This window comes from Thunnus albacares, chromosome 15 (assembly GCF_914725855.1).
Source record: "Thunnus albacares chromosome 15, fThuAlb1.1, whole genome shotgun sequence".
Taxonomy (NCBI): domain Eukaryota; kingdom Metazoa; phylum Chordata; class Actinopteri; order Scombriformes; family Scombridae; genus Thunnus; species Thunnus albacares.
Window position 1 is genome coordinate 24,220,952 of NC_058120.1, and position 232,945 is coordinate 24,453,896.

General features: G+C 39.2%; 12 protein-coding genes and 1 long non-coding RNA gene across 25 annotated transcripts; 8 read left to right on the top strand and 5 right to left on the bottom strand.

Annotated features, from left to right (window-relative positions):
- The first annotated feature begins 1,177 nt into the window (after positions 1-1,177).
- Positions 1,178-14,799, top strand: slc39a8 (solute carrier family 39 member 8). Its single transcript, XM_044375166.1, has 8 exons — positions 1,178-1,555; positions 2,811-2,973; positions 6,779-6,948; positions 7,131-7,253; positions 9,229-9,399; positions 10,680-10,887; positions 12,137-12,321; positions 13,272-14,799. Exons 1-8 carry the CDS (start codon positions 1,331-1,333, stop codon positions 13,416-13,418), a joined length of 1,392 nt encoding a protein of 463 aa, XP_044231101.1. The 5' UTR covers positions 1,178-1,330; the 3' UTR covers positions 13,419-14,799.
- A 1,488-nt stretch (positions 14,800-16,287) lies between these two features.
- Positions 16,288-21,470, top strand: LOC122998334 (probable N-acetyltransferase camello). The gene is made up of 2 exons (XM_044375167.1): positions 16,288-16,584; positions 19,816-21,470. Exon 2 carries the CDS (start codon positions 19,825-19,827, stop codon positions 20,488-20,490), a length of 666 nt encoding a protein of 221 aa, XP_044231102.1. The 5' UTR covers positions 16,288-16,584; positions 19,816-19,824; the 3' UTR covers positions 20,491-21,470.
- Positions 21,471-22,918: 1,448 nt separating this feature from the next.
- dctn1b (dynactin 1b) lies at positions 22,919-69,496 on the top strand. Of its 6 annotated transcripts, XM_044374581.1 has the most exons (30): positions 22,919-23,012; positions 33,235-33,486; positions 35,157-35,235; positions 37,215-37,246; positions 50,502-50,522; positions 51,579-51,755; positions 53,401-53,424; positions 54,099-54,296; positions 55,781-55,985; positions 57,497-57,575; positions 57,732-57,891; positions 58,014-58,118; positions 58,877-59,068; positions 59,166-59,282; positions 59,477-59,629; positions 59,950-60,110; positions 60,377-60,545; positions 61,339-61,407; positions 61,593-61,805; positions 61,897-62,058; positions 62,301-62,432; positions 62,522-62,650; positions 63,555-63,697; positions 63,816-63,982; positions 64,240-64,251; positions 64,965-65,092; positions 65,269-65,455; positions 65,669-65,742; positions 66,504-66,593; positions 67,132-69,496. In XM_044374581.1, exons 2-30 carry the CDS (start codon positions 33,259-33,261, stop codon positions 67,267-67,269), a joined length of 3,744 nt encoding a protein of 1,247 aa, XP_044230516.1. In that variant the 5' UTR covers positions 22,919-23,012; positions 33,235-33,258; the 3' UTR covers positions 67,270-69,496. The 6 variants fall into 6 exon arrangements, with proteins under 6 accessions (XP_044230516.1, XP_044230517.1, XP_044230519.1 ...); XM_044374582.1 differs by lacking the exon at positions 64,240-64,251; XM_044374584.1 differs by lacking the exon at positions 53,401-53,424.
- A 74-nt stretch (positions 69,497-69,570) lies between these two features.
- On the bottom strand, positions 69,571-131,045 carry alms1 (ALMS1 centrosome and basal body associated protein). Of its 4 annotated transcripts, none has more exons than XM_044374577.1 (19): positions 130,887-131,045; positions 108,670-108,747; positions 84,153-84,330; positions 83,689-83,809; positions 81,693-83,574; positions 81,278-81,437; positions 79,671-80,840; positions 79,190-79,305; positions 76,937-78,038; positions 75,877-75,996; positions 75,227-75,382; positions 73,515-74,476; positions 72,946-73,063; positions 72,424-72,639; positions 72,039-72,301; positions 71,228-71,393; positions 70,878-70,935; positions 70,090-70,189; positions 69,571-69,874 (listed from the first exon to the last, which is right to left on the bottom strand). In XM_044374577.1, the coding sequence occupies exons 1-19, from the start codon at positions 130,986-130,988 to the stop codon at positions 69,830-69,832; spliced, it is 7,113 nt and encodes a 2,370-aa protein (XP_044230512.1). In that variant the 5' UTR covers positions 130,989-131,045; the 3' UTR covers positions 69,571-69,829. The 4 variants fall into 4 exon arrangements, with proteins under 4 accessions (XP_044230512.1, XP_044230511.1, XP_044230513.1 ...); XM_044374576.1 differs by having other exon boundaries at positions 75,877-75,999; XM_044374578.1 differs by having other exon boundaries at positions 75,877-75,999; positions 130,883-131,045.
- si:dkey-33c12.4 (uncharacterized protein LOC560112 homolog) lies at positions 89,153-103,246 on the top strand. Its single transcript, XM_044374588.1, has 18 exons — positions 89,153-89,331; positions 89,610-89,659; positions 90,899-90,974; positions 91,868-92,013; positions 92,164-92,247; positions 92,364-92,420; positions 92,530-92,730; positions 93,283-93,486; positions 93,756-93,810; positions 93,926-94,016; positions 94,104-94,245; positions 94,466-94,570; positions 95,717-95,825; positions 95,918-96,113; positions 96,812-96,886; positions 97,376-97,478; positions 98,811-98,917; positions 99,671-103,246. The coding sequence occupies exons 1-18, from the start codon at positions 89,304-89,306 to the stop codon at positions 99,804-99,806; spliced, it is 1,965 nt and encodes a 654-aa protein (XP_044230523.1). The 5' UTR covers positions 89,153-89,303; the 3' UTR covers positions 99,807-103,246.
- On the top strand, positions 121,975-123,896 carry LOC122998047 (nanos homolog 1-like). The gene has a single exon (XM_044374590.1). The coding sequence runs from the start codon at positions 122,176-122,178 to the stop codon at positions 122,854-122,856; it is 681 nt and encodes a 226-aa protein (XP_044230525.1). The 5' UTR covers positions 121,975-122,175; the 3' UTR covers positions 122,857-123,896.
- si:dkey-33c12.3 (uncharacterized protein LOC335380 homolog) lies at positions 126,613-130,051 on the top strand. The gene is made up of 3 exons (XM_044374589.1): positions 126,613-127,948; positions 128,643-128,767; positions 128,874-130,051. Exons 1-3 carry the CDS (start codon positions 126,941-126,943, stop codon positions 128,932-128,934), a joined length of 1,194 nt encoding a protein of 397 aa, XP_044230524.1. The 5' UTR covers positions 126,613-126,940; the 3' UTR covers positions 128,935-130,051.
- Positions 131,046-132,073: 1,028 nt separating the features above from the next.
- On the top strand, positions 132,074-134,765 carry mrps26 (mitochondrial ribosomal protein S26). Its single transcript, XM_044375055.1, has 4 exons — positions 132,074-132,477; positions 133,478-133,624; positions 133,816-133,939; positions 134,165-134,765. The coding sequence occupies exons 1-4, from the start codon at positions 132,257-132,259 to the stop codon at positions 134,294-134,296; spliced, it is 624 nt and encodes a 207-aa protein (XP_044230990.1). The 5' UTR covers positions 132,074-132,256; the 3' UTR covers positions 134,297-134,765.
- A 1,791-nt stretch (positions 134,766-136,556) lies between these two features.
- On the top strand, positions 136,557-144,150 carry LOC122998361. Its single transcript, XR_006407403.1, has 2 exons — positions 136,557-136,729; positions 143,879-144,150. It is a non-coding gene; the product is annotated as an uncharacterized LOC122998361 (long non-coding RNA).
- Positions 138,515-172,889, bottom strand: loxl3b (lysyl oxidase-like 3b). 5 transcript variants are annotated; one of them, XM_044375212.1, is made up of 16 exons: positions 172,639-172,889; positions 166,601-166,945; positions 164,885-165,048; positions 161,933-162,150; positions 157,952-158,017; positions 154,791-154,847; positions 153,517-153,724; positions 152,239-152,419; positions 146,778-146,932; positions 143,877-144,032; positions 143,088-143,247; positions 142,738-142,981; positions 141,446-141,561; positions 141,104-141,240; positions 139,726-139,837; positions 138,515-139,620 (listed from the first exon to the last, which is right to left on the bottom strand). In XM_044375212.1, the coding sequence occupies exons 2-16, from the start codon at positions 166,935-166,937 to the stop codon at positions 139,547-139,549; spliced, it is 2,385 nt and encodes a 794-aa protein (XP_044231147.1). In that variant the 5' UTR covers positions 166,938-166,945; positions 172,639-172,889; the 3' UTR covers positions 138,515-139,546. The 5 variants fall into 5 exon arrangements, with proteins under 5 accessions (XP_044231147.1, XP_044231146.1, XP_044231148.1 ...); XM_044375211.1 differs by lacking the exon at positions 143,877-144,032 and adding an exon at positions 145,787-145,957; XM_044375213.1 differs by lacking the exons at positions 143,877-144,032; positions 154,791-154,847 and adding an exon at positions 145,787-145,957.
- A 1,305-nt stretch (positions 172,890-174,194) lies between these two features.
- pank2 (pantothenate kinase 2) lies at positions 174,195-182,547 on the bottom strand. Its single transcript, XM_044375395.1, has 7 exons — positions 182,164-182,547; positions 181,300-181,652; positions 180,427-180,680; positions 178,595-178,771; positions 178,178-178,301; positions 176,984-177,109; positions 174,195-176,876 (listed from the first exon to the last, which is right to left on the bottom strand). Exons 1-7 carry the CDS (start codon positions 182,375-182,377, stop codon positions 176,826-176,828), a joined length of 1,299 nt encoding a protein of 432 aa, XP_044231330.1. The 5' UTR covers positions 182,378-182,547; the 3' UTR covers positions 174,195-176,825.
- Positions 182,548-184,043: 1,496 nt separating this feature from the next.
- mavs (mitochondrial antiviral signaling protein) lies at positions 184,044-192,514 on the bottom strand. Its single transcript, XM_044375637.1, has 5 exons — positions 192,422-192,514; positions 190,585-190,707; positions 189,488-189,668; positions 187,248-187,918; positions 184,044-186,110 (listed from the first exon to the last, which is right to left on the bottom strand). The coding sequence occupies exons 2-5, from the start codon at positions 190,705-190,707 to the stop codon at positions 185,376-185,378; spliced, it is 1,710 nt and encodes a 569-aa protein (XP_044231572.1). The 5' UTR covers positions 192,422-192,514; the 3' UTR covers positions 184,044-185,375.
- A 9,659-nt stretch (positions 192,515-202,173) lies between these two features.
- Positions 202,174-203,975, bottom strand: LOC122998632 (G-protein coupled receptor 151). Its single transcript, XM_044375590.1, has one exon. It carries the CDS (start codon positions 203,658-203,660, stop codon positions 202,518-202,520), a length of 1,143 nt encoding a protein of 380 aa, XP_044231525.1. The 5' UTR covers positions 203,661-203,975; the 3' UTR covers positions 202,174-202,517.
- Between the last annotated feature and the right edge of the window lie 28,970 nt (positions 203,976-232,945).

The following is a 232,945-nucleotide window of genomic DNA, read 5'->3' on the forward strand; positions in this document are numbered from 1 at the left end:
AAGAAAAGGTCCGGAGTGCTCGGAAGTTCAAACAAGTGTGATGAAGGTGCTTTTGGTAGGGAACACACAAGCCTTAATTTAAAAGCCTTTATTCTGATGGTCATTTATAGTGAAATCCACAAATTCATGGATTCCACTATGAAATAACCATCAGAATGAAGGCTTTTAAACTTTTTTGCCAGAAGAGTAACTTGGACCTTTCTTCTTCTTCTTTTTAATTTGAAGCTAATATGAAGCTTCAGCTGTCAAAATGAGTCACATCAAGTAGATATCTTTCAACGTTACAGTCTTTTTAGTGCTAAAATTCCTCTTTTTGTTACTATACTTCCACCGCAGCTCAACAAGGAAACACTGTCTGAGGAAACACAAAGAGGGAATTTGATGCTAAAAAGACTGTAAATGTGGCAGATATCCACTTGATATGACTAACTCAGACTGCTGAAGCTGAATATAAGCTTCACATCAACTTTTAAATGACTGTGTGGACACACTGTGGATTTTAGCCTCCATCACTTACCATAAAAGCACATTTGAAAGATCTTTTAACAGGCAGTATGAACAGGAGGAATGATTACACCGAGGAAAACCTCTTTCACTGTTCATATGGACACCTGACTGTTGTTTTAAGAGAGAATTGAAAAATTGTGAATCTATCCTTTAATTTTACTGGGATCTTTATCATGCATCGATCATCAGCTGCCATTAGGCGGCGACAGAGACTCAAACACAACCGACTCACATGTTCTGATGTTTGTGATTTTTTTTTTTTCAACTTCCAGCTGTTTCATTATGAGTTCACGTGGACACAGCTGTAAATATTACACTGCTTGTGTTTTTTTTCTTCTCACACCATAACCTTTTGCAAACATACACACACTCTACTCCTCAGTGTGTGTGTGTGTGTGTGTGTGTTTGTATGTTAATGTATGTGTGTTAATGTGTGTGTGTGTGAGCACGTTGCATACCAAGTGAGAAAGTCGGCCACAAAAGAAAGCATTGAAACAGTTGCTGCACGCGGTCGGTCACCTCCATGTTTTCCCTTCATGCCTCTGCAGGCTGATCTTTGAACCTGATCTATCTCTGATAGTCGTGATTGATCATTGAGAGTACATCAGAGAGGACTGCTGCTCCCAAAAAAAAAAAAAAAAAAAAAAAAAGACCGTCAAGTCAGGCTGGAAGTAAACTCCAAAAACACATTTCTGCTCTGACTCTTCATGGATCTGGAAGCTCCGCGGATATAATGAATTTTGGCTCAAGTAAAAAGCTTTTAGAGGAGCAGAAGTAGCAGATTTATTTACCAGAGGAAACTTTTTATACTTTAAAAGCAGAGATGTGGCATTTTAGATGTTTTATTGGCTGCGCTTTGGTTTATATAGCAGCGTCCCAGAGTGTGAATGTGAGTGAACGGGATGGACAGAGGTTTCTAGAGAGCATTTTACGCTATTATGGTGAAAACAAATCCATCTCAACGGAGAATCTGGAGGATCTGTTGGTGTTGATCTCAGCCAGAAGACCTCCGTCAGTAACAGAAGAAAACCCGCTGGCAGACCAAGAGGTGAGATTTATACACCAAACTGGAGAGTTTACATATTTAATGAAGAAAAAATTAAAACTTGTTTTTTTTTCTTCTAATTTTCCACTTATTTTGTCGTCCTATATGCACTTTATTATCATAAATGTCTGAAACATATCTGTATTTATATCTGATTTACTTGTTATCTGTAGGCATTTATAGTTTAGAGGATACAGTAATGATATTTATTATGAATTTATCCTAATTATACTGTAAAGTAGAGAGAAGTAGAGGTAGCAGTACTGTATAATGTTATCATACAGTCTAATTCAAGGTAGAAATGTTTTTCAGTATACTGTCTGCATTATTGAATCTTAAATACATTTTTTACAACCATAAGCAAAAACAGCTGAGCTGTAAAACAGAAAAACATGAAAGAAATGACCAAAAATATCCATTAATGACTATGTATTTGATCAGCTATACAGTGCTGCTTGAAAGTTTGTGAACTCTTTAGAATTTGCTGTATTTTTGTGTAAATATGACCTAAAATGTGATCAGATGTTCACACAAGTCCTAAAACTAGATAAAGGGAACCAAATTATTGAGGAAAATGATCCAAAGTTACATATTTGTATGTGAACCTCTAGGCTTTTCAGTTCATTTGAAGGGGAAATTAGAGTCCGGTGTTTCAATCAATGGGATGATAATCAGGTTTGAGTCCGGGAGGCTCGGCTTTATTTAAAGAAGAGTAATCTGGTTCTTCACTATCAAAGTCTGAGCTTCACAACAACAGTTTGTGGAAGTGCGTCATCGCTCAAACAACGGAGATTTTTCAGGATCTTAGAAGAAGAGTTGTTGATGCTCATCAGGCTGGAAAGAGTTACAAAACCATACAGCTCACAACTTTAGCTTTTAGTTGTAAAAAATGCTTTTAAGATACAATAATGCACACAATATATTGAAAAACATTTCTACCTTGAATTAAGCTATATGATAACATTATACAGTACTACTATGTATATAATTGTCTTCCAGTACTGTCTTACCCTCTACTTCTCTCAACATTACAGTGTAATTACACTAAATTCATAATAAATATCATTACTGTATCCTGTTTTATCCACTGCCAATAATAACAATAATAAACACTTTATTAATATTATACAATTCATACAAAAAGCTGTAATAAAAAGATTCAAAATTACACATAAAAGACAGATACAAGACATAGGAACGTTAAAAATAGCAGAAAGGATTGTAGAGACAAATAAAACAACGTCTTCCTGCCCCTCAGTGTCCCTCAGCAGAGCAGATCTTGTCCCACTTCGGGTTCAGTAATGTCAGTCAGCTGACTGTGGGACATCTGGGGAGGATCTGTCCCGCTGTGTTGACCCAGGTGCTGCTGCCCTCCTGCCCCTTCACCGCCCCCAAAACTCTGCCGCCTCTCGACTACACTGGTGAGTTGCTTCATTCCAGCGTTGCGTGCCTCGCCTCCTGGTTTATTTGTTAAGACCCCCGCAACTCAAATAATTCACGGTTCATGGAGGTTTGTTGCCTTGAAACAGGTCCGTCAGCACTTTCATCTACAGTGATACAAATACTGGAGATTGTTGAGCTGTTTTGTGGATGGTGGGACGCTTTTTTCAAGGCAGTGGTTGCCAATTTGTTTTGCTTGTACACCCTTTAAAAAAAAAACACAAAAGGATGAGGGGGTGTCCTGGAAACTGAGTGGCTGAAGGTTAATTTCATTCAGCTGTGAAGTCGAGTGTTCAAATCCGGCCTCAGTGTGTCAGAGGTCTTCCATTTTCTCCGTCTCTCTTCATTTCATTCAATCCCTCATAACAAACAACATAATAACTTTTACTCGATTCATCGCTACATGAAGCAAAGACAGGAAACATAGTGATTAAAATGTTTTAAGATATAAAAATACTTTGCTTGGACTAATAATTTGTGATTTCTGATGTGTTTTTTTTCCATAAAAAATGTTTGGTTAACTAGTTTAAAACACTAACATTTCACTGTATTTGCACTGGAGGCTTTGTGTAAATTGAATATTGGACACACATCATTCTGAACAGTGAAACTCAAACATGCAGCTGAAGGAACAAGAAGAAAAACAAATTTTTGCGTGTAGGGGGGACTTTAAATGAATCACTATGAAGTTGTTTTTTTATCACGAGACTCAGCTTCAGCAGCACTGAAAAGGTTACTACATAGATTTGTAAATCAATAATCTGATTGATTGAAAAATCTAGTAATTTCCAGGTTATGTTAACCTTGGAAGTTTCCCAAAAGGTTTGGAAAACATGTCTTAACATAGTTTAGATATGACGACACATTCCCTGTTATCTAACATTTCCTGATACCTCTTGTTACGAATGAATGAATATTTTAATCTGAAAGGTGCCCACGAGGGCTTATGAGACACTTCTTATATTTCCTACAGAGGCAACAAGAGCAAAACAAAAGGAAAGCACGCCGACACATGATAATGTATACACGTGTCAAACACGTTATACCAGAAATAAATGTAATAAATCAAACATACAACACTCTTATACATTGATAGTAAGCATCCTACAAAAACTGAAGGAAGATTTTTGTCCACAGGAAATCTGAGAAGAGAATGGGATATTGAAAATCGAAGCTGTTTTAATCTTTGCAAAACAGAATAAACTACCTGTAGATTTTTAAAATGCTTCACTTTCCTGTAATCTGCTTTATTGTCAGCCAGTCAAGCATTTTGTCAGAGCAAGGACCAGTTTTACTTTTTAGTTTTTTTTAAATTTTGAAGTCCTAATTTCCTTTCTAAGATAAGAAAATATGAAAAAGCTGAAATCTATCTGTTGCTTAGTTGGTTTAGATCTGGACCTTTATCGCAGGTTATCTGTCACTCCTTCCTGTCCATCTCCGCTCTCGGCTGTCTTAACAAAGTCACAAACACATTCATCTGCTTCGGTGGAGCCATAATGATCCACAATGTCCTGGATTGACTCTCAGAGCCGCTGACCTCTCAGATAAACCGTCACACGCTCCTCCTCTGTGCTGTTACAGCCAACTGTGACTGTTGTTGTCCGGTGATGCTGCGCATGCTGTTTCCTCCTCTGGCCTTATCAACAAAATTTCTCTTCCTCAAATAAATACCGTGTCTATTATGTCGACTTACGTGCCTGTTTGCATACTCTGCTGTAATAAATATAACAAAATGTAGGTTTTCAAGTTGCGTCACAAAGCTATTTGGTAACACTTAACTGTAAGTCCCCCTCCTCTTTATTATTTTTAAGCAGTACATAAAGAGTTAATAAATGGTTTATAATCCTGTGAACTGGATGCTGATATATAAACAGTGAATGGGCCTCATGCAAGAAGCAGACGTTTGCTTGCACAAGTTGCATTCAACAAACTCTCTTAACTGCTCAAACTTGTCATAATTTGCTTGTTTCGGCCTGATGAATGTCACTTGTTCATGAGGAGATGTGTGTTCATTAGTTTCTGATCATTAGAATGATCATGCGACTTAAAATTGCCATATATGGCGACCTGTTCCGCAAGTTTCATTAACAAAATTGTTACCAAAAAGTAAAAACAAGAATTTCACACAGAAAACAAAACAAATTTAGGAGTAACAGTAACACAAAAACAAATACTGAAAAATTCTGTACATTAATAAACTCTAAGAAATGTATTATGAATATTTACATAATAACATAACCTAATAACTACATTATAGTGTGTTATAAACATGTATTAAATGCTTATATACTAAACAAGGAGGGAACTTTAGATACATTTAGTGATGTTGGTACTTTTAGCTACCATGATAGCTGCTATAAGTTAGATACATTATACATATAGCACCACTGTATCTATTCCCTTGAATGAGAAAGTGTGTCCAAACTTTTGACTGGTACTGTATTAGGGGCTGATTTCATTAAAATATCATAGTTGAGCCAATGTTTTTTTTTTCCGTTTATACATTCAAATGCTCATTAAGACAGCTGCACACTGACTGTTATCCATCCTACCTCAGTGATGTGTGTTTAACAATTACTGAACAATGAATGACACTGTAGCACCTATCAAATGGAAGAAAAGAGTGTGGTTTGCTAACGATGCTGAGGAGCAAACAATTCTTCACATTTCACTGAATTTTCCCTGTAAATGTCCTCATACTGCTCTTATAAAAGGCAAAAGGTTTCTGTTGGAGTGAGCAGAACTTAGTCAGACGTGTTTTGTAGTTTGTCTTAATTTACTCAGAATACAATTTAAAGGACCAGTGTGTATAATTTAATGGCATCTAGCAGTGAGGTTGCAGATTGTAACCAACTGTATACCCTTCACCCTCCCCTTCCAAGCGTGTAGGAGAATCTACGGTGGCCACGAAACTCATGAAAGGCCCTCTCTAGGGCCAGTGTTTGGTTTGTCCCTTCTGGGCTACTGTAGAAACATGGCAGTGCAACATGGTGGACTCCATGTTACAGGACTTGCTCCCTATGTAGATATAAAGGGCTCATTCTAATGCAACAAAAACACAACAATTCTTAGTTTCAGATGATTATACACTAATTAAAACATACTTATGAATATTATATTCCATTTCTGCCAAGTCTGTTCTGCTAGATGCCACTAAATTCTACACACTGCACCTTTAAATTAGCTTTTCTGTAAGCAGTGAACTCAGATGTCTATCTAAAAACTGACTATTTGCCCCAAGTTTAGTCTCTCAGGCAATAGTCGTTCTGGCTGGCTGTGCTGGTCTTTAGTTCCATGGTTGGGTTTAGAGTCTGCAAATATTGTTGAAGGAAGCAGAATTTTAAATGCAGCCTGAGAGGAAGAGCTGCCTCATAGCCCAAACTCAGGGATAAAAAGCCTTGTTGATACCTCAGGATCTCTAATATGGCCACCAGTGGTTGTCCTGCATGACCTGAAATTCTCTGCCATGTTTCATCTTAAACCCAATTAATCAAAGCTTTTACATTTGTTGTTTTAAACACATTCATAAGAGAATAATCCTCTGGTGATGTTTTTTTTTTTTTTTTTTTTTTACAGTTTTATAACAGTTTGCTTCCAATAAAGAGAAGAATAATTGGGACCAAGAATGATCAAAGAAAAAGCTGAACAGAAGAGAAATTCAGCATGACCCTAAACCAAAGCACAACGCTCTAAACATGTCACAAAAATCAGAAAAACAATGAACTCTAAGGTTATATTAATTAATGATGATGGCATAGTAACTGTTAATCCTTTCTTTCCTGGCAGTTTGGGGTTATGGGTTCCTGGCGGTCACTGTGATCAACTTGGCGTCTCTACTTGGTCTCCTGCTGATCCCCTTCACCAAGAAACCTTATTTCCCCAAAGTGCTGACCTACTTCATCGGCCTGGCCATCGGGACGCTCTTCTCCAACGCTGTGCTTCAGCTCATACCAGAGGTTTGTAAGAGATGGGAGCTGTTTAAGAAGAAGACAGTCAAGAGGTCAAGAGATTCATGTACAACGTTTCAAAGATGTTTCAGTGCTTCATAAAGGACGTAAAAACAAAAACAGACATACATGTGGATCAGGAGGTGTTGTATACATGACTAACATTCTTCCATCTTTCTATTAATACACAGGCACTAGGTTTTGATCCCAAATCAGACAACTATGTGGCGAATGCAGTTGGAATATTTGGCGGCTTTTATCTCCTTTTCTTTATGGAGAAGATACTGAAAATGGCTCTTCGGGTCGAGAATGAGGTAAGAACAGTCTTGTTAGTGAGTTCATGAAGTGCAAAGCAATTTTTTTTTTATTACAGAGATAACATTTATCACTTATTTTGACTTTTATAACTACCTAATGAATAGCCATGATTTATTGGCTAATTAAACAGCTAATTACTGACTACGATGAAGGTAATAACACTTCATGGGAGTCTCGTTACATCATTCTATTTTAATCATGTTATAGAAGGCTCAGGGACACACATTGTGACTTTCAGAACATGTAAGATGTGCAGTATTTGATAGCATAGAATCCTAATATATTTAACTTTAAACTAAAACAGGTAATGAAACGAGGCAACAGCGTAGATTTATAATGGCAGGGAATCAATTTGAAGAAAGCTGTCTGTGAAAGTGAACACAATAAAGCTGCATTAAAGTCAAAAAGTTTAGAGGAAATAAATTAAGCATGGATGTAAAATATGACTAACAATCTGCTAGTACCTGATGTTTCCAAAGTTGCGCCACCTTTTGATCTGACCCTTCGTTTCCTCGTTTTACTCATTGAGTCACGACTATGTGCTTTTTTTTTAGCCCTGCTAGCACGAAACACGAAGAATGTTGGCCTGTCTGTCTTTCGGTCCACTACTTTGGTCCAGAATGAAATATACAACTATTCGATGGATTGTCTTGAAATTTCGCACTGACATTCATGGCTCTTTAGAGGATGTATCCCACAGACTTTGGCGGTTGTCTGACTTTTCCACTAGCGGCACCTTGATGGTGACAATAGTGACTGTCTAAACCAGTATTGGATCGATTGCTATGAAATTTGGTGCAGACATTCATGTCCCTCTCAGGATGAATTCTAATGAACCTGTCCTCTGAAGAAAAATGGCACTATAGGTCGCAAGTTCAGCCCCCAAAAACAACCTATAGTTACGTTTGAGTGACAGACGCCATCTAGTGGCCGTAGTAATTATGACCCAGGGAAGTGACGCAGTTCAGATGACGTCATTATAAGGTGACTTTCTTATTAGGAGGAGGCTGGATGGCTAGATAGTTAATTAGATGGCAAAAAGTGGCACCGTGAGTTGGAACATTTTTTTAAAAAAAACGTATCGATTGCCACTGTGTTTACTGCTGACATGACGACAAAGGTTGCCTCACTTTAAGGAAGTACAACCAAGTTTCAAGTGATCATTTTAACCCAAACCATGATCTTTCCCTAACCCTAACCTGTGCTTAAACCTAACCAGACCTTAACCACAGTGTTGTCACGTCATTAAACATAATTATTTTGTAACAGTGATTTGTAACGGTTTTAGAAAGTGGCATATTACGCTGCTGTGGGTCGGTCTGGAGTACATGCATACCTGCAAAACTAATTTCTCCTCAACCTCACCTGTACTTTGTGTTTAGTTACTGCTAATTGGCAAATGTCAGCATGCTAACACACTCAACAAAGATGATGAGCATGGTAAACATTACACCTGCTCGACATTATCATGTTAGCATTGCTGACAAAAAATCATTATCATTATTGATTATTGATTCATCAGGCATTTCAGGCATTTTGAAACGTAGCTATCTAATAAATTCACCATTGTGCTGACAGTGTGCAGGAGTCGACTACATGCCTATCTGTTTACAGGTGTGCAAAGACCACTTTTTTTTTTAGCATGCTGTGTCAACTATACCTTGTTCCACATTCATTCAATAACACATATTTCTATGTGGGTGCTGCCCAGTAACACCAGTTAATATGTTCTCTAAGCAGGGAATGATGAAGTATAATAAAAGAGTAACTGGCACATTTTGAGAACTTAGCTGGATATTTTTGCATCTGTGTACTGCAGACTCAAAATAAAACAATTATCCACCTAGTCTACCAATCCATCAAACCTACACAGTGTTTCGTTCTTTCTATCAGCTGTTTCCATCCTCTTTGTCTTTGTACTCTGCTACTCTCTGTTCACTCCTCTGACTCCGCTGTCTCTCTTGTCTTTAGCATGGCCACAGCCACTTCACTCCTGCAGAGCAGCCTCAAGAAAACTCCCTCCACAATGGAGACATACCGGAGAAAAAGGACTCCATTGTTTTGACCAGCGTCAACACCATCGCCACAGACAAGAGCTGCCCGAACCCAGACCCTTCACATACAAATGTGATGTCTTCTCAGGTACTAGTGCAGACTTGTGTTATTTAGAAGAGTGTAATAAGTAGAGGCTTAGGAGTTGTGAAGCAATACTTTTATTTTACGTTGAACTCTGCCTCATGGGATTGATTAACTCACACATGTCACATTAACCTACACAGCAATGCAACCTTGTACTCAATCGTGTATTATCTGATGAGTAGCCCAGTCTTCAGATAAGCTTGTAAAGACTGTGAGGAATCAGAGTAATCAATTATGTGCTTGATACAGATTTGCTGTCCACCACAATCCACTATCACAGGCACACCTACCAGGAATTCATCATGGGCTATAAACAAGATGACTCTAATATAGACGTCTTATGTAGTGAAACGGGTGTGAGTTACAGTGTGTGACATGAAAAAAGTGAATTTGTCAACAGAATTTAAAGAAGATGCAGTAACCGGAAAGTGGTGGTGTTTTATTGTGGCACGGATGCACTTCTTCTTTCATTTTTTTGATAAGCTCAGTTTTTGCTCAGAAGTCATTTACTGAGCTGTTATCAGTGACTCATGGCGATTAGAGCTGGCGTTAATGTTTAACAGTGAATTCTCTTGTGTCATATGGAGGAGTCCAGCTTTGTGGGGATCAAAATACTAAACAAACAGACACGCTGGTGTCACAGAGGGATCAAGCAATGAACCAAGCCGAAGGCCTCAGATCCTTCCCCTCCTGGTAAATGCTGGAATTGTCTGACTCAAGCACAAAGACTCCTTGTTTGGTTGTGGCTAATAAAAGGGGCGTTTTGTCACCGCAGAGTATCTTCAACCGAGTCCCAAAGGCTCTGTTTATACCCGCCTGTTCTCAGGTTGCCCATTAGCAACACTTGTGCCATTATATTTGTCATTGAAGAGATCTGTTGCACATCCATTTAGGAAAAATATTTCCTGTGGTCTATCTTTCCGAATCTGTTGTGTTTTGTTAATTCGACCTATTAAGGTGGAAAATAAAAGAGTTTTGCCTGTGCAGTGATGTCTAAATTAAACATGTAGGGTTATAATCTAAACATTCGTAGCTTTACGGTTGTAATATTGACAGAGAAAATGTATTAACAAGGCACTGATGCCAAGAGTAAAATGTGATGCTTTTTTTTCTGGATGATTTGAACTTTGGGTTTTAAACATACAGATATCCTTGCATGTTATCTTTGTGAATCAATAAGTCCACATATGCCATTGTTTGCATTTGACTCCTCTTTGAAATAGTCAAACAGTAGCACGAGCCACGTGCCCACAAAATGTTTAATTCTTTTAAAACTCTTCCAGGACGTCCAGTCGTCCGGCGTGATGTGTTACTGGCTACGTGGGCAACACATCAAAAGCATTAAGACGGTGGCGTGGATGATAACTCTGAGCGACGCGCTGCACAACTTCATCGACGGCCTGGCTATCGGCGCCTCGTTCACAGTGTCGGTACTGACAGGGTTCAGTACGTCCACGGCCATAGTATGTGAGGAGTTTCCACATGAGCTGGGTGAGTGATAAGTAAACATCATCCATAATTCAACCCCAGTGGGCCCACTGGTAGGTCGGTCAGTACAAACTCAACACTGTGCAGTCAAACATTGTTCAAACTCTCAGAACTTTATTGGAAATCATACTGGAGATCCCACAGTTTTATAAAGACACCAAACATTTCAAGCTGAATTTTGGGGAAATGTGTATAAGAAATGCTGCACATGATATCAAGAGCATTTCCATATGAAGGAATGGTGCAGTCTTGGGGTTTTTCATCTTATGGACTGAATATTTCCCTCATTATAAACATCACATATCTTCAATGAAGAGCTGGAACAACATGAATATGTATTTATATTCCAACCTTAAAGATACTTAAGGAGAAATTAGTAGAAGCAGGTTGTATCTCTTCACTTAAACTTAAATAGCTATTAAGAATCTTTATCGACCTCTACTGTAAAACTGTCCCAACTCCATATGTTACACACTGACTGGCCTGAAACACCTGTAATGCAATAGTCCTGTAGTAAATACTACATCTGTAAAGCTTATAAGTCTTAATATTTGTCAGAGAGGTGTTAATTCAACTCTATGGTCAGTTTTTATGTGTTATTTTATCATCGAACTGGGCAGCATTATATTGTGAGGTGTTTCTAATATGTCCATATATGAAAATCAGCCGGACGAAATATTAGAAACACCTTTAAATATAAAGCAATCCAATACAACAGCAGCACAGCCTCAAAACATATCATAGATTTGAATCGACAAAAACTAATGAAATATAAGTGTCAACAAAGACTTTTAAGTATTATTCATTGCAGGTCTATTGTACTCAGTGTTTCATACCGGTGTCATTGCACAGGTTTTTCTTCTTTTCTGGTCACCTAAACATAATAAAGAATATTTTAATGTAGTCATCTTCTTCTTTTTTAGTTCAGAGAGTGAACAGACATGTCTAGTGAAGAGGGAATAATGTAAATGCCAGTATGAGAGTGAAGCTTCTACCTGATGCATGTTAGAAATGTCAGTCGCCGCCTCATAGCAGGATTCCCCATTATGTAGTGAAGTGGAAAGGCAGGTAGTGGAAGCACTTTTAAACAATTACTTCATAAACTTTTTCTTTTTTACAGAGCACAAAGTCATCAATATCCTTCAGAAGTACAAGAGAGAGAAACACACAAACACATTGCTTTTTAGATAATGTTAAAACCTCAGTTGCTCCCATTATTGTGTAAAAACATATGTTTTTTTTCCGTCTGCAGGTGACTTTGTGATCCTGCTGAACGCTGGTATGACCGTCCCACAAGCCATATTCTTCAACTTGCTGTCAGCAGTGTCGTGTTACGTCGGCCTCGTGCTCGGTATCCTGCTCGGAAGCAACTTTGCCCCCAACGCAATCTTTGCCATCGCAGGAGGAATGTTCCTGTATATTGCATTGGCAGACATGGTGAGTTAAACTGAGGACACTGTATCCAAATGGTTCTTTCTGTTCAGCTCACCTTTGTATCTAAAGGACAAGACTGGTGTTATTCTAGATTTTTCTTAGTGTCACCAAATCAATACTTTCTCACTTCCCTACCCTTTCTGTGGCACTCAGCTGCAAGTCCATCGCTTCTTACTGAAGACATAACTCTTTTAAAACTAAATTTCCCGAAACAGCTGGCCACTGTAGTTTTTAGTAAATGATATTCAAACTAGAGTGAATGGTGCATTTTTAGGGTCTATTTTCAGCCGTGGATTAATACACATATGGTGCTGTAGTGAATCATTTGGGGACTAGGAAAAAAGCTGTATTGCTGTGTGTTCGGACAGAAGGCAAAGCGAATGAAAATGTTTCAGCTTGAGCGATTTCACAGAACTTCATGAATCTATTTCTATCTATTATCTATTCATAAACATACAGAGACAAGAAAGAAAAGGAGAGAAGAGGACATTTTAGGGAAATAACAGAAAGAACTGGAGTCTCTGGTGATTTCTGAGTTCAGTCAGAAGCTGAACTGAAGATACTCCCACAGACAAACAATAAACACAAAAGGTCCAGCGGTCAAATCCACACAAATGAGGCGAAAATTCGCTTTGCATTCTGTCTGAACAAACCTTTAGGCTTTGGCCTCACTGGCAATACTTGCTGATCAGACTGATCTGCATTTGTAACATGCAAAAACTCCCAGATTTGTCAACGTCGGCTATCAAATGATGACTATGCAGACTTGTGGTCTTTTCTCCATATGTTGGAACAAAATATTGACTGTGGTCTCACAAAGCAACCAATTCACACTTCCTGCTTGTATATTATTACTTCCCGTAAAGTTGTCTGTTGAACAATAAGGCCAGTGTATGTCATATGTTAAAGGATTGTACATCAGACAGATATCTGATTGTCATTCTTCCTCTTAGTTTCCAGAGATGGACAACATAGCAAAGGAAGAGACACGAAGGTCTGCCAAGATAATCTTCTTCCTGATCCAGAATGCAGGGCTGCTCACCGGATTCGCCATCATCCTGCTGATCACCATGTTTGCAGGGGAGATCAACCTGGGCTAGAAGGAAGGAGACAGAGAAACACAAACTGGAAAGAAAAGTAGTTATGAGCTGCTTCTGTTTCTGCTCACCGCTTGGCTGAGTGGGAAAGTGTTAAGTGAATGTTTTGTATAAACAAAACTAAATGTTTAAAGAAAAAATTATGCTTTTATTTTTTTGACTATCAATATACACTGATCAGCCACAACATTAAAACCACTGACAGATGGAGTGAATAACATTGATTATCTTGTTACAATGGCACCTGTAAAGGGATGGGAAATATTAGACAGCAAGTGAAGTGAAGTTGAGGTGTTGGAAGCAGGAAAAATGGGCAAGTGTAAGGATCTGAGCAACTTTGATAAGGGCCAAATAAAGGTGATTTTTATAACAACGTCCCCAAAACGGCAGGTCTTGTGAGGTGTTCCTGGTATGCAGTGCTCAGTACCTACCCAAAGTGGTCCAAGGAAGGACAACTGGTGAACTGGCGACAGGGTCATAGGCGCCCAAGGAGCGAAGGCTAACCCGCCTGGTTCGATACCACAGAAGAGCTCGTAGCACAAATTGCTGAAAAGGTTCATGCTGGCTATGATAGACAGGTGTCAGAACACACAGTGCATCACAGCTTGCTGCATATCTGTCGCAGACCAGTCCGAGTGTCAATGCTGACCACTGTCCACCACCGAAAGCGCCTACAATGGGCATGTGAGCGTCAGAACTGGACCATGGAGCAATGGAAGAAGGTGGTCTGCTCTTTACATCATTTGGACAGCCAGATGCGTGTGCATCATTTACCCGGGGAAGAGATGACACCAGGATGCACTATGGGATGAGGGTGAGCCAGCGCAGGCAGTGTGATGTGCTGGGCAATGTTCTGCTGGGAAACCTTGGGTCCTGGCATCTATGTGGATGTTACTTTGTACCACCTACCTAAACATTGTTGTAGACCATGTACACCCCTTCGTGGCAACAGCATTCCCTGATGGCAGTGGCGTCTTTCAGCAAAAATTGTTCAGGAATGGTTTGAGAAACATGACAAAGAGTTCAAGCCGTTGCCTTGGCCTCCAAATCCCCCAGATCGCAATCCGATCAAGCATCTGTGGGATGTGCTGGAATAACAAGTCCCACCCATGAAGGCCCCACCTTTCAACTTACAGGAGGATCTGCTGCTAACGTTGTCGTGCCAGATACCAGAGGTCTTGTCCATGCCTCAACGGGTCCGAGCTGTTCTGGCAGCATGAGGGGGGACCTACACAATATCAGGCAGGTGGTTTTAATATAGTGGCTGATCGGTGTAGTGGAATGTTTACTTCATAAAAAGGGAAAATCTTTACAATCATTTGATGTATGAAATCTAGTCAAATTTGTTTTAAGGAGACAATAAATTATTTTTTCAGTCTTCATATATTGTGAAACACTCTACATTTATTCTAATTCATTGGTGCTGTAGTGTGAACTACCACAACGTGTGTTATTGTGACAACAGTTCATGTTTTGCCAGTAATGGCAGCAGTTTGTGACCTCTCTGACCTTCACTGTGTCCTTTTTTTAAGGTTGCATAGCTGGGTTTTTTTTGTCTGTATGTATTTTACTGCCAAATTTCAGACACTTATTAAGATAAGATTTTGATTAAACTTGTGGGACTCATGCATGTTACCCTTTTGCCCCTGTAGGAAAAAAATATAACAAAAAGTGACATGAACTTTGAGGAACTTTGTGCCAAATTCAAATTACATAACCTGGCTATATTTGTGCCAAACTGGTGCCTGTAACAAGAGTTTTCATTTTTAGAATTATTTTTGCCTCAGGGTTTATTTACATTACATTTATGGCCTCTGACACTGACTACATGACTAGTACAATTAAATACTAAAGACTATAGATAAAACCGTAACAGTAATGCTAATGGAGCAATAATATTTTTGCATTTTTCAGGAGGGTTCTTGGACCTTTGACCTATTTACCCTACAGCTTTTACTGTGTTTTGTCTCTTTGTGTGCAAACTGCTTTCTTTTGTAAATACAGCCAACAAATTTGACTTGATATTTCTATACAAAACAGCTGGAAATTTGCAGAATCTCTATTGTTTTTTAGTTTTTTTTTTTTTTAATTAGTTATTCAGATAAAACCATAGGTAACAATAGGCTATTTTCATGACATGCATAGTGTTGTGTGGAGATCATATTTTATAAAATGTTAAATTCTACAGTGTACTGTAGGGCAGTGGTTCACAACATGGGCATTGAAGCAGCCACAAGGAGTCACGAGGAATCTGATGGGTTACAAGATGATAATGTCAAAACAGGGAAATGAGAAACAAACAAAAAAATGACAACAACTTTCTGTACACAAAACTATGTTTATTTAAATGTTGCTTTACTGTCAGTATTTCTTTTGTGAATTACTGGAAAATTTCACCGTATTGGGTTTTTAAAAATATTAAAATAAAACAGAAAAACAGGGGAAGAAATCCCTTTTTGGTTGAAGTGGTCACAACTGGCAGACATACAACTGGTGACAAGGAGTCGCTAGTAAACATTTGGTTTGTTTTAAGGGGTCACAAACTAAAAAGGTTGGGAAACACTAATTAAACAACTGGCTAAGTAAATACTGTCTTATTTCTACAGGGTAACAACAAAATCTTAACTGTCAGTTTAACTACAGACACAGTGCCAGTCCCTATTCAGTCATGCAGAGTTACATCATTATAATATGAAGCTTCAGAGTGGGGATTTTTTTGACTTTCCATAAACACAAATTCATGCAGACAGTTCAGCATGTGGCAGGAAACCTACAAACCAACAGGAAGTTGTACAAGCCGCGTTTAAGCGACATCGTACACACCGTATTTATCTGCATCTATGGTAAAACTACGAGCAGCCGAGAAGGAAACACACTTCACATGAGCTTCCTAACTATCATTAATTTTTAACGGTCACGATAGCTTCCACTCTTAACAAACCTGTGGCAAAATGGCAGCAATCACATAAAAAATAAAATCTCAGTAAAACTAATACGAGAATCACGTGATTTTTTAGTTTTCCCATCCTGACGATATTACGTGAACGCACCATAGCCGAGCTGAGGAAGTAGAGGGGACACAACATAATGAGAGGATTCTGACTTCCTAGCATCTTTGCTGCTTTCAGCAAATTCAGACTCCGCTTTCAAGCTCCTCAAGCTAAAACAGGTATGTCGTTATTGTTTATTTCCAGTTTTACGCCTTCAGGGCTAATTGGACTCAAATGTTTGGCAGCTTTGCGAGGCTAGCACTGATGCTAGCTGCTGTTAGCTCATTCTAATTATCGTGTACATTATCCTAAAGGACACAGGGACTTTATGATCATCTGAATAAAACGTTTCGTGATTTTTTAGTCAAGTGGTTTACATGGTTAGCATGACTAACGTTGCAGTTAAAACCGTTAAAACTGACTCTCACGTGACTGGCACTGATTTTGCAGTTAATTAGTTGCTAGTTTGAGGGTCATTGTGATCAGAGGTGAAACTGTCTTCACCAATGTACCATGTAGAAATAACCCTTCATGGTGTGTTTACTGTAAGTTATTGGTTCCTTTGTGACCTTTCCAGAGTGTTTATTTATACAGACATGAATGTGTCATAAGTGGAAAAATTTGCTCCACAAAGTTTCACCTAAAGGACAAGTACAGAGGTCTTCAGGTGTGTCTGAAAACAACAGTTAGTAGCTCAAATGAACAATGAAACAAGTTTTTCTTGCTGTAATCAATCCTCTTCTTCATACTCGCCATCAGAAGATCCCCTCATAATACACTTGGAATGTGAGTGATGGGAGACAAAATCCACAGTCTGTGCAGAAATGTATTTAAAAGTTTATATGAAGCTAATATGAAGCTTCAAACGTCAAAATGAGACAAATCAAGTAGACATTTTTCAACGTTACAATCTATTTAGTGCCAAAGTCCCCCTTTGTTACTACACTTCCACTGCAGCTCAACAGGGAAACACTATCTGAGGAAACACAAAGAGGAAATTTGATGCTAAAAGAGACTGTAAATGTGTCAGATATCTATTTGATATGACTAACTCAGACTGCTGAAGCCTCAAATAAGCTTCACATCAACTTTTAAATGCATTTTTGTACAAAATGACTGTGTAGGCACACTGTAGATTTTGGCCTCCATCACTTACATTGAAAGCACATTTGAAGGGGATCTTTTAACAGCTAGTATGAACAGGAGGAATGATTACAGCGAGGAAAACCTCCTTCAGTGTTCATATGGACACCTTACCTTTGTGAACCTTTCCTTTTTAAGTAGAATACACAAAACCACACAATCCTCTACAAGTAAAAGCCCTACATTTATAAAGTATTTTATAGGATGTAAAAGGTAATATTAACAGTATCATGCATTATTACAGTTAAGAACAAGTGTAGGCTATCTTTATATCTGACTGTTTATGTGTTTTTAGAAAGCAATACGGTGATTTTGTGATTTACTTACTGGCCCTACTGTTGGGTGCTTTAAACTATAGCAATAAGAGACAAACAATAATAAACATGTAGTGGTGGATATTTGTTTTTTAACATAAACAATTTTTTCTTGTGAGGAACCCCTAAATGTATTTGTTCAAGTATTGTAACCATGATATTTATTGAACAGGACATTTACAGTTGAAAGTTAACTTGTGCTCTCTGGTGGACAAACTGTGTAATGTAATGTTTCTTTTCTGTAATCCATAGGTCCTTTTCAGTGGTGAAAGAAGTGTTAAAATCTTTTACTTTAGTAAAAGTAGCAATAACACAGTGTAGAAATTTCAGGTAGAAAAAAAGTTTTTACTTAAGTAAAAGTGCTACAGCTGCAACTAACAATTATTTTCATTATGAATTATTTTCTTGATGAATCGATTAGTTGATTGGTCCATAAAATGTCAGAAAATGGTGAAAAATATCGATCATTGTTTTCCAGAGCTTAAGATGACGTCTTCAAATGTTTTCTTTTGTCCGGACCAACAGTCCACAACCTAAAGATATTCAGTTTACTGTCAAAGAGACTAAAGAAACCAGAAAATATTCACATCTGAGAAGCTGGAATCAGAGAATTTGGACTTCTTTTCTTAAAAAGTGACTCAAAATGATTAATCAATTATCAAAATATTTGTTTATTTATTTTTAATTTAACTATTAGCTTATTTAATGTAATAGTTGGAAACTATTCCAACTATACTATAAATTCTCTGCTTGCAGCCTCTCAAATGTAGGGATTCTCTGTTTTTCTTGATTAACCTTTCATATGACAATAAATTGAATTAAATATCTTTTGGTTTTAGACTGTTAGTCAGAAAATCAAGAAAATTGAACACATCAACACATCCTATGAAAAATTATGATGCCATTTTCTCACTATTTTTCTAACATTTCGCTAACTAAATGATTAATCAATTAATTGAGAAAATAGTCAGCAGATTAATTGTTAATTGCAGCCTTGATATTATATTACTGGAATATAATTATTGATGCATCACTGTGGCAGCTGGTAACGGTCATGGTAATTTTAAATACTTTATATACTGCCTGGTATCTGATCTGATCTATACATTTTTTAGGTGATTATATTTTGTATTAATAATCTGAATCAGCAAAGTAATGAGGTACTAAAGTGTCATAAATGTAGTGCAATAGAACTTACTACAGTTTCACAAAATGGATTAAAAAAAAATCCTTATAAACTGCACTTTAGTACAGTATTTGAGTAATTATACTCTGATATTTGGCATTTCTGATATATCACAAGTTATCAGAGCCCAATTTAAAGCCTTCAAATTGTTTACTTTGTTGTACCAGCAACCTAAATACCTCAGTTTATCATAAATCATATTTTGTGTATAAAATGAAAGCAAATTGACTTTTGTAAAGCTGTTATCAGTAAATGTTGAGTATTTTTACTTGATACATAACTAAAATGATTCCTCTGGCATCAGAATGATAGATTAAAGTAACAAAATGATAATTCAGTGTGAGCACAGGTTGTGATGAGATACAGAGACAAGCTTCAACACTAGAGATGCAACTAACAACTATTGTCATCATCAGTTAACCTCTCGTCCAAGATGACGTTTTCAGACGTCTTGTTTTGTCCGACCAACAGTCCAAAACTCAAAGATATTATGTTTACTATCATATTTGACAAAGAAATGATCACATTTGAGCAGTTGGAACCAACATTTATTTTAAAACATGAATGAAAATGATTATTCTGTTATTAAAATAGTTACAGATTAATTTTCTATTGACTTATTGATTAATCAACTAATCGTTGCAGCTCTATTCAACACACTGTGACACTGGAAAGGAATAAGAGGACAGAGAACGTGATTGCATGCAAACTGATGTAAGTAGTTTGTCACCTCTCACAGTTTGACCTCTTGTTGTGTTGATAAGCAGAGCTGAGCCATGGCTAATATCTACATCCGGAAATATCGGGAGGACGATGCCGAGGCTGTGAAGGAGATCTTCACCCTGGGGATGAGCGAGCACGTGCCTTCGTCCTTCATGCACCTTCTGAAACAGCCTCTGACCCAGATGGTGCTCATGTGCATGTTCTGCGCCCTCATGACCAGCTCCAAATCCTTCCTGCTGCCCATCCTGGCCGTCACCCTCGTCCTGGCCGGCTCCCGGCAGTTTGTCGTCTACATGTTCAACAGATACATCGAAACCTCCCTCAACAAGGACCTCAACAACATCACCGACACCTACCTGAAGCAGAAGGACTCGTGTTTTTGGGTGGCAGAAAGCGAGGGTCAGGTGGTCGGCACGGTGGCTTGCCTTCCTAACGAAAACGCGCCTGAGTGCTTGGAGCTGAAACGCATGTCCGTGCGCCGCAGCCACCGCGGGATGGGCATCGCTAAGACTCTGTGTCAGACAGTGACGGAGTTTACTCGTGACAGAGGTTACGCAGCCGTCGTCCTGTACACCTCTGTGGTCCAGACTGACGCTCAGAAGCTGTATGAGCACATGGGCTACGAGAAGATAAGAGAGTTTGTTGTTCCTGAACTCGTGGCTAGAATCATGAACTTCACTCTGTTTGAGTACAGATTGTATATACGGAAAGATGAGTAGTCTGAAACCGTCACACACAACACAACGACTGTAACATTTCATGATCATCCATCCAGTTTCTATGATTTCCCAGTATGCATTTAAGCCAACCGAACACTCAGGACAGATCAGAGACCTGCACCACGAAGCGAGTTCAACTTAGTCTGGCTCTCTTTGGGTGAGCTGGCTTCACTGAGCCTAACACTGGCCGTCCCGGATAACCGGTATCACGAAGCTGGCTATCAACTGGCTCAGTCGACTCTGGGTTTTACTATCCAGCTACGAGCGCTTCATGTTCACATGAAAGCAGCTAATCTCAGTGTGTGGATTATTTTTCTAGTAGCCTAAAAGACAACAGAAGGTTTCGTTTTAACTCCAGTTATCATCATAAAGTCACCTCGTTATGTTCTAAACTGCAGTGATGGAATCAGAGTTAACTTTGCACAATTAAAATCCTGTGTTTAGTGTGTTTTAGATAATTAATTATGTCTCAATTTTGTTAGAAGCTCAGTTTTAAAACCGGAATGGAAATCCTTATCAGGTTCCTGTAGGAATGATGACTCAGTTTTTTTCCAGTGATCTGATTGGTCAGTAGTCTGGGTGTTAAGTTGTGAAGTAATGTCCAGAGCAGGGTAGCTGTTCGACATAGTGGTGATTTATTTCCATTAAAAGTGAGCCGGCTGCATGATACCGGAAAAGTTAAGCCCAAAGATAACCGGTTAACAAACTGGTGTCGCTTGGTGGTTCAGGCCTCAGATGACAGGACCCACATGAAGCTATGCATGTTTTCTCGTTACAGACAGATCGATCGTTCATTATCATGGTCTCAACAGACTTTTTGTGGGTTTTTTTTTTTTTTATAGTTGAATACATGTAATATTAGAGTAGAAAAATCATCTATACTGTTTCTCTTGATTAAAACATATTTAAATTAATTTCATTATTTAATTTTGAAAATTATTTCATTCATGTCCACACTACAATAAATTGATAGATCTGAACTTTCCCCTGTGATTTTTTTTTTGTTGAATTGCTTTTTAGTATCATTATTGTTCTGTGATCAGTTATGAGATAATGTTACAATAGAACTAATTCTGTGAAGAAGCTTGAGATAAGATGTAAGTCTGGTAAAAACATCACCTGAGTGTACAAATCTTCTTCTATTCTCTCTTATGATTTGTCTTTACATTGTTCACAAACTCAGATATTCCACAGTATCGCCCACTGACATACTTGACATGCTCCTGTAAAGTTTACTTCACCTTTTCATCTAAAAATACACACACATCCTCAGTTCCTTTTCTTTCTGCTGGTGAGTTTGATTACAATCTATATATCCAGGGCAGTGTGTTTGCTGTGTGTGTGTGTGTGTGTGTGTGTGTGTATACAGGTGCACTGAAACAGACCTGTGGGTAGTTTGTAATGTCTAAGCTTTGTTTCCATCCAACCAGCTAGTTGAGAGTCAGAGAAAAGGTTTTAGAGCGAAACACCCTGCCTGGAGGAGATGGAGATATTGATAGCTTTGGGTGTTACTGAGGTGTTGTGTTTGCATACAGGATACTTCACCGTTAATGACTTTGTTCCAGACTGATGCCCACAGACTGCGCTTTTCTCTGGTGATTGTTTTTTCTTTGCAAATCTTTCAGTGTCATATTAAATTTGAGATTTAAATCTGGACACAGGTACACAAAGTTTCAGCTGTGGATACTTGAGTACTCAGGTTGATTCGTCCTTTCATTTCCACAGTGGATTTTGTGTCCTCCTTTCTTTTCCTTTGGGTTTTTTGTGAATATTCAAATTTACACATTTTCCTTGGCTGATTATCATTATCAATTAATCTGTTGATTATTTTCTTGATTAATCAATTAGTGATTTGGTCCATAAAATGTCAGAAAATGGTGAACAATGAGCCCAAAGTGAAGTTGATATTCAGTTTACTGTCATAGAAGACTAGGGAAGACAAATTCACGTTTGAGTAGCTGGAACCAGAGAATTTGGACATTGTTTTCTTAAAAAGTGACTCAAAACAATTAATCAATTATCAAAAATAGTCAGTGATTAATTTAATAGGTTGCAACTAATTGATTAATTGACTAATCATTGCACCTCTGGTTTTACATAATTAATTAATCTTTGTAGTAGAACCCGGCTACTTGGAAAAAGAAGACATGAGATTTTTTGAGGAACTTCCCTTTATATACAAAGTCTCTTTAAATACAAATAAATTACAAAAAAAGGACATGGAAAAATATAATCTCACAATCAAAATCTAATCAAAAATGCATAGTTTTAATCCTGTGTCAGACTCTATATTTTAAAAATTGCCAGCTACTGTACATACAGGTGAATGCAGTATAATATTTGACATGTTTATAGTCTGAAGCTGAAGTGTTACCGGGCCACACAGTGTCTGTCAGGCGGGATGGGACAGGCAGCAGCTCGGACACCTCAGGACGGACGAGTCCGGTCAGACCTCCATGGATGGATGTAGCCTGTCAGGGACGAAGCTGAGCGGTTAGCCGGATCTTTTTGGACACAAACAGGTAAGATTTAGCACATATTTGTCATCCAGACGATAGGGGTTGAATTCAGAACAAATATTCACACCTGTTTTGAAATATATATGTGTGTGTCTTGTTGAAATAAAATCGAAAAGTGAGGTTTTTATTGAGAAAGCCGACCGAAGCTAACGGCTACTCATGCTAGCAGCCGGTCAGGGAGTGTCCAACTGACAGCTGTCACATATCAGCCTTAAAAGAGACATTTGTAACCGCAGTTACGGCTGTTAAAATGAAATAATATGAACATTAAAACGACTCATTTTGTTGTCATGACCATTACTGATATTTTATGAGCTGTGGTTGGTGATAATGGAGGCATGTGTGTGTGGATCCAGAGAGCCAAAAAAAGAAATCCTAATAGGGGGACGATTAGCTAGGCTGGATTCCCGTTTAAATTGATTAATCTCTAATCCAGATTGTTTTTCCTAATTTCTCGTTCAATTTTGTTAATTTATCGGGTGAGAAAATGTCATGTGAGGCTGCTGCCACACCCATGCTGTGATTTATTCTGATTCCCAGCAGACATAACCGTTAAAACAATAGTCTCATTTATCTTAATTTGGATTTATACCTTTGCTCTTTGTGTGAATTAAATTAAAGAAATAATAACATCCAAGTCTTTGAGGCGCTAGGATGTATTTGAAGAGATGGTTCCTGGGTTTTGAACTCACTAGATGGCACCACATTTCACATTTAACATTTCGATATCACATTATTTTGAGCCATATATATTTATAGTTATTACTATCTGGATATTTCCTTGACCATGCAGTTAAATCAGGCCCTTTGATACACACTGCAGTGAAGTATCTGCCCCTGTTTTCTATGGATGACCTTCTTTTCCTGAATGCATTTCACTGTGAAGACACAAGGCCTGAATATTATTAGGATGCACGTAGTGAAGAGGAACCTCCACATATACAGTAAATATATCAATAGTGTTGTTAAACTATTGTAAGTAAGGCTGTAACTAGTAAATGTTTTCATTATCAATTCATCTACTGGTTCTTTCTTCAGTTAATTAATTAGTTGTAGGAAATATGGCTGCAATGATTAGTTGATCGCCAGAAAATTGATTGCCAGCTATTTTGATAATTAATTATTTGTTTCAAGTGGTTTTTTTAAGAAAAAAAAAAGCCAAATTCTCTGGTTCCAGCTCCCTAAATGTGAATATTTTCTGGTTTCTTTAGACTTCTATAGAGCAAACTGAATATCTCTGGGTTGTGGACTGTTGACATTTTTGGTTGCATCTTGGGTTTCAAGAAAACAATGATTGACATTTGTCACCATTTTCTGACATTTTATGGACAAAAAACTAATCTATTAATTGAGGAAAGAATGGACAGATTAATCAATAATGAAAATAGGCTAATCGTTAGTTGCAGCCCTATTAGGAAATGTTGTTGTTTGTCTGTTTTGTCTTTTTGTATAGTCCAAAACCCAAATATATTTAATTTACAATAAAATAAAACAGAGAAAAGCAGCAAATGCTATCATTTAAGAATCTATAACCTGCAAATGTTTGCTGGTTTTGCTTGTATAAAACAATTAAAAGTGCAGTTGTGTAGAAATTAGTAGCATCTAGTGGAACAGACTTGGCACAAATTGAATATAATATTCATAAGTATATTTTAATTAGCATACAATCACCTGAAAATAAGAATCATTGTGTTTTCTTTACCTTTAGAATGAGCCCTTAATAGCTACTCAGAGAGCAGGTGTTCTTCCACAGAGCAATCTGCAACTTCACCACTAGATGCCACTAAATCCTACATACTGGTCCTTTAAACAACCAGTGGATTATCAAAAATGTTGCCAATTAATTTTCTGTTTTTTGACTAGTCAATAAAATTGTTTCAACTCTAGTTATAATTCTAGTTTTACCATGGAATATCAAATTGATATAGGAGACATGAATATAATATCTATCTATCTATCTATCTATCTATCTATCTATCTATCTATCTATCTATCTATCTATCCATCTAAATAAATAAGTAAAATGAACTTCTCTTTTTGTTGTACTAGACATACTTAGCATATTTATGAAATCTTAACCACTACATTACAATCACTTCCATCAAACCATGTATAGTATGACATATTTAAACTTAAACATCTTTAAACTTTAACATCAAATCAACTTAAGTGACTCATGCATGTGAATAACTGAAGTAACATCATAATGAAACCAGTGCTTAAAGCGTTAAATTAGTCAAGTAGATGGAAATTAATTGATTGCCAGTTTAAATAATCGACAATCTAGATAGGCTAATTATAATAAATGTTTGCCTGTTATTACCAATAGTGGTGGAGAGTCGTTTGAATTTTATATTGATAAGCTGACTAATTTGATTTTTCTTGTTATAAATCAGATAAATTAACCAATTAAAAGAAATCACTTTGGGATCTGGTAGCTCACCTGGGGCATTCATTTGATTTTTTTATATAAAATAAACAAAACTCTAATCACTGACGTAATTACTGAAGGGGTGAAAAAAATCCAACTTAACAGATTAGTTGATGATGACATTATTTGCAGCCTTAAATGAAACCCTCCGTCCCTGCAGACGTAGCGATGAAATCTCTACTTTAACGACATAATGATGATACCTTAATGAATCCTGACACAGCAGTTTGTATTTTAATCCGTCACATATATATATGTACGCCCAATTACCTAGATTTCTCTTACATATGCCAAACTTCATTGACATTTCTTCTACATAGTATTAAACATCTTTTTATCATCATCTTTACCTTGTGTGACGAGGTGGATCTGTTCCTCCTGGACCGGTAGAGCGACTGAGGTGCAGTAAAATCCCCCCCGTGTGTCACCTCTATCCGTGCAGCCGTCCTGTGCGCCGGTCTGAACAGGCTGGCAGCAGCAGACGCCGTTCGGCTGAGCCTGTGACGTTTATTTCGATGCCATTGTCCTTATCCTCTGTTCGGTGGCAACCCTTTGATTTTGGCTGTCTGCTGGTTGTGTCATTATTGTTTCTCCGGCGGGAGACGAGGCCCCCTCCTCTCCCCTTCCTACCACAGATTGACAACACCCCCCTTTTGGTTCTGCCTTCGTCATTTGCATAAAACGGTGCAAAGAGACTGCAGAGGTTTATTTTGTGTCCCTAAACATCCCCAACTGTCCATAACTCTCTCACGACTGAAATGTAACCTTTGATATTGTATATTTGGCTGCTTTCTAGACTTGATATCACTCCTACTGTCATTATAACTAAACTGTATGTTTAGGATAACATTAAGCCTACAAACATTATAAATTGTTGTCCTGGTTTGGCTTTATGAGATGCGTTATTCGGCTGGGGAAATATCTACCCCCCTCCTGAAAGCTGGGTTCCTTTTGTTCAACTGCGGAAATGCATACTCTTACAACATCTCTCATCAGCCCTTTTAAGCTGGAAGCTTTTAAACAGAAACCCTGCAGCGTTTGCTTCCATTGCAAAAAGATGACAACACAGGAATAGAGAGGAGCGACAGTGAAAAAGCCCCAGCCATGCAGTTAGCTGATAAAAGAGAGTTAATCCTCACTCTGCGATGGGCCAGAACATCAGGCCCAGCCCTAATGCAATCTGCTAGCTTTTGCTTACAGTGTGCTGCATTACAGAGCATCACCTGGGCCTTTTGTGTCCAATCACAATGAAACTGAGTTGAACTGGTTCACCTTCACCAGGTTGGAAAAAAAAAAAAAGCATTCTGCCTGTGTTTTGCATTTTTAAGTGCTAGGCTCGATGTATTTTTTTTCTTCCTCCCAGCACTCAAGCTTTTAGCAGCAGAAAGAAAATGAAGCACTTTTTTTTGAAGACGGGTGACAGTTGTCTGACACAGCCTGCAGTGCAGCGAGAGCAGAATTTGATATGAAGTGTCACCGGCCCCTTTTACAGTATTTCTTTTTTTTTTTGCTGATTTTAGTGACTGATTGTTTTTTATCTTTAATGATTATGTAGCAGCAACACACTTTAATTATTTGTCTTATCAGGACCTAAAGGACAGGTTCACAATTTTTTATGTCTGTGTTAAAACAACAGTCAGGTGTCCATATGAACATTGAAGGAGGTTTTCCTTGCTGTAATCATTCCTCCTGTTCATACTGGCTGTTAAAAGATCCTCTTCAAATGTGCTTTCAGTGTAAGTGATGGAGGCCAAAATCCACAGTGTGTCCACACAGTTATTTAAATGTTTATCTGAAGCTTATATGAGACTTCAGCAGAGTTAGTCATATCAAGTGGATTTCTGCCACATTTACAGTCTTTTTTTAGCATAAAATTATGGCAAGAAAAACCTATTTCAATGTTCATTTGAGCACCTGACTATTGTTTTAAGACAGGTTTGAAAACTTGTGAACCTGTCCTTTTAAAGTGTTGTTTGATCAGGCACAGGGGAGTCCTGAAGTAGTCGAAAACAGCTCCAAACCTCTGCAGCATGCCAAATTAGGAGGACATGCATGAGAGTAATGACTGGCAAGTTTATTTTGAGAGGTGTATTTGCAGGCTTTAGGACCCAGCACCTTTCTCTGGGCCTAACCACCCTCCCTCCTGCAGAAGCCAGCACAGACACTAGCGCAGCGCAGTGCTGCCGCTCAGCTGATGCACTCACAGCAGACCGAGGCTGCCTGTTTTTTCCCCCTCTTTGCTCTGCTGTTTTCCTCTCGTCCATTCATCGGAGGGGTGGACCGTCCGCCCCTCGCAAACTTCCTGACAGAGCCGAGTTCCCCCGCTGGCTTTCCCCCCTGCGACCGGCGGCGAGGAGAGGAGGGTAGGGGAGTTTTGTGAGCTCGGGCTGCGCTGTGAGGATCAGGAGAGGGATGGTGTGATTCTGTAAAGAGACAGAGTGAAAAGAGAGAGAGAGAGAGTCTCCGGCAGCATCACCGAAAACCCCCCCACCCCTCTCCTCGACCCCCTTCTGTCTGGCCGACGCTCAACCCAATAACACTCTCCTTCAGTCAAGACAGGCAGTTTGTGGGGGGGGGCTCGGCGACAAGGAAACATGTCACAGACTAGGAGGAACACGTACACCCGGGTGAGTGTGTGTGTGTGAGGTGTTTATACATCTCAGATATGTGAATGAATGGGCCAGACTGTGGCGTTCGTCCCAATTGGTGCGCCATTGTTTCTGTTACGTCTGCTTGATTTGTTTCCCTCTGTCATCTGCTCCTCGTCGATTTCTACTTTGAATAGAAGGGTTTCGAATCCATTTCAGGGCTGCATTCCCCGTGTCTCAACTGTCGCGTCTTTGTTCGGCTCAGATACCCCCCCCCCCCCCCGGGCTTGACATTGCTGTTGTGATGTTAGGGTTCAGACTTCTGCGATGAGTCTTTGGACGTGTAAAGTAGAAGCTGATGTATGACAGGGCAGGTAATTGGTTCATGAGGCTTTTTATTATCAGCGGACACTGGACATACAGTCCATGAGAGCCAGAAGACTTCCTGTTTGTCATCCCTCTCAGGCAGCTTCCCTGTCACCGGGAGGGATGACATCAATGCTCACTCTTGCATTTCAGCTGCTCTTTTTTTTTTCTTCCTTCAGTTCATAGAAAACTTCTAAATTATTAAGAAAGGCCCTTAGATCTTATAGTTTGCAAGTTAGCCAGAATAACGTGGACACAATCTTGTAAAAGCATGGGTATGACAGCATTTCAGTACTTACTTTTTTTGAAAAAACAAAGCAAAAACCATCACTAGGCTGACAGGTTTCATCGACAGCCTCCATCAGAGCATGCTGAGTGTTACAGTGCAGCAAACGAGATTGTTTCACTGTTTTTATCGTCTCTTTGAGCGTTGTAGTCCTTTGGAGCTTGCGTGTGTTGTAAGAGTAGAGTGGCACTAAATAATTCAGCACGCCCTCCTCGGGTCCTCTCTGCCTTCAGCACATGGCAAACAGGTCGGAGCAATGACTGAACACCACACGAATGCTTCATTACAGTCTATTAGCATGCACTCTTGAGGGAGGCAGCCCGGTGTTTTAAGTATTTTATGACTCAAGAGAGGGCATGAAGTATGAAACACAGTGGATGTTTGATTGCAGATTGTTGACAGGTGCGTTTGAGCCGTGTAGTTTCCGACGGATCCTGCTTCTTTTCTGAATCTGAAGTGATTTGATGGCTTTAAATACACGTTAAAGCTTGAACAGGATTTGACGGTGATGCTGAACACTCAAGGATGCACATTACCAGTTAAACTGTCTCATTGCTTGGTGGTAATGAATAGTAAGCTCAGCCATTTAGATTTACAGTAATCACACAATTTCAGGTTTTGCATAACTGCTGCCACATAGCTGAACATCATAATGGTGATGTGAATAAAAGACCATCATCTGCAAGTGCTGTCAAGAAAATGGGGATTAAAGGCTTTGAGAAGAAGAGTCGAACACTTCCTCTGTCATATTTTATGTTGTTGCTAAAGACATTTTAAGGTATATAAAGATATTTTATTAGAGAGAGAAACTGATGACCTAGATTTAAGTTATGACTGAGCAGAAACCCAAATAGTTCCAGCGACTGCGAATACTAGAGAAGAAATAAGTGACAGGTTCGCCTCCCCCGTTATACATAGTAAAGCAAGTGTTCAAAGTCTGTGGTTGAATGTAAACCAGACATAAGCTCGCTAAGAACTGACACCATCTTTGAGCTTATGTTTAAATGTCTTTTAGAAACTACAGTTTTACAATCATTAAAATTCTCAAAGAGATTTCAGAGGGGTCATAATGTAACTGGAGAGCTCAGAAACAAAACACTGATTATATTTCCACATTCCAGCATATACTTTGCTTAATTTTCACACCTCAACCAAGAGCGATATATGGACGGCTGACTGTTTAAGTCCTGTAGGTAAACAGTCTTTAATATACATGTTTTCACCTGTCAGAGAGGACAAGACCCCCTAGATCACACCCCAGATCCCTCACTGGCTTCCCATCCAAGTGTGAACACCTGTGAATTTAGGGGAGCACATGACTGAAGAGCTGCCAGGTGTTGAATCTGATGGCAAGTGTTTTTCTTCTGCGTAGGGCTGATAATTAAGTATTGTTTATCAGCTTTTTATGGGATTGATTTTTTACTAAATCTTGCTAACAGAAATAGTTATTTAACTGTTTGTTTAACATTTGTGAAGAGTGTTGTTAAAGAAATGTTGGAGTATTTCTTTCCTGCTGAAGTGTAGAGATGAAAGGAAATGAAGGGAGAGCGGAGGAGTGATGACGTGCTACAATGCAGAACTTAAACAGGAGACGTTGTAGTTACATGCTCAGTGTCTTAAAATCTTTGGTCACCAGGACGCCGAACAGTTGTGAAAAGTTTTGTGCAACATAATGCAGCTGAACAGTTCATTCCATTGATCGGTTTAATTATTTATCAGACATTTAATATTGTGATAAACATCAATATCAGAGCAGGACTGAGAGTCTGCAGCCATGCTAGCAGCTCTGCTTATGCAAAGCAGCGCTTTGAGCTAAATGCTAATGTTGCTAACATGGCCAGAATGACAGCGCTAATAGGCTGATGTTTAGCAGGTATAATGTTTACGATGTTCACCATTATAGTTGAAAATGTTAGCATGCTGACATCTGTTCATTAGCGCTAAACACTGAGTGCAGCTGAAGCCGATGGGAGACTCACCAAAGTGATTGAATGCCTGAACCAAATTTCCTAATGATACAACCCAATAGTCGAGATATTTCACCAAAAAATCACAGATGTCAATGTCATACAAAGTTCCTGTAGCCGGTGAGACATTTCAGTCTGGACCAAAGTGTTTGACTGACCTGCAGACCAGCGTTATCATCCTTAGACATGTGCCGCTAGCATGAAAATGCTAAAAATGTTCTTATTAATATCATGATATTGATTTCAACCAATCAACCCCTCCTGTGACAATTATGCACTCTAAACTGGATATTTCTGAAGATCCGTGCACTGTTTTATGTGAAAAAGAATTATGATTATTCTTCACAAAAATACAGTTGCTCAGCTTGACTGTGTTTGTAGCAGTGAATGTGCATTAAAATACTGTCCAAATCTGAAAAAATGCCTTTATGCTGCTGCTGTCTCTCTGTTTTTGCTTTGCTGTCCTGTGTAGGTTTTTATGTTATTTAACCTTTAAGTCAAACAGCAGCAGATACTCAGTGAATGTTTACATTAAACTCAAGGAGAGTCAGAAAGAACAGAGCAATAATATCTGCTCCTCTCTCTGCTGTTTTGCTGAGTCACCATCAGTTCTAGGACGTCACACTGTAAATTGGGTTATGCAGGATTATTTGATTACAAAATATTGCAGCTCAAGTAAATTCGCCCCGGTTGAAGCAGTTTACTGTACTATTTGTTCTACACACGTCGGTACTGGGTCATGAAATCTCAAGTGATTGTTGCCATGGAATTATCACAAAAATTTGGCTCCTCAGCTAGAAAGCAAGATCAGTTCTGTTTAAGCGTGCATTGACATTTAGAGAGGGCAGTATGAGGACAGGAGCTCAGGTTTTCACTCTTTGTGTGGTTCTGTAGGGCTCATCTGGTCAGAATGACGCTAAAACTACTTTCTATTCTGTCTTTTCCAGCCGCAAACATCCACTGTCTGCTAACAAGGTCATAAAAAAAACTCCTTTTAATGCAGACGAACATTTATTTGATGCTGTGCATTGTAGTCATTACACTGTATGTAACAACATTTAATAGTAATAATGATGTCAAGTTAAATGTCTTAACTGCTTCTGTAAAGCTGATTGATGTCAAAATACACAAGATTTTGAGGTGTTATGAACTGATTGAGCAAATTTGTACAACTTTTCTCCTCCCCATTGATTGAAAGGACACATTTTATGCACAGTACGTGTGTAAATACACTGGAAATGCACTGAAGAAATATTATATTGTCCCAAACTACTTTTGAAATATTCAAAAATGCATTTGGCCACATTAACAATAAATGGAAAATACAATGAGTCTGCATTAAATGAGCTCTGTAGAAACATTTCTCTCATTTGTTTTTGGTAAAACACATGAGAGAACCTGCAGCTCGGATGATAACAGTAACAACAAACAACTAAAAGTGGATTGTCAGGATTTCACTGGTTTGGGGAGAAAATGAGACAAGATATCCACTTAACATGCTTTGTTATGTTAGGAAGCTCCTCTTGTTATTTAGTTTAATCTCAATCACTATCAGACATTGTTGTGTTGTTGTTTTAAATCAACCCACTTACTTCAGGGTCATGGAGGGGGCTTCTCAGTAGACCGTCCCAGTGTTTCACAAGCTTTATGTAGACTAATGTTGAGCATTTTTCAAAGCATGCTGTTGAGTTTCAGATACCTTCCAGACAGCCACTGTACTCCAGTCATTTTAGTATGAAAATCAAATAGCAGATTAAACATCAAGTCTTCCTGGAAGTTGAAAAATATAAGAGGATGATTTGCAAAATAATTAGCTTTAACTATATTCATGATTTCTGGTCCAGCATCTAGGGCTGCAACTAATGATTGTTTTCATTATCAATTAATGTATTGATTATTTTCTTGATTAATCGATTAGTTGTTCGGTCTATAAAATGTCAGAAAATGGTGAAAAATATCGATCACTGTTTCCCAAAGCCCAAGATATGGTAAATGGTAAATGGACTGTACTTGTATAGCACCTTTCTAGTCTTCCGACCACTGAAAGCACTTTTACACTACGAATCACATTCACACACATTCACACGCTGAATGGGTACCAACCTGCCCATCAGAGGAAATCTAATCATTCATACATGTTCACACGCTGATGACACAGCCATCAGGAGCAATTTGGGGTTAAGTATCTTGCCCAAGGACACATGAACATGTGGACTGGAGGAGACGGTAATTGAACCGCCAATCTTTCGATTAGTGGACGACCCGCTCTACCTCCTGAGCCACAACCTAAAATATCTTGTTTGTCCTGACCGACAGTCCACAACCCAAATATATTCAGTTTGCTCACATAGAAGACTGAAGAAACCAGAAACATTTAAGAAGCAGGAACCAGAGAATTTTAGTGTTTCCTAAAAAGTGACTCAAAACAATTAATCGATTATTAGAATAGTTGGCGATTATTTTCTTGTTGCAGCTCTAATGGCGTGACGTTTAAATGTACAAATTAAATCAACTTCAACACTTTAACACGAATGTGTATTTTGACAGTCCAGCTCTGTGTGTGTGTGTGTTTCCTCGTCCCACCCAGACCACCAGCAGCGGCAGCAGCAGGATGAGCTCGGACGGGGGCGGGCGGCCCGTCAAGGTGGGCTCCCTGGTGGAGGTCATCGGGAAGGGGCAGCGTGGCACGGTGGCCTACATCGGCAACACGCTCTTCGCCTCCGGGAAGTGGGTCGGAGTCATTCTGGACGAGGCCAAGGGCAAGAACGACGGCACCGTGCAGGGCAAGCGCTACTTCACCTGCGAGGAGAATCATGGGATATTTGTGAGGCAGTCACAGGTAACGACAGAATCGGCAAAGCTTGCTATTTGATTGTGATAAATGTTTTTGATTAAGAAGGTCTCTTCTCTAGGAAAGAGGGCGTTATCAGAGAAAGACGGTATCAGGGTAGGAAAATCACTTGTTTTGCCACTTCCTTCTTGAACAATTTTTCCAACTATGACTAAAGATCTCTTCAAATAAACACCACAAATACCTCTAAAATGTGTGTCTTATAAAATCACTCAGTGCCAGAAACTGGTGATGTTGCTTTTGTCTTCATCTGCTGTCCCTACCAGTCCATCTCTCTTTTGTTTAGTGTCTTATTCTCTGTGATGTTTGAGATTTAGTTTTTCTTTTATGTGACGCAGTGGGTTTGTGTGGGGGTTGATATTTTCCTCTGCTGTCTGCATGGTGCCAATATTTTCCACTGCTTCAGGCTGCGTACTGGGTTGTTTTGTTTTCTGATTTAAAAAAACAAAAAAAAAACAGCTCTATTTTTCTCTCCCAGAGGACTGTCAAGTGTCTCTCCCTGTCACAGTGTCTTATACGTTATCTATGTATGGTGGCCTGGAGGGCACAGTAGAATACAGAATGAAACCTGGAGGAAATATAAGGGTATTTTCACTTCTTTTTTTAAATTTCATGGTCACACCATGATTGTAATTGTTTGAAATGAAGTGAAGCTCTTCACATAAACTTTTAAATACATTTTCATTCAGAATGAGGATTTTGGCTGCTATCACTAACATTGTAAGCACATTAGAAGGGGATCTTTTAATAGCCGGTATGAACAGGAGGAATGATTACAGTGAGGAAAACCTGTTTCAGTGTTCATACAGTCTTTTAAATCCAAGTTAATGACAACAGCTGTACTGTGTGATCAGCTGTATTGACATTTAAAATAAGAGATCACAGAAAGAGTAAGAGGTTACAATAAGTTGTCTCCCTAACTTTACTGCCACACAACACCCTCACATCCCTATTTTCTTTTTGCGAAAACTCAGTTTTCCCACACGCCCCATTTAAGATTTAGCCTCTTTGGAGATAGTTTTAGAAAACCTCAGTTTTTGGGCGAGAAAAATGCGAGACTATTGAAGACAAAGGGTCGAAACCGATGCAAAAAGATGCATTTTTAAATTAAACCGGCTTAATGTGAGTTAGACCTCTTTGACACAACACGTTACACAAACACATCCTCTGTCCTCTCATGCTATAACAACAAAATTGAGCTGATGCTACCTGTGTGACCCAGTTGTATACACACACACACACACACACACACACACACACAGACACACACAGACACACACAGACACACAGACACGGGTCAGCTTCAGTATTGATTCTGTGTTGTATTACTAATCCTTTTCATTATGTCTCCCGCTTGGCCTAAAAGACTAGCTGACCCTGACTGTCTCTGCAGCGGAGTTGTAAAGGTTGCCATGGAGATGAGGAAAATTACGATTCACCGGGGAAGCGCTACAGTATATTGAACGTCAATAAACAAGCCAATTTTGTTTTTGTGGAGACCCTTTTATAACATCCGTCACTTAGGCTTTGCCAGCTCTGTCGATGAATAAAGAAAAAGTTGGCAGTGAAACGCTGATATGTTTTGGAAGACTTGACTGACTCTCTCTCTCTCTCTCTCTATGGCCGTCTTTCTTCCTGTGTCTTTCTCTCTGTCTCAGATCCAGCTGGTTGATGATGGGGCAGACACGACGTCCCCAGAGACACCTGAGCCCGGCACCGGCAAGGTTCCCAAACGAGGTAAGGACACACACATTCAGACGGGATGGATTTGTCCTTGTTCATTTTTTGACTGGTACTTTATCAGCATTCTGTAGGCGTCAAAAAGACATTTGCTCAAACAAACTGCAATCATGTCGATCCTCTCTAAAGTGGAAGTTGCCTTGGGGATGTGTGTGCTCAGAACATTAAACATGCAGCTGTCTTTTAAAGAAAAAATATCGAAATATGAAAAAAATGGTGCAATATGTGAGCACACAGACAGGGGCAAAATGACCTTCTTGTGATTATCTTAAAAAAATCAAAACAGTATCAGATGCTGCAGGTCATTCAGATCCAGCAGACGCCTTTCTGCAGCCGCCGGGTCACAGGTGTGTTGTTTTTGTGCCCTTGAAGATGCTGCAACCGTATGCTGCTCACCTACCGCGAGTCACCGTGCTTTAACATTTTGACTGAAAGCCTAAAATATAAATGTCCTTCATTAAGTATCTCATTACAGGGACAGTCTCTTATTTCATTGTGGTCATGATTCACTGATAACGCTGAGCATTGTCCTCTAGCTGATCTTCTGTAACAGCAGGTTTAACCACAAAATGTCCTCCAGCTACCTGTCGACACCAAACATCTCATGTTTAGTTAAGTAAATAGCAGATCCATTTTTAAGAATACACCTGAGACCAAATTATTGTGAATATCTATGGAGAGATTTAAGCTGCTTTGATTGCCGTCCAACAATATCAAAAGTGTTAAATTTCAACAAAGGCTGCGGGAGTTGAACAAATTTAATGTCACAGTATCGTGAGATATTATTTTAATACCTTTAGCGGTTTATTAGCAGCTGTTCTGGAGCTTTCGATTGTATCACCATCATCATCATTTCATCTGCTGAGGAATCATGTTTGATAATGTGAACTAAAAGCTCCAAAGCAGCTACAAATGGACCCTGTGGTGGTATTATTTAACTTCAATCTCAACTATTTAATACTGATCATACTGATTAAATTGTTGAAGCAATGTTGATGGTGATACGATCTGGAAAAAGCTCCTAATAAGCTCCAAATGGTATTAAGACAGACTTGTCCAGTCCCTCTGCTGTCCTCCGACTGAGACACACCTGATTCAGCTGCATTTTGCTGGAAGATGCACAGAGAACGCTGTTTCAACTTGGAAAAATGTGTGAACCTGCCCTTTAAATCACATATTTTCTACCTATTATAATTTTCTAACATATTTAAATTTGTACCTTCAACTTAGAGGTTTATAAACATTGAATTATTGTCAACACAAGTAATGAAGTTACTTTCCACATCTGCTCACCAATATTTTTTTTTTGTTCTCTCGAGGGTCGAGTTGGTCTCTGTTTCCATGGTTACGCCTCACTGCTGCAGTTAGACATCACAGGGGTGGTGGTGGTGGTGGTTGATGTGCTGTAATTGGCTCAAGAACATCCACTTCCTGGCTTACTGGTGCAGGCAGACAAAGTTAAATTGGTGACACACTGGAGAGTTTTATTTTTTTATTTAGGCGATGTTTCAGGAACTCAGTAGGTGATTCAGATATTACCCGGCAACAAGATGTTCCTTCAGATTCAAGCACAAATGAAAGTCCTTGAAACGCTGCGGCAACTCTGAATGCTGCCCTGCTCATCACCAATATTAGATTGATTCTGGAAAATAACATTTAACTATTTTATGCATAAAAAGAAAATGTAGCTCGTCTCCAGAGCGGCTCAGTACGATAGCAGAACAAATGCTGAAAACACCTCCGTTACAAGCAACAATCTGCTTTTCTCCACTATTATCTAAGTAAAGGGACACAAAGAAACCAGCATCAAGAGGGGAGAGAGTCCATGTCGTGCAGCCTCTCTGACAGTTTGTATTAGGGTTGACCATGTGGTGAAAAGGCAATAAATCGTGTTGACACTATTGTTTGCACCAGGATCTTTGCGGGACTTTATATCTTGTAAAGGACGATGTTTGTTTCTCTTTTAATCTCCTCAGAGATCCTGGAGACGCCCAAGTCCACTAAACTGGTGAGTCAGATAACGTCGCTCTGTCACACAAAGTTCCCCCTGCAGGAAATCAGGAGCAGATATGGACACACACACCTGGACTCTCACACACACACACACACACACACACATACACACACACACTACAGCCTGACACACAGATACACACACACCCACTCTGCGTTATCTAAAGTAAACCGTTTTTTTTCCTGTTGACTATTGGAGGATAAAATTACCTGCACGGTGCCACACCTGCCCTCTTGTTTCAGCCTTATTCAACACTGATTGTTCAGCAGTTTCTTACTGCTGCTGTCAAAAAACAAACCTGCCTTTTCACAGGCTTTGTTAATAGCAAATGTGTGGGAAGATGCTTTCAATGAGTATTTTGACTTCTGGCATTTTTATGATTAAATGGATTTATTTGCACCACAATGTTTTATTCAATCTAAAAGAGAGCTACTTAAACTATTCAAGTTGTTTTTGTCTGTGACACTGAAGTGGAGACATGCTGACAATTTACAGCTTAGAAGTACTAACCTGCAGTAAAAAAAAGCATAATCTACATACACCTAAACAATATAAACTGTGCACATAAATCTCCTGCATATGTCTGCAAATAAATGGAGAAGAAAACATGAGGGAGGAATATATAATGTTATAACATTTGGAAATTTTCTTTTCATATTCCTGGAATATTTAAATAGTAGTGAGTGTTACCAAATCTGTTTGTGCATAACAAATACAGATCTGTTCTGCTTCTTTATCTGACCAGCAGAGGGCGATGTTTACTTAGAAATACACTTCTAGTGGAGGATCGTGAGACACCAACTGATTATTTACTATAAGAAACAGAAGAGATTAGTTTAACCTTTTAGTTTAAAATGATATGATCTGATGTGTGTCTATAAATCTGCACTGTCACCCACACAGACTGCTTAAGACTCAGGACTAGTTTCATAATTAGACAGAAATAATATATTTTATATAAATAAAATATTATTAAGAATTAGACTTGACAGTTTTTCACATGTTAACACAAGTTGAAATATTAGATGATCTTTCATCAGATGCAGACCTTCACAGACTAACAAAACTAAATGTTAAGTCTTGCATTCATTTTATATTGTAAACATAACATATGATGATGCCATCATGTATATCCAATATGAGCAGCAGTGAAATAAACCACTGTGTTAGATTAACAGCATCACATGTTGTCAGAAGTGAAAGAGTTGTAATGAGCCATAATAGATGACACAATATTCCTAAAAGTCCCAAAAGACAGACAAAAGAGACAATTTTTTGTTTGTTTTGGTCTCAACGTTTTTGCTTGTTGAGAAAGAGTAAAGACACTAAAATCCTACCATTTCACCAACATGTCATATTTGTGAATATTGAATATTCACCAGTAGAGGAAATATCAGTCAGAGTTACTTTTTTCTCTCTTTTTCTCAGTAGATATTCTTTTATTTCATATTTTATACTGAAAAGACATGCACTTTTTAGAGTAACATAACCTTTTTACTGTTAACTTTTTACGATATCTTAAATTATCCTAAACTCATTTTTTTGTATCAGAAAAATATGAAATCTGAAAAAAATGAAGCATTTAAGAGATGGTTAAAATCTTTTCTGAGGCTGAATCTATCCAGACTTAAATTCTTCTTGACCTTAGTGGTTAATGAGTTTGTGATCATTAATTTACTGTGATGATTAATCATTTGCAAATCAGTGACAAGTGTCAGTTTCCATCTTTGTTGTCAGTGTAATCTTGACTCAAAATAATGAGAAATTCTGCCTCCAGGAGTTTATCACATCCTGTCAGGTCTTATTGGATTCAGGCTAAAAGGTCAACGTGGCCATAACTTAACAACTGACATTTACTGGATGTTACACAGAACCATCAGTTCATTGTTTTAACCCAGAAGTAGTGACCTGTAGTATTTTACATTTCCCTTATTTAACAGGATAAAAGTCTCATTGAGACTTATTCAAGAGAAAAAGAGAGAAACAAGTAAGTCAGACAACATAAATAACCTTCAGTATCTCCTCTCCTGGCAAAATGAGTCATTTTACAGAAGTGCTTACTATATTTTATTTATAAGAGCTCATTGTTTACATTTTTATTGCTGTTTGACCTGTGAAAAAACACAAAAAACAGTCACTGTGTGGAGAAAAAAAAGGAAAAATATGATATTTCAATGAACTCTGAATGTGTTATAAGGAGAAATGTGTGTCAGTTATAGAGATTATGATGATGTTAAGACTGCAAGCAAATGTGAGAACATCTGCAGAGCTCATTTAACATATTTGAATAACAACTCAGTCGTGTTTGACATATTTTTAATAAGATGTCTTTTGTGTGAAAATGAACTGAATGAGAATGAAGAAATGTGCGTGAGGGAGAAATGTGTTTGTGAAAATATACAGCGCGGTATATTTGATCGAGGTCTGTTGTCCATCAATGGAGAGCACTGATTCACTACAGTCCCCATCACCTCCAGCATGCCACTGACAAACCTGACCTTTGACCTTCACCCTCCCTCCCTCCCTCCTATCTTTCCTTCCCTTCCTTCCCTTCCTTCCTTCCGACCACGCAGCGAGGAGTGAAGCCCAAAAAGGTGCTGCATGTTTCTCTAACCTCGGTACAGTGGTAATGTTATGATGACTGTGGTAACCGTGGTAACCGTGGCTCTGAATGGCCTCGCTGCTGCTGCTGCTGCATGGCAACAAGGCCCCCCATCAACCCTCATTTACCCATGGTTCCTCGCAGCTCACCTCACCTCACCGCCATCCTCTGTCTTGTGTCTGAGCTGCTCTGTGTTCATGTGAGAGTGAATGGAAGAAGAAATTGTGTCCTCCATAGTGCCACGCCCACTTCTTGTCACCTGACCTCTGTCACCATCGCCATGCTCTGGTCTGTTTGCGTTGGTTCAGCTCTGTGGCACATCGTGTGTTTTGTTTGTCGCCTCTGTGTCTGTCTGCTTTCTGTGCATCTGAAGCATGTTATAGAAACTGAAATGAAAAAAATCGCTTTTTTACTTCTCTTTGTTTTAGTGATTTTTCCAGCCAATTATGACATGAAAGTCACTTCCTCCCCTCATATACAGCTATAGACTATACATGGATCTGGATTTAGTGTCTGTGGAGGCACCATAGATTATTGAGGAGACAGTCAGAGGTTTTTGTGGGACTTTGTTTGATCATCAGCAGCTCATTTGTCTTCCGTCTGGCGGTTCGTTTATTTTGGCTTCAGGAAATCCAACAAGCTTTGTGTGCACAGGGACATAAAATCTGTTTAGACCTTTTGGTTCCATTTGGGTACATTTTGTGTATTTTCCATAAACAATTGTGAGCTTTTCTCAAACAAAATCCAGAGTCCTCATTTTAAGAAAAAAAATATTTAAAAGTTTATCTGAAGATAATATGAAGCTTCAGCTGTCCGAGTTTTTCAAATAAAGTGGATTTGTTCCACAGTTACAGTCTTTTTAGTGCCAAATTCCCTTTTTGTGTCTCAACAGACAGTGTTTTCCTGTTCAGCTGCAGTGGAAGCAAACAAAAAGAGGGAATTTGGCAAGACTGTAACATTGAAAAGATATTTACTTAATTTCACTAATTTGGACGCTGAAGCTTCATATTAGCTTCAAATAAACTTTTAAATACATTTTTGCACAGAAGGAAGACTGGATTTTGTCCCCCATCACTTAAATTAAAAGTGCATTAAGAAGAGATAATGGCCAGTATGAACAAGAGGAGTAATTATGGCAAGAAAAATATGTGTCAGTATTCATTTGGACACCTGACTGTTGTTTTAGGACAGATTTGAAAAATTGTGAACCTATCCGTCAATCAGTTTTACCTGCTGGGTTGAATCAGACACATTCTGACTAGACCTGTTACTAAAAAATATTTTAATTATCGACTAATCTGCAGATTATTTTCTTGATTAATTGTTTGGTCTCTAAAATGCCTTAAAACAAAAATTGAAAATTGTCTGTCACAGTTTCTTAAAGCACAAGATGAGGTCATCAAATTGCCTGTTTTGTTCAACCAACTGTCCAAAATAGAAACATATTGAATTTTCTATCACACAAGACCAAGCATAGCAGCAAGTCCTCTCAAATGACAAGCTGCGATGGGAAAAGTTTGGCATTTTCTACTTTAAAAATGACCTAAACAATGAATCAATTATCAAAACGCGGATTATTTTACTGTTGATTGTTATTATTTCTTTATTTATTGAATGGGACAATGTGCAGTTTGAAACATTAAAGATGCACTGCACCAGAGTTAGCTTGAAGCTAATTAGTTAGCTTGAAGCCTGTTGTGGCTCTAATTCTGACTCATCTCATCTTGTGATCAGTTTAGTTACTAGATGATGGCTCACCTCTTAAATATAACATGTAATATTTAATTCTGATGTTAGTGGTGCACTTTGTATTAAAAGTGAGATGGAGGGCCTTCACTATAATACACCGCAGAAAGCCCTGACTTTAAGCTAAAAGTAACACAAATACAGTCTATCAGAGCATTATGCAGTTTTCATCCCTGCCACCTTTGTTTCTTTATCTTGAGACACCATGGATGGTGAGCTTGAATTTATTCATATTGAAGAATCTAATATTTGTGGCAGCTCAGTATTTCACAGTTCCTTTGAATCTTAATTCTTTGTTAGCATCCAGCTGGCCCAGTTTTAATCTGCCCCCTTGATTAAGTCCATCCACAACATCTTGTTTTGAATGAGCGTACATTTACCAAGACACCATGAAAATATCATTTCTTTGTGTGACTTTAACGTTTTTTAGGAGGAAATGTCTAGTGCTCTTTTAACAATCATCCCCAGCTGAGTCATACACGCAGGCGTCCGTATGCTGCGCTGCTTTGTAAATGTCAGATTGTGACCGAGGTGAAACCCACCGCTCTCCCGCCTGCAGAGACCATACCTGCAGAGTATAGATTTCCTGTCAGCTCCGTTGTGCTTTATCGTCTACTGTACCGCATCTCCCTCCTCGGCAGGCTGACTTTCAACATCAGGAGCTCACTGTAGTGCGGAACCAGGAGGCTTAAATATTTAGTAATGGAGTACAGATCTAGCTAAGGGCTGTGCATAGTAAATGTATAGTTTCGACGCAGGAAAATGCATGAAAATGTGCAAATAGCCTGATCTGTAAATGGAATTACTCGCCCAAAAATGAAAATTAGGGAGGAACAAATATACAGCAATTGAGTACTCAGCTTTTAAAGGGGACATAACATGCTTTTTGTGATTTTCTTGCATTTATATACTGTTATAATATTGGATGTCTATGTTAAACATGGTCAACGTATGTAAAAATGCTCTCTGTGAGTGAAAAGCCAGAGCTTCAATGTGCTCTGAATGCTGTTTGCAAGGTCACCTCTACTTCCTCCTGGTGATGACATCACAAATCACAAAAGTTGTTTGGGTTGTTGACGTTGTCCACACGCATATTTTGGATCAGATTCAAGCTCAAACATGCATGGATGTGTTTGAGAAGTGAAATCCTACTACAACTGTTTGTTTATGTAGCCTCTGGAGCCGGCAGAAGTCTGCCTAGGGACAGCTTCCTGAAACTGGCCAATCAGAACAGAGTGGGCTCATCAGGAGGCGGGCCTTAAAGAAACAGGAGCTAAAACGGCCTGTTTCAGACAGAGGCTGAACTTAGGGGCTGCACAAACGGCCAGTATATGATAAATAAGCAGTTTTTTGAACTGTTAATCATGCAGAGATATTCCAGTAGAGACCCAGAATAAAATATAGAGCTGGAAATATATATGATGCTTCCCTTTTAAAGGTATAAGAAACATGACTGCGGGTGTTCAAATTGGATGCAAACTAGAATCAACTAGACTGCGGAAATAATAACGACAACCTCAAAGCCCCACACCACAACAAATACACGTGTGTTAGGTTGCTATGGCGATATGCAAACATGGTACACAGTTTAAAGGCATCAGAATGGCGAGGCCCAGATGAGAGCGGTGTTTAAAACCAGCATCAATAAGGAAGGAAACATGATAAAAAATGTAATAAAAAAACTAATTAGAAGCAATTAACAGCAGCTGATGACACTAATTATAACTGATGGCAAGACAAAAAACACAATTAACCTCTATTTATTTAGTTCCCTGTACTGCTAATTTTAGCTTTCCTCTTTGCATCTAAAGAACAGGGACATGTACTGTTTTTCACCTCCAAAAAAAGCGTTAAAATGTCCATCATACCTATAGTCAAATGAATACTGTAGGGCCAAAAAATGCTATATATATTCAATTATATCTTGTATTTCCCTCTATTCCCTAAAGAGTTGAATAAATGACATACCTTTACTCGATAACGTTAAACCCATTTACAAATGTGAACATTTTTAAATATGTGGTTGCGTGTTTAATTTGTTGCCAAATACTCGACCTGCCAACACCTGAACTTTGCATGGAGCCACAGACAGGAGAGGTTTACTGCATTGGGTTCAGATAGACCTGAACACTGTTGGTTACTTACTTGTACTCACTTTAATTATGACGTTTTGGTGCTCAGACCTACGTGACAGAAAATTTTACCTTAATAAATTGAGTAGATGTGACTGTTAGTGTGCAGTAACTTTGTTGTAAATGTAGATATACAAAGAAAACCAAACTAATATTTCATTCTAATTAATTTCCTGAGATTATTTTTGTGTCATATTATTAGGGCAGCAACCAATTATTACTATCATTATTGATTAATATACTGATTATTTTGTTATAATTTCTTAGATCTTATGTCCACATCTTCAAACATCTTGTTTTGCCTGATCAGCAGTTTTTAATCCCCTATTATCCCCCAACGTGTATGACACCGAAAAACTTCAAATCATGACATTTAAGAAGCTCCAACTAGCAAATGTATGACATGAAAAAATTACTAAAAAGATTATTTGATTATAAAAATAGTTGCAGATTAGTTTTCTTTCAGTTGATTAATCGATGCAGCTCTACATATTATGTTGCAGCCTCCTCTCATCTGACAACTAAACATCTGAGTGGAAAGTTTTCCTCAAGTTTTTTTCGAATACAAGAAACATCAGCTAGTTTTTTGGCACAGGCAGAACGAGCTGAGCGTGTTGGTTTATGCTGTGTTAATGCTTCTCGGGCAGTAATTTTATCCCCTTTTGTACTGCTGGAGGCTGCAGACCAGTGACCTCAGAGGCAGCGATCCTCCCTGTGTGTGCTGGGAAAACAGGAATTTGATACATCTCCACCCATCACATCATCCTCTCTGCGTCCGTCTGTCTCACTGCATCACTTCAGCATTGGATATCCTCTCAGAGCAACACTCTGTGGGGTACAGAGGAAGCGAAGCAGGGTTTAAGAGAGAGAAAGATGCTTAATATTTCAACAGGACAGATTTCCCCTCAGCTTCTCTGTAATGGATATGCATAAACATCTTTCCGGTTCAGCAGTCCAGACTCCGAAATCCTGCTTCTTTCTTTCTTTCTTGTATTTTTTCTTTAATCATATCTTTAAACACCACACCACCTGTATTTACTTTACCGTAAGCCTCATCTTGTTTCCTCACAGTAGTCTTAAATGACTTCTGCCCATTTTCATGCCAACGTTGTAAAAGTATTTCAGGTTTAAAGCTCACAGCTAATCAGAGAGTATCCCCACTGAATTAATCCTCTTACATCGCTCTTTCTTCCTGATGAGCTGTTCGTGCAGAGAAGGAGATTAGTCAAGCTGAGGAAGATATTACAGTACAATAGCTACTCAAATGGCTCTTGGCTGTTTAGGAATAAATTGACCTGTGAAAAATCACCTTTTAGACTAAAAAGTCCTCCTTAATACAATCGGAATTACGTCTAAAACTCAAGATTACCATTTTGTTTGAGCCTTAATGCAGGATAATATTGTAACATATGTTACAGGATTCATGCTCCTTGTGTTTTCCTTTTATTAGGACAAGAAACTCGTGTACAACAGCTATGACTACTAGGGTTGTGTAATATGTCTATGCTCACTGTGAGATGATTGGAGTTTGTCAACCAAATATTTGTGTACACTGTTTATAGTGTATTGTGGAAGCCTGGTTCAAGTAGTTTAATATATGAATAATTAAGTAAAATGAAAGGTCTCCCTTTAATAACTCTGGTTGTATTAAGCCATTATGGGCCAATGTTGCAAAACTATGAGCAGTAAATGAGTAATCTGTGGAAATATTGGATTTAAAGGATTTTTTTTGCATTAATGTGGTGAAGTACTTTGATTTGTTAGGGATTTAAATGCACTTGATTAGCCAAAAAAAAGACTTTCCTGTCTGCTTTTTATCTGTAGTTTATCAGTTGAATATCCTGAAAAGTATACTGTATGAAGATATAAACTATATTATTATATAGCAATATAAAATTACACATTTACCATTAAAGATTTTGTCCATATTACTGACAGCAAATCTCATGAAAAGACCCAAACCAACAATGAATTGAACCTACGAACAAGTGTCGTCTGTTCAGCCAAAGCCAGATATCACTTATTCTTTTGTGCCATAGAGTGCCATTGTTGTCCAAAAACTATTAAAAACACATCAATGAGCCACACTGTTGCACTGGATGACATGTTCCTTCATTACGAACATTGCTACTGTTGTTTATTTTGAGTCAATCCCACACACACACACACCGTCCTCCTCACTATAGCACCAAATGTGGATTAATCCACAGCTGAAAATAGTCCCTAAAAATACTAAAAAAAACACTGTTTACTCCTGTTTGAGTAACATTTGCTAGAAACCACAGAGCCCAGCTGTTTTAGGAAATTATTGAGCCTTTTTAAAAAAATGAAAATACATATTTGTGAGCTGTTTAAGATTTCACCTTCAGTAGGAACCAATGTACTTGGGACTTGAGCGCCACAGACAGGAAGGGAAGTCAGAAAGTAAAATAAGAATCGTGTTTTTGTAACCTTAGAATGAGCTCTTTATATCTACATAGCGAGCGGGTCCTCTTCTATGCAGGCCGCCATGTTGCACCGCCATGTTTCTACAGTAGCCCAGAATGGACAAACCAAACACTGGCTCTAGAGAGGGCCTTTCGCATTTTTCATGAGTTTCACAGCCACCATAGGTTCTCCTTCACGCTTGGAAGGGGAGGGTGAGGGGAGGAGGGGGAGGGGTATTCATTTGGTTGCAATCCTCAACCTCAACACTAGATGCCACTAAATCCTGCACACTGGTCCTTTAATACATTCATGCGGCCAAGTGCTTGCTCAGTTTCACACTCAGTAAGTCAAGGGAACCTTGAGGTGCTAAAAGAAAACGTTTTTCAGGCACTTTAAAAGTGGAATTATGGTTCTCCGATGATACATGTGAGCGTCTCTGCGAACCTACACAGAGAAGGGTGTTATGGGTAACCTTGGCTTGCAGAGGACGTGCACACCCTCCAAATCTCAACAATGTGTAGACCTGAGCGTCAAGCAAGTGGGTTGCAGGGTTCATTAACTATCAAATGTTCTCTTATGTGCAGCTCACAGAACCACAATTCCATCTTTAGGCAGAGCAAAGAGAGAATTTACTGTATATTAAAAGCCACTGTTTAGTCGGATCTTCGGGATCTTCATCAGGGAGGAAACAGTGAAAAATAAGTCAGAAAGTACTAAGAAATGAACTAAAACACATTGTTGGTTTCATGAGAAACACAAATATAGAATATCCTCATCTTTATCCTTTAAATACGTTTAAATCTGAAAAGAAAAAAGCAGAATATGACCAAAATCAAAAACACCGCGTACACCTTAAACCTCTGAAAATACTTCATAAAGCAGACCACTTGTAGGCTTCCTCATTGTTTTTGATTCATTTTAATGAGCCCATAGGAGGGATCTGTGAGCGTTGCTAGGAGACAGGAGAGGCTTGCATCAGTGTCGCTGCTCATTTTCCCCTCTTACCTCCGTTTCCAGCACCGCCCTCGTCTGTCTCACATCCTCTCCTCGCTCCTCTGTCTGTCCCCAGTCACTGCCTCACAGACCCCCGCTGTCTCACCCATCCCTCCCTGTCTGTCTGTGGGAGAGGTGGAGATGAGTGGGTGAGCAGCAGCGAGCACGGGGAGAGGGAGGGAGGGAGGGAGGGAAGAAGGGAGGGAGGGAGAGACGAGGGCGTACAGTGATGTAATGCAGGAGAGCAGGGCATTGGCTGGGCTGACAAATCACAATAAGCAGAGCGAGAAGGGTGGAGGGGAGGGGGGGAGGAGGAGGAGGAGGAGGAGACAGAGGGAGGAGAGGAAGGTTAGGGGAGGAGAGGCGTCTCCTGTGAACAGTAGCAGGTCGGAGGCTCGTAGCAGCAGGATGTCAGAGTCCTAATCGTAGCAGAAAGGAAAAGGGAGGTGCCGACCGAGGGCTCGGATTATGAGAGAAGCTGAGAAAGAGGACATAAAGGAGGACGATAACGGGAGGACAGAAGCGGGGAAGGGGAAAGCCTGGGAAAAAGAATCGCCGCGGCCATTTGCACCACTGCAGCTTCCCGGCCTGAGCGGCTGTCTGTCTGACTGTTCGGCTTTACCTGTCTGTCTGTCCTGAACCCCTCTCGGTCTCGACTCTCGAGCATCTTTGCCTGTTTTATCACCTTGCTCTGTGTGTGTGTGTGTGTGTGTGTGTGTGTGTATTTCTCGGTGACTGTGTTGTGTGTGTGTTTGTGTGTCTTCTTCTCCTGCAAATATGATGAGACAGACTCCTGCACCCCGGAAGGTACAGAACTCCATATGATTATCTGTTGGGATGTTGCTGTTCTTGTTGTCACCATCCATTTGTTTTGTTGGCAGAACTGCTGTAAAGGTCACGCTTGGAAGTTTCATTTATTCCTCTTTTTTTTTGTTGTTTTTTTAATGGTGGGAATTGCCCTTTTTTTTTTGGAAGTTAAACTGTACCTGCAGCTTTCTATCGTTTTTATTTCTCCGCTCAGTATCCACAGTGCCTTTTTTCGCAGAGTTATTTCATGCTTCTTCATGTGTCTCACTGGAGTTCGGTGGTATCTCCCTGTCCGCAACACAAGCTTTTATGTTGTATTTGGCCTCATCATGCACAAGCCTTCCACAGCGTTATATGAGGTCAGTGATTTTGGCCATCAGGGAGAATCAAGTGATTTCACTCTTGGTTGCAGATGTATCAAAAAAAAAAAAAAAAACAGGCTGATGTGATTTTTAGTACAACCTGTTCTAGTATCCACAGCACGACACTACAGCTTAAGAGGCTGTCAGCTCTTATTTGGTACAGCTGTTTAGCTCGGGCTAATTTCTGCTGAATGGTCCAGCTCTAATCCAATAAAGAACGATAACTAGCCAAAGCGAGGGCCGAAGCAGAGAGACAGAGAGTCGGCGTGCAGAAGACAAGAGGTAGAAGGTGACAGATAGTCGTTCAGTGAGTGATCAGTGAGAAGTGGAGATTATTTTTCACGAATGTACAGCAGCAGAAAGGATAGAAGTGTCGGTACAGAGCTGGGTTAAATTGTACTAAAGCTGAAAATAGTCCCTTACAAATACACTGTTTACGCCTGGTTGAGTAGCGTTTGCTTGACACTACAGTATCCAGCTATTTTAGGAAATTGTTGAGGCTTTTTTTTAAAAAAAAAAAATTAAGAACATTAATGAGCCAAAGTGAAGCAGAGAGAGTAGAAATGACAGGAGCTGGAAAGTGAAAGGTAGAAAAGAAAAAGCAGTAAGAAGTGTAGAATATTAGATGCAGTGAGTACACAGAGATCTGGGTTCAGTGGGTTTTTGTTAGTTCTGGATGAAAGCCCTGTTTCTCCAAAAAAAAAAGTAAACTACAACAATATTATATGTAGTCTTCACAGCAGACATTTTGACTTGTCTTTATATGAAACTAATAACAACATTAACGACGGCTCCGTTCTGTTCAAGTGTCCCAGTAAGTCATGACAGTGAACCGGGACCCTGAAACTGAAGCAGCTGAATGGAGTTCAGCCATTTTTAACTGTATTTTTCACACCTCTGCTTTTCCTACTGTGACAAGTCAAAATGTCTTCTGTTACTGCAGGTCCATTTAGTAGCTGTTCTGGAGCTTTCAATCATATCCCATGAGCTTTATCAGATATATTCTGTCAAAAACATATTTATTAATAAGAGGGATCCTATGTTTTCTTTCCTTTTTACTCATTTTCACCACATTCAAACAAATTCAAGCTAACCAGAATATTTTTGCAACCACTTTTTAACAAGTGCTATTTAATTTGTACAGAATTCTGTCATGATATGATTATAATATAGAGAGATGATAAGTTGAATATTGTTGAATTATTGTCCAGCTCCACCACTATGCATGCTCAAGTTTAGACAATCTGGGTTTTGTAAAGATTTCATATATAAATAGTCTTTAAATATAAGTTCATTCATAAAAATCTACCAAAACTGGAGATGCAGAGCTTCATCTGACAGTATATTATGATATGTTTAGTGTTTACTTTAATGTGCTCACAGTATTTTTGGTAATTATTACCACTTTTTGGTATTTAGTGTGGCCTCAATCAGTTCAATTTAAGCTAAAGAAGTGTGTGATGAGTACTCTGTAACCCAGATCTGCTGTAAGGACTTTAGAGAGATTAGATGAGAACAAATTGTGAATGTTTCTCTGCACACTCGACTACAAAACCCACTTATTCAGCCGGTTGTGTTGCATGTCGGAAACAAGCTATGTCGCAGGATAACAAGCTATTATCCGAGCTATACAACAAAACTGGGCTCAGATGAACCGGATCTGCTGTGTTCCCCCGAGAAACAATGCAGTCATTTAGGTCACGGCGGCCGTACCAGTCACAGTGTTCGTGTTGTTACTGAGTTTTCGGTCACGTGGCAGAAAGAGACGAGGCCTCCGAAGACCGGCGAGGACAAGAGAGACGGAGAAGGAGAACAATTAAGCGGGTATCTGTGTTGACGTTAAACGATGATAGCGGAGGAAGAGGAGGAAGAAGGCTTTTGTGGTACTTTCAGGAAAACAACTTTTACAGATTTTTTTGTTGTTGTTGCAGCATCTCAGGAGAGTTTAGAGTCATAACCAGTTTCATCATCCCATTTTGTCCTTTTGTCTGTGATTTTCCCATTTATTATGAACTTTGCCTTGAAACACTAACCCTGGCTGTTTGTTTCCTTCCCTTCCCTCCTTCCCTTCTCTCCTCTCCTCTCCTCTTCTCTCCTCTCGCCGCCCTTTGACCTTTCCTGCTTCCTCTCCTCCTCCTCCTCCTCCTCCTCCTCTGTTTTCTCCTCCCTCTGCTCCTCAGACCACGGCCAGAAGGCCCAAGGTGAGCCCACTCTTCAAAGTCGTCCGGGCTTCCCATTTCTGTCAGTTTGAATTATTTATGCGTGTGATTGTTATTCTCATGCAGCAGTTTGTGTGTGTGTGTGTGTGTGTAAGCGTGAGTGTGTTGCCAAGAACATTAGAGACAATACATCATCAGACATATCGCAAATCAATTTTTTTTTCATTAGAGGAATGACAGTTTTTGTCAATAGCACCATTTTTTAAAGTCCATTTTGACTTCTTCTCATTTATATCTACAGCTCCAGTAGTGAATCCTGTCAACACTGAGTTTTACATCATTCATATGTTCACCATGTGGTTTTCTTTTATTTCTGTTGTAGACAGCTGTTGTTGTGAACTGTTTCAACATAATAATTGCTTTGTTTGCTTTCTAATTTTTCAATTAATTTTTAAGCATTTTTCTGTTGCAGTTTCGTATTCATGTCCTGAATCTGGTCTGGGGTCATCATGGAGGTCCGCAAAAGAATTTGTAAATAAAAGTTAATAACTTAACAATATGGCAGGAAAAAAGAGACACACCTAAAACATATTGTTATGGTGAGGGTGTAGGTCAGTAAAAGTCCGGTAGTCCGAATTTTTAAACGTGTAAACCTGTGAAAAATGTTGTTACCTCTTACCTTATCGGGCCCAGTTTGCAGAGCTGTACCAGTTGTAGCTTGACGGCTCAGTTAGCCCTGAAAAAACAGCTGGTTTAGCTGCAAAACTAGCCATAAAGAAAGTAGATGTGAGCTAAAATGCAACTACTAGCCCCAATAAACACTAGTTTTATCAAAAAGCTTAGTGCAGTTCATAATGATAGTGATTGCTACTGAAACAGATTTGAAAGGTTTTACAGTTTAAAAGTACAGATAGTAAACGCTAGCAGCTCTTACCCCAAAAAGGAGGACCTCCATTATGGCTGCCATTAGTTGACATTATCACACAGCTGCTTATATTTGTATAATTTTCTGTTTATCAAGATTTCTTGCGGGTCTGTTTTTTTTTTAACACCTAGTTATGTTTTGCTCATTATTTTTTTTTTACTTCATTCCTTCAGCAGCCCAGCCGAACCGCAGGCACCGCTGGGAAAGGTGCTGCGTCCGGCTCGGCCTCGGCTTCGGCCGGCGAGATGAGCAGCAGCGAGCCCAGCACGCCGGCCCAGACCCCGCTGGCTGCTCCCGTCATCCCCACCCTCCACTCACCTGGAAACCCTCCGGCCCCCGTCCCCAGCAAGGTCAGTGTCGTCTCATAGCAGCGTAACACTACAAAGCAAAGTTCACGCTGCAGCTGACAGTAACAACACAGATCTGATGTTTTGTTATCAGTGTGAGCAGAGAAAGGCTGCTTGTCAAGAAGATATTTGAATGGTGTTAATATCTGAGAGAGGTGACTAATGCTGTGTAAAAATCAGTGTTTCCCATAATTACATGCATATAATCATTAATAGTAAATAACACATGATACTGTGGTTTTGTAAGGCAGCACTCAATGTGCCAAAAACATCAAAGACCACTCAGGGGGCACGCTGTCATAGGTGCAGGAATTAAATTAGATGTGACATCTTTTTGCTATTGTTGCTCGGAGCATGATGGGATTTTTTTTGACACAGCTGTCAGTTTGTATTGTTGTCATCTGTGTGTTACCATCGAAATTAAATCAGAAATGAGCTGGAGGCTTTAACTGCTATCTTAGAATACATAAGGCAACATGAAAAACAATAACATGACATGCTGATGTATTAACAGGGAAAACGCTGAATGTTTGGTTATAATTCATAATGTAGCAGCAGATGTTTTAATTAAATAATCCATCCATTCATTCATTTTCTGAACAGCTTATCCTGTTCTGGGTCACAGGGGGCCGGAGTTTATCTCAGCATGCACTGCAGAAGAGGCAAAATAGAAAATGACAAATTTTATTGAATAATATTTTGAATAAAAATATATAAAACTGAAAAATAAGCTGTTGCTAAGAAAGCACCGTGGTGAAATCTATCCGTAAAAGGTTTTGTCTTAAGATTTCTTTTAAAAGAATTGTGCTTTAAGAAATTCTGAGTCATCCATAGATTTATATTATGAATGTTAAAAGGATAAACTGGAAATAGACAGATATACAGCTCGGTGTCATCTGCATAGCTTTGAAAACTTTGTTTTTTGAGTTGTAACATGTGTATACTGAAGTTAAGTGGGCCTAAAATAGAGCCTTGAGGGACACCGCATGTTAAACAGCATCTTATTTATCGACATGTATTGAAAATAACTGTTATTTCACTGTATACATCTTGTTTGTCCAAAATTATCAGTATGCAAAAGTCTGTTTTCAAAGTCATCTGTTAGATTCTTGTTGTTGTTGATGGCAGCTGGTTCTCCGGCTGCAAAGAAAGACTGAAATATGTATGATTCTTTATTTATGAAGTAGCAGATTTTTTCTAGGAAAGACCTACCAGAGTCTTTTGTGCAGCAAATTTTTAAAAGATGCCATAAACTGGAGATAAAGAGGATAAAAAGGAAGTGTCTGCACTTCAGCTGATGAAATTTACCAGTGTGGTGCCTCTCCAACATGAGACCCACCAGACAGTAAAAGGTGGAGTGATTAAAGCTGGAGCGCACGGTCAATTAAACACGATTAAGTCAGTTCACGTCAAAATGTTAGTTGATTTGCACCAGTACAGTTGCATCATCGTCTGTGCACTTGTGTGTGTGTGTGTGTACAGATTTAGTCTCTACTGTGTTCTCCGAGCTGATAATCAGCAACATGTGCGTTCATTTGTATGAAAATGTCAGAGATTATCACATTTAACATTTCATAAAAGTCGGCTGCAGTCTGGTGTTAAATTTTGAGGCGGGCACAGTCGGTCTGATTCGTGTTTTCCCCCTCAGGAGGACGTCGCCAAGGAAACACAGGTGCAGTGGTGTGATGTGGTTGCACTCGATACTGAAGTGTTGTTTTTCCTCTCGCTAACATTTTAACATGCTATCAGAGGTGTGACTGCTGTTCTTTAATTGGTGTGTGTGTGTGTGTGTGTGTGTAAAATGCACGATTATTGCAGAATTAAGCTTGAATCTCCAGCTGCAGAGGGGAAGTAGAGGAACTGTAATTATGTGTGTGGTGGTTTTATATATACGTGAGCATTGTGTGTGTGTGTGTGTGTGTGTGTGTGTGTGTGTGTGTGTGTGTGTTTTTCCTGGCAAAGCATGTGTGTGCATGTGTGTGTGACATTCTCTTCTCCACAGGTGGAAATGAAAGCTTTCTAACATAAAAGATGAAAGTGCTGCTACCACAGAGCTTTGTGCTTGATCCACTGCTTTCATTATTCACTGAGAAGATACCTGAAGAATCGTGAAAATGAAACGATTAAAGTAAAAAAAAACTGGCGTAACGTAGCAGGGATAACATCTCCCTTTGCGCCTTAGAGCGCTAAACAGCATCCTGCACCAGCAACATGTGTTAAACTAATTAAATCTCTTCTTTCCTTCCATCTGTCCTCATCACCATTCCTCCTTTTTCCAAATATCTGCCCTTTCTATCCTTTCATTCCTCTCTCGCCCTGTGTCGCCTCCATACGTCCTCCGCCCAGGAGGAGGAGGCGCTGCGTTCTCAGGTGAAGGACCTGGAGGAGAAGCTGGAGACCTTGAAGATGAAGCGGACGGAGGACAAGGCCAAGCTGAAGGAGCTGGAGAAACACAAGATCCAGCTGGAGCAGCTGCAGGAGTGGAAGAACAAGATGCAGGAGCAGCAGGCCGAGCTGCAGAAACAACTCAAAGAGGCCAAAAGGGTAACGAGCGATTGTTGGATACGTAGATGAGTGGACGTGTAGGTAGAGGTCGCTCGGTGACGCGGTTAAATGTGAACGTGTTGTCAGTGCATCCACAAAATGGCTGCAGAGACAAGTCAGGGGAAGTCAAGATGATAGAAATGAAGCTGATGAATATGTGGGTGGATGATGGACGGTTGAAGTGTAAAAATGGAAAAGTGACTAACAGGACTTGAAAAATGAAAAATTAATACATTGAATATAATGTAAAGGGAACATAATTTCTCAAAACTATGACCAGAATTCAGCCAAAAGTAGTTTTTCAAGGCAGATTTTGATATTTTCTATGATCGAGCATCTTATCTCTGATAACTTGTGGTGCTGTTTGGTGTCTTTAAAGGCCCCAAAAATGTACTTGCTATGGAGAATGTGATCCTACATTAATGCAACAACACAACATTTTCTCAACATTTTCTGAGAAACGAGTTTTGGTTATTTCACATGAGAGATTTCTGTATTTGTGTTTTGGTTTGAGCTCAGAACACATTCACACAAACAGAAACCTGATCAAACCACACAGTGTTGGTGAAGCAGATTAGCTGAGTTTTAACTGAGTGTTAATCTCTTAATAAATATATATCTAATTAAAGAATGTTTATTTTATTGTTGCTTATTTAGTGAGGAATATCTAAGGTCACAGTGAAATACTTAAGATTTAAAACCACATTTTTAGGGGCTTCTTTGAATAGTGAACAAATATATATTTATTGGCAAAAATTAAAACAATTTATTGAATATAACATAAATTTACTTCTCTAAAGTACGTACGAAGGTTCAGCTAAAAACACTTTGTTGAGACGATATTTATGAATTAGAACTAATATGTGATCATTTGCGTTGCTGTTCTGTCTTAAACGTTGACAATTGTTATATTAGCAGATGACAAAATGGTCATATTTTTCACCTAAGAACATTTCTCTCTTTTTTATTTTGATTTTTGGGAGATTTTGTTCAGTTATTATGACATAAATGTAATCCAGAAGGGTGGAGGACACTCTGAATTTTGATTAACATGGAGGCAAAGCCACACTAATGAAATTCTTTGAAGATTAGCAGCTTTAAAGACAAAATAACCAGCCACACCTAATCAGCAGCGGGGGAAATATTACAGCCTTTAAATGAGGAATTAACTTTAGAGAACAGAAATGAGTTATTTTTATTTGTTTATTTAACAGGAAGCATTCTGTCCCTGATTAGGCTCTTAAAACTATGTTCAAACAATTAAACAAATTAATTGATTATTAGGATTCATCCAATGACAATAGCTGTCAACCTGCTGGTGACACTGGAGAAAATATAACCTCATCAAACCTTTTATAGTATATTTATTAGAAGAAGAATATTATTAGTAGTTTAATTGCAGGTTTAAATAATGTATTAAGACTTCATAGACAAAGCAGAAAACTGGCATATTTGTACATAATGGAATATCTCTGTGTGTGTAGGAGGCCAAAGAAGCCCTGGAGGCCAAGGAGCACTACATGGAGGAGATGTCGGACACCGCGGATGCCATCGAGATGGCCACGCTGGATAAAGAGATGGCTGAGGAGCGGGCGGAGTCTCTGCAGCTGGAGGTCGACTCCATGAAGGAGAAAGTAGACGAGCTCACCATGGACCTGGAGATCCTCAAGCACGAGATTGAGGAGAAAGGTACCGTTAAGACGAAGAGAAGACGATATAACCTCATCAAACCTTTTTATAGTATGTTTATTAGAACTGAAACGTCAGACAGTCTTAAATAGGATGAGATGATTTTTTTTAAAGCTTTGTGAGAGATTAACTGATGAGGTTCTTTGATTTGACAGCACCAACACAGTATGTATCCTGGGAATGAAACATTAATCAGAGGTGTTTCTGACTCCACAAACCTCCATAAGACTGAACTGTGCTGTAGTCAGTTATATAATTTTATATTTGTTGTGATTGCTTTAAACTTTCACAACAAAACTTAAACAATACATTTTTATTAAAGCCAGTGTTTTACATTTATAGAACATTTATCATTTATTTATAATTCTTATGCTACATTGCTACAGGCAACTTTTTATCCAAATATCTTTATTAAATGTTGATGCATCACTAAGCTCTTCTTAGCTGTTAGTAGTGACTGAACAACGTTGTCAACATCAGCTGGGATTTTGACTTTAAAATATAAATTGGTTTCAGATCATAAAAGCATTGAAAATGAAAATTGTAAGAAAATATCAGGAATGAACTCATGAACTTTTAGTTCAAAAATAAACAGTGATTACAGGAATCAAATGCTTCAAGCTCTGCAATAATTAAGTTTCTGTCTGTTCTGCACTCCTGACAATTCTGAGATTAAAGATATCAGTGAGCCATAAAATAAAAATGTATTTCTAAAAAAAAAAAAGCCTGTGTTCAGTTAGTAAGAGCAATCGTCGGCCTGTAACTCGATCAGACTGTTGAAACAATGTCGGGTTGGTCATCAGTGACCTCTGAGTGCAGCGTGATTGTGGCTGATCTGTCGCTGCTTCCTACTTTTTCTTGACTCTGAAAAGTTTTTTGTTTTTTTTTTAAACTGCAGCAACTGGAGCTAACACAGCCAACTCATAAGAAGAACAGTGCCATTTGTTTAATTGAAACAACTCTTTTGGCAATAACACGCAGCAACACTAATCCTCTCAGAGTGTCATTTGGTGACAAATTAAAAGCGCTCCAACGATTTAGTATCGCACTCCTGTAACAAAGAAAAAAGGATCAACATCGATGCAGCAGAACCAGAGAAACCACGCATTTCTCTTCCTTGTCAAAACCTGGTGCCTACAATACCCACAATGCAACTCAACTCACAATGCTGTACAGATTCAGGTGTGTTACAGTAGTAGCCGCTAATGTAGCCTGGAGCTGCAGAGGTCTCACTTCTCTCTAACTCCACACCCCCAAATTTTTTTCATTTTCAAACTTCAGACCCAATCAACGCTGACTCAAGTGACATCACATGAGGCAGTTTATCATATTTGGCGCAGCTCCCTGGAGCCACAAAAGCTTTATACAACCTGTAAATAGACTTTGGTGTAAAATCGGTGAAGTTTTCTCGTTTAAAAACTGTTGTTTTGTCTTTTTTTGAGACAAGCGTATCTCACCACCTGACACAGATCCTGCAGAGCTCAGTCGTGTTTTTTTGGGGTTTCTCTCAGGTTCGGACGGAGCTGCTTCCAGTTACCATGTCAAACAGCTGGAGGAGCAGAACGGCAGACTGAAGGAAGCACTGGTCAGGTGGGTTTGTTGACATGTTGTTGATTATTTTAGTCAGTAAAGAAAGACAGGAAAGGTCTAGAGAGATGTGACAGAAGGTCTTGGTCCAGGACAGCTGATTTACCCTCTATGCACTCTACTGTATGACGTTGATGGACTGTTTTTCCTGTGCGTCAGGATGCGTGACCTGTCTGCGTCGGAGAAACAGGAACACGTGAAGTTGCAGAAGCAGATGGAGAAGAAGAACGTGGAGTTAGACGCTTTGAGGAGCCAGAAAGAAAAACTACAGGAAGAGATGACGGTGGCAGAAAAGACCATCGACGAGCTGAAAGAACAGGTCAGACTTCCTGTATTTGATCAGCTTCTCGCTAAAATCAGCCTCTTTACAGCGATTCATGGCTCAGGTAACAACGACAAACAAAACCGCTGTTTCTGACGATGACACGCTCGCTGTTTCAGGTGGATGCAGCTTTAGGGGCGGAGGAGATGGTGGAGACTCTGACGGAGAGAAACCTGGACCTGGAGGAGAAAGTCAGGGAGCTGAGAGAGACGGTCACCGACCTGGTGAGTTAGAAAACACGAGTCTCACTGTGAAGACACACACAGACCATCACAGAGCTGATATCACAACAGGACAACAAAAAAACACAAAGAATACAATTAAATCTGAAAATCTTCGAGTTACAGACGAATGCGTTTCTCATTAACTGATTTTCCTGCTCAGCTACAGGACTGAGGTCAGAGAAAATTAAAGTGCCGCTGTTTGCTGACTCATTTCATTGTTGATATTGGGCCAAAGTCATTAATATGTGTGTACCACCCTCTGGTTTTTGTTACCACTGCAGTCGTTGCTCAGTTACTATTTCCTCTGTTATCTGTTGACCTTGATCAGAACAAACGAGCCTGCAGATGAAACCTGGACGATCACAGTCAAAAGTAACAATTTAGAATAATTGAAAGCCACTATGTGTAGAATATTTAAGATAAAAGCAACTTTAAGATCATTATGGTGGCATATATTATGTAGAAAAATGAACAATCCCAGTTACAAAACATTATCAAAAGCAGTTTGAGTTATTTTTAAGCATTTCACAAATCAATATAGTTTGCAGGATACTTAAATTCACAGTTTCACGTGAAGGTCGTCAAGCTTTTCTAGAAAAACAAAAGCTGAAACACTTCCAGGTTTTGGCAATAAACTGAAAGAGAACCAGGCAGTTGAGCTATAAAACAGCTCTACCATCAGAAACTCAAACTTCAGCAGAAATCAGGTGAAGTAAAGCGGAAAAAGAAGAGATCTATTCACCGTTTCCACGCCGCAGGAAGCCATCAACGAGATGAACGACGAGCTGCAGGAGAACGCCAGAGAGACGGAGCTGGAGCTGAGGGAGATGCTGGATCTGGGCGCGGCGAGAGTCCGAGAGTCCGAGAAACGAGTTGAAGCTGCGCAGGAGACCGTAGCCGATTACCAGCAGACCATCAAGAAGTACCGCGAGCTCACAGCTCACCTGCAGGTACAGACTGTGTTCCTCCTGCTATGTCGCTGTAGCATATTTAGCATGTAGCACATTATTTGATCTCCTGTGTTTCTTCCTTTGTTTTCCACTGCAGGAGGTGAACAGAGAGCTGACCAGCCAGCAGGAAGCCTCCGCAGAGCTGCAGCAGCAGCCGCCAGCGGAGATGTTTGATTTCAAGATTAAATTTGCTGAAACGAAGGCCTACGCCAAGGTCAGGAGCTTTTTAGTCTGAATAATAAGTAGTTCTGAGCTGTATAATAACGTTAAATGCTACTCACTGTCACCCAGAATGTCCCTTTATGTCACTCAGGTGGTTTTCACTTTCTTTTGGATGCATGAGAGCAGAGTTAGATGATCTATTAGCTGTAAATTTGAGCTGTTTGTTTCTTCTCTGTGTGTGTTCAGGCCATCGAGATGGAGCTGAGGAAGATGGAGGTGGGTCAGGCCAACAGACATGTTTCTCTCCTGACCTCTTTCATGCCGGAGTCCTTCCTCCGTCACGGCGGAGACCACGACTGCATCCTGGTGCTGCTGCTCATGCCCAGACTTATCTGCAAGGTGAACAACACACAGTGTACCTTTTAAAAAAAAATCATATTTCCACAAACAGATGTTGTGCAGTGAGACAGACTGATAGAACAGAGATGAAGAGGAGGAGATGGATTCAAAATAATTATGTGGATTTTTGCATAGTTAAGACGAAGATGTTTGTGTGATTTTTAGTGTTTTTGAAAGGTTGTTTGTGCCTCAATCTTTTCGTGAAACATACTATTGAAGATTAAAGGAGAAGATGCCAGTAAAAAGTTTTAACTATCTCTTCTTGGCTGTGTATGTGTGTGTGTGTGTGTGTGTGTGTGTGTGTGTGTGTGTCTCTGTAGGCCGAGCTGATCAGCAAACAGGCCCAGGAGAAGTTTGACCTGAACGAGAACTGCGTGGAGAGAACGGGGCTGAGAGGAGCCATCGGGGAGCAGCTGAGCTTCGCTGGCGGCCTCGTCTACTCGCTCAGTCTCCTGCAGGCCACGCTCCACAAATACGAGCAGTATGTTTCACAGCGACCCCTAAATCAAAGATGTGCAGCAGAGAGTTTGAGCAATGAAAATGGCGTGACGTGTTTATCTGTTTAATTTATACTTATGCATTTTATCTTATAAATGTATTTATGAAGACCTGTCTGCTGTACAATATGTGTGATTCTGTAAATTACTGTAAGAGAAAAAGACTGTTTCCCTCATGTAACTCATGTTGATAAGTATTGTACAGACTCAGACTCACTTCTGTGTGTGTGTGTGTGTGTGTGTGTGTCAGAGCTCTGGCTCAGTGCAGCGTGGACGTCTATAAGAAGATCGGCTCTCTGTATCCGGAGATGAGCGTCCACGAACGTTCACTGGATTTCCTCATCGACCTGCTGCACAAAGACCAGCTGGATGAGACCGTCAACGTGGAGCCGCTCACCAAGGCCATCAAGTACTATCAGGTACACACATATACACATAGTATATAGTATATAGTATAGTATATACTGCAGATACAGTATGTATACTCTCACACAGTTTAGAAAATAAAAGATGATACAGAGTTTATTTTAGTTTATTTCTGTTAGCGTCCAGTTGGAAGGAAATAAAGAAGTTCCTGTTTTTGCTCCACATCATCTTTTAAAAACCAAAATACTTTCAAAAAGCAGATATAATGTAGTATTTTTTAAGCAACAGTTACTCTTTTCGATAGTTTCTTCATTCATTCTTTCATTTTAAAGTTGGATGACAAATCTTTGCTTTGCAAAAGTTGTTTCTTTTTAAGTGAAATGAATCAGTTCAGTCTGACAATTTCATCCAATGTTCAGGTTTAGAGTCTGTGTGTAAAATCACTAATAGAACGTAATGAAATCAGGAATAATTGTTATTTATCAGATAAACAAGACTGTTTGTCTGTAAGAATCGTCATTAACTTTCAATTTGTATCAAGCAAAATAATTGGCTTAACTTGCTCTATAATGTATCCTCTGGATAATCACTCACTTTTCACAACCCTGCAATAAATCCACCTTCATGAAGGTTATAATGATCAGTTTTTATTTAATCTGCTTTAGAGAGTATTTTATGGTCATTTTGGAGGCTGTAGTTTATGTTGCTGTTGAATCGTACTGAGTTACATTGAAAGATTGAAATATTTAGTCCCCAATTCATATAAATAGGTTGTATTATACTGCATTAGTTTGATCTATGTGTAGCTGCACACTGCGATGACAATTTCAACATCTGTCTTTTCAGCACTTGTACAGCATCCATCTGGCAGATCAGAACGAGGACTGCACCATGCAGCTCGCCGACCACATCAGAGTGAGTAAAAACATACGTCTGTGAAGAAAAACCACATTTCATAATTGCAGACGTTGATTTGTCTTTTTTATTTGATCTCAATCAAATTGTGTGTTAATATGGTTATAAATATTGTGACTGTATTTAGTTGCATTAAAAAGATGCGTCTCCACCTGTTAACCGTCCTCTGTTGTGTTAATGTGCAGTTCACTCAGAGCGCGTTGGACTGCATGGCTGTGGAGGTCGGCCGTCTGCGGGCGTTCCTGCACGCGGGTCAGGAGAAGGCCGACCTGGCCGTGCTGCTGAAGGACCTGGAGACGTCCTGCAGCGACATCCGTCAGTTCTGTAAGAAGATCCGTCGCAGAATGCCAGGAACCGACGCGCCCGGCATCCCTGCAGCGCTCAACTTCGGACCGCAGGTCACAGTTTCAGCTCGATCGATTCATTCAGTTTATTTTAATAATGCATTTACCATAAAGATTTTAATGATTTTCTGTGATAACATTGCAGGTGTCAGACACCCTTTCAGACTGTAGGAAACATCTGACCTGGGTGGTGGCGGTGCTGCAGGAAGTGGCGGCGGCAGGAGCGCAGATGATGTCACCTCTTGGTGAACAGGAAGGGCTGGTGGCCGTCAAACTGGAGGACGTGGCGTTCAAGGCAGGAGAACAGGTACTTTAAAACTTCTCTTAGTCTCAAATGTTTGAAATTGTACCACAAAATAAAAAGATAACGTATAATATTAATGTTTTTTACTGCTCTCATGTTGCGTTGCCTCAGTTATTTATCATATTGAGTATTGATCAGGGATATAAAGAATTACAGATTATCTTCAGTCCCGCCCTGTTCAGATAAACATCTACAGAACGTCTTTGTTACCAGATTTAACGTTGTCATCACGCTGTCATTTTAAGATTTATGGACTGCAGGGTGCAAACCCCTACGAGTATCTGAGACAGTCCTGTGGCATCGTCATAGCAACCATGAACAAGATGGCCACCGCCATGCAGGAGGGCGAGTATGACTCAGAGAGGCCTCAGAACAAGGTAACTCAGTGTGTACGAGAGAATTAGCCGAGTAGGAGTTACTGAGCAGGTGTGATTATTATTTATATTATTTGTTTGTTGTCTATCAGAACCCGCCCCCTGTGGACGTGCGAGCGGCGGCTCTTAGAGCAGAAATCACTGATGCAGAAGGTTTGGGTATGAAGCTGGAGGACAGAGAGACGGTCATCAAGGAGCTGAAGAAGTCTCTCAAGATCAAGGTAGAAAAACACACAAATACAGCAAAGTCACCATTAAACACAGAACTGCTGAGTCATTTGTCAGGATCAATGAAATGAATTAAATATCAGCAGATAAGTTCTTGATTGTAGGAATACATCATGGATTTTTAAATAGTCTAAACTTCATTAGTCTAAACTAAAAAGTGTGATTTGAGACATTCAGCATTATTTATATTATTATCGGTTAATCTGTCTCGATGTTCTTGATTAGTTGATTAATTGTTGGATCTATGAAACATCAGAAAGCACAAGGTGATGTCATCCAATGTCTTGTTTTGTTTGACAAACAGTCCAAACCCCCAAAATATTAAATTTACAGTCATTTAAGACCAAGAAAAGCAGCAAATTCTCACATTTAAGAGCCTGGAATCATCAAATGTCAGTCATTGTTGCTTGAAAATTGACTTTTAATTGATGAATCAATTATCAAAATAGTTGCAGATAAATATTCTGTCAATCAACTAATCGATTAATCGTTGCAGCTCTAGAAGTTACTTTTTTTTTGTTTCTCAACAGAGTGGAAAAGTTGACTTTGGTGCATTTTAGTATTTAGATTTATACGGTGCAATTACAAGCAAATATAAATCATTCTGTGTATTTGACATTCTGGCAGATTTAGGATTTTTTTTTGTGGCAGGCAGACGCAGTCGTCTCCTGTTGGTGGTTCATTTTATATTCTTACTCCTAATGAACAGCAGTTAACGTTAAAGTGAACTGAAATACGTATGTTCAGGTGTTTTGGTTGACATGACACCCGTCCAGATTAAAGCAACATGTTCCAGAGTAATTTGCTCAGAAGAATCAGTTTCTCTTAAAGTCACAAGAGAGGTGATGCAGAGACAAACTGTTTCTTATATGAAACCTGGGTTTTTTGTGTTTTCAGGGAGAAGAGCTGAGCGAAGCAAACGTCCGTCTCAGTCTGCTGGAGAAGAAGTTGGACAGTTCAGCCAAAGACGCAGACGAACGTGTTGAGAAGATCCAAACCCAACTGGACGAGGCTCAGACTCTGCTGAAGAAGAAAGAGAAGTAAGAACGACGTCAGACTGCAGATTCAGACACAAGTAGAAAAAAATAACCACAACGACTTCAGCTGTTGGACTCGGTGTCAGTCAGGTTTGTGTGTGTGATGTCGTCCTCTCCGCAGGGAGTTTGAGGAGACGATGGACGCTCTGCAGGCCGATATCGACCAGCTGGAGTCAGAGAAGGCGGAGCTGAAGCAGCGCATCAACAGCCAATCAAAGATGACCATCGACGGGCTGAGAGGAACCGGCCCGTCAGGAATCGCTTCCATCGTCACGGGAGTGGCAGGAGGTGAGTGATGGGAAAACTACGTTAACTTGTAACAGAATAAACAAGCTAAAGAAGCCACATAGCTACACGTGCATGCAGCTACATATCAATAAAAATGATTAGAAGTATTTTCAAACACTAGTCGACCCTCCTGTTGTCTGGTTGTTCTTCATTTCACCTCTAACTGCTGTTTAATTCCTGTTTCGACTCGACAACCATTGACTTTGTCCTCACTGACTTTTTCCCTTTAATCTCTCTTTACTTTACTTTACCTGCAGAGGAACAAAAAGGTATCTACCTGCTCGTATTGACATCGGTCGATGATCCCGCATGCTCGTTTTTGTCTCAAAATAACTAACAGTGAAATTTAAATGTGTTTTAATTTTTAGTGGTTTGACGGCAGTTAAATACTACATGCATGTTTTTTAAACCTCATCAATTTGAGATTAAACCATTAAGACTTAAAAAGGTTTTATTTATATATTATATCTATTCATGTGATAGATATAATGTCTGGTGTGTATATTATCTACTTGCACGCGCTCATGAACGATCAAACATCAACGTCAAACATTTGGACACTTCCCCACTCACTGCTTCTGTACTTCAATTACAAACTACAATTTTTAAAAAAAGACTTCATCTCATTTAGACACACTGTTCAGTTAAACACTATAATCTGTGTAATGCATCTTCCCTTTAACAAAACATGTTGGCTGTAATTACTGATAATTACAGCAAAGGAGAGGAAAAACTGAACAGTGACGGTTTGATTACGTATGAATTATTCTAAAGTATGCACGCTAAAATGTTGCAGCTGTAAACTAAATGTTTGTGTTTGGAACTGGACAGCTGGATTATTTTTCCTTTAAACTGAAAATATAAAGGCTGCTGCTGCTGCTGCGTTCACTGACTGCAGACATTCAGCAAACACTCATACTAGCACTAAAAGTTTGGGTTCAGTCAGGTGTTGATAACTTTGTTCCTCTTCTCTCGCTCACAGCGAACATGATGTCCAACGTGGGATCAGCTTCGGGTGTCCAGGTGATCGACTCTCCTCTGCTGACTCAGCAGATAGAAGCACAGAGACTCTGCATCAAACGCCTGAAAAACGAGAACAACAGGCTGAAGGTACGACGTCAACGTCTGGTTCATTACACACATCTGTGACGAGGAGAAACTGACTGAAAACTGCTGCGTTTGTTTCCATCTTGTCTGCCAACTGCAGTGTCATTAATTGCATTTTGCTGCCGTTAAACACGAGTTAATACTTAATGACTGCGGTAATGTCTCGTCTAATGTCTCAGGCTGAGAAGATGCGCTCCCAGCTGGCGTCTCTGCCTCCTCTCCACGTCACCAAACTTCCCTCCAAAGATGGAGGCCGTCCAGAAGTGACCTCTAGCGCCCTCTACCGCAAGACCGACCAGCTGCTGGAGACTCTGCTGCAGATGAGCGCCAACGTCAAGGTGGTGGACATCACCGGGAAATCTCCAGGTACGTGTGTGGTGTGTAGAGCGAGTACTGTACTGTAACAGCTGACTACAGCCAAGATTTCACATAAACGCAGTAAGAATTTCAAAGATTGTTGATCTCTTCTTTACACCGTTTAGTACAATCACAGTACAGATTTATGAAGTGGCAGCCAGACAGCAGGTCTAACACATGCAGCTCATTGTATGAACAGATTTGTTTTTGTTTGTTTTGCAGTGACACCCAGTGCTCAGCTCCTGGAACAGACGGCTAGATTACAGTCTCTAAGTGACACTCTGGACAGACTCAAGGTACACACTCACACACACACACACACACACACACACACACACACACACACACACACACTCACACTCACACTCACACTCACACTCACACTCACACTCACACTCACACTCACACTCACACACACACACTAAAACCTCTGTAAACATTGTCCTTGAGGTGTCCAGCCATCAAAATCCAGACCGATAAAAATAAGGAACAAATGTTATGCGCTCACAGCAGAAAAACTTAACAAGCATCGTGATTGGTGCAGTGAGTGCTTTTCAGGCTTTTTTGCCCTGGGTTTCGCCTCTCTTACAGCTTGAATAGGAAGACTGCAGACACTAGTAAATCTAAATTTTTAATACCAGTTAATTTTCTTCCAAAAAGACACCTGGATTGAGCATCAGTGATAAAATCAGGCAGTAAAGCTCTGAGGTCTTTGTAGTAAAAATGCAATAATATACTACTAGCAATAGTATAGTACAAGATATATCATCTATCATAAAGTATAATGTCTTTTTTTAAGGTCTGAGTGTATTAAATCACCATTTATATAGAAAACCAATAACTAATCTCTTAATAATTTATACAAACCTACGACCCTCCAAACACACCTCTACTGAACAGTGACACACTGTAACCTCTGCATGCTGCAAGGTTTTAAAATACAAAAAGGTAAAATATTGTAGAAGCTCACGTTATTGTGTACAACATACTGCTACCACTGAAGTACTCACCCAGTGTAACATCTGTCCTCACATCTGTTTCTCTTCCTGTCTGTCAGGGCGAAGTAGCCGAACACGTCGTCAACCAGCAACCCGGAGCTCGAGTCTCATCTGACTTCGCCACGTTTCCTTCGACTTCGTTTGTAAAGGTACAGTAATAACGTCGTTTAGAGCTCCTCACTTACAGTATTTTCCCTTAACTGAGGGATTCATAGATGTGTCTGAAGTGTTTGATTGTCACAGTGATGTTTTAAAGTTATTTAAAAGATGTTAAGAAGTTTACATCTCATCTCCAGACTACATACTGAACTGTTTACATGCATCAACCCAAAGCCAGTTTAAGACTGTGACTCAATTAAATATTGATGCTTTAATTTAATGCACCGTTTTATATCTTATATCTAATTCTGCTGAGAATTTTAAAAGGAAAACTTTCAAAAAGGGCAACAGCACTACAAATGTAAACTGTAGAGTTGGTTCAAAGAATGACATTTATTTTGAAATCTTGTCTTTTCAGTAATTTCTTTACACAAACATTTTCCAAATTTAGCCAATCAAATCAAAACCAGACTTTGCACTACGTCTGAGCAAACACCAGTCGGCAGGTCGTTTTTCAATTATAAACATCTCTTTGCAGACCTGATATTGCACAATAAATAATAATAATAATACTATTTTTCTGTTTAGGCGAAGGAGGAGAAGCAGGGCGACACGGTGCTGGTGGGTCGGGTCATGGTCCCGTGTTCCCGCGGTCAGGAGCAAGTCCACCGCCTCGTCCTGTCACAGTCGCAGCTCCAGAGAGTGCACAGTCTGCTGCGGACCTGAACCTCACCTGCCCCCCGAGATCCTGCCTGCTGCACCAACAACACAACAACCCCCCCGTCATCAGCTTGATCGCTCGGTTTCCACCCCAGAGCCAAAACAAGTCGTGTCACTGAGATTGAAAAGCAAGTTGATCTGGTCAGTCTGGTTCTCAAACTCACTCTGGATTTTGGATAAGTATCGTTAGTCATTAGTGATTTTAGGCTAAAAGCAAACTACTCGACACAGTATTGACCTTTCAAAGCAAAAGTATTGCGGCAAGATGTTTTGATGCCTCGATTCACTGCCAAAAATCACATGACCACTAGTAACGAGGCCTCGTTACGTCACAGACGTATCAGAGAGGTTCTACGCAGGTTTTGGATATGAGGTGTGTTTCTCAATCTGCCACAATATCTAAAAACAGAGCTGTGGATCTGTTTTAATAGAATAGACTTTATTGAACAAAATAACAACAAAAGCTGTTTCATCTCGCTCTCAGATACCAACAGCTACTTGTCATGTGTCTGTTTTGATTCTGACTTGGTCTCAGCCACTCTGGATGACGACTACAATTAGTAAATTATGACAATTTTAAAACAAAATCCCTTAAAGTCCAGGAAAGCCACAAGACGTACGTATTAAAGTACCACCGATATCACAGATATCTGCTTTTCCTTCATGTAAAACCTGTTCACAATGACTAGAGGTTGTTGGTCTCATATTAAATTGGATTGGACCTGGTCTGAGAGGTGACTTGGATCAGACTGGCGAGCTCTTGATTACAGCTGTTTATTCTTTAAACTATTGACTGTGTGAGGATGATGATGATGACTTTATCTGCTGAACTTACAGATCTAAATGCTGTTTTATGCCAAGAAAAACTGCTGCATGCGGCCGAGATTCACTGAAAGGTTGTTGTTGTTGTTTTTTTTAGTTAAATAGTATGAAGTATTTCTCCGACTCCTCTTTGGCCCTGGTGTGGAACCTGCACAACGTGGTTAGTCAGTCAATGCAGCGTTTTAGGCCAAATCACTGGATGTTGCTGTATGTTTCTATGTTAAAACTGTGCACACTACTGTTAACGCTACACAGCAAGTGAAGGTTCATGACTGTGGTGTTATTTTAATCAGGTGTCACTGTTGTGTGCTCCATTTTTATAAACGTTTAAAAGGGGAAAAAAAAAAAAAAAGGATTATAAAGGTTTTGAAATGATTATGGAAGAAAAAAAAATGCATTTACAGTAGAGGGCATTTTACTGTAGTTTGATCAAAGACACTTTTTGCACATATAACGAGTCTTGAGTGACAGGAGGGGAACGAATCCACGTCACGCTTACTTGGATGTAAGTTTACTGCCGCGATGACGTCTGACCGATGAAGGTCATGTGACTATGACACTGCAGCAGTAAAGATACATGCAAGAAAAAGTTGTGTGTTGAGGATTTAGTTTCTTTTCTCCGTAGTTTGGCTGCACAGAACAAGAATAGCTGATTTTAACCTGAAGGGATTTACTGTGTAAAACACGGATGAAATTCTTTTGCAGATTTTTTTTTTCATGTTTATTTAAAACCTGACTTTACTTTAGTCAGATAAAGAGTTATATGGTTTAAATTATTTAGTATTTATTACACTCGTGGTGTAAATTCCAGTAAGCTGTTGGTGTCAACTTTTACACGCTTGGTACACATGACACACTGGTCGTATTGGTAATTTTACTGAACACCTGTATCACCTGTGAGACTGCTGTCGCCGTAGACTTTAAAACTTTGTCCGAGCCTTAAACCTGCAGAGAGCCTTGTGGTAAAGATCGGTCACCTGCCTTATTTTTGATTTGTTCACACCGAACCTCGTTTAAAAAAAGCAAAAGTACATCTTTGCCAAAGAAATCTTTGTTCTTCTTCACCACATCTGCCATCGCTGATTTAAAAAAAAAAAAAAGGCTTTTAGTTAATTAATCCATGATACTTGTTTTATTTAATTATTTGTTAGAATATTTATGTTTACATACAACTGAGGTAGGAAGTTTTGTAATTTAATTAATGGGCATAGTGCATCTACATGACATTACTACATAATATTAAGAGGGAAGAATGCCGATAACCTCATGTCTTATTTATTCACTGTTGTTGTTCTGAGCAGCTGATGTACTGAAATCTGCAGCTTGTCTAACTTGTCTTACCTTTTCCTTGTGTGGCTTCCCGCTCTTGCACAACCGATAACTGATCAATAAAGACATTAAAGCCAGTGTATCTCTGTCCCGCCTTCTCTGTCTTGAATCAAAATATTTGATTTAGTAAAAAAAATACTGTTAAAGAATAACACGTAAATATGCAGAAACTGTTTATTTTTACATGAAAACACACTTTGTGTAACATTAAAACATCCGACTGGTCTGTAAGTAGAAAAAGTCAAAAATACCAGTGATGCTACTTTTATTATTTAATGAATTCTACTTTTCTACATAATCTTTAAAATAACTAAAAAAATTTGTCACATATAAATAAAAGATTTTTTTTTTGTTGAAGTAGGTAGTTTTTTGTAATTGTAAAAATCATTGATTTTTTGTACAGTAAAAAGTTTGATCAGTGCCACGCTGTTCTCCTGCCCAGGACACGGTTTGTGATTCTCTGAAAGACAGAAAACAGAACTTTCATTAATTTAATTCACAAATACTTTAATAAATTTGTCTTCGACCACATACAGACTGAACTAAGAATCACAAGAGAGAATATAAGAAATTTACTGCAGTCAAGCTCTTTAGTGTTTAATTGACTTGTTGTTTAGTGACTGATTAATTTTAGAACCATCTACATGTGAATCAGTTGTTTGTGTTTGTTGTTACCTTGTTGTAGAGTTGTGCGTTCAGACGGTAAGTTTGATACTCTGCTTTTCTTCTTTCCTCTTCTTTCCTCCTTTGCACCTCCGGCAGATTCTCATAGATCCTGAAGGAGAGACGTGAGAAAGATCAGATTTAACACTGTTATATAAAGCTGAGATTGTTCTACAACATCTGTGTCACTAAATTATTAATAATGGATTTTAAAACACTTTAGGGGTCAGTTGACAAAAAAACATTAAAAAAAAAACCCACAAATATTTACTACATCTAGCCATGCGGATACTTTTAGTTTTAAGAATATCAGTATCAGTAAGATCAGATTTCTGCCTCCACCTCAGTATATAAAAGAGATGAATATCATTAATTGGTATTCACAGTAATATCTTTACAGAATTATTGTCAATATGACCTCAAGAATAATATTGGAATCAAATATTTAGAGCTGCAACAATTAGCTAATTAATCAAATAGTCTATCGACAAAATTAAATCAGCAACTATTTTGATAATCAAATAACCATTATAATCATTTCTTTAAACAATAATGTGTTTCCAACTTCTCAGTCATGATGATTTGATGCTTTTCTTTATCATACTTGATAGTATCTTTGGGTTTTTGGACTGTTGTTTGGACAAAAGAAGACAAAAACTGTAATTTTTCATTATTTTATGACACTTTATAGACCACACAATTAATCAAGACAATAATCAACAGTTTAATCAATAATTAATATTAATTGTTAGTTGCAGTCGTGCACATATTATCACCAAAACATCAAATGGAAAGCTTACTGTTTGGACCTCTGGATCATCTCCTTCCTGGGAACGGCCCTCCTGATCAGGGCGGTGCCTTCACAGAGACAGAAAATAAGGAAAAAGTAATAAAAACACTTCTAAATACTGGTAACACTGGACACTTTCAACAACTTTTACTCATTTATTTACAAAGCATGACCATCGACTCTATGAAGGAACATTAAACTGGGTAAAAAGATGTGTTGTTATATGGGCAGAACATCAGCAGCACCAAGGTCAACAGACTCTGCACTAAAAATTCAAACACTTGTGAGGCGATGTGAGAGTTAAACATGTGAAGAGAAAAATCTGCAGGACTTCTTTCTCTCCTGGTGTTTGTTGAGTACCTGCAGGCTTCGGGAGCCTCTCCTGGGCGCCGGGCCAGTTAAAGAGCTCGTCTCTCTCTCTGCTGAAGACGGTCTGTAGCTTCCTCTCCTCCACCTGCAGCGTCAAGCACTTCACCCTCTGCTTAGACCGAGAGATGAACTCCGGACGACGCATCTTCAGAGCCTCCTGCAGGATTGTAGGACAGTGAACTATGTTTCTTAAACCATATATGGGGACTACAATAGATCTGCAACTAATATTTTCATTGTTGATTATTTCCTTGATTAATTGATAAGTTGTTTGGTCATATAAAGTGTCAGAAAATGGTGAAAAGTATCAATCCCAAAGCCAAAGATGCAACTTAAAAAGTTCTCTTTTATCCCGACAGATAGTTCACAACCAGTTTACTGTCATAGAGGACTAACGAAACCAGGAAAAATATAACACTTAAGAAGCTGGAACCAGAGACTTTGGGCATTTTTTGTTAAAAATTATGCTCAATAATGAAAATAGTTGTTGAAATAGTATTTAATTTCCTGCCAATAAACTAATGAATTAATCGACTAATCATTGCAGCTCCAGACAACAATAAGATATTTCAAAGAGGCATCATTTTTTGTCTTATGAATGTAAAAATCTTAAATCCTAGTAGATGCCCAATATTTACTAAATCTTTCCAACACATGTATGATTACAAATCTTGGAAATGACAGCCCAGGTCTATGTCAGTCTATCACTTCTTCAACACACAAAAACTTACAATAAAAATTTGCCCTTATGAAAAGCCTCAATATCAATATTTTGTGAATAACAAGACGAATCCAAACCAACCTGCAGTGTGATGCCTGTCAGACCGGAGGACCTTATCTTGGATGCAGGATCTGGATCAGATTCAGTCTGATGTGTAAAAGCAGGCGGTTTGTTTCTGTCCTCGTCGACTTGTCTCTGTCTGAGCGGTTCTCTCCACGGATAGATTCTGTTGTGCGGCTCAAACCAGGCCGTACTCGGCCTCCAAGCCGACTCCTCTTCCTCTGGCCGGTTCTCCTTCCTCGCATCTGCTCTCACATCATCAGCAGAGATGAACCATGAAACACCTGGAAGGGACCAAGATGGGATATTCACACCAGCTGAATTAATACGTTAGTTTGCATAACAGATGTGCAAAAACATACACAACACATGAGATCACAGACACCTCATTTATAGCTTGACGCACCTTCAGGATAAAGTTTTGATGGGCTTCTCTTGGTCTTTGTCTGCTTTTGTGACCCCGGAGTCTTGGAGGTGCTCCTCTGCCCTCGTCTTCCTCTCTCTGCGCTGGATGAGGAAGATGAGATCTGCCTGAGAGCTCTGGCTTCACCAGGCGAAGGGAACGTGGTTCCAACATCTCTGGTGTGACGTCGAGTCCCGTTACTAATAATCTCCAGGTCACCTAAGGAAAAAGAAAAGAAGAAGAAGAAAAGACTGATTACAGTTTTAACTCTTGCTCTGAGATCAACAACTGCAAAATAAATGGACCCTTTCTAATCCTTTCATGAGGAATCCTGACGTAGCTGAACGAATTTCAACAATTTTAATAATGCTAAAACTAAACTAACACTGATTCATCCTGTTAACAGTTTCAGAAAGAGTCGACACGGTATGAGACGAGTTCTTTTTAATAAAGATTTTCTGGTGTATAAGATGTTACACAAACATAAACACTCAACAATCTGGGTAACTTATGTGTGTGACTGACCTGCCTGGATGCCTTTGCTGACCAGTTTAATGGTTTTCTTGGCTGGCAGAGACCTGGAGGGGCCGTGGTGTGATGGGAAGGTGTAAGTGCTGGTTGATGACGAGGAATCTGCAGCGACCTGCAGACCAACGCAATGACATCACAAGTTAGAAATGTTTCAATACCTGTAATTATCAGTATAAGTTTACAGTTTGTTCTGTGTTCCAACTGTTCATTAGGTGCTGATTTGCATCTGCAACAAAGATTTCTGTGTATTTCTGTAACATTCATACTTCAAATTTAAGGATTTTTTAATGATGTTCAGTTTCTTCTTTGGTGATATTTAGCAGCTCAAGTTTGTCGTATTTTCCAGCTGTTAAAAACATGGAGGCTACATTTTTTGGATAATCTCATCAAGTTTTTCTAAAAGTAGGCAGGGAATGTACTGAAGAAAACAGTTTTACAAACACTATTCAAGTTCTGACTTTTAAGGAACTTATTGTATTTTCTCAAATCCGTAAACATTGAAGGCTAGTAGGGACACATGATTATACTTGAGGACAATAAGATGCAGATGCAGATGTACATACTGTAGATTCATCAGTGCCGTTGGTCAGTGTGATGACATGAGGTGGATTTTTGTTTCTCCCTCTCCTCTGCTCCCTTCCTTCTTTCTGCTTGTTGATGGTGTTGTACAGTTTACTGAGGCCGGAGCTCATCTTAAGGTGCTGGACTCTGTGGGCGCCGAAGGCTCGAATCAGCCGGGCCGTGTCCACGGTGGACATGGAGCCAGACATGGTGGACCAGGTCTCAGACTCGTCTCTGTCTGCGGGGCAGAGGTGATGACTCTGGGAGTAGCTGGAGGTGAAGGAGGCACTGCTGTCTTCCTCTGCAAGTTGAGAAGTTTCCTCTTCCTGCCGCCTGTGTGTCCAGACCTGATGAGGAACATTTCTACTGGTTTTCCCCTCCATTTCTCTGGCCTCACCATGTAGGCCCCTCTTAACCTCCTGCCTCTTTTCCTTCCTCGTCAGCGTAGCCTCCTCTCCTCTCCGTCCTTGCGTCTGTTCTTGATGACGATACGCCTCCATCTGTAGCCCAGACATGTTAGTAACCCTGGTGCTGTGAATAAGACGAGACAGGCGCTCTAGCCGCTCCAGCAGCGATGCCTCTCTGTCACTGGTCGGACGAGACTCCTCCACGCTCCTCCACTCACAGAAACTGTGCCACAGCTGGTCCAGAGTGCTGCTGCTCTGCTGACGGAGGTCAGGGTCCCTCCTTTCCTGATCTCTCTCTGCTCCTGTTTGAGGAACAGACCTTTGGCTCCGGTGACGGCTCATCTTGCTATGGTCCATCTCCACATGAGCTGCCTGAAATGTCTCACCACTTGTCTCTGGATGATTATAATGGAACTGGAACTGGACCGGACTGGTTCCCTGGTCTCTCTTGGTGCTGGAGGTTACTTGGTTGCTTGATAAAGGCACTCTGGTGGAGGCAACGGATACGTGAGAAGACGGCTCTGGAGCTCCAGTCATACTTGTTTGTGAGCTTCCATCTGTGATGAAGAAAGAGACATAACGCTAAAGATAAAGCTCACAATATTCTCACAGCTCACAAATATATAGTTCCATTTTTAAAAGAGGTTCAGTAATTTACATGAGAAAACTGGCCCGTAGAACAAGTGTTTTAAAGGTTTTCTTTGCTCTCATACATGAATGCTACAAAATGTTTTTCTTTACAAAAGGCTGAATAACAGCTGGACGTGTTATGCAAACAGGATTAAATGGAGCACTGGGGACTATCTTCAGTTGTGAATATGCTGCACTAATCAGTATTTCCAGCAGCAGGACATGTACTGTATGTGGGATTGACACAGTGCTTGTGTTTGTTGTAGTAAAGGAACATGTCATCCACTGCATCAGTGTGGTTCATTCATGTCTTTTTAATAATTTTTGGACAACAATGGAGGTCTGTGGCACAGAGGAAGAGGAAAAAGGTAAACCAGGCTTTGGACACACAGAAAATACTTTGTAAGTACTTTGTAAGATGAATACATTGTTGGTTTTGGTCTTTTCATGAAGTTTGTTGACAATCAGAAAAATAGAGAATATCATCACTAATCCTTTAATATTGAATTTGGATAAAACAGATTTTCTTGTATTATTATTTTACACAAGTGATACCTGTTTATTGCATACATCTGATTCAATACAACTTAATGCCTTACATTTTATGTCACAGCTAAATAAATAAAGCAAGTAACTACTGCAGGTACACATACAGTCAGTTAGTATGTTCAGCTCACCTCTGTGTCTGGGTTCTTGCATTTTGAACGTGGCTGTTTTCAGCCTCTTGCTGTAGATTCCCTCTGTGTGCCTGATGGTGACTCCACGGTCCAAACCCGGGTCCTGGTGTCCGAGGACCTCACTGCTGAAGTGTGGAGGCAGAGCGTCGTCTGAGCCTGGTGAGAATTCAATAGTAGCTTGTTACCTCATGATGAGTTCTTTTCAGAGAAGGTTAGATCTAGATAACAGATGAATTAGCTGCTGGGAAAGTGACCAAAATCCTTCATTTTTAGACAGAGAGGAAGAGAAAATGTTCAGAGACATGGATTGTTAAAGTCTCCTCTCCTTGTCTCTCTGCTGGGCCCCATCTCTGCCTTTGTCTCACTCAGCCCCTGAACATGAATAATTAATGCACTGCCTGGTGTATCTTACAATGGACCAGCTGCTACTCATGCAGGCACAGGGGAAATGAGAGCAGAGCCTCCTCATTTATCAAACACCAAAATTACTATTCTGTTCATTTCTAATTTTTTTTACTATTTGCTGTGTTGGAGTTGAATCAGTGGAGCAATTTTTACACTAGTAATGTTGTCAGGAATTGTGTCTACTACTGCTGTGATGTCAACAAAATCCCTAAAATGTAAAAAAAATAAATAAATCATGGCAATACCTGTGTGGGAGCTCTCCATGGTGGTGTCAGAGGGGTCGGTAGCGGAGACATCAGCTTCTGTCTGAGGGACGTAGAAGAGCTCCTCACTGCCGCGAGGTTTATACGGCAACAGGACGGGTACTGTTGTATGAGGAGCAGAGAGAGGGCACAAAAAATCATCTTCAACTGCCACTGAAACAGTGTTAAAATAAAAAATCACTTTGATGCTGTTTGTTATTCTGTTAAGGACACAGCCAGTCAGAATATGTAGCCCAACTTCAAAGATATTTTACAAAAGAACAGTAAATTATTTTTCCAGAACTTTTACACTTTTAATTGTTTTTATTTTTATCAAACGTTTTTATTGAGCTCTTTGGTTCATACACAGATTAAATCAGTATGAAATTAATTGTAGATTGTCTTCTAATTTCATGCTGCAGTTTCTGACTGAATTATTCAGACAAGCTGAGGATGATGAATAAGGGATCTGATTCTAGATTAGAAGTAATGACTTAAAATACAAAATCAAAAGTACCACAACAAAGGCTTGAATTCTAAGACCAGAAGTGCTTTTTCTTTTAAAATCACAACTGAAACAATTACTCAATCGACAGGACATTAATGGTCAACAAATTTGACAATTGGATAATAGTTTCAATTATTTAGCAGGAAAAATGCTAATTTCAGCTTCTAAAATGTGCTGATCTTCTGTCTTTCTCTGTTTTAAATCAGTGTAAACTGAATATCTTTGGACTTTTGGACTGTTGAAGACGACACTATGGGCTGTGGGAACTTGTGATTGACATGTTTCCCTAATTTCTGTAATTCTATAGACTAAGCAATTACTCAATCATAAAAATGATCAACAGTTTATTCTTTAATTGCAGACCTGTTTTTATTTACTGACCCCCCTGCCACCCTAATTGGTCCAACTCAGGCCATTTCATCTGGGAAACAAATACTATTAAACACAAGTAAGAACACATAGAATATTCTCATCCTAATTCTCTGATGCTAAAATATCTATCCTTTATATGATAGTATATTCTACATTATATATAAGTACTTATAACAAGCCTACCTGGTGTTTCAGTGGTTAAGGATACTGGTGATGCTTCATCTCTGTGTCGTGCCATAAAGGATTGTGTGGATGTAGAGGTCATTCTTCTATGAGACTCAACAGGTTTGAACAGGGTGGAAGTGTCGGCTCTTTCAGGCTGCCGTGGTCCCGTTGGCTCTCTGATCTCATACCACTCTGGTGGACTGCACAGACCGACACCTTCGTCTGGACTGGTGGTAGCTGAGGAGGAGTGTCTGAGAGGGACAAACTCTTTTCTCTGTAGCCCCAGACCAGCATTATTAGCATGACTGGAGGAAACAGCAGTGGCCACGCTGTGATCAGAAGTTTTGGGTGAAAGAGTGAGATGAACATGAGAGATGTGACCCGTCCTTGCTTGGGATTCAACGGTGGGCGAGACTGTGGCTTGTTCAGCTCCGACACCAGAAACAGAGCTGTCCTGGATCGATAACTCATCATCCTGCTTGAAAGATGGTGTGTTGTCTTCTCTGACGTTCACATCCTCTCTATCTAAACCCTGTGAGGACGGGGGAGGTTCTTCATACTGGCCTCCCACAGCGTCCTGTCTCCTCTGATTCCCTGGTGCTGACTGAGGGATCAGGTTTTGTTTTCTGGTGTAGAGACTACTGCTTGGTTCAAACACTGAAGCTGGCACCCTGGTTGTCTTATCTGCTTCATCCAGAGTAGGGGGAAACTTCCTGTTGGCAGGGTGTTCGACTGTTTCTGTAGAGAGCTCGTTCAGATGGAGAGGATCTGGGGCTGGACTGAGGGGAGGTACAGGGGACGCGGAGGAAGACGGGGAGGTGGAGCGCCTTCGGGTGGCAATAGTGATGGATGTGAGGGCCTGAGCATTTGTCCTTGGCAGAGTTACCCCTTCTCTGGCAGCAATCTCACGTACACGAGCCTCCAGATCTGTGGGAAGAGGTTCTTGAAGCTGCACGCTGGAGTCAGGAGGGATCGTGCTGAGGCACTGCAGCTGCTGGGACGCCTGGTTTTTAGCATCACTGAGGGTGGCAAATGTCTCTGCAGCTCGGGGCAGCTCCTGCCCCCTCAGGCCTCTAACACTGGACGCCGCACTGCTCTCTGTATCTGTGCTCCCCTCGCTCTGGAAGGAGAAGCAAAAACAGGAGACGTCTGCGTCAAACTGTGGCACCAGGTAAGGTCATAGTTTATAATGTCTGTGAAGATTCTCAGTCACCATGGTCATGGTTATCCAAGGAGGGTTGAATCAAGGGCAACTGAACTTGGTTGTAGATACTTGAAGACATTTTGCCTCTCAAACACAAGAAAAGAAATCTAGTGTATGCAGTCCAATGCAGTGAAATGCACAGACTTGTATATCGAGGAAACTAAACAACCATTAAACAAACACCAACTCCTTAGGTCAAGACTCAGCAGTTTACCTACACCTGAAAGATAACAGACACTCTTTTGAGGACAACAATGTACATATTTTGGAAAGGGAGGAAAGATGGTTTGAAAGAGGAGTGAAGGAGGTGATCCATGTCAAAGTAGAGAAACCATCCCTCAACAGAGGAGGAGGTCTACAGACACCACTTATCCCTATAACCTACAGTGTTGTTGTTTGATCTCATCCCAGGAGATTAAACAACCATTCGCATTTGGCCTCATGTGACAACTCCAACAGCTGTCGTTTACACTTGGCCTCGAGTGACTCCAACAACTCTAATGACCTAATGTCCTTACAGCCAGGAGCACTAACGAACCAAGTGGTATCAATTACCTTGATAACAACCCCATGGGGGTTAAATACCTGGGACTCCCTGCCAGTTGGAACTGAAGAAGTAACGTCTTCAAGTATTAACAACCAAGTCCAGCTGCCCTCGATTCAGCCTCCTAGTTTACATTATCCTGTGAATTAATTCATCCACCACAGAGATGCAAAGAAAATCTTTTTTTGCACTTCAAAATTGCACCAGACCCATAACTGGTAACAGTTTTAATCAAGTTTGTCCAAAAGTCTAACATGCATCTGATGACACATCAAACCTGCAACACACCAGTTACCTTAAACATGAGACCTGCACTGTCCACAGATTGGAGGCAAACATCAAAATGACAAAAAGAAAATCTTAAATATTTACATGATTTAAAAGGGGAAAAGTGTGACAAAAATAAACATTTGTTAGTATTTATACTCTTAATTTACAGTAGTTTATAAATGTAGTAAAATTCAGTAAATAGCTAAAATAAAGCTTTTATAATTGAGACTGATTGGTGTGTGAGTGTAATTACCTTTAAGGGGTTTTTTAACAGCAGCTCTCTCTTGATCTCTTCAATCCGCTTTCTGTCTTCTTTGTCCAACTCCAGAGGCTCACATTGCTGTCCTGATATCTTCAGCTTGATCCATTCTGCAACATTAAAACATATGTTTATGCTGGTGCAGATGATCATTTATTTGTGTAAGAGAGTTTATTAAACAATATCAATATACACAGTCCATGAGTGAACCAGGATACAGTAGTTCACAGAGGCACAGGAGGGCAGTGTTGTGCATGCTTATGATCTTGACGGGGTTGTGTTTGAGGAATGAGGCAGACTCAGTTTATCTGTGTATATTTTGGGGAAAACATGATTACAGATGGACCATAAGGAAGTGAATTCTACTGCAAAAGCAGTTGGAAAACTTTATTTGGATGTTTTAATTCTTTTTTCACTGTGAAAACTTATCACTCAAGATGAGGTGAAAGTTTTTACAGCATGTGAATCCTCTTACCTCTGGCTCTGCTCTCCTCTTGGTCAGTGACACTGGGTGTACTGGAAACCATGGTAGCTGGAGATTCATTCTGCAGTAACTTGGCCACTCTGACTGCCAGCGAGCTCTCACTGCTCCCATCGCTTATCACTCCCTGGTCAGTGTCCTCGAGGATGGGTGAGGAAGAGATACTCACTACAGGATCACCTTGTGTGGCCTGTTTTTCCTCCTCTGGTGTGCTGGCTGTGTCTACAGGAGTAGAGGAGGACGGCTGTGTGCTCACAGCTGGTGAGGGTTTCATGACTGGCGGCTGCGGTGGGACTGCGTTGTCAGGAGGAGCAGCACTGCAGCCCTCAGGCTCTGCCCGCCGGGCTGATTTGGAGAGGACAAGGAATGATCCTGCACCTCCACCACTGCTGTTTTGTGGCATTACGTATGTTCCTGCACCAGATGCAGTAACAACAGCCTTTGTGGATGGATAACCAGGTCGCCCCAATGAGGTCATACTCTCTCGACCAATAGAGTTTTCCCTTGGTTTCTCTGAGGTTAGCATGGAGTCAGATGAGGATCTGGCCCATAGCAGGGGGGACTGAGTTCTGAGCTCTCCAGCAGTAGAGGAGGTGAACAAGGAGTTCTGGAGTCTGCCAGTTTTCTTCCTCAGTGAGAGGAATATGTCATCATCAGAAAGCAGACGGGGCACTGCAGGGGCTGAGGAGGCAACTGAAGACCCAGCAGATACCACGTTCTCTGCCTGAGAGAGAAGTTTACGGATCTCCCGCAAGGTTTTGGTGCCAACAAAAGAATCTTCCGCACTTTGCGCTATGTCATGGCTCGCTTGCAAGGGTGACTCCAAGTCTCTATCCACACACCTCGCCTTGGTAGCTAACGAGAGGTCAGAGTCAAACCTGTCTCCCAGCTGGATGGTGTTCTGGCTGCTGGTTAAACTGCTGTCCCTCTGCTGTTGCTGGCTGGTCTGCAGTGAGGAGGAGACAGAGTCTTCATCAGACTGAGAGCAGGGCACCAGTCTGTGGTCGCTCTGGTTAGTTGCTGTATCAGATGACGAAGAAGGCCTGGTCTTCTCTGGAACCGATACAGCTGGACCAAGACTGTCCAGGCTAAACGGTAAAGATATACTGGAGTCCACTGACAGAATGCTGCACCTGGAAAACTCTCCTTTAAGGGGACTGCTAGCTGAAAATACAAAATGAGAGATTTTTTTAAAAAAAAAATTAACCTCTGCTTCATTTTGGGTAATAAAGGTACATTTATTAATTATCAAGAGTTGATCCCTTTATCTTTATCTAGAATATTAAGCTTGTAATGAAATGTATAAATAAAAAAATGGTAGACACCTTTTTACATGGTGGTTGACAAAACAAAATCAAAACATTGCTTATTTTTTAATCTTATTTCTTACATGCTTCTTCAACAAATAGATAAAAATGAGGCTTTGCACTTTGCCTACAATATGGTATCAGCTTTTATGATATTTAGCTTTTCAACACTCTCCTAGATGTATAGTATATAACTTTGAGTGGAACTGGGCCCAGTATTTCAGCATAAAGAAGCTCAATACTAAATTATCAGTTATTTTTCCTGTTTTGAAGGTTGGTTTTATGGTTATTTACCTTCAGAAGGTTGAGTGCTCTTGGTTGGGGTTCCAATTGATCCTTTAATTGTACAGAGATCAGTGGGTGAGAATTCGGGCTCTCTGATGGGCCCTCTGGGCATAAACGGCGTCAAGATTGTTGAGGGCGACTGGTCAATACCAAGATTATGGAGATATAACTGCAAGAATGACAAATGAACACCACATCAGAATCAGGAATACAAATCTCAATACATTTATGTCTTTTCACCAACAACAACAAAAATGTGCCTGCTGACTAAGATCAACTGTTTCAAGATTGCTCCTGAAACTGGTTAAACTACCTGTGCAATACACAATCATAGGTATTGAATCTTCAATTCCTAAATATATTTTAAATATTATTTCGAAGAAATAGTATGGCTGTTATAAAGTTTTTTCAGTTTTTCAATTACCGGAATTCGTTCTTCAATGTTCAGCTCTCGAGGCTTGGGCAGAGGTGGTGTTGTTGATAGTTTTGAGGTCCAGTAAGGGGCGTAATTATCAACCTCTAGGCTGACAACAGAAGAAGCTCCAATGGAAGCTCCTAATTTAATTCCACTGTTGTAGCTATCTTGCGAACTTGAGAGCATCACATCTGCATCAAATGAAACATCACTGAACTGGCCGAGGTTTGCGAGAGGCGATGGTTGACCTGTGGCGCTCGGCTGCTGATGGACATTGTCCTGAGTCTGACTCTTTTTTCCTGCAGCCCTCTCCGTTTGTTGATCTTTCTTGACTGACATGACAACTGTGTTGACAGAGGAGTGGGACTGTGACCTGCCGAAGGGGGAAGCAGAGGGTCGTGCTGTAGACCCAGTGTTATCCCTGTCACTGGGTGCACTGCCAACTGCCTCCCCTCTTCTTGGAGAAGAAGAGCCAGACTGAGCTGTGGAAGAGCTATGAGCGAAACTTTGGTTGGCAGCACTTGAAACAGGAGGCTGATGTAAACTCCTTGCCTGCTGACTCAGGATGTGATTGAGGGTGTCAGATACTGCATCGTAGGCTTTCTTTTTAGGAGAGACGCCAGAAAATCCTTGCAGAGCCAAGCTATCAAACAGTGACGTCTTGCCTGAACTCTGATTTTCCCTCCAAGCATCTACTTTCTGCATATAGTTGAGACTTGGGAGAGAATGGACTTTTGCAGAGGTGGTTTCATCTTGACACTGATCTGCTGTGCTGGGGCAGGGGGTATCAGCCACAGGAACAGCTGGCTGTGAAGAGACCCCTGTGCTTGATTGATATGAGCTCTCTTTGTTGGATTCTATGGCAGAAAGATGCCCTAATGTAGCCTTGACACTGGATTTGGGAGGTACTTTAAAAACCCCTGGAGTGGACTGGGACTGTGGAAGGAAACCCAGGTAGGACCCATCAATCCCTGTTTGGTTACCTGAGGACCACAGGTCTTGCGCTCTATAACCCCGTTCCACACCTGTGGAAAAAGCTCCTGTCCACGGCACGCTGCCCAGATTTGTTCTAGTCACACTTGGCTTGCCCTCAGATGTCTCCGTGGGATACGGTGTGAGAGGTTCACCAGGCGGTGTAGCACTTTTCAGTTGTTGACTTTTAGACTGAGCTTCACGGCTGTTTCCCCTCTCTGTCTGAGACAGCAGCTCTCTGTGTAACACTTCACTACTGTCATCAGGTTGAGTGCTGCGGGAACCCATGGTGATGTTACAGACCTCAGATGGCCGTGTTCGTGATTGGTCAAGTTTTTGTGTTTGCTGCTGAGGAAGGGAAGCTTCACCTGGAGGACCTTCTCTTCTAACGGTGCTGTGGTCAATGCTTGTTTTGCTATCTTTGGTGCTTTTAGACTCTCTGCCAAAAGAGGCAGTGCTCTTCACAGAGGTCTCAGAGGTGGAGGATACAGCGCTACTACTGTTGCTTGGCATGCCAACATCTCTCTGAAGGAGGTCCAGAAGTTGCTGGGCAGGGACATCCTTTCTCAGAAAGAATGTTTCGTCTTCAGGAGCCTCTCCCACTGGCTTGTCTGAAGGGTCAGTTAGTGTCACTGAGTTCTTCTCTTTGCTACCTGCATAATCTCTTAATGATATCCCCTGCCTGTCATTAACAGCGTTAATCCGTGGGGAGTGAACCATTTCTTCTCGCCTGCCTTCATCCTGTGGTGACAAACTGAGCCGGGAGAGAGAACAGATGCTACTGGCTCCTTCTTCAGACAGGATGGTTGCTTGGGCCAAAGGATGTTGGGATAATGAGCCACGATCAGAGGCCTGAGTGGTGCAGTCCTGGGGTGGAAAGTGAAACCTCTCCGATGCCATGGAAATATCAGGGTATGCCCTTGAAAGAATAAATAAAAAATTGAAACTATAAACTTCTGAACATTAAAATGACATGTTGTAGAAATCTATGACCACAGAACCAATAATTGACTTTTAATTGATTTCTTTTTACCTTAAAGGAGCAAATTCCATGTCACTTTGTTGGAGTAAAGAATATTCAGTTAAATTGTGTCCCACTCCAGAGTTTATAGGCAAGAGGGAGAGCGCTGGAGACAGGTTGCTGTCCTGAAATTCTGATCATGCAAAAAGGTTGAATTATATCCACAGACACTGTAAGCAGGCTTGCAACTCAAAACTTAAGTATAGATCCTTTAAACTTAATGAATGCAAACTATCACTGCTTTCGTCTTCCTATAATCATGAAATCCAATGTGATGAATTATCAGAAATGTGGTTTTCCATATGTAAACAAATATCATGAAATAATGAGACAACATTCTATTTAATATTACTAAAATATATTTTATAAAACCACAAATTTCCAATGACACATCTTGTTCTGCATCACCTAATCATATTCAACATTATAAAAACAAATGAGAGGGTGAAAGACAGTGTTTCATTAAATTTTCATACCTAGCTGCAAAGAGTTTCCTGCTGGCTGCTGAAGCTCCCAGCCGACTGTTGTCATCCTGGACTGCCTCTGGTCCTGAATGCCAGTGTGATGACTTTGAGCTCCCAGTTGGTTTATGGTTTGTCCAGCAGACTGAGTCATATCTTCATCTGCTGGCAACCGAGGAGACGTCACCACCCTCTGTGAACCGAAGCATCAAACAAAGCAGCTCACTGTTATTGTCCCCTGGTGCAATTTACAACTGCTGTGTATCCTTAAATCTGAAAAAAAAAAATCTCTAGAGCCCTTAGTCATGATAAATAGTAAATAATGGAAAATATCTTGCACTCCCTACACAACCTGCTGGTCAAACAACTGAGCACCTTTAGCAAGAGACTCTGCTGTGACAAGAAAGGCTACAATAGCTTATTCATGCCAGCGGCCATCACACTTTCTGTTGGGACAAAAGGCTCCTCTGTTGCTGAAGCCTCAGGTTTCTTATATAACTGGAACAGACTGCTCACCTGGACATAGACATTTATTTATTAAATGTATTGGTCACAAGATCTGTAAACAGAGGTGTACATTTATAGCATAAAGTATGCTGTAGTACTATTATTATTGTCACAATGTCCTTTGTATCTATTATGTGATATCTCAACTCGATTACATAAGATACCTTTACAATCACCAAACACTTTATTAGGAACATCTGTGCAATGTAATGCAATCCAATACAACAGCTCTGCCATTAATTTTACGAAGCTTATAGATTTTCAGTTTTTGTTGACATTCTATTATGCTTATTATTGACATTATAGTGGGTGGTGGTGGTGGTGTACTGGAGTGTGTTATATTGAAAAGTGTTCCTAATATTTTGCCCCCCTCAGATAGCACAGCAGATAGCATTATCCACCAGTCTTGCACTAATGTACAGTATATTACTGGGCACTGTGATTGTACAGTTTATATTCAATACAGCTTCTTCAATACCTCAGTTGTTTTAGTGATTTGTGACTTGGCTGCTGTAACAATTACAATTTCCCTTTGGTATTAATAAACTCTAGTATCTATCTCTAGGTTTCTCTTCGTTAGTGCAGTTTGTGAACAATTATGCAGTTGTTCTGACTGTTGCACCTGCAGTTTGGGCAGATTATTGAGCCTTTTTGAAGCTCTGTCTGGCAGATCTCTTGAACAGCTGTCAAATGCAGCTAAAGCGAAGTCTTTGTAGAAGTGTTTGCAGTTGTTAAATTACTTTTCCACGCGGAGTTTAGCTACATTATCTGCATATTTACACACTAATGTTATGACGCTGTCACCCATCCATTCGGAGAAATGTTTAGCAAAAAAGTCAGCTACGGGCAACAGGTTACTATTAGTTTAGCGAGACACATGACTTCGCTCTGTATAATCTGCACACAAAACGCTAACGTAAATTAGCAAGTGAGTACCCACCTGTCGTCCGTGCAACTAAAATTATTAACAATGCAGGCCCTATATTTTGTCTCTGATAAAGACCTTACGTTTAAAAGTAGTTACGTTTGTTAGTCAGCCGATAAATTAGCCAGTTAACAACATAGCAAAGCAGTTAGCATGTAGCTAGCTATTGACTATGGCCACCGTTAGGTGAACTTTGGCCACATTTGCTTGGTTGAGAATGACGTGAAACAAAAACGTTATTTTCACAGCAGCAAAAAGTTATCGTTAGCCACACAAATTACCTCTGGATGCTCCATGTTGCTGTCTGTCCGCCGCAGCGAGCGCGCTTCCTTCAGTTCGTATCCAAGGACCGTTGCTAGGAAATGTAGGCGAAAAAACCCCGGAAACTCACGCGGGATAGAGGGCGCGAGAGCGGATTTGAACTGAAGAAAAGATCGTCTATTGAACAGATTCTTGCTTGTGTTTAAAAAAACAAAACAAAACTGAAACTATTCAGGTTCAATAAAGCATTTAACCACATTCTTGGGTGAACAACAATGTAATCGGCATATTAATAACAATACAAAGATCCAAGAAAAAAAGAAAAAAACAATCAAGAGCAAAGCTATTATAACTAGAGCTGCAACAATTAATTGATTAGTTGCCAACTATTAAATGAATTGCTAACGATTAATCATTTTGAATCATTTTTTATGAAGAAAATGTCTAAATTCTGATTCAAGCTTTTCAAAAGTGAATATTTTCTGGTTTCTTTATTCTTGTATGATAATAAACTGAATGTCTTTGGGTTGTGGACTGTTGGTCAGGAAGAAAGAAGACATTTGAGGATGTCTCTTTGGACTTCGGGGAACAATTATTGTCATTTTTCACCATATTCTGACATTTTATGCATCAAATAACTAAATAACATAATAATAAATAATAGACGGATGAATCAATAATGAAAATAATTGTTAGTTGCAGCCCTTATCATAACCATGAATAAAAATAAATAGCTACATGAATATAAAATGGGTGAATAAAACGAAACAAAATAAGTTTACATTCAAGAAGTAAAAAAAATCAAGTGTCTGTTTAAAACTAAATTACTAAAATTAAGTATTATAGCATATATTATGATAAAATTAACCATGTCAGCTACCACTGGATAATATATTTTTATAGGTTGTACTGTATTGTGATTTCTTGAATAGTGCTTTAAGAAGTTATATTTTTATTGCCAACCTACTCACAAAATGTAGTACAAAAGCATCCATCACAGTGTTTCCCATCAGGTCTCAACTTTAAAGTACCCAGAAATAAAACAGAGTTGAGCTCTTTACTTTTTGTCCCTCTCAGATTTGTCTGGTTTTGTGACGTTGCATTCATCTGTGTATGGTTTGCATGTTTTTATATATATGAATATATAATATATAACCTTTTTCTTTTTGCTGAAGGGAGGGTAGTGTGACTTTTTTGGGGGAGCAGTTAAATTTTTCTCTTTATAGATTTACATTTTATTTAATTATTTCCATGTAAGATTTATTGTAATTTAAAAAAGGTTAAATAGTTATCAAAATTTATTTATTTAAATCGAAAGATGGCTCTAGTGTGTACCATGTGTTTGGTTATAAGCAGGAGACAACAATCCAGTCTCTGAAGCAGGGCTCTATTTTCCCCATCAAAATAAGATTGTAGGACCAATATCAGGTTTGAGAAACAGACTGTTGTGGATTAACTTCTCTCTCTGAGTGCCTCATTTCTCTCACAGCTTCCACCACTTCCACTTTATCCTGCATCATTCATAACAGAACACAAAACTAGAGTTAGCTAGAGCTACAATGATTAATCGATTGATTGATTGACAGAAGAATAATTTATTTTGATAACTGACTAATTGTTTAAAACATTTTTAAAGCAAAAATGTAAAGCATTCCCAAATGGCAGCCTGTTCTTTGTGAGGATTTGCTGCTATTCTCAGTTTTATGTGATGGTAAATTCAATATATTTGAATTTTGAACTGTTGGTAGAACAAAACAGACAATTTGATGTCATCATGCAGTCTTTATTGAATTGACAAGTGGCAAAGACCTTGAGTTATTCTGCGCAGAGCAACTAACACTGTCAGGCAATACAGTGTCATTTATACTTCAGAGTGATATGAACACATCTCCTGATCCGTCTCACATCTCTCATTGGCTTTCATTGTTGTCACAGTTAACTCCCCATAACTATCACCACCACTGGTCATAATAATATAAAGAGTAGCTCACAGGTTTATTTACCTTGGCTGGTGGTGGGGGCGGCCTAACCCTACAAAGGACCAACTCGCCTTTTGTGTCATGTCAGCTTAACAGTTTCAAAAACAGGAGAGGCTTTATGAGCTTTAAAAGACATCTATAGAGCAGTCAAATAAAGAACATATATCTAGTACATTAAGAATACGTAAGTATATATGTGCTTAAAGAATATATGTATGTTTAGAGAGTGTATATGTATTACATCATAAATCTTCAACACATAATCAAAAACAACTGCATTGCACTATGAATTTTCCACAACAGAAGTTTAGAGGGAGAAATCACTATTTGGTGGAGCTGTTAACAACTCATAGACATCTGAAATGTGACCCCGACTACACACTGCTTTTTGTAAGACATCAAAAGCCAAAAAGGTTTGAAACCACTGGTTTCATCTTTAACAGTATATTGCATTTTAGAAGTTTGTTATATCATCCTTTGTGTCAAATCTTCATCTGAAAAGTAACTAAAGCTGATAAATGTAGTGGAGTAGAAAATACAATATTTCCCTCTGAAATGTAGTGGAATGGAAGTATAAAGTAGCATCAAATATAAATACTCAAAGTACAAGTACCTTACAACAGTATTAATTGAGTGAATGTACTTAGTTACTTTCCACCGCGGTACAGGTATATCTAGGAATATGAAGTATGGTGGAAGTTATTCATTTTTTATCCTGTGGAAAGTGGTGATATGCACAATAGCGTCAAAGCTACCAAAACAATGGAGGAAGAGGAAGCTCATAGGCGGGTTTTTAGCCTGAAACATCTGAGTCAGAGCAGGAAGATATCCACAGATTGGAGGAAGAGATGAAGGGACGATGGTTTTACAGAGTTCAAAGGAAAGTGGCAGAAATGAGGTGAGCGGGAAGGAACAGGAGGCAATAATATCAAGACTAAGATTTGGACACAGTGGAATAAACAGCACACTATAAAAAATGGCTAAACATTATACAGGCAGATGTGAATACTGTGATTGATGTTACACTGTCAGAAATATGAGGTGGAAAGAAGGCATCTGATTCAAAACCTCAGAAACATAAAAGTACACTTTGATCTAATATATACTCTACAAAAAGACTCTAGAATTGTTATCGAATCCTATTGCAGTATCTTAGGCTAACTAATTTGATAAATTATGTTTATCAAATTAGTTTTTTCCCTTTATTTTGATGGATATTGTAAATATTAGACATTCTGATCCACACTCCATACCAGTTGGTGGCGGTAATGCGCCGATTCATTCAATCGCCAATAAACCTCAAAGAAGAAGAACAAGGAGGAAAAAAAAAAAAAAAAAAAAAAGAAGAAGTAGAAGAAGAAAAGCCACAGCTCAAAGGCGGAAAGAAGGAAATAGTCGTCGCACTTGACTGTAAAAATTATCTGTAAAAAAGACCGGAGCACATAACGTCAAACACAACAGAAGGACAGCAGTAGAAGGAAATAAGTTAACACGATGCCGAAAAAGAGAGACCTTGTGAAAGGTAAGAGAGAAGCAGTGGATGGCAGTTGATCATTACGTAGCTTATTCGTTGCTAAGTTTCAGGTAGTGAGAATTTGACCTGCATTATTTCGGCAAATGTTTAGCTAGTTAGCTCAGTAGCTAACAGGAGCTAACGTGGTGACGTTTGACCAGCACTAGTGTCCGAAGTTACTGTAATCACCTCGACTACAGACTTTGAACATTACTCTGTGTTGTTTGTGATGAAGTCCTGTGTTTGATCATTCATTTTTTAATAGTACACATTTTTCTACCTTTCAGCTGGAGCTCCAGTCAGATTCAGAGAAAACTCGAGAATAATGCGCGCACACGTGAGTATAATTCAATGTGTGGCAAACACACACTGTGTTATGGTTGTGCCATAACGAGTTTTTCCAGTTACCGATGTTCTGCGGGCAACATGATAGCAGCTTCATAACACATTTGGTGATGTAACTTTATTCATAAGCTCCAATAGTTACCAGGTAAGTAGTCAGCTTGATTGACATTAGTTAAGTTAGTTTAAAACTCTTCTCTAATGCAATCCTTAATAGATTTCACGATTTTTCATATCTGTCTTAAAACAACAGTCAGGAGCCCAAATGAACATTGAAATAGGTTTTCTTGCCATAATCAGATCCCTTCATAATGCACTGGCAATATGAGTGATGGGGGACAAAATCCACAGTCCTCTGCAAAAATGTATTTAAAAGTTTAAATTAAGCTAATATTAAGCTTCAGCATCCAAATGAGTCAAATCAAGTAGATATCTTTCAACGTTACAGTCTTCTTATTCCAAAAGTCCCTCTTTTTCTTCCTATACTTCCACCGCAGCTCAACAGGGAAACACAAAGAGGGAATGTGATGCTAAAAAGACTGTAAATGTGTCAGATATCCACTTGATATGACTAACTCAGACTGCTGAAGCCTCATACAAGCTTCACATCAGCTTTTAAATGACTGTGTGGACACACTGTGGAGTTTGGCACATTTGAAGACGATCTTTAAATAGCCAACATGAACAGGAGGAATGATTACAGCGTTCATATGGACACCTGACTGTTGTTTTAACTGCTAATGTTGATTATCCTCATTGAAATATTTGCAGATTGTTTTTGTAATTAATTGTTTAGTCCATAACATACCAAAAATAGGAAAAAATGCCCATCACAATTTCACAGAGCCCAGGGTGACCTCTTAAAATTCCTTGTTTTGTGTTAAAACCTCAAAGATATTCAATTTACCATAATATATGACCTAGAAAAGCAGTTAAAATCAGTGAATGTTTGGTGTATTTCCTTGAAAAAGGAATGAAACGATTAATCAGTTATCAAAATAGTTATTTGTCAGTTAAATCGGCGAGTTGTTTCTGCTTTGGTTTCTATATTACAAAAGCAGAATCTCAGGTGACCTCTACTCTCAATATTACAGTATCATTATATTATCTCACAGCTCTTGTGGTAATGGCCACACACAGTAAATATATGAAGGAACACAGTATGTTATAGCACTAATAAGTAAATACTTTTGTTGGATGCATTTTAAGTCACTGAACTTTTCTCCTTTTTCAGGAATCAATGGTGGATTTACTAAGCGGACGTAGTTCTGCAGGCTCTTTCATGGATGTCTTTGCCAATGGATTATTAGGTAAGGCGTTTTCTGATATGACGTACTGGAGATAAAGCACAACCCAGTATTATTGGATTTAAAACCATTGAAACAAAATAGATTAGTTAACCAGTGCTCACTCTAACTGCACAAGTACATAAAGTTGATTTTGTTTTATTCCTCAGAGATGATGGATGTCAGACAGACCAGTAGCAGATTAACTCAAATTTACTGCCTTCTTAGTCAGTTCCTGAATCCCTCTGATGATCCTTTCTTTTCTGTGAACACGTGTTACGTTTGCAGCTGATGGCGGGAATCTGAACAAGGAGATATCATGTCCTCAAATTATTTTGTGCACCTCAAACACAGCAGGTTTACCCTCTAGTGGACTTTGAAATGTTTGGGTGTGGACTGTTAAGTTTCCACTTAGTGGCTCATAAAAACTGTAACCATAAGATGCACATCCTGCTATGTGACATCATGTTTCATCACTTCTAGCATTTCCCTTGTTATGATCATCCTTGTTTTGTGGTAAAATATCTCTGTTAGGTAATCTGAAACTATGTATGAGAACCAAACATGAGGGTTTAGAGGGCTATCACTTTCTTCTAGTGCTGTCCAAACAAAGATGGCGTTTCGTTTAATGTTGCCTTACTGCTTTCTGTTTGTGTAAAGTCTTTGGCAGTGGAGTCTGGGATCTGACTCCATTTCTAGTGAACACAATCAGAAGAGTGAAGCAAAGAGGATGTGGGATGGGATGTGACTCACTTTCAGATTGAGAAAAGTTTACAGCCACACATACAACTAATAATAATATAAATGTTTGTAGAGATTATTGAATTTCAGCACCACGAAAAGATAAAACGAATGAGAATTACAATAAATTAATGGAACCTTTTTTTTTTTTTGTATTTTTTTGTCATATCTTGCAGGTTTAGATATTTTTAGAGGCCTTGACGCAGAGCTGGAGAATGAAATAATTTATTCTGACGAGGATGATGATGATGAGTTTTATCCACCAATGGCTCCTAACAGGGCTTTAGAACCACATCCACGAATAAGACAACTCACTGATGAGGTAAGGATGAAGTTAAAGAAGTTATTTCTGTTTTGTAACTTTCTGATTGGTGTCTGCAATTTGAGGAAAATTTTAATAAGATATATTATTTTTTAAAGTATATTTATCCTCATTACAGAACATCGTCTAACACACAGATTCCTTTTTCAGGAGGCTGAAAAACATGCAAAAGAATTGATAGAAGAAGAGGAACGACGTAAGGACAAAACAGAGAAGAACAAGCGTAAGAAAATGGTCAGTGTTGGCATTATATTACATTATTATATTATATTACAATATTGGAAACCCCCCCCCACCCCACTGATTGGTGTTTTGTCTGTGGCTCACAACACATTTTCTTCTGTTAACAGCGTAAAAAACAGAAAAAGCGGCTAGAAAAGGAGAATGCAGTTAAAGACATTTTACCTGTAAGTCTTGTTTTACTCGTTTCGCTGTGAATTACAATTAAAAGTCTGGAAATAACATCCAGGCAGCAAGACTTTTTTTTTTTTTAAACATGGTTATTTGTAATTTCAGGAGGAGGAACAAGGCAAGTCCGACTCCTCAGAGAATCAAGAAGAAAACCCTATTATTGAAAGTAACGCAGAAGCAACTGAATCTCCCGAATCCAGTAAAACTCCAAATGAAAGTGAGGTCCCTGGATCTGATGAGAGCAGCGGGAAAAATAAAGAAGAAAGTCTTGTGAAGACGAATAAAAAAGAAGATGGAGAGCAAAAGGTTTGTGAAGAATGAACATTTCTGTTTGTGTCACGCTGTGAAGCAACACGACTCTTTGAACAGAAAGGGGAACTTAAAGGAAAAAAAGTGTAATTATTTTTAGCCAAGGACAGATATTGTGTCTTGAGTCATTTGATGGATGTGACCTAATCTTGCAAGGTTGAATGTCATCTTCAAACTTTCACAATGTGCCATTATGCTGAAAGCAAAGTTTCATAAATAGATTTGGAAAATATTTTGAGGTGACGCCAGATAATCAGTCCTGGTTTCACAACATGATGCAGGAAGCAGCTGTCTTCTAAAAGAGACATTTTATATCTTTTATTAAAGTGGGAGAGTAGAGAGAATGTAACAAAGGTCCCAGGCTGGATTTGAATGGAGGACATGAGGCCGTATCTTATTATCATCTGTTCATGTCACAGTCTTTGCTGAACGACATAACGCTGCCTGTTCTTCCATCGTAATTACGGGGTATGACTTGAAATTCTCCTCAGAGTAGTTTGTGGATGATTATCTTAAAACGACCGCCTCCTGTCTCGTTAATCTCAACAGGATTTGAATTTAAATAATTCATATGCTTCTACTGCTGAATCGGCGCCTGAGGAGACGCATAACCAGACGCCTGCGACGGAGAGGAAAAAGGAAAAAAGTAAATTACCAGAGGTTCAGCAGCCCGAAGAGGAAAAGTCAAAAGTTGTGGAGAAACAACCTGAAGTTCAAAAGAAAAAGGAAGAGAAACAAGAAACCATTAAAGAGGTGGAATTTCTTTAAGATACTAACATCTGTTATTCAAATATAAACACCGGGGTTTAAATACTGGAGAAAAACCTGATATTTTATCACACAAGTAAATTATTTTCTTGTATAAAAATATCTCTGTATACGTCTGTGTGATGTCTGCGTGGTCAAACAGTCACTGCTTGATTAAATCATAACCTGGTGTTTGACAGAAAGTCACATGCAAATTCAGTGTTTCCTGCAGAGCCCGACATGCTAGACTAACACAGTAATACTGATTTGAACAGAAAACAATGGAACCTACTGCAGAGGAGTATGCAAAAAGAAGTAGAGAGCTGGCAGGTAAATGATTTTTATTTTTTTTTCCATCAACATCTTTTCATGGAGACTTTGATGTAACAAAAAAAAAAAAAAAAAATGAAAGCACTGAAGCGAACGTGTTTGGCCTTCCTTCCAGGTATTGGAAATCGTTTGGCTGCTTCGGGACAGTACGGGGTGGCTGTGAAATGCTTTACTGACGCCATTAAATACAACCCGAAGGAATTTAAGTAAGGACTAAATGGACTCGAGCCTACTGTACGTTAAAGCACCCAGCGGCGCTGACTGTTAATGACGGTGATGTATTTGTGTTTCAGATTATTTGGAAATCGGTCCCTCTGCTATGAAAGGATGCAGCAGTATGAAAACGCTCTCAGGGATGCTGATCTAGCACTCTCCATGGAGCCGAACTGGGTGAAAGGTTTATTTAGGAAAGGGAAAGCTCTCTGCGGGCTCAAGGTAAAAGCTCAGTTAATCCTTCTTATACTCTGCTGCTACATAATGTTTTAATGTACAGTTTCTCTTAATGTTGCATCTGAAAAAAAGACTTCAAACCTGCATAAAACTCTGCTATGTTTACTGTATACAGCTATGAGATTGTTACGATATATATTTTCGTTTGAAGTCAAGACTTAAATGTGATGTTACAGTTGAATATTAATGGCAAAATCCTCTCCAGAGATACTACGAGGCCTCGCTGGTCTATAAGGAGGTGCTGAAGCTGGACAGCAAGAGCCTGGAAGCAACGCAGGAGCTGAAACGAGCACAGACGTTGCACCTCATGGTAGGAAGAAGCTCAACAGGAAGAGAACAACAGTTTACAAGGCAAAAAATAACCTTGTGTTTTTAGAACAAGTAGGGGAAACCGCCGAATGGTGAGGGGGAAAAAAAAAAAAAAAAAAAAGACAGTTACTCACCACAGTGGCTGAGTAGAAAACCTAAAGACATCCACAGCTGGTATGAAAGCTGCTGCTGTTTGTTGGCTCCAGAAGAATATGGTAAACATTTGAACATCAGCATCCAGAAAGCTGTTTAACTTCCAAATTTTCTTCAGACAGAACGTTTACTCACCGCTGTAGCAATTGGATTCGTGTTTTTACTGTTGAGTTTATATTTACACAGTAGTTTCAGATCGTGTTTTATGCTTTATGAGTTCATTTCATATCAGAATTATTGTAATAAGGAGATTCTGACCTGACATTTAGACATGTCATAGTAGCGTACTGGTTTCATCCAGTTCCCCATTTACACCTGGTATTAACATGTGATCTGTATCTGGATACATTATCTTGATAATGACATCCCATCAATTGGACTTTGCATTTACACCTGGTATTAAAATGTGGCTGCCATCAGATCTCAATATACAAATCAGCAGGGTGTGGTTGGCGGACAGGTTTAACAGCAAACACGGCGCCTCCCAGGACGAGGAAACCGCTGTCACGAACGGACGTCGTTCATCTCTAAATCACTTTATTATGAGGGGAATACTTCTAGTGACTTCTAGCTTTTGCTTTAGCCAGCAGGCTGAGCTTAGGCGGAGCTAGATGACCTTTCAATTTAAAGGGATGATGATGTTCTTATGAATGTGGTCATTTACACTGGCTCCAATCACAATACGAGCCTGACCTCCTCCAGATATGGTCTGGCTGTTCCGATCGCATTCTGATCACAATGTGTTTTTGAGTGTGTTTTACCATAACACATTCAGATGCAAATCACATTTTAATGCCAGGTGTAAATGGGGTAACTGTCACTGGGACACTTGAATAGAGTAGAGCCGTCATTAATGTTACTAGTAACACTTGTGCTGTTCCTACTATGACAAGTCAAAATGTCTGCCATGAAAAGAGGCTGTAAACCAAGTCAGTGTATCAGTTTAATGTCTGTTTGTTGGGATCACGTCAGTTGAGGTTGTCTTTCTTTTTAGGAAATGGGTTTCTCTTGGGGGCAGAGCTCTGAGGCCTTGAAAACACACGCCACGCTGGAGGAAGCTGTGGAAGCGCTGTTCGGCGGTGACAGTAGTCGAGTTCCCAGAGGTAAAGCCGACAAAATGTTTCTCAACATCGGAAAGTGGCTTCAGTGATGTCCTCGTGTTTGGACTCTCATACTGTTTGTTTGCTCTTTTCAGACGCCGGTGCCAGTAGAGACAACACGGAGCAGCCGGCGGTGCAGCGGGAAGACGAAGACGAGGACGGACAGTGGATCATCTGTGGAATACAGCCGAGCCGTCCTAGAACGCAGCAGATCAAAGAGTCTGATGGATTTGGACAAAGCAGATCCAGTTCTCTGTCGCCGACCCCTCTGTCCAGGAGCTCTGTCAAACCGTGAGTTTTTTTGTGTGACAATAGTTCCATCCACTTTAATACAAAACGTTTTTTGTGATACATAATCTTAAATTAAACTATTTTTAACTGGATGAAACTAAAATGAAAATAACACGAACCTCAATATTAAACTGGGAGTTTTTTTTTTGCATGCAACCAATCAGTTCACATTTTCAGACCTTTTGTGTCTCTGTAATGTTCTTCAACTGAAACATTTACTGAATTTATTGTGACTATCCTTTTTGCCATTAAGCCAGACTAGATGTTTGTGCAGGATCTCAACTAAGGATTATTTTCCTTATCGATTAATTTGCCAATTATTTTCTCGATTAATTGTTTTGTCTATAAAGTGTCAAAAAAAATTGTGGTTATAATTTTCCAGAGTCGCTGGTGATGTTTTCAAATGTCTTGTTTTGTCTGACCAACAGTCCAAAAACCAAGAATATTCCAATTTACTATCATGTACCACAAGAAAGCATCAAATCATCACATCTGAGAAGCTGAAACCAGGAAATCTTTAACATTTTTGCTCAAAAAGATACTAAAACGATGATTCAATTATCAAAATCTGGTTAATTTTCTGTCAGTCGATTAATTGACAAATTGTTGCAGCTCGTATTTTAAATGTTTTAAGCAGGCGGGCTAATCAGAACAGAATTTTAGACTAATTGATTTTTTAACTCTTGTTTTATATAAAGGGAGCTTTTCCCCATTTGGGTTGGATCTTTGGCGCCTGCTGTCACCTACGCAACACTCCACGAGCTCTTCAGCAGGTGAAGTAACACAGTTTGATCTCCTTCACATCTCTGAGCGTGTTTTTGTTTGGTTTTGTCACATTCAGCACTTCATCAGAATCAATGTTTTCCAGTAAACAAAGGATAGAAAGAATGAAAAAACAGCAAAGTGTGTAGAATAAAATGGCAAAGCAGAAAGAAAAAGCCTTTAAGATCAAGTTCTAAAGTATTAAACAGTTTGAGTTTCTGGATTTTCTTGTGATTTAGATTCCATCAAATATTTAAGATAAAACAAACACACACACACACACAAAACACTGATGCCGTGTTCTTGGGATTTGATCATCATAAGGCTGTTAGCGTGTTAGCTTGAGAGTACTACTATATGTATTATTGCTGTTGAAATGGTGTTTTGTGTGTATTGGCCCTCACTGACTCTCTGCCCTGCAGGGATATTAAAGATTTACTCCAGTTTGTTCAGCTCTGTGCTTCATGTTCTCTCTCTCTCTCTCTCTCTCTCTCTCTCAGAGCCGGGACGGTCTACAGCATCAAGATGCTGCTGGAACACCAATGTGCCTTTGTGAACTACACCAAAAAAGAAGACTGTGACACAGCCATCCAGTGTATAAACGTATGTGTCCGTTCACTTTTAATGACATACATACATCTTATATTTTCAGGCGTTTAGTGGAAGTTTGAATCTTGAACCACTTACAGCTGCTGAAACTGAAGAATAAGCTTAAACATCTGGATTTCTGAAATGATTGGTTCATGACGTACATAGAATATATGTGTTAATAAATCTATTGTTATGTAATATCTTGTGGTAGAACATGCAAACTGTTCTCTGCTTCCATAATGGTTCTTTAATTTACTGTTGCTATGCAACATTTCTTCTATTTCCATTTGTTTGATGGAAACGTTGCTCAGGAACAGTAGATAAAAGAGCAGAAGAGAAAATGTGCAGATTCTACTTTTAGCACAGTGTTTAGTTCAGCACCTGCTGGGGTTTTTTGGATGTGTGTACTTTTTTTTTTTTTTTTTTCTTCTCTAACGTCTAACGTCAGTAATCTCCATTCAGGGAGTGGTATGACCTAGTTGAAAGATATGTTGCCCAGTCACTGTCAGCAGTAAAGTGTTCATTACATTGAACATATCTTCAGCTGGAGCCACAATTACATGCAGCAAAAGCAAAATGATTTAATTCAGACGAATATAAAAAGATGAGAAGTGAAAAGTGAGAAAGAAATAAACCAGAAAACTCTGAGTTGTTTTTCACGAATAAGTCAGAGTACTCAAAGTCGCAACCACAAAACCTCAGCGGGACAGGTGCTGGATACAAAAACGTACATAATTGTTTTCCAAGTAGAGCAGGAAGTTGGAGAATAGTGAGAAACCTATTTTGTTTGTGTGTTATTAAAGCAGTGACGAAGAACTGCAGCTCTTTTCACTCTCTAAAACAATCGCAATTGTTAACCTGGACCAACCATTATTTTTCCTCATCATATGACTCATATGAGTCAGGTCTGACATAAATATTATCATTCGCTTCAGTCGTGTTTTTCACTATGCAGTATGTTAACAAGGCGTAACTGAAAACTGTACAAAGTCGAGCTTTTCTTGTACTTTGGCCGCTGTTTCAACACATGTTTGGTCACACTGACTGCTTTTGTGCACTGCTGTGTAAAACGGTGCATAAATAATGAATGTTTTTCAAGCTGTGATGAATAAATAGTGACTTTGTATAGCTGACAAAGATACACAGTGTGAGTGTTTGTGAGTGGAGTATCCACTGGTCTTAATGACTGTTCTGGAGTCCAGAATAAAGAATAGGGGTCCAGGTTTGCTCAGGAGTTAGTTTAGTTAGTTTCAAATTAGTGCCTTTTTGTTCACTGAGTGCAAAAAATTGACAAAAAAAAGGCTAATACGTTGTGCAGATGTTAACTTTCTGTTTCTTCCTCAGGGAATGGTGGTAGAGGGGGCTCCTCTGTCAGTGCGATATCCCAACAAAATACCCACTGGACTGGGTATGTCCAAATCAGCTGCCACCGAACCCTCTTCCCGCCCCGGGTAAGAACATGTTGTGAAAGTGTTTCACATCCATTAATATTTAGCACATACAAGAGTAAAGTTACTCCAAGAAGGAGGGATGCATGGTGAAGGTTTTCCATCATGAGGAGCAGGTACAAACCTTTCTTCAACACTGGGTTGAAAGGCCTCAAAGCTAATGTGAGCTTTAAGTGTTTAGTCTGTGTTGTTGCTGAATTTCATAAACTGGTTCGGTCAGGGACAACAGCCTAATTGATACATGTGAGCAATGAGCTGGCACACCTGGTATGTATGAACTGGTGTTTACCTGCCACCTCCACCAGCTCTTAATGATGGTTTTACAGTAGAACAGAAAGCCACCACGCCTCTGTCCCTTTTTGGAGTAACTTTCCTCTTGTAAGTGTTTCACTTTGGTAACACATTTTAGAAACATTTCACAAGATATTTTACTTATCTGTGTCACATTTTATTGTCGTTTCACAACACTGAATCACAGAGGGTGTGTACTGTATGTGTAGGATTTAACTGACTGTTAACTTTGCACTCTGAGGACCTGCAGATGATTGATGATGGGATTAATGACATACTTAATATAACGTAGTTAATCATTTCTACAAAACTAGTGTTCTGTCCATAGTAGTTATTTTGCTTATTTGTTACCATTATTTAGAAGTGAAAAGTGACCCTGTCATTTCAGGCCAATGGGAAAAAAAAAAACAAAACAAAGTAAAATGTAGCTTTCAAATATTGAATCTGAATCTCTTTTTGTTGCAGCATGTTCAAGAAGGAATGCTTTTTCTGGAGGACCACAGGCTGCACAAGGCAGGACTGCACCTACAAACACGTCCCAGAACACAAGAATATTGACAAGGAAAAATTCACCAGTAGACTGGGAACTAATCACATGTAGAGGAACTTTAAAAAAAAAAAAGTCCAAGATTTAATAACAAGCATGCGATGTTTCCTCTGAAATCTGATGCAGTGGTGGTGCCAAATTAGACGGATTCTCATTCACCTACTTTTGGTTTTGGTTCTGCTTCTTGTTCAGTTACAAATACAAGAACACGGTTTGGATTTGATATTCTGTTGCATGTTTGGAAATGTTTGCACCATGACGGCCCACCACATGTAAGAATACAAAGTTCACACCAGATGACATTATACTAGTCTATTATATTAATAATTAATGTGCCTTTTTATACAGTGGGTAACTTAAAAATGTACATCGAGCTTTGAGCATTTCTTTGCCTTTGGCTTTTGTCAGTAATTAATTGTAATCTAATCTGTTTAAAGATTGTGTTAAAACACTTATAATTTTTTTTGCATTGTTTTAAAATCAACAAAAAAAATGTTTTCTGTTGATTTTCTGTCACCACTAGGTGGCAGCATCATCTTTATGCCTTTTTCTTCAGGGCTCCCAATCTGTTGTGCTTTTATTTTAAAGGCTGTGATTCATGACTGGTTATACTACCAGCACTTTTAACGTGCTATGTTTAATTTGTGAGTCTGTGCTCTGTGATCAGGTTGCTTGAACATGAGGCATGTTAAAGGTGTGTGGGGGAGGGGCAATGGTTCTGTTTAATAGTCATGTAAATATTTATAAATCTTACCATGTCCGGTCTGCTGGAGAATCTGTTTATTGATGTTTGGACACAAACGGTCATACAATAAGTGCCTTTTAGTAGCACTGTGGAATCAGTTTTATCAGGCCCAGAGGGGGAATTAAAGCCTCAACTTTGTTTCATCAACAGTATGCCATAAACATTAATATAAACAGTACATGACCAAAGACTTTGTGTAGGAGGGGCGTTACAGATGAGCTTGGATATGACTCACTACAAAGAATAATAAAGTCAGCCTGATGGTGAGCAGAATAAGGCTATAGTATGATTTGTGAGCGGGATTATTAAAGCCTCAGCGTGCATCCCGGTGTAATTTGAGATCTCGCACGGAGGTCAGAGGAAGCCATGACTTGAAGATGAGAGGCCCAGTGGTTTGTTGCTGTCCCGCCACCAAAACACCAGATTAATCCTGTTGCAGCTGTGTATCCTGTTGCAGTGTCCTTGAATGAGACACTGAAGCCCTCTGTATTCGCTTTAGGTGAGCCTTTTTTTTTTTTTTTTTTAAAGTACAAGTTAAATGCCTGAAGAGTAACTATTGTCCATGAGATTTTATCTAAAGCAAGGTTCTTTAAGCCTAAAATGCCTCACTTCAATCTACCTGACTGTCTCCTGGCTGTTAATGTGGGTAGGATTTGTGCAGATCCCTCTTTGCTAAAGCCCTGCAAGTTTGTTATTTGACTCAAGGCAAGTCAAGGTCACTTTTTGTGACTCCTGTTACGCAATGTTTGGGGTGTGAATTACAAAACCTTCCCAAAGAGCTGAATAATTACCTTAAAACGAGGTTGGAGTGACGAAAAAAGTTGAAGCGTTTAGCTGTGAAAAGTGCTTAGTCTTGACTTTACGGGCAGAGCAGCTGTACTCGTGGGCATTAATTGGCTGATGGTGGCATACCTCACAAAGCCCTTTTGATCTGTGTGAGATTTGAGAGCATGAAAGGCTGTAATACTAATACCATGAACTCTAGTTGAACCCATAGGCAGCGCTGGGACATGCGGTTGATACATTACCGACTTGCAAAATGGACCTATATTTAATCTTATTGGTCCGCTTCGCTTGGCTTTACTAGAAACTTGTTCAAATGCAGATAAAGACTGATAAGAGGTTAGGGTTCACACACCGGCAAGAATCAACATCCCGCCACTCTGGGTCCGGACAAAGCAAAGCCAATCCCTTACTTAACTAAAGCAAACACAAGGAAGATTAAGTGCATCTTGTTAAAAGGCTGCAGAGCTTTTAAAAGATCTCTCTCTCTTTCCCAACAGGAAGAAAACAAGAAAACATAGTAACAGAAATTAACCAGCACAAATGACATGTTTCTCTCCCACTCTTTGCTTTTTAATGTCTATGCAGCAAAAAGAAAAATCCTCCTCACACCCCCTCAAGAGAAGTTTTTCAGTTGAAGTAATTGAATGCGGTGCTTTTTAGCGAGGGATACATAATGTAATTTTTATTCTAATTCTATGGTTTCTCCCCGCTGGTAAATAAACTATTGATGTGACGTGAGGGAGTAGCTGACTCACGCTGTATATCAACAGACTGATTTGCTTCTCAGGAAGCTAAAATAAATGCTCCGCTAAGGCTTTGCAGCTGCTCGGCTTGCAGGCTCCGCTCCAAGTTCATAACCCTCCCAGCAGGGCTGCTGCTGTTTGCTTGGCCTCTTTTTAAAAGAATGACACTTCAAACATGGCAGTGTGCGTATTTTGGAGCAACACTTTGATTGGAAAAAAAAAAAAAAACATGTTAGGTATCTTAACTTCATAATATCAAGATTTTCATTTTGGGGAAATGTTGCTACCAGAAGATCTCATTTGCAAATAAAAATGCTAAGATAAAAAACATTTTGAAAAGAGACCCATAACATGCTTTATTTCAAACTATTGTCTCTCTAAACGAGATCAACAAGATGTTGTGATGGCAGACTCAAACAATGGTGAAGCGTCTGGTTAACTGCCGTCTCTTCCCAACCCTTTGCTGGATTCCTTTGTTGCACTGTGAAATGAATACAGTAATTGTCACAATGAGGAATTGACCTTCCCGTTAATCTAGACAGAGGCCCCCTTAACAAGTTAAAATAGCGCAAACCCAATTAGGGAATTGATTGCTTGCTTTCATTTTCCTCATTTGCATCGGGATCATATAGGGAAGATAAATTAATGTCTAGCCTTTTGTTCATACTGTCATTCCTGGTTGTGGAGTATCTATTGCTAAGAAATGGGCGAAGAGGAAAAGTCTTTTGTCTATCCTTGATGAACACATCTCTGATAACCCGCTGTAGGCCTTAAACCGAGACCTACGGAAGATTAAAAATGTCCTCATTCTCCCAACACTGCTGTACAAATACACACGTTTCTATGTGTAGATGATTTGATGGATCATTCAAAGGACAGTATCAGTGGTTTGACATGGAGCCCATTCACAACCATTCAGTTGAATTATATTCAAATGCATATTAAATGTCATTACAGAGGTTTAATGTGAATTGGATTCCATTCATACTGTGGTAAGAAACTCAACTTGTAGACTTAAAACTGTAGTTTTTTTTTTTTTTTTCTTCCAGTGGTTTCCTGGAGAAAAGGAAAGGCATCTAAAACGTTACAGGCTGCTTTTAACAATCTTCAGGAGTAACATTAAGATTTAAAATCATTGTATTAAAACATGTAAAAACACTGGTATGGTCTATACTTTCTGTCTCCTGCACATAAAGTATGTCCAGTAAAACTGTCTGCATCCATAATATATGTTCTTGTTTGTTTTTCATTTGAATAAATGATTCAAGTGAGCATGTTTTTATGTGTATATATGCATGGTGATGTTAACACAGAGACTGCAGGTTGTCAGGGAGGATAATGGCATTGACTCTCTTTGTTGTCTTCCCTGATAAATGGCAGTTTAAAGGTTGAATCTCGCGTCTCTTTCATCTCCTTCAGACGTGCACAGGCACAAATCCTGAGAGTTGTCACTTTATTTTGGTCTCTGTCACTGTGATCGATTGAGAAATAGCCAATATGGGAGCAAAGTGTCATTAACATGATTAGAGGCTTGTAAACAAAAAAGGGCCTTTGGGTTTTCAAGGCACCTCTGTACACACCGTGATGTAAAGCTGGGCATGCCTCAACTTGTGTTTCCTTCAAGTATTTACGTGACTTAATGGGGGGGGGGGGGGGGGGGGGGGGGGGGGAGAAATATGGGGCCGGCCTGTGTGCACTGCAATCATTAAAACCTCCAGTCAGGTTGTATTTCATCTCGCTATTGACATAAATATCTGTAGGTAACATGTTCAAGGGCATGAAAAATGTCAGCCTGTAAATCCTCTTATTGTTGCCTCAAGGAGTTTGACTTCCAATAATTGATGCCCATTTCCACACATCACCAATCTTCATTCCTGCAGAACTCTTAATGTTAAATCCCACATGGACTCCCGGGGCCTCTTTCACACGTTGCCCAATGGCTGTCTTCCGTTTAGTGTCATTCATTTTCCAGAAACCATAGGTTAACCTCTACAATACCCAACAAAATAATGTCACCATTAATCTGCGGGTTATTCCTGGGACAGTGATTTATAACAGGAGACACTTGTAATAAAACTTTACCCTCCGGGCTTTACCAAACTGAGTGTTTCCTGTACAAATGAAACCTGCTTCCTTTAATACAGATATTGTAAAGTGGCATGTCAGCCCCGTTAAAGTCCTCTATTAAAGACGACTGGTGTTTATGAATGGGTAAGGAAATATAATTCACTGCTGATTCTTGTCACGCGGTCGAATTTATCTTCACTACTTAACCAGTTTGCACTGAGCCGTGCTTTATTGTTAACACACCTTTTTGTACGAGAGACAAAGCAAACAAGATGCTTTGCTGCGTAATGTTTACCAGCTATTTAAGAAGCAGTGAGGAGGCTGTTTATCTCTCTTCTGGTTATAGAGGCTGAGTAGCGACCAGGATGTCTGGGACGATTTAAGACTTCCTCCTGCTTGCTTTCCCTGTTTGAAAATGCTGCAGAGGATCCATCTATTCCTCCCGTTGTAATGAACCTCCCTGGGGGCCTGAGCGCACCATGTGAAGACGCCTTAGTACCAGAGCGATTCATTACCTCGGAAATGTGAGCTTTTGTTCCGTTTTCAGCAGAGCCCCATTAATCTTAGGCTGCCTCCTGGCATGCAGGCCAGGTACTGCTTAGGTAATTACAGTTAATCATCATTCAGACGTGCACATGGACCACGGGTTCCTCGGTGGCTTGCATGCAGGGGCACATCTACCCCCTTTACACTGTTGTTTACCCCCCCCCCCTCTTCAACTGTAGCTCTGTGTCCCAGTTACACCATAAAGAGGCTTTTTTTTTTCTGTTTTTGTCCTGGAAACCGCACCACAAGAGTTTAGGTGATGTGTGCAGTAAGATTTTGGCTCCAGTTGTGCAGAAGCCTCCCCTGCACTAAGAAGTAAACATCGCAGCTCCGCCTCTCCCGCCAAACATTTACACCGTCCAACTGTCACCGTTGCACATTAACCGGAGCCTACTGTTCACCTGCCGTTTATGATTGTGATTAATGGACGGATTATAAGAAGGATGATTTTCAGGAGCAACAAGCAGAAAGAGGCCATCTGTATCTCGGCTTCCCCCGTGGCAGAGGGACATGCCGAGATGGATAACTTCATCACCGAGGTTCCCACTGTCACGGAAAAAACCTGGAGAGCTAGTTGAAATGTTTATATTTACAGCTGAAACAACAAGCATAATATTTCACTAGTCGATTAGAAAAGAATGAATTGTCAAAAAATTGTATTTGATGAAGTGTTGGTCAGTCCACCGCTTTGATCCAGACTGAAATATCTCACCAACTACTGCATGGATGGCTTTGACATTATGTACTGACACTGATGGTCCCCAGTAGAGGAATCCTAATGACTTTGTTGTTTCTATTCCTGAGTTTAGTAAAGCTCTAAAGAACAATATGAGCTCAGTAGCTGGAAGATTTAGTTCAGAGTGTGATAACCCAAACTGCATTATTACATAATTTCATGAGAGATTCAAAGATTATTTCCACTCTAAAAACAATAAAGCATTACCAGAAGTTTATCATTGAGTATCTCTAAAATATTCAGTTAGCATTTGCATAAAAAGGATATACAGGGAAAGTTTACCCAGTACACAGTTGTCATCAATATTTGATGTAATTCTACTGTTATGATGTACATAAAACTACCTGTTTTACTTCTGCAACAGTTCAGTCATTTCTCATGTCTCCCAGAATGTGTTTTTCCTCTGAGAATGTACCTAATAATGCAGCATTCAGCCATAGATTATACATCCAGTAGATTAGAGTCAACATACAGGAGGAGAGGTTGTATATTAAGAGCAAGTTAAAGGGAGAAATTCATTGTACGAAGAGTCACAGAGTTCGTGTTGTTCACCCACAGTAGCAGGAAACAGACTAGAATGTGTGTCAAGAGTTGCAACTCTCATTTTGACTGTTGAATATCGATGCAAAATACCGGTTTATGATTTTACTGGTTAGATTTTAACTCTGTTTTTTTTACTGTTATATGGTATTTAGATTTCTTTTGAGTGGAATTTTCCTTTGAAGCAAAACTTATCTTGAAACTACGGCCTACCATGTTTCTTTTCACTTCTGCTATGAGTCATTTTGTAAGTGTCGGTGTCATGTTTAAAACTGATTTTGGAACAAAACCCTTCAGCTGTGTAGTTTCCCAAAAGAACATTCAGTCAGTCATCCATTCAATAGAAGAGGGAAAAAAAACAAAAAAAACCTCCAGCGTCTGGGGACACTGTGTGAAGACTCTTGATCAGCTCATTGTTGCACATTCCTCCAAGGAGAAGCCACAAGCTCTCTGTGTATTGATTAACATTTTAGATATGAGCCAAGAAGAGAATCAATGTGTCCTGTTCTATTAGCAAAACGTGCCCTTAGCGCTTTGTTGTTAGTAATTTGAATGAAGATAAACTCAGAGCTTAAAGGCAGCAGCGGCAAATGAGATACTGTTGGTCTGGTTGACCTTCTTCAAGGGGAACAAAAGCGAGCTTAGACTAACTCAAACAAGACCATTCTGTTGTTTGACTTCCTTGATAAAAAAAAACAAAAAACTCCCCGAGATCGTAATGATGGCAAAGTATGCTGAAGACATTTGGGTCCCGTCTGTTGGAAATGAGAAATGAGAGAGGGCAGCCGCCTGTTATCTGATGTCACACAAGAGATGAAAGCTTTTCTCAGGTTTGTTTCGCACTTGTTGGGTTGTGTACTGTTTACAAAGGAGGAGAGAGCAGAAAACAAAGATGTCCTGACAGTGTCGTCATCCAGTGGTGCAGAAACACTTGTGCATGCACAGAGTAACTTCTTTTTTTTTTTTTTTTTTACAAACAAGAATATGTGCAAGGATATCTGAATCCTGTTTGTGTGCAGGTCACCAAACGGTCTTGTTTGGACATCGTTTGTTCCTCAGTCAGAAAGCACAAAAAGACCTGCAGACAAGATCGTTAAAGGATACGTTTGCTGATATTCTATAGTTCCTTATTGTCAACTGGAGTGGAAAATATTGACAGAAAATGAATCGTCAACTATTTCCATAATCAAATAATCATTTTAGCCTTTTTTTTTTTAAAGCAAAAATTCCCCCAAAAACTGCTGGTTCCAGCTTCTTAAATGTGAGAATGTGATACTTTTCTTTGCAGTACATTATAGTAAACTTTGGATTTTGAAATGTTGGTCGGACAAAAAACACATTTGGAGATGTAAAGTTGGGCTGTGGGAATTTATGATGGCCATTTTTCAATATTTACTGACATTTTACAGACCAAACGATTAACTGAGAAAATAATCAGCAGATTAATCGATAATGAAAATAATCGTTAGTTGCAGTATTGAGGTATTGGTACCTCTGTGCCTGACAAAGAGCCAATTTGGGCTCTAAATATTGTACTTTTTGGTAAAGTAATAACATAGAACTTTTAAAGGGAGCTTTCATCAGTGTTGTGAGCCCACACCACACATAAATTACAACAAATCCCATGAAAAGACCAAAACCAGCAATGAATTGATCCTAAGTACTAAGTTTTGTCTGTGTATCCAAAGTCTGATATACAGATATGTTATTCCTCTGTGCCATAGACCACGGTTGTTGTCCAAAAAACTATAAAAAAAAAAAAACAATGAGCCACATCGTTGCACTGGGTGACGTGTTCCTTTATTACCATGAACATGGGCACTGTAGTTAATTTTGAGTTTATCCCACATACATCATCCTACTGCTGGAAATACTCACTAACAGCACCAAATCTGAGGCTGAAAATAATTCTCTATCTTTGGTAAGAAACTACAGTGACCAACTAATTTTACCCTTTTTAAAAAATAAAGTTCACAATCTGTTTTTAAAAAATGTTCAGTAGAAATGTGCTACAGGAAGGCTGAGGAAGTCTGAAAGTACTAAGAGACGGACTAACACATTGTTGGTTTTGGTCTTTTTGGGATTTGTTGACAATAAGGAAAGTTATAAAATATTGCCATCCTTATCCTTGAAAATTTTAGAGATACTGAATTATCTTTTTTTCCTCAAGTAAAACATTATAACACAGAGAGAAGCTTTCACCGATTTCCGACTTGAACGTCACGGGAGGAACTAGTTAAGGAGAACACCTTCCTCAATGAGGCTTCACAGATTGATTGATTTTACCTTTGTGTCCTCACTGCTGCCACTTTAAACCGCGAGACACCTGTCCCTTTGTGTGGCACTTTACACACACAAACACATATATACGCACACACACACACACATGTACACACCCACTGAAAACCTCTGGGGGTTTCTGCCCAGTCATTTGGCACATTTTTGATGTTGAATCAAAAAAGACTAAATGAGAGAGTGAGGAGGGAGTGAGGAGGGAGAGAGAGCATTCTAGGCTTTCCACTCCAGTGAAAGGCACTCTTTGTTGAGCACTGTGCAAACCCCCCCCCCCCCCCCCCCCCTCACTAGCCTCCTCCCTCCATATCCACCCTTCACCCCCCCCCCCCCCCCCCCCCCCCTTCCCTCCCTCCCTCCCCTCCAAAGCCCGGGCGGATTTTTCATTAAATGCTATCAGAAATGTGACTGGTCCTATTCATGGGCAGATGGAGGGCTGGCTGTGCGGCTGGAGACCAATACCTTCACTGGAGAATGACAGGAATCTGGACTGTAGGTGGAGGTCTGTGTGGATAGAGCAGGCTGTAGACTGTAGAGGACCTGAAGGGAAGAGAAAAAAAAAAAGAAAAGAAGGTGCATCACTTATTTGTTTTTTATTACCTCCTCACATTCCTATTTCTAAGGGTTTCATTGTGTGTGAGAGCCACAAAACTTGAATATGTTTGATATATTCCTCTGCACCGATGTGTTCTCGCACCAGTTTTCTCCAGTTAGACCTCCTTTGTTTGCAGTGAAAAGAAAAAACAACCTCACATTTGTTATAGTCAACGGCAGCTCAGTGTTTTCTCTCCTCTGTCCTGACGCTCCTCCAAATAAGAACTCCTTGTCCTCCTTTTAAAAAAAAAAAAAAAAAGCTACTTAAAGAGTTAAGAGCACTCCGCCTAAACAAAACAACATATTGTGCCACTGTTTCCTCAGACAAACAAGGTGACCAGATCCATCCGCTGTTCATTTCTCACCAAAAGGAAGAGATGAACCTCTCATATTGTTAGAGAGCGGTCGATTATGTCATGGGACAATGGGAGGCAGCAGGTTGGAAGAAAAACACAAACAATGATTTCCGCAACAGCAATTTAATCCTCTGGCGTTAAAACCTGACACAAAGTGGACAAAGGCGAGGAGGCTGGCACGAATAAACCCCAGAATCTGAAGATTAAGCAAAAAAAAAAAAAAAAAGAAAAAAAAAGAGGATCCTTTGTGTAAAAAGGTCCTTTATCTGCTTTTGAAGTCGGTGAGACCTGCCAGCCGTCCTCAGCCTCTCTTTGTAAGCGGCCCCCATGTCCCACAGCAAAACCACCACCTCACTTTCATCTGCCCGTCATCTTAGGGGGCAATTAATGCCATTCAGGTCTACCCACTACAGAGAGAGAGAGAGAGAGAGAGAGAGAGAGAGAGAGAAAGATGGTGGGAAGGCTCATCTACTTGTTGAAGCAGGGACTTGACAACAGTTTAGTGTAGCCTAATTTGGTGCATATAAGGCAAGTGACATTTCTTGATCTGATAAAATTCGGCGCTGCTCTCCTTCTCCTGTTATTATTTATATTTGATTGGGCTTCTGTTTACAGGCAGGCAGTGTGAAAACCAGCCAGGCTGTTGCTTAATGAATATTTCCCTGCCTCAACACAATAAACCTCCCATGATAGCCCCCGTGAATAACACCCCGCTCCGCTCTGCGATTCCGCTGTACGGCGACGTGCAATAACTCCCGACTCATACTTGATAAAGCTGCATGTGGGGAGAAGCCCTGGGTTTTTATCATTGACCTTTTCGCTCTCTGCTGTAGTTCCTTTACTCTGGGGACTCCCACTGTTTCTCCTTTGCTGTTCTAATACAGTGGCCCCGGCCTCGGCGTCTGCAAGAGGCAGGGGAAATAAAGCCTCCATTTGCATTACGTAATTTCATGCATTATTCAGAGCTTCAGAGAATCATTTCACCTAGACAACTCCTCAGAGGGCAGTGAGGAGATAACTGTTAGTGACAGGACTGGCTCATGAAATGCAGAGTGACTTAACCACCCAATCTGCAGATATTACCCCAGACTGAATTGGAAATAGACACCGGCACGCTCACACGAATTGCGCTTGCACAAAGTACACACTTGCTGTTATTTTCACTTCACTTACTCTTTTTTATCACTGAGGGGGAACAAGTGATATCAGATGCACATTTTTACGGTATATCTGTTTCATGATGCTCTTGATACTTCAAAGGGTTTCAAAAAAAACATGGAAAACTACAGCAGAGATGAATACTGCTGTATGGGTATGAGTTGATCGGGCTTTTTCTTTCTTACACACACACACACACACACAAAAAAAAAAAAAAAAAACACACAAAAGAGGCAAAGATTTAGATTTCAGATACGGTTAGATAATGATGTTCTATTTCTGCTCGTGCTTGCTTTTCTTAGTGCGGTTTTTCTTTTGCAGCCTGTTATGTTGCAGCCTTGTCAAAACAGAGAATAAGTAAAGATTTTATTGTCATAATCTGTCTGTTTTTAATGGGCTGCATTAGTTTGGGAGCAAAACTCGCAGGAGCAGGGAGTCCATCATGAGGCAAAAGAGAGAGTGCAGACAGGCCAATTAGTGCAATCAAACAGCCACTGTAGCACAGAAGCTGCATAGCAGGGCTGCGCACAGCAACTGGACAGTGTTTCTTTATTGTCCAAGCCTCACAACAGAATAAGAGGCTGAAAGAGCTCGCAGCTCCAATGGTGGTGCAATTGTTATCGCAGCCGGGGAACACTGCAACACGAGACTACTGAGAAATAAAGCTTTCTCCTTCTAATCATAGACAATAGAGTGTATTTCATTAAGCCAGATAATGGTGTGTGCATTTCATTACCATAGATAACTAGGAATATTTAGATGAGGGATGAGGTGCTCATAAAGCGCCAGTTGGTAGCCATGGTAACCTGGATCTTGGCAAACAAAAGAGTCGGGGAGAAATGTTTGCTAGGGGATGGAAAGAAATGGGGGAAACAGAGAAAAAGAGGGAAGAGAGGCAGACTGAGAGGAACCGCAGAGCTAAACACGGTCCCAGGCCAAAGCAACCAGCCCGACTGCTTGCTTGCATGCATGTTGTTTATCTTCTCGCATTGAAAAAGAGACTCAGGTGATCGCTGTAATCCTCCTTTGTTCTCAAAAGTTAAATATGCTTCCCTCTGTAGGATACCCGGGATAATCACATGCTAATGTAGCTGCAGGCCAAATAATAAACTTAATCACCCAAATGTGGAAATCAATGTGCGGTAAGGAAACCTATCCATCCATCGTGCTCCGCTCTTATGAATATTACAACCCCCGCCCCCTCCTCCCCCCCCCCATGCCTTCCCCATGCTGCCAGTCAAACCTGACTTTATGTTATGTGAATTTCAAATGAAGACGCCTCTGACAATAAGAAGGGCCTCGGAGCCTAAATCAGCTCCAAACCGTGACCTTGACCTTGGGAGATGGTGCTCATTCATCGTGTTTCAGAGCTGTCAGTTTGAGGATACAAACCAGGTCAGGTTATATTACTGTGGATGACACTAAGGCAATGAAAATCCATTTCTTTTTGGCAGCATGCGGCGTTAAGCCCTGCTCCTCGGATATAAGTCTGTCATTATTAATGTAGAAACATTATTTGTGGCTGGAAAATTAAGGGTTGGAAGTGAATGAAAACTCAATACGGCTGATTTGGCAGTTGCAAAAATATAACACTGATTATGACGGCTCCCATTTTTCATCATAATTAGCCAGTCGAGCCGTCGTACCGAGTTACAGCTGCGTCATTTAATTCAACAGATTAAAACAACATCTTGTGATACTCAAATTAATACTTCTTTTCAGATGACAACGGAAAAAACAACTAATCGATTAATCAAGAAAACAAGATTAATCGATGATGAAAGTAATTGTTTTGCTCCTAGATTGTGTACGTTTATTCTTTCGATGCATCATGAGCTTCTATCCTTATCTCCTCCTGTCATGATTATGAAAAATTCCCACAGCAGATGACGCAGAAAACAGAAAATAACTGCACATGACCTATAAACGGAGTTCGGCCCATTAGGTGAAAGCGGATAGCGGCCCATATGGACGACTGTGTTCTCGTTACTCCTGATACTCCACTTTAACAGGAATGTAGCACTGCTGTCGGGACCTTTGATCTACATAAAATTCAGCCTTTTAAAACTTTCATTTATCGTGGGAACCGTTTCCCTGAGCATACACTGACTCACTAACTTTCGTCACATTTGGCAACACTTGTTTATATTTGGGGATCTGAGACTCTCAAACTGTTACTTCGACGTGAGATGCTGCAGCAGCAACTTTTTTTTAGAGCTTTGTTCATAACATTTTAAGATCTGAGGTTGAAACTCTGACTACATGAAGAAGTATTTTGTTCCTTATTTAATGGATATAAAACAGTAAAGTAGGAATAAGAGTTAGGCTGATATATTAGTCTCATATTTATTAAAAATTGGCCACAGTAAACAAGATGCAAGTTCCTAACACATCCAAAAAAACAACATAAACATCGGCCATTTCAAATGCCAGTACCAAAAAAAAAAAAAAATCTCAGTATTGGCCTTCAAAGGCTCTGTTGGAAATATGATCTGTGATAATACTCCAGCATTCCCCCGTCCTAAGAAACCTGAGAGGGCACCATTTGCCTGGGATCAGAATTAAGTCTTTTTTTTTTTTTTTTAATCTAAACATGGAAAACCCACATGGAACCTGATTTTTCCAGTTTGAACAGCAGTGAAAACATCTGACAAACCACACAGGTGAAACACACACACATACACACACACACACACACAGCGGGGTGAATCCAGCCTGCGACAGTCAGGCATGATAATGTGGATTCCCCTGATGATGTGTGGAACCAGACTCCAGTCTTGGCCCACAGTAATAAGATCAGCTTGTTTGGGCCTGACAGGCTGAGCTTCTCTCAGGGTGGCCCATCTGGCCACTGCCCAGGCCGCGGCGCCAGCCACCGGCTCCGCTGTGCGGGGACCCATCTGTGGTCCTGTGTGGTATCGACCATTACACCGCCAGGCCTGTCCTGACACATGGGTCCACTGGTCTGTGTGTGTTCTGCAGATGGGATAGTGGGTCAACAAATAGCAAATCACTCTCAGCGATTATTTTAACCCGCCTGAGGTGTACAGATGGGCAGGATTTACCGCAGCGAGATGCTTCAGATGGCTTCAGGTGAAAAGTTGTCTGATGCAAGAAAGAATGCAGAATAAAGGTAAAAAGGTAAAATCTTCTGAGACGGTTTTAATTTCATTATTCTTGGCCAAACACAACCAGGGGCTGCAGCTAACGATTATTTTCATTATCGATTAATCTGTCACTTATTTCCTAGATTCATCGATTAGTTGTTTGGTCTATTAAATGTCAGAAAAAATTATGAAAAATGTCAGTCAGTGTTTCCCAGAACCCAAGATGATGTCCTCAAATGTCTTCTTTTGTCCTGACCAACAGTCCACAACACAAAGATATTCAGTTTTCTGTCATAGAAGACTAAAGAACCCAGAAAATATTCACATTTGAGAAAGTGGAATCAGAGAATTTGGTATTTTTTCTCTCAAAGAATGACTCCAAAAGATTAGTTGATTATCAAAATAGTTGGTGATTAATTTAATAGTTGGAAACTAATCATTAACATGACATCACACTGGTATATTTCCAGCATCTACCAATGGTCAGTAATCACACAGGCAGCTCAAGTAGAGAAATTTCAACACTTAAATGGAATCAAATAGGCCAATCAATCTGATAATCTTTCCTTTGACTTTTTCATTACTGCATTATAATTACGACACCTGAATTTTTGATCAAGATATTCATACTTACACAGAACATTTATAAAAACGGAGACTTGCCTGTTGAGCTCTTAATATACAGAGTAATGTTATGTCTGACAGATAAATCTGTCGCTCAGCCTTTCAGTTTTTGTTTTCAAACCGAGACACCTGCACTATCAACTCCACCAGGCCAAACACAAGCAGCTGGAACAAACACAGTACTGGATTTTGGAGATGAATTCACTAAATGCAATGCAAAAGGAGAATGGGAGAATGCCATCCGGCCTCGAAAGCAACACACCCAAATTTGTTTTATCTCCTTCCCCAAAGTGTAGATTTTCTTTCTAATTTAGTTTTCTGAAATCGAATAGGAAATGTGAGATGCAGACAAGATGATGGCTACACAGCTGAAAGATCATAAGAGACATCTGAGCATGAATTAATATGAGACAAGACACATCTGCCTCAGAGAAGTAATGGTCTGTGTGGTACAAGAGCATGGAGTTTACTGCATAGAGCACAAACAACTGTAAAAGTTTGTACAGAGATTCATGGTTTCCAGAAGATAAAGCTTACTGACCATTTTCCTTTAGCGCCGACCATCAAGTAATAATTTTAATTTGTCCAATACCTTCATTTATGACCAAATACCTGCAAAACTAATGACATTCCATTCTGCCTCTGCTGTACTTTGTGTCTAATGCTAATTATCAAAAGTTAGCATGCTAATGTGCTAAAATAATATTGTGAACATGGTAAACATTACCTCCTAAACATTAGCATGTTAGCATTTTTAGCATGTTAACAAAGCACCACTGTGCCTAAGTACAGCCTCACAGAGTCATTAGCATGGCTGTAGACTCTTAGTTTTGTTATTTTTGCAAACATTTTTCATTTTGAGTCACCCGTTAGTAGGCACAGCCAAAGTCAGTTGAACTGAACTTTAACTGAAGCCTAAAGAGAAAATGTTGAAGTAGGAGAGAACGCTAAGTATTACTGAGGGTAGTACTTTTGCTGCTAACTGAAAACAATTGGGGAGCTAATTAGTCAAGCTGGCCTTAAATTTCAAACAGATTTACTGCATAGAAAAAAGCGGGATGCTGTTAAATGCTCAATTCATGCAGGCACTAAAAGGCTCAATGTTCACAATACCAGACTCGGACTAGCAGCTACTCAGGTTGCAACGGCGATACATGTTTGGCGCCGCTTTGTCTCAGGCCTCATCAAGACGTTTTTGCTGATGTGTCTTTGTTTGGGAAGCCTACTCCTCCATGTATCTGGGTGGATTCCTGGAAACAATTCTACTTCTGTACAGCCATCTGTAAGCTAGCTAGTCTTATAAAATCTGTGAATGATAGAAAACTGTAGTTGGCGTTTGTTTCTCATATTTTGAGCAGTTACTTCCTTTTTACTGAGGTTTGCTGGATAGCCGTGCTTCTTTGGCTCGACCCATTGAGGTTGAGTTCAACCAATAAGATTATTTCCCCAAATGTGTTTGTAATTGAGGGATTTTTCAGTAGACTTCAATCTGCAGCCTACCTAATGTACAGCTCTGGGACAACAAGATCTCACAAGGGGAAAGTGTAAGATAATGTGGACAGCCACTAATAAACCTTTTACCTTTCATATACACATTCGACACTTAATAGCACTATGTCACAACCCATTAGCTCCATACTGCATATATTTTAAGCATGGGTGGCCACAGTGGCAATTAAATCCCTGGCAGTGCTAGTGTTAGCATTATGCTTCAACCATAAAGTGAAAGCACATATCAGCATTGTTTTAGTAGAGGTTATTTCTACCAGGCTTAAACACTACAAGAAGTTAAAACGCCTTGCAGTCCACTCGCCTGGCTGCACAGTTTAAAAGCTCAACATGGTGTGTGGGACAATGGCGGCTCTCGAAAGCATTGTGGTAATCAGGGCCGATGGAATTTTCCCTGCATCATTAAAAAGGGATTGGTCTGTTCACTGCGTTCATGGGAAGTGCCGTTAGTTAACCCAACAAAGGTGCTCTGGCTGAGGACCCCCAGAGATGAAGGGCATCGCAGGGGCTCGTTGAATCCACCTCTAATCCTCTTGGCCCCATTGTACCGATACACTCTAAGCCCTTTGACCACTTCCCGCTCTAATCTCTGCAGATTTGGGTGAGTTAAACAAGTTTCTGATCCGTGGGCCCGCAACCTCCCTCCTCCTCCTCCTCCTCCTCCTCCTCCTCCTCCTCTCCTTCCTCCTTCTTCTCTGCTCTCCTTGTGGTGACAAGTTCAGTTACAGCAACTGGCTTCAACAGAGAGTTTTTATTCCCTTAACAGTAATGATGACTGTCATTTATGAAGCACTTCTAAAACCAGTATTACAAAGTACTTTCTGAACAGAAACTGAGAAGATGAGAATAAAAAATGAGAACAGGAAAGAATAAATTAAATAAAATGCTATCTCTAAAAATGTGTTTTGAAAGGTGATTTAACAGTAAAGGAAACTGTACAGAGAATGACAGGGTGCCCTTGTGTTTAGGGATTATTAATGTGCCTAAAAAGTTTGTCTCTACATTTTTTGCATATCTTACAGACTTATTTATTTGCAATAGGGCAGCAACTAATGATTGTTTTTATTACTGATTAATCTGCAGATTATTTTCTTCATTAAACAGTTAATCACTTGGTCTATAAAATGTCCAAAAATTGTGAAAAATGCCCATCACCATTTGCCCAAACATGAAGGTGATGTCTTCGAATTGTTTGCTTTGTCCGACCAGAGAAAACCACCAAATCCTCACATTGGAGAAGCTGGAACCAGAAGAGAAATTATTTAAATGATTAATCGTTAAAATCGTTTCTTATTAATGTTCTGGTGACAAACTGATTAATCGACTAATCGCTTCAGCTCTGATTTGCAAGGACTGAAAGACTTTTTAAAGAATATTTAACATGAATTTGACCCAAATAAAGAGTTAAATATGTCAAAATATTCAAGATTATATCTAATATACTGATATTCAACTGCATATTTAGGTATTCATTCCATTCAGTCCCATCACTTCCACTATGTCAAGCGGATATTGTGTTTATGTGCGTGAATACATGAATGCCTAGCTGCCGGTTGGTGTGGGTGGAGTTTTGGGGTGAGTCATCGCGGGCCCCCATTCAGAGAGCTGCTGGTTGTGACAAAGCACTTGACAGGCCGAAAGACACCCCCTAATTTCACGTTGACCTTGGCTTGTTTAGCATTCCCTATTGCTGCTGGTGACAGTGACACGTGTCTGGGGTTGGGTTGACTCTAGGAGCCGGGGTCTGGGGGGCAGCAGAGGGTGTGTGTGTGTGTGTTTGCGTGCAAGTGTGTGTGTGTGCAGATGGACGGACCGTTAGGGATGCAGCCCTGTATTCCCGAGAGAGGAGGCAGAGGTCAGGGATCAAAGCCCCAACTGACTCCCCACCTAGCTCTGTGTCTGGGGACGTTCGGAGATCCAGAATGAATTCCAGCTCTGGCCGACCACATTATGCAGTTTATGCAATTAATGCAGCGACAGGAATGGCAGGGGTCTGTAGGAGTGGTGGGCTGTTTGTGTGTGTGTGTGTGTGTGTGTTTGTGTGTACCAGGTATTCCTCATGTTGTGGGGACTTAAATCTGTTTACACCAGTCATGTTGCGGGGACTCGCCTCCTTTATGGGGACAAGAAGCAAGTCCCCTTAACGTAAATCACTAATTTTAGAGTGAAGGCTTGGTTTAAAGTTGAGCTAAGTTTAGGATATGTTAGATTAGGCATGTTATGGTTATGGTTAATGTTAGGATACGTGTGCAGGAAATGAATGTAAGACCATGTAATGTCCTCTTAAGTGATGGAAACATGACTGTGTGTGTGTGTGTTTGCATGGAAAGGAGTGTTGTGTGTGTGTGTGTCTCTTGTGCCAGGCCGTTGTGGCTTGCACAATGTAGCAGTGCAGCTGGCATGTGCTATACACACACACACACACATACACACACACACAGCAGAGTCTAGAGAGGTCTTTTAATTAAGGGATTTGTTAATTTTCTATTCAACTTGACAGTGATGAATGGGGGAGCGGTGCCTGCCCATCTCAGCCTCGGCTGTTCGGCAGGCAGAGCTGCCTAGGAGGCCTCCGGGTGCGATCATCACACTCTGAAACCGTATTTACACATAAAGATTTTTAACCCTTTGGAATCCAGACTCATTGTGTTAACTAAAGCTCAAAAAAAAAAAACCCTACTAGATGTGGCACTCACACTGTAGCAGCATGTGTGAAGGCAAGATAGAGCTGAGAAGTAAACACACATTGTATGAACAAAGAAGGATTTGTAACTGCTATTTGGCTACGACGGAAATAACACTTGGACTCTTTATTGTTCTTTTGGCCAGTTAGAGGTTTGAGCTTATCGTGCACTCTCTTTAAGTTCCTTAGCTTGAAACATCTGTTAAATGCCTGAAACATAAATTATTTCCTACATGTCTGCTTTGGAAAAAAAAGTCAAACATTTCTCAAACACTGATAATTATATCCTCAAATACAAAGCCTGCATCCTAGAAATTACTGTTTGTACTGCTAATCTGCAACAGTATGTAAATATGTTTTGGAGAAATATAATGTTGCCTGAGTTACATTTTTTCTTAACAAAATAATTAAGACACATTCTTTGATGAACATATTTACCAAAAACATCTTATATTTGTTTACACCACAATTCTTGCAATATAATATCAACTTAAAGGAAATAAAGTGTGATTAGCATTTTTTATGGTTAAGCTTAGCACTTGGTTACAGTTAGGAAAGGATCGTCGTGGTTAAATAATGAAAAAGTCAAAAAGTGACTTTAAGCACAAGGCAAGAGTTTCCTTTTTTTTTTTTTTTTTTTTAAATTACTATTAATATATAACTGGAACCACAATCTTCCTCTAACCTTAAACAAAGTGCTTTTATTGCCTGAACTTGTGTTAAAGTCCTACATTTGTACACAAATTACTTGAAGAAAATTAAATGTTTTTGTTTTGTCATGTGTGTTTATATATATATATATATATATATATATATATATATATATATATGTATGTATTACAGAATTTGCATTGATTCAAGACTAATTTTAGAGAAATCTGACACTGCAGTGAAATATTATCTAATTTAAAATTTAAACATGTATGTATTAAAAAGACTTTTAGACAACTGCAGAACACTGATAAGAGCACATTACTGCTCTTATTAAAGCTTTATACTGACTTTCATTTAGTTATATAATAGATTTTAAAGTACTGCTGCTAGTTTGTGAATCATTTAACAGCCTAGGACCTAAATACTATCTGATATACCTAAAAAAATATACATCGAGTACTCCAGGTCCCTTAGATCTTTAGGAAGCAGACAGCTAAAAGTACCTTGAGTCATACTTTCAAGTCTAACCTCAGGATGGTCTTGTTTCCCAGTTTATCTTGTTTCTTTGATTTATTTATTTCTCTACTGCACTTTGGTTTCCTTTATTAAATTAGGATGATTTATTACTACACTAAAACACTACTCCCTGTCTATTAATTTTTGGACGGTTTTTATTCTATTAAACTTTTATTTCCGTTTTGTTTTAATGTTCTTTGCCTTCTGCGAAGCACTTTTTAAATTCTCCTGGTGCTATATAAACAAACTCACCCCAGCTCCTACTTTCATGCCAGAAAGCATTCTGTAATATCAGCTGCTGCCTTCTTTTTTTTTTTCAGTGGGACTCTGAATTAAACTCTTCAAATGTAAAAATGAATGTATTTCATATTCATTATCAATACCTTCTTTGTTGCTGCCAAATACGTTTTGCATTAAGAGTAACATAGGCACCCTGAAGCAGCAGAGCCACATGTCATATTGGCCCCCATGCAATTTATCTATTGTGATATGGCAGCCATTCATCTTTTAAATGCTCTCTCATGATTTCCTTTGTGCATGCAGAGGCGGAGGTGACCTTGAAAATGGACCATGTGGTGTATTCTGATGATAATTTATTCTTGAATGCAAGAAACTGTCTCACTAACATGATTTTCTTCATGCTTTGTGCTGTCTACACTCGCTGGAAACTTTTATAGCAGCGGCTAAATGTATTCTCTTCACAAAGGACCCATTTCAAGATTTATAGGGCCATGCAAATGTTGGACACGATGAAGATTTTAGATTGATTCAAAGTGAGGCTTTTTCAACTTCAGTCCTTTTTGTGACACTGAATACAGACCTGGAAGTGGCTCAAAACATACTCACAAAGAAAACAACATAGAATCCAGAAGAACATGAAGAGTTACGCTTTAATTATAGACTGAAGTCTTTATAAATTTCTCTGTGACACTAAATCACGGGGTCGTTTTTCAGAGACTCACTGAAAGTCTGCGGTGGACCCGATATTGATTATTTCATGAATGAAAACCCCCCACAATGGCAGTAAACGGGATCTTAGCTCCGATTTCTAAAATATTAGACGCGCAAATGACTTTTGTCTCAACTTTGACTGCCTTTAATATTTCACTTGAGTGTGTGACAAAAATAGTAACATAGTCATTGTCCCAGCAGTCAGGTCAGTTATCAAGCTCTTTTTTTTTTGTGAGCCTGCTTTACTGGGCTTTGACTGACGCACACATGCACACACACACACACACACACACATGCGACACACTCCGGTTTAATGCATATTAATGAAGTTAAACGGCCTGCTGTAGAGAGGAGACAATGGAGCAGAGGAGGGCTGGTTGTGAGCACAAAGCCGTGGACTCAGGGGAAGCAGAACAGGTGCATGGAGGACATTATGGCTCCATGTGGAACGACTCACTATAGGTTCATCAGTGCAGGAAGGCATCTATTAAAGTGGTCATGTGCACAATCCTGATTTTTCTGTCTTCATCTTCGGTGCCAAAAGGTCGTTTTTGTGGTTTTACTGCACCATATGTTCTGGAGATCTCCTACCAGTCAAACGGTGAGGGCAGCACCGTATCATGTCTATTTCCTTAAGTTTTCCGTTGATGTTTCTGTAGGTGGCGCTCTTTTCTTTGTCTCTGCAGACATGGATATGCTACTTGTTATGAAGCTTTTACCTGGTGCAGGCTACTGAAGAGTACATCAGTAAGAAACAGTAGTCCCTCACAAGAATGGGTGCATTTGTTTTTATAATGAACAAACATGATAAAAACTATTGTTCCCATTCTGCACGTGATCTGTGACCAGCAGGCAGCACATGCTTGTTTATTGTCTATAACGTCCTCAAAAGTGTTAAATACTGCAGTTGCAAATTCTGTCTCTCTCTTGCTATAGTTCTCAAAGACCTTTTAAAGAGAAACTCCAATGATTTTACACATGATGATCAGTTTACTGGTCATGGTTAGTTGGTGTTACTCAGCTTCCGTAGCAGCTTTGTCTAATCTGAGGAAATAACCCTAATGATGTAATCAGGGTTATTTTATTCCAGCTTGGCCTTGATCAACATCTGACCTTAGACCATATTCAGATTGACCCCAACGTGGGATGAAAGGTCAAGGTGTCTGGGCTTCTGCTCAATTGATTTTTAGCATTGACAACAAAAAAATCTGTCTCCCTCATCAGTCCCTAAACTTTATGCAAAGTTTCCCTTTAAACAAACTGCTGGGAGCAAACAAAGCATCACACATACTGGCAGTTTAGAAACTGTAGATTAAAAACATTTCATGTCCTGGCTGCAAATGTAATAACAACTGCAAGTTACAAAATAGACATTTTGGCTGATTACTCTTCAAGCCCTCTGCTTTAATTTAAGAATGCATTAACAACCTTAGAAATAACTACGATGAGGACAAATACAGCAGTCTCTCTCACAACCAACAGCATAAATAATTCTCTTGTAACACAAAAAGATACTCTTCTATTGATAAAAGGATCCATGTTCTATGAGGGAAAATGATTTTCCCAGCTCAATGACTCCCTGCCTTGACTCTGTAGACCCTCCAATGGGGCCAGCTAGATAATCAACTTGAACCAAACCACGCCCCTCTGTTTTATTCCGGGGAACTTATCAGCGCCTACATGTTGAGTGCTCTGCATACGAGACCCAGCAAGAGGAGAGAGAAGACCACCTTCACAGGCTACCCATGCTGACAGACACGCCATCAGAAACGCCTATTCACTTGTGTGGACATTAAACTCTCCCAGCTGTGACAGGATGGATCTTTTAGACCGCGGCTACTTGGACGCGCGGTCTCCGTATGATTACACCTTTAATTTTTGGAACGACTACCTCGGCCTGTCGACACTTGTCGCCAAAAATAAGATCAACAGCCCGTCCTGTAGTCCCAACTCTATAACCGAGTCTCTTAAAGCGACCCTTGGCTTGGACGATTCTCCGGTTTGCTCCTGCGTAATTGGGCAGGGCAGGGACAGCGACGGACACTTGGACTGCTGCTGCGCGGCCCCGGGCTCCCCGCCGATCTCCATCTATGATCTCAAGGAGCGCATCTCGCTTCTCAGGCCGTACGAACACTTTGCAGGTGATTCTCCGCTTGCAGACAGAGATTCACCCTCCTATAGGGGAAGTTTCCCCGGCCTTGACCTGCTCTCCATGGACAGAAGGCGCAAACAGACTCAGAGGAGCAAGCCGGAGCCGAAGGTGTGCGTCTTCTGTCGGAATAACGGCGCACCGGAGGAGGTTTACGGCACCCACATCCTGAAGACAGCGGACGGCAGAGTCCTGTGCCCCATCCTCCGGGCATACACCTGCCCTCTCTGCAGTGCCAACGGCGACAATGCGCACACCATCAAGTACTGCCCGCTTTCTAAAGATCAGCCGAGCCAGAGAGTGGCGAAGGGAGGCAGAGCGATTGGAAAGAGGCTGAAAATCTTCTAAAGCGAGGACATGAATGAAGTTTGAGCTGCACTGTCTGAAATTACTAGTGTGTATGGCAGTAATTTTTGGCCCCCCTCACCCCCCATTTTAATGCACAAGACAAGTCTGGAGAGAAAGATTTTAAGAAAATGAGATTTTTATTGAGTTTCTGTATGTGTCACAGCTTCATTTGTAATGTTTTCGTCTATCTTGTAACTCTCTATGGGCACATAGTTTACCCCCCTCCACCCCTCCCCCCCCCCCCCCCCCCCCCCCTCACCCCCCCTCCAGCACTCTTAAGACTTGGTGATCAAAAATGAACCAAAGTACTGTACAGATCGACCTGTGAATGACCACCTTCATGCTGTAATGAGGAGTTGCTGTGTTTTTCACGAAGCGCAGCGCCAGTGAAAACAGCCCTGTGCATGTCAGCGGGCTGCTTTGGGTTTATGAGATGTCAACGTGAATGAATATGCAGCACTCCCTGATATGAGATGAATGTTTAGTCCCATAATTCATTGGCCCCCTTGGATGTATGAGGTCTGACAGGCCACGCAAGATGCAAGATATACTACTACTTTACACCGAGCACACTTTTTTTTCCTGAGATAAAATGTTTTGTACCAAAGGAATACACTTTTGTATTTAGCCTAAACTTAATTCCTGTATTGTTTATATGTTGGATGTCTTATATTCTTTATGTGATTTTATGTGGATAGTATTTTACATATTTCGACTGAATGTAAAACAGTGGAAGGTAGATCTGACGACATGCAGTTCACCTAAATGCTTCTCAAGTAGCTACGAGCTCTATTATTTCAGCTTCCTGTCACAAGTTCAAAAACACAGATGCTGAATTGTTGTTGTTTTGTTTTTTTTCCATGAGGAAAATGTTCCTGCAATTCTTGTAAATGTATTAAAGGGGGCGAACAACTTCAGCAATGAAAAGCCTGACATTCCAAAGTCTTTATCTGTCAATAGAAATGTTTTATGTACTTATTTTTACCTTATGTATCACTGGGAAATATATTCACTGTAAATGAATAAACATGTACTTTGCATTTGCTTTGACTATATTAGACTACAGCTGACTTTTAACATTATGTCATGAATCACACACTTCACTTCATGTGGCAGATAACTGAAAATGGCATTTTGAGTTGAGATTATTAATCACACAGAAGTGAATAAGCATTTTCACACAAGTGTATTTCATCTGAAGACGTCTCTGCAATAGTCACACTGACGTGCAATGCAAATGCGCCACCTAGTGATCAAAACTGTCAATGAAAATATCCCTTAGAATCCACTTCAGGACTTGTACTGCTCAGATAAGCACTGGATTGTTTAATAAATCTATTTGTAATGGAGTTTTAATGATTTATAATCGGTCTTTGTCATGTGAGACTATATCAGGAAGATATTTTCAAGTCAGTTCTAGTTAGAAACAATCAGAAACTACTTGAAACTATTTGAATTGTCCACATGTATTGAACCTCACCTATTTAGGACTGATAACATGTGAAAAACACTCAGTGCCAGATATGAAAAACAGCTCAGATGCTTTGTACTTCAAAGTCCCTGAATGTTTGCATGTAGAGAAGCTTTCCTCTTCTTCTTAATATTATTATAGTTTATACATTTTCTTTTTTATTCAAGATTCAAGGTTCATTTTAGACCCCTCACTGCTAAATACATAATGTATTTACAAATATTAAAATATTTAAAATTAGAATAGAATAAAATGAACAATATGGCAATCAAACAGAAGAAAGTATATAAAAGTAGCACTAAATAAATTTTAAAAAATAAAAGCTATATTGTATATACAATTGTTACATATACAAATAGTATACAACCACAAGTTTTTACTACATAAATTGCAGAATAAATGTAATATTTACACCCCAACAAAACATCAAATTTTAGTATCAAGGTAAAGTTCAGCCCAAAACATCATAAAACTTTTGTTTATAGTATTCTGCATTATTCTTTATGTGCAGTGAAAGACATCTGGTGGTCATATTTTGGTAAATATAGTTCCAGTTTTAACTTCTCACAATTAGATCTGTGGATTCCTGTAAGAAGCTGTTTAATATTTGGACACAGGCACTGCAGTTTGAGTCTTTCATATCACTTGTTTTGGCTCAGTGAGACAACAAGTCTGAGCCATTTGGAATATTGAGTTTGAGTGAAGGTCAGCTGACAGCTCAGATAATCAGGAAATCACACTTAAACTACTGGATGTAAAGATCATATTCTAGCTAAAATAAGGGGAATAAGTTTATGTCCCTTTAAATGTAAAGCGATCAATGAGCTTCATTGACCCCTATTGGCAACTGCTGTGAATTGCAGCAACTTCAACAGAACTTGGAGCATCCCCCTCTGTAGAAGCCTCTAGATGTAACTGACACACATGATGTCACATCCTTGTAATCTAAAATAGAAAAGCAGCTAATTAGAGCAGAGACCTAATAAAATTTTTAGTTTGGCAGATATCAAGATTTATGTTTGTGGACAAAAATTAAGTAATGGAGGACATTTCCTGCATAAGACTGCTTTATCATTTGATTTTTAGGCTTGAAACTAATCATTCTTGAGCTTCTGTACCTGAAAGGTGATTTGTAATTGCTGCTACTTGGATGAAACTCAAATTCTTCTCCAACACACCATGAATAAAGCACGGTGCTTCAATCCCCTAATGTTTTCGGTGATCTTACCTACATCAGGGTGGTGATTTTGATTAACTTGTATTGAAGCTCATGCCGGTCTGTACCTCGCTGTGTGTCAAGTCAGAAAAGGTTATGTTGTCAAACAGAAATTTCAGCTGCTGGTAGGATTTTGTGTAAACTATCAGTATTGATGAAAATGGTGAGTACTTGTAGTGCAGCAGGACATGAGATCCTGACGGCCTGCAGCAGAATAATGCTACTTTTAAAGAGACTCTCTCACAACTGTCACCACTCTGAATGTGTCCGTCATGAGTTTGTGTCCTTGAGCAGGAATCTGAATTGCTTCCTGTGTAAGAGCATCAGCTTGATGCCTCTATTTCTTTTTAAACAAGTAGTAAGAATGAATGTAGCTGCCCTCTGACTCATCCCTGGATGCTAACAAGCAGGAGTGTTTCTCTGTGTCAGCAGATACAGATAGCGCTTCCCTCCTCAGCGGTGTCTCCCACACACATTGTCAGGACGGCTCAAGAACGTCAGTGACTCATCAGTTTGAAAGAGATCAACATGTAAAGATGCTCTGGGGACAAGTGCACTATGTAGGACTCTGTAAAAGGATATTTATTGGCTAAAGGATGATCAAAATGAAAAGTGCATAAAAAATATGTATTTTTTAAAAGTGATTAAGTAAATTGTGTTGAGTTTGCACATATCTGTGGTATGTGGGTTAATGCAGGATGTTCATTCTACTCTCATATTATTCAGATAAGGTAGCGGGCGTGTATCAACCACATCAGGGTATTTCCATGCAATCTGTATGGTAATCATATCATCGCTTTGTAGAGCATTAAAACCTCTAAGTGCCTGGCTATGTAGGTATATGCCCCCTCACTCTTTCTTTATGCAGTATGTATTGATTCTCTCTCACAGGATAGTGGAAAAGACTTTAATTCAAGTCATTTTCACAAGGATTTCCCAAGCTTTTTCTCAGTTTGTCAATGTGGATGTGTTCATTACTTCAGAAATGCATCTAATCCTGCAATGGGAGTTTTAAGTGGAGTAAAATACAAATGCATAGTGTAATTTCTTGCAATGGTGTTTCCAGGGCAGAGTAAGAATATCTGCTCTACCACATCTACTTTGCAGGCCAAGGCTGAGAGAGAGTCAGAAAATCAACCTCCCCCCTCTTCACTGCAGCAGTCTGCTATTGGCCTGGTCGATGCTGACAACACTGATGTTACTCTGTGGAGGGGGGGGGAGCGACACTCTATAAAAGCCAGGGATCTGCAGCATCACCGAGCTGGTGCAGTGCAAAAACGCTCGCTCATCCTCACCGATGGTGTGCAGAACAAGGGGGACATAAAAAAACCTTCTGAAACTAAAACATCCATATCCTTTTCTTAAACAAACAAAAAATCCACAACAAAAAATTCATCATGAGCTCCGAATCCTACCTCTCCTACCGCCGCCCTTGGGACAGCTACAGAGGCTCCCGAACCACCACTAAATCATCCATGTCTTCCTCCCTCTTCGCTTCTCCTCGAGCTCCTCCGTCCGGGAAGAGGATCCTGAGGCTGGCCTCCTCTTCCCTGCCAGATGCGTCTGAGAGGATGGACCTGGCTCAGGCCAGCTCCATCAACACAGAGTTGCTGGGCCTGCGCTCCCAGGAGAGGGAGCAGCTTGTGGACCTGAATGACCGCTTCGCCACTTACATCGAGAAGGTGAGACACCTGGAGCTGCAGAATCGAGCCCTGCTGGCCGAGCTGGAGGCGCTGAGGAGGCGGCAAAACGATCCATCTCGTCTGCAGGGTGTCTATGAGGGGGAGGCGCGGAGTCTGAGGGCGATGATTGACTCGGAGAACGGGGAGAAGATGCGCATGGAGGCAGAGAGGGACCACCTGCGTGACGTCTATGAGCAGATGAAGGAGCGATATGACGAGGAGACGAGGCGGCGTATGGATGCTGAGGAGGCCCTGCAGAGGGCCAAGGAGGAGGCCAGCAGGGCCGTGCTCTACAACTGTGATGCTGAGGCCACTGTGGTCTCTTTGTGTGACGAGATGGTGTTCCTAAAGAAAGTCTTTGCAGAGGAGCAAGCTGAGCTGCAGGCCCAGCTGCAGGTGGCTAACATCAGCGTGGATGTGGAGGTGTCTCGGCCTGACCTCTCTACCGCCCTGCGAGACATCCGGGCGCAATACGAACGGCTGGCAAACAAGAACATGCAGGCCGCCGAGGACTGGTACAAGAGCAAGTTTGCGAGCGTGGCGGAGATGGCCAGCAAAAACAACGAGGCCGTGCACGCCATCCGAGAGGAGACCATGGAGTACCGCAGACTGCTTCAGTCCCGCTCCTCGGAGATTGAGGCTCTCAGAAACGTCATCGACTCCCTAAATAAGCAACTGGAAGAGTTGGAGGAGACGCAGGGGAAAGAGGTGGCAAAGTACCAGGTGAATGAGGGATATTTGGATCCCAGTTGGCATGAGTAATCAGCCAATAAGTGCTGACTAAACTAAATGTGCTAAATATGTGGCACCTTGTCAGCCCATTTGTGCTCTCAGATGAGCAAACTCCTTCTTATGCCTATTTTTAGAGGCTTTTTTCTCAAATAGTTGAAAGGAAAAGGCTCAGGAGAGACAGCTAAATGAAAAGATAGTGTAAAAACTGTCTTTGGCTAAAGGTTTAAAACAGCTCAGATGGCATAAATACTATATTTCATTTTTTACAGTTACCATACAGAATACACTTTACATGCATAAAGTAGTGAAAAAGCAGCTGGAAATTGTCTTTGAACACAGCATGGTTCTTTTCGCCTAAAGATGACATGTAAATATATTCTGTGCTGCAGCTACACCCTCCCCGCGCTGTAGTACTCAGCAGGAAATGATGGCAGGCTCACAGCAGAGGTGAAAATCTGCAAGGTTATAGTGTGACTAAAGCGGTGGAGCACATTACAGCTACACACCAAAAAAGATCAGGAATTCCCCAAATCTACAAATTTATATTCAATCTCTTCAAGTAAAAATAAAATAAAATCTAATATTTGTCATGAAGTTGTAAATGTTTCCGGTTTGAATCACCTTGTGTCTATAGCATCAGTAAGTGTGATGTCTTATAATGAATGCCTTTTTCTTGCATTTATAGGTGAGGATAAGTGAACTGGAGCAAGACATCACTGAAGCTAAACAGGAGATGGCGCGCTACCTGAGAGAGTACCAAGACCTTCTCAATGTGAAGATGGCTCTTGACATTGAAATAGCTGCGTACAGGTGAGACGCCCATTAACACAATACATGAAATATATACTAATATACACTTCTATTGTGTAAATATGCACAATGAAGAGAAAGCTCAATGGTTTCTTTTTCTTTTTAGGAAACTTCTGGAAGGGGAGGAGATTCGGCTGTCTTACCCTTCCCTTCCCGCTCTAAATTAAAATGCCACCAGCCTGGCATCAACCTGAATTCTTCATGTCCCTTTTCTCCTGACCTGACCCTGAACATCTCAACATCTCCCCCTACCCCTCAAATCCATCAATTTTTTTACATCCCTCCCTCTATCATCTTGCCCCCCCCTCCCCCTCCCCTCCCCAAAATACTCCTTTCTTTACTCCTCCCCAAACCAAACCGCGAACCAGAAGCTCATCCTTCTCAAGACAGATGCGCCCTTGTATTAAACAAGAGGACCACCAGAAGTCCCCCTTCTTCTACACACGTTCTGACACCACACATCAAGAAGATGGCAAACTGTAAAATGCAGAGTGGCTGTACTGCAGTAGTTACATAGTTATGTCGGACAGCAACATCGTTTTGGCTGAGTTCCTCTCTGTCGTATATGCCAAAGTCCAAGCAGCAGAGTTACCATTTGACTCTAGTGGCCCCTCGTTGTGCAAACATTTGACCAATTGTTTGTGAAGGAGGACAAAAAATCCCTTTTACCTCTTGATGCTTGGACTTTATCTGTGTTTCAACTGCGGCATTATTGACTGGGAACTCTACCAATCGATTATGCAATGTCCTGCACCCCTGGTTCTATAGTAGTAGTCAGTGAACCAGTAACCTTAAAATTTATTTTCAATATATTAGAGACTCATGTTTGTCATTTTTAGTTATTCTTCCTTTGCATTTACATCTGCACACAAATACTGCAAGCTTTGGTTGGTTTAAAATCAAGAGTGAGTTTGAGTCTTTCTATTTGGCCGGTTATTTAAACTCCTAATTTCCAATAAAACCGTATCTTGTCTTGCATAAACTTTTGGTCATGTAAATGCTGTGGAAGACTAATTGTTACTGGTTTCTCCTTAGAATCATGCAGTGTGTCTCTCAGCCGTTCTGCATTAGATTTATTTATTTATTTATTTTTGTTCTGTGATTTCATTCAGAGCTAAACAATGAAACTGAAGATAACTGCAGGAGCTCCTTGTTGTTCGTCTGCTGATCTTAGATCTAAATGGTGCTTTACATCTGTGAAACTAATACCAAGTCCGCACCATTACGCTTGGTGTACCTGTAACAGCCGGCAACAAGCTGAATAAATATATAACTGACCTGCAACCCGGTTCGCATTTTGTGTTTTCATTTGACACTTTTCAGGGATATTTAGGACAAATTACAAACTGGTTAAACACATTCAACATCTTGTGTCTCCACTCAGTGGCTTTCATGTACAGCAAATGATTGATTGCATATTTAAAGCATATAAACTGTCGCAAACATTAAAAATATGCAGAGATGTCTTTATGCACAACACGATCACACAAGATGTATTCTAAAATAAGACAGAGACATCAACTGCAGCCTAATTTTAGTCTTGAGTCTCTAAAGCTATTAACTGTGCGTTCAGAGGTCAGCTCAGCTCAAATTCAACTGTCAAAAATACATTTTCCAAATACAAAACAGGCCAGAACTGATATATTTTTAGACCGTTTGATAAATCTGTTGTGTGTTTTGAATGCATTTTAATAGATCTTACATTTTGCGATTTTGCTCTAATTGCAGCCAAAGCAAATCTTCAGTCAGACTTACCTAAAATCTCATTACAAGACTCATCACTGATGATCTACAATTACCTGCAAATTTGTTAATAAAGACCTATTGTATTATATAAATGAATCATCAATGCAAACTGCAGGCTGATGAACATTGAAGTAATAAAGGAGCAATAGAAGTATATGAATTACTGTGGTAATTATTAATAGTAAGGGGTGAAAAGGAATATATAGCTTCAATTTGTGTCCTGACTGGTGTAGATTAATATTTTTATGTGTGATTTGTGAATTGTCGATAAATTTAGGGGCGGCTAACATTTTCCATCTTTAATACAACATTAACAAAAGAAGGTATTTCGTCAATTTCAGAGGATATATTGCTTAAATTTCTCCTTACTCATCACGTGAACACACAGCAGCACTGCACCATTTCCCATCATTCCACGTTCTTGGCAAGATGGCTGTAGCTGTAAGTTGGTGGTGCATTTCCTCAGCAGGATCATCAATCACCATGCCGACACCAGGCGTCCTACTGAACCCCGAAGAAATATGAAATAAAAAAGAAGTAGTTGTTGCAAGCATTTTTACCAGCCTACAATGACCCACTATGAAAGGAATCACTTGTTTGAGAATTGCTGAAACAAATATAATATTAATATCGGTATTGGCCTCAAAAATCCTGGGCTAAACTCTCCAACAAGTATAGCAGTATGAGGACATTTAACAGTGTATGTCTCTCAAAGGGACTAGAGGACATTTTACTGTACAGTGATTGTTATCAGTCACTTGGCTGTACAACAAAGAAGCTGGAGCTGGCTGCCAGCGGTGGAAAGGGCATTTACAATTTTGAGGTACTTGTACTTTACTTGAACATTTCCATTTGATGCTACTTTATACTCCACTCCACTACATTTTAGAGGGAAATATTGTATTTTCTACTCCACTACATTTATTTGAAAGCTTTAGTTACTTTTCAAATGAAGATTTGACACAAAGGATAATATAACAAGCTTTTAAAATACAACACATTGTTAAAGATGAAACCAGTAGTTTCCAAACTTTTAGGTTCCCTAGGTTGGGAACCACTGGACTAAACTAGCTAACTGTATATAAAGTAGTTGAAACTAGCTCCACCTCCAGCAGCTACAACAGTAACATGCTGCTCTAACACTGATGCTTCACTATCAATAATCTAATAATGTCGTATATAATAATATATTAGTCAGAGGGACCAAACTACTACTTTTGCTGCAATACTTTAACTACATTTTGCTGCTTACTTACTTACTAAAATGTACTTTTTCATGCAGGACTTTTACTTGTAATGGAGTATATTTCCATTGCTGTATTGGTATCGGAATACTTCTACCACCACTGCTGGTTGCTAAACATTTGTCAAGCTAACCGTTAGCTAACTACTCAGATAGCTTGCTAGTTAACATTAAGCTAACTATCTGTTACCATACTAGCTTGCCCTCTGGAGGCAATATTGCATCACAGATGATGAAAACTCAGTTAAAATACACCTTTGAGGAGCAGAAACCGCTTCAAAAAGTGTTTCATACAACCTACAGATGGCGATAAAGTCTAAACAGTGTCCTACTTAACTATTACTTCCTTCAGTCAGAGGGCACCATCATGGCCGCCGCCTGACAACCGTTAACACCTCTGTGTCAATGTTACATCGTTAATTTCAACCTTAATGTGTTTTCGGTAACCGTTACATTTACCGACTGATAATCTGCGCCTGTCACCACATTTCGACACCGACATGTTCCAGGTAATCGGCGGGAGGAGCGTCCCGGCTGCCCGGCTTCTTGCACCCAGGGGCGCCGTGCTCGTGGAGGCTGTCCGCGGCCGAAAGTCCCGCACAGACCCGGTGGCCAAGTCCAAACAGGGGCGAGTCAAAGAGCCTCCCCCCGTCGACCCGGTGGAGATGGTCGTCCTCAAGGAGAGATACACCGAGTACCAGTTGATCATGAGGGCGCTTCGGTACGTTATATCACTGGCTGTAAACACTGAAATGGCTCCAACGTTAAGACATCTGATTTTTTTTTGTATTTTGATTTATGTCAAGTGGTTGCAACACTTTAATCCCCCTTTTGGCATTAATACAGCAGGCTACTGTATGCATGTATCTATCTATCTGTAGTCACATAGCTGGTAATAATAATATACATCATATAACATAGAAAAGAACAGCTTGATCATGTCCAGTGTTATGCAAACTAGGACTGAAACAATTAGTTGATTAATTAATTAGGTAATTGGCAGAAGTATACAGCAGTTTAAATAATCGATGAACCTTTTAAGTAATTTTTTCCTGCAAAAATGTCCAAATCTTCCCACTTCCAGCCTTTTAAATGGGACTGTTTTCTAACATGGTAAACTGAATATTTTGGGTTTTAGACTGTTAATTGGACAACTGAGCAATTAAAGTATTTCATCTTCAGCTCTGGGTAATTATGATGAGAATTTTTGACTATTTTCTGACATATTTTAGATCAAATTATGAATAAAAAATATTGGCAGAAATGATGATCACACCTAATGAAAACAGAAGAATTAAAAAAAAAAATGATATGATATATCAGTGTACAAATTGCACAACAGAAGATAACTATTTATCATGATAGCACGCAAATGTGATAGTTGAAATTCTTTCAAATTTTAACATATAGATGCTTGCAGGTAACACACAAAGTTTTTGCACTCCAGAAAAACTTGCTTGTGTCTTACTCGTACTATATTAACAACATTTCGGTCCTCAGACCTGCTTACAGACCTGCTTACAAAAAGCAATGTATGTAGTTTCTCTGTAAAGGTCGAGAATCACATAGTTTTGTCCTTTTTAAAACTACACGTATCCACTGATTTTACAGGAAAATATAATTTTATATTCAAGTCTATTTACATTCTGAGTTGACTGAAGTTAAATGATAATTCTAGTTGAAATGAGTGAATTGATTGTGATCTTTCTTCTGTGTTTCAGTCTGGAGTTTAAGGAGGAGGTGCTTCGAAAGAAGTATGAGGAGGAGACGGGCTCCCTGGCGGAGGAGAGGGCGAGGCAGGAGGCGGAGGAGCATGGTGCTCTCATGGCCTGGAACAACCAGGAGAACCTGCGCCTGCTCAAACTCCGGTGAGAAGAAATACAAAATTACAGCATGATGAAGAACATAAAACACACTTGAAGATTGAATATTTTATTTGCAATGTCCTGATGGTTCTTAGATTTTTGTCTTACATCCATGCACTTGGTAAAAAAGAAAAGTAATTTATCATATTCCAAAAATAGTGTAGATCACTCAGCTTCTCTTTTGTGTCTTTCAGACTTCTGAGGATCCAGAAGGAAACGGAAGAAGCTGAGCGCAACAAATTAGAAGCTGCTATTCAGCGTGAACAAGAACAGCAAGAATTCATCAAGGAAAAAGAGAAGGAAATTTTGCAGCTGCAGGTACGATTTTCCTCAATCCTTGTTTACCTTCTTTTGTTCCATTTTCCCCACAAACTGAACGGGAAGTTTTATGTTGAAATTGATAATTCTACAAGTTACTTTTGCATGTTTTTGTTAAATTTGGAAATTGAACATATGTTATATAGATCAAAAAAGAGGATTATCCTTAATACAGACTTTACAGTTGGATCTCTGATTTTTTTTTTAACTTTAAATCTCTTACAGGAAGATGCAAAGAACTTCATCACCTGGGAGAACTTGGATCAGCGTATCGAAGAAGCTCTGGACAATCCAAAGAACTACAACTTTGCCATCGATAAAGAAGGGAGAGTTGTTAAACAGACAGTGCTGCAGTGAAACGCCACACCTACCTGTGTGTATCTGTCTCAGAAGATAAACAAAGACTGATGACAAATGGACATAACTTTTTTTTTTTCTAACTCACACTGGAAGCGGATTTTCATCAAACTATGAAAAACATTCAGCGTGAAACGGTTGACGTACCTGTAAACTGAGAGATATTTGAGAATCATTCATCAGGCAGATAACTTGAAGTGATTTTAAGGGAATTGTTATTGATGGAAGCCACCATGTTGCGTTCAATAGCAGTTTAGTATTTGATGGAAACCTTTATTCTCATGTCATCAGTGAATTATGATCTTGGAGTCAGTTTGGTTTTGGACAGAAAGACCATTTTTCTGTCTGTACGCTGGACAAGCTGCCTTTATTTTTCATGTTTTCTGCATCATATCGTTTTGATCATTACTGTCTCCTCATGATATGTAATGTATGTAAAGTAAATTAATGTATATCAGAGTTTCCACCACATTAGTCTGAATCTTTTTTTGTACAGTTTAGGAAAATGAAAAATTTGTTTCTTTAAGAATTAGTTTGTTTTATTCAGTTTTGGAGGCTAAATGTTTTTTTTTTCAGCCTCCCAAACTGTATAAGAGCTGCTTGGAAACTGTCTAATAACTCATTCACTGTTTCTTTTTACAACGTAGCATCAGTGTATGAAAACCTAGAAACAAGTAAAATGTAATGTGACAACTGATGTGGATAAAAACTGACTGGAGTTTGAATCAGTTAAGTTACACACTTGTACATTAAAAACATGTTCCACAGTTTCCTACATGTGTTCTCAAACTTTTCAAGAAAAAAAAGTAGGAATGCATAAGACAACATACCTACAGACTTCCAGATTATGTCCACATTAAAGCAGGATTAGTGGTCAACTTCCCTTAGAGATGTTCATCATGTTTAATTTGATTAATTGCCACTAAAGCCTAATATTAACTGATAAGATCTTAAAGGTGGATCCTGTTCACCTGATCTCAAGGCCCTCGCTTGCAGAGGTGTCTTTATTAAAGTATAGTTTAATTTATTATTTTAGTTAATATTGTGTTTACATGTTGTGTATTCCTAAATAAATCAGTGTCTAATCTGATTACCAAACACTGATTGAATCACAGCAGATCTGAGGGAAAGTGGTGTTCCAACATAGCAGTGCTGGTTGGTTTCTGGAGCTCAAAGGAAGAATTATTTAGTTGTTTATTTATAGGGGACAACGCACATTAATCAACATTGACATTTTATTAACATGAGTGTAAATGTGCTGAGGTTAGCTCAACAGCTGATTTCTCCCTGTAGTCCTGATACGACTAAAAATTGGAGAAATGAAACAGCTCTTAAACAAAACAAACAAAAACAATACAATCAGACACGTATAAAAGAGTCAATCTGCAGATCATTCATGAGTACATATCTGAGTAGATAAAACCATATTTTGCGTTTGATTTTTAAAATGTGGTATGCAGCACAGTTCCTTATTTAAATAGGAAGAGTTTAACAAAGATTTGCTGTTCTCACTGAAAAAGCTGCTCGTCCAAGTTTGCTTCATCTATATGAGATAAACAGTCGCCTCTGTCAACTGCCCCTGTGTTCCTGGAGGAGATGATCCATGCAGAATCTTAAATATAAGACACAAGTCCATATAAGATTTTTCCATAACCAATATATTTGATCACTTAATGACAGTGGTGAGAATAATTTTGTGACTTTAAGTGTTTGTTTATAAATTGAATATCAGCTCTAATGTGGCCAGAGTTAAGTGTGACAGATTAATTGAATGCTTGTATGTTTTTGCAGCATCTATTGATCGACAAGTCCTAATAGGTCTGAAGTTTGACAAAGAAAACTTAACCATTTTATCAATTTTGTTTCTTCTTCTATCTAAAACACACCAAAGATATTTAAAATTATCAACAATTTCAAGTTTTTTCTCCATCAGGTTGACAGGAGTCAGTCTTCTTAGAGGACATATACTTGCGTGCTTTAAGGTGACAGGATTCATACACAGAGAATCAACAGGGGCCCCCTAATGAGTTAATCCACTCATGGTCTTAAGGAACATCATTGTAGAAGATTTTTTGTGTGCAAGTTGTAGTTTTGTGTATCATTTCCAAACTGTGGCAGAGGAACTAAAAAATGGGAAAGGAACATTTTATATCAATGAGTCTAGTAAGGAAATAAAGTCACATCACATCTACAGTACATCCTTCGTTGCTGCACTTTAAGTCGCTGCCCTCTAGGAGGCGCCCTGCACAGCTCTCCGCATTGTTGTGTGTTTACTGTTACACAGGTATTAACAGGCTCATGCATGACAACGTGCTGCTGAACCGGTGTAATCCTCTTCTGTCAGGCCAGGCGTGCAGGATGATGGGATGATGATGATGATGATCAGAGATGAAGACCTTTAGAGAAGCTCACAGGTGACCTGCAGCAGCATTAGTGAGTCAGGAGGCGAGGAAAGGGCAGAGATAACCGAGGCATTTAAACGCAGGAGATACTGTTTTGATACTGACTTAAATAATGGATTTTTTTTTTTACTTGATAGGAGGTAATATCTGCTGCTCAAACACTTTCACCTCCACGTTAGCAGAAACGGTGCAAAATCACGAGAGAAATTTACTTATTATACAAAACATTAGGAGTAAGAGTGAGTTCTCAACATACACTGTATCTCAGTTGTCTCTTTTAAAATCCTTAAATCCTCAATTTTCATCTGCATCTCTTCATAAATGTAAGAGATTTTGATTGAGATATAAAAAGGGACAATAGTTTTAATTTGTCCAAATAATAGCATGCAAGTTTCTGTGAAGGTGAATCTATTCGTAGTATGTTTAGTAAGAAGTAAGGTGATCATATACATAAAAATAATATTAAATAATAATAGGTTTATTCTTCGCAATCATCACTGTCTGAATTTCCTATGATACATGGGATGTCAACACTGCTGCTGGCTGTAGCGATGTGCATCCTGATGTGAGCTGGTGTAATGCTGTGCACACGGTTAATGTGATTGGAAACTGAGGTTAATGGGATTGTTCAACCGTGGCAGCGAAGACCGAGATTAGCAGTAAAACGCCTGAGTAGATTAAGATGACCTCGCAGCTCAGCAGCACACAAACCTGGCATCTGTTCTCACAACTCACAGAGTCACAGTCCGTACTTCAGATGACAGTTCATAGTAAGGATTTTAATTTAGCTAAACTCAAAAACAGGCCTGCAAATAATTCTGTTTCTCAAACATACATCAGTCACTTTGTAGTTACCTTTATGTCAGTAGAAATTTAAGTTTATTATACCTTTATACCTCCACCGTAGTTCAATTGCAAATTATTTAGGTGTTTTTACAGTTCCATGAGAGTTTTTTAAGTGGTCATTTATTGTAATGGAAGTGTTAAGTACTGTTGAGTGAGTCAGTGAAGCGAATACAGGCCACAGTACAGTCAATACTGGACTAATGCTGACAACAAGTGACACAGTTTCACAAACAAGGACAACAGTAAAAAAAAAAAAAAAAAAAAAGCATTATTCTAGTTCAGTTATTAGACCAGTGGGGACCCACACAAGGGGTCGCAATTTGAATCCAGAGAGTAGGGAAGCTAGATCATTAACTGGACTGGAAAGCAGGAAAAAAGAAAGAATTCTGATGCACAGAGATATTTCCTCTAATCTTTGGGTTTTTACTTGTGAATTACTGGATCATTTTTAATTTAATTTAAATATTATTTAAAAGTGCAGTGTGTGGAATTTAGTGGCATCTAGTGGGACAGACCTGGCAGAAATGGAATATGATATTCATTAGTATGTTTTAATTAGTGTATAATCCCATGAAAATAAGCCCTTTATATCTACAGAGGGAGCATAGTCAGACTTGGGTACATGTGGTACACACATGCAACCTGTGACTGGTGGTGACAAGTGGACAGCAAAACCTAACTTTACTTTTAATGTTAACAAATGATGAGAAATGTCCACCTCTTGTCCTAGTTTTGATATGGGAGTACTTCTTTGTTTTATAATGAAGCCGTACACAAGTTGAAGTAACCACTGTGTCTGTGTTTGACCAATCAGTGACGGTCATTCCTGTAAAGTTCCCGTACCTTTGGAAAGTAAAACCTTTCTAGGGACTTGTTCCTCTTTGCTTCCTCTTTGCTTCATGCTTTAGACCTTCAAGAATACGACGTAACACAGTACAAGTACTTCTAATCAAATAAGTCCCAGAACAAGTATTATTCCTCTCATTTTTATTAGGTGCAGCGAGTGTGATTACATCAGCATACATACAGTACAGCGATTCTTAAGGGTAACTGTAGTTTTCTGTCTTTGCCCAATAAATTCTATGTCTTGACCCTAAAAGACTATTAAAATACATACAGACTAAAGCTAGAGGTGGCTTCCGACTGGTCCCTTCAAACTGACATTTATGCTATTGAACTAACATTCTGACAGATATTCTTCTGGAGCACCTTGGTATCGACAATAAATACATTCACAAACTAACTGTGGAGGCAGGCGTGTAAAGACTTGACCAAGTGGTCCGAAACCATTTCTGTGAACGAGATGGCAGAAATCCGGACAGCTGAAACTTTTCTCGTGAGCAACATTTTAGTCTTTCAGCGATCGCTCTGTCCAGGTAAAGGTTTAGTGTTTTGTTTCGGAGACACTCGCAGAGTTTTGGTCGAGAAAAGTCTTTCTTTTTTTTTTACCCACAATACCCACCGAAACCAGTTAGACTCTCACAGAGCTGCATCTGTTCCCATTCATGAATCAGATTTTTTCTTTTTTTTTTTTTTAAAATGTGTTACCAAATGCAGGAGACACATTTCAGCTACTTCTGAACCTGCTTGCTCCAATAAAATAAAATTTGTGTATAAAAAAATAACACCTCATTCATGACTAAGAACAAAAACATTCAATAGAAGGCTGTACATTTGTCGTACTCAGACCGTACGACTGACTTTATAAAATCCTATTTTATGTTTAAAAAATGTAGCATAAGCTCACATTAGACTTAGGAAACAAATCAAAACAAAACATTAGCACTTGAATATTCAAGTATAATAACTCAGGCATACAACACATTCGCCAGAGGAAAATACTGTCGGCTCCTTCTGTGACCAATGCGGAATATATGTGGGGATCTGTTTCAGTACCTGAAGACAAGGGGTGTGTGTCTTACTTTTTGGGCAAGTGAGGCGTGTTTTTTTTATTCGTACAACCCCAACTTTGATTCTCATGTTGTTGAGAAATTATTGTTGATTAAGAAATCTGGTTGTTCAGCTGTCCGGGGTATTTCTCAAACCTCCTCTCTGCCTCCTCGCTGAAGGCGTCGCCTGCAGGTGTTAAAAAACAATGAATAAAGCAGTTAAGGAGACATATAAATAAAAAGCCAAAGGTGACACTAACATCTGGTCTTTTAACTGTGTTTGAATGCTCACCAATGTGACAGTTATGGAACCAGATTCGATTTCCGTCGTATTTGCAGTTGCATTTCATGGCGTTGTTGGTGAAGTCGCTCTCAGCCACTTCAAAATTTGGATTGATCACAATCTGAAGGGGTGAGAAACGTAACATTTCTATCACATTTCTTTCACTTGATATTGTCTGGATAAAAGCTTCACCATGAATAAATGACTCAGTTTTGGCTTTCTAGTCTAGACCAATAATGTCCTGATTCAGACATGTTTAACAAACTGAATACACAACAGGTGGTTTTGTGCATTTTTATCAGGATGCTTTGTGGAAATGAGTCAGTGACTTAGTTATACATTTACTTAACTTTAGAGCTGCAACAGTTAGTTGCTCAGTCGATTGTCAGAAAATTAATTGGCCACTATTTTGATAATCGAATTAATCTTTTTATTCATTTTCTTTAAGCAGAAATGCCAAATATTTGCTGGTTGCAGCTTCTCAAATGTGAGGATTTGAATCTTTTCTGTGTCATTGATGACACTAAACTGAATGTCTTTGGATCTTTCACTGTTGATCGGACAAAACAAGACATGTGAAGACGTCATCATTGACTCTAAGAAATTACAACTATATTTTCACTGTTTTCTGATATTTTATATACAAAACTATTAGTCGATAATGAAAATAAATGTTTGCAGTCCTATTTAACTTCTGCATTTGTATTTATTCTAGTGGGTATGATTGTCAATGAAGTGATCTGCAGCATCTATAGATTCCAGTGGTGGGATTAGGATTTCTTCAAGTGTTTTCTAGTTTCTAAGAAGTAGTTTTCCTGTATTGTATATTTTTTGTAGTATTCCCTTTAATGTTCCCTGGTTCTGTGGAGAGAGGAGATCTGTGGACAGACTGCAGCTGCCTGATTATATTACAGATGTTGCAGAAAAATTAACTAAAACAAGCCAGAATTTTATAACTGAAGAAACAAAACACAAGGTATCATTTGTTGCAAAAATTAAGCTTTATCATCCTGCATACTGGTGGATTAAAATGTTTTTAATATAGTATAAACTATTAGTTGACCGAGCTGTCTGTATTAATCTACAAAGTCTGTGATGATGGTGACAAACTGCCTGACTTCATCAAAGTTGTTGACTTAATTCATTTAATTTATTTACATATCCAGACACTCATTTCCGCTCTTTCAGTACTATTTTATTACATGTGTTGGATTTGGCAAACTCTCTAAGAGTCTTGACAGTTTGACCTCTTGAGAGTCACGAACAAGAAGATTTTTAGTTTGGTTGTTGGTATTTTTATCCATTATTTCATTTTTCACTCTCTGAACCTGCCGGCATTTGCAGTACGTCCTGTTCTACACTTTGAGCCACACGCGATCCTGCTCACCTGCATGATGTAGTTTCCAGGTCTGACGTCTGTGATGTCGATCCACTGGCAGTCGATGTCGTGACGGTACAAATCCCAGCAGCCCACGGTGATGCCCTGGTCACCAAAATTGGCACACTCGTACCGTTTAGAAGTACCTGAGTGTGTGGCACAAATGGAAAGACAGATTAAGTGCATCATCAAATCTATCTATAGATAATCTTAGTTAAAATTTAAAATGTAATTACAACTTTAAAATTGAGTTTAAAATCTCCTTTGATACAGAGATAAAGACATAACTAAACAATCAATAAACTAATTAGATTAATACCTACAACATTATAATATTGGCATTATACTCACCTTCTTGGCAGTCTGAGTCCTCCAGGCAGAAACTGGCTTTGTGTCCTTCTGCCACTTTGGTGCCGTTGGCGTTCAGCAGATCATAGTGGGTGAAAATATCCATGCTGTGGTAGTGGCTGTATGATACAGAGAAAGTGTTGAAAGTGTGAACGACAAAAATCCTGGTTTCATAATTTTAAAAAATCCACTCTGTGAAAATAAACAAGATGATTGAGCACCAAACAAGTTACGGCACTTTTTATTCCACACCCCAATAAAAAGCATATGAGATTATGATGTTGGTCCTCTTCCACCGAGGCTGCCATGTTGCAAAACCATGTTTCTACAGTAGCCTTTCGCGTTTTTCATGGGTTTTGTGGCCACCGTAGGTTCTCCTATGTGCTTGGAAGGAGAGGGGTTTTCAGTTTGTTGCAACTGTCTGCAACCTCACCACTAGATGTCACTAAATCCTACACACTGCACCTTTAATTAATACATCAGCACTTAAACTGTAAAACTAGTAGTGTGGATACTGGTGGATGGATGCTGCAGTGTTTTGCAATACAAAACATTTCAAATTTACAGCCTGTGAATGTTAAACAGTGGTCGCATTTCTCTTGGAGGCATTCAGAAAAAAGGCTGTTTCATTTAATGCCAGAGGAGCTGCAGTATAAACACAATGTCTCCCCCCACTAGTCTGAGTGACTTCTTTATCAGCTGAGTCAGAGAGTAAAAAACAGAAGGGAGGTGATAAACTGAGCAAAAATGTAGGAGGAGACTGAGGTCATGTTGGGATCTGAAATATGATATTAGACTCCAGTAAGACAGAAAAGAAGCATTTGTACTCTTGCTCTGGACTGCAAATTTGTAAATGTGTCAACAGTGAGTATCCCAGAAGTTAAGTCCCTGAAGTTAAGTCCCAGAAGTTAAGCTTAAGTAGTAATTTAGTACTTTCATCCACATATCTTCTCTGCTGCAATCACCTGATTTGTTTCAAGACACTGTGGTGCCCTAGTGGCCTATATGGGTTAACTACAGCATCCTCATTTCCCAACTTTCTATCTTTATATTTACTCTCATATCTCTCTTAGTTTCTAGCCAATAAAGGCATAAAATGGTGAAGAAATGTATGAAAGTTAACTTTACATTATGGATAAAACAGAAACACATGAGATTGCATGTTCAAATGTGTGCATCATCATTTAATTCTGGTGCTCTGAAACAATGTCCTTCTTTTGGTTTTACCCACTGAGGTTTTACGAGTGTCACTTGTCCTCAAGAGACTGTGAAAAATCTAATAAAGATAACATTACCCATGGCAGGCGTGCCACACCCACGAGTGCCGCCCAGCCTTTGGCTTGAAGTCAGCCCGGCCGATGTTGGTGATCTGGGAGGAGAAGCGGAGCAGTCGTCGGTGTCCGTACGGCCAGTTGGCCTTAGCTGCAGATTTTGACAGGCAGTCCTCCTCTGCGGCGCAGTAGAGCATGTGCAGAGGCCGATCCTCGATATAAGCCGTCTGCTGCACCAGAGGGGCGTTCAGGACGAGGTCAGAGGCCGCTGGACACAGACGAAGAACCAGGATTAGTACTGAGTTATGTTTCTCATGATTCATCTGGACTTTCTTGCAAGTATGAGTAAGAAATGTATTCCTGTTGCCACTCACTCTCAGAGCAGATGACTCCCGCGGCGAACTTTGCAGCTACTTTCTGACAGCTGACAGTTTTGTGATGCTGGCACTGACGCAGAGACATCTCGTTTCCTGTGCACTTCACACCGCTCATCACCATCTCCGTCACATTACTGCTGTCCCAGTACCAGGTTTCCTTAGAGGGGGTTCAATGACAGCAAACAAACACACATAAAGAAGAAAAAAAAACAAACATCGATCAGGAAATGACAGTTCACAAAATGGATCAGTGTGATGCTGCTTTTCTGAAAAACAGATGTTCATGACTCATCTCTGGCTGCTCGCTGAGGACACATTGAACTGTAATGTTTCTGATCACTGGATCAACAATAACTTTTTGTAACCATTTTTTAAGATGTCAACAATTATTTAACGTCAAATATTTGAAGAGTTTGTTTCCAAAATGCTAAATATTCTTTTTTTTTACTACATCATTAACTAAACCTTTAAAGTGAATATCTCTTAAGCTCCTAGTGTTCTTTAAAATACATCATCTATCATCGTTTTGTGATGTTTTATTATAATTTGGTAAGGTTTTGTGTCAACTTTGCCGACATGATCTACTTTCTCTACAGTCAGTGATTTACTACATTCCCAGAGGCCACAGAGTAATAATGCCCTGTAAATGTTGTACTGTAATTTGCTTCGTTCTTGCGCTCTGGGTTATTTCAAAGCAAAAACCTCAAACAGTGTGTCACATTTTCAGAAAGTATATATCTCATTTTGGAACAAAGCTCTTCATTTCTGTCTTTTGGTCCTACTTACAGTGATGGCATGCATGGAGTAGCCCAGCCCTAGCTGCCTGCAAACCACCATGGCTTCCTTTGTGGTCCAGCCTGTGCTGCACACTGTGCCCCACTTGGAGCCAACCTGAACCTCCACTCGGCCCTCATAAGTGCTCCGGCCGCCCACTATCCGGATCTGCAGAAACGCCCTGCTGGGAGTCAGTGAGGGGACACACTTCCTGTCCTGTCTCTGAACAGTCTGGGCTGAATTTACTCAAATAAAGTCCTCAGGCAGGGGATAATTTGTTGTTGAAGCGGCAGTTTAGTTAGTCTTTTCTAGGCGAGAAGAGTGTTAACATGGTTTCCAGATGAGGTCACCACTTGGCTTCGGTAGTGAGTGGATTTGAGTTTGATTAGAAACTTCATGTGTGGCTGTTTTGGTCTGACCACATGGAACAGACCAAAATAGTATCTTAGTTCTTCCATGATGGAAAAGAAAGCTCTGCTACATATGGAAATTATAATATACTGTCACACATTAATGCATGCAAGTATGTTCAAGTATACTTCAAAAACATATACAGCAACAATTTAGTATTATACTTGTGTTTAAGGAATATATTTGAATGTTTCACCACTTTACATAACAAGTCAGGATTAGAATATGTAGTAAAACCTGCACATATTAAATAATATGTGACAAATAAGTGAATATATTTGAACATACATGCATAGAATTAACAAAAATAACTACTGTATACACTCAGTGGCCACTTTATGAGATAAACCTCTCCATTTGCACAGACAGCTCACTACCTCTGTTGGCTGAGCTGTTCAGTTGACATTTCTGAGTAGATGACTTGAACACACACTGATCACTGCAGCCAGAGAAGCTGAATCCAGTATCTCAGAAACAGACAACCACTTGGAAACCTAAATAAATAAATTTCAGTGTCTGAAGTGTCTGAATTGGGTGCTTGGCTGCAGTCTTGAGGATGAAGATGTCTTGGTGTTGAGATCAATGGAGGATACACCGACTCTTTCGAGATAAAAAGAAGGTCCCAGTTGTGAACCGAGAACAAGAAGATGTAGAGATGAGGTGTATAATCATTAATCTGGATAGTGAAAGAATGAAGAAATGTTATGTGATCCAACAAATGATCACAAGTGTCTGTTGCGAAAGCTTCAAAGGATCCATCCTGCCTGGTTTCAGTATAAGTTTGTTATGATGATAATAGAGTAGACATGTTTTTGGGACGCATGAAACCCCTAAGTGGATAATAAAAGCCATCGTAACATGTGTCAAGGACATGAAAGTGATTTAAGTTCATTCCTTAGATATCAACCCAACAGAGCAGCTCTCGGATGAATTAAAAAAGGGACGTCTGCAACCACAAACTCTGGACGGACTCAATGACTCTATCATGTCTCAATGGATGCTTATGGAACATTTCTGACACCTTTTAGCCGCTAAATATGTTACCCTGCCAAAAAAACTCCATCCTATCAAATCACTTCTGTCTATAATTGAGTCTTTACCTTCTTTTTCTTAAAAACAAGCCAAAAAAAATCTGCCAATTCGGTAAAAATGTTTTAAGCTCCTTCCAACACAAATCAACTTGTTTCTGTATAAGTCATGTTGCTGCATTAGAATCAACTTATTATTAGAAAATACTCGCAACAAGTTGATTTAAATTAGAAACAGGTTGAAATATTGTATTGTATTGACAGATTGTTTCATTTGTTAGAAGAAAATAAGACATTAAAGACTAAAATGACTAAAATTAAATGATAGGAATGAGATTTTTCTTGCAGTTTAGAGAAGAATCAGGCCACTGAGTGTAAATGACAGTATATTATATTTGCATATGTAATATACCAAATGACAACCACCTGGTTAAAGCTCTGCTCTGCTGCAGGAAGTTGCCCTCAGTGGTGTTAATAACCTACTTGCGCGGCCTGGTTAGCATAGCCGAGGCCCATCTGCCTGCAGGCCACCATGGCTTCCTTGGTGGTCCAGGTCTCTCCACAGATCAGACCCCAGCTCTCCGTCCCATTAGAGTCTGTGCTCAGCACCTCCAGACGCCCCTCGTAGCGGGTTCGTCCCCCTGTGAGTCGGATCTGTGTGGGGCCGAGGGGTTAGGAACCACAGAGCAGAGCGTAGATACACAAAGGCCGGGTTGGATAAAAACTTTTGTTTAAGGTTTAAACATATGTAACTTGAATTATTTACAGGTTCAGAGTGTACATTTTCTGGAGTTTTTATCCCACTTATTCCGGCTTTTGTGTGCAACTACGGGAGACATGGATGAGTATGATCTGGTACAATACAAACTGTACAACCAGAAACTACCTGTGTTAAAGGGAAATCACTGTTGTCAAGAAAAATGTATCTGCAAAAACTGTTGTTTTTTCTCAGAAAATATCAAAATAACTTATTTACAATAAAATTTGATCTGAGCTGTTTTCAATCAACTAAACATTTAAAATAATTCAGTACATACACATAAAACTTCAAACTGAGGAAAAGACAAAATGCAATTACTGTGTTTTCATGACACCAGTGAAAAAGAAATATCGGTTATAGTGGTAATTGATTAATAGAAATATTGGAGTGAAGATGTGAGATTTCTGTAAAAACTACTGTTATTGTTAGTTCTAAATCTCACATCCTCGTGCAAACGGAGAAGACTGTTAGAGCAGCAAAGAACTGAATGAATACACAGACGATAATACAACAAACAGTATTAAACAACACTTTTTCAGGTTTTTTCCTACAGTATGCTACACTTATCAAAGCAGTAGAATAATAAGGCTCATTTTTTATTATGTGAATCTAATTTCATGTACTAGCTGATGCAATAACTTTAGGATAAACCATTTAACCTCAATTATTTCTTAGCTAAAATAAAACATTTTCATAAGGAGGTTTAGCTCTGACCGAGTTCTCCAGCCCCATGTAGGGAATGTTGCAGCGGACAGCAGCGTCCTCCGTGTGTTGACAGTCCTCCGATGTGATGTTTTTAAAGGGACAGTTCCAGATTGACTTCTCCGTACCGAGACACTTCACCTCATTCATATAGATTGGACCCATTCCTGAACAGACAGGATGAAAGACAGACAGAAGACAGAAGCCTAGAGGTTAGAGACGGTGGAGCTGTTTATGGAAACGCTTTGGTTTAATCACTGTCAGCTGTAGCATGATTACACCTAAGACAACATGATAGTTTTGAGCCAAAAAAAGAAGGTTCAAGCCACTTCTGTGTACAGACGGGTGACAAATTAAAGGAAAAACCAACATAAAGTGACTCAGTAAGGTGTTGGGCCACCACGTGACACCAGAACAGCTTCAGTGTGCCTCTTGGCATTGATTCTACAAGTCTCTGAACTCTACTGGAGGGATGAACACCATTCTCCCAAAAGATATTCCCTCATTTGGTGTTTTGATGATGGTGGTGGAGAGCGCTGTCTTAACACGTCAGTCCAAAATCTCCCATAGTTGTTCAATTGGGTTGAGATCTGGTGACTGAGGGCCACAGTGTATGATTCACATCATTTTCATCCTCATTAAACCATTCAGTGACCCCTCGTGCCCTATGTATGGGGGCAAGGATAAAGGAGATAAAGGTGATCACCCAGATCAGCTTTGTATTGATTTGCAGTAACCCTTCCCTTTAAGGGGACAAGTGGACCCAAACCATGCCAGCAAAATGCCCCCCACAGCATAACAGAGCCACCAGATGCCCTCACTGTAGGGGTCAAGCATTCGGGCCTGTACCAATTTTTCCTTCAATTCGTTTTTAGCAAAAGATACAGTTGTTGCTTCTAAAAACATAACTTTCAGCCATCAGCAGTCACACATTTTGTTGGTTGATATGTGGAAACCCAGAATCTACTGTTAGCAGATGGCTATTTGCTAAATTAGCCAGGTTATGTAAAAAAATATTTTGAAAAACAAGTTAGGGTTGTATAAAAATGTGTGTTATAATAGGGCTCATTTAATGCAGCATTTAATGAGCCTGAACACATTTAATGAGGTGCTCGGATCAGATTAGAACAATCCCGGTGAGTTTTAATTCTGCTTTTTGGACCTTAACAAAACTGTCTGAAAAAAATCTGGGTCAAGGAAAGTGCATAAGTATCCAAAACACCCACACCTCGCTGACCAAAGGGACATGTTAAAATGATTAAGTGGTAATCCATTCTGGACTGCTCTCCCCAAGGATCACAGTAATCAACAGTTCAATATTTTCCCTTGGATTTCCTGTTGAGGAAGTTGTTCTTTTCTTTGTTATTTTAGCCAGTTTAGGTTGCAGTGACTAACCATACCCATTACCCTGCCCTACTTACAGGAGCACTCTACTTATGAAGTTCAGTTTACTGTCTAATACTCAGCTTTTGCTGCTGTGGAGGAGCTTTACACAGTTTGAAATAAAAAAAACCCTGAATATGTCATCAAGGTTATCTGGATTGGGTTTAAGATATGTTATGTACATTTCCAGCTCTATATTTATATTCTGTGGGTTTACTGGTATATCTTTGCATGCTTTACTGTTCAAAAAACTCCTTATTTATCTTATATTTGCTCTTTAAGGCCTCCCTCCTGATGAGCCCACTCTGTTCTGATTGGTTAGCTTCCAGAAGCTGCCCATCAGCAGACTTCTGCTATGTAAACAAACAGTAATAGTAGGATTTTTTCTTTCTTTTTCTCGTTCTTTACTCAAAATGTCAACTTCTCAAATACATCGGTACATGTTGTAGCTGAAATCTGATGCAAAACATGTGAGTGGACAACAATGTGGAGGGCAATCTGATGTCATTACGAGGAGGAAGTAGAGGTAACATTGCAAATGGAGCATTCAGGGCAAGTTGACGTCCTGGGTTTTGACTTTCAGGGAGTATCTTCACCTCAAGTTTTGGACCTTTGACAATGTTTAACATAGACATAGGGAATTGTAGGATCCAGCATTTTTGGATTTCTCAATTAAAGTTACATTTTCACATTTGTACAAAATTTTTACACTGAAGATCGTTACACAGCACAAACAAAACGATGCACAAATAGACAATAACACATAATTGGGGACATTTAACTTTAAATATAATGTTGATATTATCATCTGCGTTGGTAATAATAAAGTCCACCAGACCTGTAAGGGTGAACCAGATTCCTAAATCCTCTCAGGTAGACTCAAGAAAAACAAAGACAGCTGGGGTCTCAGAATATTAGTCATATTGCCAATGAAGGCAACCTCATGGGGTTTTTGGAGCTTGGCCACCACTACTAACTCAGGACATCTCCTGAGCTGTTACGATTTTTTGTGAGTCCCCTGCAATACTAAATTAAAAAGCAGCCCCTTAATTCCAAACATACTTTTGTTACTGCAACAATTATTTCAGTGAAGCTGACTATTTTGTCCTTGAAAAAATATGTGAAAGCTATAATGAACTGGATGAATGATATTTTATTATATTAAAGAAACTGATTTATATGAATATATTACAGGTAAAGTTTCACCACAAGTCCTTTTGATACCACAAAGGACTTCCCAAAGACACACAGAGAAACATCTTCATGCCCAGGATTGACAGTATATCTACTGTAGAACACAGCTGTGATATTTGTATCATTCTTGTTGCTTTTGTGTTAAAGTTTCAGATCTTGTATACCTTTTAAGCTACACATACAGTACCTCTCACCCAGCTCACCTTTTATCCTGAGGCCTGCTTGCTGACCATGCATGCTCTCCGTCAGCGACACCCTGCTTTACATCCCCCCTCTAAACTCTCACCCCATCACTGCAAGTCGTACCGTAGCACCATGAGATGATGTCTCATGAAATTTCTGTGAAAGGAATTCCTTCAGCGGCGCTAGTTTCCGACTTCAGTGACGTTTAGGAATGTTTCTTGGCCTAACGCAGCCAGGTGGTGGTCTGACAACCATCTGAGCACAGAGCCGGTATGCTGCTCCCTCAAAGAGATTCTGTGATGAGACTTCTCGGCAAACTTCCTCTGCGGTAGAAATCGTAATGTGCACACACGAGCGCAGACATCCCCCACCAAGCGTCTCTCAAAAGACTGCTTGTTTCTGCGTTGGTGGAATCTCAGGGCAGTTTGCTTAAATGAGGAACTGCATGGGATAATTAATTTCAGGAATGTAGTGGGGGGTGATTTGCGTTTGTGAAAAAGTTTTCATATTCATAGATATAAATAAAATTTGTCTATTAGTGTTGTAACTTGGTCAGAAGATGTGTATTTGTTTATTGTGGTGTTTATCTATTACATGCTGTTTACAGACAAAGTTCAGTCTTTCATGTCTTTCCTTTATTATTTCTTGTCCTCCTTTCTGCACAGCATTCCTTTACTTATTAAAATAAGCTCTAAATGAGGAATCTGTGCAGGAATGTGAGCTTGTTGAAGGCAGATTATCAGTTCTGCGGGGGAGTTAGAGATGACATGAGAGATGAGACAGGCAGCTATTAAGTTATTAAGACATCCTGCCTCAGATGACGGGTTTAGGAGGATTTAATGCAAAGCAGGGTTTTCTTCATGAACAACAATCAGATAAAAATGAATTTTGAGCCCAGAGGATCTACATTACTATCACAAAGTCAACATTGTTATCAAGTATCATGTTATTGAGTGTTAACACACAGTTTACTTTTGCCATGTTCAATTTTTTTTTGTATTGAGCTGTAGAACATCTCACAGACTTTAATTTTACTTTTACAAACATCCCTCAGGATGTAAAAATAACATCACTGGTTGAGTTAAACCTCTGTTGGTGGAGCAATAATCCTATTTTTGAAGACAGGGATCCTGTCCTTCACTAGTTAATCTTTGGTCTTAAATATTCAACTGTCTCTCTGCTCTGTCCTCTCACAGTAACACATTCATTTCTCCTGATCTATTAACTGCTATATTCAGAGTGTTACTTTTGGCAGTCGAGGTATCTTTTGGCTTGTTGGTCGATGCTCAGAAATTGAAATGCAGACAGTGATGTCTCTACTACAGCTGGAAATAAATGTGATAAACGCTGCAAGAATGATTCAATAAATATGTCATAAAACACAGATATCATTCATTAAGCAATTAAAGCAACTGACTGGCTGATATGCATAATATCAGTGATAGATGAATGCAGGGGGAACCTTTAGGCCACTGTACAGGATGGAGTGTTGCCTCTTCAGGTGGACATAATGAGGCCGTTTCACAAAACGAGCCAATTTATACTAAGGCTGAATATCTTGGCTGCTGCTGAAGTGTTTTGGCCTCTTCTCTAACAGGGGGGGGTTGACTACTTCCTTTTACCGTTTTCACTGGCTTCTGTGTAAATTTACCTACTTAATCCTCTTCGTTACCTGCTTCCATCTGGTTCTATCCTGTGCAGAGTGTTGCGCCTCGCCCTGAGTTAGATTAGCCGTTTTCAGTTCCGAGGTCACGGTTCTCTGCCAGGTTGTTTTTGGCCTCCATTGTTTCCTCTTTCCAGGTGGAGTCCATCTCAAGTCCACTTTAGGAATGCGGGCCTGGTCCATTCTGAGGACATGTCCGAGCCAATCGGTGTTTAATTTCGAGCATCACATTGTGGCAGTTTGTGTGCAGGTCCTCATTGGAGATCTTTTCTGGCAAAAGATGCAACATATCTTCTGCAGACATCCATTGTAGAATAAATTGATGTTTTTCATGTCACTCTCAGCCACTCGCCAGAATTCTGAGCCGTGCAGCAGAATTTATTTAACATTGCTGTGAGATCTTGGCTTTTCAGCTGTACTGCTTTGATTTCCAGATGGTTTGAAGGCTTTGCAAATGCACTGCGAGCTTTCCTGAGCCTTATGCTGATGTCTTTGCAGCATGCGTTGTCCTTACTGAGGAGACTTCCCAAATATGTAAACTCCTCGACATAATCAAGAGAGTTACCGTTCACAGTGATTGGTGCATGTGGTGTCAAATTTATGTACATCTCTTGAGTTTTGGAGATGTTAAGGTTCAAATCCATCTGTTTGGCAAACCTGTCAGTCAAGAAAATAGTTCCTTACCTTCAATCAAAATGTAAGTTATGCATTTTGAATGACAAATCAACCAACCAACCAGGCATGGTGGGTCGGTGTCAGCATGTCTTAAACCACAGAAATTAAAAACTGTATTATCTGCTTCTTAGATGAAATGTTAAAAAAGCCTGAGCAACTCGCAGTATGTTGGCTAAATCCAGAGCAGCATTTAAATTTGGTTCTTAATTAATGCCGCATGGCTTGTATCACAGAATGTAATGACCTTTAATTACATGTTTTTTTAAATCTCTTATTGTTTTTTTTAAATTCATCATTATTATTACCAACCTTTTCAACTTCTCTTTGGACTGGCACAAACACATTTTCTGATCACTGTATGATTTTATTTCTAACCTTGACCCATGCGGGCTCCTGTGAGAGCCTCCTTGGCGCTGCCGAAGCCGAGCTCCCTGCAGACGACGCTGGCTGAAAGCAGGTTCCAGCGGTCATCGCAAACCGTCCCCCACTCGTTTTCTTTCAGCACCTCCACCCGGCCCTCGCCCAGCCTGGCACCTCCCTTCAGTCTCACGTTGCTCTAAACAACAAACAGAAACATGACGGGACATTTTAATCCACAGATGACATGTTGGTGTCCTGAACTCCAGCTTGGCAGGGAGCCAGACTGACAGTTATAGGCTGATAACTTTCAATATTTCCATCAAAGCAAGATTCGAAAGATCTTGTTTTGAGGGAAATTTAGGATCTTTAATTTAGACTATGTCCATTCCTAAACTTGTCAGAGGAAAAAACGCATTTTGATCATTATGGGACACTGAAATGTTGGAAATTGAATGCCGACTAACCAGCTTTTTCTGGAGCTTTCAGCCACGTTTCACAGTCTATCATGTGATCAGAATTTCATACCAAATTACAAATGAGATCACATGATTTAAACTGAGTCCACCAAGGAAGACTGTGAGATGTATGAAACATCATAAAAAAAGGTAAAAAGTGGACTTTGATTAAGGTTTTTTAGTCAAACTATTGTTTTCCATGTCAAGAAAGAACTTCCAGACTAATTAAGTTTAAGTTTTTAAAGTTTTTCAGTTGTACAGGGACTTTAAAGGACCAGTGTGTAGAATTTAGTGGCATCTAGAGGAACAGACTTGGCAGAATTACCTGAATTTAAGAATTACCTTGTTTTAATTAGTGTATAATCACCTGAAAATAAGAATCGTTATGTTTTTGTTACCTTAGAATGAGCCCTTTATATCTACATAGAAAGCGGGTCCTCTTCCACAGAGCCCGCCATGTTGCACCGCCATGTTTCTACAGTAGCCCAGAACGGACAAACAAAACACTGCCTCTAGAGAGGGTCTTTCATGTTTCTTGTGAGTTTCGTGGCCACCGTAGGTTCTCCTACATGCATAGAAGGGGAGGGGAAGGGTATTCGGTTGGTTGCAATCTGCAACCTCACTGCTAGATGCCACTAAACCCTACACACTGGTCCTTTAAGCAAAACAAGAAAACAAAATTAGACTTGCGCACATGTGGTAAGAAAGATAATTGACTGAGGGGTAAATTCTAATATTCTATTAATAGTGAGCAGGCAAAATTAACTTTTGGTTGTTGTTGCTAAAAGTTCAACTTCAGCTTCTCATTGAGAGTCCCTAAAGTTAAAAACTACTTTACCGAAGTTTTGAGTTTTTTCTTGAAGGCGGTATTTTGCATGAAGAGCGGCCCCGGCATGCAGCTGACGACGGCTGGCATGCCGCCCTCACAGGACGACGTGCTGTTTGGCTTGTTGAACTCCAGCGGGCAGGCGGCCAGGTGGATCTCTGTGCCCGTACACGCCACAGAGTGGATGTGGAAGTTGCTCTTCTGACGCTCCAAATACAACCTGCGGGGAAGAGAGACAGAGACAGTAAAGGCTTGCCAACGAGCTGACATTTTTCAGTGAATGACCACACGAAGGAATGAATGGATGAACAAATTATTGAATGAATACTTTAGTTACATTTACTGTGTACAGTTAAAATTAAAGATCCCAAAATGTGCTGAGAATTAACACATTAACATGTTTTTTTTAAATAAATGAGCACATTGGACCACATATATGAATAAACTAATGAATACATGAATGAATGAAACCTCCTGATCTTCAAAGGAAAACTGAATATGTATATATAATATTCAAAAGTTCATTTTCAGTTGTTTACAACACACACACACCCATCAACTCATGTTATAGTAACAATATACAGTAGGTGTCATTTAGGCTCACACAAACTTTCACAGATATGTCTCAAAATTACAAAAACATTCTGGAGAAAAAAGGACAAATTCACAGTAATTAGGGGCCTGAGTTTGATCCTGGACGACAACAATAAATGAAAAAGTCAAATATTGAATGAAATTAACAGTAAGTTGGCAAACCATTTATTAAAGAGATAGTCCCACATTTTGGGAAATACGCTCTGCCAACGCTGCTGCTGCTCTTAAAGCAAATTAGATATAAAATGTTAATTAGTGAGATCTTTTTACTTTTCTTTCCACTCTATGCTAAGCTAACTGGCCTCAAACTCCAGCTACATTTTAACTATACAGACATGGGTGTGGTATCAATCTTCTCATCCAGCTTTTGGCAAAAAAAAGTATTTCCCAAAGTGTAGAGCTTTAACTGTTCTACAACAAATGGCTTTTTGTAAACAAAAATACTTGGAATACTTTGCATAGTACAGGCACAAACATACAGTGTTTTAAATACTGTTTACTGTTAAATACATTACTTTAACTAAATATTTAAACAAGTTTTGTTGGATAGCTTAGAGAAGTAGCTTTTTGTATTTTTTGGGACATCCAATATTTTTTTCTTATCGGTTCAAATGTTGTTGTGGATGCAGCATGTGTGTGGGTCTTTTCAGACAGCTTGAATTTACCCACTGACTTGTTTATCCTCAGATTACCTTTTGCCAGGGCTGCTCTGTTTAGACTTAGAGTTAGCTTTAGCTTTGGATGTCTGCCTGCAAGGTAAACACGGGTTAGACTGAACAGTTAGGAGAGAAAAACTAGGTTACAACGTGGAAAAATCATCAGTAATAAAAGGTTGCATGATGCACAATTATGTTTCAAACGGTGGTTAGACTTGCTCAGAAGGATGTGCCACATTCAACATGGTTGTTAAATACAGCTGTTAACACGATATATTATCCCAAGTATACTAGTATAAAGTAAGTTGCTTCAGACACACAGATTTGTTGAAAGTGACACATCCTTCTAAAATGCATGTAAACAAACATAAAAAAACAAAGAATTACATCACTTAAAATACAGACATTGATTGATGTTTCATCAGCACAGGCTCATATACACTAAATGACCAAAAGTATGTGGACACACAATGTGACACTTGTCACATCACTTGTTTTTAGGGGTTTAAGATGGGTTAAAAGTCTTTTACTTTAGTTTAGTCAACCATCACAAAGGATGTAAGATTATTAAACACCAACATAATTGAACCTAAACAGTATAAATCCAAACAAGAGCAATAAAAACACAATCTTAAAGCAATAATAATCATGTATTTGTGCAAAACCATGATTCATATACTGGGCCCTTGGTTCTAATTAAGGGAAATCTTAATGCTACAGCATACATGGATATTTTACACACTGGTGTGCTTCCAACTTCATTGCAATAGTACCTCTGTGCACAAAGCCAGGTCCATAAAGAAATACTTTCCCCAGTCTGGTGTGGAATAACTTGACTGTGAGCCAGACTTTATCGCCCAACATCAGCGGCCAACCTAACTAACGCTCTCGTGGTTGAACGGGGGTTTCCGAATATTTGTAAAGCCTTCCCAGAAGACAGGAGGCTGTTGTAGTAGCAGATTAATGCCCATGAATGAATGAAATGTTAAACAATCACATATGGGTACAGTGTTGTCCAGGGGTGTCCACATACCTTTGGCCGCATAGTGTACGACACGTAAAGCATGATCATTAATATGTTTGTTAGTCCGAACTATGTTAGTCTGATTGTAGTACGACCATTATGTCAATGTCAACCTCAAGTTACCACATTGATTTTGTTTGACATTGTACGGCATTGCTTAATTTTAAGATGGGATGTAAATCATGTAAATTATTAAAGGATAAGGCTTGTGATCTATATTCTTTGCTACTGTCAACAAATCCAATAAAAACCAAAACCAACAATCTGTTAGTTTGTCTCTCAGTGCTTCTAACTTCTCTATCCTGTTTAAATCTTTAAGAACAGCTCACAAATATAAAATTTTGTTTTTAAAAAAGCCTCAATCATTTCTTTGAACAGCTGGTCACCATAGTTTTTATTTAATGTTACTCAACCAGGAGTGAATAGAGTATTTTTGGGGGACTATTTTCAGATGTGGATTAATACACATTTGGTCCTTTAGTGAGTATTTCCAGCAGCAAGATGTCGTATGTGGGATCAACTCAAAATTAACCACAGTGTCCATGTTCACTGTAATTAAGGATTATTATTGTGGCTCACTGATGGGTTTTTAATAGCTTTTGGAAAACAATGGAGCTCTATGACACAGAGGAATAAGATATCAGGCTTTGGCTGCACAAAAGGTTCAATTCCTTGTTAGTTTTGGTCTTTTCATGAGATTTGTTGACAATGAGAAAAATATAGTGTTTCACCAGACTTATTCTTTAAAACACAATGTTACATGGTCACACAATAAATCACACTGTACAGAATATGTTAGTGGGTTCTTCAACTTTAATAAGAATTTTAGTCACTCAAGCAGTGAAAAACCTCAAATGTTTTGTTATTCTGGTAGAGTTATCATGCATGACTAACTGAAACAAACACTGGACAGTTAGTGGTTCAGTTTATTCTCTAAAATGTGTTGAGTTAGCATTTTATTTGTTCTAGTACAATGTTTTCATTTTTGCCTGGTTACCAACTTAACTGCTCCATTGATTTTTAAAATATAAATATATGCAGGGGTTATATAACTACTTTTGAACCCTTGCAAATAGAGCACTATGTGTTAAAATGGCTATATCTCACACACAGTTCTTTCAATATTGACGTAAACCCACTCAAATTAAAGCTGAGACTTGACACTTCAATGTAGTATGTGTAACTGATGTTGGAAGTATGTGTAAATGTGTAACTGTCCAAATATTTAGTGTCTGGACTGTGTGTTTCTGTTACCTCACACCACAGTCATCGGGTAAGTTTAGTATTCTCCAAGAAATGTATTGTCATTGATTATTCACTGTAATAATTTATATTTATCTCCTCAAAGTGCCTTTTGAGTGGAATTTTCCAACATATACTTTAAAGATAGTGTCACTGTCAAAACACAAAAAACACATGATGAGCTGACTTCCTCTCTCATCATCCAACACGACAAACTCCGTCCACCTGGCGCTCTGAGCTAGAACAAACGCTAAAGTATTTGCAGATTCTACCAGATGCAGGTTGGCTCTTGTCATGCGGACTCGGGGAAGACACCGGCTTGAGGCTTGAGACTATTTCAGTTGAAGAACCCAGCATGAAAAGTTACTGATCTCCTCTAAAAAGCATGCCATAATGGGGGAATGAGATTTCCAGTTTCCATCTGTGGAAACTCTAAGCCCTGTTCACTCACACAGCACAGATTGATGACATCTGTCACGTTATAAAGGAACATCATGAAAACCCAATTACTTTTTTTTAAATGTTAAGATAAAACAAAAGAAAGTCACAGAGAAAAAATCCTGTACTGCTTTGTTCATTAGATATAAAAGTTTAAGAAATAATGCCTTTGATAAGGTGTCAAGTCTTTACAGTCTGTGCCGTGTCAGTAGAAATGTGACAGAAATAAATAGAAAACTAAACCTCCACACAAGGCAACCTTAGGTTTAAGCAAGATGAAATAAAAATATACAACCCATTCACATGCTGCACATCATAGTAATATGATATTAGAAGAGAAGGGAAGGGGTCGACTAGCTAGAAACAGGATCTAAATGGTTATTGTCTACCCCTAGGAAACAGGAAACCCACTGTCACAGTAAACAGAGTGTAGACGGGGGGGTGGGGGTGGGGGTGGGGGGTTGGACGGTGGGTTTTCCCGGCGACAGTATACCTTCCACCGGCTGAAACATTAACCTTTGGCCTGGAGACCTTCTCAGCCGCTCGCTTTTTCAGACGTCTGCAACAGTGAGACAGCCAAATTCCATCACATACAGGAGAAAGACTGCATGCAAACACACACGTAAACAGGCTGCGTATCTATTCTCACACCGTCTCCGGGCTGCACACACACACACACACACACACACACACACACACACACACACACACACACACACACACACACACATGCACACACACACACACAGGTACTGAAGGGTCAGCACTGAATAACATTTCTGACATTCCACAAGTCTCCAGTATATTATGTTACAGACACAATTACACAGCTATTCCAACTATCCAACATTCAGCACTGTGGTGGCCATTTGAGCCTCATTGAGCAGCTGTAATTCCTTATCAATACAGTATCTACAGTATCTGTTACTGGCTGGGGATACAATGGAAGTCCAGTCAGTGACTATGCTGTGACTTTGAAGTGATTTAAACCGGACAGATTTCTCTTTAAAACTGTTTTAAATTACTTTAAAGCTGCAATAAGACATTTTTTGGCCACTTGGGGGCAGCGGACACACGTTGTGAAGACAACACTGACACATCGTGCCTCATCTTTTTAAGTTGATATGTTGAACTTGTTTTGCAACCAGTTGATTATTTCCACATCCAGGAGTTACTATAAGGAGTTATTATGATTCATATTGAGTTGTGTTTCTGTCCACATGGTGAATGTAAGTTCAATATTCACTCTCTTTTTGCTCTGTTTTTGCTCTCTACCAACTCCTGAGGGAAATATCTGGCTCTTTAGCTGCTAAATCCAAACAGGCTCTGAAGGGGCTGTAAATGTACTAAACCATCAGAAAATCCTGAAATTCTTCAGTTTGATCTGAAACATGAAAGTCAGTAAGCCTGAGGCTTTTAGTCAACCACAACAATACAAACGTTTCATTGTAACAATCATGAAATATTTCATTTGACAAAGATTTCAAAGAGTCTAAGACAGACAAGGAGAAACAATGAATATCAGACTACAGACACTCTTTTGCACAAACTATTTTGACAATCTAATATATACTATCACACATTGGGATGACAGTGGATACACCAAAACACATAAAAGATAAAAGGGTGAAGCTCATACCAGACAAAAAAAAAGTTGTGTCATATTTATTTTGACTTTGTCAAACTGAATTAAAGTCCTGAAATAATCCTGAAATAATTGCTGGTTTAATTACAACAACCTGGGTTAATGCGTCCCAAGTCGGTGTAAATTCTGGTCCATCATGACAAGTATAACATTTTAATGGAGCCAAGACTCAGTTTGTTTGGTTTTTTTGGCATGAAAATGGTCAAAGTTGAACACAATGGATATCATCACAAAAAAATCAGCAATTGGCAAGTTCAGTTCAAGAACCCAAGGAGCCTTTATGACTAAATATTTGTTGGAGTAAAAAGCTGGATTGAGTTATTAAGGGGAAAAGCAGATTTTTTACTGTCCATCTTCAAGTATAACTGTAAAGACCAAAAAAAGGACCGAGGGGGTGCTTGACAACACAGAACGATTTGACTGCTGCTCTATGCAGTTTGGCTTCGGTCCAGTCGTTGTTGTCTGTGCATTATGTGACCAACCGACCCCCCCTTCATCCCTCCTTTCCCCTGACCCTGGAGCGTTCCCCGGAGCCTCAGCCTTCACACACGCCTGAGAGAAAACACACATTTCCCCTCATACTACTGTGAACCATCTGCAGGGATGAATAAAACGCCTTCGACTGGAGCGTACCCAGGAATGTGTGCAGTCATACTGGTGGGACAAACTGAGAAAAGAAACTGGAGGTCTGAGAGGCCACCAAAGAAATCCCTGTCCTCACATACCACAGCAGGCTCCAGTGTCCACTAATATCTGTTCAATCTAGAGTCTACAATTAGAATTTGTAAAGAAAACACTGTGAATAAGTCTTAAGTGCTGTAATTGGATAATTAATCTTTTTCATTCTATCAAATTATCCAATAAAATCTATTATTGTTACCCCTCTAACTTTATAAAGACATTAAACTCAAGAAACCACTAAATGATGGTTGACATCTGCACAGCCAATAACCTCTTGATAATTTATATCCTGTTTATACACACAATTTGGATGCAGATGTAAAAACGCTGCACCAAACAAAGCCCTTGCAGATGTGTAAACACATGGGACAAGACACTCATTGCTTCATACTTTTACATCTCTGCAGGCAGTTACTAATCACTCTCCAACTTCCTCTGTGAAGTAATGAACAAAGACTGAGAGCATGAAATACAGTGTATGACCCGGATGGGAACATAAAAAAAAAATAAAAAATGCGGCTTTTCTGTCTATCCGAAAGAAAAACAAACACATCCTCAGAGGAAGAAATAAGAAGCAGAACAAAACAATTAGAGGCTGCGACTTCCTTCATGTCGGCTTTGTTGAAGAGCTGCAGCTCTCTGGCAGACCGTAGAGAAAGTCTACACACATTCCCTGTCATATGCACAGTAGGCAGCAGATGTGGTGTTGTGCAGCTGTGTCTGCTTGTGGTGCTTTTGGTTAAAGTTTGCTTTCCAGACTAAAACCACGGGAATGTCAAACAGTCTGCAGCAAACATCCTAACCTGACATAATGACAAAATTATGGCCACCTTAAGATTGTCAGAAGTATCGATACTTCGATATCGATAAAAAACTAACAGATCTACAATCAGATAGTCAACTAAACACTGCACAGATAAAACAAAGGGGAAGAAAATCAACTGGTCCTCAACCAGTGGCTGTTACAGCATTCTCTCCAGCAACAAACCACCATGTGACTGGTGGGTCTCATGGTGCTAACTCTAGCCATGGCAAATTTAACTTAAAAAAAGAAAATTTTTCCTAAAATCCTATTTTGTGTGCTTTGGACGTTTTTTCTTTTTTGCTGTGGTATTGACAGAGGTATCAAGTATCATTTTTTTAATACTAGTATTGTATCAAAGTTTAAAATTCCAGCTGATGGGGCTGGAAAACCATCATCCTTTCAACCCTCTAACATGTGAAAAAATTGAATCCTGCACATTGCAATGACATATTCTACATTCACCATGCACTTTATTAGTAACACTTGTAATACAGTCCAATACAACAGCTCCGCCATAAATTCTACTTTTACGAGGCTTATACATTTAATTTACCTTTTTTCTGAAGTGCACTTTTGGTGTTGTGTAACTTCTTACACAATAAGTGGTAAATCAAAACTTAAAGGACGGGTTCACGTCTTTTCAAGTGTGTCTTAATACAACAGTCAGGAGCCTAAATGAATATTGACATAGGTTTTTCTTGCTGTAATCATTCCTCCTGTTCATGCTGACCATTAGAAGATCCCTTCATAATGCACTTACAATGTAATTTATGGGGGACAAAATCCACAGTCCTCCTTGTGTGCAAAAACGTATTTAAAAGTTTATTTGAAGCTAATATGAAACTTCAGTCATACAAATAAGTCAAATCAAGTAGATATCTTTCAGCGTTACAGTCTTTTCAGTGCCAAAGTCCCTCTTTTTGTTACTATACTTCCACCGCAGCTAAACAGGGAAACACAAAGAGGAAATTTGATGCTAAAAAAGACTGTAAATGTGTCAGATATCCACTTGATATGACTAACTCAGACTTTGTTTTTGCACAAAATGACTGCGTAGACACACTGTGGATTTTGGCCTCCATCACTTACACTGAAAGCACATTTGAAGAGGATCTTTTAACAGTCAGTATGAACAGGAGGAATGATTACAGCGAGGAAAACCTCTTTCACTGTTCATATGGACACCTGACTGTTGTTTTAAGACAGACATGAAAAATTGTAAACCTGTCCTTTAAGGGTGATATCTGGTCTCCTAAACAGCAGATGACACTGATTTTAGACCCGTAACCTGAACTCACACCAGAATCATCTTTTGCCAGGTTGAAGACGTGAGATTCACTTACTTATAGAAGTTCTTGTTGACTTTCCTCTCATGTGGGAATCCCAGCATGCCACAGACAACACGCGTGTTTTTGATCGTCCATCCCACGTCACAGATCTGCGCCCAGCCGTCCTTGTATTTCACCTCCACCACGCCCTCTGTGACGGGCAGCCTCTTTTTAGCCATGGCGAGCACGGGCCGGAGCCGCACCTCCTCCACCTTGTTCTCATCCACGTGAGCCTGGCGGGAGGGAATCAGGACTGGATGTCAGTTTGTTTTCAATTAAAATAATGCCAGATTTAGATATCTATCTGTTCATGAGAGAGGAAGTCATTGATTAGGTGTATGAAATGTGTCATCAGTGGGGAATTTTCTTTCATTTATTGTCTGGAAACATACTTTTCACACAACACATACTCAGAGAGTATAAATCTTTGTATTTCTTTCTTTTAAACCTTTCTGTTACATCCATTTATAGTACATACTGATGTTTGATGAAGTGAAGTGAGGATTTTGTTAGCTGAAAATCATAAAATGATCAGTCAGTACTCACATATACAAGTGTATTTAGTGAAATAAACAGACTACACAGTGAGTCATAGCTATTACAGAGAGTAATTTCAGGGTCTGATCCTCTCACTAACAGCTTATAAGCAGTAAACGTGACTATCTCTGATTGCCTGCTTTGCAATGAGCCACTTCCACTGTGGTTTATTTGAAAAAAAAACACTGGCTGTAGTCTGGACAACACATTTGGCAGAGTCTGACTCGCAGCAGCAGGCAGAAAGAGGGAGTAGCTGTGCAATTGAAAGTCCGCCCACTTGCTCTTATGAAACTTTTTTTTTCTTGTGACACCCTTCTCTGTAACAAAGACACCTCGATTGAATCATTCAAGTTGTTTCCAGTCATCTGTGTGGAGACGAGTCCCCAGTCTAACCTTGTTCACCTTGGAAAAAAAGATGACCAGCTGGAAACTGTGAATCCCTCCTAACTGTGTTTTTTCAGAGTAGCAGTCAAATCTTCCTTCAGTTATTAACCTTTATTTGTCCAGAGAAGGTTTACTGAGCAGACTTAATCTTTTTTAGACCCTCACCTGAGAGTACCTGAATACAAAAAAGTATACAAAAAGAAGAAAATAATAAAATAATTCAACTGGAGGTGCTGGTATTTAAATGGCTCCTCCTTCAAGGGCACAAATAGTATGACTGGATAATTCTGTCTTTCTGTATAATATTGTTATTAAATAGTCACAAGCGTTCACATTTAGGGCTATTTTCAGTAGCTCACAACCTAAAGCAAGTCTCAATATTCATAATCAAGACAGAGGTGGAGGTGGTGCAATCAGAATCAGAAAATCAGGGGCTACATCAGGCAGAGAACTTGTTTCTATGAAGACACTGGACCAGGTGGATCAATGTAAAGCCAGCTTTTAAGTGACATAACCAAAAACTTGGGACATGAGAAACTACCCTTGGTTGACCAAAAAGTTTCTCTCGTGTGCACAAGAACTTCTTTCTGGAGTTTGCAAAACCATTACACTTTTCTAATCGGACAAAAGGGCAGCTAGACACTTTGCTTATTGAGACTAAGGACAATCTCCCAGGTTTCATTGTTAAAACTGGGTGGAAACAATCAGAGAATTAAAAAACAAAATCCTGCATTGTAGAAGCAATCCAAAGTCTTTAAGGCAGCCCTTCATATTAGGGCGGTGACATGCTGTTCACTATGGAGGAGCAGGAGAGCATCATTTCCGGTAAGGTGTGTTCTTGACAAAATGTAAGAGCAAAAGTTTGTTAGCGGCTGTTCTCACCACCGTTCAAGCAGCTACCATGGTAGACGGAGATCTCTGATGTCTGGTATTGCGAGACTACAGGTCAGCAGACATGTATGTACTCCTAAACCTTCATGAGAACGTGAAATACAGCAGAAAATCAACTACCGTCAACCAACTAAAAAGATAATACTTATGAATTTGTGAAGTAATAAACTCCAGACATTTGCTAGAAAAAAAATTGTTATGATGATAAAATTTTGTTATCATGATACACAATTCTGTTTCTTTTGTCTTGGTTTACATTACAGTGCAGTTAAATGTATTGAGTAACATGTTTTCCTCCTATCTTGGGTCAAATGTATTCTTTCAGATTCTTTGTTTTTTGTGTGCTAAGGTTAGTGCACTAAAAAAATGACATTTAAAAATGTCAGTGGAAAAGTCTCTTTAAAAGTATGCTACAGAGAAATTGACAAAGGAAGATGCCATTAGCTATTTATGTCCACAGAGTATATTTGGCAGAAAGGTCTGAGGATTATAGTCAAAAACATGTAGGAACAGATGCTGTTGTTGAGGTCAAATGTACATTTTTTCATGCTTTAGCAAATGGTACTGAAGCCAGAGCAACACACAGTAAGTATCTGAATGAATTTATCATGCTTTTAGGTGAACTGTCCCTTTAAGATTTGCCCATATTAACTGACCGTAGCCGCTGAAGGAGAGGACAACATCACTCGTCCAGTTTCCGAGTACAAAATGTCCCGGCAGCCCAGAGATTTGACCCCAAGGTAACAACTCCAGCTGGGACCTTGGGGTCAAAGGAGGTTCCCGACTCTTTTGACCCCAAGGTCAAAGAAGTTAATGCTGCTCTTTATAAGATTTAGTGAGCAGCGTCTCCATAAACTCCATCACCTCAGGACAACATATTTGGAGAGGCTGCTGGTGTTAACAGGTTCAGGCACATGGTATAGAGCTGAGCTAATCTGCACCATGTGTATGGCAGCTACAGGTGGAGTTTCATAGGGGCGTTAAATGTCTCCCATGTGGGTTAAATCTTATAGAGTCTTTAGGCTGTGGAGCGGTAGACCTGTTAACACAAAAGCAGCGTTTATTGGTTTATAACAGCTTCTTAACGAACTCTGAACAACATTTTTACTGCAACAAAATTATAAAATCTCTCTAAATGTGTTTTTGATAACTTACATCAATAACATTTGGGTCAACAAAGCCTGGAATCCTCTCGTCTTTGCACACGACTCCGGCGTCTTCGTCATGAGTGCAGTCACTGTTGCCCCAGCCGCGAGACTTGCAGAATTCAATGCTCTTCTCAGCTCCGTTACACAGCACGTTGTCCAGCCAGATTTTCCCTGCAAAGGTGGCAGACAGTCAGTGTGGCTCCAGCAAACTGTCTTCAGAAACCAGCCGGTCCAGGCCAGGAAGTAACACTTGGTTGCTTATTTCACTGGAGCTCTGAGGACTTATGGAAGCTTAGTTGTACTTATTGTGTAACACGAACCTGAATAACAGATAAATCTAGGTGTCTAGTGTGGATGTAGTTGCTCTAAAACTTATTTTTAAACCTAAATTTACAGATTTTTTGGCCACTTGTGGGCAACAAAAATAAGTGGTGAGCACATGCTTACATATCATCATCTTTTTAAGTTTAGACATCCAGCAGTTATGGAACAATATTATCATTCATTTGGAGTCATGTTTCTGTCCATCTGGTGAATTTAAGTCCAATATTTACTCTCTTTTAGCTCTGTTTTTGCTCTCTACCAACTCCTGAGGGAAATATCTGGCTCTTTAGCTGCTAAATGCTCCACTATGTTCGCCAGCTAGTCTACAGCTAACTGTGTCTGTTTGCCGTTTGGTGCTGAGCAGGTAGTGTACAGTGGCTTTTTAGAGCTTTCTCTCTGGAAACAGCTGTCTGCTGTGGATGAAAATGAGAGCTGTGAGAGTGAACCAAAACAGTAAAGTTGCAGCTAAACAATGAGCTGAAACTCTGTAAAAAGCTTCGTAAAGCCGAGGGGAGCTGCAGAGTCGCTGATAATTCTTTCTACAAGCAACACCTCTAATATCACACATTATCATATGGTACATTGTTATTATGAAAAATGTCAATTATAGCTGCTTTAATAAACATGCAGGCTTCTTGTTTCACTAAGTTTTAGCATGATCTTTTCCAGTTTTAGGCAATTCAGGTGGCTTGGCAGTACACTTATGACTTATGCTAGCAGCTCTTTGAGACGGAGCTACATGCTAACTTGTCATAACAATGACAAAGCTGACATGCTGATGTTTAGCAGGTAATGTTCGTCCTGTTCTCCATCATAGTTTAGCATGTTAGTATGCTACCATTTGCTAATTAGCACTAAACACAAAGTACAGCTGAGGCTGATGGTAATTAGTTTTGCACATATTTGGTCATACACTAAAGTACAGCTAAAGGTTTGACTTGATGATGGCGCTATAGGAAAAGTCAAGGGGTCACCAAAGTTATTACAATTCCTACTGAGGGCAAATTATGTATGCACCAATCAACCCTATAGTTGTTGAGATATTTCAGTCTGGACCAAAGGAGAGAGACCCACATTGCCATTCCTACAGCCACGCTGCTAGCATGGCTAATAATGTTCAAAATAATGGATTGCTCAGGAATTTGTTTTAATCTAGTTGGATCACAGGACAGACGGGGATTGGAAGCTACAGCTGCAAATGTTTAGACTGTTATTACTGTTATGTAATATGGTTTGACACACATTTCGACAGTTGGCAACATAATTGAGATGTCTGATTGTCTCTTATGTGTGTGCAATCAAACAGGTGCAAATATCTTTGTGAACATCTTCCGTGTGGCAGAGCAAACTGTATTGAACCACAAACTGAACCTCAGGAAGTCATGGAGGTCACTCTCACCTTGGCCCTTGCCGTATTTGGCACTGTGGGTCCATCCTGTGGCTGAGACGAAGCCCAGTTGGCGGCAGAGCACGTTGGCGTTATTTATAGAGAAGTCGTCATCACAGATGGTTCCCCACTCTCCCTTGTAGAAAAGCTCTATGCGCCCCTCGTTGTGTTTTCGGGGGTATCCACTCAGTCTGACCTTTAGCCGCTCTGTTTGCGCCTGAGGGGAGGGGGATGGTGTAGGCGTTGGCGTGGCAGTGTTTGACGGTGTTGTCTGAGTTAAACAGCAAGGCAACCACAACCCAAACAGAAGGCTGAAGACTAATTGCTGCCTGCGTCTTGACTTCTCCATTACGTCAGCTGCACATAAAGAAAAAGGAAAAGACAATGTCAACACAACATTGAGACATCTTACTGTCCATGTGGTTTAAATATATTGGGTGAACACCTAACTTTTCTATGAAGTAAGTGCAGGTGGATCAACATGAAGCTAGCTTTCGTATAATTTACTGAATATATTACAGTCAAGAGGATACGGAGCCATTTAAATGACATGAGCAAAATGTTTTGTTTGTTTGTTTTTTTTACCATAAAGTACCTCATGGTTTGCAAAACCATTACACTTTTATAATCACACACAAGGGCAGCAGACTTGTATGTACTCCTAAACCTTCGTGAGAACATGAAATACAGCAGAAAATCAACTACCATCAACCAACTGAAAAGATAATAAGGCAGATTGAAAGATCTGTAAAGAAATCCCATGACGTAGTTTTCCGGTGTAGTATCACATGCACACATGATAGTTTTTTGGTGTTGTAAGCCTTCAAATGGTTCACACATGGATTACATCTAAATGGTTTCTGTGCACAGGATGGGCAAGTTGGCCCCTGTTGTTTGTGTCAGAGTGCCCTTTTTTGAAATGTATGTTCAACTAGCACTGTTGGTTCCCTTTTGGGACAGACCTAAGGACTATTTTGTACTTATAGATATTTGTAGTTTGTACTTATCTAAAGCGGTACTTGAGCAGCACAAGTTTTTGTCTAGTTGGAGACAGTGCCCTCCAAATGTCACTCTAGTCAAAATGCCTCTATGATTGGCCCGAGTGCCTCTCTGATCAACCCGATTGCCCCCTAAATAAACCGCCAATTGCCCAAATTACCCCAAATTGCTCTTCTGGTTGGCTCAAATTTCCCCGTGTTTGACCCAGGCGTCCCTTTGGTTAGTTTAAGGCCCAATCTGATGTGATTTAAGGGCCAAATTGGAACCGTAACATGAACCATAAGCATGCGAATGATTGAGGTGCCCCTTTATCCTATTTGACACAAATAGGGCTGCAACAATTATTTTCATTATCAATTAATGTGATGGTTATTCTCTTGATTCTTTGATGAATCATTTTTGCCTATGAAATGTCAGAAAATAGTGAAAATGCTAGTGATATTTTGTACAGTTTAAGCTTCAAATGTCTTATTTTGACCAACCAACAGTCAGAAACCCGAAGATATTCCGTTTACTATCATGTATGACAAAGAAAAACATCAAATCCCTGCATGTGAGTAGCTGTAACCATCACATTTTTGCTTAAAAATGTTTACAACAATTAGTTCCTTGCACGGCACAGCATCCAAATACAAGAATAGTACTGTAACATGATAAAAATTGTAAGTTTTAAGAATTTAAAGAACAACACAAAATTAGGGCTGCAACTTACAATTCTTCTCATTCTCGATTATTCTGCTGATTATTTTCTCAATTAATCCGTTAGTTGTTTGGTCAAAATATTGATCACTGTTTCTCAAAGCCCAAGATGCAACCTGAAATGTCTTGTTTTGTCCTGACCAATGGTCCACAACCCAAAGATACTTGGTTTACTATCATAGAAGACTAAAGAAACAAGAGTCAGAGAATTTTAGCATTTTTTCTCGCTAAATACAATTTAGCGAGAAAAAATGTGATGCAATTATTCAAGTTGAGCAGTTCAAACACATATTTCTGCCCATACGTGTCACCATCCCACCAGCCACAACAATAGTTTTTAACCAATTCTCTGATGGTAATTTCCCATCCTGAATAAAAACATCACATTATACAAGAATCCTAAAATTCCCCTCAATACATTTTGTTAATAGCTGCAGCTAAAACCAAGTGGACTAACAGAGGAGCTGAAGCATATGGAAGTAGGTTTGGTGTAAGAGTGTAGGGTTGCTCCAGCACTTTGATTCAAACCATCTGTTCAGTGTTTAGTTAAGTCTGATGTGGAGAAGAATAACAGGCCACATTAAAAATGTGTCAGGTCTCAATGACCACACGATCACAAAGGTTACATGAATGTTATGAAAGTAGCAGCTGCACTTTGCTTCTTCTATCTCCAGTATTTTTCAGTGTTGGCGTGCTAATGTTCATACACTTAATGTTAATCCTTATTCATATTTCAGATGTTTGACACAACAAGCCATCTTTTTCCCTAAACAAAATGCTCCCTCTGCTCTCTTAAACCTTCCTGCAAAGCTCTGGTAGGTATTGAATGCTGCATAGACCTACTATTGATAACTTGAGAGCTACACTTCTTCTTAAAGAGTCAAGCTTTTAGTGAGTTGGGGTGGAAGGGGGGTTGTTCCCCCAGAGACATAAATACAGTAGTGTGGTGTGTTTGTACAGAGACCACAGACTGAAGGCCCCCTTTCCAAAACATGTATGAGACCGACTGCATCGTCTGGGTCCAATTTCACAGTGTATGGAGGGACACACGTTCATGCTAAGCTTCGGTCAACAGGGGCTTTTAAAAGCAGAACGACCAGTCTGAACTAAAGCCACATGGTGCTTAAGTGTGCAGATATTCTCTATATAATACTTCATTTAAGAAAAGATTGTTTTTCTGTCTTTAATGACAGTAGAAGCCCACAGGGACAGAGTGAAATGTGACAAAATTAACCATCAATCAACATGTGGACACTGTGGTCACATGATGTAGACAAATCCACTCCCACCCCAAACTGATCACTTTCTGTTTAACCCACAAATAAAGTGGTTTCGATAATCTAGCTAAACTTAACTTTTGTTTGATTAAAAACTTCTCTGATCGTCTGACTACTCACGTTTCTTGGACTTGGTAGTAGTGATGCTGCCTTGTTCCCACATCTCTGCATTACTTTGGTGAGAACAATGTTTTTATACAAGATAGAAATGATAAAAAAAATTATACAAAAATTGAATTTGTGGGAAAAGGCGTCTAATATAGGCTTATAATGGACCAGTGTGAGCCAGTGTTTGGTTTGTCCATTCAGGGCTACTGTAGAAACATGGTGGTGCAACATGGTGGGCTTCGTGGAAGAGGACTCGCTCCCTATGTAGATATAAAGGTCTCATTCTAAGGCAACGGAAACACAGCTATTCTTATTTTCAAGTGAAATGTACACTAATTAAAACATACTTATGAAGATTATACTCCATTTCTGCCAAGTCCGTTCTGCTAGATGCCACTAAATTCAACACACTGCACCTTTAAATAAAGAACCAATCTACAGAAATAATGAGAATATAAAATAATAGCACACATTTTAAAAACTGGTGATTTTGTAGCTTTTATCACAAGAAAACCTTCATCACATCAGGGGAGTTGGTGACACTGACGGGCTGAAATTTGATCTTGACGAAAGGCCAACACTTCCACACTGATGTAACGCTTAATTCACAACAACCCCTTTCTCTCTCTCTCTCTCTCTCTCTCTCTCTTACATTTATCTCTTCCTCTCTCGCCCCTCACAGAAGCAGCGACTCTCCATACCAATGTGCTCATGGATCAGGTCTTGTGAAAGGCTCAAATCAACCAGGCAGCAGTTTCTCTGGAACAGCTCGACATACAGAACTGTTCCAACACTTTAGTCCCCACAAAGTCTCATCCTGAGTCACTGAGAGCTCACATTCCCACCACACACACACAGAAACACACACACACACACACACACACACAAACACACACACCTCTGAATCTGTTTACTAATCACTACCAGAGGTCTGTACCTTCTTTGTCCCAAGGCAACAGAAAAGATTTTCCTGCCTTGTTCCAGCATGTTGTTGACCTCAGAGGAACTTTGTGAAACTTTATACCTAAAGCAGTCAACATGAACCACATCATGATGGAGGACACTGAATTAAAGACGAACACTGAGGGATGCATCGGCTTTCAGACGTGATACTTCTTTAAGATCAGGAGGAAAAAAAAAAAAAAAGAACACGTGGTGTTCAAGTCTTTCCTAGAAAGAGGAGTTTGGGTTTCTTGGATTTCTGGGTCTCGATGCAAATCTCAAACCTAAACACACTGATGGAATGTTTTCCACTCTAAACAGAGAATTTTAACACCTCCACTTTCTAATAAAGCACCCTTTATAGGCTATGAATAAGAACAACTTTAGGGTTGCAAGGTTGTCCCATTAGCTGGTGTTTATCCTGGTCCAGCAGATACTTGCTTTGCATTGTTAGCCTTTTATTTAATTTTATTTTTATTGGGCCGATTTACTGCTTATCACCTGGAAAAGAGCTGCAAGTATCTGGACCAAAATCCCTTTATGAACAAGTTATTAACATTTATAACTGCAGGCTTGATGACTTAATTCATAACTGCATTATTACCAAAGAGAAAATAGATTTTTCACAACCTGGCAACCCAAACGTTGTTCTTATTAATAGTTTATAACAGATCTATAAAGCTGTAGTAAATGATTTCTTTATTCATTCATAAAAGTAGTTACAACTTTTATGAAGGATGTCTCATTAGAAAGTGGTGCCAATTTAACAGATATTGATGGATCTTCTGAGTATTCAGATCCTTTACTTCAGTTAAATTACCAACAATTTAAAATACTCCATTAAAAGTAAAAGTCCTGCATCCAAAATCCAGCTGAAGTAAAAGTACATAAATACAGCAAAAAGTATCCAAAGTAAAAGTACACATTCTGCTGAAAAATGGCCCCTGTGTGTGATATTATTAGATTATTAATACCGATGCATCAACGCATAAGCAACGTTTTACTGTTGAAGCAGGTTACCCAACAACTTAACATACGGTTAGATAATTTAGGTTTCCAACCTAGGGTTCGGGCCCCCTCATGGGAACACAAGATGAGTCTGAAGGGTCGTGAGAGGATTAATGAGGTAGTTCTGATACATACACATACAGATATATTCACACCTGAACTGTCTTCTTTTTTGTGAAATATTTGATCATTTGACCACTTTAAACTGTTATTACAATGAGACCATTTCAGAAGTCTGGAGGGGAAATGACTCTGTGGTGAAACAGCTAACAGCTCATAGATATCTGAAATGTGATAAGGAACCCCAACTAGACGCTGCTTTTTGTTGTCATAAGCCAAAAAATCTGAGGAACCACTGGTTTAATCTTTAACAACACCTTTTATTTTATAAGTTTACCATATTTTCAATGTAAAATCTTGATCTGAAAAGTAACTATAGATGTAAAATAAATATAGAGGCGTAAAAAAGTACAATATTTCCTTCTAAAATGTAGTGGAGTAGCATCAGATGGAAACACTGAAGTACCTCCAAACTGTGCTCAGGTACAGAAGTGAATGAATTTTCCACCACCGCAGTTATGGCAGCAGGGATTCCTTTTGAAAACAGTCTATACTCTTTTTCCAAGACTCTATCTGGTTTCTGTTAAATGTTGCAACATTCTTCACATTTTTTAAAATCTACGATATCCAGGATCCAAAAAGTGAAAGTCTGTTTCACCAGTCTGAATAAACTGCTGCAGATGAAGACTGTCTGAAAGCCGCTTTACAGCACAACGCTGCCTTATAGACTTATCAAAGTGTACATATAATGTAATGGGTAGTGTGTGTTTTTAATACTCACACTATAAAAATTTGTAGTTTGCTGCTTTCCTGATACAAATTAGCAACTTTTAATGTTGAACCGAAGCGAAATTACTCTGTAAATCTAAGTTTTACAGCTTAATAACGATCCCTCCTGGCATTTCTTTTCATTTCTGGCCATAACAACTCAAATTATTAACACAATGTGTGTCTTACCTTATATTTCCCAATATGAGGAGGTTATAACGGTTCCAGTGGAGAGAGGGGGAGGTGTTTTTTAAAGGTTTAGTTATCCAGAAGTTCATAAACTAAACCCCTAAAGACAAAAGATTAATAAATATTCCACACAGCTTGAGCTAATTCATCTCCTCCATCAAACAAGGGTCCAGTTTGCGGGACAGTGGTCCACCCAGCAGCTAATTCCTCCTTTCAGCCTTAAGCCTTATAGTCTGTAAATTGCCAGCTGTGCAGCCTCACTGAGGAGGAGGAGGAGGAGGAGGCTGCAGGACTGAAGTGGGCTGGATTTATTCCCTGGAAAGACACACTAACTCTTTCATGGATGGATCTGTTACAGGTTGTCCTCTTGCATAACACCGAAAAACGTGAGTTTCAATTCATTTTACATGCAGACTACGTGCCTACCGAAGCGTCCAACGTGTCCACAAAATATTTACAACCGAAAAAGATGCAAATAAGATTTCTGTAAAAATATTTTGAGAGTAAATTTGATTAAATATCCTCATATTGACATGCAATTAAGTTCAGCCACGCTCAGAACTGACCCTACTGAGTTTTAAGTGACTTTACATAAATAAAAATATATTTCATGTCATCCCCTAGACCAGTGGTTCTCAAAGTGGGGTCCGGGGACCCCTAGGGGTCCTTGAGGGGGCTCCAGGGGGTCCCCAGCAAAAAGGGGAATCATTTATTTTCACTATAATTCGATCCATAATTAACACAATGACAGAATGTTTTGGTCATTGGTTTCATTCACTTTCTGTAATAAAACATCTAAAAGCAAAAAATCTTATCAGAAGAGGGTCTGTGGTCTAATTTGTGTCAGTTTAGGATCCTTGATGCAAAAAAGTTTGAGAACCACTGCTAAAATTACTGAGTTGAACCAATAAATATCAAACACCAAAAAACTTTCTTTTAGGGGGATGACATGACACAAAATAAGTCATATGAATAGCAGCTTCTGAAGATTGACAGTAATTTTCAAAAGAAAAACATTGCTGCAAACCAAGAACAATCAAAAGCCTTTACAAACCTATAAAAAACTGTTTTTCTCAACGACCAAGCGTTGTCCAAATACTCAAAAAAGTCCTAAAAAGACTAAAAATGTCCATTTCAAGTGTTTTCATAATTGCAACGTCTTCCTTAAGTGTTCGTTTTTAGTTTTACTGAATATTTTTTTCTGTAATTATAATACAAAGGACAAAAGAAAATGCTTTTCATTTTCTACTTTAACTCCTTTTCTTCAATACCAACATAACTTACTACTTCCATATGTGATCTTAGTTGGGCACACAGATGTCTTTTCCTTTTTTGGCAGATTAAACTTCACATAATTTTCAGTAAATAAACTCAGTTTTGATTAAATTATATGTTCTAAATTTTGGCTTATTCCAAATCAATCTCATCAGCCCATTTTTCTTTAAACAGATGAAAAACAAAACCAATACTTACATTTTTTTCCTCACACCATACTCTTTGTCATATTTTAATAAATCTTTAACCCCCCATAAAAAGGCCACATGTACTCAGAAAGATACAAAATCTTTGTGTTTAATAGGGAAACTTCAATAAGAAATCTGAAATGACATTGTTACAAAAGAAAAAAAAAAGAAGAAAGTTTTCTTTGCAATGTACAAGCATCCAACAGAGGGAAAGAATTACAAATCAGTGTCTTATTCACATTATTGAACACATTTCTTATTGTATTCTATACAAAACACATGACAGGCACTTCAGTTAAAATCAACTCCTCAACTTGTAGATAGTTTATCTGGTAACTGACAGCTGAAAAAAAAAAAAAAAAAAAAAAAAACTGTGTCCATTGAATTTTGGGAGTCAAACCTCTTCTTTAGCTGGTTTATATGGTCCCTGTAATACCATCTGTGGACTACTGAACGAACATTGCAATGGGACGGATATGCACTGAATAAAAACGATGGGACCGATCACAACCCGGATAATGCGAACACATCAGAGACACTTTGCTAAACACCTCCATAAAAAACAAAAACCTCAAGAAGACGAACGTTAAGTTAAAAACAGCAACAGTTCACTACACTGTACACACTGAACATACCACTATTCATGGTAAACTTCGATTTAGAGAAAATTCTGGTATTCGATGCCCTTTAGTTTACCTCCAATTTCTGCACATTCATCAATATTTCCAGCTGGGGTCAGATGTTTGGGGTCACTGATACGTTACAGTTCGGTCTCACTAACCTCGACACTGATTCTACAGATTTCCTGTTGCTAAGGAGAGCACAGGAAACAGTCTGGTTTATAAACTTCACAAGTATGAACATCTCAACTGAAAAAAAAAAGGACAGTAACAGTACATTATGCATCTTTACAGAGGCAGAAACAATCCATATTCTACAACAGTAACAGTTCATTTCTTCATTAAAACACAAATCTGATATAATGGTGACTTCTTGTGCATTTTTATCAATTATGATTCAGTCTTGAATAAATCTTTAAATAAAAATCATCCAGTGTGGAAAACTCACTTGTTTTTGCATCAACTGTTTAAATTGGTGATAATGACTAATTGCTCTAATATAATAAAACATAAAGTGTAAGCGGTTGTAAATGTTTCTAAGTGTTGTGTTTTAACTTACCAGGAGTACCAGGTGGACGGGAGCAGTTACAGTAACAGCTAAATGATTATTTTGAGTTATTTCATCTGCAAGATCGACTTTGTACAAACTAGTGTTTGATATTCAGAATCTTGTGATAATTCAGAACTATGTAGAGTTAATTATCAGCTACAATCTTGACAATCGCTTCAGTAGTTTTTCGAGGAGAAATGTCAAATTTCCTGGTTCCAGTCTCTCAAATGAGAAGATTCATCGTATATGATGGTAAATTCATTATCTTTGGGTTAAGGATTGTTTTTGGCTTTGGAGATGTTTGGCTTTTTTCTCACATTTAATTTGTCAGTTGATTGACAAAATATGTAAATGTGCAAATTAATCAATAATAAAAATAACAGAGCTAAGTTTATAGTGTGTGCTTTCCTAGCACTCACAGCAACGGTACGTGTATTCGTCCAGAACCGTTACAGGATGTTCGGTATGTGACTTTTCCTCGGTTGCGTACGCTCCGTGACCCAAACAGTTCTTGTTAAAATACTTTAATAGTCCACTGACTCTGACGTGCGGAACAATAATTCTAGAGCATGAGTTCCACCCGGAACATATTGGCAGGGCGTTATTTAGCTGTAGCGTGCTCATGGATGTATGCTAGCCGGTTTGGTCCCTCTGATGCATGTTACCGTTGTAGCTGCTGGAGGTGAAGCTAGTTCAACTACTTTATATACAGTTAGACCATAAATCAGCATAAAACAGCTGTCAGCAGGCGTCCCGACTCCCTGCAGAAACAGAAAGACTGTTTTCTGTTTACACTGCAGCAAAACTAAACTGTTTCAGTAATAGTTTTGGCCAATGAGCCATTGTTGGATGTTTTCTAAATAAAGACCAAAATGTTATTTTCTACCTCTCTTTTTTTCTGCTGTACCGAAATCGTACCGAACCATGACCCCAAAACCGAGGTACATACCGAACCGTAAATTTTGTGTACCGTAACATCCCTTTCATACAGTATCATCCAATTTAAAAAACTCCCATCCACCTGGTACTTAAGTTAAGTAAAATCAACCATATAAAACACTATTTGCCAATATTTGGACCAGGACCTGATATCCACTGAGGGCTACGTGCAGTCCACAAGACAAAACTATGTCATGACGAGTACTTTTCAAGTACCTCTTATCTTTAGTATTTCAGGCAACCGTGGTGAATATCCTTGAGAAACGTTTCAGTCACAGCTCTTTCTTCTAAGTCATACAGACAATGACTTTGTCACTTTTGCTGCATACAACTTTGATGTGAGCAGGAAACCGGTTTCCATCCACTGACCACAATAGCAGGTGTGTGTCAAAATTCAGAAGCCGCTTTTCACCATTTTACAAACCAACTTGATTTCTGAGAACATGATAGGACCTCTAAACGTTTTGACAGTTTGCCTGCAACAACCACAATTTAGCAGTAACTGGCTGGTGGCTGGGTGTAAAGTCCCACCGTGGAATTGACTCTGAACAGTCTAAAGTGCTAATGGTCTTTGCAGCAGATTGACAAGTGCTTCTTTGGATGTAGTTGGACGGATTAAGAAGGATGCAGGAGCTCCAGCAGGGCTCCAACTGCTCCAAAGTAACCCTAAAAAAAAAAAACAACAACACAAAAACGTAGTTTAAGTTAGTAATCATTGAGGCATGAAACTACATTTTCGGTCTCTATGGGGAACGAGTGGTAGCGTTACTCACCTCATGCCGTAGGAAGAGGGCTTTGAGCTGACCTTTGGACCAGTAGTCCATGGCGTAGGCCAACAGCTTCATAGAGAGGGTGTTCACTCTTAGGAAGTTGCCCACAAACACCACTCTCTCAATGTTCTTAGCAGACAAAGATATAAATAAGAGAATAAAGTCAGTTTATCTCAAAGTAGAAACACATGATAATACTTCTTCTTTCATCCAAGTGACATTTTTAAGGCAGTTATCCTACCAGGCTGATTCTGTTATTACCATAAAAATCAGCTAGTTATCTTTGCTACTTTCTTCCATATTTTCTGTCATGTGCACAAAAAGAAACATTTTTAAGACAGTACATGAATATTGAATAATGAAGTGAAGCTGTGTTAATTGGACACATCATCATCCTTTTACCTAAATAAAGCTGTAAAGAACTCTCATCAGTATTAATGTCAATGTCTCATATCTGTTGTTTCCAGACACTACATATCAATTTCTTAAAGATGGTGATTAAAGATAGATATTATTGGTTCATTGGTTACTTTTTATTCAATATAAGTGTGTAATTGCATCTTTTACTTCCTGATAAAAGCAACATTTTCTGTTTTAAAGCTATTCTAAATACATTATCCTGACTACTGACGAAGGCTGTGTATTTCCAGTGTTACAGCTGAATCAAATCATCATTTTCATAATTTAATTGTTTTTTGTATTTTAGTTGAAGACTTCCTGTTTTGGGCAGTGAAACATGCAGGGAGTAACGCAGTTTACCTCCTCTACGCCTTCATAGCCCTGTACAATGCTGCTTGATCAAGACGCCACAAGGCAGCACCGTAAAGAGGCTGAACGCAAAGAGGCAACAGACAGCAGCTTCCACGGACGGGAACTGAACTGCTTTATTTATAGAAAGTCTTTATGACAACAGCTGTCCTGATAAGACGATTCTGACCTTGATGTGAACGCTACGCAAACAAAAAATTATCAGTTATTATCAGGATTATCCATATTTTGCTCCCACTTCAGACAGTCAGATTAGGACTTTGTCACGTTATCAGCTGTGTTGACTTCTGACAAAATCTTCATTACCTGGTGAAAAATAAACATTTCCTCAACACTAATCTTGACACTAAGTCATCCACTTTGGACTTTTTTTTGCAGATAAACACACAGATGCCCCCCCCCCCCCCCCCCCCCCCCCGTCTTACTAACCTCATTGAGAGCGCACATTCGGGTGATGGAGCCGATGTTATTGGTGATGGTGACCAGTGTTGCTCTGGCCAGGTCCGCTTTGGACACAGACTCCCTCTTCTCTTTGGACATCATGTTGCCAAAACTAACAAATCAAAACACAATTTGTGTTAAAAGGAACAAGAGCTTAAGAGAGCCTCTTGACATTGAAGGAGAACACTTAAAATTCTGCAAAAGCATCATTCAGACTAAACTGAAGCTCTAAAATATACAGAAACAGAGATTAAAAACAAAGAATTCTTCTTTTCACCCTGCAATAGGAAACAGAGTAAATTTAGCACTTTCTTGGATCGTTAAAGCGGATTCTGTTTATACTGGAGTCCACCACAGACAGGCTCATGACCCACGGTTTTAAAATAAAGCCGTTATAAACCGTACCTCGAGGCCACAGCCCAGCCTGGCAGTCCAAACCTCTCGTAGTCTCCTCCATAAATGTCCCGAACCAGCTTGTCCACACGGGTGCTCTCCCCTTCAGAAGCCATTTCTAGGGCTTCCTCGAAAGTAGAGCAGCCAGTCAGCAGACAGCAAAGGCCCAGGAAGGTCCCACCACCGAGGCTGCCGACACATAACAGATGATATATATATATATAAACAATTTCAATCATTCTAGAAATGTAAAAATACAGTCAGAAACCAGTCTGGAATATCTGCTGCTTGCTTGGCTGGGCAGCGATTGTAATGTCTCATTTAGAGTCTAAAATTAAAACGCGAAGAGAAACGTCTGCCAAGAAGTAAAATCAAAAGTTTATTCCACAGGCTCTCCATCCAAATACACTCATCTTGTGTTTCTTCCTCAGAACAAATGACAGAGGGCCATTGTGTTGAGTGAAAACTAAGCATTCATGAGTCCCTTTCAAAGCTGCCAGACAGAGAAACCACCCGTGAAAACAGACCAGCGGAGAGCGTAGGAGGAGGGAAAGACTGAAAAGAACAACAGCCAAACTGTCTCTTTAACTAACTGGATTCAAAATTTAATATGAAATGTCAAAGAAACGTTTTGCTTCGTCTCATGAGGAAACGACTGGCAAAAAAAAAAAAGAAAAAGTGGTTTGGTCACTGGCGGCTTCAAAAATGCTGCTACATTTCACACCGAGGCAGCAGGGAGACACAGAGGGCAGACGTCACCAAACAGCCTCCTGCAAAGCCCTGAATCACTTTAAACTGAAGAATGTTATATTATATAACTTCTAGATGCTGAAGTCAAATATTTCAAACTATTTACCTGCTGCTTGCCCTTCAAGGCATACGAATAAAGATTTAAATGCATAATGTTGCACTTGACAAAGACCGTACGTGTTCTTTCACTTTCTATAGATTATTATCTGACCTCTGAACGGCATCTTTAATCTTTTTATCAGTGTAGGTCTGACTCATGAAAATGAATGCAATGCTCAAAGTATGTGGTATTTTATAGTTTGTCTTATATGTTAACAGCTTTTTATGATTATGAAATGTTTTCTTTACATTACCAAGTAGCAACATGGGTAAAAATATGCGATATGTCAGACAGCACTTTCTTAAGATCTACCAGGAATTTGTTTCTTCATATACATTATGTCTCACAGGCTTGTGTGATTTTTATAGATGGGGCAGAGTCTTTGACAGCGATGTCGAGATCACAAGTGGACTATTTCAAGATCACCAATACTGACACTCCATTATCAGATTGTAAAGGAGCAGTGTGTAAGATTTAGAGGGGTCTATTGGCAGAAATGGAATATTCATAAATATGTTTTCATTAGTGTATAATCACCTGTGTTTTTGTTACATTAGAATGAACCCTTTATATCTACATAGGGAGCGGGTCCTCTTCTATGGAGCTCGCCATGTTGCACCGCCGTGTTTCTACAGTAGCCCAGAATGGACAAACCAAACTCTGGCTCTAGAGAGGACCTTTTGCATTTTGTGTGATTTTCGCAGCCACCGTAGGTTCTCCTACACGCTTGGAAGAGGAGAAGGAGGGGTTGTCAGCTGGCTGCAATCTGCAACCTCACCACTAGATGCCACTAAATCTTACACACTGGTCCTTTAAACCAAGGAATAGGAATTTTAGGTGATTTTACCATTTTCTGACATCTTATAAACAAAAAGATTAGTCATGAAATTGCAATCATGAACAGCAACTCTTTAAATAAATGTACAATAAGTTCAGCATCAACATGTATCCGAACAGTGTTTCATATTTTCTCTTTTCTCTCGTGGATCATTACCTGGTCCCAGTGACTCGTTTGTAGTTGTTCTCGGAGTAGACGGCCAGGATGCTGACCCCGGACCCTATGTTGACCAGCAGCAGAGGATAGGGGTTCTCCAGTGTGTAGGGCTTCTGGACGCAGTGATCCGGGTCTGTGGGGTTTTCAAAGTAGTAGCACTCAGAAGAGACGCTGGGCACCACAGAGTCGATGTACAACACGCCTCGGATCAGACAGTCCAGCTCGTCCAGCTTGTGAAGCTGCAGGTCAGCCATCTTTATTTGTTGAGAGAAAAGAGAACATGTCTAACTTCACTCAAGAGGGATGTGGTCATGCAAACAGAGGCAGGAAACTAGGGGAGGAGATAAAAGCAAGGGGTGAGAAAACAGGAACCTTCTTCACAACAGGAGTGGGTGTCACTGTAAAGAAAAACCCACAATAATCAAAACTCTGCATCTTCTGGTGATAGAAATTGACCAAAAAAAGCCAATTGTGCAACTGTACACCCCCTAATTTGATCTTGATATAGACTGTGTTGCCCTTATTTGAACAATTAAATTTACTGATGCTTTGACATTGTCTACTGGGCTCCAGAAGGAAAAAATGGTATTAAAAGTTTGTCAGAAAATTAATCTGCTTGGATTTCTTTACCATTAAACGAGTACTTTTTAAACCTAAGAAATCAATGCAATGTCCTGTTTTTCTTGATATCTACAGGCAGTGCTGCTATATCTTCTAGGTGTGGAGTTGCGTGTTGTGTGATGTGATTACAGGCATTCCCATCAGAGGCTACAAATATGTTGTGACTTCACAGTTATCTCACTCCTTTCCTTCCTCTCCAAAATCACTATCCAGCCTGTAAAAGCAAACAAAGGAGTGCGACTGCAGACCCACCGTGCGGAAATCGGACTCAAACTTGTACGCCCCCCCTCCAGTGGCACAGAGGGTGGTGTGGAGGCTGGAGAAGTGCTTGTTACGGCCCATCTGCAGGAAGGCCGGCAGGTCATGCGTGGGGAAGCGGATGAAGTGCAGGTTGCCCGTCCTGCCGCACAGCGTCAGGTCCTGCAGCTCCAGGTGCACGTCCCTGATGCCCGTTTTGCCATAAGCGGTGTTGGAGGTCAGGTAGCGCCGGATGCTCTTAAGGTTCTCCACCTCTTCCTGCTCCTCCTCAGCTGTGATGTCTTTAGGCTCAAAGTACACCAGCTTCACCAGAGTGCCTCCAATGTCCATGCCAAACCAGGGAAATGCTGCAGTATATGGGACAATATATGCAAAGAAATTGTTCATTAACCAACATTTTGCATAAATATTAATTTATTACATTGCAGTGCATTATTATTATTATCATTATTAGCAGTATTTTAGTGCTTAGTGACAGTGAGGACAAATAGGGCAATGCTGGTCCTCATAAAGGCAAGCAGCTTCATCCACAGAAGCACCAGTACAGTGTGTACCGCGAACGCCATCTTGTTGCAAAACAGGTCCTGACTATTTACTGCCGCTACACAGCTCACCAATATTACCTTGTTATACCAACGTCAAAATGATTTTACATTGGATTAGCATCATCTCAGCACATTATAAAGCCACAGTAATTTTATCTAGAGGAATTTATGTGGATAATTACTGGATTTTCTTTTCAAATCTGTATTTTCACTGGCTGTCTTTTGTGGGGAACGCCTTTGATTTGTGTGGACATGCAACGGCTCCATTTCCCAGTAAATACACTAAACCCAGGATAGCAACGTTAACACCTACGCGGCCTTGTTTTCTTCACCGAGTCGCTCCGATGCCTCGCCGTTGAGTTGGAGGTCCGGCGGTCGGATGTGGCTCGTCCAGCGGGTGCGGCTGCCTCATTGTTGGGCTCGTTTCTGAAATAACCGGGCATCTCTATGGCGGAGCGCGGCTGCTTCGTGGGCGTTTCGTCTTCGTCGGTAGTTTCATCGTCGCGTTGGTGGCCATTGAACGCCATTGAAATTACTAATTTACAACATTTATGCTGTAGTTTGTGATAAATCAAATCATTAAACGTCAATGATTTATGCGGACAATGAAGTCCAAGTCTCAACGGGCTAGCTAATTAACTAGCTAAGTAGCTGTGTTGTCACTAACGGCCGGAGTGCCCGTCCTTTTTATGTTCGCTGTCAGACCAAGATGGGCGGGGTTAGCAGGTGATTGAAGGACGCCAGAACCAATCAGAATGCGAGTCCGCCTCGGTAAACATTTTATAAAAGGAGGTTGATGTCACATTTTTCTTTTTTTTAACATAAAAAACATGATGTATGAAAAACAAAAGAGAAACATGAACCAAGATATAATCCCAAACAAACTGAGAAAAATACATTATAAAATCTTACGTAATATACAGTGGAAGTAATACTGTATCTCAAAATACTATATTACGACATTGTTAGTATTATATTTATACAGCTGTATCATTGTATCTTTTCCATTTATATATACAGTATCAATAAAAAAGCTTGGACACACCTACTCATTCAAGGTTTTTATTTATTATTTATTATTTTTTACTAGTTTCTACATTGTTGAACAATAGTGAAGACATTGTAACTATGAAATATGGACTACCTTATGAAGCTAGTTATGATATTAGCAATATATATAGGCAAACAGATGCTAATTTGAGGAATCTAAAATATGAAACAAATTTTTTTTATTTCATAGTTTTGATGTTTTCAGTATTGTTCTACAATGTAGAACTAGTAAAAATAGGAAACTAGGAAAAGCCTTGAATGAGTAGGTGTGCCCAAACCTTTGTCTGGCACTGTGAATATATATACAGTATATACTTATCTATATAGTATTTTATTATAACTGTAAAGTATGTGTATATTACATACACTGCACATAAATGATATATAACACTATATACAGTATTTTAATGTGTTATTATGTATAGTATATTTATTATTCATCATTCATTCATCATCCTTTAGTTATACCTATATACCTATACATATATATTGTAAACATGACATGGCTACTGGAGATGTACGACTGGATTTTTGGATTTCTGAAGCACTACATTGTGTATAGCTTTTTTTAAAATGTCATCTGTCTTATTTATCTCTTTATTTTATTCTAACAGTTATGTTATATTATATATCTGTTTTCTTAACCTGTCCCTGTGCTGCTGTAATGTGAAATTCCTCTCTGGGATCAAGTTGTTATCCTAACTCTTAGTTCAAAATTTGTAAATGTAACCTATAAATGTGATTTTTTTGTATGAATGTTCGTACACAACAGCATCCTGTAAGAAGCTGGAAGATTATTTTGATCAGCAAATGAATAATACAACTTCTCCTCCACTCCAAGTGTGTTCTTCTTATTGTTACCTCAGTTGGATGTTTGACCTTCACTGTGTGTAGGATAATATATGTGCAGAGTTCGACAGTAAAAGGTAGTTTTCAAATTCAGGCAGAAGTTGGAAAGCTTCTCATCTAAATCTCAGTTGAAGATGTGTATGTATGTACAAGCATGATTTGTAACATCACAACTAGTTTGGAAACCAACTGTGTTCCAGTATGCAACTTACATAAGTGTGATGTGGAAACTTGAAGCTCTTCTGTGTATTTGTGTACCAAAAAAGAACAATTTTATAAAGTTGACATTCACTCTTTTTCATCATTTCAGGTTTATTGATGTGATTGCTAAGTGCATAGCTAGAAACTGTGCATACAAACTGAGACAAAACTTAAACTGGGATCACAATTTACATGTGTACGATACCTTTCTTCTACAAAGCATCTCTGAAGCTCAAATATCATCTTACAATGTGCAAAACGCTCTAAATTGCTCTTTTTTTTCCTGACATTTCGTGTATCGACAATACTTTTTACAATAAAATCTCTCACCTGACAGAGCACATGACACATTCAAACATGTTTTCTATTTGATGGGGAAGAAGAAAACCTATGAAAAAACTACATCATTTCAAACATTTACACAAGGTGATAGCCAGTAAGCAGTTGAGGCTGTCTAGACCAGAGGTTCCCAAGGTTTTCATTGTACATCTTTAATAATATTTCATTATGATGATTACGCTAATTTCATTAAAATTTTTTTAGCTGTAATATGTTTTCAAACATCAAAACAGAAGACATAAGCAAAAACTGCCACATGTCACAGTAACACAACACGCTTTCTGGCTCAGACAGAAACAAGGGGACAGTGCGACAAAAAGAAAAATCACTATCGAGGGTTGTGATGGTTTTTAAAAAGTTTGGGAAACACTGCTGAACCTGAAATATGCAAAATATGAAACTAAAACTATTAGCTGACTGATTCATGTTGAATATTTGGTTTAAAACACACCATGAGTGCTTTGGAATGTTTCTGACATATCTGTGTTTTCTTGAAATACATACCGGTAATTAAGATAAAGTGTATATATATATATATGTACAAATAAATACAGACGGTGCACTAGCAGTCACTCACAGCCCTATTTCCGACTATCCACAGGAGAAGAAAAATTCCAGTGTAATGCAGGTACTTTTTCCACCAGTCCAGTACAATTCAGGTCCTTAATATAATAATCCTCAATGCATGACAGCCAATAGCCATATCTAGAAAGTGCTTATCAGACAAGTGAACGTTTCTATCATTAATATCACCTTTACAAACCACATAATTGCAGGGAGTGTATAAACGACCTGAGATCTCAACCTAACTAGAAGAAGATGGGTGTTTTTTTTTTGTTTGTTTTTTTTTTTGCTCACTAAGGTCATTCAACATTAAAATGATACAATATAGTCAACTTAACAACATACTAGTAATTAATGACATGATCAAAGTTCTGGTTGGTCAGCTATTACTGTGGGTAATAATTAAACAGCTGGCTCATGCCACCTCAGTCCAGTGACTACAATAAGGCACCATACCCTTAAGATCCTCTTTCAAAAGCTTTAATCTCTAATCTTCTCTTCCTTTAAAGGTATTAAATCTCCTTAATTCTTAAACCTCCACGCAATCAGCAGTGCACAGGCGCCCACTCCTGCAGCGGTCAGAATGTACTTTGTGTTAGATGGCGGGGTGTGAGGGGCCGTCCTCTCCTCTGAATCCTGCGGCGTCTTCTGCTCTGGTGCAGTATCAGCTGGCACAGGTGCAGAGGGGTGGTAGTTTACACCGGAGGGGTTGTTTAAACTAGATACAGTATCAGCAGTGATGCTGGTTGGTGGTGCAGAAGTGATCTCTCTGGCTGCTTCACCGTTGACTTGCGGTGCTGAGATTTGGCCGTCTAGGTTAAGGATAGACGGCTCCTCGGCCACGTGCACCACATTCACCTGTACGTCCTGCACGTCCAAGCTCAGACAGGGAGACTCGTAGTGGTTCTCCTCCGGTTCGTTGTAGTCGATGCCGTTCTCCTCGCATGGCAGAGCGGAGGCTGAGTTGACGGTGTTGGAGATGACGGCTGAGCATGCAGGAACGTGGGCAGAGACCACAGTGTCCGGCGCAGATTCGCTGAATTGCAGACGCTCGCTGTTACCTGAGTACGGCGCCACCGAGGAGCTGGGTGCAAGGATGGTAGGGTTGCTATGATTTTGTGGTTGGATGCTGACGAGTTGGCCAGGCTTGCTCAGACACACAGAGGTTTCATCATGGAGAGAGATGTCAATCCCAGCAGCACCAGGCAGGGTGGAGGTTGAAGCTGTAGTTTCTGTCCGCGGGCTGCTTTCGATAACCTGCAGGTGAAATTAACATCACATGTCAGGTTTATTTTTGACAAAAGAAGCCAGTGTAGGTTTCTAATGTTCCCCTTTTATAGAGGTGGATGAGGCTTGATAAGTCACATCTTCAATAGACTGCGCTGTAATGCAACACCACTACTAACTATAACCTCAGACATGACTATAGGGTTGCATCAACTTCTCTCTAATAGTGTTGTGAATATTATAAGTTTCATAAGGACAGTAATGATTGTAGGGTTGTGTGAAAGTGACATAAACATTGTTTCATTTCAGCACAAGAGGAAATGGTAACTTTTATATTTATAGTATTTTGACATTTATTGTAAATAAAAAATGAAACTATATACAAGCTGCTGTCTTTTATTTGATTTACAGGGTTAGGACGTCCCTCTCTGCCTCAAATAGCATTTGCTAGATTTTAAATTTTATCTCTTTTTTATGCTCTGTGTTTGATTTTAACCTGCATCTCCCCAATTTCTGCACCAAACTGAAAGTCCTGGTTGTCCTGCTGCTTCATTTTCTGTGTCTCTTGGTCCAAGTGCTCCAATTATAAGAATCGTGGCATCTTCTGTAAACTCTTTCCATGAGTTTAAAGCCATTTAACTGTCCCTGTGGTCTGTAGGTTTGTACAGGCGTACCTGTTCAGCCAATCTACTTTTGAAGTGTAGCCCAGTTTCAAAAATCGTGAGGTGCATGACCAGAATTACATCCCAGACCAGAATTACATCCCAGTACAGTAACTTCCATTTTCGCTCATTACTGAATGGAAGACTACTGCTGAGCGCTGCAGTGTTTATGTTCATTCATTTACTGCAATAGAAAGTGGTGAGCAGGTTTGCAGTGGAGATGGCTTTGATAAATGTGTCTAACTGAGAAGGAGAGTATCACTGAGTCTGTAGCTGCCGTAACCCCGACATGTAGTTATATTTTTGAGGAGGTGCACTTTAGCTACGGTGTAGCAAAACTATATATCCAGTTTAACTGTCCCTATGTAAACAACTAGTTTTAGAAGGGAAACATACCAATTAAACCACCCAGAGAAGCAGCAAAAATACACTAGAATGCTTTTTAGTGCTTTGAATATGTGGGTTATTCCAGGACATGTAGGAAAATTAATAAAACAGTTTTCACCTGTCTAGTAGGAGGTTCAGATGTTTCTTCAGGCTGCAGGACAGCAGCATGTTCTTTGTCCTCAGGAGGCATGGTGTCCTGGACTGGAGGCTTCTCTGGGGTCGGCATGTGGTAAGAAGATCCATCGGTCACATCTGAGTTTGTCTGAGTTGAGGAGGGGCTCTGTGGTGGGCTGACCTCGATGGTTGATGTAGTCTGGAGAGAAGCTGTCTGGCACGGAGCGTCTGTTCTCACTTGATCAGGAATCACACCAGAAACATCCTGGATGTCTGATTCAGAGTTTTCCTCTGGCTCCGGGTGAGCATTAATCTCCCTCTGTGGTGCCGGCGGGGGTGTGGTTGCTTGAGGGCGGTGGACTTCAGGTGAAGGAGGAGGTGTTGATGGAGGGGAGGGTGCCGCTGCAGCTTCAGTGGACTGTGGAGGCTCAGGGACAGGCTCAGGTGGGGAGGCAGCTTTGGGAACTTGGGCTGCTGGTGCTTGTGGCTGCACAGGGGTTTCCAGACGGGGTGAGGCCTGGGCAGGTGGCTCTGGAGGAGCTGATGCTTCAGCTGGCGGAGCAACAGCAGCCTGACTGTTGCCGCCACTTCCTGGAACGGACAGCTCGCTGGCAGATGGTGCTGGATGGACGTGTGCCCTGACGACGTTCGCTGGAGGGGTGCTGGGGTTGGGATCTAGAGCAAAGCAAACAATGTTGTTATTTAAATGTGTTTTGAATGCATCTGACTGACGCTCTGGGAAATACCGAAGGACACCTGCAGCTAATCCTGAAACTTAACAGTCATTCATTTGATGGAACACACAAATGAATATAAAACACTACATTTGTGTGTCAAATCCTCCCCGAAGTAAGACAAGTATTTGCTGTGATGACTCGTTTCTCTGTGTGTGTAAATCTCTGACAATTTAGAAGTCTAGGATACTGGAATTTGGAGTTTCATGCTCGGTCATTTCGGTGAAATAAAACAACACTAACCTCTTCTAACTTCTCACAACTCTGCACAGAGCTGTAAGTTATCTGTCAAGGTCAGACAGCAGGGACACACTGCACATACGCACATATACAAGCTAACAAAGCTGTGTACGAGTCTGAGGCAAAAATACACTAAAATATTCACACTTTTCCAAACAAACATTTAGTTTCCAAGTGATTGCGAAACACTATACTGAGGCCAATACACTAATGCGCCAATATCAACACACTCAACCAAGTATATCAGATAATGATGTAAATATAGGACCTTTTGATACACAGTACAAATGTTTGGCCACAAACACACCAGCAAAAACATTCATTGAACATTGTAACAAGACGGACCTGTTCAGCATTTTGGGAGAAGGCTGAGCTGGTTGCAAACACACTGTGTGTTAAACTATGAACTTAAGTCGAGGGTCAACTAATATTCCTTTAATATCTCACACACTACTTAGCTCATAGGAAACTTTAGCCCTAGTTTGTGCCTCTCATGCATCCGTTTTCTGAAAAATAAATACCTGATGATCTTTGACGAACCTGGACGGTGGTTTAACAACACTTACTGCTGTTCTGAATTTAGCATCAGAGTCTTCAACACCTCTTCTGACCACACAGATGAAAAAATATTGTCTGTTACACGACTAAAAGATTTTTAACCCTTTTTACCAAGTTGCTGCTCTTTTTTTTCATGCAGGTAGCCAGACATGTACTTGCTCATTTTGTACAATATCAGAAAAACACAAAAGTGTTATCGTCTAATGGAAATGCAAACTAAATGCAAGTAACATCAATATATAGAGAATTATAACCGATAATAAATACGTTATACAAAATGAGCGAGGACATTTCCATCTTTGTTTGGATTAGGAAACGAAGTTGCAACTTGGTAAACGGGTTAATTTTTTTTTTTTGTATTCAGCAGAAAATATTTTTTCATCCAGATGGTTTTAAAGAATATTTAAAGATTCAGGAAATTCCTTGAGAACAGCTGTAAGTGTTATTTAATGTCCTTCTGGGTTTTTCAAAGATCAGCGAGCATCAATTTTACAGAAAGAACTGATACTTAGATCTGTGACTGCAGCCTAACCTGTGGCTGAGGGAACCTGAGATATATTTTGATAAAATTAGTTTGAGCTTACACTAAATAATCTTCACTCTGTGCAAACACTTGGAAATCAAAGTGAAAAATGACTGAACCACTTCCATCTCTTACATTAGATCCTCATGCTGTATTATAGAGGTGTAGCTAATGGCCTTGCAGACTTACTGTTAATGCCTCTCAGAGCGTTGTATTCTGCGCTGATCTCAGCTGCTATAGAGTGCTGCTCACACGCCTCGAGCGCTGCAATGAACTGCTCCACCCAGTTTTCTCTCCTCTTCAGACAGTCCAGGAGAAGCACCATGCCGTCATAATTCCCACAAGTCTCTCTTTTTGCCTCTATAGTGTCCTGAAATTTGATAGCATAACAGAAAAACACGCATAAAACGATTGATCAGGGTAATAATCCTTGTGTATCACCTATTTAATTTCCCGAGAGGGTTAACGTTCAAAATGTACTAGTTATAAATTATTAATTACAGTCATCAGTTATGATAAACTTTATTGTTGAAGTGACAATATCCTGCCAAACAATAACCAAATGTTAGGATCCTTGCCAAAAAATGTTTGTTGTGTGATTATTACTCGGCACAGTTATTGTTTGACTCTCAACTGTCAGTAACAAACAGCAGTCTGCTTCTACCTCAAATTACATTATAAATAAATCAAAGTCAAATAATTGCCCTTTTGTAGTATTTTTTAGCATTACAGCTGTAATAAAATTGAAATCAAGGCATGATAAAGAGTAGTAATAGTGATAATAGTAGTGTAAAGGGTCATCTGTTGTGAAACGAATTATTGCCTTTGGAGAAAAAAACTGACCAATGGGAGGCTTCGTATATTATAAGCAGGTAAAGTACAGCAAAAGAAGTAAATGTAATCTTGCAGTGTGTTGAAAACAGAACAATGAATAACCAAAATCTTTAAGGTCCATATTAGAGCTGAGTATAAAAGCTCATTGGTGACATCAACTATCTGGTTATGTTTCTAATGTTGTTCACTTATTCTTTCATGAGATATTTCCGGGTTTTAATCAAAGTTATGCCAATATTTCATTTAGGCAACATTCTTGTGTGGCTGCTTGTGTTTGAACATCTGAGAACTTTGGTTTAAGGTGAGGAAGAAATAGGGTTTTTTTTGTATTTGTACCAAAACTCAGGTGTTAGCACTAGTATCGAAAAATTAGTGCCAATACATTATATTTAGTCCAGTATTAATTTCAACATTGATACCCAGTCCTATTTCTTATATCAAATAAAACTTACCCTGTCGTGAGCAGTCAAGCAAGGCAGATGGATCATTATCTCCCTCACTTTCACCCTGCTCACAATCTTCGGCATATTAGGCCGCAGGTATTTGTCGTACAGTTTGTCACTGGCGAACGACATCTGTGAAAAAGGAGACGCAGACATTTAAGTCTTCAAAGATGTAGAAAGTTGTACTCCTGATACCCACACAAAGCTTCCAACAGTGTGATTGTGCAAAACAGTACTTAAATAGTTAATACACATGCCTCCTACATTTTAGGAAACGCCTCAGTTGGCAAGGCCACATTTACTCGGACAACCCACGTCTCGGCTTTCTGTTTTACTAACACGTGAGATGTGAAAGTACCCAGAAAATTGAAGTAACGAAACTAGATCTTTGCTGACGGGCAAAGACACAGAGAGGGGATTTCTTCATTCAATTAAACTGAAAGTGAAAGTGAAGATCAGATGCCAGGAAAATATTAACATTTCCCTTTTCTTTAAGTGTTTCCCAGACACAATTCACCAGTAAATGTACAGACATGACTTTCTGCACACTCCTACATTTCAAGGTTGCATGTGCAGCTGTCTGGAGTAAGAAGAAGGTGAACAGGCCCTGGTTAGTCACTGATTAATCACCTCCGGACTGTAGTTTAATATCTGAACTTCAAATGTTCCACATTAAAGTTTAAGATGTTTCACTCCAAACACGCCCACACATTCCTATGGCTTTTCAGGGTCAAATAGAAAAGTATGGCACGTTTTTTGGGGGCTTTTTTGTAATGAATACACCTTAAACCTTTCAGCTTGTTTGTACCTAAACAGTCAGGTGAAATAATCTGTTGTCACGTTCAGTCGGGGGGAACGTTTTCACAGCATATCCTGTCACCACCGGCCACATCAAACCGAGCAACCAGCACGTTAAAGTTTAGAGTAAATGAGGGACGGCAGCGGTTTTCTCATAATGGAATAAACGTCAGAGGTAACAACCAAAGAGCAAAGTCTTCCTCACTGTATCATTAGCCCCACAGAGGCCATGGTTTACCACACACAAGTAGATATAATGCTGTGTGCTCAGGCCTTTGGAGGAATTTGAAAGATTTTCTGTGTGAGTGTGTATTACCTTCAAGCATGCATGTCAGTGGTAAAGTGATGAGTGATTGCAGATTAACAAGACAAGGAAGGTGGTGTGTGAGAGAGACAAAAAAAAAAGCTCCTTGACACAAGACAAGGGCAAATTATGCAGAGCTGAGCCAAATGAATGACCTCTAAAGTGGCAGGTCATGACAGTCCTTTGCTTGCCAAAGTCTCCTTGGCTTTCCAAGGCTCTGGATCACATCTCATGCATGGCATAACTTGTTTGAGTGAAATCTTACAGCTACTGCTTCGAGTCTTACTCTTATTTTAGTCGCACAAATCTCACAAGAGTCGACAAAGAGTTGACCAGGAGTGAAAGTAGACATATTTAGATTTACATGCTGGCACAAGGAAGCGAACAACCTGTCACTAAACCTATAACGTCGCCTGTTTGGAAGTAAAAACTGTGAAGGTTAAAAAAAGGCTGCACACAAAACAAAAAGGACGATATAAACTGATAGCTGCCATTAAATTACTGAGAAACGTGGCAGTAAAATAAGACATATGTTGCTACTTAATGGATATTAGCAGTTAAAAGTTGTGTTCAAGCTAACGTTACTTTATATTAATAAATACGACACAACCAGGCTAATGTAACCATTGTTTCCTGAGTTGCCGAGCTTTTATCGGTTTAAACATTCAATAAAACCCAAATTCTTTGTAATCACAAAGACATTTTTGGCTTATTTATCGTAATATAGCATAATGTAGGGCTCACCTTTCGTGTTTTAGAGCCTCAGCAATTCGTGACTCCCCCAGAAGTGCTATTCCTGCTCTCACTAAACCTGACACACACACATCTGCGCAGCTGTTGCCGCCCGTGCTCACAGTTCTCCATTCCGATTGGACGACAGAGCCGTCAATCAAAGAATGCACCAATAGAATCGAGCTCAGCCTATATAGGAGACGGGGCGTGCATAATCTTGACCCTAATCGTGACCTTTCGCTGTGCTCTACTATGGGATGGCAGCAGATTTAGATTGAAGCTCGATCTCTGGTTTACATCTGTCTCTAATCCCTGATCCTAATCCGTTCACATGGACAGAGAGGGAGAGGAGGGGATAAACTTTGTTGTCAATGCATGAAAAACAAAATATATGCCGACATAAGCCTATAAAGTTTATCCTGTTCTAAATGTGTGGTAGTAGAGTGTGACTTGAACTTCTGTTCAAGTCACAAGGCTTGTATTTCCCGAAGGACTATTACATTGCATTGTATTACTGTTTACAGGTTTAGAGGTGTTTATGATATTGGGTATGCAGCTGATAGTTAAATTAGATTAAAGGATAGGTTCACATTTTTTAAAGTTTGTCTTAAAACAACTGTCAGATGCCCAAATAAACAGTGAAAGAGGTTTTCCTCGCTGTAATCATTCCTTCTGTTCATTCTGGCTATTAAAAGATCTCTTTCAAATGTGCTTTCAATGTAAGTGATGGGGGCCAAAATCCACAGTGTGTCCACACAGTCATTTTGTGCAAAAATGCATTTAAAAGTTGATCTGAAGCTTATATGAGGCTTCAGCAGTCTCAGTTAGTCATATCAAGTGGATATCTGCCACATTTACAGTCTTTTTAGCATCAAATTCCCTCTTTGTGTTTCCTTGGACAGTGTTTCCCTGTTGAGCTGTGGTGGAAGTATAGTAACAAAAAGAGGGACTTTGGCACTAAAAAGGCTAACATTGAAAGATATCTACTTGATTTGACTCATTTGGACAGTTTTTGAAGCTTCATATTAGCTTCAGATAAACTTTTTATTGCAGTTTTGTAGAAGGAGGTTTGTGGATTTTGGCCCTTATCACCATTTGCACCGAACGCATAAATGTGAACTTTTGATTAGTTTATGGCCAAGTAAAACTGTCAAGATCGTAATATGGGCAGGTTTTGAAGTGGAGCTACAATGTTTAGGTGATAAAGCTGATCAGAAGAAAATTAATCAGCAATTACATTTGAACTTTATGTAATTGTTTCACTATTTCTTTTAGAGAAAAAATGCCAAAAATGTTTTGATTTCAGCTTCTCAAATATCCGGATTTGCTGCTTTTCTTTATGTTATATCACTGTGAATTGAACATCTTGGGGTTTGGGACTGTAGATTGGACAAAACAAGACATTTGCAGACCAGACACCCACCATGCTTTCCAGGAGACAAAAGGGGAGGCACTGAACCACTTCCTGATTTTAAGATCTTGCTGATATCACCAGTGATGTCATGGGTTAGACCAAGTACAGGGGGATTTATTTTAGTTAGTTAAATGTTTGGTTTTGTATTTATGTTATTTATACTTATTTTAGTGTATGGTAAGGATGTATGCTGTGGTTGATGTGTGTGTAAACAATGTTAACTGATACAAGGGACATTGTCATTTACCAGTTGTTGGTATAAGGGAAAGGACACCCCTGATAGAAATATGGTTCTGCCTGGATAGATTGGAGGGCCTATTTAATGGAAGAGTTGTTGGTTTGAGAAAGAGCAGAAACAAAAGAGGACGTCAGTGCAGCTGTGTTAAGATGAATTTGATTTTGCTTGATTTCATTCGGTCACCTCCGAGTCGAAGCTTCCTCACAGCAAATAATAAATAATAATTAATAAATAAAAAAGCCATAAAGGGTTGCAGAAATGTCCTTTAGGTTTTAATTTAATTTAATTTTTTAAATTGTATTACATGCAAATGAAATCTATCATCTATTCATATAAGAAAATGAACAGAACATCAGTGGGTCACCAAATGAGGGAGAGGAGGAGTGAGACAGTGATGATCAGTAGTTACAGAGTAATAGAGAACGGACAACTTTTACATTAAGGTGCTGTGATGTCTCTTAACTTTTACGATTGTACTAAAAAACATCTTCCTTATATGATTTTAAAATAGCAGTGAAACACACTTTTACAACACCAGAGCTACAGACTTTTAGAATTTGCAGAGACTGAAGTGAAATCTTGGTTACTGCTCACTATAAACCAGAAGGTGGTGCTGCTTACTCACTCACTGAGTCAGGTTTCTATCTGTCCTGTGTGAGGAGAGATGTTCTGTATAATGTATGTATTTAATCCTTCTGCATGAAATGAGCATGACTCCAGCGATCTGTATTAAGAGGAGATCCGTCTTTGCGTGACAATAATCTTATTTGACGAACATCTTTGTTAACTAGCTGTAAGTTACCGCCAGCATGAGCAGGATCCCAGTGATCTGAATTACTGGGGGATTATGGGATGGATAAAGGCATCAGGCAGGATGTTGCTTTATTACACTGCAGGTCTGTTAAACAGGGATTAAAGATGTTTGAGTGCACTGCTTGTATGTAAAGGTTTTTCATGATTATATGCTGTTTATCCTGTAAACATGTGTACAAACACTTAATATTTTATACTCTTAAATGCATTGCCTGAAGAAAAATCACATCATCATATTTATGAGGCAAAAAATTCCATCGTTGCTGAGTCATGATCACAGCATAACCTGTGTGGAAGGATCAAATTTGTTTATTTTTTTCCTTCAGCAGATTTTAGGTTTTCTGATGCTGTTCGCTGTTTGATATTTTTGCTGGAAAATGACCAGTGGAAGGAGATTAAACACCTCAAAGAATAAGTTTGTTGATTTGGTGTCATTTTTGTGCTCATGTGAACTTCGGCTCATGTCACAATGTTGTATCTAATTTGAGTTGTAGCAACCTCACCTGTCATTCAAGCTGTGTGGGCGGCGCTGTGACGTCTCCTAACAGCTTGCAAGCAGGTGGCGCTCTCTACTTTGTCTGTTCGGCCATGGGGGCAAACGCTGTTCAAACGCAGTTATCCTCCTGTTTATTTTGAACAACTGTAAATGTGAAAACAGGTCACTGCCGGGGGATTTTTCTCAGGAGACACAGAAGAAAGAGAGTGTTTAGAACAGCAAATATGAGGTGAAAACAGGTTGAATCCCTGTTGTATGAAAATGTGAAAGGTTATTATCATGATGATTGCTTCTTTAAGAAATATGAATTAAACGTCTGGTCACCTTTGGCCTGCAGTCTAGACATCAGAGTGAAGAGTTAATTACCAGTGATAATTAATCCTTTCCTGTACATTTTGTCTCTTAATCATGATAATAATATTTGTGATCTAGAAATGTAGACTCATTCTGACGCAGACTGGATTTCAGCTGCTTGAATGACAGATAATCACACAAAAGAATATCAAAAAACATACAACACACATGTGACTCCCCATGCAGCTCTGAGCATATGCTAAAATCAGCCAGTCCTATTTGACTCATGTCTGCTTTAAACCTTTCATATCTCGCAGGGCAAACCCTCCTCAGCAGGGAGGAGGATACAAACAATCACCAAATAAAGACGCAGCGAGAGCCTCGGGCAGCTGCAACAGCCCATCACGGTTGAGTGAGGAGAAAAAACATCATGTACATCTCAATAAAAGAGCAGGACTGTACTCTTTTCAGAGCCCTTTAGCTTTAAAACTACAGCACATTGGTTAAAAAAAATAACAACAAAACAAAAACAACAAGATTCTCACGTAATGCCACAAAAAATGTCTTAAATCTGGTTTGACCCTGTACATCCTTTGTGTACATCAGCATTAACTGGAGCTTGTGGGATCAAAACAAGTATTTTTTTCCAGTATATGAAGTAATGTCAGCCATCAAACACACCTTTTGTTGCTTTCTTTTGCCTTCTGCTAATCAAGCCTGGCAGCTTTTTCATTATGTGCGAGCTGCCAGAGTTCAGAGCTTGGTTAAAGTTAATCAGTTCAATTTTCAGCAGAGACGGCCTGAACTCTTAACCAACACATGATGACGGACTGTATGAATGATGAATGAGATAGCTTTCCTTGATATATTTAACTACGTGCTGTCATGCATGCTAAAAGGAGGCTCTCATCTTCTCTAAAGCAGACAGACAGTAAAATGGAGATGGGACCTTATGGACTGTGCCCCCCAAGGCAGCTGGATTACTTTTATGCCAGCATTATGTTTATAAGGCCAAGTGAAGCAGAATGTATTAAGCGTTGCACAACATTACATAATACGCTTCTTGGACACTGGCATCATGGATATTGCCACATATAGACCTTTGAGAGCATCAAGCATCTCATAAAATTGTTCCAACCAATTAGACCTACCTTTTATGAGATAGTGGCGGCTGTTTGGCGGCTGAAGGTTAAGGTTGTTTTTTTTCATTCACCCAGGGCTGAGCCCTTCAATGAGAGGTAAGAGGAATCACCAAGGAGACGGTTGACTCATCACAGATCACTTATGTTATGAGAAATTGTCTCGACTGCAACCGGATCCACCGCTGAGTGCATAAAGGTTGTGTCTGCCTGAACTGTAAGTGCTTATGATATGTGACCTGCATATGTCAGATATGCACTAACACCATACAGGCTGGACATCTGTTGGAATCTCTATATATAAAGGCAACAATATAAGATATAAACAGTAGTAGTGGAAAGTAAACACACCAAAGTATTGTATTTTGAGGTATTTGTTCTTCAAGGATAAAGCTGGCAATTTTTTTATATACTTTTCTTATTGTCAACAAATCTCATGTTTGTGTGTGTATCCGAAGCCTGATATATCTTATTCCTCTGTGCCGTAAACCTCTGTTGTTGTGCAAAAACTATTAAACACATCAGTGAGTCACACAGTTGCACCGGGTGAGACGGATCTTCATCACAACGAGTTTGGGCACGTTAGTTTGTTTAAAAACTGCTCCAAAAACTGAAAACAGCAATCACATTTTCAGTCTATGGAGAGTTGTTCTGTGTAATTCAGCTGCCACTGAGCAGCACACACGGGAATGTAGCTCTGTTTACAGTGCTTTGCTTGTTGTGCTACATATCACAACCTTATGACTTTGTATTACATTGTAAATTGTAAACAACATCCATATAAAGAGGTTGTGATATGTAGTACAAGACGCTAGCGAAGCTCTGTAAACAGAACCGTGTTCCTGTGCATATGCAGTGCCATCTGCCTTACACTGAACTACTCTCACTGTTATTAGTCTTTGGAGCCGTTTCTAAACAATGTAACATGCTCAAACTCTTTGCGATGAACTAACATGTCGCCCAGTGTAGCGGTGTAGCTCATTGACGTGTTTTTAATCATTTTTGGACAACAACAGAGGTCGACAGCACAGAGGAATAAGATTTATCAGGCTTTGAATACACGCACAATACTTAAGTAAGTCAGATCAGTCCATTGTTGGTTTTACTTTGAATGCAGAACTTATGTGATAAATGTGCAATAAAATATTTTTTCATTGTGGTAATTCTACTTTCACTGAAGTAAAGTTCTTATACTCTTCTTCCACCATTGACCAACAGTAGAGTCTAAAACAGTTGAGCACTGCAACACTGAATAGTTGCTGCCAGTCTGTACTGTTTATTTACTATATACACTACAGGAGCCCCTGCATATACATCCACTGCTTACACTGCATGCAAAACACCTTGCTGACTGTATACACACCTTGTATGTCTTTTTTTTTTACTTTAAGTCCTTGTGTTTTAAGCAAATCCAGTTTCTGTAGGCACACAGCAATAAAAAACATAATCTTGACAGTGACCCTAAGAATAAAGTGGTAGTTAACTGGCATTTACATAGATAAAAATGGCTGCAGAAATAAAATATTAAGAATCTGTTTCATCAGTATAATAATGCCTCCAGCATCTTTCAGTTAACATGACTATAAATAAGCTTTCTTTATTAGCACTGTTGAACCTAATTGTATCCCTTTCTTCTCTAAAGTCAAAGCTATACAAAAACTGGAAAAAAAACAACAACAACAAAACTGGAGGATCTTTAATCTTTACTGACATTTCATAGTTTTTCATAGAGTTCTGAGGTGCCACTGAGCTGTTCAGTCAACTTTCTGCTTCTACAAAGCTATAAATAGCCTGTTTATTACAGCTGAGAGTCTGTCAGGTCCTCTGGCAATGTCTTTCAAATTTTTTGAAGGATTAAATCAATCTGAGTTGTTGGAATCAGCTGCCAGATGGCACAAGATCTGCCTCAACACTAACCTCTTTTAAAAGCAAGCTAAAAACTTTTCTCTAAAGCCCTTGATTAGCTTTTATCCTGCGTATATGAGTGTTTGCGTGTACGTGGGAGGGTGGAGGGGTGAGCATTTTGATACTTTTATGGAAGATTTGTTGTACAAATGAGCTGATCCAGACACTGATACTGATCTTATTAAGCGGATCAGGCGTTGGCCATAACGTGACAAATCCACATTAAATACAGTTATTAACATTTCAGCTATCAGTTACATTCATTAAGTCATGGTCGCCAACTTTGTACCACTTGCATCACAATAATCCCTGGCCTCATATTACCTTATCTAAAAATGATCCCAATGAGTTCTACACAGTGAGGTAAACAGATATAAAATTTGGGGAAAATGGAGCAATGTTATCAGATTAATACTCGATATCAGCAGATACCTGAGTTGAAGAATTGGGAAAAAAAGAGGTGTATTGGTCCGTCCTTCCTTCACAGAGAATATCCACAACAATTCTTGTCAGTTTATTAATTTATCTATAATTTTGTCATCCTGTTTTTCCATACTGTAATTTTGCTGCCTCGATCTGTTCTGTACACACAACATCTAATGCATGTCTGTCTGTCAAGATGGATCCTTCCTCTGTTGCTCCTCCTGAGGTTTCTTCCAATTTTTTCCCTGTTGAAGGTTTATTTGGTTCCTTTTTTATTATTTGAATTGAGGGTCTAAGGATAGAGGATGTTGTAAAGATTGTAAAGCCCCCTGAGGCAAATTTGTGATTTGTGATATTGGGCTGTAAAAACAGACTTGTCTATGAACTGTACTAAAATTTGATTTGTCACCAGTTGACATCACCTTTATTCCTCAGCTGTTTATTTTATCATTCTTTTGGGACACTTTTAAGTATATTTCAAATACATTTTGATATAACATTGTTCATCAAATTCATATTTCCATCATGTTACATGCAGTTTATGATCTTATAGCAGATCAGTGCTATTTATTGCTGATTTATTACTGTCTTCAATCCTTTTACATTATACTTAAATTGTTATTATATGTTATTATATTATTGCTCATGTGTTGCTTGGTTCAACCCCTGATTCATTTTACTTTTGATGTTTCAGTATATTTCATATTTATTACTTTATATTATATATCGTACCATCTATCCCATGTTTCATGCTGTATCAGCTTTAATCAGTGAGCGTAAATCAAAGAAGGCGCCATATGGCGGGAGTTTTCTCCCTTCTGTCACGGCAGCCATAAATAAAATACCCAGCTGAACACTACGTATGGATGTGTCTATATATGTGTGAGAGTGTGTACATGTGTATGTAAGTACAGTATATGTGTGAATACATGTAGGAGTATGAATGTACTGTATATGTGTATATGGCAACCTGTCAACTGTATGTATCTGTCCGTTTCTCATGTGAGACATGAATGTGTGCAGGCTGTGAAAACAAACTTCTTTTCTTTTGCTTTTTGTTCATTTCTTTAATTTCCCTGTGTGGAATCAATATATCGTATCGTATCGTATCGTATCGTATCGTATCGTATCGTATCGTATCGTATCGTATCGTAACGTATCGGTATTTTATCTTATTGTATCATATTGCATTGCATTGCATCATATCTTTATTATATCGTATTGTATCATATCTTATCTTATCATACTGTATCGTTATCCTAGCATATTGTATTGTATCCTAACATATCATATGGCATCTTTATCGTATCGTTTCACATTGTTTCATATGTTTTTATCTTATCATATCATATCTTTATCTTATCCAATCAAACTGTAGATAACAAGTCACTGCTCGAAAACATTTGTAGCATTTCATTTAATGTGTAAGTGAACTTTACACTTCTTTAGTCAGTTATCATTTCTACATTTTTTACATTATAAATTGCTCACTTATGAAGATTATGAGCACATGGCTTCAGGGCAGTGTTTCCATCTTTAATTAATACAGGAGACAAAATACTGGAGAAAAATGTGTGAGAATTAATTTGATAGATTTGTCTATTAAATGGTCTCCTTGATTGGCTGAAAAAAAAATCAGTGTGGTATCTTGCTATGATGGAGAACTCCAAGAATACAGTGAATAATAGAGTTAAAAAGAAACCAAGTGACCCGAAGGGCAGACATTTGGAGCAATGGTCTATTGTCAATGAATAAATTATGTGCAGGAGCACAATCATGCTGAAGAGCTTTAGAGGCTTGTTTTTTTTTTCTCTTCAACCTGTAACCTTTCTTTTCACTCAGGCGGACTAAAATGTCAAATCTGCTGGGGCGTCAGAGCCACAGGCGGCCGCTGCTTTACTGGTAAACACACAGACGACTAAAAGCAGGTATCTTTTCACAGCCGCTGAAAGGTTAGACCAATAACGCAGGTCATAAGGGGCAGTGGACGTCTGACCATCCACATCAGACTCTTAATACTGACCCAAAACTGAATAAAAACTAGGTTTGTTTTGTCATTTTAACTGGTTAAACGCGAGTAATTGGGTTAATTAAACAACAAATTCAAGTCATGTTGTCTAATAAAAGCTTCAGTAATGACTCTGAGACTTTTATATTACCTTTTAGTACTTTTATTTACTTTATTTGTCTTTATCATGTTATAAGTAACCAAATACTTGGATATAAATTATGTGACATACCAGACAATGACAATAACACTTTACTTTGCACTCTATTTATCACTATATGCAGCATAAAAACATATAATAAACTGTTTATACATGTTTATAAGCAGATATAAGGACATTTTAACTGTTTCTTAATGAACAGTGTTTTGAACAAGTATAACTTCTCCCATGAAGACATATTTTATATAATTACAACTGTTTTATATTATATTTTCATTAATTATCTGTTTATATACCAGAATCCAATTTTGGATGCTTCACAGGAGAAGTTAAAGTTAAGCAATCATATCTGCTTACAACTACATAATAGTGTGTTATGTAATATTTACATACTGCATATGAATACTAAGTAGGGGAGGTTAAAATAAAGTGTTGCAAGAAATGCTAAACATAGTTAGTTTGTTTTCAAATGTTTGTTAAAACTTCTTGAAGGTTCTTTAACATCTAAACTGTGATAATAACACTACATCTGGCACTTTCATAGCCCCTGACTGGAACACTGACTCAGATTTACGGTTGTTATTGTGCACTGAGACTCTGCAGTCATTCATACTGGGTCAAAATAAAGTCAGCTGACACACAACTACTTGATAAAACTGCCTGAATGCTGCTTTCACTGAATATATGATTAATGACTTGACCTAAAATATGCAGCTGGATTAGTTGTGAATTTAATATAGAGAAATGATCTCTGTTTGCACAGTGCATGTCATCTCATAACCGTCTGAATGAAATGGAGAGATTTGATGGTGATTAAGGTGATTAAGGTAGGCTAAGTGTGTCTGAAAAAAAAAGACAGAGTCGGAGTCCATATTTGAGAATATTTTAATATCCATGTTGTGCATCACACGTAAACAATCACAACAAACCCTTTGATGTTCGAGAGTCCTGAATATTTACACTGAATTTGTACAAACCTCCTGTTCTCTAATAAAGGTTTTCTACTTAATAGTGCAGCAATACTGCAGGCAAGAACAAATATTCAAAATAGAAACATGTGTAACATCGAAACATGATAGTGTACAAGTTTATTTTACATCTAATCAAGGTCACGACAGCAAACAGCCTTACAAAGAGGGTCTGCACTGTGGGACAACAAACTAGAAACCAGCTCAGAACAAGTTAAATTCTTCTTCTTCTTCTAAAAAAAAGACACATTCACACTTGCTTCTCTACAACACTTTCTCCTTTCTCCCACGGAATCGGATCCTGCGCCTCCTCGACTTGCGTATTCCTGCGCCCTGTCCAAAAGTGCTCCACATCTGGGAAGGTCTTCTCCTCCTGCGAGACCGCGTTGGCTACGGCGTTGGCTCCGATCTCAGCTCCGTTCCCTTCCGTTTTTGGACAGGTGATCTTGGGGACCTGCTTTGAGTTTCTGCAGGTCGCGATGAACCAGATGGTGATGAGTCCTTGGCGCACATCGTCGTACATGGTCATTAAGATGACCGGAGAGAAGGCGCTGCATGCGTAAAGGAGGACTTGCGCAAAGATGATCAAACCAACAGGAGGTTTGCTGTACCCGAGTCTGATCCAGGTGAATGTCCCCCATTCTGGCAGCAGCATGAGCCCAAGGGCGCCGCTTAGACACAATAAAACCAGGGTCACTTTGCTCTGATGCTGAGGGCTGGGTGCGTGGTTCACCGCAGCGTGCAGGGTTTTGGTGTAGTAAGCAACTGTGAAGATGACCGGCACCACAAAGGTCGCAGTTGGATAAATCTTGTAGAACAATTTCATGAAGTCAGACGCGCACACTGGCATTTCAGAGACGCAAATAGTGTCGCGGCCATATGGCAGGAAAGAGGAGAAAAGCATCTGCGGGATGGGAAACATCATTGACACAATCCAAATGAACGCCAGGGCTCCGTGGATCCACGTCGGGCTGTAGAAGGGCCCCGTGGCGGTGCTGGAAACCAAAGTGTGTTTGGCTCTGGTGGTGACCGCAAGGATCAAAGTTTTTGCAACCACGCAGGAGTGCTGGAACCAGTCAGTGGTGCTGCAAACAAAACTTCCCAGGGTCCAGGTCTGCTTGTAGTAGGTGATGGCGCGCACTGGGGCGCACAGCAACAGGATCACCAAGTCCGTGGAGGCCAGGGAGGCGAGGAGCGCCTTCACCTCAGAGCCCCTTCCGTTCCTGAAATCACGAATGAAAATCAGCAAAACGAGCAAATTCCCAACTGCCCCGGACACGCAGATCCCGATCAGAATGATCGGCATGGCTGTCCTGGTGTCCTCTCCCTGGAGAAGTTGAACTCCTCCGACGAAATCAAAGAAAGAGACATTGGCAGGGCGACCAATATCCATTTTTAACACCTGTGACTTTAAAGTGGAAACTCCTCAAAGTGAACAAAATTGCAGTCAACAAACAAAAATGCTAAATGTTTTTCTCTTAGTTTTGGTTCCACTTCTCAGATTTAATGTCCTGGAAGAAAAGGCAGAGGAGCTGTCCAGGGCGCCGTGGTGCTGAAACGCTTCTAATGGGGTCGCGATTGTATCAGCAAGTGGGTGAGCAGGCTGGCAGGTAGGCTATTTCAAGTGCTGCCATTTAGCATCGTCAACCACTCACGTCATTTTATCAGTGTGGCTCCAGGCTGCAGCCAGCCCAAATGTGAGCGCAGCGTGATATGATTTACATTCAAAACCTCAGAGGGATCACGGCTGGTGTGGCTGTCAGGAATATGTCAAAATAAGAAATTATCCGACTCCGGTGAATCTCTCTCTCAGATAGACATTATAAAACATTTAACAACCCATTTAACATGTGAAAACAGGCAACAGAGCTGTGACCTTTGCTGATATCATTGAAAAACAAATGGCAGTTGGTGCATAAAATGTTTGTATAATATTTCTCCCATCATGCTGCAGAAACTGTAATGGCTAAAAGTCATGCACAAAGAGGACAAACATCCCTTAAATACATTTACAACCATCTCTTCATTTGTGCACTGTACCACAAATGTGTCTCAATGGAGCAGAATTTATGTCTCAAATTCCCCTATTAAGAGAAATGTCCTTTAAATATGTCATAAGTTCAGTCATTGTCAGCTGTTTATCCCCTTAATCATCCATTTTAGAGTTAAATGTGGAGCACAAACAACATTTAGGGATAAATCTTGGTCAACTGAGGAAGAAATTAACCTTTTTAATCCTTTTACCCTTAATCTATATAAAGTATTGAAGATGTTTTTAAAGTATAAACTTAAAGCAACCCCATGTAACTTTTGAAAGAGGAAATAACACATTCTTACCCTTACAAATGAAATATTTAATTCATAAGCAATAAAACACAACTCTACTCAGTTCAATACACTCATATTTCAGTGTTTCAGTGCAACAGACTTGTCCAGGTCTGGTATGACCAGTAGCTTACGGTGGCTAATGTTGGCTAATGTTTTGAACAAACTGAGTCAGTTTGACGGCTTCTTAATTGTTTGTAAATCTTGCCTACTTGTTACTGTGACACTATGTTTTAGTATTATCATGCTATAATAGTCACTTGTTTCAAATTGTTACATATAGGCTCACTTTAAGGGATTGTTTTGTTTAATGACTTAATTCAAAGTTGTATCAAGAAAGTTTTGTTGGTACAACTTTCTAATAAGGCACCCTTTATAAAGGGTTTATAAGTTGTAGCCAATTACTTTATTAACTGCTAATAGGTCAATTACAAGCATTTAATGATCTATTTTAAGCCCTTCAGCCAGTTAAAAGAATTGGCTCAAGCTTGACTGATAAATTGGCTCAGCTAATCTTGGCTTACTGAAGATTTATCTCGATCGTCAGCTGATGCATAACTTTTTTTTTAAACAGCTGTTATACAATTCAAGGGAATGTAATGTCATATGTTTGTTTACATTATGTGTAAAAAGGAGAATATCAGCAGATGTATTGTTATCAGATTTTTCAAACTCTGAAATATTGATATTAGTATTGTTCACAAGAATCCGGTATCATTCAGGCTCTAGTGGAAAATCCTCCCCTGGCTTTACATTTGCTTTGTCTTTTTTTTTAGAAAGTTCATCTTCATCAGGACGACCCCTCTAATGAACAGTTTGAACCCTTATCATCTTTTTAACAGCTGCAACAATCTGGTCAAAAATCAACTTATTCACAGAGTTAAATATTTTATATTTACAGACTTCATACACTAATGTAAAAGATCTTTTATTAATGACTTAATAGAAATATATTCACTTGCAGGTATTTATTAATGTATTACCAATAATTTATAACCACAATATTACCAATTAGAAGGTAGAGGTGCACTAGTCCAACTTTTTTCCTCTCAGTATCAATTTCAATACTGAAACTCAGAGCCAATGGACCTTTTCCACAGCAGACATTTTGACTTGTCATAGCAGGAAACAACAACAGGTGGACTGATAACGTTAACGATGGCTCAGTTCCATTTAAGTGTTCAAAGAAGCCATACAGGTTAACCATCATGCACTGTACCAGGGTCATGAATTTGAACCAACTAAAAGGGATTCAGCCATGCTTAATGTATTATTCACATCTGTTCTTTTCCTGTTTTGACATGTCAAAATGTCTTCTGTGAAAAAGGTCTATACCGAGTAGATCTAATATTAATGACTCAAACTTTAAAATTATATAACACACTTCATGAAACTCATTGAAATAAGTTCTATGTAAGGTAACATGAGGCCAGTGATTGTGGTGACTGAATGAATGTAATTGATAGTTGATAATAATGATATTGACAAAGAAACTGTATTTAATGTGGATCGGTCATGTCATGGTCAAAACATGATCTGAGCCCAACATCAATTTCCACATCCTGGCAACCCAAAGTCTGGTCTTATTAATGTCTTACAGCAGATCTATGAAGCATTACTAAACGATTTAGCAACAGTTAAGTAAGACTTTAGTTACAACTTCCAAACTCCAACTTCCAAAATGCCACCAAATACTCACTGAATGGCGTCTTGACCTCCACTTACCTTTTTGTATGGAGGACTTGAAGGACTTTATCTGACCCTGGAGGTACCATTGTTGCACTTTTTGCAGGGTCTCATCTAAATCTATTTGGGCTCCAATCTAAAATTTTACCTAAGGCACTAACATAGTTAGGGCCAGCACTGTGGTTTACATAATGCAAAAGAATATAAGGACAGGAAATAAGCACAATAAAAATAAAAACAAGACTGAAAGAGGCAAGTTAAAGTAATACAACAGTAAAATATGTAAAATTAGATTAGAAAAAAGTAAAGGAGCAATGAAAATGCCACATAAAGAATAAAAAATATGAAAAGAAAAAGAAAAATCAATAAAAAAGAAAACGTTTTTTCTATGAAGCACAAAAGAAAATGATGAATGGAAAATAATGAATTAGGTCATTTAATTAGTTCATAAAATATGAATGAACTAAATAATTTTTCATTACATGTATGTTATAGAAATAGTGACCCCAGTGAAGGAGCATATGATGCAAACTGCAGAAAGTGAGATGTGTTTACTTGGCTTGAAGGAGGGTGAGGCTGAGGGGAGGAGGTGAGGTGAAGGGGGGCTGGTGGTTGTGTGGAGAGGTGATGGTGCCCACTCAAATGCTGTCACCTCCTCTAAGAGGGGTGGTTGCTAGGAGACCGGAGCCACCATCACAGTATGGGGCTAGGAAGATGTGAGGCATCATCAAGTAGCATGAGATACAGACGGATGGAGAGGCTTTAAAACAACCTCAGATGCAATGAATGAATAGTTACAACGGTGTGATTGCAGGAAAAAAAAGGCTCCAGTGGTATTTAAAGGGATGGTATAATAGTCTATGCAGGGATGCTGCCCTTGATGCATGCAGTAATCAGGGATGACTGATATGTTATGGACTGTGCAATGCTAAGAATACGATTCGGTCTCAGCTCTCACTGATTTTGCATTCAGTGTAACACAAATATAACACTGAAATCTGCATTTCTATACACAGATGTACACTTTTATTTTCAGGTTGGGTCTCCCAAGACCTGCATACATATTTTCATAAGTCTATGATGAATAATAATGGCTGCATTTACATAGCACATTTCATTCAGAAATGCTGCCCAAAGTGAAAACAGAATTAGCAGAGCACCAAAATAAGCAGTAACAATAATTAAAATGGTTGATAAGAATGCCTTAAAACAATAAAACAACAACAACAATAAAACCAACAGAAAAACTCAAAAACTGTCAAAGTTGTCAAAGTTGTCAAGGTAGGATTAACTACAATTGAAAGACAGAATAAAAACATAAGTCTTTCATTTCTTCTTAAATGACAGCAACAGATATACAGTTGTGTATCATCTGCATAACAATAGTAGTTATGTTGATTCTTCATATATGTTGTCAGCTCATCTATAATTTTACCATCCTGTTTTTACATACTGTCATTTTTCTATCTTGGTCTATTCTGTACAAACAACATCTATTGCATGTCTGTCTGTCCTGGAAGAGGGATCCCTCCTCTGTTCCTCTTCTTCAGGTTTCTTCAGTTTTTCCAACTTAAAAAGGTTTTTTTTAGATGAGTTTTTCTTTATTTGAAACAAAGTCTTAAAATAGAGCATCATGTGTAAAGACAACAAGTCCTTCAAATTACTGTAAAGGACCAAATATTTTGTTTGGCTATGTGCACTCCTAATTTCTAATCTGACATCTCTATTGGCAATAGAAGGTAGGGCATCAACAGAATTTTTGTCTGTGCTTTCCAAAAGCATTTCACATCACTAGATAGTTATGTTTTATGATGTGACAGCACCGTGGTTAAGGTCTGGTTAGGTTCAGGCCCAAAATTCACATCAGTTTTAGGGACAGATCATGGTTTGATTTAAAATGATTAAACTTTGTTAATGTTAGAGAAACAAATAAAAATGGATTTAAAAACAATATAAATAAAAACAGAAGAGTTGTTATTGTAGGATTACCCCAAATTAAAAGACAAAAAAAGATAAGTCTTTCATTTCTTTTTAAAAATACTGACAGATATACAGTTGTGCATCATCTGCATAACAAGAGTATTCGTACATAGTATAGAACCCAGAATGCTCCTTTGAGGAAATCAAAATCAACTGTCTGTGATACAAAATCACTTAAACTGGCAAAAAAGACCTTCTTGCTGATGCACATAAACAAAACCAGTGAACAGATGGACTTCCCCATCTTTGAAGTCTATGAATCAAACTGCCATAATCAATGATGTCAAATGCAGCACTTAAATCTAAAATAATGAGGACAGCCACTTTACAGGAATCAACAGACATTTTCAGGTCATTTACTACCTTTAATAAGACTAATGCAGTGCTGTGGTTCATAAAATAGCCAGACGCAACAACTATATGATATATTGCTATTAAATTTTATGCATTCATGGTTTCGAGAGGATTAATCCAATTGACTTTAGTGATCCTCTGACTTTTCCTTAATGCCACCAGCAGGTCAAATTTTCCACGTATCCTGTGAAATATCTCAACATCTACTACATGGATTGGCTCCTGACATTCATGTTCCCCAGATGATCAATCCAATTGATCCTCTGACTTTAACTCAACTTTTGTATGGATTAACATCAAATTTGGTACAGACATTTGTGTCCCCCACAGGATGAATTGTGATAATTTTGGTGATCCTCTGATTTTTCATCTAGCACCATCATCAGGACAAAATTTCACTTTGTCTAATACTTTGGTTTATGACTAATTACCTGCAAAACTGCAAATACCTGCAAAAAAATCATGACAGCTTTTATCCATTAAAAGTTGCATTAATGTGCTGTCATCTTCTATAGTACATCATTGGTGGCTGTTTCATCCTGACTGCCACCATTTGGCTCTCAGCTTTTTCTCAGCAGGGTCTTTCTTACAAGGATGAAAAACATCTCTTTGAGTCGTGCGTGCGCCTACGTATAGAATAGTGTCTGGTACTTTGACTGTAATTGTGGTGCCTTTTCTTGTGCAACAACCCAGACCAGCTGAGATATAAGAGTAAATGAGTTTTCTTTCTTTTTTCATGTATACATCCACCACTCCAGTCTCTGTGGTCTGTAAGATTGAATCAGTATTATGTGAGAGTTGGATCCCTCTCATCCACCCCCCAAGGCTTTTTACAGAGCCGGAAAAAGACAGAATAACAAGAGGAAAAAGAAAATGATAGAGAGGAGGGGGGGAGAGCATGAACAAAAACCCAGAGCTCAGTAATGAACTCCAGTAATGTTCCCTTTGGAGATATTTCAGAGTAGAAACAAAGAGGAAGTACTTTTTCCACCACAGGGATGTCTACCTCAACAAGCAGACCTTGCCGTGACAATTTTCTGTCCCAAATCCCTTGAAGCAGAAAAGCTTTTACAGCATCAAAGAAAACAAACGCAGGTTTTTGTCATTAGCATCATTCAGAGATCAAAGGTAAAAAAGGTCTACACAGGTAACCACAGACATAAACCGTGTTGCTATCAGAGCCTCTCCTCATTGATGTTATTGTTCAGAAGTGGAGTAGCGATTAGCAATTTGTTGTTGATGTTGCAACCCTGTTTTACATGAAAATTGACTGCTTTCATGTCGCCCCCCCCCTCTCCTCCCATCATCAACAGAGCTCAAGATGGAGAGTGACGGCTGCTGACATCAAGTTGCTCCTATAGGTGGCAAGACTGACAGTTACTACGACAACATGTGGATAGAAACCACTTGACTCGCAAACCAGCTTGTGACTGTCTTCATGGCTCAGACAGCAGATCAGTTTCACGTCTTTAACGGTTATAATTTCCCTGTGTGAATATAACGTATTAGATTTGTGACGAGCTGCAGGAAGCATCTTCATCATTGTTTTATCTGTTTGGTTCAGGCATCATGCAAAGGGATAAATGACTGCCTTTAGTAAAAGGGCAGACTCCTGCCTGCAAAATAGCAAATAATTAATGTCAGGTTTTTTTATAGTGTGTGTGGGAGGGGGTGCGGATGTAGATGTAGGCTTTTCTGTTTGTTCTTCTGTTTTTTTTTTTTTTTAATTGAGATAAATTATTAACATAAAAACACATGACACAAGACAGTACAAATGGGCAAAGCAACAGAACCAGACAGTAACCCAAACAAAATAACAACATGAACATAATAATAGAATTTTGGCTTGATACTAGATGTGTGTGTGTGTGTGTGTGTGTGTGTGTTAGTGTGGGTAGGTGTTGAGTGTGTTTGTGTGTAAGGATATAGAGGCGACAGAGCAGAAGGGACAAAACAGAAGAGAGAGAAAAAGGAAAGAAAAAAAAAAGAAAGCTGCAGTGCTGTCGGGTACATCTCTGGTTGGGTCTCAGGGACGAAGAGGCACCAGGGTTTTTTCTTCTTTAATCATAACAAGCTAAGATATATGCAACTGACCACCTGGTACTAGCAGGTACTATAAGGAATATAGGATCTTTGAATATTACTGCAATCACCTGCTTTTTAATTATTTACTTTTATTCTCTCTTTTATGCAGATGAACGGTAGCTCTATGCTGCTGCCTGCTGGGCTTTCCTGCTGTCTGCTGTCATGACTCATCATGGTTCAGACAGTGATCGTTTATTAAGTTAAAGCTGATTTATTTTTAATCCAGAGTGATTTATAGTAACAACAGCCAGTGGTGGAAAAGTACATTTACTCTAGTACTGTCATTTTCCTTGAAACAGAGACAAAGAAAAGAAAAACTAAACTAGGCATGTTAAATAAGTTACATTTATCTTCACACGGTATACATATTTTAAAAATATATAGCTACATCATTTATATACTGCAGACACATATATTTAACTTCCTTGTTCTAACAGAACAGAACATTTTAAATTCATTACTTGTGCTGGAGAATGCTCATATTGTGTTATAAATACTTTCAGTTAAGTAAAGGATCTGAACACTTCCTCTGCTGTGGACAACAACAACTAGTTGAAGTGATGCTACGTTCAAATGAAGTACCAACATTGCCAGCAGAGGTGAAAAGTTACAAAGTACTATTACACAAGTGTTACGCAGTATCTAAGTACAGTTTTGAGGTGTTGGTACTTTGCCTCAGTGTTTTCATTTTGTGAGGCTTTAAAGTTTCACTGCACTAAATATCTGATTTAATTGTTATATTTTTTACTCCACATTATCTGACCACTGTACTAGCTTTGATTTACAGTAAATGGCCAGAAGTATGTGGACATTCAGGCACTTTTGATCTGTCTTTCATGGTTTGGGCTAGGCCTTTCGAATGCTTCATGTAGTGATATTTTGTATATATATTTTAAACATGTTCTTCCAACTTTATTTAACTTTATTCAGTCTATATTTCTATTAACATCAATAATCCCCATTTCAGTGCTTTGCATGTCTGTGTTTCTGTGTTGCATGTTTAATAATTAGTACCTGACAATGTAGTTTAATGTCTTGTATGATATATTTTTCATTAATATTAATATTCTCTTTTTATTAGTCCTCTGCACGCTTATAAATTATCTCAATAACTTTGTCTTTTTTGATCTTATATTCTTTTTTAAGTGTGACTTTGACACATCTGTCCAGGGACTACAGCTCAAAGATAGCCTCTTGGCAAACTCTGGTGCATTTACAGCTATGCTTACTAATGTGTACTGTCTTTGTAATAATGAACCCATGAGTAAAAATAAATAAGATTGTGTTTCACCCTCTAATGTTTCAACATGATTGTGCCCCCGTGCACAAAGCCAGCTTCATAAAGAGATGGTTTTCCCGGAACTCGACTTGTCTGCACAGAGACATGATTTCAACCTCATTCAACACCTCCGGGATGAACTGAAACACTGACTGTGTGTGAGGACTCATCATCCAACACCAGCGTTTGACTTGATGAATGCTCTGCAGGCAGCAAATCCCTGCAGCCAGGTTCAAAAAACCTCGGAAGAGAAGAGGCTGTTAGAGATTCAATAATCACATATACGTTTAATAATCAAGTGTCCAAATACTTTTCACCATGTAATGACAGATAGGAATGAGTAAAAAAGTTCAAATTCTGCTGGAAGGACAATTAAATATGAGACTTGTAAGGATGTTAATAAAGGACTTTGTTTTAGTTTCACGGTTGTGGATCCAGACAGTCTGCAGTCAGACGATTTCTGGGTTTCAAGTAAATAATGATGACAAATGTTTGATCTGAAGAAATACTGACAGAAGAGTGCCATCATGTGACAGAGGGAGGAAAATCCAAACATTCACCCTGACATGTCACTGACCATTTTTACTTTTACTACTTTAATTTTACTAGTGCTTTATTTGAATTTAATATTTGGCTAAACACACAAGAATCAGGTATTTTATGTTGTTTAATATAACTATAAACTCAGTTTGCTTCTTCATATACCCATAATATAATAGTTTGGATTAGTGATTTTAGCGTCAAATTAAAGTGTTCCCACTTTTATAATGCAGACTTCTAGATTGCCTTAATCTTTGTATGTGTTTTATATTTTAAGAAAACAGCATTTCTTTATCTCCTGAAACTGTTGGTACCCTGATATCGACAGAAGATGGCAGCAGATGATAGTTTATATAAATAATCCCAAACGCCTTTCAACCTTTCAGCCACTAGATGGAGTGTTTGACACATCAGTGGTCAAAGCAGTTGATGGTTGGAGTGAATCTGAATCAGTAAGAATCTTTTGTTGGGTTGAGAATCTGTTTGTCTCTGATAAAACAAACAAACACTTCTGAACACTACAGGGAGGGACTACAGGAAATTAATGCAACCAGCATGAATGAAAAGCTCATTAAACTCAAATGATGGACCAGTTTTACGATGAATATAATACTAACCAATATGTGCTGTAGTAAACGCCAAACATGCTTTATTTAAATGATCACATTAAGTAGGAAAACACCCTCTTAAAAGACTTATATTTGTCCTCTACTGATGCATGAATAAATGTAAGTTTGGCCATTAACAAATGATTTAACAGTGAATATAAAACAGTCACTTCCATTAGCAGGAGTAGGTTTGAAATCCATCAGAAATCGCTCAAAAGTACCTTTATTTTTACCTTCATTTGTCTTTTATCTTAATACAACAAGGCGGGGAAGATGGTTTTATTTATACAGCACATTTCCTTACATATGAACTCAATGTGCTTTGCATTAAAAATACATGCAGCAACATGTACAGAGCAATATAATAAATGAAAATACAAGAAAATGCAACAACAAAAAAGTCAAGAAAAAAAACCAGAAGACAAAAACAGTCAAAGACAGTAAGAAGGCATGTCTGCCTTCAACAACAACAACAACAAAAAAGTTGTCTTTTGAGGGACAAACATGTGGAAGGTAAACTTTTATAACCACTGTTGAATTGTTTCTGCACAGCATGAAATTCTGCTCATAGAGACTTCAAACATACATAAGATAAACTGTCAGTGAGCATCTGCAGCACTTTTATATTTGTCGAGGTTGTGTTATATTGTATTGAATCAGAAAGAAGAAAAAACACATTACAGCATGTCTTGGAAGTTATCAGCAGCTGTGTTAACTTTACAGATTTCATGGTAAGTGGACCTAAAGTATAAGTCTGGTAATATTCTATATTCTGCAAGTATTGTCTGTGTATTGAAAACCTGCTTATTCCTTTGTGCTTTAGAGCCTCACTGTCATCCAAAAACTATTAAAAACACATAAATGAACCACTGACATGTTCCTCCATTACCATGATGACACACTGTTCTGCTGCTGGAAATGCTCAGGAAACCAAATCCACAGGTAAAAATTGTCCCCAACAAAATACACATTTACTCCAGTTTGAGTAATGTTTGCTAAAAACTACAGTTCCCAGCGGAGAGTCATTTTTTTTATTATAAGTTCTTCACTGAGGAGTGCAGGATTTCCTTCTTCACTGATATTATATTATGGTTAAGAAACAGCTCAACATATTACAGATGAAAAAATGGAAGTATAATTCCAAAACACCTCCTTTTATATTTATTTTTCAAACCCCCACATCCCCTCCACCCACCCTAACAGTTGCTGGGACATTGTTGACAGTCATATACACAGCATACAAACGCTCCCTGTCAATAGAGTAATGACAACACAAGACAAAACAAACAAACAAAGACAGAAAGAGAAAGACAGAAAGATAAGACTGGTTTTAAGACCTTTGGTGAGTTTAAAGTATCAGTCTGGTGATTTTCTATATTTTTCTTATTGTCAACAAATCTCATGTTTGTAGTATTATGTGTGTATCCAAAGCGTGAAACATCGTATTCCTCTGTGCCGTAGACCTCTGTTGTTGTCCAAAAACTATTAAAAAGACATTGTTGAAGCACACCGCTGCACCTGCTGACATGATCCTTCACCACGAAGACTATGATTATGGTAGTTGATTTCAAAACCGCTCTATGACTTTGTATTGAAGCTCTTTGAGAAATGTAGCACAAAGTCAAGAGGTTGTGATATGCAGCACATTCTGTGAATGCTCAGTGACGTCTGCTGCACAAAGAACCTCTCTCCTCAGGCTGAAAATCTTATCACTGTTGTTAGTCTTTGGAGCCGTTTCTAAACAAACTAACGTGACCAAACTGTTTGTGGTGAAGGAACATGTCACCCAGTGCAGCGCTGTGGCGGGGGAATAAGAGGAATAAGATGTGTCAGGTTTTGGATACACACACAATACTTTTTAGCAGATCAGTTCGTTGTTGGTTTGGCTCCAAACATGAGATTTGTTTACATTAAGAAAAAATGTAGAAAATCTCCAGTCATATCTTCTAATGTATGTTATAAAAAGTTGCCATTTCCCGAATAAATTCTCAGAGCTGCCGTCACCCAAAGGCTAAAATATCTAAGAGTTTGGGAGTGATTGGGTTCCAAATATCACAGTTAAAAGAAAAGTACCTATGTTTTCATTCTGAAATATTTTGGATTTCTCAAAATATTCATGCCAAAAACTATATAACATTCAGCATTAATAATAAAATATGTGTCTTAAATTGCATAAGGAAGCATGACATCCATCTGTACCTGTCCTCTACCTCTGGATATATTCCAGACTTGGAGAAGGGAACCTGGTACAGGATCTTGAACTGTATGAGTCCAAGTCAGGCACATAAAGAGCTTGTATGGGTCCTATAAACAGCCCCTTAAAACATCTGTTTCTAAAGATTTACATGTCAGTGGGAGCTGATGGGCTCAGGACTGAGAGACTTAGACAGAAAGTATTAAGAGATTAAATAAACAATGTTGAAAATAACAAAAATATTGAATCCTGCCAGTCTTATTCTTATCTGTGTGTGTCATAGATCGTTTATTTGTGCAGGGAGTGTGAAATTACAATAAAACGTAATGAAATAATCATTGTAATTGATGTAATTGACAGTGTAATTTTGGTACAAATGGACCTGGGAGGACTTATAATCCTTCTTTTCTACATATTGATCTTTAGCCTTTTACCAGGCTGATTAAAATTAGTTCAAATGTATCTTTCATGATGTTTTATGAAATTGGTGAAAGAAAAAACCTGCAGCTGTTACTGGGGAGCTGTGTGTTTGCATGCATGTTAGAAATAACATGAACACACCTCACACACATCAAGGTTGCACACACAAACACACACACGCCGTCAAACTGATTAAAGTTAGAAGTTTTAATGCACACAATAAGCAACAAAATGTTTTTGGTTTTTGGACCTGTGCTGAGGAGAGAAAAAAAAAAAAGCTGTTTTTATTTAATCTAGATGACTTGTATGTTCTCGCCTTTATGCACACAAGGCCCCGCTAATCTTGTTCTCCATCGGCCCCTGTGCATAATGAAAAGGGGCTTATCATGATGCTGGCCTCAGGGTGACGTCGACTTTCTCCATTTCCGCCGCGAATAAGGTGAATGCCACTTAAACCACGTGACCGGCGGAAATCTCCCAGGACCCATAGGTGCCATCGCTGGCTGGAATGGGAACAATAACTCAGAGAGAATAAAATGAAGAGTTCAATTGGGAAGCGATTAAAATAAATAGAAGCTTTGACTAGATAAGACACATACCATTTCCTCATCTATTTAACATTCATTGAATTGAATAATCCGGTCTTATTATCGTAAATAGTCTGCATATTTACCCTGAATATGCTAATTTATGTTTGCTGCAAGCGCTCTGCGACTTAATAATTTTTTCATCAATATATGCATATCTCTGGCTTTCTCTTATAGCTATTTCTAAAGAGGAGTGGAGAGAGAGAGAGGCCGGGAGACCTAGAGAAAGAGATGAACACAGTTATATAGTGCTCATTGTTTCTGTAACTTTTCTATTCAGTTTTTTTTTTGCACTTTGCCCAGGGCCAACCCAGTTACATTTCAATCAAAAGATTCATTGTAAAGTCATTATCCCAAACTAGGCCCCGATAATTGGCTGTCATTTTGCATAGTGGTGGCACTCTGGCTTTAGGGCAAATGACTGTGGTCTTATCTTTCACTTTTAAGGAAAAATAATGGACAATTTATCATTAATCTGCTCTGGGAAATAATAACCAGTTAAATGTCATTCCCTGTGTCGTGCCTTACAAATAAAATTGTGTCGCTCTGGGCCTGAGCTGATCACTGACTGACCTATCCTCTTCACCGCCAAGGTACAGGAGAAGTTTAACGCAGGCAGCAGGGTGAAAGCCTGTTGGACCACAAAGCATTAACATAAGTCCTCTGCACTGCGTAAATATACATGTAATATGAGTTATAATAACATGTTTTTGTTGTTTGCCTAGGTTACTTTCTCCTGCAGCTGTTTAGGTAGATTTTCTATCTTTAATCTTTAATAAACAAAAGCTCCACAAAAGCTACAAAACTGACCTTGTGGTGATGTGTTGTTTTCTACTGTTTGTTGTCAAGGTCAAGAGTGAACACTGAAACTCAGGAAAATGAACAAGAAGTCCTTAAAGTGCTCAGGAAAAAAAATTACAATTTGAACATATAGACTTCCATGAATTGGGAAAACTCCATCTGCTAATGAAGACCATGTGATGATTGAAAAGTAAGCAAAACTGCTGCTAAATGGACCTTGTAGTAAACCCTTTTTTATCAAACAATTTCTACACAGTATTAAATTTTACTTGAATAGACTTTAAGCTTGATTGAGTCACAAAATCTGTCACAATGAACATCATGTCCACTTTTATTTTTGTCAGTCACACATATTGTCGTTGTGTAATCAGCCTGCGTCTGTAAAACCAATCTGCACTAACATCTGTATTACCGCCTTATAATAATATAACAAAAAAGAAAGTCATTGTTCACTATGAAAGTAGTGAAACTATGAATCAACTTGGATACTTCCAAGTCTCTCTGAGTTGAGTTTCACACAACAAAAGGAAAACAAAAGCCTTCCTGGAAAACTGGGAAAAAAACATTTGTGATCCAACAATCTTTTGTCTGACTGGAAAGAAAAACTTTCAATGTTTGTCTTTTCTCCTGAGGTTTGCAATCAGCATCATTATGAGACCGAATCATGAGGTGATGCACAAAGTGCTGAGGTTACAACCTGGGCTAAGGCTGATGGGAAATGATGTTACGTTTGCAGGTATGTCCAATAAAACAAAGTATTGGACAAATTAAACATTTGACCCGCAAGATGAAAAATCACAGGATCAAAAAAAAGTCAGAAGGATTCATCCTCTGGAGATCACAAATGTCTGCACAAAAATTTAGTTGCAATCCATCCAACAATTACTGAGATATTTCACCAAAAAACACAAAATGTGACCCTCATGTTGACAGGAAAGGAAAAAATCATGGGATCACCAAAGTTAGTAGGATTCATCCACTAGCATGGCTAAAAACCATTTGAAGGATAATTAGTAAATGGGTTAAAACCTTCATTAATCCAGCCTCGGCTTGTATCTCATCAGTCTGTGCTGTTCATGAATCACTAGTTTGAATTGTCATTGTTAAATAATAATGAAACCAAATTATTATCTATGTTATCAGCTGCAACTGTCACTGTTTGGGTTGTTGTGTCAGGCTTCAGATTTTTCGTCTTTTGACAAAAGCAGCCGGCCTCAGTGAGTGACCCTGCTCATGATGATAGGGCCTCATCAGTAAACAATATGAGATAAATGGCAGAGTGAAAGGTTGACATCAGCAGAGGACGACACTCATTCCCATTCGTTTATCGGATTAGGCTGCTGTGAGAGGACGAGGCAGAATGACTCGTTTGGCATTCAAAGGCAACTGTGGCCCAAAGAGAGCCTGTTTGAACAGGGATCAATTATCAATCAGTCTATAGGCGAGGAGGGAAGATTACCAAAGCTATACGAGTCGTGTTGACAAATAACCTCGGAGATCCTTTCAATGAATGCACATGGACAAACGCCTTTGGCTTTGACACTGGCCACTGCTGAAATTCAGATTAGAGTCCATCTCATCAGCAGATTAGTGCTGTTTATGTCTGCTCAATCATCCTGCATCATTTCTGGACCCCGTTGTCATTTCAGCCGCATTAAAGCCCCTGACTGGATCCTGCACGGGCAATTATGTCCTTGTAAGCTCACAGGTTGCTTTCACTTTGTCAACAAATCACACTTTTAGAAATATACTGTATGTCCCCATAAAACCACTCTATGCATTTATACATGTTATAATGATGTCATAATTGCACAAATAGAAAAGGAAACAATCACAACGATCGAATGAAAATCACACAGTCGGTGCACATTCATGAACTAGACGCATAAAACAGATCATGAGAGTGAGCCAGCTTTAAATGAATGATTAAACTATTAAAAGATCATTTGCTGCAGTTGTAATTAATCCCAGATAGTCGGGGAAAACAACATATACTGCTGCAAGCTACTTAAAGTGGTATTCATATTCAGATATGCAGACATATGCTTGCAGATATTTACTTTTACATGGAAAAGTTCATGAAACGGTGCTTATATGAGCAGCAAGACTTCAGAATTACTTCTCTTAGTTCTTAGTCGTTGAAATGCTTGGTGAAGATTTTTACCCAATAATAACAGCAAGTGCAGACGAGCTGCTGCCTCTGGGTCATTAATTTTACATCTACTGTGACAACAGATGTAAAACTGCTCGGCTTTGTTGCGAAAAAGCGCAACAGATGAGGATGAATCCGACCAAATGCTGCTGTTTGCTGATGCTAATGTTACATATAAACTTCTCTCTTCAACAGCCATGAAAAGATAAGAGAGAGAAGATCATCTGACAATGGATATAAAAGGAGGATTTGACCTTGTTCTGCTTTTGTGCTTCACGACTCCCATCGATAGCAGCGGTCGGTGTGTCAGTTTGGAGGGTGGGTCAGCCGAGAGGGCAGGTTGAAGGTCATGGAGGGCCTCGGAGAGCAAACAGCGCCCTCGTAATCCTGACCTTCCTTTTCTATGTTGACCGTGACAGTTAAGAAGCGCTGTGACTCTGCGGGCACGTCTGGACGCCCTCAAAGTCGTGCGAATGGAGGACGCAGGTCGGACTCAGACAGACTATATTCGGGATATATTCATATCCCTGTATACATGATTCTAGTAGCATCCAGGTTTCTGATCATCTGTGTCCAGTTGTGTCTTGATTCCTCAACATCTCAGCCGCTCATTTCATTTCTCTACCAGCAGAGAATGTTTACATGTCACACTTTCCTGGTTTCTATCAGAGTACTTCAGGTAGCACATCCAGGTTTCTGAAACCAGGATATGATGTCAAAACTCAAAAGTCAAAGTCAAATTTATTTATAAAACACATTTAAAAACAACCCACGTCGACAAAAAGTGCTGTACAGACCAGAGCAGGTTGCTAAAATCACAAATACAAGAAACACCGACATAAACAATGAAGCACACAGCTCGTAGGCACAAATAGACAACACATGGGCACAGGGACTAATTTAAGATAATAGAAGATCGGATTTTATTGTCCCTGAAGGGAAATTTGTCTTGGGCTCAAGTGTTGCATACAGCTACATATAGAAAAATACAAGGTACACACAATATAGGTACATAATCTCCATATGTATATGACACCGAATAGACATCGATACACATGCTGTCATTTATTCAAGACATTTACTGTTTTAGGGTCCAAATCAAGCCAAAAGTCCTGATTATGGCACCACAGCTTTGATCTCTTAAAACTCATCAGTTGTGGATGTTTCTCTCTGTTTGTTTCTGAGGAATTCAAGCAAATTCACACTTTGTTTAATGCTGTAATTTCTCACTTTACGTACAGAAGAGGCTACAGCTTCTATAAGTTGTTAATGTTACAGTAACTAAAACATTACATGTGCAACATTGGAATGACAAGTACCCAGATATCACAAGACAATATCAATCATTGATCACAACCTTTTTGTGCAGCTAGTCTTTTCTAATTCAAAGCCTTACAGAATAAACAGTTTCTTCTTTGTTTCGATGCCAGGCTCTTTTTAGCAGGTTAGAAAAAAGACTTATTGCATATCCAGTATTTCTCCTACATGTGAGTTGCAGAAGAGATTTATATTTTATAAAAAAAAAGGAGATTCCTGCACACAAGAAATTCAATAAATGTGTTAAATGCAAAAGCAGTGTGCAGAAATCTCCTTTTGTACAAATTGCTAGATTACAAAAATGCCAATTAAAGTAGTGTATGTGGTAAAAGCTTTAATTATTTTTTCTCCTTTGGCCTACTTGCTGCATGTTGACTGTACTGTGACATCTTCCCTCTCATCTTCTCTCTCCATTAACTTAAAGTTTCTGTAGGTGGCGGTCTTTCTTCGCCTACTCAGCCGTGGTGACTGTCACCACTCACACTGAACACACAGCTCTTCTTAAAGATTTCCCTAACAAGCCACTGTTCATGGACATGTAAGGTCTATTACTTTATATAGACAACAAAACAATCAACTGGACAAAGACTGCAACCTTATGTCTTAAATTTATTTTGTCTTTTGTTGATCAGAAAACTGTAAAAGACATTTACACATATTAAAATGCCGCCCAAGTATTCCTTAAAATAAAGCAAACATCTAAAAGAACTGTAATGCCGTGTTTGAGAAGTGTTTCCACTGCTTTTATCTCATACATACACACTCATACTCAGTCCTGAGGAGGGTCATGATGCTTTTCTGCCCTCATGACCTGCAGGGGGTCAACAAGAGCAGCTTTACAAATCCTGACTTTATAAAAAAACACTTGGAGAAGGTCCTCACGGGAATTAACCCTACCCGGGCAACCCCAAACAGTAAATTACAGGGGGCTTACATGATTTCTGCGTTCCCTGGGGACATCAAACAGTCAGACAGACTCATCGACAGGCTCCGTTAAACTCGCCCTGCTCGCTCCACTTAGAGCTACGTCTCTCTTTTGTTCCACTGTATTAGTTCAATCCCTTAAAGACCGCAGGGAGGCTGCTCTGTCTCCATTCTCCTTCTTTTTTTTGCTCAGTTCCTTCTTGTTCTGTTCATAAAGCTGTTTTTTTTTTAAATGACATCTTCTTTGGCTTGTTGGTGACCACAGACGTGATAGAAAAAATGAAAGTTAGAGACTGTTTTACTGACAATCAAGAGTTTGACTGGTGGCTCATGTACTGTAGGTCACAAAAACACCTTTATTTTAAACAGCAAACAGTTATTTAAACTACATGTACTGCACTCGTGGGACAGTATGGATGTCTGGAATATAAAGGGCCTGCGTATGTGCAGAAATCAGAATCCAGCAGTTATTTTTAGCCATGTTAGCAGCGTGGCTGTAGGGATGGCGATGTCGGTTGGTCAGTTGGCTCCAGACTGAAATATCTTAACAACTATTGGATGGATTTTCATGACATTTTGAAGAAAAAGTTAATGTAAATGTGCTTTCAGACAATTTTGCTTCTCCAAGCTGCACAGAATATAAATCTTTCTGTATTCGGAAAGGACTTTTTGGCGTTAAATGGTGAAATCTAGACACATACGCTTTATTCTCATGATACTTTGTTTGCCTTCCTTCCAACAAAAAGTGACTATAAATCTGCTGTGACAATCTACGGAAGGTAAGAATACATTTTTGGGTTGTGATTAGGTTGTTTCTCCTGCCTGCTTCAGTGCAAATGGTCTGTATTGTATCTATACAACACAAACAACCGTATAAAAACTACAAACTAGCACAAAACATCAGCACAATTTATCTACAATCTTAAATATTAGTCCAAAAACATCTCTATATCTCTGTCAAAGTCCTACATGGCTTGATCTCATGCATATTTCGGGAACTGTGACGTAAAAGGTGGCTGGCCTGTATTGACTCGGGGGACAATAGCTCGTATGTCTGAGTGTTTTTTTCTCAGCTCTTCATTGGGAGGAGCCCCGCTGGGAGCAGATTAGCCTCTTCATGGGGGATGTGACGCCCAGAGAGGAAGTATCAGAGGAGGACAAACACAAGGACGAATCATCTGGCCGTCACTTAATATTCACCGCAGACAAGCAGACAGCAGGAGAGGGCTTCCTCTGAGCTGACGTGAGATTTCCATTTCTTCTCTCCCTTGTTTTTCCCCCCGTTTTGATCTCTGTTAGCTGCTACCGAGAGGACTGTCGCTGCTCTTTGGAGGCAGAAATGGTTTAATGTTTTAATTAACAGTAAAGGAGAGAGAGAGGGAATAAAAACATGCTACATTTTTTCAATTTTTTAAATCTTTTTAAGAAGTTTTTATACATTTTTAAAGCAAGGGTAGGTACATGACAGCAAGAAAATCTTTTTATTATATCAGGATTGCAGGAGTTGATGTTATTATAAGACATAGAAATAAAAAATAAGGTAAATAAGAATAAGTAGCACATACAGTACAGACGTGAAAGACTATAAAATAAGAAGAAATCATGTCAGGAGGTTTTTAGCTATAGGCTTGTTATCTAAACAGGCACAGCATGGATTTTTATATATGTCCAAAAAATATCCAAATCCCAGGAGTTTAATCCTCCACCTTTTTATCTGCTGAGCTTAGACTCATAAGATGTTATCTCCACCATTTTATTTACCCAATCTGTTAAATCTGGAGCTTATAGCTTTTTATTTAAAAAAAAATGCTTCAAAATAACTCTGAAGGCTGTAATTGTTCACCATGTTTGGTATTTGTCATTGATCTCTAAATATAAATCAGCAGTGAAAGTGTTTTCTGCAACCAACCAACCAGAATTTACATAACTTTACATAACTGGACTTGGTTCATTTATGTTCATTCCCATAAACTTCATACTTCCACTCTGCACTTCCAGCACATCTTTTCTGTTTAAGCAGCTGCCAGTATTCTGTTTTTTTAATGTTTGGAAATCTTAAATTGGAATAAGCCGCTTTAATCTAAAATACATTATCATGGAAAAAATATTATTATTGATATATTTGCTACGTTTTTTGAGTGGAAATGGAAACACATAATGATATTTGGAACAAGATTAGCCACTTTGTCAAACATTTAGAAAAGAAAATAAGTAATAATATACATTTTTAAATTTCTTCAAATGTATTTCTTTAATTCCTTAAAATGGCCTTTTGAGAGGCGAAGTCTGTGAGGAGTTGGATGTTATGACCAACAGATGGCGTCAGACACAAAGATATTTAGATTGTACTGATAGTTTCAACACATTATATTAGATCACCAGCTTGATACTGATCCTCAGGTGTCTGCATTACAAATGTAAACCGGTTTTAACTCTGTATTTTAGTAGAAAATAAATAAGAGGATCTTATCTGTAGCTGCACCTTTAAAGGACCAAACAAGACCTGAATTAATAGCCTAATACAGTGGTTCTCAAAGTAGGGTCCAGGACCCCCAGGGGTCCTTGAGGTGGTTTTATTTATTTTCACTATAATTCCATCCATAAGTAACACAATGACAGAATGTACGACTGTATGGGTTTCATACACTTTCTGTAATAAAATATCTAAAAGCAAAAGTCTTATCAGATGGGGGACCCTGGGACAAAGTCTTATCAGATGGGGGTCTGTGGTTTAATTTATGTCCTTGAAGTGAAAAAGTGAGACCACCGGCCTAATATACCTTTGTCTATCAAATGTGTGTCAATTACCCAGATATATAACATGAATAAATCGTGTCTGTACTCTGAAGTCCTCCTCCTTACAGAGTGATTGACAGGTGGGGAGGTCAGTCCTCGGCTCTTTCCCACATGGCCCTCAGCCGCAGTTTAGCAGATAATTAAAATATAAATCGGACAAAGACCACTAAGTCGCCGGTTAAGCGTTACAAAGGGAGAGCCCACATCCCCAGAGCTGGTAAACCAACACCGTATTATTGAGTCCACAAAGAAAAACACGCCGCTCGCTGCCAGCTGTTCACCACAAGTGTTGGCGGCCGAAACGTTCACAGTCCGCGGGAGAGGCGCTGCGTTCAGGATCTGCCGGAAATATCAGCATCCTAGGTGTATCCCACATGAATGATATAAGAAAAAGGTATTGCTGATTATATTAGTACTTTGAGTAAATGACGTTTCTTCCATTTTTCGCCCTTTTGAAGGGTCTTTTTAGGGAGTTTTTCTTCATGTGAATCGAGAGTCTAAGGACAAAGGATGTTGTATTGCTGTGCAGACTGTAAAGCCTCCTGAGGCTATACAAATAAAATTGACTTGATTTAACCCCCCTCCAATGATTCACAAGATAAATATGAAGAGTCTTGTGATTACTGATGGGAGAGGAAAGAAGTAAAACAAAGTTCTGCATTCATTTTTTGGACTTTTCTCTAATCTTTGCTTCTATATGAAATATTGGATCATTTCAACATATCGAGCGTTGGCGGTTATTTAAATGAAAACATCTATCTTTGGTGGAACAGCCAAACAACTCATAGACATCTGAAATGTGCCAACAATACTTTTTTGTAAGAGGTCACAAGCTACAAATATTGGGAACCACTCATTTTATCACTAACTATTATATTTTACACACTGATCCAATGCTGTTGTTTTTTGGAAAATCCTAATCCCTTTAATTACATCCTTTTTCATTACAGGAACAGCTTACTAATATAATACAATGTCTTATCATAGACTTCCTTACAGGGGTCATACTCTTGTAAAGATTAAACTGTCATCAGCAAACAAATATACAAATAAACATGAACATTTATTCTCCTGATTCTGCTGCTGCAGTTTAATGTTGCTCTCTTTTCCACTCAGCACCTGAACGCAGCATCACATTGCTGTGCAGGCTGGGAGTTGGCTGCTCTGTGGGTTTCATGGCTTTTGGCGCTGAATTAATCTCCTGTGCTGTTTAGACAGGATGACACTCATCTGCCTGCAGACAATGACACACAGAGGCGATCTGAATTGGACAGATCTGTTTGACATTCAATTAAACTCCTCGAGCACTTAATCCCGACATCAGACTGGTGTTGGATAAAAATGTCATATAGTTTAAGTATATATAATCATAAAAATCACTCTTGTAGGAGGAAATTTGTGAATTTAGTGAGGGAAGAGGCAAGACTTTTGATACTTTAAACAAGACAACAGTGAACAGAAGAATGAAGTTGAATGTTAGTTCAGGATTTGTCTCCTGATACTTTTACATGACATATATAAAAACATTTGTGCTCATGTCTGTCTGAAGAGTAATAAAGGATGCTGTGTAAACTGTGTAAGTTTTCCTGGCAGCAGTGATTTCTCTCTGTGTAAAGTTTAAACACAAAGTTTTTTGGAGGTTGGTCAACAATTAGGTTCCTGATTTTGACACCAAGATCATTCACGTGTCTCTGGTTGATGAAACAGTTCATCAAATGGCTCGAATAAGTCGTCAGTAAGTGAGTCAAACGTAAATGTGAGATGGTTTGGAACATACTTCTGAAAATGCCTGAACAGCGACTCACTTGACAGATTATTAATTGGGACATTTTGCATGGACACCCCTGGATTAATGAGGTGAAATCCTTCTTTTATTTGATCAACTATCTTTTTATTGTACATAACAGATTACAGTGTATTCATCAGTTATTCATGATGCCCAGTGCAAACTGCTCCTGTTTGGTACAAACCTAAACCTAAAAGCCTTATGTGAAGCAGTCACATATCTCTACGTGCACAGTTATGTTCAGGTACATCAGCTATAGAAACATGCAGGTTTACTGCTCTCCCTGAAGAGAAAATACTGTGTTTGCTTTGTGATTTAGATGAGACTGAAGACAAAGTCAGTTTTATGTTTTATTGCTCATTATATGATGATTTAAGGGCTACACTATTTAGTAAAATGTCCTTAATGAGCTGTGTTTTGTACTGCCTTTTGTGTGGCTGATTTCAACTGTAGAGTTTGGTTTACAGAAGACAAAGTTCTCATATAAAAGACAAAACAATATAAAAAGTGATTGTCTCAATCTGAAATGGTGAACATTTCTATTCAGAAGCTTTTGGAGCAGTTTGGTCTCATTTTGTAAACTCCTCCTGTTCTCCCTCTGCCTCTGTCTCTGTTCTGTCCAGATAAAATCTCATTACGGGGCTTCAGACCCAGCGGACACCTGATCTCGTCCACACAGCCTAAATATTTAGATTCAAACATAAAGCCCAGTAACACCAGTGTCACCAGTATTCACTACCCGCTGACAGCTGCTGCTCACCGGTGGTGTACTGAGACAGGAAGGTGTAGAATAGAAAAGATAAACATAAAACTGAAGGTAGAAACCCAAACTTCTGTTTAACTCTGCATCTGACACATACATTTACATCACATACCAGGACATGGTTCCTTTATAACACAGCAGAAGTTTAACTTTGTCACAATGCATTTCTGACAATCCAATGGGCTTTCACTTAAGAAACATGAAAACAACAACAACAACATTAGTATCAACACTTTGGATGAACTTGTGCTATTTATTTTCCATTTTGGTATCTGTTGAGAGCATCATGCAGTATACTGTATCTCTCAGACTTTCTTTTTCTTTTTGCAAATGCATTTTTCTTTCAAAGTATATACTGGACATGTTTGTGGATGCAGTATGTCGTTCATGTGTCTCCCAATGGAATAAAGACTATTTATCTGCTGCTGTTGTGAGTATACTAAATTATATATTTTGGCCACTTAAAATATGCGTTGAATCAGCATAATTTGATTGATTGAGACCATTATTTATACAGGGGAAACTGGCATACAATCATTTTCACAATAATGTGTTACACTTACATAAAAAAAAACATAACATTGGCACCAAGAGTTGAAAATAAAAGAAAAACAACAAGCTACAAGAGTGATTGCAGAGGTATAAATACTGATTAAAACATTCAAATTGAGAATTAAACAAAAAAACAAACAAACAAACAAAAAAAAAAAAAAACAGCTACAAGAGACAAATAAATTATAACAAAATGACAAAGTTGTTAATTAAAATATTAAAATTCAGCTGGTGGTAGTGTTTCAATAATAGAGACAAACTGTCAAACTGTAAGTTGCAAAGTATATAAAAGTTTTTTTTAAAGTATAAAACATATTGTTGCATATTTTAAGACACTTTTTTGCAGGTGAAAGACGACTGTACTCTGTCACATCAAAGGTTTCATGACATTAAAGGCACACAGTCATTTATATGGACATCAGCAACATTAAGTATTGATAATAAAGCGATAAAATTCAAAATACAAAAAGTATAAAACTGAAAATGTTGTTCCCTTTTAATCAATTCATGTGTTCTTTCTGAATTATGTGTGAAACACATGTTGACATATTGTCTATGAAGTGTATTTACAGGCAGTCACAGCTGTTTCGGGCCCCGTGAATCTGGGTTGGTGTGAGTGTCACGTACGAGGACAGGAGCGCAGCATTTCATTATGTTCATCAGGGGTGAGAAAGTGAGCCCTGATGGGGTTTCTAATTACCCAGTTTAAACTCTAAGTAGGCCATTTGCACTCTGGTGCTTGAACTGGATCCATCTCAGGCCTCGTCTATCTGTTTCTCTTGGCTCCACGGAAAGTGTGTGTGCGGCAGCTGCTGTCCCTTATTGTCTACCGGTTTATATGTGTGTGTGCGCTCAATCACAGCTCCATCTTACTCGTGGATTAGCTGTGGTTATGTAACAGCTGTCGGTGTCGGGCTCTGATATGAATCTGTGAGCCTGATGAGGGGATGATTGACAGCTCGGCTCCCAGAATAGATGAGGAATAGTTGAAGAATCTCTCTTTGATGAGGCCCCGTAAGCTCGGAGTTGATCTCTTCACGGGGCTTTCTATAGAAATCTCTCTGTCGTCTTCATGATTGGCGGGGATAATATCTTAATTAGACAGATTAGTCTGTCAAAAAGTATTGCTAAACATTTCAGCCTCTCATTTCGAGCATGTTAGATGCCTTTATGGCTCTCAAATAGGTTTTGTCTCTCTTGTGATTAGAGAGAATTAGGCAGCCTTAAAACCTCATATTAGTCTGTCTTGCAATAGGAAATAATAGGCAGTTTGGCATTGTATCAAATCAAGAAGTTGTGGAAAAAGTCACCTTAATTTATGTTAGAGGAGATGTGAGCTGAGATGGTCAGTCAATCATCAGAAAAACTAATCAAAAACATTGCCTAATCATTGCCTGGTTTCAGCTTCTCAAAAATAAGGGTTTGCTGATTTGGTCTGTTTTATATCATTATAAATTGAATATTTGGTGTTTTTTGGACTGTTTGTCAAACAAAACATGCTATTTGAAGGTATTGCCATGTAATGGGGATTTTCTTCAGTATTTTCTGGCACTTTTTAAACTAAATAATCAATCAATTATTAAACAAGATCATAAATTAAAGATCAACCCCAGACTGCTTTGAATAATAATTTGTCTGATATGGTTTTTCCCATAAATTAAATATGCTGCTACTCCTTCTCCCTCATTGAAAAATCCAGAAACGATGAATATGTAAATATTGTTCATGTCAGAATCAGACACAAGATGTATCCCACTTCACTGAGAAGTGCATTCTCAGTGGATGTGCACTAGATGTTTTAAAGGTGCAGTGTGTAGAATTTAGTGGCATCTAGCGGAAAAGACTTTGCAGAAATGGAATATAATATTCATGAGTATGTTTTAATTAGTGTATAATTACCTGAAAATAAGAATCATTGTGTTTTTGCTACCTTAGAATGAGCCCTTTATATCTACATAGGGAGCAGGTCCTCTTCCACGGACCGCACCATGTTGCACCACCATGTTTCTACAGTGGCCCAGAACGTACAAACCAAACACTGGCTCTAGAGAGGGCCTTTCATGTTTTTTGTGAGTTTCGCAGCCCCCGTACAATCTCCTACACACTTAGAAGGGGAGAAGGAAAGGTATTCATTTGGTTGCAATCTGCAACCTCAACGCTAGATGCCACTAAATACTACACACTGGTCCTTTAAGTTTCATCATCACACTTTTGTAAGTTCCATACTGGACCATGATTGGCTCCCAAACTAGTTGTGATGTCACAAATCATGCCACGTATACATCTTAAACTCAGATTTAAGGTGAGCACATAGAAACTTTCCACTCTCAGCAGATGAATATGAAAACAAACTCTGCACATACATCATTCTGCACAGTGAAGCTCAGAGATTCAGGTGAAGGAGCAAGAAGCAAAACCCATATTTGAGTGGAGGAGGACTTTAATTGATTATGAAAATGGAATTATCCACAATGTAAATAGTCATTAGTTGCAAATCCAACACTGCAACAAACAAATGCTGGTGCTCTTGAGGAAAAGCGTTGAAATCTTCAAACATGTGCAAAAGAGCATTATGAACAAGGTGCTTTTTCATCAAAACTAAACATTACTCGTGCTCCTCTACCTATAAATTCCTGAATTTTACATTTTTTTGCACGTTTGAATCAGTAATTGCAGCTTTTGAGAGATGGCTTCTCATCACATGGTGCCTTCACTGTCAAACAGGAGCTTGGAGTCAAATGTGTAACTGTTGTTTCTCATGCTGCCCAACAGAGGGCGCTGTAGGCTTCAGCTGCTGTCTGTGCAACCCACGTTCACAGTTTCTGGATGCAAACACGACAACTTGTGTTTACAAGAATGGGACTTCAGCAGGGAGCTGAAGATTAATGAGAGTAACAAGCAAGTAAAAGAACAGACAAATTCCTTGAAGTAATCAGGGTGTTATCAGATTTCCAAATATCCATCAAAACTCTCAGCTGTGGGGGTAAAACTTATAATTTATGCCAAGTATGTGAGCCATTCCTGCACATTCACTATGTTATGATTTGCATGGATACAGCACAATATAACTGAGGTCACATGGAGGTCAAATGTTTTGGATATTGTTTTTTAGTTGGTACATGAAGACAGTGGACATTCAAAACTTGGAACACTAAATTCACTCAAAAAAAAAAAAAAAAAAAAAAATCCCAAACTCTTTAGAATATATATTTTTCTTGGCAATAAACTCTCTCCCACCTGGCAGTCCTTGCAGGTTAAAACACACATTAAGATTTATTTGCTAATGCTGTTTGATGCAAGTCTGAACGTAACAACCATGACGCCAGCTGCCCTCGCTGCATGTAGGACACAATTACAGATTTCTGGACTTCAACAACCAAAGCTGCTTCATCGCTCTGGCAAAATCACATTATTCCACGGCCAAAACTCCATCTTAGCAAAGCTGAAATATTTTTGCGGCATCTTCCAACTTCCTCAAACTCCATAAAACTCAGATTGTACCATTTACCAGAACAATTTCCCCACATTTGATTTCTTGAGTGAAAAAGTGATTTTTTTTTTTTCAGTTCAAAGAATTCATGACCTTTAAAATCTGCATTCCTAGCTGCTCTAAAACTAATTTATTTTCTAACCTCATTACAGCCTCCTCTAAAATTAACATCCTATAAAACATTACGGAAAAATGCCTGGTATCTACAATAATGTGACCACAATGGACAAATGAAATTTTGAAGGGGGATGATAAACTGGCTGCTTGGGAGTCAAAACATCCTAAATATTACAATCCAAAAGAGTATAAAACTCTGGTTTTATAGTCTGGTTTTTATTCGGCAATCTTTCTCTTTGTGCAGCAGATATTAAACATTTGGAAATAAATAGGTGGAAATAAGCCAAACATCAGACAGATTAAGAAGTCAGTCTTTGTGGAGGGACTTTTGACAGTGGAAAAAGACAAAGGAGGAACTGGCCAGAGGAAGAGAAAGATGGCTACTGTATCGCCCACATTTTCATCTTTTCAGACTACATCACGTTTAAAAACTCTCGCTGCACTTCAACTTTCATGGATACATAAGATTTGTTAAGTGGCCCACGTTGCCACGCTCTCCTTGATCGCCACTTCAGAGCCAGTCTGTTTACTCAGTCTTTACCTGAGTGGAAAATCTCAAGTGCTTCTGTCAAAATACCCACCAAGAAACCCCCTTAAAGATAGAAGAGCCTTTTCCTGTCAACACAAATTACCCCATAAAGTAATATTTCATACGTGGGCAGAAGTAAAGGAAAGCCGGCTTCTTACCGACTTGAAATCTGGTAACAAGTGATGCTCTTTGGCTGATGTGCTGCTGAGCATACCACCTTGTCTACAGCTACTTAAGTGGAGCTGCTCAGGCATGAATGAATTTAACTGTATGATGTGGTTTTAGTTAAGCTTTCTCTCTTTAGGACGTTTGTTTTTTTCCTATTTATTTTTTATTTGAGTTGGTCTATTTAGTTATTGTATATAATTTAACCTTTAATTGTATTTGTTTCTTTTACCTACCTCAATGTTTTTGTATTTTGATTTATGTCAAGAAACTGCTGTATGACTTTAATTTCCCGTTGGGGTTAATAAAGTACTCTATCTATCTATCTATCTATCTATCTATCTATCTATCTATCTATCTTTCTTTGCATGAGAGACCTGAAAACAGATGACATACATTACAGTATTTAAAACTGTCACAAATATTATTAAAATATCAGTAAGAAGAATAGTCAACTGACAGAATTAATCGGCAACTATTTTGATAATTGAATAATCATTTTAGTCATTTTTTAAATGCAAAAATGCCAAAAATGTCCCAGTTTTAGCTCCTCAAATGTGAAGATTTGATGCTTTTCTGTGTCATATATGACAATAAACTGACAATCTTTGGATCTTTGGAGGGTTTGGACAATTGCTTGCACAAAATAAGACATTTGAAGACATTGCAATGAGCTCTAAGAAATTATAACAAGTATTTTTCATTATTTCCTGACATTTTATAGATAAAATGATTCATCGATTAATCACGAAAATAAAAGGCAGATTAATCAATAGTGACAATAATCGTTAGATAAATCCCTCAGAGGAATGTGTCTCTAACTTCAGTTTGTTTTGCAGTTCATTCTGGTAATAAGGTGCATAATACTGGAATAATACTTTCCCAGTTCAGAGATAACATGATGAAGCAAAACGTTTTTTTATGGAAATATTATTCACTTTCTGGTGGAGAGCTATGAGAAGATGATACTGCTCTTTCAAAAGTCCATTAAATATGAAGCTATAGCCAGCAGCTGCTTAGCTTAGCCTAGCATAAAGACTGGAAACAGCTAGCCTAGCTCTGTCCAAAGGTACTAAATCCACCTACCAGCACCTCTAAAGCTCACCAATTAATACGTTATTTCTTGTTTATCGAATCTGTATTTAAAAAACAAACAAACATAAAAACGTCAACTCATCATTTTCTGTGTTGGACTATTTCTTGGCCGGGAGCCGTTACTATCATCAGG

What these genes read in the sequence shown, in the direction of transcription:
- si:dkey-33c12.4 (XM_044374588.1), top strand. Translation starts at nt 89,304, where the DNA reads ATGCCGAAAAAGAGAGACCTTGTGAAAG. An exon ending in CTCCACGAGCTCTTCAGCAG is followed by an intron (nt 96,887 to 97,375) that starts GTGAAGTAACAC and finishes TCTCTCTCTCAG; the next exon opens with AGCCGGGACGGTCTACAGCA. An exon ending in GAACCCTCTTCCCGCCCCGG is followed by an intron (nt 98,918 to 99,670) that starts GTAAGAACATGT and finishes TTTTTGTTGCAG; the next exon opens with CATGTTCAAGAAGGAATGCT.
- dctn1b (XM_044374581.1), top strand. Translation starts at nt 33,259, where the DNA reads ATGAGCTCGGACGGGGGCGGGCGGCCCGTCAAGGTGGGCTCCCTGGTG. An exon ending in CGGCCCCCGTCCCCAGCAAG is followed by an intron (nt 51,756 to 53,400) that starts GTCAGTGTCGTC and finishes TTTCCCCCTCAG; the next exon opens with GAGGACGTCGCCAAGGAAAC. An exon ending in ACACTCTGGACAGACTCAAG is followed by an intron (nt 65,743 to 66,503) that starts GTACACACTCAC and finishes CCTGTCTGTCAG; the next exon opens with GGCGAAGTAGCCGAACACGT.
- si:dkey-33c12.3 (XM_044374589.1), top strand. Translation starts at nt 126,941, where the DNA reads ATGAGCTCCGAATCCTACCTCTCCTACCGCCGCCCTTGGGACAGCTAC. An exon ending in AAGAGGTGGCAAAGTACCAG is followed by an intron (nt 127,949 to 128,642) that starts GTGAATGAGGGA and finishes TTGCATTTATAG; the next exon opens with GTGAGGATAAGTGAACTGGA. An exon ending in ATTGAAATAGCTGCGTACAG is followed by an intron (nt 128,768 to 128,873) that starts GTGAGACGCCCA and finishes TTTTCTTTTTAG; the next exon opens with GAAACTTCTGGAAGGGGAGG.
- mrps26 (XM_044375055.1), top strand. Translation starts at nt 132,257, where the DNA reads ATGTTCCAGGTAATCGGCGGGAGGAGCGTCCCGGCTGCCCGGCTTCTT. An exon ending in TTGATCATGAGGGCGCTTCG is followed by an intron (nt 132,478 to 133,477) that starts GTACGTTATATC and finishes TCTGTGTTTCAG; the next exon opens with TCTGGAGTTTAAGGAGGAGG. An exon ending in AGGAAATTTTGCAGCTGCAG is followed by an intron (nt 133,940 to 134,164) that starts GTACGATTTTCC and finishes AATCTCTTACAG; the next exon opens with GAAGATGCAAAGAACTTCAT.
- slc39a8 (XM_044375166.1), top strand. Translation starts at nt 1,331, where the DNA reads ATGTGGCATTTTAGATGTTTTATTGGCTGCGCTTTGGTTTATATAGCA. An exon ending in ACCCGCTGGCAGACCAAGAG is followed by an intron (nt 1,556 to 2,810) that starts GTGAGATTTATA and finishes CCTGCCCCTCAG; the next exon opens with TGTCCCTCAGCAGAGCAGAT. An exon ending in GCCGCCTCTCGACTACACTG is followed by an intron (nt 2,974 to 6,778) that starts GTGAGTTGCTTC and finishes CTTTCCTGGCAG; the next exon opens with TTTGGGGTTATGGGTTCCTG.
- loxl3b (XM_044375211.1), bottom strand. Translation starts at nt 166,937, where the DNA reads ATGGAGAAGTCAAGACGCAGGCAGCAATTAGTCTTCAGCCTTCTGTTT. An exon ending in GTCAACAAGAACTTCTATAA is followed by an intron (nt 158,018 to 161,932) that starts GTAAGTGAATCT and finishes TCACTGTTGCAG; the next exon opens with ACGTCTGAAAAAGCGAGCGG. An exon ending in CTGGAAACTACATCATGCAG is followed by an intron (nt 139,838 to 141,103) that starts GTGAGCAGGATC and finishes TCACCCCTTCAG; the next exon opens with ATTGTGATCAATCCAAATTT.
- LOC122998334 (XM_044375167.1), top strand. Translation starts at nt 19,825, where the DNA reads ATGGCTAATATCTACATCCGGAAATATCGGGAGGACGATGCCGAGGCT.
- pank2 (XM_044375395.1), bottom strand. Translation starts at nt 182,377, where the DNA reads ATGGCGTTCAATGGCCACCAACGCGACGATGAAACTACCGACGAAGAC. An exon ending in GGTGAAGAAAACAAGGCCGC is followed by an intron (nt 181,653 to 182,163) that starts GTAGGTGTTAAC and finishes CATATACTGCAG; the next exon opens with CATTTCCCTGGTTTGGCATG. An exon ending in TTGAGTCCGATTTCCGCACG is followed by an intron (nt 180,681 to 181,299) that starts GTGGGTCTGCAG and finishes CAACAAATAAAG; the next exon opens with ATGGCTGACCTGCAGCTTCA.
- LOC122998632 (XM_044375590.1), bottom strand. Translation starts at nt 203,660, where the DNA reads ATGGATATTGGTCGCCCTGCCAATGTCTCTTTCTTTGATTTCGTCGGA.
- alms1 (XM_044374576.1), bottom strand. Translation starts at nt 130,988, where the DNA reads ATGATCCTGCTGAGGAAATGCACCACCAACTTACAGCTACAGCCATCT. An exon ending in CTTAACCACTGAAACACCAG is followed by an intron (nt 76,000 to 76,936) that starts GTAGGCTTGTTA and finishes CTCCTCATACAA; the next exon opens with CAGTACCCGTCCTGTTGCCG. An exon ending in CATGGAGAGCTCCCACACAG is followed by an intron (nt 75,383 to 75,876) that starts GTATTGCCATGA and finishes AATTCTCACCAG; the next exon opens with GCTCAGACGACGCTCTGCCT.
- mavs (XM_044375637.1), bottom strand. Translation starts at nt 190,707, where the DNA reads ATGTCGTTCGCCAGTGACAAACTGTACGACAAATACCTGCGGCCTAAT. An exon ending in GCTTGACTGCTCACGACAGG is followed by an intron (nt 189,669 to 190,584) that starts GTAAGTTTTATT and finishes ATCAAATTTCAG; the next exon opens with GACACTATAGAGGCAAAAAG. An exon ending in CGCTCTGAGAGGCATTAACA is followed by an intron (nt 187,919 to 189,487) that starts GTAAGTCTGCAA and finishes GCTTTGCTCTAG; the next exon opens with ATCCCAACCCCAGCACCCCT.
- LOC122998047 (XM_044374590.1), top strand. Translation starts at nt 122,176, where the DNA reads ATGGATCTTTTAGACCGCGGCTACTTGGACGCGCGGTCTCCGTATGAT.